Source organism: Bombina bombina, chromosome 8, assembly GCF_027579735.1.
Source record: "Bombina bombina isolate aBomBom1 chromosome 8, aBomBom1.pri, whole genome shotgun sequence".
NCBI classification, from domain to species: domain Eukaryota; kingdom Metazoa; phylum Chordata; class Amphibia; order Anura; family Bombinatoridae; genus Bombina; species Bombina bombina.
In genome coordinates, this window is record NC_069506.1 from 153,345,072 (window position 1) to 153,589,694 (window position 244,623).

At 38.3% G+C, this 244,623-nt stretch overlaps 2 protein-coding genes across 3 annotated transcripts; one reads left to right on the forward strand and one right to left on the reverse strand.

Annotated features, from left to right (window-relative positions):
- The first annotated feature begins 74,285 nt into the window (after positions 1 to 74,285).
- On the forward strand, positions 74,286 to 86,064 carry RPL18 (ribosomal protein L18). Its single transcript, XM_053690652.1, has 7 exons — positions 74,286 to 74,387; positions 75,903 to 75,989; positions 76,118 to 76,225; positions 81,232 to 81,330; positions 81,888 to 82,011; positions 84,203 to 84,272; positions 85,942 to 86,064. The coding sequence occupies exons 1-7, from the start codon at positions 74,385 to 74,387 to the stop codon at positions 86,015 to 86,017; spliced, it is 567 nt and encodes a 188-aa protein (XP_053546627.1). The 5' UTR covers positions 74,286 to 74,384; the 3' UTR covers positions 86,018 to 86,064.
- Positions 86,065 to 86,705: 641 nt separating this feature from the next.
- On the reverse strand, positions 86,706 to 185,355 carry LOC128638596 (uncharacterized). Of its 2 annotated transcripts, none has more exons than XM_053690651.1 (5): positions 185,185 to 185,355; positions 168,419 to 168,587; positions 165,590 to 165,846; positions 154,514 to 155,041; positions 86,706 to 90,461 (listed from the first exon to the last, which is right to left on the reverse strand). In XM_053690651.1, exons 1-5 carry the CDS (start codon positions 185,272 to 185,274, stop codon positions 89,937 to 89,939), a joined length of 1,569 nt encoding a protein of 522 aa, XP_053546626.1. In that variant the 5' UTR covers positions 185,275 to 185,355; the 3' UTR covers positions 86,706 to 89,936. The 2 variants fall into 2 exon arrangements, with proteins under 2 accessions (XP_053546626.1, XP_053546625.1); XM_053690650.1 differs by having other exon boundaries at positions 165,590 to 165,849.
- Between the last annotated feature and the right edge of the window lie 59,268 nt (positions 185,356 to 244,623).

Sequence of the window (244,623 nt, forward strand, 5' to 3'; positions counted from 1 at the left end):
TTAATACACAAAAAAAATGGCCTAGTTGGAGAATTGATTACAGGACTGCAAAAATATCATTAAAATTGCAAGGTTTGATATACCTTAAACATATGCAGAGTAGGGCTGATATTACACAATAATAAATATAATGAGTATAGTCCAGCGCTCAGTTAGCACGGGTTAAGTTTATAGTTAAATTCTGTAATAGAAATATGTTTTATTTAAAACAGTGGATAATGGTACAATGTGTGTACTGCAGTCTTATGTTGGTATATTGAAAATGAGTAATCTTAATTAGTCAAAATTCAGCGTAAAAAAGTGTATTAGTATAAATCTAAGCTTCTATCTATTTATAAACTGATATAACACTTGTGTGATTAAACGAACATTTAATAACTGTTAAAATCATACAGAAAGTAAAAAAGGGACGTCTCCCTTATGACATAAATTTAATCAAAATACAATTGAATAACTGTAGTTAATATAACCACCGTATATTTATAAGGTACCTGTTAGATGGTGTAAGAATAATGTCCAAATATTTGAATTTATTCAGCTAAAAGTTCCAAGTAAGGAATGACCTCCCCGCTGTTATGGCGGGTCTTAGTTACCGGTCAGTTAGTAGACAGTTGGTATTTGAAAATATGTCATGTGACTTTTCCTACGTCACACTTGTGATCGTAACACTCTTGTTTTTGTTAATATAACAAGTGATCCTTAATGCTTTATCAAGCGGATATTAGGTAGCAATTTAACAGCTTAATCTGTGTGTATGTGAGAAGATATGTTCCCCCTATTCCGTGTGTGATCAGGGAGTCTTGGGGGAAGTTGCAACTTACGTTGGTTTCTTTGATACACCTGATGCTTGGATTGGTGTGGTCTTTGCGGTCACGTTCAGTGACTTGGATATAACACTGTGCGGTCACGTTTAGTGACTAAAAATGCAATCTTTGCTGTTTAGACTTTGCGGTCACATATAGTGACTATGATGTAGTCTTGGCGGTCACGGAGGTGACTAACGATGTGGTCTTTGGGGTCACTGGTAGTGACTTGGGGTGAGATCTTTTTCGGTCACCAGTGGTGACAAACAATGTGGTCTTTGCGATCACGGGTAGTGACTTATATCTGTTGGTAGTTGTATCTTTGCGGTCACACACAGTGACTAGGAGATGGTCTTTGCGGTCACAAACAATGACTTAGGATCTGTCTTTGCAGTCACAGGTGATGACTTAGGAGATGGTCTTTGCGGTCACAAGCAGTGACTTAGGAGATGGTCTTTGCGGTCACAAGCAGTGACTTAGGAGATGGTCTTTGCGGTCACAAGCAGTGACTTAGATGTGGTCTTTGCGGTCACAAGTAGTGACTTAGATGTGGTCTAAATGGTTGGAGATATAGATGAAATAGAACCTGGCCTTCGTTCTGTGCAACTTAATAAAGCTGATTAGGAGCAGGTTAAAGCTGTAGAAACATCCAGCTGTAGTATTGCAGGATGTGATCAGCGAAGAAAGTCTTGTGATGTTAGTCTTTTTTCCTCTTTCTTAGCAATGATATTTGCAATCAATATTTTGAGACAAATAAAAACATAAAGTGCAGAATGACAACAGTGTCAAGGTCAACGCGTTTCGCCCTTAGGCTTTATCAAGACATGTTTGTCTGTGTCACCTGAAGCTAGATATAAGGCCTGACTGCTTTTGATTGGCTGTTCTATGTGTTTTAATTAAAGGTGGAATATGTAGATATATGGATTAATTCACCTCCACTCATAATAATATAGAGTTTAAGGAGAGAATAAAAATGAAAATCAAAACAAATGAAAGTCGATATTTTTTATTGATATTCTTTATTGAGCTCTTTGTAAACATACATAAAACTGTAGAATTCCACCTTAAGTTCGAATCTCCGTATATCTACATATTCCACCTTTAATTAAAACACATAGAACAGCCAATCAAAAGCAGTCAGGCCTTAGCTTCAGGTGACACAGACAAACGTCTTGATAAAGCCTAAGGGCGAAACGCGTTGACCTTGACACTGTTGTCACTCTGCACTTTATGTTTTTATTTGTCTCAAAATATTGATTGCAAATATCATTGCTAAGAAAGAGGAAAAAAGACTAACATCACAAGACTTTCTTCGCTGATCACATCCTGCAATACTACAGCTGGATGTTTCTACAGCTTTAACCTGCTCCTAATCAGCTTTATTAAGTTGCACAGAACGAAGGCCAGGTTCTATTTAATCTATATCTCCAACCGTTTAGGCCATATCGTTAGTCACTATTATTGACCGCAAAGACCACATCTAAGTCACTGCTTGTGACCGCAAAGACCATTCCTAAGTCACTGCTTGTGACCGCAAAGACCATTCCTAAGTCACTGCTTGTGACCGCAAAGACCATTCCTAAGTCACTGCTTGTGACCGCAAAGACCATCTCCTAAGTCATCACCTGTGACCGCAAAGACCGATCCTAAGTCACTGTTTGTGACCGCAAAGACCATCTCCTAGTCACTGTGTGTGACCGCAAAGATACAACTACCAACAGATATAAGTCACTACCTGTGACCGCAAAGACCACATTGTTTGTCACCACTGGTGACCGAAAAAGATCTCACCCCAAGTCACTACCAGTGACCGCAAAGACCACATCGTTAGTCACCTCCGTGACCGCCAAGACTACATCATAGTCACTATATGTGACCGCAAAGTCTAAACAGCAAAGATCGCATTTTTAGTCACTAAACGTGACCGCACAGTGTTATATCCAAGTCACTGAACGTAACCGCAAAGACCACACCAATCCAAGCATCAGGTGTATCAAAGAAACCAACGTAAGTTGCAACTTCCCCCAAGACTCCCTGATCACACACGGAATAGGGGGAACATATCTTCTCACATACACACAGATTAAGCTGTTAAATTGCAACTTAATATCCGCTTGATAAAGCATTAAGGATCACTTGTTATATTTTAACAAAAACAAGAGTGTTACGATCACAAGTGTGACGTAGGAAAAGTCACATGACATATTTTCAAATACCAACTGTCTACTAACTGACCGGTAACTAAGACCCGCCATAACAGCGGGGAGGTCATTCCTTACTTGGAACTTTTAGCTGAATAAATTCAAATATTTGGACATTATTTTTACACCATCTAACAGGTACCTTATAAATATACGGTGGTTATATTAACTAGTTATTCAATTGTATTTTGATTAAATTTATGTCATAAGGGAGACGTCCCTTTTTTACTTTCTGTATGATTTTAACAGTTATTAAATGTTTGTTTAATCACACAAGTGTTATATCAGTTTATAACTAGATAGAAGCTTAGATTTATACTAATACACTTTTTTACGCTGAATTTTGACTAATTAAGATTACTCATTTTCAATATACCAACATAAGACCGCAGTACACACATTGTACCATTATCCACTGTTTTAAATAAAACATATTTCTATTACAGAATTTAACTATAAACTTAACCCGTGCTAACTGAGCGCTGGACTATACTCATATTTAAACTATTGTCTTCTGGCAGGGGAATACAGCAGTCCAGCAGGGTCATTTCTTTAGCGCCTCATCTTTCCTATTATCAACATTACACAATAATAAAACAGGTTTAATGACAGAATAATGCTCATATTACTATTATGCAACTGGTGAAACCTTATAGTAATAAGGGCCCTTACACTATGCTCCCTGCATGTACTTGATACCCATGTGTAAAATTATACATAAAAAATACAATACTTTAATCCAGTCTTTAATTGAATTTAAAAAATAAAACCACTTTAACAAAATGAGCAAGATTAGTGTCCCTTACATAGAAAAAAAACAAGGTAATTAATGGGATATGAAACCCAATATTTTTTTTTCATGATTTACTCCTATTATAAATGTTTAGCCAATTTACGTTTAGCCACCAATCAGCAAGCGCTAGCCAGGTGCTGAATCAAAAATGGGCGGGCTTCTAAGCTTTACATTCCTGCTTTTCAAATAAATATACCAAAAGAACAAAGAAAAATTTATAATAGGAGTAAATTGGAATGTTGCTTGAAATTGCATACTCTATATGAATCATGAAAAAAAATTGGGTTTCATATCCCTTTAAGACTTGACTAAATAAACATTGTTATCTATTTAGAAGAAGTAATGCAACATTAATAACAGTTATCAAAATAAAAGTATATTTCTGTTAAATCTAATTATCTAAAACCAAGACCTTTAGAAATACAGATAACGTATAGTGTATGAATTAAATGTCTTATATGGTTTCAAAGAGTTTATTTCTTATTTATTCAGTTACAAAACAAGGTTAATATCAATACATGCTGCTATCTGCTTGTGCCAGTTAGTGCTAAAGTCATATAATTCAACCTTTCAACCCTGCGTGAGCAGAATTACACAGTAAGACATGCGCACAAGGGAGATGTTAAAAAGCAATAAAAGTGCAAAAAGAAAAGGCTCTTATATGTTTGAGTGTGTTGACATTGCACTATGTGTTTAACACTTGCAAAAGGATTAATAAACACTAAATAAAAGTCAGTTCCAGAGTAGAAATGCACTATTGGGACCTAGATCAACACATCTGGTGAGCCAATGACAATAGGCATATGTGTGTAACCACCATTTACTAGCTAGTTCCCAAGTAGTGCATGGCTGCTCCTAAACATATAAATGTATGCTTTTCAACAAAGGATGCTAAGATAATTAAATTAATTTGGTAACAAAAGGTGAAATTTAAATTTGTATTAAAAAAAAAAAAAAAAGAAAAAGCGCTGAATCATGAACGTTAACTTTTTTGAGAGAAGTTAAATCATGAAATGTAAATGCATGCTCATAAAAAACTGTAAAATAGTTTGTTACCCACTGCATAAGATGATTTATGAAAAAATAGATTTCTTACATATTAGTATGATTGTATTCATCAATGCAGTGCAACAACTTTGACTATGGGGTTGACAATACATATACTTGCAACAAAGACATATAAATTACATTAAATAGTGGTTTCCCAAATTATATGTATAATGCATGGATCCTAAACACATGACCACAGCGTGGTTGTAATCTGACTAAAGCAGGGTTTTCAGTTGTAACAATAAACCAAGTACAATTCACTTACTGTTCTTTTCAGAAACAAAAGCAGAGATTTTTCCCAGGCTGAATAAAACACACTTTTACAGAACAGAGTGGAAATGTATGAATACCACTATTCAACAATGAAGAACAAAAAGTGCAACAAAAAAAAAAAACTCATTTTTGCTATTAAAGCTATAGATTTACATAAATGCATTGCATCAGCAGGATTACTCTGCACAAGACATTCCCAAGAGAAGAGTGGTTATTCAGGAACATTAATTATTGTGTAAAGGTGAAATGCTATAACTTTACAACAGGTTGGTTCTGCTTGTATCAATGATCTGATATCACCATAGAGAAATAAGGATAGTCCCATATAACAAGCAACAAATCATTAAGTGAAAACAGTGTTTTCTCTATGACTTATCCATGTACTTTTTGGTATTGCTTGTGAACTTCACTCTCACTGTGGTGATTAGTGATCAAAATAGGGATTTAAAAAAAAAAAAAGAGGATTGTAACAAAACGTTTTCCTTTATTTTATGGGAACTATCTTAATAATAGAATGCAAAGGTTGATTTATCTGAAACCAAATACAAATATTAAAAAAACTGCACTTCAAAAAGATCTCTATAAATACAAACATAAATGAGATATCATCTGCTGTGCAATTTATCTTGATCAAGAAGAAAAAAGTTAGAAGCTGAAATAGCAAATTAATCAGACATACATAAATCAGCAATAAATTATACATAATTTGTAAATTACCTTGTTTTACATTCAGGTTGAACTTGGAAGACCATTTAAATTGTAGTGAAAAAAAGGCATTAAGTCACGTGAAAAAGAAGATCTGGTGCATTGTGTTTTTAATTCTTCTATGTCGGTAGATTTCCTCATCTTCTCCCACTCCCACATATAAAAAGCATTAGCTTAATGACATATTATCAAAGGGAAATAGTTTTGGTTTTCTAACTATAAAAAGAAATAAAACTATTGCTAAATAGTACAACGTATATAAAGTATGGAGTGGACACTGGAGACAGAATATAAGCGAGTGTCGTCTCACTCCTACACTAACTGCTTTTCTGCTCCCAAGGTTTTGACTCAGCTGTGTGACTAACAGGAAGTGATACGAAGCTGCAACACTTTGGAACATAACTAGAAAGCCAATAGCTGGCGAGAAGCTGTAGACGGACAATGCAAGCAGCCAATCTCCTACACCCACCGGTTAATGCTCAGCCAATCAGTGTTTTTATAACGGAATTGGATCCGTTTGTTTTGCGAGGGTTGCCTGGGTGCAGTCACTTTGTTCTGCTGCGTCCTAGCTAGGGCGGTATAAAACCACTAGGGGGCTCCCGTACCACTACCTCGGCTCTCGCGATACTTAGTATGGATGGATTGTAAGGAAACTGCAGGCTGCATTTGACGTAGTAGTGGCGAATGTCTATAGTATAGTAGTTGGCTTGGCAGAGTTTGTTTAGGAAACTATGAGCTCGTTCTAGATTGTGCATTGAATTGATCGTACTTATCCATGTTATTTGTTTTGTTATGTGCTAGCTGGAATGCATTCTACAATTATTTATAGACTACATTTTAGCACTACTTAGTGTTATGGCCCGTGCGTGCCACCCTTCTTGGGAAAAATATGAATAATTAAAGGGACAGTAAACATTACCTTTTTTTATTACAAAATTTGAAAATAGTATTTCTGGATACCCCGTTGTTATAAGTATGTTTATTGCCTTTACCTGTTAAAGGGGCATAAATAGTCAACAATGACACACTCTAATCTGTTACCTCAAGTAATGTTATGACTATATTCAATGACACTCCTTTACTGTGTGTTTAATCCCTGAAGAAGTTCCACTCTCGACCCGCAGTGCACTGCAAGTCCCAAGCAGAACCTGCTGCTGATCCAATCAGCAGTGCTAGTTGCACGTTTCAGATTCCACCCTGGAACAGCAGTGCTCTGTGTGTCCCAAGTGTCACTTCAACTGTGTGTTTAACCCCTTTGTAGCGCAGGGTCGATAGCCGTAAAATGACATACTCCAATGGATAAGAGCATGTCATTTTTCGACCATTATGGCCCTTTAAGGTAGCAAACCAAGGTTCCCACCACAGCCATGTCTCACTGCCTGTTGGTGAGATACATACTGCTACACCCCTAAATGCGCACACAGCTGACATAGGGCCAGATTATAAGTGGCGTGCTATTTAGCGCTTTCGCTAGAGTGCTAATTTTTCTAGAAGTAAATTTTTTTGTGCTGGTATTACGAGTTGAAAGTAAAAAATTATTGCTCTTGCGCTAACCCGACGCGCGCAAAAAGCTGAACTTAAAATATCGCTTGTGCGATAACCTATTCCCCCATAGAAGCCAATGGAGCAACAAAAGTGGGGAAAAACCTAACACCCAACTCGCCCGCAGACCCGATTGCATATTCTCATGTGCGCTAACCAGACATGAAAATATGAAAATTTCACATTCCAATGTTCTGCACAGAAGAATATGTTCTATATATATATATGATGGTATTTTGGTACAATAAATTTCTACACATATATATATATATATATAGGTATAGATATATACAGATATATTTAGGAATATCTATTTACAAATACATAAAACATATTCTGCTATGTGCAGAACATTGGAATGTGAAATATTTACAGTAAATACATAGTTTATTAAATATGAATATTGCATAAAAATTATTTTTCATATTTTCATCTACTTAAGCAAAAACTCCAATGTGTATATATATATATATATATATATATATATATATATATATATATATATATATATATATATATGTCTATAAGTGTATACATATGTATTTATGTCTTTATATGTGTAGGTATGTCTATAAATAAATACATTTATACGCATATATAGACATTTATATATACATATATATACATCTTTAGATGTATCTGTAGCTCAATGTTAAAGACCTTTGGTTGCCTTTTATTTTTTCTAATACTTGAGACCTTGTATCTTTGAGCCCTTATAACTTTTGTGTGCAATATTTTTTATAAATAATTTTTATTAGATGGTGTTATTATGAATGTAACTGTACTTTGTAATGTATTTTGTATGTGTTTTGTGAGACATTTTTTGTTTTCGCAAAACAGTTAACCAGAGCACTTAGGACACGCTAACCTGAAGAGCGTTAACTTGAATTGTGCTCAAGCGATTGTGTTTATTTTGAACTTGTAATACCAGCGCAATTTAACCTGCGCGCAAACGAAGACGAAAACCCGATATCACTTGTGCTAAAACTTTTGCGCTCCACTCTTAATCTGGCCCATAGATGGTAGCGTTACAGCCAAAAATAAATGTTTCTTTTACGTTTATGCATTACATAGTGCGATTTCCTTACACTATCCAACGCTTATTTAGCTAGTAGGACAGAAAAATGATTTTGTGCTCATTTGCTGCCCTACTAGCTAATCTATGTGAAACACATGAACTAGGGTTGCCACCCATCCCTTAAAATACAGAACACTTATACATTACACATGCTGCAGGGTGCTCAGGAAGGAATATGAATAGTGCTGTCCAGAAACACAATACATGTTCCTCCCTGCACACCCTGCAGCATGTGTAACTCATAAGTGTCCAGGAAAACATGGCTGAGGTGGCAACCCTAACATGAACTAATGCCCTCTAGTGGTGAAAAACTGTCAAAATGCTTTCAAATTAGAGGCGGCCTTCAAGTTCTAAGAAATTAGCATATGATCCTCCTAGGTTTAGCTTTCAACTAAGAATACCAAGAGAACAAAACAAAATTAGTGATAAAAGTAAATTGGAAAGTTGTTTAAAATTACATTCCCTATTTGAATCATAAAAGTTTTTTTTGGACTTGACTGTCCCTCTACGTCCATTTGAAAAACAAAAGAAAGAATTACTTAAATTATTAGATAATGCAATAGAGGAGGGTATTCTAACAATTAACAAATATAATTTTTTAAAAATAAAAATGCAAATATTCCTATTTTGTTATTTTTTACCTAAAATATATAAGGATTTAAAAAACCCACGGACATCCGATAATATCAGGAATTAATTCCCTAACTTCCAATCTTTCCAGATATGTATAAACTTTTCTGCTAAAATATCTGCAAAACTTACCCTCTCATTTAAATGATTCAACACATTTTTTTTAAGAGATATCAAATGGAAGAATGATATTCTACTAACCTGTGATGTTAGCTCGTTATATATGAATATTGATCACAGATGGGAATTAATGGCAAAAACAAGTTTTTTAACTGCAGACAGTGAAATGGAATTAGGGCAGATAGAATTTCTATTAGGTAAATAGTATATCTTTCATTCTTTATAATAATTACTTTACATTTAATGGTGAACATTTTCTACAGATTAACGGTACAGCAATGGACACAAGATTTGCCCCCAGTTACGACAACCTCTTTATGGGATTATCAATTTTTCTTCGTTCTTTTGGTATCTTTATGTGAAAAAAGCAGGAATGAAAGCTTCGGAGCCGGAGAGAAGGAAAATATAATGGCCCCTGGGAAGCAAATAAGAGATTTATTGATGATATGTTTATCATCTGGAAAGGTGATCCAGAATTATTAAAGATGTTCTTTGAGGATTTAAATATAAACCAAGAGGGTTTGTCATTTACACAAATTTACACACATGCAATTTTAAGCAACTTTCTCATTTGCTCCTATTATCAATTTTTCTTTGTTCTCTCGGCATCTTTATTTGAAAAGCAGAATTGTAAGCTTAAGAGACAGCGGACCATTTTTGGTTCAGCACCTGGGTAGTGCTTGCTCATTGGTGGCTAAATGTCACCACCAATCAGCAAGCGCTATACAGGGTGCAGAATCAAAAATAGCCCGGCTCCGAAGCTTTCATTCCTGCTTTTTTTCACATAAAGATACCAAAAGAACGAAGAAAAATTGATAATAGTAAATTAGAACGTTTTTTTAAAATTGCATGCTCTATCTGAATCACACAAAAAAAAAGGGTTTAATATAAGACATGGGAATAAGGAACATTGGTTATCTAGACATTTCGGAAATGTGCATGGTCTATACATAGAATAAACAAATATATACGAGGGAGAGACATATAAAGGAAACTACTGTATAAAGAAGCCCCGTTCATTTTTTTAATTTAAAACACTAACACCTATGGGCCTAAATGCAGAGATGGATTTATACCATGTTTTTTTTTAAGTAAGAAGATGTTATTGTAATTAAGTAATTTAAATTATGAGCTTTATATTGTATTTTCATATTTGTTACTTACATTTGACACAGGTCTATAAAGAGTTAAATTAGCCTCTGCAGGAAACAGGAAGTGATATCATAATAATAAGGGGAAAAGGTGTATTTAACCCCTTAGTGACCAGAGCACTTTTCCATTTTCTGTCCGTTTGGGACCAAGGCTATTTTTACATTTTTGCGGTGTTTGTGTTTAGCTGTAATTTTCTTCTTACTCATTTACTGTACCCACACATATTATATACCGTTTTTCTCGCCATTAAATGGACTTTCTAAATATACCATTATTTTCATCATATCTTATAATTTACTATAAAAAAAATGATAAAATATGAGGAAAAATTGAAAAAAAACACACTTTTTCTAACTTTGACCCCCAAAATCTGTTACATATCTAAAACCACCAAAAAACACCCATGCTAAATAGTTTCTAAATTTTGTCCTGAGTTTAGAAATACCCAATGTTTACATGTTCTTTGCTTTTTTGCAAGTTATAGGGCCATAAATACAAGTAGCACTTTGCTATTTCCAAACCATTTTTTTCCAAAATTAGCGCTAGTTACATTAGAACACTGATATCTTTCAGGAATCCCTGAATATCCCTTGACATGTATATATTTTTTTTTAGTAGACATCCCAAAGTATTGATCTAGGCCAATTTTGGTATATTTCATACCACCATTTCACCGCCAAATGCGATCAAATACAAAAAATTGTTCACTTTTTCACAAATTTTTTCACAAACTTTAGGTTTCTCACTGAAATCATTTACAAACAGCTTGTGCAATTATGGCATAAATGGTTGTAAATTCTTCTCTGGGATCCCCTTTGTTCAGAAATAGCACACATATATGGCTTTGGCGTTGCTTTTTGGTAATTAGAAGGCCGCTAAATGCCACTGCGCACCACAAGTGTATCACGCCCAGCAGTTAAGGGGTTAATTAGGGAGCTTTTAGGGAGCTTGTAGGGTTAATTTTAGCTTTAGTGTAGTGTAGTAGACAACCCCAAGTATTGATCTAGGCACATTTTGGTATATTTCATGCCACCATTTCACCGCCAAATGCGATCAAATTAAAAAAAACGTAAAATTTTTCACAATTTTAGGTTTCTCACTGAAATCATTTACAAACAGCTTGTGCAATTATGGCACAAATGGTTGTAAATGCTTGTCTGGGATCCCCTTTGTTCAGAAATAGCAGACATATATGACTTTGGCGTTGCTTTCTGGTAATTAGAAGGCCACTAAATCCTGTTGCGCCTCACACGTGTATTATGGCTAGCAGTGAAAGGGTTAATTAGGGAGTTTGTAGTGAGCTTGCAGGGTTAATTTTAGCTTTAGTGTAGAGATCAGCCTCCCATCTGACACATCCCACCCCCTGATCCCTCCCAAACAGCTCCCTTCCCTCCCCCACCCCACAATTGTCCCCGCCATCTTAAGTACTGGCAGAAAGTCTGCCAGTACTAAAATAAAAGGGTTTAAAAAAAAAAATGAATTTTTTTTAGCATATTTACATATGCTACTGTGTAGGATCCCCCCCTTAGCCCCCAACCTCCCTGATCCCCCCCCAAAACCGCTCTCTAACCCTCCCCTCTGCCTTATTGGGGGCCATCTTGGGTACTGGCAGCTGTCTGCCAGTACCCAGTTTACAATAAAAAGTGCTTTTTTTTTTCTTTGGTTTTTTTTTTCTGTAGTGTAGCTTCCCCCACCCCCCACAGACAAACCCCCACCACCTTGCTGATTATTTACATTTTCAATATTTTTTATCTTTTTATTTTCACATTTTCTGCAGTGTAGCGGTTCCCACCCGCTCCCTCCCCGCGCACGCGCCCGCCCCCACCCTCCCGTGCACGCGCGCGCCCCCAGCCACCCCCGCCCACGATCCCGCCCCCCTTCACATCCACATGGCCATCGATGGCCGCCACCCGCCTCCCGGTCCGGCTCCCACCCACCAACGCAGGTAGCCACCGATCTCCGGTGCAGAGAGGGCCACAGAGTGGCTCTCTCTGCACCGGATTACTTAAAAAGGTTATTGCAGGATGCCTCCATATCGAGGCATCACTGCAATAACCGGAAAGCAGCTGGAAGCGAGCAGGATCGCTTCCAGCTGCTTTCCACACTGAGGACGTGCAGGGTACGTTCTCAGGCATTAACTGCCTTTTTTCTGAGGACGTACCCTGCACGTCCTCAGTCGTTAAGGGGTTAAAGGGACAGTCAACACCAGAATTTTTGTTGTTTAAAAAGAAAGATAATCCCTTTATTACCCATTCCCCAGTTTTGCATAATCAACACTGTTATAGAAATACACTTTTTGCCTCTGTGATTACCTTGTATCTAAGCATCCCCTATTTCAGTTCTTTTGACAGACTTGCATTTTAGCCAATCAGTGTTCACTCCAGGGTAACTTCACATTCATGAGCTCAATGTTATCTATATCGAACACATGAACTAATGCCCTCTAGTGGTCAAATGCTTTCAGATTAGAGTCAGTCTTCAAGGTCTTAGAAATTAGCATATGAACCTCCTAGGTTTAGCTTTCAACTAAGAATAGCAAGAGAACAAAGCAAAATTGGTGATACAAGTAAATTGGAAAGTTGTTTCAAATTACATTCCCTATTTAAATCATGAAATATTTTTTTGGACTTGAATGTCCCTTTAAGGGGAAACAAGATTAGTGTTAATTTATCTTGATAATGGCTGCTAGCAAGCCGAAATGTGTTGGTGTACTCTCACTTGTAGTGCTGTGTTGGATATTGAGTTGAAGTTAAAAGTTTGAATAGTCTAACAAACACATACCCTGAAGAACTCTGTGACAAGAACTAGCTTTAACACTTTGGGCTGTAAAGGCTGTCAGATGATATTATTTTTTAATCAAAAAAGACTGGGAACTATATCCAGATTTATTTTACCTAATCACTATAAAGTCTAATACACCATTTGCCAAATAATAGGTAATAGAGTCACGATGGAGTTGTCTACAGAAACCAATCAGATATGAGGTGGAACTTCTGATATTAAGTAACTGTACAGAATCATATTGTAATAGCTGGAGTCTGAATCTGCCAATATTTAGGGTAATATTACATTGTAACTCGGATACAGTATCATTTTTTGAAGATTGTGAATAAAGTTGTGGTCATAATTGTGAATAAGTATTATTATTTGAACTGAAGCGCTTCCGTAATTTGATGTTTTTCAGTTATTTATTATTTTAAAAATACATTTATTTAGATTGATGTAATTTATATTTTTATCTGGTCCACCTCTTTTTTAATCTAATGAAAGGGACACTAAGCACAATGGTTCTGATAGAGCATGCAGTTTTAAGCAACTTTCTAATTTACTCCTATTATCAAATTTTCTTCGTTCTATTGCTATCTTTATTTGAAATGCAGGAATGTAAAGCTTAAAGAGACAGTCTAGTCCAAATAAACTTTCATTATTCAGATAGGGCATGCAATTTTAAACAACTTTCCAATTTACTTTTATCACCATTTATGCTTTGTTCTCTTGGTATTCTTAGTTGAAAGCTAAACCTAGGAGGTTCATATGCTAATTTCTTAGACTTTGAAGGCAGCCTCTTATCTGAATGCATTTTGACATTTTTTCACAACTAGAGGGTGTTAGTTCATGTGTGTCATATAGATAACACTGTGCTCTTGCACGTGGAGTTACCTAGGAGTCAGCACTGATTGGCTAAAATACAAGTCTATCTAAATAACTGAAATAAGGGGGCAGTTTGTAGAGGCTTAGAAACAAGGTAATCACAGAGGTAAAAAGTGTATTTATTTAACTGTGTTGGTTATGCAAAACTAGGGAATGGGTAATTAAGGGATTATCTATCTTTGAACCGCTTAACAACAAAGAACGTGCAGGGTACGTCCTTGGTCATTAACGACCGGTTTTTGTAGGACGTACCCTGCACGTTCTTGGTCGTTAAGTGGTCCTCAGGGTTTTCAAGCACGGGAAGCGATTGTGATTGCTTCCAGCCGCTTTCAGGGTATTGTAGTGATGCCTCAATATTGAGTCATCCTGCAATGCCCTTTTTTTAGCCACCGATGCAGAGAGAGCCACTGTGCGATGGTGCCGATCCTTGGTGGGTGGGTGGGAGGCATAGCAGGGAGGCGGGTGGGCGGCCCATCATTGGAGGCAGTTCCAGATACTGTTCCTGAAGTGCATGCGAGTATGCAGGAGCAAGCGGGGGGCGGGAACGTGTGTGCGCGCACACTACATTAAGTCCAAGACTGAAGACTCCAATGTATGGGAAGGAGGGAGAGGGGAATAATTCTTGGGAAAGAGATCTGGGAGGGAGAGGGTATTGAGGGGGGGCAGCTACACTACAGAAAAATTGGCATTTTTCAATAAAAAAAAATAGAAACCCAATTTTTTTTTCCAAACTTGGTACTGGCAGACAGCTGCCAGTACCCAAGGTGGTGGAAGATAGGTAGAGGGGGGAGGGTTAGAGAGCTGTTTGGGGGGGGATCAGGGAGGTTGGGGGCTAAGGGGTGATCCAACACTGCAGAATAAATATAAAAAAAAAATGAAAAAACACTTCCGGAGATGGGAGGAGCTGCAGAAGGCGCGCTTGCTGGCGTCTCTGTTGTGCTAGAGATACTGCTCACTCCCACACACCATTTTCGACCATTGGTGGTAATCTCATCGGGCACTACGTGCTGGAGGAAGGCCAGCTACTGATAGTCCTTCCCCAGCACTGTATGGTCGGAAGCCTCCCAAAGCCACATAGGCTCAGCTGCTGGAGCCACGATCCAGAGTGAAGCAAAGCAGACCAGGAAGTAACACTCAGAGGATGTCAGGAATACAGCAACGCTTATTTGCTACACCTTCAGAGTATCCAGCGCTCCAAGTTGCGGGCTATATTATTTTCACACCTTGCTTCTGGAATCAAGTCCCAAAGAAGGCAACAACGCGGACCCTCCCAAGACCCCAGGAGTTCGTTAGACCAGGGGAAGCGGGCCATACCGGAGAATTGATTTTCAACAACTGCTTTATTCAACGGAGTTGCGACCGAGGAGACTGAGATCTACAGGTGGGATAAACAGTCCTAGGAAAAAGGGACAAACAGCCCTGAGAGAGGCTAAAGGCGCACAAACAAGACATACGAGCTGTGTTTTAAGTCCAGATAAGTACTCTTATACTCCCTTTCTATTAAACTAACTAAACTAATTGAAAAAAATAACCTATACTGTTAATCTAAGAACTGTGATAACAAGGCGTTACTTGGCCTCTAAACCTGTTAAGCCAAAAGACACCATCTATAATGTGTACAGCTCTGTCACTCTATTGAGGTCTTATAAGAAAAAAGAAACAAACATAAGAACTGCTTATGACAGATGGTTACTCTTACCAATCATAAATGTGAAAGTGGATATTATATGACTTTGCAAATATAGTAACGCTTTTCTCCAACATAGGTGTGTCCGGTCCACGGCGTCATCCTTACTTGTGGGATATTCTCTTCCCCAACAGGAAATGGCAAAGAGCCCAGCAAAGCTGGTCACATGATCCCTCCTAGGCTCCGCCTTCCCCAGTCATTCTCTTTGCCGTTGTACAGGCAACATCTCCACGGAGATGGCTTAGAGTTTTTTAGTGTTTAACTGTAGTTTTTATTATTCAATCAAGAGTTTGTTATTTTGAAATAGTGCTGGTATGTACTATTTACTCTGAAACAGAAAAGAGATGAAGATTTCTGTTTGTAAGAGGAAAATGATTTTAGCAACCGTTACTAAAATCGATGGCTGTTCCACACAGGACTGTTGAGAGGAATTAACTTCAGTTGGGGGAACAGTGAGCAGACTTTTGCTGCTTGAGGTATGACACATTCTAACAAGACGATGTAATGCTGGAAGCTGTCATTTTCCCTATGGGATCCGGTAAGCCATTTTTATTACAGAAAGAAAAAAAGGGCTTCACAAGGGCTTTCTAAGACTGTAGACATTTTCTGGGCTAAATCGATTTATATTTTATACTCCATAGCCTTGAGGAATTATTTTAATCTTGGGAATTATGTAAAATAACCGGCAGGCACTGTATTGGACACCTTATTCTCTAGGGGCTTTCCCTAATCATAGGCAGAGTCTCATTTTCGCGCCTGTATTGCGCACTTGTTTTTGAGAAGCATGACATGCAGATGCATGTGTGAGGAGCTCTGATACATAGAAAAGACTTTCTGAAGGCGTCATTTGGTATCGTATTCCCCTTTGGGCTTGGTTGGGTCTCAGCAAAGCAGATACCAGGGACTGTAAAGGGGTTAAATATAAAAACGGCTCCGGTTCCGTTATTTTAAGGGTTAAAGCTTCCAAATTTGGTGTGCAATACTTTTAAGGCTTTAAGACACTGTGGTGAAATTTTGGTGAATTTTGAACAATTCCTTCATACTTTTTCGCAATTGCAGTAATAAAGTGTGTTCAGTTTAAAATTTAAAGTGACAGTAACGGTTTATTTTAAAACGTTTTTTGTACTTTGTTATCAAGTTTTTGCCTGTTTAACATGTCTGAACTACCAGATAGACTGTGTTCTGAATGTGGGGAAGCCAAGGTTCCTTCTCATTTAAATAGATGTGATTTATGTGACACAAAATTTAGAGAAAATGATGCCCAAGATGATTCCTCAAGTGAGGGGAGTAAGCATGGTACTGCATCATCCCCTCCTTCGTCTACACCAGTCTTGCCCACACAGGAGGCCCCTAGTACATCTAGCGCGCCAATACTCCTTACTATGCAACAATTAACGGCTGTAATGGATAATTCTATCAAAAACATTTTAGCCAAAATGCCCACTTATCAGCGAAAGCGCGACTGCTCTGTTTTAGAAAATACTGAAGAGCATGAGGACGCTGATGATATTGGTTCTGAAGGGCCCCTACACCAGTCTGAGGGGGCCAGGGAGGTTTTGTCTGAGGGAGAAATTTCAGATTCAGGGAAAATTTCTCAACAAGCTGAACCTGATGTGATTACATTTAAATTAAAATTGGAACATCTCCGCGCTCTGCTTAAGGAGGTGTTATCCACTCTGGATGATTGTGAGAATTTGGTCATTCCAGAGAAACTATGTAAAATGGACAAGTTCCTAGAGGTCCCGGGGCCCCCCGAAGCTTTTCCTATACCCAAGCGGGTGGTGGACATTGTAAATAAAGAATGGGAAAGGCCCGGTATACCTTTCGTCCCTCCCCCCATATTTAAAAAATTGTTTCCTATGGTCGACCCCAGAAAGGACTTATGGCAGACAGTCCCCAAGGTCGAGGGGGCGGTTTCTACTCTAAACAAACGCACCACTATACCCATAGAAGATAGTTGTGCTTTCAAAGATCCTATGGATAAAAAATTAGAAGGTTTGCTTAAAAAGATGTTTGTTCAGCAAGGTTACCTTCTACAACCAATTTCATGCATTGTTCCTGTCACTACAGCCGCGTGTTTCTGGTTCGATGAGCTAGAAAAGGCGATCAATAATAATTCTTCTTCTTATGAGGAGATTATGGACAGAATTCGTGCTCTCAAATTGGCTAATTCTTTCACCCTAGACGCTACTTTGCAATTGGCTAGGTTAGCGGCGAAAAATTCTGGTTTTGCTATTGTGGCGCGCAGAGCGCTTTGGTTAAAATCTTGGTCAGCGGATGCGTCTTCCAAGAACAAATTGCTTAACATTCCTTTCAAGGGGAAAACGCTGTTTGGCCCTGACTTGAAAGAGATTATCTCTGATATCACTGGGGGCAAGGGCCACGCCCTTCCTCAGGATAGGTCTTTCAAGGCCAAAAATAAACCTAATTTTCGTCCCTTTCGCAGAAACGGACCAGCCCCAAGTGCTACGTCCTCTAAGCAAGAGGGTAATACTTGCCAAGCCAGCCTGGAGACCAATGCAAGGCTGGAACAAAGGAAAGCAGGCCAAGAAACCTGCCACTGCTACCAAGACAGCATGAGATGTTGGCCCCCGATCCGGGACCGGATCTGGTGGGGGGCAGAATCTCTCTCTTCGCTCAGGCCTGGGCAAGAGATGTTCTGGATACTTGGGCGCTAGAAATAGTCTCCCAAGGTTATCTTCTGGAATTCAAGGGGCTTCCCCCAAGGGGGAGGTTCCACAGGTCTCAATTGTCTTCAGACCACATAAAAAAACAGGCATTCTTACATTGTGTAGAAGACCTGTTAAAAATGGGAGTGATTCATCCTGTTCCATTAGGAGAACAAGGGATGGGGTTCTACTCCAATCTGTTCGTAGTTCCCAAAAAAGAGGGAACATTCAGACCAATCTTAGATCTCAAGATCCTAAACAAGTTTCTCAAGGTTCCATCGTTCAAAATGGAAACCATTCGAACTATTCTTCCTTCCATCCAGGAAGGTCAATTCATGACCACGGTGGATTTAAAGGATGCGTATCTACATATTCCTATCCACAAGGAACATCATCGGTTCCTAAGGTTCGCATTCCTGGACAAGCATTACCAGTTTGTGGCACTTCCGTTCGGATTAGCCACTGCTCCAAGGATTTTCACAAAGGTACTAGGGTCCCTTCTAGCGGTGCTAAGACCAAGGGGCATTGCAGTAGTACCTTACTTGGACGACATTCTGATTCAAGCGTCGTCCCTTCCTCAAGCAAAGGCTCACACGGACATTGTCCTGGCCTTTCTCAGATCTCACGGGTGGAAAGTGAACGCAGAAAAAAGTTCTCTGTCTCCGTCAACAAGGGTTCCCTTCTTGGGAACAATAATAGACTCCTTAGAAATGAGGATTTTTCTGACAGAGGCCAGAAAATCAAAACTTCTGAACTCTTGTCAAATACTTCATTCTGTTCCTCTTCCTTCCATAGCGCAGTGCATGGAAGTAATAGGTTTGATGGTAGCGGCAATGGACATAGTTCCTTTTGCACGCATTCATCTAAGACCATTACAACTGTGCATGCTCAGTCAGTGGAATGGGGACTATACAGACTTGTCTCCGACGATACAAGTAAATCAGAGGACCAGAGATTCACTCCGTTGGTGGCTGTCCCTGGACAACCTGTCACAGGGGATGAGCTTCCGCAGACCAGAGTGGGTCATTGTCACGACCGACGCCAGTCTGGTGGGCTGGGGCGCGGTCTGGGGACCCCTGAAAGCTCAGGGTCTTTGGTCTCGGGAAGAATCTCTTCTACCGATAAATATTCTGGAACTGAGAGCGATACTCAATGCTCTCAAGGCTTGGCCTCAGCTAGCAAAGGCCAAGTTCATACGGTTTCAATCAGACAACATGACGACTGTTGCGTACATCAACCATCAGGGGGGAACAAGGAGTTCCCTGGCGATGGAAGAAGTGACCAAAATCATTCAATGGGCGGAGACTCACTCCTGCCACTTGTCTGCAATCCACATCCCAGGAGTGGAAAATTGGGAAGCGGATTTTCTGAGTCGTCAGACATTTCATCCGGGGGAGTGGGAACTCCATCCGGAAATCTTTGCCCAAATCACTCAATTGTGGGGCATTCCAGACATGGATCTGATGGCCTCTCGTCAGAACTTCAAGGTCCCTTGCTACGGGTCCAGATCCAGGGATCCCAAGGCGACTCTAGTAGATGCACTAGTAGCACCTTGGACCTTCAAACTAGCTTATGTATTCCCGCCGTTTCCTCTCATCCCCAGGCTGGTAGCCAGGATCAATCAGGAGAGAGCATCGGTGATCTTGATAGCTCCTGCGTGGCCACGCAGGACTTGGTATGCAGACCTGGTGAATATGTCATCGGCTCCACCATGGAAGCTACCTTTGAGACGAGACCTTCTTGTTCAAGGTCCGTTCGAACATCCGAATCTGGTCTCACTCCAACTGACTGCTTGGAGATTGAACGCTTGATCTTATCAAAGCGAGGGTTCTCAGATTCTGTCATTGATACTCTTGTTCAGGCCAGAAAGCCTGTAACTAGAAAAATTTACCACAAAATATGGAAAAAATATATCTGTTGGTGTGAATCTAAAGGATTCCCTTGGGACAAGGTAAAAATTCCTAAGATTCTATCCTTCCTTCAAGAAGGTTTGGAGAAAGGATTATCTGCTAGTTCCTTGAAGGGACAGATTTCTGCCTTGTCTGTGTTACTTCACAAAAAACTGGCAGCTGTGCCAGATGTTCAAGCCTTTGTTCAGGCTCTGGTTAGAATCAAGCCTGTTTACAAACCTTTGACTCCTCCTTGGAGTCTCAATTTAGTTCTTTCAGTTCTTCAGGGGGTTCCGTTTGAACCCTTACATTCCGTTGATATTAAGTTATTATCTTGGAAAGTTTTGTTTTTGGTTGCAATTTCTTCTGCTAGAAGAGTTTCAGAATTATCTGCTCTGCAGTGTTCTCCTCCTTATCTGGTGTTCCATGTAGATAAGGTGGTTTTACGTACTAAACCTGGTTTTCTTCCGAAAGTTGTTTCTAACAAAAACATTAACCAGGAGATAGTCGTGCCTTCTTTGTGTCCGAATCCAGTTTCAAAGAAGGAACGTTTGTTGCACAATTTGGATGTTGTTCGTGCTCTAAAATTCTATTTAGATGCTACAAAGGATTTTAGACAAACATCTTCCTTGTTTGTTGTTTATTCTGGTAAAAGGAGAGGTCAAAAAGCAACTTCTACCTCTCTCTCTTTTTGGATTAAAAGCATCATCAGATTGGCTTACGAGACTGCCGGACGGCAGCCTCCTGAAAGAATCACAGCTCATTCCACTAGGGCTGTGGCTTCCACATGGGCCTTCAAGAACGAGGCTTCTGTTGATCAGATATGTAGGGCAGCGACTTGGTCTTCACTGCACATTTTTACTAAATTTTACAAGTTTGATACTTTTGCTTCTTCTGAGGCTATTTTTGGGAGAAAGGTTTTGCAAGCCGTGGTGCCTTCCATCTAGGTGACCTGATTTGCTCCCTCCCTTCATCCGTGTCCTAAAGCTTTGGTATTGGTTCCCACAAGTAAGGATGACGCCGTGGACCGGACACACCTATGTTGGAGAAAACAGAATTTATGTTTACCTGATAAATTACTTTCTCCAACGGTGTGTCCGGTCCACGGCCCGCCCTGGTTTTTTAATCAGGTCTGATAATTTATTTTCTTTAACTACAGTCACCACGGTATCATATGGTTTCTCCTATGCAAATATTCCTCCTTTACGTCGGTCGAATGACTGGGGAAGGCGGAGCCTAGGAGGGATCATGTGACCAGCTTTGCTGGGCTCTTTGCCATTTCCTGTTGGGGAAGAGAATATCCCACAAGTAAGGATGACGCCGTGGACCGGACACACCGTTGGAGAAAGTAATTTATCAGGTAAACATAAATTCTGTTTTTTTGTTATAGCAAGAAAAAGGTGTGATTCATACATCTATACGGACTGGGACTGATATGCAGAACTAATCTGGGGCTCTTTGAGCTACCAGAAACTTGTTATTTGAGTCTAACTATATATATGGTCTTTAATTAATCTTTAAGTGGAAAATGGTTATGCACGCACTGTGGGTTTAATTCTCTTTTCTCCCTGTGTGTATACAGACCCGAGACCCATGGTTTACATGTATCAACCCTTAATACAGCGATACAATTGTTGTCTGAAAGTGTCTCTAGACCCACAAAAGTAATGGTAACAAGATACAAGTTGCCCTACAAGGCATTACAATTAAATAGAGCAGACACTTCCTAACCTGTTAGTAAAAGGTGATAACTAATGAGTTGATCATAGACCCATAAAGGGAAAGAGATTCTGACAATTTGAAGGGAAAGCCGCTTGTTAATTTGAAGACAATGTTTAATGATATGTATGTGTAATCCTTTCTATCTATTGTTAAGGAAAACCTGATACCAGGTATAATTATGGTTTACTTGTTTTTCGAAGGCACTTGTTTTATTTATTACTGGGCTAATGGATATATAACACAACTATTGTGATAGACAATTTTCTCTAGAATAAGAAGATACTCTAGCTACATATAATATATAAGATTCTATACCTAAGCCCTAAAGCTATTAAATACTCAGTGTCTGCAAAGATTATTATACACAATCACACCATAGTAAACTCTATTTAGCTCTTACAAGTGAGCAGGGTAAGCCTTCTGCAATCCAATACTATTTGGAGGCAATCCCCCACTGACATCAGTGAGGTGGGTTTTTTTTTTGTTTGCTTGTTTCTCACTATCTGTCCACCTCACATCATTCTGGTACATAACAGTACTGTAATCACTTGTGCTAGCCCTCTTACAATCAACACGCACTTCCCTCACACCTTAAACATTGCTCTTATCGCATTCCCCACACCATTTTGTAGTGAGTCCTACATCATATCCAATCTCTGATACACCTCTCCCTTTCACTTCCACGTATACATTTTCCTTTTTTTTTTTCTTCCTCACTCTGTTACTGCTTTACTAGTGGATGGACAAATTCTTAGTGTACAATAAAACCGCTGTGTCTAATATGCCGCCAAAAACAAAAGATAAAAAGTCGAGAAACAGCTTTGTTAGTGCAGAGTTAAGTATCGAAGATAGGCCACAAGGTAACTCTATTTTAATTGATACTGATTCCTTGGTCAAGCAAATTTCTGACATATTCTTCCCCCAATTTGAAGGGGTAAAAAGAGATATTTCGGCCCTTACAAATGAAGTCAAACTATTTTCAAACAGGCTATGGGCTAACAGATATTGAAAATAAAATTACAGTCATAGACAAGCTACAACAGTTGCAACAAGATTCTATCGAGCAACATACGAAAACAATCCAAACACTGCAGTCCCGTTTAAATAAACAGGAAGATAGATCACAAAGAAATAATATTAAAATAGTAGGGATCCCAGAAACAATTGAGTTTGCAGATCTCATGTCTATGGTCTCAGTTCGCTTACCACAAGCTTTGGGAGTAGGTGAGGAAGTCCTCCCTCTTATTATAGAAAGAGTCCATAGACTAGGTCCCCCTATTATCAAGAAAAATCAAGTTATGCTAAAGAGACCAATTATAGTAAAATATCTCAAATTTCAAGACAAACAGAAACTATTAACTTTATATTGTCAAAATACAACGTTTGAGTTTGAAAATAACCGTGTCCTGATCTTTCAGGACTACTCCAGTGAAACATCTAATAAAAGACAAAAATTTGCTCCTTTATATTCACAATTGATTGAAAGAGGTTTTAAAGCTACAATGATTTACCCAGCTAAAATAAAGGTTACTCATAATTCAAAAGTAGTCATTCTAGAAAGTGAGGAGGAAGTTAATCATTTTATGGAGACTTCTCAGGTTTAAAGTATAGAATTATACATAAAATAACCGCTGGATCGTATGTAGAGGTGTTTCCTCCCTTCTCTCTCTCTTTTTTTTTTTTTCTTCCTCTCTCTCTCTCTCTCTCCTGCTACTCTCTTTACCCCTCTCAGAGACTTTAAGCCCAGCCCCCACTCTTTAACGCAATATGAAGAATTTACTTAAGTTCCTATCATGGAATGTGGGTGGGATATCGTCCCCAGTTAAGGGGAAAAGAATTACCCAATATCTCAAGAAATTCACCCCAGACGTTGTCTTTTTACAAGAAACCCATTTAAATAATGTAGAATCAGACAAACTGCGGATGGGATGGATTGGTGAAATAGCTTTGACTCCGGCGGTGGGGAGGAAGAGAGGGGTGGCATGTTTATTTAATAAGAAATTGGATTTTAAAGTAATTGATCAGATTCAAGATCCAGAAGGTATATATTTTTTTTTTTTTTTAAATAATTTTTATTGAGGATATTATAAACATATACAGCATATGAAAAATCGCGAAAACTTAAATATTACAAACATTGGGATATCATTCACAATAGTAGACAGCGTATAATCAGGTAAATACAGATACAAACTGTAATGGGCAAAAATAACGATATCCTAATTTTTTAAATAGAGTTGAAACAGCTTCCCACGTCAAAAGACAGCCACTCATGGACCCACAACAAAGACAGTACAATTGTTCGGGAATAGCATCATCAAAATCAAAAAGGTAGGGGAAATATATGTGAAAAAGCATATACGATAAAATTTTAGTTTGTTAATATTAGTATCCGGACTATTTCCCACTTATAAACCGTGCCTAGTAGAAATATAGAACATTAGGGAGTGTTAATATTACAATTAAAGGGTAAAAGAATATTCAGGAACTAAAAATAATTTGTTATAACTTTAACCAATATTAATTTAAATGAACTGTAAATGGAAATATGCCACTATATCGCAATATTAACGTTTCATAATGAGTGATGTGAACTGAAATTTTCAAAAGTAGTTAGCCTCCCGCATGGGCATGGGCCCAATACCCTGCGGCATAAGGCTTATAGTTCCAGCACTCTAGTAGCTGTAACACACGCCCACCATAAGTAGACAATTACCAACCAATAAATTCATCTCGTCTGTTATCCTAAACTTCACAGTCCTTCACTTCTTATCTACGTACTCTATGCCTACACTGCATCTCAGCAGGTTATTTATATGTGATTTCTAATCTGAATTTTAGTACTCTATTTTTTGAACTATTGGACGTCCAATTTTAGTTTTACCCCATTTCCATTTTATAAGCAACTGCATATGTATATTTTATAAGTGTTTGTGTAGATTTTTTGTATAATAAATGTTATTTATCAATCACTTACAGTCTGTTATATAGATTGGTATACGTTTGAGATTAACCCTATTCTCCTACACTTTTGTAACCTGCTTATATCGAGCTAGTCTCAAGTGATAGGGAGCTTTAGTCATCTAAGAATTTAACATATAAGTGTTATATCGATCCACACAACTGATTAATACACATGAGCTTATAGCTATATTGAATTATCTCAGTACAACTTATATTTATTGTCTCCTTTACCAAACCTAAAAAGGGTCCTCTGAGAATATATTAATGTACTTTATATTGATCTAATCAATACTCATAATCACTTTATGAAATCTTTTTTTTCCTTGATATAACTATCTAAAGGTCCTTATTTATATTGAGAATATTTATGATTTATTAATTATTACAAAAACTATACTCATTAACTCTTAGGCTTCCAAGCGCCAGTACTACCTTGCCGAATCTGTCCTCACTAACCCCTGGATCTTTGTATGAGGGATCCTTTTCGTACTTGGCATATAAGGGGTCCTTAGCGCCACTTCTTTCCCTACTTCACAAGAGGAAAGTTACCCCAGGTAAGTACTTCTGTCATCCGGGTATTGTGGTAGCCTTTACTGTCTAGCTGCGGGGCTTCGCTACCAGGGGTGCTGTAGCCGGGACATCAGAAGGAGGCATGTTCACTGCGCGGTCAGCTAGCCCATTACTTGCGGTCGCAAACGCTGCGGCGAATAGGTTTTTAGTGGACTCAGCTGCCTCAGCCAGCTCCCGCATCTGTACTTCATGCGTTGGCCTGTAGTCTTCATCACAAGACGTTAGTGCAAGTATAACTTTATGCTCTAACTGGAGAAGCCGGGCATTCAAGGTGTCTATGAGCCTTTTCACATGGCTAGGTCTCTCAATCATTATGTCTCCACGTGGGCTGAAAAATGGCCGCTGCTTCGAAAGTCCTGGCTCAAAAGAAACAAAGTGGATTTTCTTTGCCTGTTAGCGTCCCTTAGTTACCGGGCTTCATGGTATGGTTCTATGGGCCATTAAACACCTTAAGTGCCCAAATTGTGTTGAGCTGAGTGGTCAAATATATATTAGATAGTAATATATAGCCGGAGCTATGGTAATATGCGACCACTCAGTTCCCAAGCTTGCTCCGCCCCCCGAAAGGTAGATTTTTAATTCTAAAAGTAGAAGTTCAGGGCTCCTTGTATACCTTCTGTAATCTATATGCTCCCAATAAATATCAGTTTATCTTCTGGGACAAATTATTTGCCAGGTTAATAGAGTCTTCAGACTCCAAACTTATTTTGGGAGGATACTTCAATTGTGTGTTTAACCCATACCTAGACCGACTAAGCAATCTAAATAGACAAAGATACCTAAAAGAGGCAAAAGTGATCTCTAATTTCATTAAAAATCTGAAACTTAGGGACATATGGAGACTCCAGCATCCAGATGAAAAATCCTATACATGCAAATCTAAGACGTTTAAAACATTTTCAAGGATTGATATGTTTCTTATACACAAATCTCTTCTGGGTGCTGAAGTCTCCTCTACAATTGCAGATATATTTTTTTCAGACCACGCTGTGATTTCTCTCACTATTCAAACCACCTCTAACTGGAAGGGACAATCAGGAAAGTTCTTTTTCCCCTCTTTTTTGCAATCCAACATAAAATTTAGGAACTGGTTGTCACATAAATGGAGAGAGTATAAAAGCCGAAATTCAGAATATCTGTCTAAATCAGAAACATTCTGGGAGGCGGCTAAGGCCGTCCTCAGAGGAGAAGTTATCGCTAATATGTCTAAAAGTAAAAAAATTATCACTAAAAGAGAGGTTCAGTTAGCTAATCAACTTAAGAACAATTATACAAGATATATAGGAAATCCTTCTAGAGAGCATTGGTTGACATCAAAAAGCTAAAAATGAAATAGAAATCTTTCTTAACCAACAAACAATCCAAAGAGATATCAAAAATAATGCAGCATTTAACAGGTTCTCCCCAAAATCGGCAAAAATGTTAGCAAGACTAGCTAAATCTAAGAAAAGTAATAATTTTATTAGTACAATCATAGTTGATGAATCTGACAACAGATGAAGCCTTGGTTTCCCCATATTCTCTAAAAGCCCTGTTACACATAAACTTAGATTTGCCTATGAGGAAGAGAATAACAAAATACACAATAGCTAATACGCTATTGGCTTGGAATAATATCTGTAAGTTCTTAAAAATCGATAAAAGAATATTCCCATATCTACCAATAAGAGGTAACCCTCAACTCAGTATTGCGCTCAAATCTTTTGTTTTTAAGAAATGGTTTCAAAAGGGACTTAAATTTATAGTACAATTATTTGACTCCCACTATAGAATGGTTAAGCCTTTTGAACTTTTAAAAGCGGAATTTAATATTCAGTAGAAAGTAAGGATTATTTTGCGTATCTACAGGTACGACATTATATCACCTCAAATAAACTCTTACACTACACTTTTTGGTCACATGGAAATCTGGATGCAGCTGTGAATCGGTTTAAAGCAGGTTTACATTCTATTTCATTTATCTACTGCCTCCTTAGCTCTCAGGAGGCTATAGCTAAAATGACAGACTTATTTTTCCAATGGTTCATAGATATCCCTAATCTACACTTCAATCGTTTTAGTGAAAGCTTTCATAATGTAACTAATTTCACAAAAGGAATTTTTTTTTAGGGAACCACATATTAAAATATTAAATAGAACATATATTACTCCTAAGAAAATGACTAAATGGTACCCAAATGGTAACAATGTCTGCCCTAAATGCAGCTGTCCAGCCGCGGACTTGGCCCATATTTTTTTCTTCTGTCCCAAAATTCAAAAACTTTGGCTACAAGTAACCTTTTGGTTAAAAAGATTTCTGTGTATATCAACCTAGATATTCAATCAGTCTTCTTCCTTGTAACAGCAAGTAGTCTGAAAAATATACAACTAATTAACCTAGCAATTTTGGTTACAAGACTAATGAATTTAAGATCCTGGAAAGATCAGGCAGCCTTTATAAAGAATATATGCTATATCAAATGGCAATTGAACAACAGGATCCACTAATCCATTCTAATAATAAAATAAAAGTATTCCTTCGAAAATGGGAGAAGGCTATCTTATGTCTCCATATGGATTCTCAATTACAGATTCTGAATCCTTTTTGCTCCTCCCCTCTCTTCCTCCAATTGTTGCAGTTTGACTGTTACCCACAGCATTGGCGTATTAATCTGATTTAACTTTGAGAGTCTGTTTTTTTTTCTCCCCTCCTCTTTCTTTCTCTTTTTTTCCTTCTCTTTCTTTTTCTTTTTTCTCTTCTCTTTTTGGGAAACTTAGAAAAGCCATCTTTTTGTTTAGAATATTGCATTGTTTGTCAGATCACTTATTTAGATTAAGAATCTCTAATACATATTATTTAGGTAGGGGCGATATCAACTAAGTTGACTCTTGTCAGGTTTCTCATGTACATCATGTTGGAACGCTTATTGGTAATAGGAGGTTTAGTTTCTTATAGAATCAAAGAATCACAATTTAAGTGTTTCTTTTTTGCAAATGATGCTATTATTGTACACAAAAGTATCAATGTATGTATTGTACTTATTGTTGTCTTTGTATGGATAAGATCTGATGTTAAATAAAGTATTTTAAAAAAAAAATGCCTTTTATTTTAGTACTGGCAGACTTTCTGCCAGTACTTAAGATGGCGATGAAAATTGTGAGGTGGGGGAGGGAAGAGAGCTGTTTGAGGGGGGTCAGGGAGGGAGGGTGAGATGTGTCAGGTGGGAGGCTGATCTCTACACTAAAGCTAAAATTAACCCTAGAAGCTACCTAATTAACCCCTAAAAGGGATAGTAAACTCAATTTTTCCCCCTCATATTTCAAAACATCAAATGCTGTTCTTAAATTAAGCAAATAACACGCATTAGCAAATTGTTATAGATTACCTATAATTTGCATTTGAAAATTTTTATTCTGCCAAACCCTCTTTTCTCCTCATTATACATGGCAAATTACGGAGTTCTACCTAGGTAGAACAAAGATGGAGTCCCGCATGCACATTTACTATTATCAGTGGCAGCACATGCGCAAAACTGTCCTCTTTCAATCACTGTCACCCGGCGTGTCATCAACTCTATGTCGGATTCTGATGAGGAGGCCAGTGACGTTTCAGTGGGAGTGGTGCACCAGAGCACTGAAGATAGAGGCCCGCACTGTATACAGTCAGGTCTGGAGGAGCGCAAAGAGTGGCAGCAGCTAGGTAATTATATTTAAAACCCCCAGAATAATTCTTAAATGAGGTGCGCATGCATTAGCGTAGATACAGCAAAATGGATGACCGGACTTTCACTGCTAACTGTGCATGCGAGTGCCCACATTAAAATGCACATGAGAAGAATAAGGATAACCCTTTATTTAAAAATTCTAATAAGAGGTCCGTGCTGCAGCCCCATTGGATGAAGGGATAGCATACATTATCTAACTCCAGCCTACATTTATGGGCGGTCGTTGAGACCGTTTAGATGGGAACATAAAATATTTTTTTATTAAAGATTCAAGCTTCATTGAAAAGTCAGAGTAAGTAGGTTTAACCCTCTGAAACATTAACCAAGTGATTATGTATTTTTTAATAAGTTTAAAAAAGTAAAGTTTTCTAACCCTTTAACTGCTGGGCATAATACAAGTGGTGCACAGCGGCATTTAGCAGCCTTCTAATTACCAAAAAGCAATGCCAAAGCCATATATGTCTACTATTTCTGAACAAAGGGGATCCCAGAGAAGCATTTACAACCATATGTGCCATATTTGCACAAGCTGTTTGCAAATAATTTCAGTGAGAAACCTAAAGTTAGTGAAAAAGTTAACAATTTTTTTAATTTGATCGCATTTGGCGGTGAAATGGTGGCATGAAAAATACCAAAATGGGCCTAGATCAATAATTTGGGTTGTCTACTACACTGCACTAAGCTAACATTAACCCGACAAGCTACCTAACTAGCCCCTTCACTGCTGGGCATAATAAAAGTGTGGTGCGCACCAGCATTTAGCGGCCTTCTAATTACCAAAAAAGTAATGCCAAAGCCATATATGTCTGCTATTTCTGAACAAAGGGGATCCCAAATAAGCATTTATAACCATTTGTGCTATAATTGCACAAGCTGTTTGTAAATAATTTCAGTGAGAAACCTAAAGTTTGTGAAAAAGTTAACCATTTTTTTTTTATTTGATCGCATTTAGCGGTGAAATGGTGGCACGAAATTTACTAAAATGGGCCTAGATCAATACTTTGGGTTGTCTAATAAAATATATATATATATATATATATATATATATATATATATATATATGTATACATGTAAAGGGTTATTCAGGGATTTCCTGACAGATATCAGTGTTACAATGTAACTAGCGCTAATTTTGAAAAAAAAAATTGTTTGGAAATAGCAAAGTGCTACTTGTACTTATTGCCCTATAATTTGCAAAAAAGCAAAGAACATGTAAACATTGGGTATTTCTAAACTCAGGACAAAATTTAGAAACTATTTAGCATGGGTGTTTTTTGGTGGTTGTAGATGTGTAACAGATTTTGGGGGTCAAAGATAGTAAAAGTGTTTTTTTTTTTTCAATTTTTTCATCATATTTTATATTTTTATTATAGTAAATTATTAGATATGATGAAAATAATGGTATCTTTAGAAAGTCCATTTAATGGTGAGAAAAACGGTATATAATGTGTGGGTACAGTAAATGAGTAAGAGGAAAATTACAGCTAAGCACAAACACAGCAGAAATGTAAAAATAGACCTGGTCCTTAAAGGTAAGAAGATTAAAGAATGGTCTGGTCACTAAGGGGTTAAAATAATAACAATTCTGGTGTATACTGTCCCTTGAAGAGCCGGCCCCTTTTTGGTTCAGAACCTGGGTTATGCTTGCTTATTGGTGGCTAAATGTTGCCACTAATAAGCAAGCGCTATCCAGGGTGTTGAACCTAAAATGGTCTGATTACTAAGCTTTATATTCCCGCTTTTTAAATAAAGATAGCAAGAGAACAAAGAAAAAATTGATAATAGGAGTAAATTAGAAAGTTGCTAAAAATTGCATGCACTGTCTGAATCATGAAAGAAAAAAAATGGGTTTAGTATCCCTTTAAGTGTTTCTAGTAAGTTGGAGAGTGCTGCAGCCGTTGATTACTTTTGTGACTATGTTTGGGAACTTATGCAGGGTTCCTGGGCTTGCTTGCACACATATTTGAACTTTGAAATGCATTATCCCATTAACTATATGAAAAAAATATTTAAAATCGCTCACCAGAGGGGCTGCAATCGGAAAACATTTGTTTGTTAGCATAACTAATAAGATAGGGCCAGATTTATCATTGAATCCAGATGAATTCATCAGACCCACTTCGCCACCTGTTATATGGTGTATTTTAATCATCCTGGACTTTTCAAACCCTGGAAATTGACAGCCCCTGCATGTGCGCGATTGGCTGCATGGGAGCAGGGGGCAATGTTGCACACTAGCCGTAGTGTGCAATGATAAGAGGCGATGCCAGGGGGACACCGGACTTTGATCAATCTTTCCCTTAAAGGTAATATGCATTGTATACTTAATGGGGTACCCAGCAAAACTACTTTTAAGTTTTGTTATAAAAAAAATATTCATGTACTCTTCCTTTAAATTGCATACATAGCAACTCAGAAACTAAAGCAGCTAGGATTTTAAACAACCATTTCCCTGTACTAAAGCTTCTTTTAGTCTTTAACTCACACATCAATTTTAGTATTTTTTCTGTGAGGAACCCACACAAATCATACTTTGTTTTTCTAGTAGACCAAGCGTTTTTAGCAAATTAGTTTGCATAAATGCCATACGATGTGAAAACTACCTTTTAGCTACACAGGAATACAGATGGCCCTCGGTTTACAACGGTTCAATTTTCACCGTTTCAGAATAACAACCTTTTTTTTCAGTCATGTGACTGCTATTGAAAAGCATTGAGAAGCAGTGCATTGATTAAAAAAAGCCAGTAGGTGGAGCTGTCCGCTTGTGTTGCAGCAAAGATATGCAAGCCAAGCAAGCTGAAATTAATCAGTTTAACCAGTCCTGAGCTATCGAGCAGATTTCAAAGGAACAAGATCTTCCTGTCTATAAATCAGTCCAGATTGGAATGCATAGAAATAATTGTTTGCAGAAAAATGCAAGTAAAGTCTGTGTTGTGTGAATATTTTATTAGGTTTATAATGCTGTTTAGCAAATGTTTTTGTTCATTTAACTTAGTTTAATTATATATTCTGTGATTATTTTATTAGGTTTATAAAGCTGTTTAGCATGTAAAGTCTTAATTTCAAACTTTAAAAATAATGTATCAGGTGTTACTTATGACAATTTTGAGAGGGGCCTGGAACCTAACTCCCTCATTTCCCACTGACTTACATTATAAACTGGGTTTCAATTTACAACGGTTTAAATTTATTTAATTTGTTTCCTAAGTATTTCAAATACACATTTTATGCTCCCACATTTAACATCAGTTCATAATCCTAACACACCAATATTTGGGATCACATATACATATTAATCAATAAAATGAATGCTATTTTTATTGATTTGCGCCATCTTGTATTTTAAAGGGACATGAAACTCATTTTTTATGATTCAAAAACAGCATTCATAAAAAAAAATATTCCAATTTACTTTTAATATCAAATTTGTTGTTCTTATGGTATTCTTTGTTGAAGATTATATCTAGCTAGGCAATGTGCCATTTTGGAGCATTATAGGGCAGCAGATTGTGAAAACATTGCTGCCATCTGGTGTTTTTGCAAATGTATACCATTGTTAAAGCTGTGTGTTTGGCTCAATAAAGCCTGTTCTTCACCTTAAAGGATTACTTTCCTAACATATTAAAGTTAATAAACATTAATTAAAACCTACTGACCTATATTTTCTCCAAAACAAAGTTTCATAACGTTCTAAAACTTATATCTTTTATTCGCCGATGATGTCACGTTATCCTGCCCACTATTTTCAGCACTGCATGTTCAAAATACTTAAACCAATAACTTTGTGTTTAAAGCGCCATTTTGAAACCTAGGTATTGTAAACGGATTGGTACAGATCAAAGGATACCCACGGAGTGGGTTTGGAAAACAATTAAATTTGCAGACATTATTTCTGACATACGGTAGAGATATGTTAATGAAATGCTATTGATAAAAAGCGTATTTGGGGTAGTTAGTAACAGGCATAGAAAATATTTACTTACAGTGGCCCTTTAATACTGGTCTCATCTGGTTATTAGGGTGGGCTACTTGCTATTATCACTTCCCCGCTATACAGCAACAGGTTCCAGGGTAAAGAAGGATCGTTTGGCGGAGATACCCAGTCGGGGTATCCGGAGTCCGTCACATTGGGGTTCACAGGTGACTTTATGGAATTCATAAAAAATATGTGTACAGTTTCTAAAGCCTATATTATAATCAATGGAGCTTTATTCTCTGAGCTAAATTTGGGCAGGGGAACCCGGCAGGGCTGCCCAATGTCTCCTCTTTATTTCAATTTGGCTCAAGTGCCATTGAATATAAAATTAAGAAAAATAATTATATAGGAATTGATGTAAATAAAGTTAAAATTATGATTGTACTATACGCAGATGATCTTCTACTGTTTCTTAATGAACCTTGAACACAACATCATTTCCCTTTCAAAAAGCTAAAGATTACATCAAGTATTTAGGGATACGAATATGTTCGACCCCAAAGAAATGGTACTCTATAAATTATTGTGGTGGTCAACAGAATTAAATGCAGCAAAAAGGTTGAGAAGATGTTGTGAGTATTGTCTCCTGGGTTTGGCAGTCAACAAGTCATTTACATCTTTAATGAGGGCAGTTTTAGTAGAGTGCTGTGGCCCTGAAAACCAGACTGTAGAGGACTAAGCAAGGAGATGGAGAATAGAAAGTCCAACAAAAATTGTTACAGCTCCACTATATAAATGTAGAAGTGATGTATTTTATTAGATGAACATATCTCCAAATTAAATTATGCAACAGATTCTCACACATCTAGCAGTAATATGCAGGTCATAGGCTGGATTTGGCTTTGTAATATTCCAGTTAGTATAGTGAGCAGCCAGCAGTTTGCAGCATGATACCCATTAAACAGTCTGTTTCAGAAACTGGAAAATATAGATAGTGTAATATTAATTCTATTGGTAGCAAACTATTTTAATTATATAAGTATCCATATAAATTGTTTTGTTACAAAAGAGATCAAAATACAACCTATATTTATTTATATGTTTTTATAAGCACAACTTTGAGTCAGAACCAGTGCTAACTTTCTTGAGAAAAGAATAGCATGAATAATTAAATACCATGCATGACTCGGAAATTAAAGCTAATTGGAGTATTGTGATTTACAACTTTAGTGAGGACAGTTTCAGTAGACAACATACAGCGGAAGTCTGGCACGCACTTGCAAGCACTCAGCTAAGATTAAAGGCAAATCTGGAAGAGTTAGTTACAGCATCTAGCCAAATGCGTCAAACCGAGGAACCACGTCAAGGTGCACCCTTGGGAGGTTCCCAGTTTGTTTGAGAGCTTGCATTATTTGGCTGTATTAGGGACCCTCACCCAGGATGGGGAGAGACCTAGATGTGGTTCCTGGGCTTGACCCATTTGGCCAGATGCAGTAACTAACTCTTTCAGTTTTGTTTTTAATCTAAGCTTAGTGCTTGCAAATGAGTGCCAAACTTCCTCTGTGTGTTGTGCTAATTTGTTTTGTAATTTTCCCTATGAACTTTGCACCTAGAGTTGTCTGGGGTTAACTGCCTGGGGCTCTGGGGACTGTACAGCTACCTGTGAGTGCTATTGAGCACGAAGGGCTGTGCATTTTGCAGGGTCATAGGATGTGTACCTGGTCCAGTCTAAGAGTGCAGTTCACTTCCATGTTTTTTATACTTTATGAAGACCCTTATGTTGTTTCCTCTGCTTAAGTTCTAATTAGAACCTTGTGTCAAAATAAACAGTCTGTGGAAGAGTATACCACTAAATTTCTCAAGATTGTTAAGGATAACCTTTGAAATAAACAAGATGTCCTTGATCAGTTTTATTTGGGACTGTCATAAAATGTCAATGAAGAATTAGCCCACATGGGTGTCCCCAATACAATAGGGTGAATGGTTAATCTTCTCATTGATATTTACAGATGATTTAGGGAGAGACAGTTGGAGTAAATGACATCTAATTCTACCCATTTTCATCAAATGGTGTTTTTGCCTAAATCTAGAGTGTTGCCTGATCTAGAGAAAAATATTCAAAATGCGTTTGTATTCAGTTGTGCTGTGTCTGCTGAGTTAGGTGTACAGTGCCTTCAAGTAGGCCTGGCAGATTCTAATCAACCTGAGCTGTTTGTGCATTCTGCTTGTATTGGGCTTTTGTATTCTACTTGTATATTGAGTTTGTGTGTTGAGTCTTTGGTCTGTGCCTTGTTTTTGGTCCTTTTATGCGTTTGTAGTCTGTGCTTCTATTTGACTTCTGGTTTAAACTGCTTCTGTATTTTAGAAACTTGTTTTGACAACTTGCATTTATATTTTAATAAAGGGACAGACATTCCTATTTTGAGAGTTTGTATTTGTATGTCTCTTGGTTTGACTAGACTTGACTTGAGATATTCCCCTTCCCTGATAATTTGTATTTTGTATTTGTATGTCTCTTGGTTTGACAAGGCTGTTCCTGAGATATTCCCCTTCCCTGATAATTTGTATTTTGTATTTGTATGTCTCTTGGTTTGACAAGGCTGTTCCTGAGATATTCCCCTTCCCTGATAATTTGTATTTTGTATTTGTATGTCTCTTGGTTTGACAAGGCTGTTCCTGAGATATTCCCCTTCCCTGATAATTTGTATTTTGTATTTGTATGTCTCTTGGTTTGACAAGGCTGTTCCTGAGATATTACCCTACCCTGATAATTTGGATTTGTAATTTTACTCTTGGCTGGGTTTTCCTTGAGACATTGGGGCCCATTTATCAAGCTCCGAACGTAGCTTGTGGGCCCGTGTTTCTGGCGAGTCTTCAGACTCGCCAGAAACAGCAGTTATGAAGCAGCGGTCTAAAGACCACTGCTTCATAACCCTGTCCGCCTGTTCTGATGAGGCGGACAGGAAACGCCGGAAATCAACCCGATCGAGTATGATCGGGTTGATTGACACCTCCCTGCATTGTGAGCTGCTGGTGCAATGTTAAATGCGGAGAGAGTATTGCTCTCCGCATTCAGCGAGGTCTTGCAGACCTGATCTGCACTGTCAGATCAGGTCCGCAAGACCTTTAATAAATAGGCCCCATGGTCATGACAATTTGGATTAATATTGTATCTGTTGTTTTGACTTTGACCATTTGACAATGTACCCTCTATTTCTCTGTCTGCATTTGTTATTTCCCTGCCTATTCGGTCCTGTTTTGTTACCCAACTTTGCTGCATTTAAGTGCTAGTGTTCCTGTTGTGATGTTCCCCTTTTCATAAAAACATCACACCAGTTACCTAGAGCATAATTGTATTCATCTGTATTCATCTAAGTTTGTCTTTGAATATTAAAGGAACAATGCAGCCAAAATTGGAATCCACATGTATGCATTTCAGTTTTGAAAAAAAGCATTTTTGTAATATACATGTAATAGCAAAAATTGTTGTAATAAACGTTATAGCTGTTTCAAAAGTGTATTTAAGTATGCACCAAGCACTTGCATTTGCTCAGAGAGCTTAAGGGGTTTGTAACATCTGTTAATGACTCAATTTGTTCATTTACAGTCCCAAAAGTCAAAGTATTCAATTCCTGTGATCTATAGTCTCAGGGCGGCTGCAGACTTCTTCACATTGATCAGATGGACAATACGGATCTACAAAAAGATGAAAAGAAGGCGCTGCAATAGTGTGGTATCACTGACGACCACGTAAAATAATAAATGACAATGTCATCATACTCACAAATCGAGTGGCACTAGTAAAGTGCTAAAAAAAAGTCTCCTGACCGTTAAGAGCCAATTAGAGAGCTCCCCCAGTCAGGTCTCGTCACTCCCAGGATAGGCGCCCCTCAGATCAGCGGTGTTGGTCTAGGGATCCTGCGTGTCTCTGGATATGACCTGGCTGTGGTGCTTGGCAAAAATCAGAGGGTAAATAACGCTACTATCATAACAGTTAGGGGCCGAATTATCAATGTGCGGGCGGTAAATGCCGAAAGCATATGCTGTCAGCATTTACTATTGCACAAGCATTTCTAGTGAAATGCTTGTGCAGTGCCGCCCCCTGCCCGATTATATTCGATCAGGCTGATTGCTGTCTGCTGCTTTAGAGGTGGTGGACGAGTTAAGGAGCAGCGGTCTTAAGACCGCAGCTTCTTAACTCCTGTTTCCGGTGAGCCTGAAGGCTTGCGCAGAAACAGATGCATTTAATTAAATGGACAGTCAAGTCCAAAAAAAAACTTCATGATTTAAATAGGGAATGTAATTTTAAACAACTTTCCAATTTACTTTTATCACCAATTTTGCTTTGTTCTCTTGGTATTCTTAGTTGAAAGCTAAACCTAGGAGTTTCATATGCTAATTTCTTAGACCTTGAAGACTGCCTCTAATCTAATGCATTTTGACCACTAGAGGGCATTAGTTCATGTGTTTCATATAGATAACATTGAGCTCATGCACGTGAAGTTACCCTGGAGTGAGCAGTGATTGACTAAAATGCAAGTCTGTCAAAAGAACAGAGGTAAAAAGTGTATTTCTATAACAGTGTTGGTTATGCAAAACTGGGGAATGGGTAATAAAGAGATTATCTTTCTTTTTAAACAACAAAAATTCTGATGTTGACTGTCCCTTTAAATGCATTTGGGGGTTGTTAAATCGGCCCCTTATTGTGAAGCCCCAACTAAATACCACAAGCCTGATTTGCTTTCAATAGGCGAGAGCTGGAACCTGTGCAATTAAAAATGCAAATAAAACATTTTTTTAAATGCACTGAACACTAAAACAGTGTAACTTTTACTAGAAGTATTTTTGCCAATACGTGTATATTGAAAATATGTTTCTACTCAAACATATAATTCATCTATGTGCATTTATATTTTTTATTTATATGCATTTTAGGTTTCTAATTTAAGCAATTTTGAGAGGGAGTTCAATTTCCAACTTTGGTCATATTACCCTCTTACCTTGTCGCCTACTTTGCAACTTGCAGTATTTTAGTAAGTGAGGCCTCTCAGCCATTGATTCCAACTACCCCAATATTTGCAAAGAAAAGAATTTCCACCTGACTTTGGTGAAGACATTTGGGACACTCAGTCAAAATTAAATTTTCATGATTCAGATTGAGCATGGATTTTTAAACAACTTTCCAATTTACTTCCATTAACAAAATGTACACAGTTTGAGAGCTGCTTAAATCCTATTGGCTGATGTTAACAACCAATAGGATTTTAGCAACTCTAATTCCTTTTGGCTGATTCAAATTTTTCAGCCAATAGGAATTTAAGATAGGGAAATTATAATTTTAATCTAAAATTAGGGGGGGCGTTAGGTTTAGGGGTTAGTAGTTTAATTTAGTTTATTGCGATGTGGGGGGCTTTTGGTTCAGGGGTTAATAGTTTATTTTAATATATTTCGTTGTGGGGGGTTGCGGTTTAGGGGTTAATAGGTTTATTATAGTGGTGGCGGTGTAGGGCTTAATAACTTAAGTATAGTGGGGGCGGACGGCAGATTAGGGGTTAATAATATTTCAATAGTGTTTGCGATGCGGGAGGACGGCGGTTTAGGGGTTAATAACTTTATTATAGTGGTGGAATAGGGGTTAATAATTATTTTTAGTGGCAGCGATGTAGTGAGCGGCAGATTAGGGGTTAATAACTTTAATATAGTGTTTGCGATGCGGGAGGGCCTCGGTTTAGGGGTTAATAGGTAGTTTATGGGTGTTAAGTGCACTTTGTAGCAGTTTAGTTATGAGTTTTATGTAACAGATTTGTAGCGTAAAACTCATAACTACTACTTTTAGATGGCGTTATGAATCTTGTCGTTTTAGGGTGTAACGCAGGTTTTTTTAGCCTCACCGCAAAACTCGTAATAGCAGCGCTATGGGAATCCCATGAAAAATTTTAGTTTTTACATGTGTACGAGTGACGTTGCGTTACAGGCTAAAAGGCTTGCGGTACAGCTATACCGACAAGACTTGTAATGGCTGCTGTGCTTTTTTAACACTGAAATAGCCATTTTTTCAGCATTAAAACACGAACGCACAACTCGTAATCTATATTACTATCTTAAAATTTATTAGGAAGATGAAACTGACATTTGTTCTTCACACTATTGTAAAAATAACTGTACCAAACTTTTTCCCTCACAATAATACAAGTTGAAGCCTTTGTACTACTAAAACAATACTTTGTGATGTAGGTACCATACACAATAAAACTCCATTCTAAATAGCTACATAGAGACACTGCTATCTTGTATCCCACTATGACAAGTGAGAAATAGACTCAGCAGACACTGCAATCTTAAATCCCATTGCTTGTATTCTGTTGTGACAAGTGAGAAATAGAATCTGCAGACACCTCCACCTTGAATCGCACTATTTGTATCCCATTGTGACAAGTAAGAATCAGAATCGCCAGACACCACCATCTTGAACCCTGCTACTTGAATTCCACCGTGACAAGTGAGAAATAGAATCTGCAGACGCTACCATCTTCAATCCTGCTACTTGAATTCTGTTGTGACAAGTGAGAAATAGAAACATTTTAAAAGGACTGTTAAAAACAGTAGAATTCCATAATCAACAAATACATAATAAAAGAACAATTCAATAGCGCTTACTCTGAATATGGCTTGCCCCCTGTGTCATGTGGCAGCCATCAGCCAATCACAGACTCATATACATATACAATGTGAACTCTTACACATGCTCAGTAAAGCTGGTTCCTTTGAATGTGTGCATATAAAAAGACAGTGCAATTTGATATTGGAAGTAATTTGGAAAGTCTTTTAAAACTACATGCTCTATCTGAATCATAAAAGTTTAATTTTGACTTTAGTGTCCCTTTAACAAAATTACTTTTAAAATTTAAAAAATTAGCAAAAAATGAATGAAGCAAACATGTACCTATCATATTATCCATATACAAATGGCATTTAAACGGTTTAAGGCTTATCAGAATAATTTCCGTTGAACAAAGGGTTAATAAATATTACATATGTAAGTGATTATTTACATTTGACAAGGAACAAAGGTATCTGTTCAAACAGGGGCAGAGCTACCATATTTATTACCATTTCCGATTATCCGAAACAATGTAAATGTGACTTTAGTTTGCAATATTAAATGTGATTTTCCCATGGTTTACTAAAAAGTAAAAACAAAAAAAGTTAATTAATTGGAATGCCATTAAAAAATTACAAAAACCAGCTATGTTGAAATGGAAGATTTTGAATGGTAAACTCTAAAGAATTAATAACTGTTACCTTTAGCAGATCATTTATTTTACAGTAAATACATAAATATTTTGCTAACTAATGCCAGCATATCTGTGCCGATAACCTATTTTATTTAAATACCTACAGTTTATAAACATTATAGGGACATAAAATCCATTTTCTTTCATGATTCAGACACAGAATTACATTTTAAACAACTTTCCAATTTACTTGCTACTTACTATTATTAAATTTGCTTCATTCTCTTGCTATCCTTTGCTGAAGGGGCAGTAATGCACTAATGGTTGCTTGCTGAACGCATCAGGTGAGCCAATGACATAATGTATGTATGTGCAGCCACCAATCAGCAGCTAGTTCCCAGTAGTGCATTGCTGCTCTTGAGACTACATAAAAATTATTTTAAACAAAGGATACCAAGAGAACTAAGCAAATTAGATAACAGAAGTCTGTAAATTAGAAATAACAAAGAGGGCGCCACATAGCGTGATATTGTAGATTAAATAGCCAAAATGGAAGAATAATGTAAAGGCTTACCAGAGGTAATGGCACCGTATTGTAACCGGTGCTGACATGCAGGCTAACACTTTCAGTGGCTAGCACACTGGGTGGTATCCGGCAAGCTGTGCACAGGTGCTATTCAGCGTTTCTTTGATTGGCGTCTGTGCGGCTGAAACTTGAGACACTGCAGTAGAGCAGATACTTTGCTACCTTATCCAGTAAGGCTCAAAGGGAGAACCAAAGTAAAAACAAATGGACAACTTCCGTATGTTTAAAATCAGTGAATTTTAATCCATAAAAACTGCTACGCGTTTCTAGACCATAAACCGGTCTTTTCCTCAGGCATACAAACAATGGATACACATTTTTAAAAATATTTACCTAATATACAATTAAAAACGGAAGTTGTCATAGTTTACAAAAAAAAAAAAAAAAAAAAAAAAGGGACCAATGGGATATGAGTGAATATTCTGAATCTCATTCATGTTGATTAGACTCAAATGTCTGTGTACTTAAAATTCACAACCAATATACAAATAAAACCCCTTGGGTAACACAACTTTATCTACTGCATTAAATTTCAATGTTCTAAATGATACCTGCATAAAAATATATAAAAATAAAATAAAATAAAATGATTAATTTGCAGATCTAAATGCTGTATGAATCATGTATGGTTATATTCGTGCTTTGTGTGATGCCGTGTGATAAAAGAAAAAAGAAAAAAGAAAATGAAATAGTTCACAGGTCTGGTATTTAAATAAACTATGAGGTGTGTTAGAGTTATTCCGGTTTGAACTATAAAGGAATATGCGTGAAAGCATGTAGTGAAAAAAATGTTATGTGTTGGGCATGAACCAGCTGTGTTATTAAGAAAGTAAAGTGATACAATTTGTGTCCTATGAAATTGGGCATGAACCTGCTATGTTATTAAGAAAGTAAAGTGATACAATTTGTGTCCTATGAAATTGTAATACATACGTCAAGATTCTGCTCAGATTTCACATGATAAGCTGTAAAAATTTAATTGCAATTTGTTGCAATATACAAAATGCTTGCAACAAATAGCAACCAGTGTATAAAAACCTATCCTAACTATTACTCGGGTTGATATGAGGGACTGAAGAATTTGTGTCATAGGACACAAATTGTATCACTTTACTTTCTTAATAACATAGCGGGTTCATGCCCAATTTCATAGGACACAAATTGTATCACTTTACTTTCTTAATAACACAGCTGGTTCATGCCCAACACATAACATTTTTTTCACTACATGCTTTCACGCATATTCCTTTATAGTTCAAACCGGAATAACTCTAACACACCTCATAGTTTATTTAAATACCAGACCTGTGAACTATTTCATTTTCTTTTTTCTTTTTTCTTTTATCACACGGCATCACACAAAGCACGAATATAACCATACATGATTCATACAGCATTTAGATCTGCAAATTAAACATTTTATTTTATTTTATTTTTATATATTTTTATGCAGGTATTATTTAGAACATTGAAATTTAATGCAGTAGATAAAGTTGTGTTACCCAAGGGGTTTTATTTGTATATTGGTAGTGAATTTTAAGTACACAGACATTTGAGTCTAATCAACATGAATGAGATTCAGAATATTCACTCATATCCCATTGGTCCCTTTTTTTGTAAACTATGACAACTTCCGTTTTTAATTGTATATTAGGTAAATATTTTTAAAAATGTGTATCCATTGTTTGTATGCCTGAGGAAAAGACCGGTTTATGGTCTAGAAACGCGTAGCAGTTTTTATGGATTAAAATTCACTGATTTTAAACATACGGAAGTTGTCCATTTGTTTTTACTTTGGTTCTCCCTTTGAGCCTTACTGGATAAGGTAGCAAAGTATCTGCTCTACTGCAGTGTCTCAAGTTTCAGCCGCACAGACGCCAATCAAAGAAACGCTGAATAGCACCTGTGCACAGCTTGCCGGATACCACCCAGTGTGCTAGCCACTGAAAGTGTTAGCCTGCATGTCAGCACCGGTTACAATACGGTGCCATTACCTCTGGTAAGCCTTTACATTATTCTTCCATTTTGGCTATTTAATCTACAATATCACGCTATGTGGCGCCCTCTTTGTTATTTCTAATTTACAGACACCTTTCACCTGAAGTCCAGAGGAGCTTTGCCGCCAGCACATTTTGACTGTATCAAAAGACACAGCACCGTTTTCTTCATTTGGACTAATACGGTTTGTCCATAGACATTACTCACTCACATTTGTTATTATCAACATATCAACTTGTCAGCGCACCCCACTTACGGTTCCCTTAGGGGCTCCCCTTTTTTAGATAACAGAAGTAAATTTGAAAGTGGTTTAAAATGGAATGTACTCTCTGGGGCCGATTTATCATGGCCCGTATTCTGCCTAATGCACCTGTTTCCGCGCGAGTCTTTACGCTCGCCAGGAAACAGAGCGGCTGCTCCTTAACTCGTCCGCTGCCTCTGAGGCTGCGGACATTAATCCGCCCGATCTACCCCTGCTAGCAGCCGCAAATCTACAGGGGGTTGCATTGCACAAGCAGTTCACCAGAACTGCTTGTGCAATGATAACTGCCGACAACGTATGCTGTCTGCATTTATCGATGTCTGGAGGACATGATCGCACAGCGGATCATGTCCACCAGACACTTAATAAATCGGCCCCTCTCAATCATGAAAGAAAGATCTGGGGTTTTATGTCCCTTTGATACAGAAAAGTTAAGCACCATAAAAAAAATTACATTTTCTCTTTTAGTTTGCTTATTTCCATGGCAATACAGCTTATGTTTAACTTTCTATACTACCTATTTCACAAAATATATTGCAGTTTCTTTGTTAGTGTTGCCACTGTAACCTGTATCTCTGATATGACATTCTTATACCTCAAAGGGACACTGAACCCAATTTTTTTCTTTCGTGATTCAGATAGAGCATGCAATTTTAAGCAACTTTTTAATTTACTCCTATCAAATGTTCTTCATTCTCTTGGTATCTTTATTTGAAAAGCAAGAATGTAAGTTTAGATGCCGGCCCATTTTTGGTGAACAACCTGGGTTGTTCTTACTGATTGGTGGACAAATTCACCCACCAATAAACAAGTGCTGTCCAGTAGCTGGCTTCTTAGCTTAGATGCCTTATTTTTAAAATAAAGATAGCAAAAGAACAAAAACAAATTGATAATAGGAGTAAATTAGAAAGTTGCTTAAAATTGCATGCTATATCTGAATGACGAAAGAAACAATTTGGGTTCAGTGTCCCTTTAAAGTTCACTTTAATTCACAAATTATTTAGCATTACATTGACAACATTTTGTGCATAAGAATCATCTTGCTTCTATAAAATGCAAATACACTGTATCTTCTGTACTGAGATCAATGAACATTGTCAAAAGTGGTGCTTTTTTTAATTTTTTTTTTAATTTTTTTTAATTGAACTTATAAGGAATATTACATAAAATAGTCATCCAATAACAATGATAACATAGCATTGAGACATGCATTATTAGCACAAAAACATAGCAAAAAAGTAGAGAGGTAACAGTTCTAGTCATAATTTCTGTGCGAAAAACATAAAAACAATAACTATGAAATATACAGCTGTGTCAAGTGTTCACATTACCAGTATGTAGATGAAGAAATTCACAACATGTATCAAGTGAATGAAAGTGATATTGCAAGAGATGCATAACTAGAATGTCAGTAAAAGATAATGGAACCTCAGTTTTATAGTATATAAATAGGAGATATGGTCCCCACATTGCCATAAAGAACGTTCATGAGATTATTTATTCTAATAAAATCGGGGCAAGTGTGGATTAGTTTTTGTTTGGCCACTCTTGGACCAAATTAGCGAGGAGGGGGGAAGGGAAGTCCAGCGGGCAAGAGCCGCTCTAAGTGAAGTAAGGGAGGGGGTGAGGAGCGGAGCCATTTAAGATGCCAAAAAAAAAAAAGTAATGTGGAGTGAGTGAATAAAGGTCATGTTATATAGTTATAAAAGTGAATTCCATAAGAACCGACTTACAATTTAGATGACTAATGGGGAGAGACATAGCTAGTTCAAGGTATCATAACTAACGGGATAGGACTTATCTACTACGTATGATACACCTAGAGAGCCTAAGAAATACCAGTGTTTTATCATCAGTTAAATACAGTGGGTAATGCTCTATATGATGTGTTGCGACTGAAATATTGTACTGTTTATGTTATCTAGTATTGAGCCACACATAATAGGCGATAATACTCTGTGGTCCCGGCCGCAGACCCAGTAGTATATCCCTGTACAAGTTAAGCAAGTTAGATATAAGAAAATTAGCTGCAAAACCAAAAGATGTCTTGAGTATATATAGTGCTACAGACTGCTATGACGGAAGCTTACCATTCTTCTAGGTGCGTACTAGCGCCTACATCCTTATAGATATGGAAGAAACGTCTGTCTAGTCCTATGGGGACTGAGAGGATCAAAGCTTCATACATATCACGAGTTAATGTTTAGTTCTGTACCACTCTCTCATGCCTTATTGCCTTAGTGCGGATAATTGACCCTACTAATGACACTTATTAGTACCAAAAGTAAGGGCTGATCACAAGTACAGATCCTCTTGAAGCTGTAGTGTAGACATTAGTAAGTGTGCGCATGTACATACACAAACATACAAATACACATAGCAATATATACATACACACCCACATAGACGTACATACATATACACACATAAACACACATATTTGGTTGCACCATATATAAGTAAGTTCCAGAAAAGAGAGTAATAAGATTTGTGTAAATAGATTAGTTCTTACTTAAAAGTTCACCAGTCAATGGGCTTAGTATTTTTAGAGTAAATAGCATGGCTAATTCTAAAGCTAGTTACTTAAATGTACACCTCATAACTACCTTATGTTGCAAGTTCTAGGAGAACAGTCATCTAACCATATATAAAATAACACACGAAACCCAGGCCATCAAACAGTAAAGATGTATGCATTAGAGTGATCAGTAAAGGGAGTAGAGTGCTTTGAAATAGGAAGCCTTAGAGAGTTTCTTATTAAGAGTAAGTCTCTGTTTTCAGAAGGGGGAAACTGGAAAAACACACATCACGCTGATACTAACCTCCACAAGGTCAATTATGACATAGACATTACAAACCCACTTAATTAGAGAAATAAACAATAAAACAGAGAGGTATTGAACATTACAGGTTATTACATTACCAATCATCTTGAGTAACAATATCACATTTAACCCATGTCTCTAAACAGTGGAAGTGTTTGCTGTAACTGAATGCGACCCACAACAATCTCCTTAATCCAGTGCCGCCTGTGTCTATCCAAATGATGTGGCTCTATAGCCGTTGTCTGGGGAGACCAGTAATGTAAATGTCTCTCAGCTTGGAACTGCATGCTCGATTGAAGTACTCCTCTAGGACGGCGCACTAAGGGCATCGTGATGTTATGAGCTATGTGCTTCTGCTATTCCTCGCCACATAGGTCACCCCAAATGTCAGACTTTGGATTATGTAGCAGGATCTTTGAGGATGTATCAAGGCATGATATGTTTTCATTAGAGGGAGGTATATCCATCCTTTTGACTTCACAGTCAAATGTCCCTTCCAGCTGCTGCTTCCGTTTCAGATCTTCTTTATGTACTAATTCTTCTCTCTCCTTATCGTGAGCATAGGATGCATCTGCCATAATCTGCGGTTGACGCTGGGGCCCCACAGCCTCAAACAGAGCATTGCTAGGTACAAACGCAGCCTCGGCAAGTACCTCATTTCGTGGTGAGGGAGTAGCTGTCCTCAGTGCAGACACGCACAACATGTGATGTCGGTCTAGACGCTCGCCGAGTTCTTTTAGAAGAAAGATTATGATCTTCATTATAAAGAGTAGAGTAAATGCTGGATTTGTGACTGTACGATATATGCCTATAGTGCGTTTCCAGTAGGCCAAGATATCCTGTATAGGTAGTTATAAGTATAGCCGATGCTGTTCAAACTCCGGGAAGATAGTGACTCACGTTACTTAGATGTGGCCTTATAGTGTTGTTGGTAATGGGCTTCATGGCTGTTACCTGTAGTACCGTAAATCGACCCTTCTCACAAAGCGAGATTGCTGCTACCCAGTGAACCAAAACGGGTTGTTAGGCTGTATGTACACACAAGCATGGCTGTTAGACCTTGTATTATTATTATTATTATTATCAGGTATTTGTAGAGCGCCAACAGATCCCCCGTCTTGATGTTACAGTCCAGGATGTGATGGATGTCAGTAACGGCAACCCAAATAAGGGTGTCGGGTTCAGTAGGGCTGTGTTTAAGACGCACCTGTGTTCTCTTTGGATCTGTTTAACGTAATATATGGCAGATTATAACTTAATTAGATAATTTAGCTGAGGAGCTGCCGCAGTGTGCGACCGCTCCCATCTTCAGTTGTCTGCACCCCCCCCCCCCCCCGGTGCTTTTTTTTTTTTTAATAACAGTCAGTGTTCAAATGTCACTTTTGGTATTTGAAAATGCATAGGGGATTTGAAATTATGGAGATTGGTTGTAACTATTAAGACATTATAGTATTTATCTATCTATTTACCTATCCATCTATCTCCATTTCTTGTGGTCATATTATGTTATAAGAACTTAAACCATTGCATGTATTGTGATTTGAGGGTCATGTTCCTTCTTGTCTAGCTCGAAGTGAATAATTCAGCTTGCAGAATTCTCAATAGCTACAGTGACAGTAATGTTTCTGTAGCGCTGGTTACCACATTATAGCATTTAGGAACAAGGATGGCTCCAATAGAGGCAGGGGGATGACAGATGAATTTGTGCTAAATAGCATATTGTTTCAGAAAAGATCACGTGTAAGTCTTTGGCTATATTGGCTAAGTGGCTATACTTGATGATGATGATAGACATCTAACATATTAATGCAGATTGGTTTAGCCCTGTTTATTCACCACAGAAAATGCTAGAATATATAATGTATTACCTTTTATGACCTTTCCAGTTATCTTGGCCATTCTTCTCTAAAGCATTTTTAAAAGCAAGTAGTTGAAAAATCTTCCACTGGAAAAGGAAGTAGTTATATCACGTAGAATAGAATGTATTTACCATGGTTCTGAGACCCTTATATCAGTTCATCTGGTGATTAAAGGGACAGCAAATCATAATTAGACATTCATGATTTCGAAAAAGAGCATACAATTTTAAATAATTTTCCAATTTAATTCTATTATTTAATGTGCTTCCTTCTCTTGTTATCCTTTGCTGAAAGGTTTATCTAGGTAAGCTCACCTAGGTTCTTGCTGCTGATTGGTGGCTGCATATACCGATTGTCATTGGCTCACCCATATGTTTAGTTAGAAACCAGTAGTTCATTGTTGCTCCTTCAACAAATGATACCGAGAAAATGAAGGAAAAAAAATGGACAATAGAAGTTAACTGGAAAGTTGTTTAAAATTGTATGTTCTACCTTTTACATGTCTGTAAAAGTAAAAGAAAGCTGAAATCAATTTGGTTTTCCAAAGAAGTAGCACATGCTGTAAAGACAAAAAAGATTATAAAAATTACAGACACACACAATCTGATGATGATATGAAAATATTGATATTCCAACAAAAAAAGACTAAGCAGTTAATTAGGAAGGTTAAAGCTCATGCAGAAGAGAAGATAGCACAGTCAGTAAAACATGGGGACAAAACATTCTTTAGATATATCAGTGAAAGAAGAAAAAATAAGGTAGGAATAGTAAAGTTGAAATCAATTGATGGTAGAATAATAGAAAGAGATAAGCAAATTGCAGACTGTCTCAATGATTACTTCCAGTGGCGTAGCGTGGGGGGGGCCACAGGGGCGGTTGCCCCGGGCGCAAAATTCTTAGGGGCGCAAAATTTCAAAAGAAATTTGTGCCCCTAAGGAATTTAATTTGTTATAAACATTGCAGGCGGCAGGGCCGTGGGGGTTGCTTGTGAGGGAGCCGTCTGCCAATTCATAAGGTGCACTACTAGGATTGCCACTTGCCCCGGTATTAATAATTAGGGGGGGGTTAGCGCGCTGAATTTCAAATAGAGCAGTAAGTTTTAGAGGCTGCGGCGGTAAAACATATAGCAGACGGTCTCCTGAGTGCATACGCTAAAACTTACTGCTTTGTATACTGGCCTATTAGTGATGTAATGTTACTAACATATTATGAGCATTTTAATTATGGTACTGCTACTGGGAATCAAGTGCATCCTGGCAGCCTCTGTGACGTGATTGGGATGGGTCTAGCCTAGGAGCGCCAGTCGCCAAAACCAGGAAGTAGCAGCACGGTGATAGAGAGCATTGAGGCTGTATAGTGTCTGTGATCAGTTATGGACTCTAGCGTAGTAAGAAGATAATATAGAGGGCTCCTAACTTGCTATTGGATCAGGTAGGTCGATCGTTGGTAACTATGTCTGTAAAGTGTTATCGGATCCTATGTGCAGATCAGTCCACAGTCCACACAGTCATCTTGTGTCCCCACAGGTTTAGGATCAATAAATGAAACCACACTGCTGCTCATTGGAAACTACATTTAGAGGTGTCTGTGATTTTTCTGCAAATTAATTAAACACACACACACACACTAATATATAATTATATGTGTGTGTGTTTAATTAATTTGCAGAAAAGGCATACTTATATAGGCACATGCAATGTAATGCAATATATATATATATTAACAGACCAAGCAAATTTAGCCAAAAACTTTAACATAAAAGAATGGAAAAAAAACTATAACAAATACAAAACATTTATGAATGTTTCACATTAAAAATGGTTATTGAAGAGAGACAGCTATGGGGAGATAGACACACGAGGGAGAGAGAGACAGCTATGGGGAAAGAGGGAGGGAGAGACTGCTATGGAGGGGAGGGAGAGAGAGCTATAGGGAGGGAGGTAGAGAGACAGCTATGGGGAGGGAGAGACAACTATGGAGAGGGAGGTAGAGGGACAGCTATGGGGAGGGAGGGAGAGACAGCTATGGAGAGGGAGGTAGAGGGACAGCTATGGGGAGGGAGGGAGAGACAGCTATGGAGAGGGAAGTAGAGGGACAGCTATGGGGAGGGAGGCAGAGAGACAGCTTTGGGGAGGGAGGCAGGGAGAGACAGCTATGGGAGGGAGGTAGAGAGACAGCTATGGGGAGGGAGGGAGAGACAGCTATGGAGAGGGAGGTAGAGGGACAGCTATGGGGAGGGAGGTAGAGAGACAGCTTTGGGGAGGGAGGCAGGGAGAGACAGCTATGGGAGGGGGGTAGAGAGACAGCTATGGGGAGGGAGGTAGAGGGACAGCTATGGAGAGGGAGGTAGAGGGACAGCTATGGAGAGGGAGGTAGAGGGACAGCTATGGGGAGGGAGGTAGAGGGACAGCTATAGGGAGGGAGGGAGGGAGGGAGGGAGGGAGGGAGAAACAGCTATGGAGAGGGAGGTAGAGGGACAGCTATGGGGAGGGAGGTAGACAGCTTTGGGGAGGGAGGTAGAGAGACATCTATGGGGAGGCAGGGAGAGACAGCTATGGGGAGGGAGAGACAGCTATGGAGGGGAGAGAGAGACAGCTATGGGGAGAGAGGGAGAGACAGCTATGGAGGGGAGGGAGGTAGAGAGACAACAACTATGGGAAGGGAGGGAAAGAGAGCAATAGGGAGGTAGAGAGAGAGAATAATGGTGAGGGAGGTAGAGAGACAGCTATGGCATTGGGGAGGGAGGTAGAGAGACAGCTATGGGGAAGGAGGTAGAGAGACAGCTTTTGAGGGGAGGGAGAGAGAAAGCTATGTGGAGGGAGGGAGAGAGTCAGCTATGTGTGTGAGTGTGTGCGTGCTGCCCAGTCACCAGGTAGTGTAAAAAATTCTGCTCAGAGCAGTAGCAGCTCCGCACAGATGTAAAAAAAATTAGAGGGAACATTGGTCATGACCCTCCTGTTTGGGTACTGTTCAACTTCTTCCTAATGATATGATCTGCAGTTTTTTCTAGGTAAAATATATTATTTTTAAATTTATTTTATAAAAAAAAGAGTTTCCTCTGTGTTACCTGCTTTGAGAATTACTCACCTGCCTGCCTGCTCTATAAAAAAAATATATATATATATATATATATATTATACTGTATATACAAGTATATATTATATATATATTATATATATATATATATATATACACATACATATTTTATATATATATACATATTGTTTATAATATATATATATATATATATATATAATATAGTAATATATATATATATATATATATATATATATATAAAATTTGATTTCATATTGAATTTGAGGCTGCGAGAAGCCACGGCCCCAAGCCACACCCTGAGACACACCCTCTACACCCCCTTTTAAAAAGTGTCCAGGAATATTCTGGGCAAAAGGTGGCAACCCTATGCGCTACTGTGCGCACTCACAAATGCATCACTATACTGGTGGAAGAGACTCAGTCAGTGCTAACGGGTTAGGGGGCACAATACTTGCCTTGCCCCGGGCGCTGACAACCCACGCTACGCCACTGATTACTTCTGTTCTGTTTTCACAAAATATTGTGAAGATAGAATGTCTACATTAAGGGATGCTACGAAAAATAGAAACAAGCTTAACACTAATCTTTTTACAGAGGATGAGGTTTTGTTAGCATTATCAAAAATAAAGGTTAAAAAGGCAGTGGGTCCTGATAATATTCATCCAAGAAATTTAAAAGAACTGTGATCAGCGCTAACTGTCCCATTAACTGATCTGTTTAATCAGTCACTATTAACAGGAGCTGTTCCAGATGATTGGAGAATAGCAAATGTAATACCTCTTCATAAAAAGGGCAGTAGAGAGGAATCTGGTAACTACAAGCCAGTTAATTTAACTTCAGTAGTAGGGAAATTAATGGAAAGCCTCTTAAAAGAAAGAATTATGACTTACATAAAGACAAACAATTTAGAGGACCAAAATCAGCATGGTTTTACTTCAGGGAGATCATGTCAGACTAATCTAATCGACTTCTTTGATTATGTAACAAATGTATTAGACAAGGGTGGAGCAGTTGATGTAGCATATCTAGATTTCAAAAGCATTTGACACCGTCCCACACAATAAACTAATTCACAAACTGTATCTCCTTGGTCTAGACTCAAAAATTGTGAACTGGGTGGAATGCTGGCTTAAGGACAGAAAACAAAGTGTCTTAGTAAATGGAGTTCATTCAGCAGAGGGGGCTGTTACTAGTGGTGTTCCTCAGGGGTCAGTTCTGGGGCCTGTTTTGTTTTGGGGCCTGTTTTGTTTAACATATTTATCTGTGATATCAGCAAAGGGCTACAGGGGAAAGTATGTCTGCAGATTATACAAAAATGTGTAACAGAGTTGATGTTCCTGGGGGGTAGACAAATGATATACAACAATTGGAGGATTGGACAAACGACTGGGATCTAAAGTTTAACACAGCAAAGTGTAAAATAATGCATTTAGGGAAAAAAAATCAATCAATCAATGACACTTTACTGACTGTTACAGATAAGGAACAGGACTTGGGAATTATTATTTCAGATGATTTAAAACTTAGTAAACAATGTAGTAATGCAGTGAGTAAGGCTAGCAGAATGCTTGGATGTATTGGTAGAAGTATTTGCAGCCGAAATAGTAAGGTTCTTATGCCACTTTATAGATCATTAGTTAGACCTCATCTTGAGTTTTGTGTGCAGTTCTGGAGGCCATATCTTCAGAAGGATATTAACAAACTTGAATCTGTGCAAAGGAGGACTACTAAAATGGTACATGGTCTAAAAATAAAACTTACCAGGATAGGCTCAATGACCTAAATATGTATAGCTTAGAGGAGAGAAGGGAAAGAGGTGATATGATAGCAACTTTCAAGTACGTTAAAGGGCTTAGTAAAACTGAGGCTGTGGTTATTTTACATAAAATGGAAAATTCAAGAACAAGGGGTCATGATCTCAAGCTGAAGGGTAGTAGATTCAGGAGTAATTTGAGGAAGCACTTCTTTACAGAAAGAGTGATTGATTTATGGAATAAACTTCATCAAGAGGTAGTAATGCCAAACACTGTTGGGGACTTTAAAAATGCCTGGGACAATCATAAGGCTATCCTACGAACTAGATACGTTTATACTGTTAGGTAATATTGGGCAGACTTGCTGGGCCTATGGCTCTTATCTGCCGTCAATATCTATTACCTAAATCTTGAAAGAACATTTTTGGGTTTCATGTCCATTTAAAGCACGCTTCTGCACTTACCTATTCATCTAGCTGTTTTATTAGACGTTTTAGCCTCCTGCTAACAGTTAACTGCTTCCTCTTTAGTCTGCAGTTACATAAACATTTTCAACCTGCATCCTGATTAGTCAGTGTAGTTCAGGTCAGGGAAACAAATTGAGACATGGGAAAAATATACTCCTGAATGTTGTTCTAGGCAACAGTTTAAATGTCACTAGGCGTGGGTTACACTTTTCTGCAGGAGAACAGGTGCACGAGCCAAGTTCTAATCACTAAATATTGGTTCATAATAAGTATGAAAACAGAATTTTAAAATATGCCCCTTTTTTGCTGCTAAATGGCAGCTGTAGCTCCCTAGCAATAATAACAGCTAGCTATTACTTTCTATGGGAGTCGATATAACAAAATGGAAACAGTATGATAGACAGCATTGCTGCAGCTGAATCTATTGTACAATAGGGTTGCCACATCAGCCATGTTTTCCTGGACACTTATGAGTTACACATGCTGCAGGGTAAGCAGAGGGGAACATGCATTGCACACCTAAACAGCACATGAATAGTGACCCTGGACAGCACTATTCATGTTCCTCCCTGCACACCCTGCAGCATGTGTAATTTATAAGTGTCCAGGAAAACATGGCCGAGGTGGCAACCCTATTGTACAACTACCATAGCTCTCATGCACATGCTTATAGGTAGATTAACTTAAAGGGACAGTCTGGTCAAAATTAAACTTTCTTGGTTCAGATAGGGCATGCAATTTCAAACAACTTTCCAATTTACTTTTATTATGAAATTTACTTTGTTCTCTTGCTATTCTTTGATGAAAGCTAAACCTAGGTAGGCTCATGTGCTAATTTCTAAGCTCTTGAAAGCCGTCTCTTATCTCAGTGCATTGTGACAGTTTTTTTTACAGCTAGACAGCGCTAGTACATGTGTGTCATATAGATAACATTGTGCTCACTCCTATGGAGTTACCTAGGTGTCAGAACTGATTGGCTAAAATGCAAGTCTGTCAAAAGAACTGAGATAAGGGGGCAGTCTGCAGAGGCTTAGATACAAGGTAATCACAGAGTTAAAAAGTGTATTAATATGTGTTGATTATGCAATACTGGGGAATGTGTAATACATTGATTATCTATATTTTTAAACAATAAAAAATCTGGAGTAGACTTTCCCTTTAATGCAGAGAATAAAAAAAAGAATCCTCCTCATTGAGTTAAACATGAAAAAATGTTACAGTATTGCTGTTTTTTTTCCCTTTTGAGGCTAACAGGAAGTGCATGTCTGCATCTGGACACTAAAAACTGATTGTTCACTGTCTGATAAGCAGATCTCCCAATGTAGTATTGGTTGATGGTCACAGGTTATCCTCAGGTACAGTATATCAAGGCACTTTTTCAAGAAGATTTAACAATCATGACTGATTATGAATTGTGTTTGTAGATATTTATAATGTTTGTTTGAAAACAGTTAAAGAAATCCCAGGTACTTTTGAGTAGGTTATATCTTAAAGGGACAAGAAACTTAAAATGTTTTTTTCTTGATTTAGGTAGAACATACAATTTTAAACAACTTTACAGCTTACTTCTATTATCACATTTGTTTCATTCTCTTGGTATCATTTGTTGAAGGAGCAGCAATGCGCTACTGGTTTCTAACTCAACACATGGGTGAGCCAATGACAATCTGTATATATATATATATATATATATATATATATATATATACAAGAACAAAAGAAGACGAGGACTTGCTGGATCGTTTACAACCAAGTGGGTTTATTCAGGCATAGGTAGTGAATCACTCAGTGGTGTACAAGGTTAGGTGTGGTAGATCTGACGCGTTTCGCGCATGTGCAATGCGCTTCATCAGAGATCATCAGGTGTGTTCCACAGGTAAGATAATAAGCATTAAGGTAACCAATCAGGAACATTTAAACAAAGTGCTAATGTGATTAAGATTTTTTGACAATTGAACAAAGTGTTTTGTTTTGTGCTAAAGTGCAATATTAAAATTGTTGATTGCAAAGTGAATAACATATTAGAATACAATTTATTGCCATCATTGTCATAAAAATTGTATTTTAGAAAATAAAATATAAAAAAAATATAAAAAATGACCCAATAGAAAATAAGAAATGAAGATAATGGCGTGAATATCTCTAATAGTGCCGCTAAACTTAAATAAAATGCATAGAAATAAAAAAGAATAAAAATAATGACAAAGAAATGATGTCTATTACAGTCAAACATGACTAATCATAAATATCAGTCATACTTATCATAAATAAGAGAGGCAATCTGAAAAGACTATCAGGAGCGGCCGCCATTAGATGTCAAAATTTATATGCAGAACACTAGAAATAAGTATATACATAAAGAACTTATATATATATACCAAAAACTAAGGGAGCATAGATACACAAAATATATATCAAAGTGAAAAAGAGCTAAAATAATAACAGTATAAACAGATTTGAAAAAAATATAATCATTTTAGGATATATAAAATACTACTTGGGCTCCAACTTGTACCAGTATTAGGTCTGTCCAGGTAATCGTATAGTAATAATTATACATAATCTACAGATGCCTAATAATATTATCTATATAGTAAACAGTCCTATAAGGGAAAGCTCAATTTTGTAGAAATTATATATGTAGAAAATATCTAACTACTAGCTACTCTATAACCACTTCTAAAGAAGATTGAGGTGTAATCTAGTATAAAATATATAAATATATTAATTTGTTACCCCCTTCACTACTTAACCATTCAGTATATTAAGTGTGACTACAATTTCATTATCCTGAATCTGATACTGTTTATCTTGCATGTCATCAGTTAGAGGGGGAAATTTTTTTTATTTTTTATTATACAGTATATTCAGGACAATGTCTTGTATGTTTGAAACTGCAGTCAGAATGTCTGTTGCATATTATTTACTATTTGTAATTCTAAGAGGCTATAGGCACAGATAGAGAAGACTATGTGATATAAATCAAGATAGTTATGACTGATCTAAGAACAAGTCTAAATCCTGTCTCTTGTTGATACCTTTTGGATATTTGGTTTGAAGAGTGAAAATCCAAAAAGCCTCTTGTCTAAGTAATTTGCCCATTCTGTCCCCTCCTCTAATGTCTCTTCTAGTGTGATCAATGCCTACAAAATGAAACAGATGTTTGGTGTGTAGACCATGTGTTCTAAAATGTTTAGCCACTGGTGTTTTAGGTTTATCCTCCTCTAGGGATATAAGGTGTTCCCTGATTCGATCTTTTAAAAGGCGAGAAGTGAGTCCTACATAATGAAACGAACACTGTAGGCATGTTACTAGATAGATGACATAGGTGCTTGTGCAATCTATACGATGTTTGATATGATAGATGAGACCTGTTTGTGAGGATGTAAAATGCTCTGTTTTGTTGGTATAATTACAACATTTACAAATGTGACCACATTTGTAGAACCCATTTGAGATAGATAGCCAATTTGAAGATGTGCTGGGTTTATTAAAAAAATGTTTTTTAATTTTTTCTCCTATAGTAGGGGCTTTTTTAGCTACACATCTAATGTGTTTCTTTGAAATATCTTGCAATTGATTATCACTCTGTAATATCGGTAAATATTTAAGGACTATGTCACAGATCTTATGATATTGTTTACTATAGGCTGTTGAAAACACTACGTTGTTAAATTTGTGGAACGATTGTATCTTTTTGTTTATAGAAACCTGTAAGCAATTTATTTCTATCCATTTTGCCAACCTCTTGAGCTGTTGACAATAAAAGGTTCTTTTTATAGCCTCTTTCTTGTAACCTCAAAATAATGAGGTTTGCTTGAATATTATATTCTTGGAGAGTGGAACAGTTCCTACGGGCTCTGATGAACTGGCCTTTGGGTATACCTCTAGTTGTATGGCCCACATGGCATGAATCAGCTCTGAGTATAGTATTCCTAGCTAAGGATTTTCTAAATATGGTAGAGGCTATATTCTCATGATTGTCAACTGATAGCTGAAGATCTAGATACAATATAGTTTTATTGTCTATGACATGGGTAAATTTTAGATTTAAATCATTGGTGTTTAGCCAGTCCAGAAAAGAAACAGCACTACATTGGCAACCCTTGTTCCAGATGACCAGCAGGTCATCTATAAAACGACCATACACAACTACTCCGTCCTCAAAGGGGAAAGCTTCACAGAAAATGTGGTTGAGCTCGAACCAGCCCATGTATAAGTTAGCATAAGCGGGGGAAAATTTTGCCCCCATGGCTGTGCCACATTTCTGTGAGTAAAAGCATCCCCCGAAGACGAAGTAGTTGTGGGTTAACAAAAACCTAGTGGTTGAGACTAAAAAGTCAATATAGAAAAATCAGTATACCTCAGGATCATACATTTCATGGCGTTTAGGCCCTTGTCATGCGGTATACTAGAATAAAGTGCTGATACATCAATGGTTAACCATTGATAATCAGAATGCCATATGACTTGCTCTAGTTGTTGGAGTAGATGGGTGCTGTCTTTTATATAACCTGGAAGGGATGCTACAATGGGTTGGAGGATAGAGTCCAACCAGGCCCCCAATCTTTCACATAGAGAGCCCATCCACAATGGGGCGCCCTGGTGGATTGCAAAGTGTCTTGTGAATTTTGGGCACAACCCTGAAAGTGGGTATAAGTGTGTCATCAGTGAGTAGATGTTCAAAAACTTCACGTTTAATGAAACCCTCTTCCAGAGCCGTGTCCAAAAAGTCAAGAAGTTCCCTAGTATACCTAGGTGTAGGATCAGAGTTTAACTTAATGTAGGTGTTAGTGTCATTCAATTGGGTAGTGACTTCTCTGACATAGTCAGTGGTATTAAGTACCACTACGGTTCCCCCTTTATCAGCCTGGGTAATCACTATGTTGGGATTGTCTTGCAATTGTTTCAATGCCAATCTTTCAATACGAGAAATGTTATTAGATGTATTATGTGATGTCTTTAAAGAGTCATGTAAATTAAGGATGTCTCTTTGTACTGCTTCTTGGTACATTTCTATGCAGGGACTCCTTGCTTGAACAGGATAAAAGTAGGAGTTATTATTCTGTAATGATATGAGTGCATTAAAAGCACTCAAATCCTTATAGATTAAACCTGTGTTGGAAGTGTTAGGACAAGGGTCAGTGATAATAGGAGAGATAGAGTTGTGATCTGAATGAAAAAAATGTTTTTTTAATGTGAATTTTCGTACTAACCTATTCACATCTATCATTGTAGAAAATACATCAAAGTCAGTGCTTGGAGCAAAAGTGAGACCTTTATTCAAAATAGATATTTGTGCTGGTGAAAGAGGATGATCAGATAGATTGTTTACATTATCTATTTTTTCTTGGTTTTTGAGGCTGCCCTACTGGGGTATCTATGTGTTTTGGCAGTATTTTTAGGCGTGCTTGTCTGATTCGGCATTTTAACTAAAGTAGCTAAGGCTGGTCTAGCTATACTAGCTAGCTGTGGTTCTGGGGGAACAGTTTGCTCTAATGTTAAAGATTCTTGGGTGGTATTGGTAGTCACCTGACTGCATTCTGAAGTACCTGCATCTGTGTCTATACTTAAAGGTGACTTTCTTTTTAGATTGATTACGTTGTTTATTTCCCTTGGCCTTTTTAGATTTACTACCCCCTGTAGGTTTATGCTGTTGCCATGAATATACAATATTAAGATCGTAATCTTTAGTGTCTCTATTGTATTTTGACACTTTCCTATTAGATAAATCTAAATCTAGCTTCGATATGGTTTCTTCCAATTGTGCAGTGTAATCTCTATAGTGGGTTGTGGTTTCAAATGGTTTAATAATGGATGTGGTCTCATTAATTAATTCTCTTTCTGACTTCTTGTGTCTAAGTAATTGATTCATTAAAGTCATTGAACATCTTGTGAGGGTATTATTCCACTCCTCCATGAATTCCGTTTTTTGTTGTGCAAATGAAGGAAATTTTTTCATGTGAAGGCCCCTAGGGACTTCAGCTTCTTTAACATACAATTCCAAGAATTCAATGTCCCACCACAAATTGGTTTCTTTGTATCTTAATTTTTTCCAATTCTGAGAACAAATGGGGTAAATTATCTTCTTTGGGCTCTAGAGTAGGTAAGCTCCCACCTTGTAAGGCTGTAGCAAGTATGAGGCGGCGTTTTTCATCATTTATTACCCCTGTGGGAAATGTGTGTGTAGCCTCATGTAGATCAGCCATGTTAAAAATGCCTGTTTCTGTCTGGTAGTGCAACCGTAGGGCTGTCTGCTAGGTAAATGGTTGAGAAAGAAACAACAAAGGGTGTGCACAGTCTTAGGTTGTTAGTGGTGCTTGGCTGAGTGGGTTCATGTGGAAGTCCTTATATATAGTTCAAAATTAGCTGTATATTATCAGTTGTCTGAGTCCCCCCGAGTCTGCTAGTATTAAGGTATGAGCACTATTGAAGCACTAAAAGTACATATGAGCGGTGCTATGTCTTTAACCGGTGTTAGCAGTGTGATATAAACTCACCAGCAACCGCTCTCGTGCTCGCGGTAATCCACGCTGCTCAACCTTCTTTCTATTACTCCGAAAGTCGTGAGACTGCAACAGTCCGACTAGCTTCGCTGGATAGCCTTCTCTGGATGCGCGGGTGATGCCGCGTCTAACTCCTCCTGTGTAGATGACGTAGGGGCAGAATGAATACCTGATTGGTAGTCACGGATGATGCCGCTTCTGTCTCTCGCCGTTGGATGTCAGGTAGGGCTGCTCGGTAAAAGAAAGTTTGACGAGAAGGCAGACCGGGGGTTCAGCAAAAGTGTTAACAGTAAGCACTCAAGTAGCCAAGTGTACATTACCATAGAATGTCGGATATATATATATATGCAGCCACCAATCAGCAGCTAGAACCTATGTTCTTTGCTGCTTTTGAGCTTACCTAGATAAACCTTTGAGCAAAGGATAACAAGAGAAGGAAGCAAATTAAATAATAGAAGTTTATTGGAAAGCTGTTTAAAATTGTATGCTCTGTCTAAATCATGAATGTCTAATTATGACTTTACTGTCCCATTAATAAAGAGACCATTATGAACATCTAAGGAATACATTTATTAAATAAATATTTTTAAAGTTACAATCACTGAAATTGATAGGGCTATGTAGAATATGGAATAAAAAGAATAATAATAATAATAATAATAAATGTGTAAAATTTAAAATCACAAAAAATTAAATAAATATATATTTGTGTGAAAGAAAATTGGTGATCCCATGACCGCTATTAAAAATAAACACATAGCCACTCTACCTAAATTTATTGTTGCATAATAGTGCACCTACTACTGTGCTTTAGGGCAGGGCATTATTCTCCTTTAGTTTAAGTTTGTTAAAGGGACATTGCACCAGGAAGAATGCCAAGTATACTTATTAGTGCTGAAAAAGGACACTGGAATGCTGTGAAATCTGATAACTTTTTATTGAAAACTTATATATTAGGCAATACATAGCTTCCAGTGGTTAACTGTTGATTGCTAAGGTGGCATACACTGGCAGGTAGGTCGATCACAGTAATCACCGACACAGAACTTCATCTCATCAGATAACAAACACTTTATCGAAGATGTTTCAGCAAAATCTCATCTCATCTCAGAAAGAACAAGATACGTGGTATCTGCTTCTAAGTGTTCAGGTTTTAGACTGATGTTGTGATATGTGTGAATAAATTTGTCTCACAAACTTTAGAGAAAAATAAAATAAAGGGAATGTAGCTCTTTTCTTGTAAACAGCAAATATATATAACTTAATATACTCGCATGCACAAGGTGAGCATTTACTTTAGTAATTGAAATGAAAGTATGGACTATACCTCTATGAATGTAAATAATAATTCTTATGTGAGAAGCTTATATAGCTTCTACTATATAAACAATGATTCGTTTATGATCAAAGAAAAAATGAGAAAAAATTCCTTTAAATTCAGGATATGAAATAAGTTGATAAAGTTCAAATCTTAGTAAAGTAATGTTCAAATAACTTTCCTTTAGTTTCACGCACTCACACAAACACTCTAAAATATATATACAATGATCCAACACACACGCAATATTGAGCAGCAAGGAGGAGGTTAATTCAGTGAAAATATAGCTCAGGTAAGTAATGACACTTAGCGTTATATTTGTAAACCTTAAACTTTGTATACAATACGATACCAATACCAGCGTGGTGATAAGACCAGATTTCCCCAGAAACGATGGTGAAGCGTGGAGAGCGGTATTAGCAGCAGAGTATATACTAAACCGGAGAATATTAGAAAGCGGCGTCCGGTAGCAGCATGTGTGAGTGCGGCTTCAGCTGTGAGTGATAGAGTTCCGGAAGCGTAGGAATATGATTAGAAGTAACGGTCCCAAAAAAGGAATCAGGAAAGAAGTGCAGCAAACTTTGAGTACAAACAGCCTTCAAAAATTATTAAATACTTTAGACCTGAAAGGGAAAATAAATTGCTTGAAATGAGCAATAGCAAAGGATGAGAGAATCCACTTTAATTTTCAGGCACTGAGTAATGGAGAAGCACTTCCTTAAATAGGAGGAAGTGCTGATAGTCAGAAAGTCTTAAAGGGATATCACATCCCCCCCTTCTCAGGGAATCACCCCCGGGGATTCCAGACCAGGTTTAAGGGGGTAACGATGATGGAATGACTTCACCAGACGAGGGGCATGAACTTCCGAATGAAGATGCCAGGAATCATCCTCTGGACCATAACCCTTCCATCTGATAAGATATTCTAATCTTTGTCGTCGAATCCTAGAATCCAATATAGATTCAACTTCAAATTCCTCTGGAAGATCCACTGAGATAGGAGGTGGGAGATCAACTGTCGTACGTGTCATTGAATCAAAAGGTTTTAGTAATGAAATATGAAAAGTGGGATGAAACTTGTAGTCCTTGGGTAACGTGAGTTTGACCACATTGGGATTTATTACCTGCTCCACAGGGTAAGGTCCCAGGAATTGGTTAGCCAATTTCTTGCTAGGGACCTGAAGTTTGAGGTTTTTAGTAGAGAGTAATACTAGGTCACCTATTTTATATTCAGGTCCAATTGAATGTTTCCGATCATAGTATTTCTTTTGGTATTCCTTAGCTTCAGCTAGATGTTTTTTCAATACTCTTAATCGATCTTGAAGCTTGGAAGAAAAATCTAAAGCTGAAGGGGAATTTACTGTTTTGTGGGACAAGGTTATAGTATTAGGATGGTACCCATAAGTTGCGAAGAAGGGGGATGTTTTGGTTGAAGAACAGAATGAATTATTATGAGTAAATTCAGCCATAGGAAGGTAAATTAGCCAGTCATCTTGTAAATGTGAAATATAAGAACGTAAAAAGTGTTCAATAGTCTGGTTGAGTCTTTCTGTCAAGCCATTTGTCTGAGGATGAAAAGCAGTAGTGTAGCGATGATCAATTTTCAGTAATTTACACAAAGATCTCCAGAACGAAGAGGTGAATTGGGTACCCCTGTCAGTAATAATATTAGAGGGTAAACCATGTAGTCTTACAACCTGATCAAGAAATACTTTAGCTGTAGTCATGGCAGTTGGTAATCCCTTAAGTGGAATAAAATGAGCCAGTCTTGTTAAATGGTCGACTACTACCATGATAGTGTTATATTGTTGTGATGCAGGTAACTCAACTATAAAATCCATGGCAATAGTACTCCATGGTTTATCTGGAATGGGCAGAGGCCTAAGTAACCCTATGGGTTTTTTATGTTCAATTTTATTTCTAGCACAATTCTCACACCTAGAGACATAATCATAAATGTATTTATTCATTCCTGGCCACCAAAACTTACGACGGGTAAGTTCAATGGTTTTCTGTATCCCTGGGTGACCAGATACGGTGTCATCATGGGTATGTGTGAGAATGGAAGATCTTATTTTCTCAGGTATGTATAACTTTTCTTCATGATAAAAAAGACCTGTAGTAGGATCTTTGGAACAATTTTGTAATGGTATTGAATCATGTTTTAGAGCGTTGTAAATCTCTTCTTCTAAAGGTGTTAAAGTACCTATTATCTTTTCTGGTGGAATAGTGAAGTTAGGTTGTTCATGTGGAAGTAACTCATAAATACGTGAAAGTGCATCTGCCTTTGTGTTTTGACTCCCAGGTTTATAAGTTATTAGAAAGTTAAAGCGATCTAGAAAGAGTGACCATCTTGCTTGCCTTGCTGTTAAAGTCTTATTCTTTTTTAAGTATTCTAAATTTTTATGATCAGTATATATAAGGAATGGAATTACTGATCCTTCTAGTAGGTGTCTCCATTGTTCTAGAGAACACTTAATAGCAAGGAGTTCTTTGTCTCCAACACTATAGTTAGCTTCAGCACAAGTCAACGTTCTTGAATAGAACGCAATGGGATGAACTTCACCTGTCTCCTTATTTTGTTGGGAAAGAACAGCCCCTATGCCTGTATTAGATGCATCAACTTCCAACAGGAACTGTTGATCAAATTTAGGCAGTGTTAGTATTGGAGCTGTTGTGAACATTTCCTTAAGACTATCAAAAGTCTTCTGGGCTTGTTCAGACCACTTAAATCGCTGTTTTATGCTAGTTAATTGTGTTAATGGTTTTATCACTGAGGAGAAGTTTTTTATAAATTTACGGTAATAATTTGCGAAACCAATAAATCGCTGTAATGCTTTTACTGTAGTGGGTTTAGGCCAGTCTTTAATAGCGGATACTTTTTCAGGATCCATTTCTATTTTGTTTGGGGTAATTATATAACCCAAAAATTTTATTTTTGAGACATGAAAAACACATTTTTCTAGCTTAGCATATAACTTATGCTCCTTGAGTCGAGTAAGAACCCACCTGACATGTTTTTCATGTTCTATGGGAGATTTCGAATAAATCAGAATATCATCTAGATATATGATGACACAGATATCCATTAGATCATGAAAAATCTCGTTGATAAAATGTTGGAAGGTTGCGGGAGCATTGCTCAAACCAAAGGGCATTACGTTATACTGGAAAAGACCATAGCGGGTTCTGAACGCGGTTTTCCATTCGTGCCCTTCCTTTATGCGAATAAGATTATAAGCGCCCTTTAGATCTAATTTCGAGTAGATCGTGGCCTCATTTAATCTTTCGAGTAACTCTGGTATGAGAGGTAAAGGATACCTATTTTTAATTGTTATTTCATTCAATGCCCTGTAGTCTATAATGGGTCTTATTGTCCCATCTTTGTTGCGTACTAAAAATAATCCTGCAGCAGCAGGGGATGTTGAGTGTGAGATGAACCCTTTTCGCAAGTTTTCATCTAAATATGATCTTAGATATACCAATTCTTCTTGCGAAAGAGGGTAAATCTTACCATGTGGTATCTGAGATCCCGGTATTAAATCAATGGGACAGTCAAATTCCCTATGTGGTGGGAGGTTTTCTGCCTCCTTGAGGTCAAATACCTCTGCCAGGTCCTGATAAATTTGTGGTAGCTCATGTTCTATAGTAGAGATTACCTGATAGGGAAAACAAGTCTTTATACAATAATCAGAGTCAAATTTTATTTGTTGTGATGACCAGTCAATATGAGGATTATGTATTTGTAACCAGTTGAAACCTAAGATAATAATATGCATGTAGATAGGTATGAGGTCAAAAGTAATATATTCAGAATGTCCTTGGTCAGTTGTTATGAGTAAAGGGATTGTCTGATGAGTAATGGGGCCCTGTTGTATAATAGAACCATCAATAAGTTTAACAGAAACAGGATGTGTCTTGACAACAGTTGGAATTTTATTGAGCTTAACATATGCTATGTCTATATAGTTTCCTGACGCCCCAGAATCAATCAAAGCGTTAGAGCGCACGTTTTTCTGATCCCACTGTAAAGAAAAAGTGAGAGTGAGATGGGGGTTTTGAGAAATGTGAAAAATATTGTTTTTGAAACTACCCTTACCCTTTTTCTGTCTCAATAGAGATGGACAATTTGTGACGGAGTGGTCTTTTTGTCCACAATAAAGACAGAGATTTTCTAATCTACGTCTAATTTTTTCCTCTGGGGTTAGAGGACCCCTTATAGTTCCAATTTCCATAGGAACCTGGTTTGAAACAGCTTTTTCCATGGTTGTAAAACAGGGATATGAACGTCTGGGTACCACTTCATAGGAAGCTTTTTCAGCCTTTCTTTCACGTAACCTTCGGTCCAAGGTGGTGCTTAATTTCATCAACCCATTCAGTGTGTCAGGCATCTCTAGACGTGACAATTCATCTTTAAGGGATTCAGAGAGACCCAATCTGAATTGATTCTTTAAACTGATCTCGTTCCATTGAGAGTCATCTATCCACATTTGAAATTCAGTAATATATTCTTCAATGTTTCTTTTCCCTTGTTTCATAGATCTTAATTTGTTTTCAGCTGTTATTTGAGTGTGGGAATCCTCATACAAGGCAGTCATAGCTAAAAAAAATTCTTCAAGCGAATCCAATATTGAATGTTCACTTTCAAAAAATCTATTGGCCCAGGAGCGTGGCTCCCCCTGTAGGAAGGAAATAGTGGTACAGACCTTTATCCTTTCACTATGATATGTTTTAGGTCTAAGTGAGAAAAGAAGTTTACATGCACTTTTAAAATCCCTGAATTCGCTGCGTTTGCCAGAAAATGGTTGTGGGTATTGTATGTGAGGTTCAGCAATTCCTGCTTCTTTCCCTGACATACAATCTTTTATTATAGTTTTGAGAGCTTTATTTTCAGTTTGTACCTCTGTTAATGCTCTAGCAAGATATTCTAATTTCTGATGAATATTAGAAAATTCATTTTTAATTTCATTAGGATCCATATTCCAAAAAATAAAAAAAATAAAAAACTTTCTTTTTAGGGCCTGAAAATTCTGTGATATGTGTGAATAAATTTGTCTCACAAACTTTAGAGAAAAATAAAATAAAGGGAATGTAGCTCTTTTCTTGTAAACAGCAAATATATATAACTTAATATACTCGCATGCACAAGGTGAGCATTTACTTTAGTAATTGAAATGAAAGTATGGACTATACCTCTATGAATGTAAATAATAATTCTTATGTGAGAAGCTTATATAGCTTCTACTATATAAACAATGATTCGTTTATGATCAAAGAAAAAATGAGAAAAAATTCCTTTAAATTCAGGATATGAAATAAGTTGATAAAGTTCAAATCTTAGTAAAGTAATGTTCAAATAACTTTCCTTTAGTTTCACGCACTCACACAAACACTCTAAAATATATATACAATGATCCAACACACACGCAATATTGAGCAGCAAGGAGGAGGTTAATTCAGTGAAAATATAGCTCAGGTAAGTAATGACACTTAGCGTTATATTTGTAAACCTTAAACTTTGTATACAATACGATACCAATACCAGCGTGGTGATAAGACCAGATTTCCCCAGAAACGATGGTGAAGCGTGGAGAGCGGTATTAGCAGCAGAGTATATACTAAACCGGAGAATATTAGAAAGCGGCGTCCGGTAGCAGCATGTGTGAGTGCGGCTTCAGCTGTGAGTGATAGAGTTCCGGAAGCGTAGGAATATGATTAGAAGTAACGGTCCCAAAAAAGGAATCAGGAAAGAAGTGCAGCAAACTTTGAGTACAAACAGCCTTCAAAAATTATTAAATACTTTAGACCTGAAAGGGAAAATAAATTGCTTGAAATGAGCAATAGCAAAGGATGAGAGAATCCACTTTAATTTTCAGGCACTGAGTAATGGAGAAGCACTTCCTTAAATAGGAGGAAGTGCTGATAGTCAGAAAGTCTTAAAGGGATATCACAGATGTGTTGCTTAGAAGCAGCTCTAATAACAAATCTTTCAGGTTACCAACTTGTACCAGTTTGTCTGCGTTCAGTTAAAGCTCCCATTCAAGTTTCATCTGTGTACAGGTTTAATCAGTCTGCTTGTACAAAGTCTTGCACACCACCTCTCACAAACTAGACTCCTCTTGTTTCAGTTTCAATCCTGGCTTGTGAAACTGCAACACGCTAAAATCAGGATTTTCACAGATCTTAGTGTATTGCACTTTCACAAGAAGAAATACAGCTTCGAAAATATATGAATAACAGCCATATGAAATTTATTTTAAAATAAAACGTCCACATGCACATCCCTGCTAAACCATCCAAATGCCTTGTGTATGTTGGCACGATGGGCATAATAGGCGTGATTTCTCAAAGTATTGTTTTTTAATCACATTTATTTATATTATTTGTCAAAGCACTGTTTCCAGTTTGATGTGATCTTAAAACATGTTGTAGACTACCAGTTTTAATTGAAAGGACATATGTTATCTTCGTATACTGGATTTTAAAGGTATTGTAACTGTAAAGCATGAACCAGCTCCCGCCCAACATTGTATCTGCATAAAAAATGTTCAAACAAGATAACGTCATTGTGACCAGGTACGGATTGTAACTTTATGAACGCTAAGTCCAAACAAGGTCACAAGAGTGTGTTTTACAGTGTTTGTGCCTACATTAATCAACTTCTAAATGGGGTTGCGCCTTCATGAACGTGAATTTAATAATGCATGCACAATCAATTTAAAACGGACTGTCATGACCATGTTTGGACTTAGCGTGCATGAAGGTGTGTCCCCTATAAAAACCCGGTCACAAAGGTGTGATCTCGCTTGTACATCTATTCAGAAACAATGTTGCGAAGAACAGGGTTCACACTTTACAGTTTCAGTACTTTTAAAATCAAATATCAAAGAATATCATAAGTCCTTCCTATAGAAAGGTATAGTCTCTACCTTTTTTTAAGATCACACCAAACCATAAATGGTGCTTTGATAAACAATACAAATTTTTAAAAACAATACTTGTCAAATATTACAAGTGACAATATAGCGGTTGAGTAATCATGCCCAGTATGTCCATTATACCAATATACAAATGGCATTGAGATGATTAAGCAGTGATGAGTATGGAAATGGCTTGCAATAGGTTAACCTTGCACATGTAAATTAGTATTTCCCTTCTACAGTTAACAAAGAGGTATTTTTTGTGCAGCAGTGTATATATGGATTGTGATTTTACAAATTCTGATTATAGAGCAGACTTCATAGAGGCAGAACTCAATGAATTTTCTAAGAAAAGGGTAGGAACCTGGAAATCCCAGAGAGATGAGAGGTGCCTTCCATAGAAAGTAATGAAGCTCTCTGGGATACCTAATTTCACATGGGAGAGAGAAGGTAACTGGAGAACCCCTAGGGCTGATAAATTTGTTTAAAATTGTATGCCCTATCTGAATCATGAAAGTTTAATTTGGACTTTACTATCCCTTTAAACTGAAATGTTTTCACTGCAATTTAACTTGCTTTTGTCTATATTTCAGTATATATTACTTTTCTGTTAGTTAAAATAAGTGTATTGTGAAATTTGAGCAAACTTCACCTGCATACAGCTAGCATGTCAAATCCGTGAGATCAGCTTGTTTAAAAAGATTACAAAATTTCACAGGACTTGTGAGAGAGCTTCAGACATACCCTGGGAACTCCCCTGTTCAGCCCAGGGAACATACAGTGCCCGCCACTAATATTGGCACCCTTTGTAAATATGCAGAGAAGGCTGTGAAAAATTGTCTTTAATGTTTAACCTTTTGTTAAACAAAATACAAAAAGATACTCTGCTCTCATGGATATCAAAACAATTGCAAACATAACATGGGTTTATCCAATCCCTTTTAGTCAGTACTAGGGTTAAAGTTTCACCCCTCAAACGGGCTTGGAGAAAATGGTCTTTAGTACACTGATACATTGCTTAGACCACATCAGAAAAATTGGCATCCGACAGTTACGGAAGATACCGGCATCTGTAGAGAATTTGTTTTTTCCCAATAAGGGGTTACCTACATATCAGTGGATTTACAAACTACCGGAGTCTAAGGAGGATTTGATTACCAGAGAATTCCCCTGTAAGTCCAACATCAGATCCAACTCTGAGCACCAGGGATTTCCCTGTGAAGGATCGACACGGAAGACACGTGACCTGGTAAACCTGCCCCCACAGCAAAGTATTCCGAGCTGGAAGAGGATGCCCAGACGGCAAAGAGGTACCATAGTGCAGGTCACGGTGAGGAAAACAGACAGACAATCTCAGTCTGCAACAATCAGTAGACTATATCCTAATTTACATATTTGAGCTGTACACGAAAAGGCCCATACTTCACAAACTCACATATTAATTATTCTTTATGCAGCACCACCTAAATAACAATGAAACTGCAGACTTTTTAATGAGATTTCAACTTTAGTTTTTAGTTTGGAAGTCCAATTTTTTAATATATACTTTTAGATATCGACTGTTTTTGTGTATACATCTTGAATATATTAAAACGATCTTTCTCCATATATTATTTTTTTAGATATCTCTGCACTTTAACACCTATTTGAATTTAAATTCTAACCAGTTTTTCCCCTTCAAATTATATAGATTTTTTTTATATCCTTCTCTATTCACTTTGTTTATGCACTTTTAAATACCCATTTGGGAATTATATATTATTAACACACTGTACCCCAACTGTATAGCGCCGGTATTTCACACTTTACCCCTAGTATTTGCACTTCCCATAGGAACTTTTGAAGAGGGGGTTCCACTAATACCGTGGCAGTGGGTATAGGGATAGCCCGAGAATCCACTTTTTTCATCCTTTTAGTCAATACTTTGTGCTACCTACATTTGCCAAGATAACAGCTCTGAGTCTTCTTATAATGCAGATGAGGTTGGAGAATACATGGCAAGGAATCTGAGACCAGTTAGAATCTCTCCAGATCCTTTGGGGGACTCTCCTCTTCAGTTCATCCTACAGGTTTTCTATGGGGTTTAAGTCACAAGGCTCAAGTGGCCATGGAAAAACCTTGATTTTGTGGTCAGTAAACCATTTGTGTGTTGATTTTGATGTATGTTGTGGATCATTGTCCTGAGGGAAGATCCAGCCATGGCCCATTTTAAGCTTTCTGGCAGAGGCAGTAAGGTGTTTATTTAATATCTGTTGATATATAAGAGAGTGCATGATGCCATGTATCCTAACAAAATGTCCTGGAAAACAGCCCCAAAACATTCAAGAGCCACCTTCATATTTACCATGGGCATGAGGTACTTTTCAATATGTCTACCTCTCTGTGTGTGCCTAACCCACCTCTGGTGTTTATTGCCAAAAAGCTCTATTTTGGTTTCACCTGACCGTAGAACCTGATCTAATTTAAAGTTCCAGTGTCTGGCAAACTGAAAACGCTTGAGTTTGTTTTTAATTGAGAGTAGAGGCTTTTTTCTTGAAACTCTTCCAAATGGTGATGTAGGTGACGTCGGATTGTAGTTTTGGAGACTTTCTGACCCGAAGACACAGCTAACTTCTGCAATTCTCCAGCTGTGATCCTTGGAGATATTTTGGCCACTTGAACCATCCACTTCCTAGTGAGTTGAGACAATATAGACACACATCCTCTTCCAGGTTGATTCATAACAACATTTCCAGTTGACTGGAATGTCTTAATCATTGCCCTGATGGTAGAAACGGTTACTTCCAATGATTTTGTCATTTTCTTATAGCCACTTCCCTTTTTGTGAAGATCAACAACCTTTTGCCACTGTGATGCTCTGAAATTAAAGATAAGAGGTGTGAACCACAACTGCATTTAAAGCTTATCATGAAGGGTAATATCCTTTTAGCTGGATAATTTATATATATTATTCCTCCCATTGATTTCTTCAAAATGTATTGTTACTCCTTTCAAACAAGAGTGGAAACTGTATGTGTAGCTGATGCAAATGGTTGAGATACAAAGTATGTTTAACAATGTGTCTCCAAGAGAAAGCTAAAGTAAATATAAGAGTATATTTATGTATATTGAGAACAAAAGAAATAAAAAAGCACTTACTGGAAAAGTGGAGAGCGGGATAACAGGCTATTCAATGCCTGAAATACAATGACCAAGCATTACAGGGGAGGATTTAACCGTCACCTCTTACCCTATTCCGAGCCTGCAATTCTGTCAGTTTGGCTCCAATCCCAAATAGCCAGAAGACGCCACGATAGGTCTCACCGTCACCGGATGCCGAAAACACCTGGCAGCTTGCCACGCTACTATTCGCAGCCAAGAGAACGTCACAAGAAGGAGGAGAAGAAAGTCCGCAATCCAATGCAGTTCCGTGGAGATAATCCTTGAAACGTGGATAGGGTAAAGCAGACAGAGGAACAAACAGCCGCCAAGGATGTATATATATAAAATATAACTTTTACTACGTATAGCAAGATAAAAAGGTAGGGGGGACAATCACAAAGAGAGAGAAGTAAGCAAAAGCCTGTTGCTTACTTCTCTCTCTTTGTGATTGTCCCCCCTGTACATGTTACCTTTTTATCTTGCTATATGTAATAAGTTATATTTTATATATATACATCCTTGGCAGCTGTTTGTTCCTCTGTATATTTATGTATATGAATAAGCAAGTTTTGGCAAGTTCAGCAATTCCTATTCGGCCTATTTAGTCTCTCTCACTATGGCTGCTTGGTTATACGTTGCAATGGATGAAAGCAGCAGTGAGATTGGATCTAAATGGTCCAGTAATACTATTAACATAATTGTTTGGGTAATAGAACTATAGGTCAGATAAGGTTACCTAGGATTATATATGCTCCTTACCGCTAGCGTTTCGGATGATCTTACAGGCTGATAGATCTGTTCTACTTTTCCAGGCAGCTGATGATTGCCGTCAGCGTTCTGTGCTGGAAGTGAAGAGCGAGCACTGGCTGAATGATGATGTCACCATACTCGTTGGGCGCCGGAGGTACACACCACACAGCCGCTGTGGAAGCATGAGCGGCTTACAGGTCATTGCCGGATAATTTAAATATGATGTTACTCACTTAGGATCCGTGATCGAGGAGCAGGATACCTTAGATATGGATTGCCCACCGTAGGTACGCTTCTGTGTTTATGCAAATGCTCTTAGGTCACCCTAAGAGAAAAAGGGGTAACCAGACGTGGCCTCCTTGCACACATGCCTTAGAGGGATGCAACTGCACCTCACTGACGAGGCCCATAGAGACTGAAACGTAAGTCTGGGGTTTGTTTGCTTTCCCTTGTTCAAAGGAGATTTGCCTGGTATTTTGGCGCTGGGCTGTCATTTGGCAGGGTCAGACTGATATGCTACAGGAGATTTTACCTTTGTGAAAAGCATAGTGTGCAGAAAGAGTTTGTACCCTGGGAGTAAGGAGGGACTAAGCAAGGAAGTATTTCCAGCTTCAGTTCTAAGCCTAGTTGAGTGCATCACTCTGTTTTTTCTGTGTTTACACTTCTGAAAGCAGTAAGGACAAAAAGAAAGGTTAACACCTAGCAGGTAAATAGTTACAGGTGGTGTTCACAGCTTGGAAAAAATACCAAGCAGTGACAACAGGAAGAGGTTGGATTTTTATGGAAAAGGGTATCTTGATAGAGTCCTCCTCTTCTTAAAGGAACAGGTTGAAAAAGGGCATGAAAGCTGAACATCACAGCTCTTTATCTTGGTCTTAACCATTGTGATGAATGACTAAGGGAATTTGGCCTATATGTTACCTAATATTTATACCCCCTGTGAAACAGGAAGTCATGGTTGGACAATTTCCTGTTCCTAGTCACCTAGGTGTAATAAAAACTGTAAAATATCAATGAGAATATACTTTGTATGAATTCATAGGGGTGCCAATAATTGTGCCACACATATTTAACAAAGTTTTTTTTTTATATAAACCTGTGTTGTGTTTGCAAATGTTTGATATCCACAAGAGCAGAGTATCTTTGTGTATACTATTTTTTTTAACAAAAGATCAAAAGGTTAAACAATAAAGACAATTTTTCACAGCCTTATTTGCTTATATTTACCAAGGGTGCCAATATTAGTGGCTAAAAATGACAGTTTTAGTTTGCAATGCAGCATATTCAAGGTGCAATGCAATTTGTATATTTAAAAAGAAATATACAAAGTATGATCCTAATTTGTTAAAGGAATAGTCGAGTCAAAATGAATTATTCAGGTAGAGCATGCAATTTTAAGCAACTTTCTAATTTACTCCTATTATCAATTTTTCTTTGTTCTATTTGTATCTTTATTTGAATTTAAGTTTAGGAGCCAACCCATTTTTGGTTCAGAACCCTGGGTAGCGCTTGCTGATTGGTGGCTACATTTAGACACCAATCAGAAAGTGCTACCCGGGTTCTGAACCAAAAAATGGTCCGGCTCCTATGCTTACATTCCTGCTTTTTCAAATAAAGATACAAAGAGAACTAATAAAAATTGATAATAGGAGTAAATTAGAAAGTTGTTTAAAATTGCATACTCTATCTGAATCATGAAAGTTTAATTTTGACTAACTATTTCTTTAAAGTAACACAGAAACTTTCAAAACATAATCAGAATTAGTAAAATCACTGCTAGAGCTAAATCTAAATGTATTAAAATATAAATAAGAAAGTGCAAAGCTTAAATGCAATAATACTGAAAGGACCCAATGTAAAGTGATGTAAAATACAAAGCTCAATGTAACAAAACTCATATCATTCAGTGCTGTTTTGGCTTGTCTCTGCTTCTTATATGGAAATGAGAGAGATCCTGGAGTGCTGTAGAGTTATGCCCTTTTTCTTTTGAATAGTCAGTGAGTTCAGCCTCTGTGAAGTCTGAACTGCAATTTCTCTCCAAGCTGGAGAACCTTTGCATATCAGGACCTTATTCTAAACTGCAAATGTGTAGTAGTAGATTTTATTTGCTCGTTTCATTTATATTTCAGCATTAGTGATTTTTTTTAAATTTCATTTTTCTAACCTATTCTTCAGTATTTTGATAATGAAATAATCCATAAGAGTTTAAAACCTCAATATTTGTATTAGTAATAGGTGTTCGAGATAATTGTAAACGTATGTTAGACGTCTTAGCGTAGGTGAATATGAAGCTATTTACATTATCTATATTTTGATACCAATCCATTGTGTGATATGATTAATACCTCGCTGTGTCGCATTGTGACTTGAGAGCTCTGCACTTTTGAATATCAATTTATAATATACAGACAGACCTAACCTATTTTAAACAATAATTGTCAGTCAGTCCTCCCATACCACAAAGTTGTTTGGTTAGAGCGCCTCTTTACCTACTTCCCGTTTCCGTGTCCTTTCCCATAAGCCTCCGCGCTAGTTCCCAGCTCTTTCCTTTCCTCCCCGAGAAGTCGCTGCTGTTACAGCCGCCATCATGGTGAGAAATCTTGGTTAATTATAATCCGCTTCCATCTTCTCTACTACGTTCTTAATAATTAGTCAGCGAGTCATGGCTTGTTTCACCGGACCGTACTGTATCATATTGTTCTTGTATTGTGAAATAGAGCGAGATAAATCATGGCTAAATAAAGACTTTACTGTACCGGTCCACGGCCTGATGTGTCACTTGGCTCACTGTTTTCTTTTTTTACGTGTCTAGTTATAAACGAGTTGTCGCCGCTCTTAAAAATAGATAACTTTGAATAAACTTGTTGCAGCTTAATTTGATTGTTTAAATAGTCATTGCTTATCACTATTAGTTGTACTAATCCCGTGTGTAATAAGAAGACGTGTTTAGTTAAACCTGCAATTGTATAAACTGATCTTTGCATGAAATAGACTATACATTATTTTACATGCTGTCTGTACCTTGACAAAATTGGTATTTTAAATACAAAATGGAACATCAGGGTTCTATTAGGGATTTCTGACACCTCATATCTTTAACTTAATTGTGACATTGTTTTGATTATACAAAGTTATAAACCACCTTACTCCTAGGGCTGTGATAGTGTTTACTATAATGGCCATCTTATTAAATGATTATAATTTGATTCATTCTAACAGTATTCTAGAAAAGGGGTAGATAAGATTTATGTTTTAGTATATTGGCCTGTTTATGTAAGATTTTAGTTTTGAACACCTTATCAAAGCAAGTAGTAAAAACTATTTGTCAGAGGTCAATGGGAAATATTAATTTCAGTCAGTGGAATATATATATATATATATATATATATATATATATATATAAAATCTTCACATGTTGGGATTGACTGAGGGCTACATTACATTGTACTTTGTACTTATACTTTTAAGTATTATAATTACATTTGTAGTTAAAATTACCTAGAAAATTAATTATATTATAATAACATACTAAAAAGTAAATCATTTTAAAACAAATAGACATGCTTAATGAGCAACGTGGAACTGCTTTTTGAAAATTAGAGGTCTTGTTTTCGGTTAAGTAATTCTTAGGGTCACATAATCTTGGGGAGCTAAATATCAGCTGTAGTTTGTACGGCTGCGATTTAGGTAATATAGGATTGTAGTATATGTGCACAATGTTATGCTGAATTTTATAGTTTAAAGAAGCTATAGTCAAAATGTATTAGTAAGATTTTGTGCTTTTCCAACTAAATAATATTAGCTGGAAGTTATAAGCGTTTAAGATGTTTTGCTAAATGATCTGTGTAAGTGAAAAAATATGTAGCAGTTTATCATGAGGTTAATTGACTAACTTGGCTTATTTTCTTTGTGTAATCAATAGCTGTTCAGACATGAAAACAGGCAATAAAACACTGAATTATTTCAGTAGAGAACAAAAAGAGAGATGTATATCAGAATGTGTTTTTGTGTCTTTTGGGGCCTTTTTAGGAAATGTGCTGTTTCTGAAGAAGGTTGCAAAATTAATATTAGATCATTCTAATTCACTAACTTTTTCTACCTGTAGGGAGTTGATATTCGTCACAACAAGGACCGCAAGGTGCGGCGAAAGGAGCCAAAAAGCCAGGATATCTACCTAAAGCTCTTGGTTAAGGTAAGTTACCTAGTACATAAAATGTTGAGTACTGTTAGAGAATTTCAGTGCTATGGAATTTGGTGGTGCTATACAAATAAATAATAATTAATATTTTGGAGATGGTAAATCTATTTTTATTTTATTAGCTCTACCGTTTCCTGGCCCGTCGTACTAACTCCAACTTCAACAAAGTGGTGCTGAGACGTCTTTTCATGAGCCGCTCTAACAGGCCTCCCCTTTCTTTGGCACGTCTGGTAAGATTACTTTTTTCTTTCCTTAAGAAATGGAGAATGACTGACTAACCTTTTGTTTTAAGTTGCACTTACTGTTCCATAGCTCCATCCTTTTACATACTACAAAACAGTGTTTTAAACATTAGTTTAACACTTGATCCTCCCAGTGCAATAGAAACTGTATTAAGTTGTTTTTAATTTGAAGTGCATGTGTTAGAATTATAATCATACACGAGAATATAACTCCATAAAAGGGCAAGAAGAAAATGTTCTAATCTGCAAGAGCATTTTATTATTGAAGTCTTGTTTGTTTAACCCCTGCAAAGAGGTTGAACACCGCTTCAGAGCAGCAATACACTATTGTGAGTTTGCTGAACACATCTTGTGAACCAATGCCAAGACTTGTAGCCACCAATCATAAGCTAGCTGCCATTACTGCTGCTTTTCAACATAGGTTACCAAAAGAGCAAAGTAAAATTGAAAATAGAAGTGAACTCAATGTCTTCAAATGATATGCTCTTTTGACCTTTTTGTCCCTTTCTGCAGAAAATTTTACAGTGCAATATTTTCTAATATGTAGTTTTCTGCTATCCAAAGCACTACTTGCATAAATGTATTTAAAAGTATACTAAACCCATTTTTTTTTCTTTAATGATCCAGCTAGAGCATGCAACTTTCTAGTTTACTCCTATCAATTTTTCTTTGTTCTCTTGCAATCTTTATTTAAAAATCAGGAATTTTAAAGCTTAGGAGCCAGCCCATTTTAGGTTCAGCACCCTGGATAGCGCTTGCTTAAAGTGAAGGTAAAGTTAGCCTTTATTAACTACAATCTACCATTTATCATTATCACCTTACTCTAGTCGCTAAGTTATTTTTGTGATTTTTCAGGTATTTTACTTAAAAAAAATCTATTTCCAATTCCCTACCGTTTGGGTCCTGACTCCTCCCAAGCCCTACTTCCTTCTTCAGCGATCCCACCCGCTTTCTCCGCCTCTAAAATGCGCGTTCACGGATCCGGAATAAAATGAGCATGCGCTACTCGCCGATCCTTATTTTCAATGCGCATGCGCTACTTGCCGATGTCAAGAGATTTGCTTGTCCGCATCCGTAATAAGCAGATGTGAGGACGCAGTAAGGCTGAGATTCCTAACTGGCAGTAGGACGCATGCGCAAAACAGGAGCGCGCATGGGTATCAAGATAAGGAAAAAATCAATGGTGCATGCACTTTACAGTAAAGGGGCGGGTGACGTAGTTTGACGGTCGCCTAACGGCCGAAAAATCAGTTGGCTAGGAAAAACATGTGATCGAAAGGGAAAAAAATTATATATTTACGGGTTGAATTTGTGCACGGGTAGAAACAGCTTTATAAAGGTGATATCTTTCTTAATACTCATTAATATAAAATCTGATGAATGAAAGTTAGTGTTTTTCCACACATAAGGCTATACTACATAGACATTGGGGGAACTTTACCATCACTTTAATGGCTACGTTTAGCCACCAATAAGCAAGCATAACCCAGGTTCTCAACCAAAAATGGTCCGGCTCTTAAAGGGACAGTAAAGTCCAAAAAAACTTTCATGATTGAAATAGGGAATGTAACTTTAAATAACTTTCCAATTTACTTTTATCACCAATTTTGCTTTGTTCTCTTTGTATTCTTAGTTGAAAGCTAATTCTAGGAGGTTCATATGCTAATTTCTTAGACATTGAAGACTGCCTCTAATCCTAAATGCATTTTGACCACTAGAGGGCATTAGTTTGTGTTTCATATTGATTACCATAGAACCAGCACTGATGGGCTAAAATGCAAGTCTGTCAAAAGAACTGAAATAAGGGGGCAGTCTGCAGAGACGTAGATACAAGGTAATCACAGAGGTAAAAAGTGTATTTCTATAACAGTGTTGATTATGCAAAACTGGGGAATGGGTAATAAAGGGATTATCTTTATTTTTAAACAACAAAGATTCTGATGTTTATTGTCCCTTTTTAAAGAGACAGTTCACCCAAAAAATGTTTTATTTTTAATTGAAAGCACATAATTATGCCAGTCTTAAAGAATAAATACCCCTTTTTTTTTTTTTAATATATAACGATTCTCAACTGGCTGATTTAATATGTGCGTTTAGCCCTAATTTGCTTTGCAGTTGTGACCCGCCCCTCAGATGATCCTTGTTAGTAATGTGAATGAAACCTTCAGTATTGTATTGTGAATTTCCAACACAGCCCACGTTATCCCTCATAGCCCTCCCGTAAAGCATATATCCTCCTGAGATGCATTCTGTGCTTCCTCGCTTTGGAATGTAGATGTTACATACAGGTCAGTGTCAAGAGTGTACAAGAAAAGCAAAGTCCTGTCGCAAAACACAAAAACATAAATCTTCATTAATTTTCTTTGTTCTCCGGAATTGCTCATTGCTTTTCACATACTCTTGACACTGACCTCTATGTAACATCTACATTCCAAAGCGAGGAAGCACAGTATGTATCTCAGGCTATATGCGTTACGTGGCGGCTATGAGGGATAACCTGTGGGCGGTGCCTTAAATCTACAATACAGTGCCAAAGGTTTCATTTACATTATTAACAGGGATCATCTGAGGGTTTGTGTTTGCTGGGGGGACGCTTGTGCTTGCTGTGCGTGTCGTTCAGTGTTCTCATTTCCATTACTTGATACTGCACTACTGCTGCTAATGAGCTCTTTAACATTGAGTGAACTGGTCCTTTAAGCTTTACATTCCTGCTTTTTAAATAAAGATAGTAAGAGAACGAAGAAAAATTGATAGGAGTAAACTAGAAAGTTGCTTAAAATTGCATGCTCTCTGAACCATGAAAGAAACATTTTTAATGTTGGCTAAAGTTTTAGCTGGGTGGTCAGCAAATATAATATACTGCCATTTTCAGTTCATGGTTAAAAGCCATTTGATCCACCTATTGCAAAGTGAATGTAAACTTTGATGAAATAGTGCCCAGTTTTTAAAAATACTATTAAACAGGGGCACTTTCATTCATCAAAGTTTACCTTCTCCTGAAACGCCGGATTGCAGATCCCCCCCCCCCCTGCAGGTTCTCTGTACTTTGTCAGCAATGACAAAACTGGCTTCCTCCACTCACGGCTTCCCCCCCGATTGTCCATCTGGCGAGGCCACGCCGTGATTGGAGGAAGCCGGTTTCGTCGTTGCTGTGTAAGTACCGCAAGAAGAAGCAGGCGGGGGGATCGCCGATACAGCGTTTCAGGAGAAGAATGTATTTGTAAAATCCGCTGCAATGTAAACTTTGAATGAAAGTGCCGCAGTTTTTTAATAGTATTTTTAAAAACCGGGCACTATTATCAAAGTTTACGTTCACTTTAATAAATTGTCAGGGCTCCTAAATATATAACTTCAGGAAAGCTATTTCAAACAACTCAGACCACACATTAGGATAGCTTAAAGGGACAGTCTAGTCCAAAATAAACTTGCATGAATCAGATAGGGCATGTAATTTTAAACAATTTCCCAATTTACTTTTATCACCAATTTTGCTTTGTTCTCTTGGTGTTCTTAGTTGAAAGCTTAACCTAGGAGGTTCATATTTCTTAGACCTTGAAGGCCACCTCTTTTCAGAATGCATTTTAACAGTTTTTCACCACTAGAGGGTGTTAGTTCATGTGTTTCATATAGATAACTTCACGTGCATGAGCAGTGTTATTTGGGAGCCAGCACTGATTGGCTAAACTGCAAGTCTGTCAAAAGAACTGAAATAAAGGGGCAGTTTGCAGAGGCTTAGATACAAGATAATCACAGAGGTTAAAAGTATATAAATATAACTGTTGGTTATGCAAAACTGGGGAATGGGTAATAAAGGGATTACAGGTAGCCCTCAGTTTATGCCGGGGTTAGGTTCCAGAAGGAATGGTTGTAAATCGAAACCGTTGTAAATTGAAACCCAGTTTATAATGTAAGTCAATGGGAAGTGAGGGAGATAGGTTCCAGGCCCCTCTCAAAATTGTCATAAGTAACACCTAATACATTATTTTTAAAGCTTTGAAATGAAGACTTTAAATGCTAAACAGCATTATAAACCTAATAAAATAATCACAACACAGAATATATAATTAAACTAAGTTAAATGAACAAAAACATTTGCTAAACATCATTATAAACTTAATAAAATAATCACACAACACAGACTTCACTTGCATTTTTCTGCAAACAGTTCTTTCTATGCATTCCAATCTGGAATGATTTATAGACAGGGAGATCTTGTTCCTTTGAAATCTGCTCGATAGCTCAGGTCTGGTTAAATTGATTAATTTCAGCTTGCTTGGCTTTGCTGCAACACAAGCGGACAGCTCCACCTACTGGCTATTTTAATAAATACACTGCTTCTCAATGCTTTTCAATAGCAGTCACATGACTGGAAAAAAAGGTTGTTATTCTGAAACGGTGTAAATTGAACCGTTGTAAAACGAGGGCCACCTGTATCTATCTTTTATAACAATAACAATTCTGGTGTAGACTGTCCCTTTACAAGCAAATATTCTTAAAGGGATAGTTAACACTTTGAGATTGAAATGTAAAATATATTGTAAATATTTGGCAAATATACTTTTTATTGTGATGTTAGAGCATGAGAAAAGGAAACAAATTTATTCAAGAAACATTTTTAAAAAAAATTAACAATTTTCTTTTTTTTTGCCTGCAGCTAATTTGCAATCGCAATTACACTGGTGCTTTTGTGTAACTGCCTAATTTAAATTGAATTGTATTTCAGAATGACCTGCGTGAGGTGCCAAGTACATGGTCATTTAGATGACTGGGGGGACAATACAAAACAGAGTTGCTGTCAAGCTATTACACTTGATAAATACATAATGACACAGGAGGATGATACCTTTTTTTAATAGTATAGTCATCTTGTGGGATACTAACTCAATTGCCTTTTTATTGCAAGCCTGTTTTTCCCATATTCTTGCTTTTTTTGTGAGCAGTTACCTTGAAGTTAAGCATAATTGTAAATAGCCTCAATTTTTTTTTGCCTTCAGATTACTAAAATGAGGTTGGCTGGACGTGAAAACAAAACTGCAGTGGTGGTTGGATGCATCACAGATGATGTTCGAATCCATGAAATCCCCAAGCTTAAGGTAAAAACCCAAATAATTTTATAGTCAACTAATGTAATACAAACTTAGATATTGTAACTTTTTTTTTTTTTTATATATAAATGTATAATAAAACTTAAGTATGTATGCAGATCTGGAAATGACAACTAGTCCAACACTAGTTAATTATTTTTTTTTTTTTAACTAGTGTTGGACTAGTTGTAATTTCCAGATCTGCATACATACTTAAGTATGTATTATACAGCCCTGTATATGTATCACTGTTCCTTTTAAATCCCTGTTGATGATCACTAAATTACAACTTTTCATATGCTGGAGTTATATGCATACTATAGGACACCAATGTCATGCTTGGTGTAAAATTATGCATTTAAATACACATACCTGCAATATTGATATGCCTTCTTATGTGAAGGGGTGTGTGTATATGTATATTCTACTTGGGACGACCCCCCCCCCCCCAAATCTTCAGACAATAATTTCAATTGTTACATTATAAAGAATATATTGTAAATACATATACTGTTGTCAGTTTCCCCTCCCTCAGATTAACTTTTATTCATTTATTACCATCTTAGGTTTGTGCCCTTAAAGTTTGCGGCGGTGCACGTAACCGTATTCTGAAGGCTGGAGGTGAAATCTTGACATTTGACCAGCTGGCCCTTGCTGCCCCTAAAGGCCAGAACACGGTTCTGCTGTCAGGTAACTAACTACTTGTACTCCAAATTTATTTTTATATTTGTAGTTACATCCGATTTGCCCGTCTTGAAACAATTTAGATTCTTTGCAATTTTAAAGCTTAGTTCAATTTATGTTGAATTTAATCTGTTGACCGTATCTGTGTCCTGTTTTCTCAGATGCGAGTTCCTGAATGAGAGTGATTAGTTAAGTCTGAAACCTTAGTGTACGTCCTGGTTAAAGGGACAAAAAAAAATTACTATTATTGTGCTTTGTACAAACTGAAACAGGGCTATACATACCCAGTAGACTTCTGCTGGTGACATGTTTCCAGAGCACACTTCCATTGTATAGTGTTAGGATCATAGATTTCAAATGCAGAAGTCTGTATGGTAAAGTTAGTTTCTTATGGCAAACTTTTTGGTAAACCTGCTCACAATACAATCTTTTGTTTGTTCAAAAAGCATGCTATGTGTTTTGTAGGTAGAATACTTCTGGTGTTTTTTTTTTTTGTTTTTTTTTTTTTTTTATTTTTTTTAAAAAAAAAAAAAAAAATTTAAATACTTGCTCCCCTCAAATTTTCTTTTTTTCTTTTTTTTTTTTTTTTAACAAGACATCAGTACAAAAAGAAAATGCTTTAGTGCACCCAGAGTTTTGTATTGTACTAATTGCTTGTATAGAACAGTTTAACCCTTGCAAAGGATTTTAAACAGTTGGGTCCAGAGCAGCAATACACAGACCTAGCTGAACTCATATGACGAGGCATATGTTTAGCCACCAATCACACGCTAGCTCTATTAGTGCATTTGAGAAAAGAAGTAAATTGAAAAGCCATTTAAAGGGATAGGTTCAAATTGAAATGTACCTGGGTGCATTTAAAGGGACACTGTACCCAAAATATTTCTTTTGTGGTTCAGATTGAGCATGAAATTTTAAGCAACTTTCTAATTTACTCCTATTTTTTTCTTCGTTCTCTTGCTATCATTATTTTAAAAAGGCATCTAAGCTTTTTTTGGTTTCAGTACTCTGGACAGCACTTTTTTATTGGTGGATTAATTTATCCACCAATCGGCAAGGACAACCCAGGTTGTTCACCAAAAATGGGCCGGCATTTAAACTTACATTCTTGCATTTCAAATAAAGATACCAAGAGAATGAAGACAATTTGATAATAGGAGTAAATTAGAAAGTTGCTTAAAATTTCATGCTCAATCTGAATCACGAAAGAAAAATTTTGGGTACAGTGTCCCTTTAAGTTTTTAAATTGAAACATTTTTGCAATATGCTTCCATTAGCAAAAATTCTTCTAGTAAATGATATTGTTTTTAAGCGGCATAAACCAGCATTCAAACACAACACTTTTCAGTTGGCAAATGCTTGTATGACGCAAATTGAGTATTCACTGATGCAATACACACCATCGCTGCTGAGCTGACATGGTGTTTGAATCCCCTGATCCTCTGTATTTTCCTCAGGATCTTTAGTGGGTGCACCAACCCGGCTGATTTTACTGACCACCGACTAACATTTTAGCCAATATTAAGCTAATATTTAAAAATACCATTTTTATTGAACAAATTGTCATTTAAATACATTTCTTAAATTATGCAATTCATTTGTGCTTTGCATATTAGAAAATATTACACTAACCCCCCCACCCTGCTACTTCATAATGCCACACGGCTGGCAACATTTTCTGTTGATAACACTGCCTCTAGTCATGTATAATGCATATTGCCGCTGAAACTAATGACTTTTACTATAAACATTTTGGCTGATGGAAGTAATTGAAATGCATCTATGCACTTTTTAATTTTGCCTTTTCCTTTTAAAAATGCATGATGTGTCTGAATCGTTAAACTTTTTTTATTGTGTATGCCTGGTGTATTTTCAAGCCATTGTTATCTATCTTTATATTGCTTATTGTAGATCTTAATTATATATATATATATATATATGTAAAAAAAAATGTTTTTAGATTTTGAAAACCTGAAGGCCATGTTGCATAAAATAGATTAGAAATTTTAGTTTGGGGTTTTAAAAAAGATTCTGCTGTAATATACTAAAAACTAAATATTGAGAAAAATGAATTGCATAGCAACTACTTATTCTTTATTTTCTGTATTATAAATCTGTTTGAAACACTTTCTATAATAGTATATAAATAAAAATAGTCCATATTGTTGTATTTACACACTCTAATTTATTCTATCAGGACCTCGCAAAGGCCGTGAAGTGTACAGACACTTTGGCAAAGCACCTGGTACACCACACAGTCACACCAAGTAAGTTTGCTAATCATGCAGAATTTTGGATTCTTTGTAAACCTGAATGTCAATACAAAAGTGTTAAAAACATTCTGACCCCTAAAACAAATCCGTTTGGATCAGGAATGACACTTAAAGGGACAGTAAACATACACATTAAAATGTTTACCTGCAGTGAAAAATGTGGGTTTCCAATTCTGACAAATGCAAGGACACATGAGGCTTCAAATACGGTCACATTTGTCCTGAGCAGATTATTAGATGAGGAATTGCAAAACAATTCATTTGCTAACATAATGAATATCCCTAGTGTTCCAATAACCTAATGAGACAAGAGGTTGGTGGAGTTTGGCTATTTAAAATGTTTGCGGCAAACAAGGTGTCAGTGCAATATTTTTAAATTCACACTGCTCATTTTATTGCTAGACTGTAGACAAGGTGTGTACTGTCCCTGTAATAAGATTCACTATAAATTTAAAAGCCTGCAGTGTCAAAAATGGTCGGTACTATTCTTGTCACATTCACTATTGTACTTCCTATAACTGTTATGGGCCAATAGCTGTGTGTCAGCCAGTCAAAATGTAGCTTATGTGGCGTTAAAGGGACACTGGACCCAAACTTTTTCTTTTGTGATTCAGATAGCGCATGCAATTTTAAGCAACTTTCTAATTTACTCCTATTAATTTTTTTTCTTCGTTTTCTTGCTATTTTTATTTGAAAAAGGCATCTAAGCTATTTGTTTGGTTCAGAACCCTGGACAGAACTTGTTCATTGGTGGATTAATTTATCCACCTATCAGCAAGAACAAGCCAGGTTGTTCACCAAAAATGGGCCGGCATCTAAACTTACATTCTTGCATTTCAAATAAAGATAGCAAGAGAATGAAGAAAATTTGATAATAGGAGTAAATTAGAAAGTTGCTTAAAATTGCATGTTCTATCTGAAACACGAAAAAGGCTGCGTAACCAACTAAGCCATAAATCTAGTTTAGTAAAATTTAGCTTATTGTGGAATAAGTTTACTTAGAAGCATTGGGACCTAGGTCTTTAACAGATTTCCTTGGAACCCCAGACGTCTTGAAACTACATTTCCCATGATACTTAGACACACTGCAGTTTAGTTGAGCATCATGGGAAATGTATTTCCCAAACATCTGGGGTGCCAAGGTAGGTAAGCCATCACTACCTTAGCATATAGTATTTAGTGCAGCTAGGGATTTTGTATTGAGGGTATATGCTAGTGAGTTTCAGGGCCATAGATGTCTAAGTGCAAATAGATAAAAATATTTGTACTGTGATTTGGAGACTAAAAATAAAATTTAAGATATTTAAACTGCATTATTTTGTTTATATATTTCACTAGGTGAAGCCTGTTTTAAGGGGCATACAAGGCAATATAGTGCTAAAGCTGTGTTTTTAAATACTTAGCAATAAAAAGTGCATTAACAAAGACTGCTATAGCCTTTTTACCTGTGATCAGCAGCTTGTATTAATACCCACTGCCATACTCGAGCCTTGTTCAGAATGTTACAGGTTCTAATTAATGCTGATGTAGTCAAAAAGATTGTTGCAGAAAATATTAAAAAAAAAATGTATAGCCCCATTTATTAGTAGATGGTGTAAACTTGAGTGGCTTGGTAAGAAAATACCTCATTATCCTAATGTGTACTTTATTTTTTTCATTTTAGGCCTTACGTCCGCTCAAAGGGTAGAAAATTTGAGCGTGCCAGAGGACGCAGAGCCAGCAGAGGATACAAGAACTAAAATCTATCTAAGCTTTGTACACAATAAACAGTTGCAGCAACTGCCAATATGTCTTAACATTTTAATTATGCGTTTAACTAATTCAGTGTCCTGTGCACTTATGTTTAAATTGAGCATACAAACTGACATGAGTCCTTGGTGGTGGTGTCCTCTGGGAGGGGGGGGGGGAGAGAGATCAATAGAACAGTTTGCATCCAATGTCTGTCATATAGGTCCTCATTCTATGCCATAGCATAGTCCATACTTTCAGGTGTTTGTGGTATGTATTGTACCCCAAACTCTCTCAGCATAACCTACATCCCCACTCTGCCAGATTCAGTGTTTACCGTATGTAAGAGTATATACTTTCTTTTAAAAGAACATCAAGCCTAGAATTTTCTTTGTTCAGATTGTTGATGCAATTTTTAAACACCTTTCCAATGTATTTTTATCTACTGAGCGCTAGTTGCTGATTAGCGGCAGCGCTTATATGCCTGTAGTTAGTAGCAAAGTGTATTTGGGTCCGTCCTTAGGATTTGCACAGATCTTAGTGTGTTGCACTTTCACAAGAAGAAATCCCGCTCCTAAGTAAGGATCCAAATGCATATCCTTGTTTACCTAACGTTCTGCTAGCTCCCAGTAGTGCACCACTGTTCCTTCAACAAAGGATACTAAGAAAAAGAAGCACATTTTAAAACCATCCTCTGAATCATGGTGAAAAACTTGTTTTATTCCATTTTAATGGGATACAAGTCAAAATGTAATGTGCTGGTTTACAAAGAGCATACAATGTTTAGTTAACATTTTAAATCCCTTTGTCACTTTTGTGTGGGTTTTTAAATCCAACTACATTTAAACCGTTTAATATAAAATGTTTTCCTGTAATTTAACTTTGTAAACTGGGATTTCCAAATCTGAGAATTGTAAGTGCATACTTCATAAGCCTAACCCTACCATGTGTGTACCTTATTGACCTCAGCAGAGATGACAAGATACTGCAAAACAATTTTAAGTTTTGCCAATTAAGTGACTAAGCAGTGTCTTATACTTAAAGGGACAGTATACACCAGAATTTTTACATGAATTAATACATTTTTAACCTCTGTGATTATCTTGTATCTAAGCCTCTGAAGACTGCCCCCTTATTTCAGTTATTTTTACAGACTTGCATTTTAGACAATCAGTGCTTACTCCTAGGTAACTCCACATGCGTGAGCTTGATATCTATATGACTCACATGAACTAACACCCTCTAGTGGTGAAAAACTGTCAAAATACATTAATCTTAGAGGCGGCCTTCAAGATCTAAGAAATTAGCATATGAACTTCCTATGTTTAGCTTTCAACTAAGAATACCAAGAGAACAAAGCAAAATTGGTGCTAAAAGTAAATGGGAAAGTTGTTTAAAATTACATGCCCTATCTGAATCATGGAAGTTTATTTTGGACTAGACTGTCCCTTTAATAGAGATCATTGCAATATTATTAATCATAGTTTTGAATGGATTTTATCTTTTTATACTACGTGCGTGCTGTTGTACATTGATTCCCGTCACAGGAGGCTTCTGCAGGAAGGTTTCTTTGATGTCATAAAACTTCTACGCTTGTTACTATTAAGTGAATAAACTACATAAGGGTTCTTCAAACAATGGGTCAGGACCCATTAATGGGTTTCAAAACTATGCCTTCTGGGTCACGACCTGATTTTGTATTACCTTTTTAGAACACTTTGACTACAATCATAAATGAAGTAAGCAAACTTTTTAGAAACTTTGCCAAAACCTGCAGCTATCTTGTTATATTACTTCAGAAATGTTCAGACCAAGATTAACCCCTTAAGGACCAGCGACGTACCCTGTATGTCACTGGCCTTTTTTTGGGACTTGATTGTTTTATAGCGCGGTCTTGCCACCAGTGTTGAGACTGCTCTATTCCACAAAGCCTGCTGGAGGGAGGGTATTAATAGCGTGTTCTTGCTAGACTTGTGCTATTATGTCCTGAAAAAACCCTTAACGACCAGTGACATACAGGGTACATTGTGGTCATTAAGGGGTTAAAAATAGTATCACAAAGGTATGTGGTGATATGGCACCGAGTCTTTGGGGAAAAACAAGTTTCTAGAACCCTGGACTAGATAACAGGGGAGTCAGACTTGCTCATATCTAAGTCAGTCAGAATGTAACTTAAAGGGACAGTCTACACCAGAATTGTTATTGTTTTAAAAGATAGATAATCCCTTTATTACCCATTTCCCAGTTTTGCATAACCAACACAGTTATAATAATATACTTTTAACCTCTGTGATTATCTTGTATCTAAGCCTCTGCAAACTGCCCCTTTTTCAGTTCTTTTGACAGTCTAGCCAATCAGTGCCTGCTCACAGATAACTTCTCGTGCATGAGCACAGTGTTATCTATATGAAATACGTGAACTAACACCCTCTAGTGGTGAAAAACTGTTAAAATGCAATCTGAAAGAGGTGGCCTTCAAGGTCTAAGAAATTAGCATATGAACCTCCTAGGTTAAGCTTTCAACTAAGAACAAAGCAAAATTGGTGATAAAAGTAAATTGGAAAATTGTTTAAAATGACATGCTCTATCTGAATCATGAAAGTTTATTTTGGCCTAGACTGTCCCTTTAAGTTTCAAAGATCACAGCTCGCATATAACACTGGGGCCAGGGCTAAGCTGAGAATTTCTGAGTGCTAATTTTGTACACAAAAACAAGTTTGTTTGCTGTTTTATACAATCTTTTTTGTTTTAGGCTTACTTTGATTTTAAAGGGACAGTATACACCAATTTTCATATAACTGCATGCAATAGAGACTACTCTAAAGAAGAATATGCACAGATACTGATCTAAAAATCCAGCTTAGCTCTGTTGTAAAGGTTACTGGAACACCCACTGCAAGTGAAAAATAACAGCCCCCCCCCCCCCCTGCATATGAAAAGAACCTTTACACAAACAGGAGCCAGCTGGAGTAGGTATACTTCAGTATTCTAAAACTTTGGGCCTTGGTTAGAAGTCTGAAAATAAGTACAATGTTATTTAAAAATAAGCAAAACTCTCCATTTTTAAAAAAAACAAACTATATGGGCTATATCAAATTCTCTACAAAACATTTATGCAAAGACAAAAACGAGTGTATAATGTCCCTTTAACATGTTCTAACCAAAGGATCACTTTTTAAAATCCCTTTAAATAGATGGTTTATTTGACTTTCCTAAACAAAATAAATAGGATGGGGGGGGGGAAAAGCTGAAAGTAGCAGCTTGCTGCAGCCAAACGTGTTTTTTTTCCCTCATGTCTTCATACTGGCTTGTTTTGTAAGTTCATTGCAATTGTTTCCTAATATAACATTTAGTTAGTCTACACCTTAATTGCTTGAAGCAGCAGCTTATTTATGTCTGCACTGCAATGGAGAGACGATAAACATACTTGATGCTTTTCAGTGGGTATGTTCTTGGACTGCAGAACCCATCATGTTATCAAATTATTTTAAAGGGACATGAAACCCAAAATGTTTAATGATTCAAGCATTTCTATTTTAATTTACTTTGTTCTAATACCTAGGTAGGGTCAGCAATGCATTACTGGGTGCTACCTGCTGCTTGTTGACTGCACGTATATGCCTCTTGTCATAGGCTCAACTGATGCGTTCAGCAAGCTCCAAGTATTGCATTACTGCTCCTTCAACAAAGGATAAAAAGATTAATGCAAATTTGATAATAGAAAATACAAATTGTGGGCTTCATATCCTTTTATTTTTTTTACAATTCATTTTGTATTTAGATCTTTTGTAATTCAGTGCTTTAGGTGTAAATACACTCTCATGTTCTAAAACACTCTGGTTTGCAGTAGAATCCCCAGAAATTAATAAAAAGTAAAGGCATCCCTATATTCTTAGTGCAAATACATTTAATTTGATAATGTTTTTAATGTCATGATAATCCCATAGGATCATGCAGTAAGCAAGATAAATAGCAACAAATTGTCCAAGCTCTATCCACCTGAGCTTCCATACTTTGTGGATAAACTCCCTTTAAAAAACGAAAGTTCAAAGCTTTATCTATTAAACTCAAAAGGCTGAGAACACGTCTGCTCATATCTTGTTGCTGCTGTGTCAACTGAACTGGAACATTCTGCATAAATGGGGGTAATTCCAATGGCAAACACATCCCCCCAGTTAACTCTTCCTGTGGTTGCCCATCCATTACTTTTGTAGCTATTCCAAATGGCAAACTAGATGAAAAGGTGATGAATCCATTGGATGAAGCAATGGCATAACCTCTTCTCAGATAATGGTTCCTGCAGGGGTGTGAAGAAGCAGGTTTAGTGCGGTCCTTTGCCTGAACTTCGAAGAACAGGTCTGTACAGTCCATAATGGTGCATGCGAGACCCAGATGTTGCACCGTCCTTTTAGGTTCAAAAAGTTCCAAGTATCTGGAGCTGTACAGGATTGGGATCTGGTAATAGGAAAATCAATTAGATTGCTTAGCTTTTGGCACATCCTATTGATTTTTCAAAGATCTATAATATATACACAAATCTAAACATAAAATTCTTCCCAGATGAACATGTAGAGGGGGTAAATAAAAGAATTAAAATCCTGTAATAGAACGCAAACTGTCAGTTTGCAACTAAATATTTGCATATAAGTCACAACATTGGTATGCCATGATGAAAAATGGTTGCATGCACATTTAAAAAAAATATATTTGTATATACCATTGACGTTTGCATATTTCACCCCTTAAAGTAATATATATGCTTTGAATAAATCCCTAGATTTTTTTTGTGTGTGTTAATCATCAATTAGAAAATTTGTGCAGCATATCCTATCTCCCAATTCATGTTAAATAAAAAAATTTTTTACATTAACTTAAAGGACCAGTAAACACAGTAGGTTTGCATAATCAACAAATGCAAGATAAGACAATACAAAAGTATTTAATCAAATGAGTGATATATTTTTTTTTTTTTTATAACAAATTTCAGTTATGCATATTTCACTCCCCTGTACCATGTGATAGCAATCGGACAATCACAAAAGCATATACGTATAGTCTTGAGTTCTTGCACATGCTTAGTAGGAGCTGGTGACTCAAAAATTTTAAATATAAAAGACTGCACATTTTTTTAATAGAAGTAAATTGGAAAGTTGTTTAACATTACATGCTGTATCTGAAGCATTAAAATTTAATTTAACCCAAGTGTCCCTTTATAAAACGATATAGCAGTAATACAAAGCAGAGTATAAAATATATTATGAATGTACGTCACGCTCGGCCCTTATCGTACAAGAATTAAAAAAAAAAAAAGACAAATTGTAGCTATTTTCACATATAATTGCTTTGTGTGCAACATATCCTGTGCCATCTAATGGTCATACTTAAATATTACAGTAAAATTCTGAAAGGGACAGTACACTGTAAAATTGTTTTTATATTAATGTATTTTCAGTGACTTGTTATACCAGCTGCAGAGTATAAAATGTATGAGAAATTATAATTTTATTATTTAACTATCCTGCACCCCACTGTGAGTTTAATTTCTTCTGCTTGCTGTGTTTACTTAGGCTATTCAATAGCTGAGACTCCAGTATCAAATCTTTCAGAATAGGTTGGGACAGTGATTTGCAACCTTTTTTTGCCGTGGCACACTTTTTTACATTAAAAAAAATCCTGCGGCACACCACCATCCCAAAATTTTACAAAATCACACATTGTAGCCTAATACAGGAGATATATATATATATATATATACACTCTGTACTGTGCTGTCATGCCTCCTACAAACTATACATGACATATTGACATTCATTCACAAACAATCATAATGATTGTCAGTGAATGAATGTCAATGTCATGGTTGTAAATGATGCCTGATGAGCCTGTCACATACCTCCCAATATTTCAAAATTTGAAAGAGGGACACCCCCGCACTGTTGTCAGTCTGCCACGGCACACTGGTTGGGAAACCACAAGCTAAATCAGCTATTTTAACCCTTAAATGACAGGGTTAACTTGTCTACATCGGAACAACGTTCTGATGTAGACAAATTGAAATCACGTGATTGTGACATTTCAATGATCGGGTCAAGGGGCGTCCCTATGAAGCACGCCCTCCAGACCTCAATCCCATCCAGGAAGCACCGTTGGCTTCAGGACAGCCAAACAGCTTGTATGTTCTATTCCGTCCTAACGGCGCTAAAGCCTGGAGCTACTTGTAAACCATTTAATACACTCCAGCAGGTAAAATGGAACATTGGGAACAATTTAAATGGGAGAAAATTTTTCGGTGAATTGTCCCTTTAAGGTACATGATACTCAAATGTTCACTTGAAAGTGACGCAGCATATTTTTTAAATCTATAATAGGAGGGGATTTTTTTTAATGATTTTTAAAGGGACAGTCAAGTCCAAAAAAAACTTTCATGATTTAAATAGGGCATGCAATTTTAAACAACTTCCCAATTTACTTTTATCACCAATTTTGCTTTGTTCTCTTGGTATTCTTAGTTGAAAGCTAAACCTAGGAGGTTCATATGCTAATTTCTTAGACCTTGAAGACTGCCTCTAATCTGAATACATTTTGACCACTAGAGGGCATTAGTTCACATGTTTCATATAGATAACATTGAGCTCATGCACCTAAAGTGACCTAGGAGTGAGCACTGATTGGCTAAACTGCATGTCTGTCCAAAGAACTGAAATAAGGGGGCAGTCAGCAGAGGCTTAGATACAAGATAATTACAGAGGTAAAACGTGTATTATTATAACTGTGTTGTATATGCAAAACTGGGGAATGGGTAATAAAGGGTTTATCTTTCTTTTTAAACAACAAAAATGCTGGTGTTGACTGTCCCTTTAAAGTTTTTTTTAATGTTTCCTTACAACCTTAAAGGGACACTTAACACCTGCTTAACCCCTTAACGACCGAGGACGTGCAGGGTACGTCCTCAAAAAAAAGGCAGTTAATGCCTGAGAACGTACCCTGCACGTCCTCGGTTTGGAAAGCAGCTGGAAGCGATCCTGCTCGCTTCCAGCTGCTTTCCGGTTATTGCAGTGATGCCTCGATATGGAGGCATCCTGCAATAACCTTTGGTAGCCATCCGGTGCAGAGAGAGCCACTCTGTGGCCCTCTCTGCACCGGAGATCGGTGGCTACCTGCGTTGGTGGGTGGGAGCCGGACCGGGAGGCGGGTGGCGGCCATCGATGGCCCTGGTTATGTGCAGGGGGGGCGGGATCGTGGGCGGGGACGAGCAGGGGCGCGCACGGACGCACGGGAGGGCGGGGGCGGGCGCGTGCACGGGGAGGGAGCGGGTGGGAACCGCTACACTACAGAAAATGATTTAATAAAAAATGTATAAATATATCGAAATCTTAAAAAAAAAAAAGATCAGCAAGGTGGTGGGGGATTGTCTGTGTGGGGGGGGGAAGCTACACTACAGAAAAAAGCCCCAAAAAAATAAAAAAAGCACTTTTTTTTGCAAACTGGGTACTGGCAGACAGCTGCCAGTACCCAAGATGGCCCCCAATGAGGCAGAGGGGAGGGTTAGAGAGCGGTTTTGGGGGGGATCAGGGAGGTTGGGGGCTAAGGGGGGGATCCTACACCCTAGCATATGTAAATATGCTAAAAAATTTTTTTATTTTTTTTAAAAAACCCTTTTATTTTAGTACTGGCAGACTTTCTGCCAGTACTTAAGATGGCGGGGACAATTGTGGGGTGGGGGAGGGAAGGGAGCTGTTTGGGAGGGATCAGGGGGTGGGATGTGTCAGGTGGGAGGCTGATCTCTACACTAAAGCTAAAATTAACCCTGCAAGCTCCCTACAAACTCCCTAATTAACCCCTTCACTGCTAGCCATAATACACGTGTGAGGCGCAGCAGGATTTAGCGGCCTTCTAATTACCAGAAAGCAACGCCAAAGTCATATATGTCTGCTATTTCTGAACAAAGGGGATCCCAGACAAGTATTTACAACCATTTGTGCCATAATTGCACAAGCTGTTTGTAAATTATTTCAGTGAGAAACCTAAAATTGTGAAAAATTTAACTTTTTTTTCAATTTGATCGCATTTGGCGGTGAAATGGTGGCATGAAATATACCAAAATGTGCCTAGATCAATACTTGGGGTTGTCTACTATACTACACTAAAGCTAAAATTAACCCTACAAGCTCCCTAAAAGCTCCCTAATTAACCCCTTAACTGCTGGGCATAATACACTTGTGGTGCGCAGTGGCATTTAGCGGCCTTCTAATTACCAAAAAGCAACGCCAAAGCCATATATGTCTGCTATTTCTGAACAAAGGGGATCCCAGAGAAGAATTTACAACCATGTATGCCATAATTGCACAAGTTGTTTGTAAATAATTTCAGTGAGAAACCAAAAGTTTGTGAAAAAATTTGTGAAAAAGTGAACGATTTTTTGTATTTGATCGCATTTGGCGGTGAAATGGTGGTATGAAATATACCAAAATTGTCCTAGATCAATACTTTGGGATGTCTACTAAAAAAAAATATATACATGTCAAGGGATATTCAGGGATTCCTGAAAGATATTAGTGTTCTAATGTAACTAGCGCTAATTTTGGAAAAAAGTGGTTTGGAAATAGCAAAGTGCTACTTGTATTTATGGCCCTATAACTTGCACAAAAAGCAAAGAACATGTAAACATTGGGTATTTCTAAACTCAGGACAAAATTTTGAAACTATTTAGCATGGGTGTTTTTTGGTGGTTGTAGATATGTAACAGATTTTGGGGGTCAAAGTTAGAAAAAGTGTGTTTTTTTCAATTTTTCCTCATATTTTATATTTTTTTTTATAGTAAATTATAAGATATGATGAAAATAATGGTATCTTTAGAAAGTCCATTTAGTGGCGAGAAAAACGGTATATAATATGTGTGGGTACAGTAAATGAGTAAGAAGAAAATTACAGCTAAACACAAACACCGCAAAAATGTAAAAATAGCCTTGGTCCCAAACGGACAGAAAATGGAAAAGTGCTGTGGTCATTAAGGGGTTAAGATTTTCTGAACTAACTGTTGCTGAGGAATCAAAATAAACTAATACACTGTTCTCAATGCTGTATGTTCATCTTACTATAAAACTCTTCATGAAGACTCCTCATATTTTCTATGCTTATCCTCGGCTTGTGTTTTCCTATGCAGGGTGCCATCTTGTAACGCACTTTCATTTCAGGCACTGCCGTCACATGACATGTGTGCACGGCAGCTTCTCTCACTGATGTTATAGAAGGCAGTCAAATTGTCAATGCTAATTCACTGTAATGCAAAGCATGCATTACAGTGTATGAGGACAAAGATCTATTTTATATTTGTAATATAGTAATTGCATCTTCTTTTATCAAGCATATTTTAAACGTTTTATGTACTGAACATACCCACAGCAGTGGCGGCTGGTGAATTATGAAGATGGAGGTGCACTTAGCCCCTCCCCTGACCACACCCCTTGAAATAAAGCCCCGCCCCTCAGATTGCTCTTTATATATATATATATATATATATATATATATATAAAAATATAGGACAAGCAAAAATCACTTTAATCAGTGTTATACAGCACAGTATAAAGAGTCTTATAACATATAATGTAGGCACCAATCATTATTCACAGGGATTGCACAGACCGCAACATGGTTGCCATAGCAACCTATATAACAATAAAGTTAGCGTGGAGATCCCAAATATGTACAAACCAGGTGATATAATAAAATGGTGTACATGAATACCTAATAGAAACCAAAACACTGCAGTAAATAAGACAAAATTCTAAGCAGTAAGAGTGTTACACATGAGCAGCACAGATCACCCAAGGTTGCCATAGCAACCTAAAACGTGCAGAACATACGGTACACTGCATGCTGTGTTAAATGCCATGGTCAACAAAAAATCATAAATATAAGTGCCTAAGATACATCATACAATAATTACAGGGTCTAAACCACAATAAAAATTATTATTATTATTAAGTTACAGAGTTAGCAAGATGTTGAAACGTATTTGTCTTGGGCTGCAGACACTCTCATTTTATTATTACTTAAAGTAATAATAAAATGAGAGTGTCTGCAGCCCAAGACAAATACGTTTCAACATCTTGCTAACTCTGTAACTTAGACACCCACGACACCACACACAAACTTATTCCAAAGCAGAGGCGTGTACTGGGGAGGATATACACTGACTTCAATGCCTCCCTGGCCGGTCCAGTGCAGTGCTAGCCCGCAGCAGGGCTAAAAGTAGAAGATACACTTACAAATTAGATGTCCATTTCTCCCGGGAGTCCCGGCCAAACCAGACTCCAGATGAGATCCAACTGCGCTGCCTGCGCACTGAAATTTTTGGCGCGACTGAGCCAGCAAAAAAAAAAAAAAAAAACTTAATAAAAAAAAGTGCTCCCTCTGCTGGCCGCCCATACAAATAGCCCAATTAGCACACTAAATAGTGTGCGATTAAGAGAGGTATAGGCTCAGTTATGGGCTGCACTGCAAGCATAGAGGAAAAATATGCAAATTTGTATGGCAGGCTATACTTCTCTACCGCACGTGCGGTAGAGAAGTATAATAGAGCATAGATGTATATAAAAGTTTTTTTTTTTTTTTAAATAAAACTTGAAAGCCTAGACTAGAAAATTTTTGGCGGAATACATATAATTTTTCCAATAGGAGAAATTATATTTCTTCATCCAAATAAATTATTTTCTTTCTTTTTCCCCCCTTTTATTTGGGTGTTCACGTGCAGGAGTGCTCAAATGGAGGAGCCTCCACTGACCCACAGTCTATGTGCTTCACTGTTCACTAAGTTCAGTTTCAATCGCCCGATGTTCAGAGGCAGAGGGGAGGGGGAGAGTCTAGAAGCCATTTTTTTAACTCCCTGTTATTCAGTTCTCTGCAATATCTGAGGAGAATTTTCTCTCTGTGTGTTCCAGGAATTTACTTTTGTTTTCATAATCATATTATTTTAATTATCAAACAGCACCACACTTTTTATATAGCATAAAAAGTGTGGTGCTGTTTGATAATTAAAATATGATGGTGAAAACAAAAGTAAATTCCTGGAACACAAAGAGAGAAATTTCTCCTTAGATATTGTAGAGAACTGAATAACAGTGAGTTACAAAAACGGCTTCTAGACACTCCCCCTCCCTCCCCTCTGCCTCTGAACATCTGGCTGGCAATTAAAACTGAACTTAGTTATAGCAGTGAATAGTGAAACACACAGACTGTGGATCTGTTCAGTACATAGAATGTTTAAAATATGTTTGATAAAAGAAGATGCAATTACTGTATTACAAATATAAAATAGATCTTTGTCCTCATACACTGTAATGCATGCTTTGCATTACAGTGAATTAGCATTGACAATTTCCCTGCCTTCTATAACATCAGTGAGAGAAGCTGCCATGCGCATCACATGACTTGGGTGCACACATGTTACAAGATGGCACCCTACATAGGAAAACACAAGCTGTCTATATGCATAGAAAATATGAAGAGTTTTCATGAAGAGTTTGTAGTAAGATGAACATACAGCATTGAGAAAAGTGTATTAGTTTATTTTGATTCCTCAGAAAAAGTTTAGAAAATTTTCAGCAGGTGTTAAGTGTCCCTTTAAGTATATTACAATAAACTGGTAAGATAATGATTTTTTTTTTATTTTTTATTTTTTTAAAGATAATAGGACAGTAAAGTCATAAAATATTTTTTTCCGCATACGGATGCTAATTAAGCATCTAAATGCCCATGTCTAATTCACTATGGTAGTCAACAGTGTACTCTACAAACAACATTTTTTTTTTTTGTTTTTCAAAAGCTTTATTGGTCATTCAATAAGAATTACATAAGAAAAATGCTAAAAACACCATAACCAGAGCCAGGGCACGTTTCTACAGATATGGCAATAAGATAAGCAGCACCCTAGCCAACATTACAAGGTTAGTGAGAAAACCCAATGTAATACAGACATTGAGAGTCCAGGGCAAAACTTTAATAACGGAAAAGGAAAAGCAGCAGGCATTCAGTGACTACTACTCAGACCTATATACACCACATTCAGTAGACGGGAGACACAGAGATCAGTTCTGGGAAACCATTAAACTACCCCAAATCACGGAGGAGAACCTTCAACTATTAAACGCACCAATCACAATACAGGAAATACACAAGACAATAGGACAACTACCACTAAATAAGACAGCAGGACCTGACGGCTTACCCAATGAATTCTACAAGTTGATGAAAGAGGAAATATTGGCGCCACTAGTCACGCTATTTGACAAGATAACAGGAGGAGAAGAGTTAAGCGACAGATTTACAGAAGCACACATTTGTGTCCTTCCAAAACCAGGCAGAGACCCCACTGCTAGGGAATCATACAGACCCATATCACTATTAAATAGTGACTACAAAATTTTCACAAAAATTTTGGCCAACAGGTTAGCTATCATATTACCATCTTTGACCCACAGCGACCAAACAGGGTTTATCAAGGGCAGATCATCAGTCCTCAACATCAGGAAAGTACAATTAGTCTTACAACATTACTGGAACACCAGAAAGGACGGAAAAACAGACTACATATCACAAAAAGCATGCATGCTGGCGATCGATGCGGAGAAGGCTTTTGACAAGGTGTTGTGGGAACACCTATTCCACACGTTGACCAGATATGGAATTAGGGGCTCCTTCTTCGGGTCGGTCGCCAGCATTTATAGATCAGCTCAAGCAGCAGTAATCATTAATGGCACACTCTCTCCAAGATTCGGACTGGGAAGGGGGACGAGGCAGGGTTGCCCACTTTCACCCCTCCTTTTTGACTTGGCCATGGAGCCGCTAGCATACAGAATTAGGACGGACACACAAGGAATAAGGGTGGGGAAGGAGACACTGCACCTATCCCTGTATGCAGATGACATGATAGTATTCATATCAGACCCAGAGAGGGACACACCACGACTAATGTCAATTATTGAAGACTTCAGCAAAATCTCAGGGTACCAAATAAATAAAGATAAAAGCGAGATCTTGTGGCTATCTCCACCTAGTTATAGAGCAGATCTAGGATTTAACTTTAAAACACTAGAAGACACTATTAAATACCTGGGGATTAGCTTATCAAAGGACCCAGCCAAATGGTATGCACTTAACTATAAACCGATAATTGACAAAATTATAGAGGATTTAGAAAACTGGAAGGCATTGCCGATATCAACGACGGGCAGAATTAGTCTGATAAAAATGATCCTGTTTCCTAGACTTATGTATCCCTTCCAAATGCTCCCCATGCTATTACATAAGAAAGATCTGAAACACTTAAACACACAATGGGCGAAGTTCATATGGTCGGGGAAAAAACACAGGCTCAGCCTGGAGAAGATCATGTGTTCGGTTCACGCAGGGGGCCTTGGCCTACCGAACCTGGAACTATACAATTGGGCCACAACTAGCAAATACGTCTTGGACTGGCTAAGTAACACGAACCATTTCACACACAAAGAAATAGAAAGTAGTATGGTGCAGCCATGGGCATTAGCCATGCTACCGCACATGGAACATCACAAATTACGCACATGGTCCAAGGATTTCCCAATTTTTGGGGAATCAGTAAGGGCCTGGACGAAAATATGCAAGTGGATGGGGGTATCACATACACACACAAAATTCATACCCATAGGGGGAAACCCTGACTTCCCAGCAGGTCTGACGACAAAGCCATTCCAACAATGGAAAGACACAGGCTTACACGCGGTTAAACAGTTGGTATCGGAGTCCACAGGGCTGATCCACACATTCCAAGACCTACAAAAAGAATACACACTACCTAGACAACATCATTTTGCATACCTGCAAGTCAAACACTACGTTACACAGTTACAGAAACACATAGATTTCACAGATCATAATGATCCGATTTCAAAACTGATTGCTCGAACATCGCAAGGGGGTCACTCTGTTTCCCCAATATATAAAATGTTGATAGAAAAGCCAAACCAAAAACACAAGGCAAACCTGGGTGACAAATGGTCAGACATACTGCAGACACCAATTTCAGAGGAACAAATTACAGAGAGTATAGAAAAAGTCAGGAGAGCCACTATAGGAGCAGACATAAGGGAGATGCACATCAAAACGATTCATAGGGCACACATCACACCCAGAATATACAGTAAATGGGAGAAAGACACAGAAAATGTATGCGTCAAATGCAGACAGCCGGACCCCGATTATACACACCTAATTGTGACTTGCCCAAGACTGACAAAATTTTGGGCCACGACGGAAAGATGGATAAATAAGATGTGCTCCACACAGATTAAACTAGACGGGAAAGCCATAATATTTCTTGACACCACAGCTAAACTAGGCACTCAGAAAAGACTTACACATAACGTGATCCTCACAGCAAGGAAGCTAATTCTCAAGGAGTGGAGGAAGAGGAAACCGCCAACATTAAGTCAGCTCAAAAATGCACTACGGCAACAAATGATAATAGAACAATTTGATACCATGAGCGAGGTCAAAGATAGGGTAAAGGCTTTCATGAAGAAGTGGGAGAGGTTGATCCTACAACAATCAACAGAGATACAAAAACAGATACTACACCCATTCCGTAACTCAGAATACATATTAGCTGCACAACTGAGAGGGGAATGGAACATACTGTAAACACTACAAAATGAAAAAGCGAGTCCCAGGGGGGAAAGGAGTCCACTGCTGAACATTAAAGGGCGGAGGTAATTAAATGTAGAAATACTAACAGCAAAGTATAATAACAGACAAGACTTTTTATCAACCTGAAAGACACAAAATGTTATACATGCAGAAATGTTAGGAGAAGGAGGAGAGAGGAGTATAAGGGGCCTCAGAAAAGGGGGAGCAGAGATAGAGAGGATAATAGAACAGGGGAGATGGTTGACATCAAATAGGGGAGGGGGTGAGATACAAGGAAAGAGGGGAGGGCAATTCGGCAGCAAAAATGTGATCATAAGTTCCGTTGTTGAAAGTATACCATGTTTTCTTTTTCGACTCTATTGTTATCACGTGACTAAAAGTTTGTGAATGTTAAAGCTGTTGGAATTGTCACCCAATAAAAATCTTATTTACAAGAATTACATAAGAAAAGAAAATCAACTGAGAACATGAGACCCGGAGGATAAAGATATCAAAACATTTAAATCACATAAGTATAACAGGTCATTGTGTAAATAACCAATTCCTTTCTAATCAACATAGAAAATTGTGAAATCAAAGCACAAACGGGAACTAATAGTTCCCAATATTTCTGGTCTGTTAAAAAGGGGAAGATGAGGGGGATGGGATAATTGCTGACTTATATATGGGGTTTCAATGTAGGTCTCACTCATCCTTCATAGTCTCTTACTCAGTTCGGTGTCAACAGATTGGGTTTCCATTCTGTGTTATATTTGTGTTTCCAGTCTGCCCAGGTTAATTCAAATAGGTCTGAATGATCTAATTTATAGTATATATCTTTCTCCATAGTGTATGTATATGTATATATATATATATATATATATATATATATATATATATATATATATATAATAACAGAAGAAGAGCACTCTCACTTCGAATCCAACTGCCAGGGTGCAAACAGCGAATCAATAATTATAAACAATGGAATGCACTCACTGGTCTTTTTAAACAAACGTGTATTTTAATATGAAGTTTTGGGGACCGTATCCCCTTCCTCCATAGTACTACAAACTTTAACCCAGTTAGGCGGGAGCTCTTTTTCTTTTTAAAGACACGATGAGTCCACAGATTTCATCCTTGTGGGATTACGCCTCCTGGTCAGCAGGAGGAGGCAAAGAGCACCACAGCAGAGCTGTATATATATATATATATAGCTCCTCCCTCCCTTCCCAGTCATTCTCTTTGCCTGTGTTAGTGATAGGAAGAGGTAAAGTGAGGTGTTAGATTAGATTCTTCAATCAAGAGTTTATTATTTTTAAAATGGTACCAGTGAGTGCTATTTTATTCTAGGGTGTAGCCGTAGTCCTTGTCAGTCTCTAGAGTAGAGCTATTGGTGGCTTTAAAGCAATGGGAACTGGTGGGACATAATTCTCACTGCGCCTCCCATACTGTGTTGCTGCCCTTCTGGTGATGGCCTAAGCAGATACTAACTCAGGCCCTATCTGTGTCCACAGGGCTATAGGAGGGAGAAGACCTCTTGATCCTGTGGGAGCTGTCATGCTGTCAAACAGCATAGAGGTAAGTGCAGTCTTTATTTTTCTGGGCCATATCTTCCTTATTTATATGTCATTGGGAACATGGGCTCTCTAGGTGAAGGGCTTCCCCTATTAGACAGTTTGTATGGCTTTCATACTGAACAAGGCAAACAGCACTTTTACAGGCCTATGCTGGGACTATGTTAATGGCATGGGCTCTTTACGGTGAGGGCTCCCCTGTTAGACACGGTTTATGAGTACTGTGGGCAAGACTATATTTATCTGGAGCTTTTTGAGTAAGAGGGCTCCTGTACAGGGCAGTGTAAGAGACAGTGTTTTTTTTTCTGGGCTACACTTGGGATGACACAGTGGAGATCAGCTTTTTTTTTTACTAAAGTCTTAGCCGGGAAGTTTTTTTGTGACGTCCACGAAGGGCGGGGTTAGCTTTTGCGCGCTTCAGTCAGAGAAGCAGTGCAGTTGCTAATTGCTCCGGAGTCCCGACATCCAGTGTACCAGTGATCCTCATCGCTGTCGGGTGTTACGCTAAAACCACATGGTTGGATAAGCAGGCGGTTTTTAGCGTTCTGAGACCCGATCAGGAGTTTGCTGGGAGAGTGGTCGGAGTACCGGGTGGCAGGTAGGCGCCTCAGCAGAGCTGTTGAGGCGAGGAGGTGTCATTTCTTTTTTGGATAAAATGCATAGTAAAGAAATTGGGTAACAGATTATCCAGTGCAGTTAGAGCTTGTACACATAAAAATTGTTGGACGTTTTATTTTTTAAAGGCACAGTATCCTGTTATTTTTCAGGATGTATTAAGAGACAGTGTTTATATTAAGAGCTTGTACACAGAGTGTTTGGCTACAAATATAAGGGGCCTATATAATTTAAAGGGCCAATACCAATTTTTCCTTTCTTTTTAGTTATCATGGACTTGGAAGATGTCCAGAATGTTACATGTGCCATGTGTTTGAATGCCAATGTGGAACCTCCTGTTCCTTTTTGTCCCTCATGCATTGAGAGGGCTCTACACTATAGAGAAAAAAATTTCTTTGATAAAAAATTGCCCAAAGCGGATGCTTCTCAGGAGTCTAACGATGAGATGCAGAGTATGCCGCAGCTTTCTCCCCATGCGTCACAGCCCTTAACACCCGCTCAAGAAGTGCCATGTACTTCTCCAGTTTCTGCTGCAGTCACGTTAAAGGACATAGCTGCAGTTATGTCCTGTACACTTTCTGATGCGTTATCTGCCTTTCCTATATTTCAAGGCAAGCGTAAAAGGAAGGACAACTATGTGGTCAATGCAATTTCTGATACTATGATGGCGATCTCGGATGTACCCTCCCAGGGCTCTGAGTTGGAGGGTATGGAGGTCCTATCGAAGGTGACATTTCTGACTCAGGAAGTTCCTTACCTCTGACTGATTCAGAAGTGGTTTCTTTCAGGTTTAAGCTAGAACAACTCCGCCTGTTAGTGAGGGAGGTTTTGGTGACTTTGGACAACTGTGCTTCAATAGTGGTCCCAACGGAGAAGTTGAGTAAGTTGGACAGATACTTAGAAGTTCCTTCTTACTCTGATGTTTTTCCAGTTCCCAAGAGAACTTCAGAGATTATTTCTAAGGAATGGGAGAGACCAGGTATCCCCTTCTCTCATTTTCAAGAAGATGTTCCCTATAGCTGACGCTGTCAGGGACTCTTGGCAGACAGTTCCTAAGGTGGAGGGAGCTATTTCCACCTTGGCTAAACGGAGTACTATCCCTATTGAGGATAGTTGTGCTTTTAAAGATCCTATGGATAAGAAGTTGGAGGGTCTACTTAAAAGGATCTATGTTCACCAGGGTTTGCTATTGCAACCGGCTGCTTGCATTGTTACGGTCACTAGGGCAGCAGCTTATTGGTTTGATGCTCTTGCAGAGTCTCTTAAGACTGAGACTTCTTTGGAAGAGATACAGGATCAGATTAAAGCTCTTAAATTAGCTAATTTGTTTATTACAGATGCTTCTCTGCAGATTTCAAAATTGGCTGCTAAGAGTTCGGGTTTTTCCATCTTAGCCCGCAGAGCCTTATGGTTGAAGCCTTGGTCTGCGGATGTGTCATCCAAGTCTAAACTTCTGGCTATTCCTTACAAGGGGAAGACCCTGTTTGGACCTGACTTGAAGGAAATTATTTCCGACATCACGGGAGGCAAGGGTCATCTCCTCCCTCAGGATAAAAGAGCCAAACAGAGAGGTCGACAGAGTAATTTTCATTCCTTTTGAAATTTCAAGGGAACCTCCTCTTCCTCTAAACAGGAAGGGAACTAGTCGCAATCCAAGACTACCTGGAGACCCAACCAATCATAAAACAAGGGTAAACAATCCAAGAAACCTGATGCTGCTTCCAAGTCAGCATGAAGGGTTTGCCCCTGATCCTGGACTGGATCTGGTAGGGGGCAGACTTTACTTCTTCATTCAGGCTTGGATACGAGATATTCAGGATCCCTGGGCAATAGAAATAGTGTCTCAGGGATACAAACTGGAGTTCAGAAAGTCTTCCCTCTGAGGAAGATTTCTGCTTTCTCGATTATCTGCAGACCAGATAAAAAGAGAGGCGTTCTTAGATTGTGTAAAAAAACTCTCTTCCATGGGAGTGATTTGTCCCGTTCCAGTACAGGAACAGGAACAGGGTTTTTATTCAAATCTGTTTGTAGTTCCCAAAAAGGAGGGAACCTTTAGACCTATCTTAGACCTCAAGAGTCTGAACAAGTTTCTCAGAGTTCCATCTTTCAAGATGGAAACTATTCGTACCATTCTTCCATTGATCCAGGAGGGTCAATTTATGACGACAGTGGATCTAAAGGATGCATATCTTCATGTGCCTATCTACAGAGATCATCACAAGTTCCTGAGGTTTGCCTTTCTGGACAAACATTTTCAGTTCGTGGCTCTCCCTTTCGGTCTGGCCACGGCACCCAGAATTTCCACAAAGGTTCTGAGGGCTCTCCTGGCGGTTCTAAGACCGCGGGGCATTGCAGTGGCGCCTTATCTGGATGATATTCTAATCCAGGCATCGTCTTATCAGCTAACAAGGTCCCATATGACATTGTACTATCCTTCCTGAGAACTCACGGGTGGAAGGTAAATCTGGACAAGAGTTCGTTAATCCCACAGACAAGGGTGCCCTTCCTGGGAACTCTAATCGACTCTATATCCATGAAAATTTTTCTGACAGAGGTCAGAAGGTCAAAGATTCTGAATACTTGTCGAGTCCTTCAGTCCACTCCTCGGCCGTCCGTGGCTCAGTGCATGGAGGTAATTGGACTGATGGTGGCGGTAATGGACATCATACCGTTTGCTCGGTTTCGTCTCAGGCCTCTGCAGCTAAGCATGCTCAGGCAGTGGAATGGAGATTATGCAAATGTGTCTCCTTGAATAACCCTAGATCAGGAGACAAGGGACTCTCTTCAATGGTGGTTGTCTGGATCATCTATCCCAGGGGACATGCTTTCGCAGACCTTCCTGGGTAATTGTAACAACAGATGCCAGCCTTTTAGGTTGGGGAGCAGTCTGGGGCTCTTTAAGGGCTCAGGAGTATGGACTAAGACAGAGTCTCTTCCCATTAACATTCTAGAACTGAGGACGATCTTCAATGCGATTCAGGCCTGGCCTCAGTTGGCTTCAGCAAAATTCATCAGATTCCAGTTGGACAACATAACGACGGTGGCTTACATCAATCATCAGGGAGGAACAAGGAGTTCCTTAGCTATGAACGAAGTGGCCAAGATAATCCAGTGGGCAGAGGTCCATTCTTGCCATCTGTCAGCGATCTACATCCCAGGAGTAGACAACTGGGAGGCAGATTTTCTGAGCAGGCAGACTTTTCATCCAGGGGAGTGGGAACTCCATCCGGAGATATTCTCCAACTTGATTCTCAGATGGGGTCGGCCGGAGTTGGATCTCATGGCATCTCGTCAGAATGCCAAGCTTCCGAGATACGGGTCCAGGTCCAGGGACCCCCAGGCTGAGCTGATAGATGCCATGGCAGTTCCTTGGTCTTTCAGCCTAGCATATCTATTCCCCCTGTTTGCGCTCATTCCCCGGGTTATTGCTCGAATCAAGCAGGAGAGGGCGTCAGTGATCCTCATTGCTCCTGCGTGGCCTCGCAGGATTTGGTATGCCGACCTGGTGGACATGTCATCTCTGCCACCTTGGAAACTTCCATTGAGGAAGGACCTTCTCATTCAGGGTCCCTTCCGTCACCTGAATCTAGTTTCTCTGCAGCTGACTGGTTGGAGATTGAACGCTTAATCTTAGCCAAGCGAGGTTTTTCTGATTCGGTCATAGATACCTTAATTCAGGCACGTAAGCCAGTAACTAGGAAGATTTATCATAAGATATGGCGCAAATATCTTTACTGGTGTGAATCCAAGGGCTACTCCTGGAGTAGAGTTAGGATTCCCAGGATTTTGTCTTTTCTCCAAGAGGGATTGGAGAAGGGGTTATCAGCAAGTTCCCTAAAGGGGCAGATCTCTGCCTTATCTATTTTGTTACACAAGCGTCTGGCAGATGTACCAGATATTCAATCTTTTTGTCAGGCTTTGATTAGAATCAGGCCTGTATTTAAACCTATTGCTCCTCCATGGAGTTTAAATTTAGTTCTTAAGGTTCTTCAAGGGGTTCCGTTTGAACCCATGCATTCCATGGATATTAAGTTATTATCTTGGAAAGTTTTGTTTCTTGTTGCCATTTCTTCTGCTCGACGAGTATCTGAGCTTTCGACATTACAATATAATTCTCCTTACCTTATTTTTCATCCGGATAAGGTGGTGTTACGTACTAAACTTGTTTTTCTTCCTAAAGTTGTTTCAGACAAGAACATTAATCAGGAAATTGTGGTTCCTTCCTTGTGTCCTAATCCTTCTTCTCGGACAGAACGTCTGCTACACAATTTGGACGTGGTCCATGCTTTAAAATTTTACTTACAGGCGACTAAGGATTTTCGTCAATCGCCTTCTTTATTTGTCGTTTTTTCAGGAAAACGTAAGGGTCAGAAAGCTACGACTACCTCTCTTTCTTTTTGGCTGAATAGTATCATCCGTTTTGCATATGAGACTGCTGGACCGCAGCCTCCTGAAAGAATTACGGCTCATTCCACTACGGCTGTTGCTTCCTCATGGGCATTAAAAAATGATGCGTCTGTTGAGCAAATTTGCAAGGCTGCAACTTGGTCTTCTCTTCACACTTTTTCTAAATTTTACAAATTTGATACCTTTGCCTCGGCTGAGGCTGTTTTTGGGAGAAAGGTTCTTCAAGCAGTGGTGCCTTCCGTTTAGGTTCCCTGTCTTGTCCCTCCCTTTTCATCCGTGTCCTTAACCTTTGGTATTGTATCCCACAAGGATGAAATCCGTGGACTCATCGTGTCTTTAAAAAGAAAAGAAAATTTATGCTTACCTGATAAATTTGCTTCTTTTTAGACACAATGATTCCACAGCCCGCCCTGTTCTTTGAGACAGGTTATTAATTTTATAAACTTCAGACACCTCTGTGCCTTGGCTTTTCCTTTCTCTTCCTAACTTCGGTCAAATGACTGGAGTGAGAGGGAAGGGAGGAGCTATATATACAGCTCTGCTGTGGTGCTCTTTGCCTCCTCCTGCTGAGCAGGAGGCGTAATCCCACAAGTAAGGATGAAATCCGTGGACTCATCGTGTCTAAAAAGAAACAAATTTATCAGGTAAGCATAAATTTTCTTTTTCCATGCACAAGCTATAGCATTTTTGACAGTCGTGAAAAGGTAAATGCATATATACGAATGGTGCTTTGGAGTAGACTGAAAACCGAGACCTCTCACCAAAGCAGTGGGGGTAGAGTACTTTAACCGCTGTAATCATTTCACTGGGGAACTGAAAATTCTCAAGGACTTCCCAAAGGAACTGCCATCGCACACGGTTAAAAGCCTTCTTGGCATCTAAAGAGATGACCGATAAAGTCTTGTTGAGGCTAAAGAAAAGACTAAGGATGTTTAACAGTTGCCTAGTGTTATCTGGGCTTTCCCGTTGTGGGACGAACCCCACCTGATCCGGGTTGATGAGGTGTGTTAAGACTTGCTACTCGGTTAGCTAACAATTTGGAGTAGAACTTTATGTCAGTGTTAATGAGGGATATTGGCCTATAACTGGAGCACAATGAAGGGTCCTTATTTGGCTTAAGGATAGTTACAATGGCAACTTCCAAGAATTCATTCTTGTAGCAGCCCTCCTCCCTAGCAAGGTTGTAGAGCCTAAGTAATAAGGGGGAAAGCTCCTGGATAAAGATTTTATAAAAATGAACTTGGAAACCATCTGGACCAGGGGATTTAAAGGATTTTGAATTTTTGATGACCTGCTGAATTTCCAAAAGAGAGAAAGGGGAACTCAAAAGATCACGCTGTTCGGGAGTGAGTGTGGGAAGCTTTAAAGACTCCAGGTAAGTGCGTATGTTGTCTAAAGAAGTCGCTTGGGGCCTTTCGGAACTATTTATGTTATACAGGTTTGAGTAATACTTGGTAAATTCCTATCCGATTTGGGATGGGATTTTGAGGAGAGAGTGTGAAGAACGTTTACTGTGGATACGCGAGGCGCCTACTCTATTTCTGATTTTGTTGGCCAAAAGGGTGTCTGCTTTATTGCTTTTATAATATATAGTTAGATTAATTTGGGTTCTTCGTAGTTCAATTTGAGAGATATGATTCTTGGTATTAGTAATTTGTAGTGTTAAGTCTGCAGACGGGGTATCCCTATTCTGTGTTTCTAAGCTTAATATGGGCTTGCGACAGGGAGAGTACTGCTTGCTTTCAAAGGTGTGCTTGTTTACCGATCATGAGTCCTCTTTTAGTAGCTTTCGCAGCTCCCCACAAAGTGTCATCTCGGACTAGAGCATTATCATTAGTCTTTACAAAATGTATGAGTTCCTTACGAAGCTCTTCTCTAAACGGAACATCTCCTAGGAGGTGGTGAGGCATGCGCCATGGGGCTCTAGTATTTGGGGTGTTTGCCGAGTGCATATCAGCCTGGACATGATCGTAATCTGACCAGGCACACAAAGAAATGTTAGCTTGTGTAATGAGGTCTAATGAGTCAGCCGTGGAAAATATATAGTCGAGTCTAGCATACTGCTTGTGTGGGTGTGAAAAGTGTGTGTAGTCCTTGTCTTTAGGGTGGATAGCTCTCCAAACGTCATAGTACCCTGAACCGGACATTAAGTTGCGGAACTTGTTGGCCAAAAGTTCAGCAGACGAGTGTGTCTTGTCTACGCCAGCAGTTTTCCTATTAGCTCTAGGGTCCCAGACCATGTTAAAGTCCCCAGCTAAAATAACTCTACCCTGTCTGACCTGATCAATTACGTGTAGGATATGTTTCAGACATTTAGGCTGGTGAGTGTTGGGGAGATAAACAGATGCCAGTGTGTAAACTAAGTGGTTCAATTTACAAATCAGAATGACATATCTAGATTGGGGGTCCTTAATAACCTGAATAGACTCAAATGCAAGTCGCTTATGGAGTAATATCGCAGTGCCTCTGGCTTTCTTGGTGAAAGGGGCATATTCGATGTGAGTATAGGACTTAGAGGAGAATCTAACAGGTTCGTTCGCTAACCAGTGTGTTTCCTGGAGGAAGACTATGTTGGGGTTATGGTGTTTTAATGAACGCAGTAAGAGACTGCGTTTGTGAGGAGAATTGTCCTCTAACATTATGAGAGAGAATTCGTAAGGTTGACTTCTTCATATATTAAGATGGAGATACAACTAAGATGATGTGTGAAAAGCTTTTAATAAGGGATAGGTGGAGGGGAGGCGGCAGGGTAGGGTAAGTTAGACACTGGTAAAGCACCTGAAAGCGTGGTGGAAGTAGTCCACCTCAAAGGAACCCTAGAATGGGCTTCTAATTGAGAGCAGATAAAAATAAGGGCCAGAATGCCAGCCCCACTCTAGAACAATCAATTTAATGTCAATAACTAGTAAACAGTAAACCTTGATTTAAAAAGTGCAAAGCAGTATAAGGAACATTGTTCAAAATGCATATCTAAACATTTGGAGGTGTGAACAAGAAATAACAGTCAAGAAAAGTAAGAAATTATCAGATTGTCCAGGTGTGCCGATGAGGTAGTAGAATATTCACACAGGGTCGAAACCCTGGCCCAGTAAGTCAGGTAATGTCCCTAAGAGGTCTGATAGTGTCCTGAGGTTGATGTAACCTAGGGCGCTTCAATATTTGATCCTTTGCGGACCATTCTGGCGCAGAGGCGCGCAGTTTGGGATAAGGCACTTGTGGGGGCAGAGGTTCATGTAGGAGACCCCAAGATGTAAGAAGAGAGAGTCCCTGAGAAACAGTAGTGGCCACAGACGTTTGGTTATCTTTGGTGATGATGAGTCTTGTGAGGTAGCCCCATCTGTATTTGATGTTGGTTGGAACAGGCTGGAACTGCGTTGCTGGAGAGTATGGGCCGACAGGTCAGGGAGGAGTTGGACATCTCTGAATCTCTCACTAAGAGTTGGCTTCTTGAAGGCGGCTTGCATTAACTTATCTTTGTATAGGAAGCTGTGAAAACAAGCTATGACGTCTCTTGGTTTGTCCAGGGCCACCATCCTAGAACCTGTGAGCTTGCTCCAACTCCTGAAACAGAGCTTGTAGATATTCATGTAGCTCTGTTAGTGAGACAGATTCCGGGATGCCCCTAAATCTTATGTTGTTGCGCCTGGACCTGTCCTCAACAACTGCCAGCTAGAATTCCAGTTGCGAGATTAGTTCAGCTAGGTTTTCGGAATACGAGAGCAGGCTAGATTGGTCCACAGCGATGTCATCCTGTTTGCGCTCTAATGCATCTACCCTCTCGCCAATTTCAGAGATTTCCTTTTTAAGTTCAGCAGAACTGCGCTGTATCTCCTGAGTTATGGATCAAGTCTGCATGGCTAGCATGTTTTTGAGTGTAGATTCCGTAATAAAATGCTGGGAAGTGATAGCAGAATGCATGCTATATTAGGACTCCTCATCCTGAGAGTCGGGGTCACTTAACTCTCTGTGGGCCTCCATGGCTGGGTCTTTAACTGGCTGTGTAAAGTGGTCATATACCGTTTTCTTGGACTTTGAGTTAGACTTGGGTTGCTTCCTGGAGGAGTGAGGCATTTTGGATAACGCTCAACACCTAGTGTAGCAGCCTCACAATGGACAACTATTCTAACAAGAGATATACACACCGCTGTTGAAGAAGAGGGTTAGATCAACTAATACATTAACATTTCAGGCATTACGCATATACCTTTAGAGAGGGGCTGGTAACCATTTCCCTAGTAGCGCTACATCATTTTATCTAGTGTTGTCTATTCTCTATCTAATGGTGCATATACAAGAGTAGAGGCCTATAAAGATGTAACTCACATGGATCTGAGGAAGAAGGGAAAGATCAGTGAAAAAGCAGATGAGATGCCTTTTGTAATTAACCAGATTATCTAGGCCCCAGGGGGTGCCCATTGGGGTGGAGGCAGCATGAGAGGCCTCTTATGCCTTTATGATAAAATGTATGCTGTGTCCAGCTGGGGTATCTTTGTTGCAGGGATTCCTATTCAGTGGCCCCCAAGTGTGAGCAGCAAGGAGGAGGTAAAAAAAAAAAAAAAAAGGTGGAGGCTTCTTAAATCAGTGACCGTTTCAAATAGGTATAGCAGGCCACAGCCAGTACAGTCACCTCCAACGCAGAGGACAATTAGTAGCTGTAGTGCCCAAAACGGCTGTCAGAGTGACCCCAGGAAGTTTACAGAGGGGGGCAGGAGAAGGGATTAAGGTAGAATAGTTCCCTTGTGTGTGCTCCACAATATAGTTTAGACAGATCTCACCCACAAGGTCGGAGCTGCAGTCCTCACAGGGACGGGTCTGTTTAGGCTGATCCTGATCTGGTGCGCAGAGGAGGGAGGTCCCAGAACCGGAGGTAATCCTGATGTAGGCTGCACGTGATAATTCGACTGGGGGTTCAGCAGCTCCGCCAAACTTTGCTGGGCCAGGTAAGGAAGATGGCGCCGTTCGCGCCACTACCGGCTTCACTACCACTTCCAGGAATGCACAGCGTGGCAGCCACAGAGTATCTCCAGACCGCCCAGTATTTGTGCTGTTTGTCAGATTCACAGCGCTAGTCGGCCCCCAGAGCTTGATTGGCTTCAGGTATCTTTCTCTTCAACCCCACCGCTGCAGTGGTTCCCTCAGGACAAGCGATGCTCTCAGGACACCGCCCTCTCCGCTATCAGCCGTCTTCAGATTGTTGAGGTAAGTGGCAGCTCCGGAGCTGGGCCCTGACCCTCCAGAGCCTCAATGCCAACAGGGACCAGAGAGAGAGAGACACTCGTAGCAAGTGCAGTCGGACTCGGTTCTTACTTGGTAAGAGAACACCTCCACACCTTGAGCGTAGGTCTCCAGAGCAAGGCTAAGACCATGTGAAATGTCTATGTGGATATCCCAGGAGCCAGGTCAAGCTTTGCACTTTGAAAGGCTGACTAAAATCAAAGTTTAAATATATGAAAGCCAGAAGCTCGGTGTCTAAGCGTCTGCTCTGCATGGCGGTTAGCTCCGCCCCCCTACAAACAACATTTTGAAGGTATGTACTGACTGGTTAATATCTGCAATTGGAATTAGAAAACCAAACCGGTTTTGGTTGAAGTTGTCAACCAAATAAAAAAAAAAGATTGGTTTCATCGTAAAGGGATAGGAAAGTTCAAAATTAAACTTACATGATTCAGATAGAGCATGTTTTTTTTAAGACACTTAAATTTACTTCTATTTTCAAATGTGCTTCACCCTCTTGGTATCCCTTGTTGAAAAAGAATATGTACATATCCTACACTAGCGGGAGCTAGCTGCTGATTGGTGCCTGCACACATTTGTCTTTTGTTATTGGCTAACTAGATATGTTCATCTAGCTCCCAGTAGTAAAATTATATTCCTTCAGCAAATGATAACAAGAGAATAAAGCAAATTTGATTGTAGTAAATTGGAAAGTTTTTAAACTGAATGTTCTATTCAAATCGTGAAACAACATTTTGGGGGTTCCTTTAAAGGAACACTAGTCAAAATTAAGCTTTCATGATTCAGATACACCATGAAATTTTAAACACTGTACCTTTCCAATGAATTTCCATTACCAAAAGGTGCCCAATCTTTTTATATGCACCCTTTCTGAGACACCAGCTCCTGCTGAGCATGTGCAAGAATTGATAGTTTTCATGAATTTTGTGATTGGCTGATGACTGTCACATGATAGAAGGGGAAGGAAAATAGAACTGAAATTTGTCAGAAAAAAAATAAATCTGCTTCTCATTTCTACTTGGCACATCTATCAATCCAATCCATTCAGCCCTACCTCTAAATAGTTTGTGGAATATGGTATTTATTATTATTTATGTATGATTATTAATTACATAGCTTTTACAGTGGTACTGTTTAAATATTAGGAGTAAGAGGTGCTTTGTAAGGGGGAAAAGCCCTGCCATAGACTTTCCCCTTGGGCCCAGTGAGGTCTAGTCGCACTTCTGATAACATGAGATACAAGGCAAGAAGGACAGTAGATCCTGTAACAGAAGACCCTAATGGAAAATATTTCCAATCATAACAGATTTGCTGTAAAATAACTTTCTTTCTAATGAAACAGTGAGTCCACGGATCATCATTAATTACTGTTGAGAATATCACTCCTGGCCAGCAGGAGGAGGCAAAGAGCACCACAGCAGAGCTGTTAAGTATCACTTTCCTACCCACAACCCCTAGTCATTCTCTTTGCCTCTAGTGCAAGGAGGAGGTGAAGTAATTAGGTGTCCTGATTAGAATTCTTCTATCAAGATATTTTTAGTTTGAAGCCTGGGCAGGATTGCTCTGGCCTTCCATCACACTTTGGGTATAGCTGTATTCCACGTTAGTCTCTTCAGCAGGGCTGTGGTGGCTTTAAAGCAATTAGGAACTTGTAAAGTGTGCTTTGCTGCGTTTTGTTAACATGTTGCTGCCCTGGTATAGAAAGCCTGAGTAAGCTTACTCTCTTTCTTTTTACACAGATCTCTGTGAGGAGTGGCATCCTCTCGTACTTTGTGAGTTGTCTGACTGTCGGACGGCTAGAATGCAAGTAAGTGCCTTTGGTTCTTCTGGGGCTAGAAGGCTGGCACTGAAGGGGTTAAGACCCTCTGCTTTTAAATGGGACATATCCTTATGGATGCTGGTGGCAGTGGGCAGGCACTTATGCATGAGATTTAGGGTTAACATTCTTCATAACAAGGAAGAGGTTAGCTGTCTATGGAGCTCAGATATAACTTTTATTATTATTAATATGTTTATTCAGGATCTGTATTCTGTCAGCTCCTTTTATTCTGAATTAACGATGTCAGAGGACTTTAGGAGAGCACGAATGGCGCCATTTCTAGAGGGCTGTGTTGAAGTGCTCTGAATTAGTAGAGTCTGAGCAAGCAGTGTTTTTACTCTTTAATTTTTCTGCTCCGCTTTTAGACAAGTTTTAGCTTGGCTGGGAGTGGAAGCTGCACGACTTAACAGAGCGAGTTAGTCGACAGTGAGGTTTGACTGTTTTACAAAATATTTTTTCAGTTTGTATATCTATGGCGGAATCCTCCTAACAGAGAGAGTTAGGGGTCTGTATGAAGCTTCCTTTCCGTGCCGAATTGTGGCTACTCCTCCTTCTTGATAATATCGGAGCGTCGCCATTATTTTTCCTAGAGTGCCTTAAGCGGCACTGACTGAGTAACTTAACTCCGCCTCATTCTCCGGCATGGGAGCGGAGTTGTTAGTGTTCGGTCTGCATTGTGAAAATATGCATACGGTTATCGTTCATGACATTTTCTACTGTAGTTTTGACATGAGAGATTTTCTTCTCTGTGCCTTAGGCGGTATTGAGAGGTGTTAGTAGTATGCGGCTTATGCTGATTCATTTCAGTTTATTAAGAAAATGCAGGAACCTATTTTCCTTTATAAGGGCTGCTAATGGAACATAGAACATATTCTTACACTATCATCTGATCATGTCAGTTTATTAAGAAAATGCAGGAACCTATTTTCCTTTATAAGGGCTGCTAATGGAACGTAGAACATATTCTTACACTATCATCTGATCATGTCAGTTTATTAAGAAAATACAGGAACCTATTTTCCTTTATAAGGGCTGCTAATGGAACGTAGAACATATTCTTACACTATCATCTGATCATGTCAGTTTATTAAGAAAATACAGGAACCTATTTTCCTTATAAGTGCTGCTAATGGGATTAGAACATATTTTTACACTATCATCTGTTCCACTTTATTAATAATAATAAAACATGTTCCATTTTATTTTTTAATTAAAGATGATTTCTTTTTAGAAATCAAGTTATTCTTTCTGGAATTTACCTTTTAAGAAGTAGGTTTTACTGTTTAAAATGTCAATGTTTTTTGTACCATATTGTCAGTTAAACTATTGCTGGTACAACTTTATCTGAGCCTTATGTCTCCCAAAGGGGATGCCGTTTTCGTCAATGCCACAGCTTTCTCCCTTTATGTCCCAAGCCTTTTTAATGTCACATGCGGTGCTCTGCAGTTCCTCTAAATGTCCAGGAGGAGTATGTTTAATTACAGATTTGCAGCTGCGATATCTGCGGCTTTGCTGGTAGGTCTGTTTTTCCTTTTCCTCAAGGAAAGTGCAAGAGGACATTTATAATTTCAGAGTTTGAGGGTTTCTGTTCCACTTTTGGCTACACAGTGGTCCCTCTCCGAGGCTGGTGAGGAGGATTCGGTAGTTCTGAGTGTAAAATCTCAGACCTGGACAATATAATTCCTTCATCTGAGGTTAAAGTTGTACACTTCAGATTTAGCTTGATCACCTTTGTGATGTTAAAGGAGGTTTTAGCTACCTTGATGTGACTAACACGTTTTGTCATCATTATTCTTAAAAGATCTATTACATTTTATTATTCTGAGATTCCCCTGTGGGGTGTTTTTCAGTTCCAGTTTCTATTTTTCCTGTTTTAAAAAGATGTCTCCGTTAAATTTCAGTCCGCACGGTGCCTTAAGTAGTAGGATATCTAATTTGGCTTAGAGAACTTCGATTCCTAAAGAGTATAGCTGTTCTTTTCAGGATCTATGGAGAGTTTAGTGGTTAGTGCCAGGCTGACCAAAGTCTTTCATTGTTTCAAGGGCAGCGTCTTATTGGCGTGATGCCTTGTCTGATCCATTTTGAGAAGAAAAAGCTCTTAAGCTAAGGGAGCTATGATACCTAGCTTCTCTGTGTCCACTGAAAAATCAGGTTGAGAACCAGGAATTCAAGGTTCAATTAGAGGCATGGCTGTGCCAGCAATGCCCTACAAATGATCTTTTGGGCAGTGGAAATGTCCTCTGTGTCCAAGTTCTGGTGTCTATGTACTAGGGTAAAGTTTGGTTTGGTCCTGGTCTACCAGGGAATGTTCTGTTTTTTTTCTAGTATTTTTACTAAGGCCTTCAAAAGGGGATTGAGAGGTCCCAGATTGGCCAAGGACATAGTTCTTCAGGCTTACTACTTAGTAGTCATTTCTTTCTGTCCTGAAGCAGTTCCTCCCTGTAAAGTCTATTTCAACTATGTAAGTGGAACGCAACTGCAGATCAATTATTGTTTTGTATCACCAGGGTTTTTGGGCTATTTAGGTGAGCATAGACCAGTAAACCTGTGGTGAATTAATATTAAGTTAGAGGTTCAATGCTGTTAGTACTATCACAACATGAATCCTTCTAAGCACAATATTTCCAATACTGTTAGACTGGCACAGTATGGAAAAAATAATGAAAAAATGATAGAAGAAAAATATGCTTCTAATTTAAAGAACTTGAGAGAACAAAAATTCTTTTTTAAGCTTACATTAAATAAACATGTAATGCAGGAGAGAGTTGGTTAATCCTTGTAAGAAGTAAGCTTGGTTTGCAAGAGATATACTTTTAACAAGTCACAGAGAATGCTTTAGTTGTCTTGTAGCTGCAACTTTGTAACTGTGTTTATTGAGAGCAACTGCTGCAGAGTAAGAGAGGAATTTGGCAAGATGCCCAGACTTGCAGTTGCAAAACCAAGTAACAGTTTTTATTTTGAAATAGTTAAATCCTCTTCAGTTCAAGCTTGAAACTTAAAGCTCAAAGTCTTGTTCTTAAAGCAGCATATATATTATGAAGTGAGAAAGGAGACATTGATTCCCCAGTATGAAATAGTGTGCAGAGTTATTTAGAAAACTGCAGTGCCTGTCAGCTCCAGTTAAATTAAGAGTGATGCTGTAAGTGTACAATAGCAATTCAGCAGTTAAGTTCTCAAATAGTATGCAAGGAATAAAATTACGAGGTAACTTAGCTATAAGTCCAAGGATGCAAACAGGATATTTCAGGGGATGTAATCCTTGTAGAAAATAGTACAGAGTAATCCAAGCAAACAGTCCTTTGTGAAAGCAGTTGGTTTGAGAAAAACAATGCAGCTCAGAGACTGTGTGTAAGCTGTTACTCCTGCTAATGAAAATAACTAAGCACCTGTTTGCTGACAGGTGGAGCCTTAAGTAACATGAAAGTGAGAGAACCATGTGATGAGAAGTGAGAGAAGTAAAACATGAAATGGAATCCTGACATAAGCCCCCCTTCAAGGAAGCCGATCCTCGGCTTGATGCCTGGGTCTATGTGGATAGCGTCTATGGAAGCGGGAGAGCAACCGAGGGGCATTGATGTGGGTGTGCGGTTCCCAACTGTCGTCATCTGGCGAGAAACCCTTCCACCTCACAAGGTATTGCAACTGACCATTGTAGTATCTAGAGTCCAATAGGTCTTGGACCTCAAATATGTCAACATCCAAGGTCACCGGATCAGGGGGAAGAATAGTTTTAGTCGTTGAGGTAGAAGAAGCCGGTTTCAGGAGCGAGACATGGAAGGTGGGGTGAATAGGTAATGATGATGGAAGATCAAGAGTAACTGCATTGGCATTAACAATATTGCTTACTGTAAAGGGTCCGATAAATAAGCCAGCTAATTTTTTACTGGGAACAGGTATTTTGATATTTTTGGTTGAAAGCCAGACTTTATCTCCTACTGCATAGACAGGAGAAGGTCTTCTACGGAGATCATAGTACTTCTTTTGTATAGCTTGTGCGTTCTGGATGTTTAGACGCAAGGAATGAAAATTCTCCGCTATCTTTTGTAGAAGGTCATCAACCGGTTGAGAAGTTGGGGTAATTGAGTCATGGATGAAGAAGTTAGGGTGGAAAGCGTAATTCGCAAAGAATGGAGACAAATTGGTTGAACTGTTTTTACTATTATTATATGCAAATTCTGCCATGTATAGGTACCGGGCCCACTCTGTTTGTTGGTATGAGCAGTAACAGCGGATGTACTGTTCAAGCCATTGGTTTAACCTTTCAGTTTGACCATTGGTCTGCGGATGGAAGGCTGTACTAAGTCGATGATCAATCTGTAGATGTTGGGCGAGGGATTTCCAGAATTTTGAAGTAAATTGAGCTCCTCTGTCGGTTGTTATGATGTTCGGGATCCCATGGAAGCGTACAACCGAATTCAGGAAAAGTTGAGCAGTCTCCGTGGATGTGGGTACCTTGTGATACGGAATGAATAAAGCCATCTTTGTGAGAATATCTGTAACAACAAGAATAGTATTAAATCCAGAACTTAAAAAGGAAGTTCAACAATAAAGTCCATACCTATATGAGCCCAAGGTCTTTCAGGGATATCCATAGGTATTAGGTGACCATAAGGTTTATTTCTATCCTTTTTAGAAGTGATACAGATATCACAGTGTTGTATATAATTATGGACGGAATCAGACATGTTTGGCCACCAATAAAGTCTTGATAAGAGATCTAATGTCCTTTTGATACCAGGGTGTCCAAGCAAAGGAGGATCATGATGTTGTTTAATCAAGTAATTCCTGAGAGATTCTGGGATATATAGCTTGGAGTCGTGATAATAGAAATCAGCATTTTGAGTCAGATGTAGATGGGATCTCTGATTATCTGACTGTAGAGCAGTAAGGAGTTGAGTTTTAAATGTAGGCATCAGGCCCAAGAATTTGTCTGCAGGTATGATGGAAGTAACTTCTTGAGAATTTGGTGGTCTGGGATCTCTCCTGGAGAGAGAGTCAGCCTTCCCATTTTTAGATCCAGGTCTGTATACTATAAGATAGTTAAACCTGCTAAAGTACAGGCTCCATCTTACTTGTCTACTGGACAGAGTTTTATTTTTCTGCAGGAATTCCAGGTTGCGATGATCTGTATAGATTATGATAGGTTGTACTGTGCCCTCTAGAAGATGTCTCCATGTATCGAAAGCACGTTTAATTGCGAGAAGTTCTTTTTCTCCGATGGAGTAGTTAATCTCGGCTGGAGAGAGTAGCTTAGAATAGAAAGCTACTGGATGAAGTGGTTGTGTAAGACTTTTCCTTTGGGAGAGAATAGCGCCAAGAGCAAAATCTGAAGAGTCGACCTCGAGGACGAATTGGAGGGAAGGATCTGGAAATTGTAGTATAGGTGCAGTAGTGAATGAGGTCTTCAGGTTGCGAAAGGCCTCATCGGCATCTTTATCCCAACGGAATGGCACACAGGTGCTGGTGAGTCTAGAAAGAGGTTTTATCTTTTGGGAGAAGTTCCTAATAAATTTGCGGTAATAATTACTGAAACCTAGAAAGCGTTGTAATTCTTTTCTGTTAGTGGGTTGTGGCCAGTTTCTCATGGCTTCTACCTTATTTTCTTGCATTTGAATGCCATTGGGTCCTATACTGTAACCCAGGAAATCAATTTCAGTAACGTGGAAAAGACACTTCTCAAGTTTAGCGTAAAGTCTATGCACTTGCAGTCTTGACAAGACCCAGCTAACATGCTTCACGTGATCTTCTAAAGTTTTGGAATAAATAAGGATGTCGTCCAGGTATACCACAACGCAGATGTCAAGAAGGTCATGGAAAACATCATTCACGAAAAACTGAAATGTGGCCGGAGCATTAGTAAGCCCGAAGGGCATTACAAGATATTCAAAGAGACCATATCTCGTACGGAATGCGGTCAACCACTCATCACCCTCTCTTATTCGAACAAGATTATAAGCCCCTCTAAGATCAAGCTTGGTAAAAAATTTTGCATCTTGAAGGCGTTCGATAAGTTCGGGGATGAGTGGTAAGGGATACCGGTTTATGATGGTTATTTTGTTCAACTCCCTAAAATCAATTATAGGTCGAAGTGAGTTGTCTTTGTTTCTGACAAAGAAGAAACCAGCTGCGGCAGGTGAAACAGAGGGGCGAATAAAGCCTTTTTTCAGGTTTTCATCTAAATAGGTTTTAAGATGGTCCAACTCTGGTTGACAGAGAGGGTATAGATGGCCGTATGGAGGTGTGGTTCCTGGTTTGAGGTCAATAGGACAGTCGTAGGTCCGATGAGGAGTTAAGCTGTCTGCCTCCTTTTTGCTGAAGACTTCTTTAAATTTGTCGTAAGCTTTGGGGATACTGGGCACTTCAGTAATATGTAAAAGAGTTGTAGGATGTAAGCAACTTTGTTGACAGTATTTAGAATTAAATTTGATGTCAAGAGAACTCCAAGTTATTGTTGGTTCATGTAATTGAAGCCATTGTAAACCTAAGACAATAGGGAAGAGTGGAGAACTGATAATATCAAACGTGATATATTCTTGATGTGAGTCAAAAGTGGTAACCAGAATGGGGATGGTATGTTGTATTATAGGTCCTGAAGAAATTTCAGACCCATCCACTACTCGAATAAAAACAGGAGACAATTTTTTTATGAGTGGTATTTTATTTGTTAATGCAATAGAAGCATCCATGTAGTTTCCTTGTGCGCCTGTATCAATTATGGCCTCTTTCTTCAGCTGTTTGCAGTCCCACTGTAAAGAGAGGGGTAGAATACAGTGAATGGGTTTGTCATATACCAATAGAGAAGTCAAACTAGAAAATGACTTACGGTTCTTGTTCTTGCGTAGAGATGGACAATCCTGAACAGAGTGAGCAGCGGAACCGCAATACATGCAAAGTCCCTTGGATTTACGTCTGAATCTTTCTTCAGAAGTGAGGGGGCCTCGAATGAAGCCAATCTCCATAGCCTCTGGAGCACTGCTAGAAGAATGAGCAGTGGAAGTTGTTTGAATGGGGTGAGTAGGCCTTTTATAGGAGGGCTCTGTGTGCTGGCGTTCCGTCTTTCTTTCTCTTAATCTCCTATCAATCTGCATAACCAATCTCATAAATGCTTCCAAAGAGTCTGGGATATCTATACGAGCAAGTTCATCTTTCACCTGATCAGACAGACCTAATCTAAATTGACTTTTAAGAGCAACTGCATTCCATTGGGAATCAATAGCTTGTTGTTTAAATTCAGTAATATAGGTCTCGACTGGTCGGTTGCCTTGTTTTAACTTCCTCAGTTTATCATCCGCTGTATGTTGGAGGTTGGAATCTGAATATAACTCATCCATAACAGCAAGGAAGGACTGTAAAGAGGACAGAAGAGGGCTGTTTGACTCAAACAAAGTATCTGCCCAAATGCGGGGTTCCCCACGTAGATAAGTAATCATGCTCAACACCTTGGTCCTGTCATTAGGATATGTGACAGGTTTCAGACTAAATGTTAGTACACAAGCATTTCTGAATTGACGATACTGACGTCTGTCACCATGGAAAAAATCTGGCGGAGCAATGATTGGCTCAGTAACAGGCTGTGCAGGAACAGGTTTGCTAGAAACTGAATCTTGAATAACCTTCCTAAGGGTCTCATTCTCTACTTTTAAATCCCTGAGACCCTGGTTAAGTTCATCCACTCGTTTAGAAAGGTTATAAACAATTGTTGGGAGATCTGCTGGTTCCATTGTAAGGCTTAGTTATTATGTAAAGTCTATTTCAACTATGTAAGTGGAACGCAACTGCAGATCAATTATTGTTTTGTATCACCAGGGTTTTTGGGCTATTTAGGTGAGCATAGACCAGTAAACCTGTGGTGAATTAATATTAAGTTAGAGGTTCAATGCTGTTAGTACTATCACAACATGAATCCTTCTAAGCACAATATTTCCAATACTGTTAGACTGGCACAGTATGGAAAAAATAATGAAAAAATGATAGAAGAAAAATATGCTTCTAATTTAAAGAATTTGAGAGAACAAAAATTCTTTTTTAAGCTTACATTAAATAAACATGTAATGCAGGAGAGAGTTGGTTAATCCTTGTAAGAAGTAAGCTTGGTTTGCAAGAGATATACTTTTAACAAGTCACAGAGAATGCTTCAGTTGTCTTGTAGCTGCAACTTTGTAACTGTGTTTATTGAGAGCAACTGCTGCAGAGTAAGAGAGGAATTTGGCAAGATGCCCAGACTTGCAGTTGCAAAACCAAGTAACAGTTTTTATTTTGAAATAGTTAAATCCTCTTCAGTTCAAGCTTGAAACTTAAAGCTCAAAGTCTTGTTCTTAAAGCAGCATATATATTATGAAGTGAGAAAGGAGACATTGATTCCCCAGTATGAAATAGTGTGCAGAGTTATTTAGAAAACTGCAGTGCCTGTCAGCTCCAGTTAAATTAAGAGTGATGCTGTAAGTGTACAATAGCAATTCAGCAGTTAAGTTCTCAAATAGTATGCAAGGAATAAAATTACGAGGTAACTTAGCTGTAAGTCCAAGGATGCAAACAGGATATTTCAGGGGATGTAATCCTTGTAGAAAATAGTACAGAGTAATCCAAGCAAACAGTCCTTTGTGAAAGCAGTTGGTTTGAGAAAAACAATGCAGCTCAGAGACTGTGTGTAAGCTGTTACTCCTGCTAATGAAAATAACTAAGCACCTGTTTGCTGACAGGTGGAGCCTTAAGTAACATGAAAGTGAGAGAACCATGTGATGAGAAGTGAGAGAAGTAAAACATGAAATGGAATCCTGACACTCCCTTTCAATTTTTATCTGCAGGCCGGATAACTATGAGACATTTTGTAAGCCAGCTAGACAAGACAGTTCAGCATGCTAAGGCACTGTGGCTGAGCTCTGTAGTAACCCAAAGGTTGCAGGTTTGATCCCCGGCGAGTCCATTCAGACTTTCATCTTTCCGAGGTCAATAAAATGAGCAACGCCTTGAGACCCTTACGGGTGATTAGCCACGCTTTTCAAGTACCCAATACATACATACATACATACATACTTGTGTTTGGGAAACTTATGAGATTTTTTTGTTTTTTAAGATGGGTCTGAATTTTATTCATTCATGATTTTGATTCCGATAAGGAAGGAATTCGCAATTGTTGCACTTCCACTTGGCTTTGCCACATCTCAAGAATTCTCTAAAGGGCCTGGAAGCTCTATTGGCAGTATTTGGTCCCCGGGTATTGCAGTGACACCCTATCTGGTTGTCTTTAGGTTCCAGGCATTATCTTTGGAACTAACTGAATCTTTCATAGATCTTGGCGTCTTTTCTTCATTCCCACGGTGGGAGGATCAATTCGAAGAAGAGTTGTCTGGTTTCGTCTACAAGAGTGATTTTCTTAGGATCCGCCTTAGACTTCCTATTAATGATATATTTCTGACTAGGTCAGAAGAGCCAATGTTCTTTCAGATGGCCTGTCCTTACGGTCTGTGGTGCAATCATCAGTGTTCCAATATATGGAATTGGTTTGGTGGGGATTCCATGGTCATATTTTCCTTTGCTCAGTTTCATTGGATGCCTCTGCGGCTATACTGACTTGCCCAATGGAATGGGGTTTTCACTATCCTTTCACGGAGGATAATTTTTGGAAGGACTACTCTCCCCATAAACATTTTGGATTGAAAATGACCTTCATTGAGGGTTGGGTTTCAACTGCTTTATAGCCTGTGACTAGAAAGATTTACCATAAGATATGGTGTAAATATCTGCATTCGTGTGAATCCAGAGGCTACTCTTGGAGTAGAGTTCGGATTTCTAGAATTTTGTCTTTTCTCCAGGAGGGTCTGGAGAAGGGTTTATCTTCAAGTACCTTAAAGAGTCAAATATCTGCCTTGTCTATTTTGTTGCATAAATGTCTTGCAGATCTACCAGATGTACAATCTTTTTGTCAGGCCTTGGTCAGAATCAGGCCTGTGTTCAAACCTGTTACTCCTCCCTGGAGTCTTGACCTTGTTCTTAAAGTTCTTCAACAGGTTCCGTTTGAGCCTATGCATTCCTTAGATATTAGTTATTATCTTGGAAAGTTTTGTTTCTTGCTACAATTTCTTCTGCCCGCAGAGTCTCAGAATAATATTATATTATTTACAGGCGACTAAGGATTTTCGTCATTCTTCGGCTCTGTTTGTTGGTTTCTCTGGGAAGAGTAAGGGTCAAAAAGCTACGGCTAGTTCTCTTTCTTTATGGCTAAAGATTATCATTCGCTTGGCCTATGAAACTGCTGGACAGCAGCCTCCTGAGAGAGTCATGGCTCATTCTACGAGGGCTGTTTCCTCTTCCTGGGCATTCGAAAATGAAGCTTCTGTGGAACAGATTTGCAAGGCTGCAACTTGGTCCTCTCTACACACTTTTTCCAAGTTCTATAAATTTGATACTTTTGCCTCGGCTGAGGCTTCCTTTGGTAGAAAGGTTCTTCAAGCAGTGGTGCCTTCCGTTTAGGAGCCCTGTCTTGTCCCTCCCTTATCATCTGTGTCCTCTAGCTTGGATATTGATTCCCAACAGTAATTAATAATGATCTGTGGACTCACCGTGTCATTAGAAACAGAACAAAATTTATGCTTACCTGATAAATTTCTTTCTTTCTTGACACGTTGAGTTCACGGCCCGCCCTGTTTTTCAGACAGTTTCTTTGTTATATAAACCTCAGGCACCTCTGCACCTTGTGTTATTTCCTTTCTCTCCTTTCCTTGGTCGAATGACTGGGGGTTGTGAGTAGGGAAGCGATACTTAACAGCTCTGCTGTGTGGTGCTCTTTGCCTCCTCCTGCTGGCCAGGAGTGATATTCCCAACAGTAATTAATGATGATCCGTGGACTCACCGTGTCAAGAAATAAATAAATTTATCAGGTAAGCATACATTTTGTTTTTTATTCTGATAAGCAGTTTGATGTGCTGGCTTTGGAGAGGAATTATTATTTTTCAGAACAATGAGATTTTTAAAGCTCCCTTATATAAATTCTCGGTTATTTATCCGATGTTGAAATACACTGCATATGCGGTGGTGGTGAGCCATTGTTTTATATACAAATGTGCCAATTAATAAAGTTTTTGGAAAAACAGAATTTATGCTTACCGGATAAATTACTTTCTCTTGCGGTGTATCCAGTCCACGGATTCATCCTTTACTTGTGGGATATTCTCATTCCCTACAGAAGTGGCAAAGAAAGCACACAGCAGAGCTGTCCATATAGCTCCCCCTCTAGCTCCACCCCCCAGTCATTCGACCAAAGGTTAGGAAGAAAAAGGAGAAACCATAGGGTGCAGTGGTGACTGTAGTTTAAACAAAAAATTTTAACCTGACTTAAATGCCAGGGCGGGCCGGGGACTAGATACACCGCAAGAGAAAGTAATTTATCAGGTAAGCATAAATTCTGTTTTCTCTTGCAAGGTGTATCCAGTCCACGGATTCATCCTTTACTTGTGGGATACCAATACCAAAGCTTTAGGACACGGATGAAGGGAGGGAACAAGACAGGTACCTTAAATGGAAGGCACCACTGCTTGCAAAACCTTTCTGCCAAAAATAGCCTCTGAAGAAGCAAAAGTATCAAATTTGTAAAATTTGGCAAAAGTATGCAGTGAAGACCAAGTCGCTGCCTTACAAATCTGTTCAACAGAAACCTCATTTTTGAAAGCCCATGTGGAAGCCACTGCTCTGGTAGAATGAGCAGTAATTCTTTCAGGAGGCTGCTGGCCAGCAGTCTCATAGGCCAAACGGATGATGCTTTTCAGCCAAAAGGAAAGAGAGGTAGCAGTCGCTTTCTGACCTCTCCTCTTACCAGAATAAATAAACAAGGAAGATGTTTGTCTGAAATCCTTAGTTGCTTGTAAATAGAACTTTAAAGCACGAACTACATCAAGATTGTGTAAAAGACGTTCCTTCTTCGAAGATGGATTAGGACACAGAGAAGGAACAACTATTTCCTGGTTAATATTCTTGTTAGAAACAACCTTAGGAAGAAAACCAGGCTTGGTACGCAAAACTACCTTATCCGCGTGGAACACCAGGTAAGGTGAATCACACTGTAAGGCAGATAATTTTGAAACTCTCCGAGCAGAAGAGATAGCTACCAAAAACAAAACTTTCCAAGATAACAACTTAATGTCTATGAAATGTAAAGGTTCAAACGGAACCCCTTGAAGAACTGAAAGAACTAGATTCAAACTCCATGGTGGAGCCACAGGCTTATAGACAGGCTTGATTCTGACTAAAGCCTGAGCAAACGCTTGAACGTCTGGTACCTCTGCCAGACGCTTGCGTAACAGGATAGACAAAGCAGATATTTGTCCTTTTAAGGAACTAGCTGACAATCCTTTCTCGAATCCTTCTTGGAGAAAGGACAATATCCTGAGAATCCTAATCTTACTCCATGAGTAACCCTTGGATTCGCACCAACAAAGATATTTCCGCCATATCTTATGGTAGATTTTCCTGGTGACAGGCTTTCTAGCTTGAATCAGAGTATCTATAACTGACTCAGAAAACCCACGCTTTGATAGAACTAGGCGTTCAATCTCCAAGCAGTCAGACGTAGAGACTAGATTTGGATGCTTGAACGGACCCTGTATTAGAAGATCCTGCCTCATTGGCAATGTCCATGGTGGAACAGATGACATGTCCACTAGGTCTGCATACCAAGTCCTGCGTGGCCACGCAGGTGCTATTAGAATCACCTAAGCCTTCTCCTGCTTGATTCTGGCGACCAGACGCGGGAGGAGAGGAAACGGTGGAAAAGCATAAGCCAGATTGAAGGACCAAGGCGCTGCTAGAGCATCTATCAATATCGCCTTGGGGTCCCGGGACATGGACCCGTAGAGAGGAAGTTTGGCGTTCTGACGGGACGCCATCAGATCCAATTCCGGAATGCCCCATAGCTGAGTCAGCTGGGCAAATACCTCCGGGGTGGAGTTCCCACTCCCCCGGGTGAAAAGTCTGACGACTTAGAAAATCCGCCTCCCAGTTGTCTACTCCTGGGATGTGAATTGCTGAGAGATGGCAGGAGTTATCCTCCGCCCACCTGATTATTTTGGTTACTTCCGTCATCGCTAGGGAACTCTTTGTTCCCCCCTGATGATTGACGTAAGCTACAGTTGTCCGACTGAAATCTGATGAATTTGGTCACAGCTAGTTGAGGCCATGCCTGAAGAGCGTTGAATATCGCCCTCAGTTCCAGAATGTTTATCGGGAGAAGCGTTTCTTCCTGAGACCATAAGCCCTGAGCTTTCAGGGAGTCCCAGACCGCACCCCAGCCTAATAGACTGGCGTCGGTCGTTACAATGACCCACTCTGGCCTGCGGAAACATATTCCCTGAGACAGGTGGTCCTGAGACAACCACCAGAGAAGAGAATCTCTGGTCTCCTGGTCCAACTGAATTTGAGGAGACAAATCTGCATAATCCCCATTCCACTGTTTGAGCATGCATAGTTGCAGTGGTCTGAGGTGTATCCGAGCAAAAGGGACTATGTCCATTGCCGCTACCATTAAACCGATTGTCTCCATGCACTGAGCCACAGATGGCCGGGGAATGGAATGAAGAACTCGGCAAGTAGTTAAGAGTTTTGATTTTCTGACCTCCGTCAGAAATATTTTCATTTCTACCGAGTCTATTAGAGTCCCTAGGAAGGGAACCCTTGTGAGAGGGGAAAGAGAACTCTTTTTGATGTTCACCTTCCACCCGTGAGACCTCAGAACGGCCAGTACAATCTCCGTGTGAGACTTGGCTCTTTGGAAAGATGGCGCCTGAATTAAAATGTCATCTAGGTAAGGCGCCACTACTATGCCCCGCGGCCTTAGAACCGCCAGAAGGGAACCTAGCACCTTCTGGGAGCAGTGGCTAAGCCAAAAGGCAGAGCCACAAACTGGTAATGCTTGTCCAGAAAGGCGAACCTGAGAAACTGGTGATGATCTTTGTGGATAGGAATGTGTAGGTATGCATCCTTTAGATCCACGGTAGTCATATATTGACCTTCCTGGATCATTGGTAAGATTGTCCGAATGGTCTCCATTTTGAATGATGGGACTCTGAGGAATTTGTTTAGAATTTTTAGATCCAGGATGGGTCTGAAAGTTCCCTCTTTTTTGGGAACCACAAACAGGTTTGAGTAAAAACCCAGCCTTTGTTCCACGATTGGAACTGGGTGGATCACTCCCATTGTATGTAGATCTTCTACACAGCGTAAAAACGCCTCTTTCTTTGTCTGATCTGAAGCCAGACGAGAAATGTGGAACCTCCCCCTTGGAGGAGAACCCTTGAATTCTAGAAGATATCCCAAGGATATACGTCCAAGGATCGTGTACATCTCTTGCCCAGGCCTGAGCGAAGAGAGAGAGTCTGCCCCCTACTAGATCCGGTCCCGGATCGGGGGCTACCCCTTCATGCTGTCTTGGTGGCAGCTGCAGGCTTTTTGGCCTGTTTTCCCTTATTCCAGCCCTGGTAAGATTTCCAAGTTGCCTTGGGCTCTGAAGCGTTACCCTCTTGCTTAGCAGCCGGAGAGGATGAAGCGGGGCCGTTCCTGAAATTACGAAAGGAACGAAAATTAGCTTTGTTCTTTGTCTTAAAGGACTTGTCCTGAGGGAGAGCATGGCCTTTTCCCCCGGTGATTTCTGAAATAATCTCTTTCAATTCAGGCCCGAAGAGGGTCTTTCCTTTGAAAGGGATGTTCAAAAGCTTGGATTTAGACGACACATCGGCCGACCAGGACTTTAGCCATAGCGCCCTGCGGGCCAAAATGGCGAAACCTGAATTTTTGGCAGCTAACTTAGCTATTTGGAAAGCGGCGTCAGTGATAAAAGAATTAGCTAGCTTAAGAGCCTTAATTCTATCCATAATTTCCTCATATGAGGTCTCGTCTGGAGCGAGTCTTCCAGCGCCTCAAACCAGAAAGCGGCTGCAGTAGTTACAGGAATAATGCAGGCAATAGGCTGGAGAAGAAAACCTTGTTGAACAAAAATTTTCTTAAGTAAACCCTCTAACTTCTTATCCATAGGGTCTTGAAAGCACAACTGTCTTCAATTGGCATGGTTGTGCGTTTAGCAAGTGAAGAAACAGCCCCCTCCACCTTAGGGACCGTCTGCCACGAGTCCCGCGTGGTGTCATGTAGGTAACTATATGGGGAACATTTTCTTAAAAACAGGAGGGGGAACAAAGGGAACACCTGGTCTATCCCACTCCCTAGGAACGATATCCGCAATCCTCTTAGGGACCAGAAACGCATACGTGTAAACAGGGACCTCTAGGTACTTGTCCATTTTACACAATTTCTCTGGGATCACCAAAGGGTCGCAGTCATCCAGAGTAGCTAATACCTCCCTAAGCAAAACGCGGAGGTGTTCTAGTTTAAATTTAAAAGCCAATGTATCTGAATCTGTCTGAGGAGGAACCCTTCCTGAATCAGAGACTTCTCCCTCAGACATCAAATCCCTCGCTCCCACTTCAGAGCGTTGTGAGGGTATATCGGATACGGCTACCAAAGCGTCAGAATGCTCATAATCTGTTCTTAAAACTGAGCTATCACGCTTTGCAGGTAACACGGGCAGTTTAGATAAAAAGGCTGTAAGAGAATTATCCATGACTGCCTCTAAGTCTTGTAATGTAAAAGGGTTAGACGCACTAGAGGTACTAGGCGTCGCTTGCGCGGGCGTAACTGGTTGTGACACTTGGGGAGAGACAAACGGGCTACCCTCGTTACCTTCAGTCTGAGAATCATCTTGGGCCCCATTCTTAAGTGCAACAATATGATCTTTAAAGTGTATAGACATATCAGTACAAGTGGGACACATTCTGAGAGGGGGTTCCACCATGGCTTCTAAACACATTGAACAAGGATTTTCCTTAGTGTCAGACATGTTTAACAGACTAGTAGTATACACAAACAGGCTTGGAAATCACTTTAAGCAAATAAAAAACACAATTTGAAAAAAACGTTACTGTGCCTTTAAGAGATAAAAAGAGCACACAATTTTACAAAACAGTAAAAATGCAACAATCCTTTTGAAATTTTCACAGTATGTACCTAAAGCCTTAATAAGATTGCACCACAAGTTGCAGAACGATTGACCCCTTAATGCCCAAACCGGAGCAGCCTAAAGTCCACACCCGATTAAAATCACTACAGCACCTTGCCACAGCCTTGCTGTGGCCCTACCTGCCCTTAGGGAACAGATTTGGGGGAATATAGCTTCTTTAAGGCCCTCAAACAGCAGCAGGACCCTCCATGTGAAGCAGCATGAACTTCTCTGCAATTCCAAGTGCGCATCTGAGGCGCAGAATTAGGCCCCTCCCACTCTACTCCGGAGCTGTGAGGCCTACTAAATCACTCCTAAGTGAATAAAAAACAGCCATGTGGGTAGTAACCCCAGAAAGAACCCAAAAGGGCTTTCAAAGTGTCTTGCAAAACGATCTTTTCTTAGCTAAACAATCGATTGCCCTGCATAAGTGTCAACCAGTACATTAGCCCTATTATGTAAGCATTCAATTCCTTACTAATCTGTGAACATAGCTTACCCTCCCCTCATGGGGATATTGTCAGTCTCTTCTAGCATTATCTCAGTCTTGTCTAGAAATAAATGACTGAACATACCTTATTGCAGATCACCCTGCAAACTGTTCCCCCCAACTGAAGTTTTCTGGTACTCCTCAGTCCTGTGTGGGAACAGCAGTGGATTTTAGTTACAACATGCTAAAATCATTTTCCTCTCAGCAGAAATCTTCATCACTTTTCTGCTGGAGAGTAAATAGTACAAACCGGTACCATTTAAAATAACAAACTTTTGATTAAAGATAATAAAAACTACAATTCTAACACCACATTCACTTTACCCTCCCGTAGAGAGACCCTAGTGCTTAGAGCCGGCAAAGAGAATGACTGGGGGGTGGAGCTAGAGGGGGAGCTATATGGACAGCTCTGCTGTGTGCTCTCTTTGCCACTTCCTGTAGGGAATGAGAATATCCCACAAGTAAAGGATGAATCCGTGGACTGGATACACCTTGCAAGAGAAAAAATGTTTATCACTGCAAATCCAATTAACACAATTTTAGTTTACTTTGTCTACTTCAATCATTTCCATTTACAAGATATGCGAAACGAGGGGAAAGCAATAGGTTTTTTCCCCAGCACAGACATACTTGGGATATCAGATTCACTAGAAAAGGACTTTTTCAACACTGGCATTATGATGTAACTGGGTGTAATACTTTTCAATAATATCATATTTTCTGCTGTTTATAAATTATATTTAGCCTATCTAAAGCACAATTTAACAAACTAATTTAATGGTAATTTGTGACAAAAAAAATAGCTAATTTTAGCTTAACATTGCCTTAAAGGGACACTAAACCCAATGTTTTTCTTTCATGGTTCAGATAGAGCATACAATTTTAAGCAACTTTCTAATTTACTCCTTTTATCAATTTTTCTTTGTTCTCTTGCTATCTTTATTTGAAAAAGACGGCAGCTAAGCTAAGTAGCCAGCCAATTGTTGGTTCAGTACCATGGACAGCACTTGTTTATTGGTGCTGTCCAATCAGCAAGGACAACCCAGATTGTGAACCAAAAATGGTCTGGCTTCTAAACTTACATTCTTGCTTTTCAAATAAAGATAGCAAGAGAATAAAAAAAATTGATAATAGGGGTAAACTAGAAAGTTGCTTAAAATGACATGCTCTATCTGAATCATAAAATAAATAATTTGGGTTCAGTGTCCCTTTAATTGTAGCCAGGTGGTGTGCCCATTGAAGGGACATCAAAACCCAACATTTTTCTTTCCCGATTCAGATAGAGCACTCAATTCTTTTTTACATCTTTCCAAATTACTTCTATTGCCTAGTTTGCTTATTTCTCTTTGTTTCCTATGTTAAAAAGTATACCTAGGTATGCTCAGGATCAATGCACTATTGGGAGCTAGCTGCTGATGGTGGCTTTACATATAAAACACGTCATTGGCTCACTTGATGTTTTAAGCTGGGTCCCAGTAGTCTAGTGCTGCTCCTTTAACTAAAGGATACCACAAGAATAAAGCTAATTTGAGAACAGAAGTAATTTGAAAAGTTGTTTAAAATGATAGGCTCTATCTAAACCATGAAAGAAAAACGTAGGGTTTCATGTCCCTCTAGTCTAAGCAGATCCTGGGGAGAATGTCGAGTCAGTAGAAGTCGTTTTAACACTTGATAGTTTCTATCATTCAACTATTATAAAAAGCTACATTTAGGATTCAGTTTTCTAGGACATGCAGGATAGGTAATTAGTTTAAAATAGCCAGAAACAAATATGTTATCATAAAAGTCATACTGAAAGAAATGTTTTAGACAGGTCTGTAGCAAGTCAGGGAAGACTTAGATAATATGAACAGATGTGTTTTTGTAAGGACTGTAATAAAATAAATAACATATTATGGAAATATTAACATTTTCTTTCTAATCCTAAAATCATTGGATTTCAGAAGCTACGGTTTCCCTCCTATTAAAGAGTAAAAATTATATATGGGCATTTCGGACGACAACAAATTTGTAGAGTCGCTTGATATACAAATAGCTGTATAAATTATTGGATGAAAAAGACGAAAAACAAATGATTGCTCAATTAAATCAATTCATTTATTTGCTCATGTTGTTTGGCGCCAAATAAAAAGCGCAGGAATGGGGGCACTGTACTGATTACAGGGGGCCTTACTATTTATTTGTCCATTGTCCCAATCCTGCAGTAGTATTACTAATGACTGATGTTAGGGACACCCACTCAGGCACTAAATGCTGGATTTTAGTCATACAGGAGTTGTATGTTCTTTAAACATTGTAAAATAGGTTCTTTTAATTTTTCGACTCCTTTAATGTAAAAATGTTGTCAATATTAATTGTTTATATTAGCTGTTCCCTTTGGAAATAAATGGTAAATAATCCAAATCCAATCTTCGTCCGATCCGAATGCCTGCATGGACAAAGTTCAGCCAAATCGAACGTTTGAAAAACTCTGAAACAAATCTTTCAGATGAAATTAATTTTTTCGCCCGTGCACATCTAGTAATTTGAAATTATCTCACATTATATCCAGTAACAATTAAAGGCTATACCCTTGTTTGAATTACACTTGATTAAGTTTTATCATACAATTTAAAAATTGTAAAAGTGAGCACGTCAAATGTAAGGGCTATAAATGTATACCGGTCTCCTGTGATTCTACCACATAACGCAATTCTGAGATAAAAGACCACATAACTCAAATGCGTGACTTCTTTTCTGTAAGTTCAGATACATTTTGTATCAGCCTTGGATTTTAACAGCAGTATTTAATATAACCATTATATGGTGCTTTAGAGACACTGAAATCAAAATTAAAAAAGGGACATGAAACCCAAAATTCCTTTTTCAAGATTCAAATACAGCATGCATTTTAAGCAGATTTCTAAATGTCTTCTATTATAAAATTGTCTTTGTTCTCTTGCTATCTTTTGTTGAAAAGTAGGGACATAAGCTCATGAGCGTGCACATGCCTGGAGCACAATATGGCAGCAGTCTTGCAAGAATGTTATACATTTGCAAGAATACTAGATGGCAGCACTATTTCCTGCCATGTAGCGCTTCACACACCTACCTACAGTGTTCCTCACTAATATTGGCACCCTTGGTAAATATGAGCAAAGAAGGCTGTGGAAAATTGTGTATTTTTTTAACAAAAGGTTAAATAATAAAGACAAACATACTCTGCTTTTATGGATATCAAACAATTGCAAACACAAGTTTATCCATAAAAAAAAAAACAATAAAAAAAAAAATATTGTTAAATAATATATGTGTGGCACAATTATTGGCACCCTTTTAGTCGATACTTTGTGCTGCCTGCCTTTGCCAAGATAACAGCTCTGAGTCTTCTCATATAATGCCCAATGAGGTTAGAGAATACATGGCAATGGATCTGAGAACATTCCTCCACACAGAATATCTCTAGATCCTACAAAATTTCTAGGTCAACACTGGTGGACTCTTGTCTTCAGGTCACCCCAGAGATTTTCTATGGGTTTCAAGTCAGGGGACTGTGATGGCCTTTGCAGGACCTTGATTTTGTGGTCAGTAAACCATTTTTAAGTTGATTTTAATGTATGTTTTGGATTATTGTCCTGCTGGAAGATCCAACCATGGCCCATTTTTTTTTTCCATTTTTAGTGAGGACAGCACAACACATGTTTTTACAGGGTATGAAACAGACATGTCAGACATTCACAGCATATCCTAAATTATGGAATGTACATTAAAAATGTCCAGTCACCTTTTTTCAGCCCCTTAAGCAGTGTTGGTCACTCTTGGACCTATAGTATTATAGCATTTCAAAACTAGGGTTAAATAAAAACAACACACATATCCACCAGCGGTGGGGTAGTAATTGCATCTAAATGATGCAAAGGGATGCAAGTATGGTTTGGACTAGATAAAAATGTAAGCTATCTGAACATTGCATATAGTGTAGGTCGCACTTAGATCCTTATTGGTTATACTGAGACAAGATATAAAAGTGTTTTGTAACTGTTAACATAATTAAACCTTGCTAACTAAACTATGAGCCAAAGCTTAGCTAACTGTCAGCATTCAAAATTAGTATACATATTAAGGAATTAGGGGATATGCCTCTAGGATATTTCTTACACCTGGTTGGTTTGGACCTTAAAGTTAATACCGCGTGGGCACCAGCTTTACCTCCAAGTATGAACTGACTACATGTTAATACATTCCAGGTCACCATAAGTTACCTCATCGTATCATGTATGAGATTTTTAGTTGGCATATACTTTTATTGAGCTATCTATGTATTGGCTCCCTCATGGACCCGGCCGTTGTCCAAAGAGGAGAGGCACTTATTATAAATAATATGCTTACAGCAATGATGGGAAGGTATCGCTAAAAACATCCCATATATAATCAATGTAAGAATTTACCTAGCCAAGGGCCCCCTCAAACCCCTGGACTGAGAATCTATACAAAGATGTTTACAGTGATCAATTTAGGTAGCACAATGGTAACTCAGGCATATCAATATCTGCATATAAAAACTATAGTAGGTTATTATCCATGGCATCTGTAACACAATCATTAATGAAAATAACCCTCCCGGAGCCCCCCACGATCCTTCAGGAGATGCAATAAGACAAAGGTTTTGTCGCAGATATCAACATATGTAGTATAGCGTTGAAAGTTATTCAATATGTAAGGTATAACAGATGAAATAATGAAAAGGCTAATGTCGCCATACAGCAGCTTAATAAGTGGTGTGGTAAAAAAACAAAACGTAACACTTAAATTATCTAGTTAATAGAGCGTTAGATTCTAGGCATTGGTACTTATAACGTTTGTACAGGCTTAAATAATGCACATTTAAACTTTCTAGCGAGTGAAACTTTGGGATCTAGGCATTGGTAGACATAATTTTTGTCCATTTGTAACTAGATCGCGTAAAACCCATAGTCAATAACCCCATAAACTTAAAAACGTATTCCCACAAGTGTTCTGGAGGGCAGTTCCTTGAAATGTTATGTCTCATGGTGGTATCGGCCGATGTAGCTCCTTGTGTTTGATCCGTGTGGTAACTTGGTGTTCAGCGTGTGCAGATTATTTTAGATAGCGCCATGTGGGTATTAGGTCACAAATATGTGCATAAGTCCCATGGAGGAAATTATTGTGAGAATGAAGTTGAAGCATACCCTCCAAAACATGGCTCCTCTTGCAAGCTTCTGTTTCTGCAAGTGTAAACGTGATGAGTGATTTTTGAGTTAAGTCTTTTGTGGTTTTGTCAGAGTCAAGTCCCTTCTGATCGTTAGGTATTATCATGGCTGACTCACCGGTATAGAAAAGGACGGAAGCATTCATACCCAGCAGCAGCGAGGTGTGTATTTTTCTATCAGTTGCACCGGGGCCCTTCGGCACAACAGTCAGGTTCAGATCTTCTGTAGCCAGCTCCCCGCTGCAGGGATTGCGCTGTTCATCTTGCAGAGCTTTGTTTATTGCTTGTTCCTCCAGCCGAGGCGGAAGAATCTGTGACAAAACAGAATTTATGCTTACCTGATAAATTACTTTCTCCAACGGTGTGTCCGGTCCACGGCGTCATCCATTACTTGTGGGATATTCTCCTCCCCCACAGGGAAAGGCAAGGAGAGCACACAGCAAGAGCTGTCCATATAGTCCCTCCCAGGCTCCGCCTCCCCAGTCATTCGACCGACGGTTAGGAGAAAAAAGGAGAAACTATAGGGTGCTGTGGTGACTGTAGTGTATAGAGAAAGAAATTTTTCAAACCTGATTAAAACCTGATTAAAAAACCAGGGCGGGCCGTGGACCGGACACACCGTTGGAGAAATTAATTTATCAGGTAAGCATAAATTCTGTTTTCTCCAACATTGGTGTGTCCGGTCCACGGCGTCATCCATTACTTGTGGGAACCAATACCAAAGCTTTAGGACACGGATGAAGGGAGGGAGCAAATCAGGTTACCTAAACAGAAGGCACCATGGCTTGCAAAACCTTTCTCCCAAAAATAGCCTCCGAAGAAGCAAGAGTATCAAATTTGTAGAATTTGGCAAAAGTGTGCAGAGATGACCAAGTCGCTGCCTTACATATCTGATCAACAGAAGCCTCGTTCTTGAAGGCCCATGTGGAAGCCACAGCCCTAGTAGAGTGAGCTGTGATTCGTTCAGGAGGCTGCCAAGAAGGAAAGAGAGGTAGCAGTAGCTTTTTGTCCTCTCCTCTTACCAGAATAAATGACAAACAAAGAAGAAGTTTGTCTGAAATCCTTTGTTACCTCTAAATAAAACTTTAAAGCACGGACTACATCTAAATTGTGTAACAAACGTTCCTTCTTTGAAACTGGGTTCGGACACAAAGAAGGGACAACTATTTCCTGGTTAATATTCTTGTTGGAAACAACTTTTGGAAGAAAACCAGGCTTGGTACGCAAAACAACCTTATCTGAATGGAACACCAGATAGGGTGGATCACACTGCAAAGCAGATAATTCAGAAACTCTTATAGCAGAAGAAATAGAAACCAAAAACAGAACTTTCCAAGATAGTAACTTGATATCTATGGAATGTAAGGATTCAAATGGAACCCCTTGAAGAACTGAAAAAAACTAAATTTAGACTCCAGGGAGGAGTCAAAGGTCTGTAAACAGGCTTGATTCTGACCAAAGCCTGTACAAAAGCTTGTACATCTGGCACAGCTGCCAGTCGTTTGTGTAACAAGACAGATAAAGCAGAAATCTGTCCCTTTAGAGAACTCGCTGACAATCCCTTATCCAAACCTTCTTGGAGAAAGGAGAGGATCCCGGGAATTTTAATCCATGAGAATCCCTTGGATTCACACCAACAGATATATCTTTTCCATATTTTATGGTAAATCCTTCTAGTCACAGGTTTTCTGGCTTGGACCAGAGTATCTATCACTGAATCTGAAAACCCGCGCTTGGATAAAATCAAGCGTTCAATTTCCAAGCAGTCAGCTGGAGAGAAACTAGATTTGGATGTTCGAATAGACCTTGTACTAGAAGATCCTGTCTCAAAGGTAGCTTCCCTGGTGGAGCCGATGACATATTCACCAGGTCTGAATACCAAGTCCTGCGTGGCCACGCAGGAGCTATCAGAATCACCGAGGCCTTCTCCTGTTTGATCCTGGCTACAAGCCTGGGAAGGAGAGGGAACGGTGGAAACGCATAAGCTAGGTTGAACGACCAAGGCGTCGCTAATGCATCCACTAGAGTCGCCTTGGGATCCCTGGATCTGGACTCGTAGCAAGGAACCTTGAAGTTCTGACGAGACGCCATCAGATCCATGTCTGGAATGCCCCATAATTGAGTCAACTGGGCAAAAACCTCCGGGTGGAGTTCCCACTCCCCCGGATGGAAAGTCTGACGACTCAGATAATCTGCCTCCCAGTTGTCTACTCCTGGGATGTGAATTGCAGATAGATGGCAGGAGTGATCCTCCGCCCATTTGATGATCTTGGATACCTCTCTCATCGCCAAGGAACTCTTTGTTCCTCCCTGATGGTTGATGTAAGCTACAGTCGTCATGTTGTCTGACTGGAATCTTATGAATCCGGCCTTCGCTAGTTGAGGCCAAGCCCGGAGAGCATTGAATATCGCTCTCAGTTCCAGGAAGTTTATCGGGAGAAGAGACTCTTCCCGAGACCATAGACCCTGAGCTTTCAGGGAATCCCAGACCGCGCCCCAGCCTAATAGACTGGCGTCGGTCGTGACATTACCCACTCTGATCTGCGGAAACTCAGTCCCTGAGACAGGTGATCCTGTAACAACCACCAACGGAGTGATTCTCTGGTCATCTGGTCTACTTGAATCTTTGGAGACAAGTCTGTATAGTGCCCATTCCACTGCTTGAGCATGCACAGTTGTAATGGTCTTAGATGAATTCGAGCAAAAGGAACTATGTCCATTGCTGCAACCATCAACCCTACTACTTCTATGCACTGAGCTATGGAAGGTTGCAGAATAGAGTGAAGAACTTGACAAGCGTTTAGAGCTTTGACTTTCTGACCTTTGTCAGGAAGATCTTCATTTTTAAAGAATCTATTATCGTTCCCAAGAAGGGAACTCTTGTCGACGGAGACAGGGAACTCTTTTCTACGTTCACCTTCCACCCGTGAAATCTGAGAAAGGCTAGAACAATGTCTGTATGAGCCTTTGCTTTGGAACGAGACGACGTTTGGATTAGAATGTCGTCCAGATAAGGTGCCACTGCAATACCCCTTGGTCTTAGAACCGCTAGAAGGGACCCTAGCACCTTTGTGAAAATCCTTGGATGATCTTTGTGGATAGGAATATGTAGGTACGCATCCTTTAAATCCACGGTAGTCATAAATTGACCCTCCTGGATTGTAGGTAAAATTGTTCGAATTGTTTCCATTTTGAACGATGGAACTCTGAGAAATTTGTTTAGAATTTTGAAATCCAGAATTGGTCTGAAAGTTCCCTCTTTTTTGGGAACTACAAACAGATTTGAGTAAAACCTGACCTTTTTCCACAGTTGGAACTGGGTGTATCACTCCCATCTTTAACAGGTCTTCTACACAATGTAAGAATGCCTGTCTCTTTATTTGGTTTGAAGATAAGTGAGACATGTGGAACCTTCCCCTTGAGGGTAGTTCCTTGAATTCCAGAAGAAAAACCCTGAGACACTATTTCTAGTGCCCAGGGATCTAAACATCTCTTGCCCAAGCCTGAGCAAAGAAAGAGAGTCTGCCCCCTACAAGATCCGGTCCCGGATCGGGGGCTACCCCTTCATGCTGTTTTGGTAGCAGCAGCAGGCTTCTTGGCCTGTTTACCCTTGTTCCAGCCTTGCATTGATTTCCAAGCTGGTTTAGTCTGGGAAGCGTTACCCTCTTGTCTAGAGGCTGCCGAGTTGGAAGCCGGTCCGTTCCTGAAATTGCGAAAGGAACGAAAATTGGACTTATTCTTAGCCTTGAAAGGTTTATCTTGTGGGAGGGCATGGCCCTTTCCCCCAGAGATGTCTGAAATAATCTCTTTCAATTCTGGCCCAAAAAGGGTCTTACCCTTGAAAGGGATATTAAGCAATTTTGTCTTGGAAGATACATCCGCCGACCAAGACTTTAGCCAGAGCGCTCTGCGCGCCACAATTGTAAACCCTGAATTTTTAGCCGCTAACCTCGCTAACTGCAAAACAGCGTCCAAAATAAAGGAATTAGCTAACTTAAGTGAGTGAATTCTGTCCATGACTTCCTCATACGGAGTCTCCCTACTGAGCGACTTTTCCAGTTCCTCGAACCAGAACCACGCCGCTGTAGTGACAGGAATAATGCACGAAATAGGTTGAAGGAGTTAACCTTGCTGTACAAAAATCTTTTTAAGCAAACCCTCCAATTTTTTATCCATAGGATCTTTGAAAGCACAATTGTCTTCAATAGGAATGGTTGTGCGCTTGGCTAGAGTAGAAACCGCCCCCTCGACCTTAGGGACTGTTTGCCATGTGTCCTTCCTGGGGTCGACCATAGGGAACAATTTCTTAAATATAGGAGGAGGGACAAAAGGTATGCCTGGCTTCTCCCACTCCTTATACACTATGTCCGCCACCCGTTTAGGTATCGGAAAAACATCAGGGTGCACCGGGACCTCAAGGAACTTGTCCATCTTGCACAATTTTTCTGGGATGACCAGATTGTCACAATCATCCAGAGTAGATAGCACCTCCTTAAGTAATGCGCGGAGATGCTCTAATTTAAATTTAAATGTCACAACATCAGGTTCTGCCTTCTGAGAAATTCTTCCTATCAGAAATTTCCCCATCTGACAAACCCTCCCTCACTGCCACTTCAGATTGGTGTGAGGGTATGACAGAAAAATTATCATCAGCGCCCTCCTGCTCTACAGTGTTTAAAACAGAGCAATCGCGCTTTCTCTGAAATGCTGGCATTTTGGATAAAATATTAGCTATGGAGTTATCCATTACTGCCGTCAATCACTGCATAGTAACAAGCATTGGCGCGCTAGAAGTACTAGGGGTCGCCTGCGCGGGCATAACTGGTATAGACACAGAAGGAGATGATGTAGAACTATGTCTACTTCCTTCATCTGAGGAATCATCCTGGGCAACTTTACAATTTGTGACAGTACTGTCCTTACTTTGTTTGGACGCTATGGCACAATTATCACACATATTTGAAGGGGGAACCACATTGGCTACCATACATACAGAACATGATCTATCTGAAGGTACAGACATGTTAAACAGGCTTAAACTGGTTAATAAAGCACAAAAACCGTTTTAAAACAAAACCGTTACTGTCTCTTTAAATGTTAAACAGGGCACACTTTATTACTGAATATGTGAAAAATTATGAAGGAATTATCCAATCTTTACCAAATTTTCACCACAGTGTCTTAATACATTCAAAGTATTGCACCCCAATTTTCAAGCTGTTAACCCTTAAAATGTTGAAACCGGAGCCGTTTACAATTTTAACCCCCTTACAGTCCCAGCCACAGCCTTTGCTGCGACTTCACCAATCCCAGGGGGGTATAAGATACCAAATGAAGCCTTCTAGGAACGTTTTTAGTGGATTCCAGAACCTCACACATGCAGCTGCATGCACTGCACTCAAAAGTAACTGTGCAATAATGGCGCGAAAATGAGGCTCTGCCTACTACAGAGAAAGGCCCTTCCTGACTGGGAAGGTGTCTTAACAAATGCCTGGTGCTAAAAACGTTCCCCAATGTTATAAAAGTGTGAAATTCAACTTCAAACTGCATATAATACTTAAATAAAGCAATCGATTTAGCCCCTAAAAGTGTCTACCAGTTTATAGCCCATAATAAGCCCTTTATTCTGTTTGATTTTTGACTAAGAAAATGGCTTACCGATCCCCATGAGGGAAAAATGACAGCCTTCCAGCATTACACAGTCTTGTTAGAAAAATGGCTAGTCATACCTTGAGCAGAAAAGTCTGCAAACTGTTCCCCCCAACTGAAGTTCTCTCATCTCAACAGTCCTGTGTGGGAAACAGCAATTGATTTTAGTTACTGCTGCTAAAATCATACACCTCTTTTAAACAGAACTCTTCATCTCTTTCTGTTTCAGAGTAAATAGTACATACCAGCACTATTTTAAAATAACAAACTCTTGATAGAAGAATAAAAAACTACAACTAAACACCACAAACTCCTCACCATCCCCGAGGAGATGCTACTTGTTCAGAGCGGCAAGGAGAATGACTGGGGGGGCGGAGCCTGGGAGGGACTATATGGACAGCTCTTGCTGTGTGCTCTCCTTGCCTTTCCCTGTGGGGGAGGAGAATATCCCACAAGTAATGGATGACACCGTGGACCGGACACACCAATGTTGGAGAAAGAAAGCTTTTCCTCTGTGGAATTTCCCTTCCAATCGCCAACATTTTTTATATACTTTCTAAGGTCTTGTTCCAAGTCATCTGCCATCGCATGCTTTATCAGAGGTTTTAAAGTTTCCATATAGTCCTTAGGTAAGGATCTTTGATATAGTTTGATGAGCAAGTTCTCGAATTTGGCGAAACGCTGATCTAGGGTTTGTACTTGGTTGTATTCCCATGCGGTAGCCATTTTAAGATGGTTTTCTGGTTGGTAAGCTGGAGATTGAAGGATCGTTGTGATGTAATTTAGTAACACTGTGTTGTGCAGTATTTGTAGAAAGGTCAGTAAGGCAGAGACCTGCTTCCAGCACTAGTAACCCAGAGTGTCCGTGGGAGGTCATTACCTATGTGTAGGCCCCGCCTTAGGTCTTAATCTTCCGAACTGTAGTAGATTTCATAGAAACAGCAATCGAAGATTATAATATAGGCACCACTTGTTGGGCAACTATTATTTATTGAGTAATGTGGGTGAATTTGCTGTAGATGGTTCTAAAATCAGTGGATTAAAGACGATTGCTTCAGAGCCTGCAGTGAATGCGCCCTGTCACGTACGCTGTTCAGACACACACCCCCAACCACGGCCCATTTTAAGCTTTCTGGCAGAGGCAGTCAGGTGTTCATTTAATATTTGTTGATATTTGATAGTATATTTTCTTATAACCACTTTCCATTTTGTGATACTCAACAACCTTTTGCCACACATCACAGCTATATTCCTCGGTCTTACCCATTGTAATGAATGATTAAGGGAATTTGGCCTATGTTACCTCCTATTTATACCCCATGTGAAACAGGAACTCATAGTCACCCAGGTGTACTATTTTAAAAAAAAAATATCAATGGGAATATACTCCAAATATATTTTTCTCATATGAATACATAGGGGTGCCACACATATTTAACAAAGATTTTTTTTTGTGGGATAAACCTGTGTTGTGTTTGCAATTGTATGTCTATGAGAGCAGAGTATTTTTTTTATTATTTTTTTTTAACAAAAGGTTAAACAAAGACAATTTTTCATAACCTTCTTTGCTCATATTTACCAAGGCTGCCAATATTAGTGGAGGGCACTGTATATATCTCTTCAACAAAGAATACTGAAGAATGCCCAGGAACATGCACATGTACTAGTATGCCTACAGTGTTTGTAACAATTAAACACATATACTGCCCAAGACTCATGGACACTCTAGAACCTGCCACAGTATAGTATCATGGAAAGAAACAAAGTTTCAAAGAAGGAAATTAGGAGGAACAAGCAAATTTCATAACATAAATTCATTGGATGTTTTTTTTCTAAATGGTGTACTCTGTTGTATGCTCTGTTTGAATCATGAAAGTTTTTATTTTTTGACCTTCATTTCTGCTTAATTACACAGTTTCGGGTCATTTCTGTAAATGTACACTTCGAGTGTATTTTTTTCATCCATGATTAACTGCTGAGTGTGTCTGAAATGTCCAGGTTTTCTATTTTTATCTATTTTTCACAACTACTTGTTTTCTTACTAAATAGAAAGGATTGTCCATTTATTATTCTTGACCACTAATAAAAAGGTAGAAACTTATTGAAGTAAAAGCTCTTCAGGCTAATAGTGGTAGGGATCATGGGGGGCTAAAACATTGTTAGGGTTTATAGAAGTCTGTATGGCCAGGTCATCTGCTGTTTTAAGTTATTGGGCTCAATTTATCAAAGGCTGGGCTGATGAAGTTCGCGGTCTTGAACCTCATCTGCCCAGCCTCGTGGCCCGCAGTTAACATTGCACAATCCATTGATTGTGCAATGCTGCCCTCTGCCTGCACACAGCAAATAACGCAAAAGGGGCTGTCAAGCATCTTGATCTGATCAGATCAAGATGATTTCAATCCGCAATCTAAAGTGTCGTGGATAGGGTTTCAGGCACACTCAGAGCAAGACAGAAACGCTGGGGCTCTGAAGCAACTATCACTGCTTTTTAAAATGGAGCCTATTGTGATTGTCATGTTTTTGGTAATCAGCTGCCACTACATTACATGCCGCTCTTTTAACCAACAGCAATTAAGTCTCCCTCCCTCTTCTATTATTAAACAATATAACTGATTTATTTTTATACTTATTTATTAGTCATGTTGGTCTTCTGTACTATCTGCTTATAGTGACAATGTTGTCGTACAGGAGATGTTCTTCGGTTTCATATGAAGTTATTTCTCTCTCTCACATCTCTAATTCCAAGCTACAGACAATGTTTAAATCCTCCCAGCAGTAAAAATAAGCAGGATTTGTATACAACCATTTTAAAGATTGCTACAAAGTTTACCAAACCTAGTAACCAGAAAAACGCCTCAAATCTTGTATAACAGGCCTGCTGGAGCCAACCATGATGTGCTCTGTTTAAATATGTACTACAAAATAAAATAACTTTGCTGTAAAACGCCACTTAAAAACACACAATTTTCTTTGACTGAGGCCCAAGCCTGAGCTAAATTTACCATCACCCATGAAACTCTATGGAAATGCAAATTTATACAGACCAAAAATACAGGTTTTTAAAACCATGCTTTTCTTGAGAAAAACATTTAAAAAGATAAAACCTGCAATATTGTAAAATTAAATCAACATATTATCTATTTCCAGCAAAACTAATTGGCATATGGATTTGTCTACAAAACTTTGTGGCCGCCAAAATGTGGTTATTAATGTATATCTACATTTTTAAATTTAAACCACTAAACATATAATTCTAGGTAAAAACCCACTAAATCATTACAATTAAGTTAAAGTACTAGTCAACACAGTAGATTTGCATAATCAACAAATGCAAGATAACAAGACAATGCAATAGCACTTAGTCTGAACTTCAAATGAGTAGCAGATTTTTTTTCTGACAATTTTGTCTATTTCCACTCCCCCTGTACCATGTGACAGCCATCAGCCAATCACAAATGCATACACGCTTATTCTGTGAATTCTTGCACATGCTTAGTAGGAGCTGATGACTCAAAAAAATCTAAATATAAAAAGACTGTGCACATTTTGTTAATTGAAGTAAATTGGAAAGTTTTTTAAAATTGCACGCTCTATCTGAATAATGAAAGTTTAATTTTGACTTCTATCTATCTATTGGGTTTTTGTAAAGTGCGGCAGCTCACCCGTAAGGGTCTCAAGGCACTAGGGGTTGCTGCAGTTCAGATGAAGAGCCAGGTCTTGAGATCCTTTCTGAACTTAGGGAGGTAGCTTGTCTGAGGTGCAGCGGTAGAGTATTCCATGTTTTGGCTGCCAGGTGAGAGAAGGATCTGCCTCCCGCTGTGATCTTCCTGATGCGGGGGATGACTGCGAGTGCTTCGTCGGCCGATCAAAGCTGTCTGGCGGTGATGTAGAAGGTGATGCAGTGGTTGACGTATTCGGGACCCATGTTATGGAGGGCCTTGAACGCGTGGATGAGAAGCTTGAACGTGATCCTTTCGTTGATGGTTAGCCAGTGCAGGTCTCGCAGGTGTTTGGTGATGTGGCATTGGCGAGGGAGGTCGAGGACGAGTCTGGCCGAGGTATTCTGGATGCGCTGAAGTCTGTTTTGGAGCTTGATGGTGGAGCCAACATAGAGTGTATTGCCGTATTCCAGTCAGCTGCTGACGAGGGTGTGGGTGACTGTCTTCCTGGTCTCGGTTGGGATCCACTTGAAGATCCTTCGCAGCAGGTAGAGTATTTGGAAGCATGAAGAGGAGACGGCGTTTGGCTTGTCGGTCCATGGAGAGCGATGAGTCCAGGATGACGCCTAGGTTTTATGCGTGGTCGGTGGGGGTAGGCGGGTGTCCAAGCTGTGGGCCACCAGGAGTTATCCCAGGCCGATGTGGTGGGTCAGAGGAGGAGGACTTTGGTCTTGTCTGCGTTCAGCTTGAGGCAGCTGTCTCTCATCCAGGTGGCGACTGCTGTCATCCCTTCGTGGACGTTTCTCTTGGCGGTGGTGGGGTCTCTGATGAGTGAGAGGATCAGCTAGGTGTCGTCAGCGTATGAGACGATGTTGAGGTCATGTCATCGGACAATGGCGGTGAGGGGGGCCATGTAGATGTTGAAGAGGGTAACGCTCAGCAAAGAGCCTTGGGGTACACCGCAGCTGATATCTGTGGGCTTGGAGGTGAAGGGTGGGAGTCTCACTTTCTGTGTTCTGCCGGTGAGGAAGGAGGTGATCCATTCCAGGGTTTTCTAGTGGATGCGGGCGTCGTGTAGGTGGGTGCGGTGGAAGACGGTGTTAAATGCTGCAGAGAGGTCCAGGAGGATGAGGGCGGCGGTCTCTCCTCGGTCAAGTAGGGTGCGGATGTCATCTGTGGCATTGAGGAGGGCGGTCTTGGTGCTGTGGTTGCTCCTGAAACCGGACTGGGAGGGGTCCAAGGTGTGGTTGGCTTCAATGTGGTATAGAAGTTGAGCGTGATTGCCTTCTCAATGACTTTGGCCGGAAAGGGGAGTAGTGAGATGGGACGGAAGTTCTTAGGGTCTGCTGTGGGTTTCTTCAGCAGGGGGTTCACCTTTGCGTGCTTCCAGTCTTCCGGGAAGGTGCCGGTCTCGATCAAGCAGTTGATGGTGCGGCAGAGTTCGGGGGTGATGGTGTCACCCGCTTTGTTGAAGATGTGATGCGGGCATGGGTCCGAGGGTGCTCCGGAGTGGATTGATCTCATGATCCTTAGGGTGTCCTCTATGGTGAGGAGGCTCCAGATGGTCCGTGGGGGGTAGGCGGAAGTGTTTATGGGTGCAGTGTCGGTGGGGTTTGGTGGGTCGGCGGTGGTGGGTGAGGTCTTGCGATGGAAGTTTGTGGCGAGGTTGTCGCAAAGGTCCTGGGACAGCTTGCTGGTTGGTGGCTAAATGTACCCACCAATCAGTAAGTGCTATCCAGGGTCTGAACCAAAATTGGGCTGCCTTGTAAGCTTACATGCCTGCTTTTTCAAATAAAGATATCAAGAGAACAAAGAAAAATTAATAATAGGAGTAAATTAGAAAGTTGCTTAAAATTGCATGCTCTATCTGAATCATGAAAGAAAAACATTGGGTTCTGTATCCCTTTAAGGCTTATGGGAGTGTCTTTAATTAAACACCTAGCTCAGAAAGATAAAGGTGTATGGTGGGGGAGGGATTTTAAAACCAGCTATGTGAATATGCCAGGGATAAAATCTGTGAGCTATGTCACCACAAAGGATACCAAGAGAATGAAGGAAATTAGAGAATATAAGCAAATTAGAATGTTGTTTAAAAGGATATAAAACCCCCCCAAAAAATTTGTGATTCAGACAGATCATACAATTAAAAAAAAAAAAAAAAAAAAAAAAAAAAAAGTTTCCAATTTACTTCTATCATCAAATTTGTTCAGTTCCCATGGTTCTTTGTAAATACCTAGGTAGGTGTCTGCAGCACTACACGGCAGGAAAAAGTGCTGCCATCTAGTGCTCTTGCAAATGGATAACATTCTTGCAAAACTCCTGCCATATAGACACGTGCACACTCCTTAGATTACACTCTTGCTTTTCAACAAAAGATACTGATAGAACGAAAGAACATTTTATAATAGGAGTCAATTAGAAAGTTGTTTAAAATAAAATTGCATGCTCTAGCCGAGTCATAAAAGAAAAAAAAATGTCAATTTTTGGGTTTTATGTCCCTTTAAGGTCTGACTACAACACCACAGCATATTTACCACACTGTTGATAATCACCAGACAGGAGACATTTTAATAGTTCATTGTTGGTAGTACACTCTGGTAACATTTCTGAGAAGAGATCTAGGTGTTCTTTCTACTTAGCATTCAATGCAGATACTGCAGGATTACATGTGGCAAATTAATTAGCCAAAAGCTTACATGTTCCTTTTCAAGAGAGTTCATTGTGTGAGAATAATCCTTGATTCCGTACAGTAATTATGATACACAGACTCAAAAGAAAACAGTCCTCAACATCCCTCTGTTAAAAGGCAGCTAATGTAATATTTCCCAGCCTTTTGTTTTTGATTTAGGACAGGACACCCAGAACAAAACTCTGAGATGGATCTACTTTTCTCTATCTAATCAGACGGTGCCTTTTTCTTAAACTCGTTTTCCTCTCTATAGATGTACCCCAAGGTTCAGTCTTGAATACAGTACTTTCTCTTCTCATCATTAGGATTACAATCTCATTTTTATTCTAAAAACCCTGAATTATTACTTTCTAAACCCAACCTTACATCCAATTCTTTTGTCATTCCACAATAAAACTATTTAAACCATTGTCCTCCCATCTCTCCATTCTTCCTACTTTCCAACATTCTTACTTTCCCTCCCAACTTTCCTATGTTCAACCAGTTCTAGGATTTTTGGCTACACAGGAAAAAGACACATTTTGCTCCCCCGAAGAAATTATATGTACTCTGCCTTTACTGTTTCTTAACAAAATGTCCTGGTGATGTGATAAGCAGCTATAGATAACTATTTTATCTATAATGATAGAGAAAAAAAAAAGACAGGTTATCACATCGAATTCTTGACTGTTAATCTGATTTATTAGAACTATAATAGCTATTAGGGATGTGGATTAGTTTAGTTACAAATGCAAATCCGTAAAAAAAAAAAAAATGGATATTCACTTTGTTTTCACAAAACCAATATCTGAATGAATGCACCAACTAAATGTAAAGAAAACAAAAAAATACTGATGAAATTTGTCAGTATTCATTTGTTTTCTTTTAATTACCTTCAAGGGGTTAAAAGGAACAGTCTACTCTAGAATTTGTATTGTTTAAAAAGATAGATAACCCCTTTATTACCCATTCCCCAGTTTTGCATAACCTACACGGTTATATTAATATACTTTTTACCTCTGTAATTACCTTATATCTAAGCCTCTGCAGACTGCCCCTTATTTCAGTTCTTTTGACAGACTTGCATTTTAGCCAATCAGTGTCCTCCACGGTCGTGATCTCAATGTTATCTATATGGCACACATGAACTAACACCCTCTAGCTGTGAAAAATGTCAAACTAATTCAGATAAGAGGCAGCCTTCAAGGTCTTAGAAATTAGCATATGAGCCTACCTAGCTTTAGCTTTCAACTAAGAATACCAAGAGAACAAAGCATATTTGATGATAAAAGTAAATTGGAAAGATGTTTAAAATGACACGCCCTATATGAATCATGAAAGTTTAATTCTGACTAGACTGTTACTTTGAATATTTCTAGCATGCTGGAGAGCTGCACTAACCTGGTCCTCTTCTTCACAGAGCCCCAGCCGCGCTAATAGGAGGCTAAGCACAGAGGCTACCAGGGCTTGCACAGGAGAAGGCCCCGGGAGTCGCTGCGCTAAGCCTCCTATTAGCACAGCCAGGGCTCTTTGAAGAAGAGGAGCAGATTAGTGAAGCTTTCCAGTGCGCTAAAGTAAGTATAAAGCTAAAGGTGAACTTTTTCACCTGTAGCTTTGAAACATTTACATTTAACAAAAATGAATGTAAATATTCAGCATTCATTTTAATTTAAAATTAAACGAATACCGAATAGTGCAATCAAAGAATATTCATGTTATAAGATTTAGATGAACCGATTATTTTTGTGCTGCACAAGTTTAATAGCTATGGGCTAGATTACGAGTGGCACACTAACAGTCAGGAGATTGGGTTGGCCATTACAGGGTCTTACTCAATCTGATGGTCCTCTATCCACACTTTGATTCACCTGGCTGTGTGGAATGGAGCATTGTCATGCTGGAAAAAGTGATCATCAGAGTTGGGGAACATTGTCAGAGCAGAAGGAAGCAAGTGTTCTTCCAGGATAACCTTGTTCGTGGCTTGATTTATGTGTCCTTTAAAAAGCTAAATCTGCCCGATCCCAGCCTTGCTGATGCACCCCCCAGATTATCCCCGATTGTCCATCAATTTTCACAGTGGTGGCAAGACCATTAGACGACCAGGTGTTGGGCAAAGCTGAAAATTGGACTCATGAGAGAAAATGACCCGGAGTCAGGCAGATTTATCTTTGTAAAAGGACACATGAATCAAGCCATGTACAAGGTTATCCTCAAAATTGTTTTGCTCCCTTCTGCTTTGACAATGTTCCCCAACTTTGAGGATTGGTTTTTCCAGCAGGACAATGTTCCATGCCACACAGCCAGGTAAATCAAGGTGTAGATGGGGGACAATCTCCAGACCTGAACCCCATTAAAAACCCTCTGTAATGTGATCAAAAGGAAGATGGGGGGTCACAAGCCATCAAACAAAGCCAGGCTGCTTGAATTTTTGCACCAGGTGTGGCATAAAGAAACCCAACAGCAATGTGAAAGACTGGTGGAGAGCATGCCAAGATGCACGAAAGCTGTGATTGAACTTCAGGGTTATTCCATCAAATATTGATTTCTGAACTCATGTTAAGTTAAAACATTGATTAAAAATGAATATGAACTTGTTTTCTCTGCATTATTTGAGGTCTGAAAATACTGCATCTATTTTTGTTATTTTGAACAGTTTTCATTTTCTGCAAATAAATGCCCTAAATGGAAATATTTTTTATTTAGAATTTGAAAATAAATTGGGTTATTTATGGATCTATTGCTACAGTAGTTGTGGGTGGCTCTATGCTGGGTTTTCAGACACATTAAAAAATGGATGATGGACCGTGTGTATATGTATGTATGTTTGTATACACGAATGTGTTTGCAGCGCCATACCGGGTATGTTTGTTTGTTTTTTGGTTATCTTAACTAGCACAAAAATTAAGAATCGTTTCATCCAATTATGAACCTATGAGCTAGCACTGCTATAGATGGTCAATGTTTAAAGGTAATAATGTTTACTACACTCAGAGAGAAATGCACTCACAGGAACGAACAACCAGCTCAATACCATTGTTAGCCTGTTCTATGGCGATTTACCACCTGGGTGCAACTTCTTTTAGCCCAGCAATGCTTTTCACAGAGTAGAACTTTCCTGTAGTATATCAGTCTGATCCCGCCTATTACGGTCAGTCCAGCGCCGAAATACCAGGCAATTCCTCTCTGAACAAGGAACAAAGCAACCCCAGACGATCGTTTCGGCCTTCATTGGGCCTCGTCAGTGAGGTGTAGCAGTATTCCTCTAAGCACACTGAGCAAGGAGTCCACGTCTGGTTTCCCCTTTTTCCCATAGGGAGACTAAATACACACAGAGAGAAATGCACTCACAGGAACGAACAACCAGCTCAATACCATGTTTCACAGAGTAGAACAGGAAAGTTCTACTCTGTGAAAAGCATTGCTGGGCTAAAGGAAGTTGCACCCAGGTGGTAAATCGCCATAGAACAGGCTAACAATGGTATTGAGCTGGTTGTTCGTTCCTGTGAGTGCATTTCTCTCTGTGTGTATTTAGTCTCCCTATGGGAAAAAGGGGCAACCAGACGTGGACTCCTTGCTTAGTGTGCTTAGAGGAATATGGCTGCACCTCACTGACGAGGCCCAATGAAGGCCGAAACGATCGTCTGGGGTTGCTGTGTTCCTTGTTCAGAGAGGAATTGCCTGGTATTTCGACGCTGGACTGACCGTAATAGGCGGGATCAGACTGATATACTACAGGAAAGTTCTACTCTGTGAAAAGCATTGCTGGGCTAAAAGAAGTTGCACCCAGGTGGTAAATCGCCATAGAACAGGCTAACAATGGTATTGAGCTGGTTGTTCGTTCCTGTGAGTGCATTTCTCTCTGTGTGTATTTAGTCTCCCTATGGGAAAAAGGGGAAACCAGACGTGGACTCCTTGCTCAGTGTGCTTAGAGGAATACTGCTACACCTCACTGACGAGGCCCAATGAAGGCCGAAACGATTGTCTGGGGTTGCTTTGTTCCTTGTTCAGAGAGGAATTGCCTGGTATTTCGGCGCTGGACTGACCGTAATAGGCGGGATCATACTGATATACTACAGGAAAGTTCTACTCTGTGAAAAGCATTGCTGGGCTAAAAGAAGTTGCACCCAGGTGGTAAATCGCCATAGAACAGGCTAACAATGGTATTGAGCTGGTTATTCATTCCTGTGAGTGCATTTCTCTCTTTGAATAATGTTTACTGTTGACTTTATTTTTTTAGTCATATTCTGACTGATACTAGTGTCCTATCTACTTATAGTATATTAGGGTATAGAGGCTTACACTAAATAACACATTAAGTTGTGACCATCACACATCAGGATAATATATTTTTTATAATGCACTAAATAAGGTATTTATGTAATTGATTTTTATATGATGTCACACATTGCATTTCAAAGTTATTTGTATCACATGTATCACCACACGCTTCATTGGTTGGGCACAGAGGGGGAGGAGTTTTCTTTATTTATAAGTTTGTTCACATTTCACTGTATTGTTGTCTGAGGAAGGGGTGAACACCCCAAAACGTCACTAAGTAAAAGAGTGTTTTTTCCAAATCCAGAGAGTGCATTTATTTACAAACATTTGATCAATTCCACCTGTTTGCAAAAGCACATGACATATTTTAAATAAAGGGCTGCCATAAATATCTTTCCCATTAATACACAATGCACTCTTTCTGTCCTGATCATTTCTTCATGTAATTCTACTTCAATATGGATCAAAGATGAGTGAATAAATCATGTGCTGTCACAGCAGAGAATATATACGATAAATTAAATTCTTTAGGGCTGGTCATAGCTCTAGATTGCACCAGCACCCAGCCATCTTCCATCTTATTTCTCCAAGCCTGTATACATGTTAAACTAAGACCTTGGGCCAGGGGGGGCAAAAAAAGATATGTACCTATGTAGAGAAGATATAAGTCTAAAGCCTCTCCAAGTGTGCAAGAACTGGATTCAAAAGAGTAATACATAGCTCAAGTGTTGTCACTCTGAATATGAAAGAATTACATTAGCTTAAGCATAAATATCATTTTATATACATATGTATTTAGAAGAATATGAAATTGTGGCCTGATGATCTAAAGCTTTCCGCTTAGGTGAGATGATCTAAAATTATCCTCCAGCACTGTGAGATCCCTAGGGAAATTCTAAAATTGTCAATTTTGCTATACTTCTCCAAGGGGCGTTACCTGCATTTCTGTATGTGAAGGACAGAAAAGCCCAATGCTATATAGAACTGCATGACATGAGAGTTCTACTGCATTTATACTTGTTTAAAATCCTTAAAGCATTTCACAAAACTTGTGAAAGAGCTTCAGACATACCCTGGGAACTCCCCTTTTCAGCCCAGGAACACCCCTGTCTATCCCACTTTCTGATGCGTTTTATTTTACAATAGAGAAAATACTAAAGTGCAATGTAAGTTGTAAAAGATACACAGAAATATGCAAGGTATAATCCTAATTTGTTAAAGTAACACAGAAACTTTCAAAACATAATGAAAATTTGTAATACCACTGATGGATCTAAATCTAACTTATTCAAATATAAAATAGAAAGTGCAAAGCTTAAATATAAGAATACTGAAATTACCCAATCTGAAGTGAAAAGTGATAAAAGTGATATAAATTTAAAAAAAAAAAGTATAACAAAAATCTTATATCATGCAGTGCTATATTGCACTGGGCTTGTCTTTCCTTACATATACAGATCTTGCATACAGATACATAAATGAGAGAGATCTTGCAGTGCTGGGGAGTTCCACCCTTTTTCTTTGAGCCTTCAGTGAGTTCAGAACTACAATTTCTCTCCAGGCTGGAGAATATTTGATCATCAGGCCCATTGTGTGAGTTACTAGTAATATGGAGGATAAATTCATTTACCATAAGGGCTGCTTGCATAAGCAGGTTTTCAGCTGTGTTTGTTCAAAAAGGGGGTTAAATCCCATTTTGTTACAAGCAATAGCTGGGATAAATCCCTGATGTGTGTATTTCTGACAAAGTGGGAATTAAATTCTTGAAAAATATGTGTTCCTGGCAATAAGGGGGTTAAATCCCTACTCTGTGTGTTTTAATGGCATACAAATAATAAAAAAAACTTGCTCTAAATGTTACTGCCAGCTAGGAGTTAAAAAAAACTGCTCAGTTGTAAGAAATATAAACATGGGACATATTATATAAAATTGGCAGAGGAAGGGTGATGGGCCAGCACTAAACCTAATGATTAGGTGTAATAGCTGTGGAGGTATTGCATTTAGTTTCCAAATAAAAAGTGTGTATTCAGATACTAAGACTGCTGTTTATTTTTATGGTCGTCACTGAAGACTGTCTAAGGTTTATTCATTAGACAGTGTCCCTTTATTTAGACAGTTTAGGTATAAATAATCAATAATTTTGTTACTTCAATTGGTTCTTACATTTTTATAACATTCCCCTGAGGATCTACCAGTGCTCTTACCTGAGTGAGCCGTACATGTAACAGATCTGTCCAGTTCAGCCAGTAGCGAGAGACAGTGGATTCGGACACTCTGAATCTGAAGGCTAAGTCCTGAAGAAGTAACCCAAGCCGTAACCGTGTAAGAACCAGAAGGAGCTGATCTTCCAGACTCAGAGCACTTTGAGGTCCAACTTCTGTCCTTTTGCGAATTTTGCCAGCACACAGATTTTGGTCAGCAGTTACAAAACTAAGAAAGTTTTTTAGTTGTTCATATCCTTCAAATCCTGTATAAAAGCGCACCCATTTACTTTCACTCTTTATGCTATTCATACAGAAGCTGCCCTCTTCCCTATCACTGCTCCGATCCTTAACCTGTTGGCCTAAATACAGTACTGTCCCAGAGCTTTTGATCAACTGTTCTTGTAAATCTTTGTTTTTCTTTTCTAGGATCTCCTTCTCACAATGTAAATTCCTCACGTTTGATTCCAGATTAGAAATTTGTTGTCCCATCTCAGTTAGTAGTGTCCATTTTTCATTTTCCCATTTCTCCTTTATTGTAAGACAAACATTAAATTAGCTTAGTTGGTGAATACAACATGCACAATTTGAATTTGTAGAATACTCTTTTTAAAAGAAATCAAAGGCATTTTGGGGTTTTATCATTCTGATAATCTAAAAAAGGGACATTAAACAGATATGAGACCTAAAATGTTCTTTTGTGATTCTGACAGACAGAGCATAATTTTTTAGTGCTCCCTGCTCTTCAACAAAAGATACCAAGAGAATGAAGGACATTTGATAATAGAAGTAAACTAGTAAGTTGCTTAATCCCCAAGGACCGGGCATTTCAGACTAAAACTTCCCCAAAAGACCAGAGCATTTTTAGCATTTTTGCCATCACTACATTAAAACAGAAATAGAGCATTTTTTTATATTTACCTATTAAAACTATATATTTTTTTAGTAGACAACCCAAAGTATTGATCTAGGCCCATTTTGGTATATTTCATGCCACCTTTTCACCGCCAAATGTGATCAAATAAAAAAATTTTTTTTAACTTTTTCACAAACTTTAGGTTTCTCACTGAAATTATTTACATAAGACAATTTGTTGTAATATCTTCTCTGGGATCCCCTTTGTTCAGAAATAGCAGAGATATATGGCTTTGCCACTGCTTTTTGGTAATTAGAAGGCCGCCAATTGCAGCTGTGCACTACACTTATTATTCCCAGCAGTGAAGGGGTTAATTAGGTAGATTGTAAGGTTATTTTTAGCTTTAGTGTCATTCTCCCACCTGACACTTCCCACCCCTGATCACTCTCAAACAGCTCTCCTTCCTCCCCCACCCCTCCAATGGTCACCCCCATCATAAAGGGACACTGAACCCAAAATTTTTATTTCGTGATTCAGAGCATGCAATTTTAAGCAACTTATTGGACTAACATTATATAGTAAAATACAAGCTTTTAACAATGTCCTCTCTTCCTCAGGTCTGAAGCAATACTGATCAAAGAAATAATTGGTCATTGAGGTCTTGGAATGAAGGGAGCTATGGAGACAGGAGGTGGGATAATGTGAGATCAGGGAGAGAAGGAGCAGTGTGTTGTGAATAGCAGATCAGTCTGATGTATAACCTAGCTATCAAATGCCATCGGATTTGCTCTGATAATGAGGACCGTGATAATCTAAAGACATTGCAATAGAAGCATTACTATAGGCATGGATTTAACCCTTTTCACTGATAAAAAAAAAAAAGGTACACATATACTTTTTTAATGGCAAGGATTACAAAAGATTACATAAATGGCATTTGATTAGCTAAAGTTTACCATCACTTTAAGGGAGAGTACACATGTATGTCTGCAAATGTGGTATACATGATACAGTGCACAGTATGTGGCTTGGGAAGCTACAAAGGGATATTGGACAAAACCAATATGGCACTCCAGTTGGACATGATTTCCCACAGACTGGACAATCCATTGTAAACCTCACAATTAAAATACTTAAAGGAAACATTAAAATCACCCCAGAACGGAAAACATTAGAAATGAAAATGGTAACATATTTCAATACAATAAACAAAGGACTGAATGCAGATTCCAGCTTTTTGTCACTCTATATGTCAATATGTACATACAGTATATCTAAACATGCAATTCTCAAACCCCCTTGCATTTTTCACCATCAGACTGATCTTCTGCTATTTACAACACAGTGCTCATTCTCTCCCTGATCTCACATTATACCACCTCCTGTCTCCATAGCCCCCTTCTTTCCAAGACATCAATGACCAATTCTATCACATTGATCAGTATTGCTTAAGACCTGAGGAAGACAGGAAGTTTGTCTTTTACTATACGTTAGGACAATAATAAAAAATACTTAGGTGCTACTATATTATTTACATTTATGCCACTCTCTTAAGCTGCTTCTGTGCCACTATATTACATAGCTCTATGACATTGTGTCCCTTGCACTACTTATGTGCCACTATATTACACACCTCTATTACACCATGTCCCTTGCACTGCTTATGTGCCACTATATTACACACCTCTATTACACCATGTCCCTTGCACTGCTTATGTGCCACTATATTATACCATGTCCCTTGCACTACTTATGTGCCACTATATTAAACACCTCTATGACACCATGTCCCTTGCACTGCTTCTGTGCCACTATATTACATACCTCTATTACACCATGTCCCTTCCACTGCTTATGTGCCACTATATTACATATCTCTATTACACCATGTCCCTTCCACTGCTTATGTGCCACTATATTACACACCTCTATTACACCATGTCCCTTGCACTACTTATGTGCCACTATATTACACACCTCTATTACACCATGTCCCTTGCACTGCTTATGTGCCACTATATTACATAGCTATATTACACCATGTCCCTTGCACTACTTATGTGCCACTATATTACATACCTCTATTACACCATGTCCCTTGCACTGCTTATGTGCCACTATATTACATACCTCTATTACACCATGTCCCTTGCACTACTTATGTGCCACTATATTACACACCTCTATTACACCGTGTCCCTTGCACTGCTTCTGTGCCACTATATTACTTACCTCTATTACACCATGTCCCTTGCACTGCTTCTGTGCCACTATATTACTTACCTCTATTACACCATGTCCCTTGCACTACTTATGTGCCACTATATTACATACCTCTATTACACCATATCCCTTGCACTGCTTATGTGCTACTATATTACACACCTTTATTACACTGTGTCCCTTGCACTACTTATGTGCCACTATATTACACACCTCTATGCCACGTGTCCCTTGCACTACTTATGTGCCACTATATTACACACCTCTATTACACCATGTCCCTTGCACTACTTATGTGCCACTATATTACACACCTCTATTACACCGTGTCCCTTGCACTACTTATGTGCCAGTATATTACACACCTCTATTACACCATGTCCCTTGCACTACTTATGTGCCACTATATTACATACCTCTATTACACCATGTCCCTTGCACTGCTTATGTGCCACTATATTACACACCTCTATTACACCATGTCCCTTGCACTACTTATGTGCCACTATATTACTTACCTCTATTACACCATGTCCCTTGCACTGCTTATGTGCCACTATATTACATACCTCTATTACACCATGTCCCTTGCACTACTTATGTGCCACTATATTACACACCTCTATTACACCATGTCCCTTGCACTACTTATGTGCCACTATATTACATAGCTATATTACACCATGTCCCTTGCACTGCTTATGTGCCACTATATTACATAGCTATATTACACCATGTCCCTTGCACTGCTTATGTGCCACTATATTACATATCTCTATTACACCATGTCCCTTGCACTGCTTATGTGCCACTATATTACTTACCTCTATTACACCATGTCCCTTGCACTGCTTCTGTGCCACTATATTACACACCTCTATGACACCATGTCCCTTGCACTGCTTCTGTGCCACTATATTACATACCTCTATTACACAATGTCCCTTGCACTGCTTATGTGCCACTATATTAAATACCTCTATTACACCATGTCCCTTGCACTGCTTCTGTGCCACTATATTACTTACCTCTATTACACCATGTCCCTTGCACTGCTTTTGTGCCACTATATTACTTACCTCTATTACACCATGTCCCTTGCACTGCTTATGTGCCACTACATTACATACCTCTATTACACCATGTCCCTTGCACTGCTTCTGTGCTACTATATTACTCACCTTTATTACACCGTGTCCCTTGCACTACTTATGTGCCACTATATTACATAGCTATATTACACCATGTCCCTTGCACTACTTCTGTGCCACTATATTAAATACCTCTATTACACCATGTCCCTTGCACTGCTTATTTGCCACTATATTAAATACCTCTATTACACCATGTCCCTTGCACTGCTTATGTGCCACTATATTACACATCTCTATGCCACGTGTCCCTTGCACTACTTATGTGCCACTATATTACACACCTCTATTACACCATGTCCCTTGCACTGCTTCTGTGCCACTATATTACTTACCTCTATTACACCATGTCCCTTGCACTGCTTCTGTGCCACTATATTACTTACCTCTATTACACCATGTCCCTTGCACTACTTATGTGCCACTATATTACATACCTCTATTACACCATATCCCTTGCACTGCTTATGTGCTACTATATTACACACCTCTGTTACACCATGTCCCTTGCACTGCTTATGTGCCACTATATTACTTACCTCTATTACACCATGTCCCTTGCACTGCTTATGTGTCACTATATTACTTACCTCTATGACACCATGTCCCTTGCACTGCTTCTGTGCTACTATATTACACACCTCTATGACACCATGTCCATTGCACTGCTTATGTGCCACTATATTACATACCTCTATTACACCATTTCCCTTGCACATTTTATGTGTCACTATATTACACACCTCTATTACACCATGTCCCTTGCACATTTTATGTGTCACTATATTACATACCTCTATTACACCAAGTCCCTTGCACTGCTTCTGTGCTACTATATTACACACCTCTATTACACCATGTCCCTTGCACTGCTTATGTGCCACTATATTACACATCTCTATGCCACGTGTCCCTTGCACTGCTTATGTGCCACTATATTACATATCTCTATTATACCATGTCCCTTGCACTGCTTATGTGCCACTATATTAAATACCTCTATTACACCATGTCCATTGCACTGCTTATGTGCCACTATATTACACATCTCTATGCCACGTGTCCCTTGCACTACTTATGTGCCACTATATTACACACCTCTATGACACCATGTCCCTTGCACTGCTTCTGTGCCACTATATTACATACCTCTATTACACAATGTCCCTTGCACTGCTTATGTGCCACTATATTAAATACCTCTATTACACCATGTCCCTTGCACTGCTTCTGTGCCACTATATTACTTACCTCTATTACACCATGTCCCTTGCACTGCTTTTGTGCCACTATATTACTTACCTCTATTACACCATGTCCCTTGCACTGCTTATGTGCCACTACATTACATACCTCTATTACACCATGTCCCTTGCACTGCTTCTGTGCTACTATATTACTCACCTTTATTACACCGTGTCCCTTGCACTACTTATGTGCCACTATATTACATAGCTATATTACACCATGTCCCTTGCACTACTTCTGTGCCACTATATTAAATACCTCTATTACACCATGTCCCTTGCACTGCTTATTTGCCACTATATTAAATACCTCTATTACACCATGTCCCTTGCACTGCTTATGTGCCACTATATTACACATCTCTATGCCACGTGTCCCTTGCACTACTTATGTGCCACTATATTACACACCTCTATTACACCATGTCCCTTGCACTGCTTCTGTGCCACTATATTACACACCTCTATTACACCATGTCCCTTGCACTGCTTCTGTGCCACTATATTACATACCTCTATTACACCATGTCCCTTGCACTGCTTCTGTGCCACTATATTACACACCTCTATTACACCATGTCCCTTGCACTGCTTCTGTGCCCCTATATTACATACCTCTATTACACCATGTCCCTTGCACTGCTTATGTGCCACTATATTACTTACCGCTATTACATTGTGTCCCTTGTACTACTTATGTGCCACTATATTACACACCTCTATTACACCATGTCCCTTGCACTGCTTATGTGCCACTATATTACTTACCGCTATTACATCATGTCCCTTGCACTACTTATGTGCCACTATATTACACCATGTCCCTTGCACTACTTATGTGCCACTATATTACATACCTCTATGACACCATGTCCCTTGCACTGCTTATGTGCCACTATATTACTTACCACTATTACATCATGTCCCTTGCACTACTTATGTGTCACTATATTACATACCTCTATTACACCATGTCCCTTGCACTGCTTATGTGCCACTATATTACTTACCGCTATTACATCATGTCCCTTGCACTACTTCTGTGCCACTATATTACACCATGTCCCTTGCACTGCTTATGTGCCACTATATTACATAGCTATATTACACCATGTCCCTTGCACTGCTTATGTGCCACTATATTACATATCTCTATTACACCATGTCCCTTGCACTGCTTATGTGCCACTATATTACATATCTCTATTACACCATGTCCCTTGCACTGCTTATGTGCCACTATATTACATACCTCTATTACACCATGTCCCTTGCACTGCTTCTGTGCCACTATATTACTTACCTCTATTACACCATGTCCCTTGCACTACTTATGTGCCACTATATTACATACCTCTATTACACCATATCCCTTGCACTGCTTATGTGCTACTATATTACACACCTTTATTACACCGTGTCCCTTGCACTGCTTCTGTGCCACTATATTACTTACCTCTATTACACCATGTCCCTTGCACTGCTTCTGTGCCACTATATTACTTACCTCTATTACACCATGTCCCTTGCACTACTTATGTGCCACTATATTACACACCTCTATTACACCGTGTCCCTTGCACTGCTTCTGTGCCACTATATTACTTACCTCTATTACACCATGTCCCTTGCACTGCTTCTGTGCCACTATATTACTTACCTCTATTACACCATGTCCCTTGCACTACTTATGTGCCACTATATTACATACCTCTATTACACCATATCCCTTGCACTGCTTATGTGCTACTATATTACACACCTTTATTACACTGTGTCCCTTGCACATTTTATGTGTCACTATATTACATACCTCTATTACACCAAGTCCCTTGCACTGCTTCTGTGCTACTATATTACACACCTCTATTACACCATGTCCCTTGCACATTTTATGTGTCACTATATTACATACCTCTATTACACCAAGTCCCTTGCACTGCTTCTGTGCTACTATATTACACACCTCTATTACACCATGTCCCTTGCACTGCTTATGTGCCACTATATTAAATACCTCTATTACACCATGTCCCTTGCACTGCTTATGTGCCACTATATTACATATCTCTATTATACCATGTCCCTTGCACTGCTTATGTGCCACTATATTACATATCTCTATTATACCATGTCCCTTGCACTGCTTATGTGCCACTATATTAAATACCTCTATTACACCATGTCCCTTGCACTGCTTATGTGCCACTATATTAAATACCTCTATTACACCATGTCCCTTGCACTGCTTATGTGCCACTATATTACACATCTCTATGCCACGTGTCCCTTGCACTACTTATGTGCCACTATATTACACACCTCTATGACACCATGTCCCTTGCACTGCTTCTGTGCCACTATATTACATACCTCTATTACACCATGTCCCTTGCACTACTTATGTGCCACTATATTACTTACCTCTATTACACCATGTCCCTTGCACTGCTTATGTGCCACTACATACCTCTATTACACCATGTCCCTTGCACTACTTATGTGCCACTATATTACATAGCTATATTACACCATGTCCCTTGCACTACTTATGTGCCACTATATTACATACCTCTATTACACCATGTCCCTTGCACTGCTTATGTGCCACTATATTACATACCTCTATTACACCATGTCCCTTGCACTGCTTATGTGCCACTACATTACACACCTCTATTACACCATGTCCCTTGCACTGCTTATGTGCCACTATATTACATACCTCTATTACACCATGTCCCTTGCACTACTTATGTGCCACTATATTACACACCTCTATTACACCATGTCCCTTGCACTACTTATGTGCCACTATATTACATAGCTATATTACACCATGTCCCTTGCACTGCTTATGTGCCACTATATTACATACCTCTATTACACCGTGTCCCTTGCACTACTTATGTGCCACTATATTACACACCTCTATTACACCATGTCCCTTGCACTGCTTATGTGCCACTATATTACACCATGTCCCTTGCACTACTTATGTGCCACTATATTACTTACCTCTATGACACCATGTCCCTTGCACTGCTTATGTGCCACTATATTACTTACCGCTATTACATCATGTCCCTTGCACTACTTATGTGCCACTATATTACATACCTCTATGACACCATGTCCCTTGCACTGCTTATGTGCCACTATATTACTTACCACTATTACATCATGTCCCTTGCACTACTTATGTGTCACTATATTACATACCTCTATTACACCATGTCCCTTGCACTGCTTATGTGCCACTATATTACTTACCGCTATTACATCATGTCCCTTGCACTACTTATGTGCCACTATATTACACCATGTCCCTTGCACTACTTATGTGCCACTATATTACATACCTCTATTACACCATGTCCCTTGCACTGCTTATGTGCCACTATATTACATAGCTATATTACACCATGTCCCTTGCACTGCTTATGTGCCACTATATTACATATCTCTATTACACCATGTCCCTTGCACTGCTTATGTGCCACTATATTACATACCTCTATTACACCATGTCCCTTGCACTGCTTCTGTGCCACTATATTACTTACCTCTATTACACCATGTCCCTTGCACTACTTATGTGCCACTATATTACATACCTCTATTACACCATATCCCTTGCACTGCTTATGTGCTACTATATTACACACCTTTATTACACTGTGTCCCTTGCACATTTTATGTGTCACTATATTACATACCTCTATTACACCAAGTCCCTTGCACTGCTTCTGTGCTACTATATTACACACCTCTATTACACCATGTCCCTTGCACTGCTTATGTGCCACTATATTAAATACCTCTATTACACCATGTCCCTTGCACTGCTTATGTGCCACTATATTACATATCTCTATTATACCATGTCCCTTGCACTGCTTATGTGCCACTATATTACATATCTCTATTATACCATGTCCCTTGCACTGCTTATGTGCCACTATATTAAATACCTCTATTACACCATGTCCCTTGCACTGCTTATGTGCCACTATATTAAATACCTCTATTACACCATGTCCCTTGCACTGCTTATGTGCCACTATATTAAATACCTCTATTACACCATGTCCCTTGCACTGCTTATGTGCCACTATATTACACATCTCTATGCCACGTGTCCCTTGCACTACTTATGTGCCACTATATTACACACCTCTATGACACCATGTCCCTTGCACTGCTTCTGTGCCACTATATTACATACCTCTATTACACCATGTCCCTTGCACTACTTATGTGCCACTATATTACTTACCTCTATTACACCATGTCCCTTGCACTGCTTATGTGCCACTACATACCTCTATTACACCATGTCCCTTGCACTACTTATGTGCCACTATATTACATAGCTATATTACACCATGTCCCTTGCACTACTTATGTGCCACTATATTACATACCTCTATTACACCATGTCCCTTGCACTGCTTATGTGCCACTATATTACATACCTCTATTACACCATGTCCCTTGCACTGCTTATGTGCCACTACATTACACACCTCTATTACACCATGTCCCTTGCACTGCTTATGTGCCACTATATTACATACCTCTATTACACCATATCCCTTGCACTGCTTCTGTGCCACTATATTACTTACCTCTATTACACCATGGCCCTTGCACTGCTTCTGTGCTACTATATTACTCACCTTTATTACACCGTGTCCCTTGCACTGCTTATGTGCCACTATATTACACACCTCTATTACACCATGTCCCTTGCACTGCTTATGTGCCACTATATTACATACCTCTATTACACCGTGTCCCTTGCACTACTTATGTGCCACTATATTACACACCTCTATTACACCATGTCCCTTGCACTGCTTCTGTGCCACTATATTACACACCTCTATTACACCATGTCCCTTGCACTGCTTCTGTGCCACTATATTACTTACCGCTATTACATTGTGCCCCTTGCACTACTTATGTGCCACTATATTACACACCTCTATTACACCATGTCCCTTGCACTGCTTCTGTGCTACTATATTACTCACCTTTATTACACCGTGTCCCTTGCACTACTTATGTGCCACTATATTACACACCTCTATTACACCATGTCCCTTGCACTACTTCTGTGCCACTATATTACACCATGTCCCTTGCACTGCTTATGTGCCACTATATTACTTACCGCTATTACATCATGTCCCTTGCACTACTTATGTGCCACTATATTACACCATGTCCCTTGCACTACTTATGTGCCACTATATTACTTACCTCTATTACACCATGTCCCTTGCACTGCTTATGTGCCACTATATTACTTACCGTTATTACATCATGTCCCTTGCACTACTTATGTGCCACTATATGACACCATGTCCCTTGCACTACTTATGTGCCACTATATTACTTACCTCTATGACACCATGTCCCTTGCACTACTTATGTGCCACTATATTACTTACCTCTATGACACCATGTCCCTTGCACTACTTATGTGCCACTATATTACACACCTCTATTACACCATGTCCCTTGCTAAGAAATCCTTACAGTTTTAGGAAACAATAGGACCTTTCAGAACAGCGTAATTATGAGTCTGTGTTACCTGCAGCTCCTGGTATTGTTTCTCTTTAAATTCTAGTGTTTCCTGCAAGGAAATGAGTAATTGGTTCTGTTGATAAGTTGTCTTTTTCAGCTCTTTTACCATCTGTTTTAAGAGCTCTGGTTCATCGGGCAAGCAATATTCTCCATGGTCATGCAGAATAGTTTGACTCATATCATCTAAGTGGTGATGTGTTATTTCACTTGCTTTCTCCATCAACTCTGCAGCCAGCACAAGGTCTCCAATACCAGACTGTAATTCTGCTAAAGAGAAGACAGAATTGTAATCAATAAGTGCATGCATGAATCATTTATTTCTCAGCTGTACCTGCAAAATAATCAAGACCAGTATGTTAAGCAGAACCTGATTTGTAATGAAAACTTAATATTCTGATTGCAAAAATCATAAATGCAGCAGTTTTTGATTGACCAGGAAACGTTGGCAATCAAAGAGTTAAATAACTAATATGTGACACTCTTGATTACCTTAAAAACAAAGGTAACAGTGAAATAATCCACCTTGGTTGCCCAGAACACAGACTGCAGAGAATTTACCGCTTGTTTGCCCTGAACACACACACGCAATCAAAAGGTTAATTTACTGCTGAGCAACACACACAAAGTAACAACTTAAAGTGATGGTAAATTCAACACCTTTATATTTTGCCATTCGATGTGAAGTTTAAAAATAATATTAGTTTAATTGATGAAACAAATTAAATTAAAACATACTTTAGTAACTTTTATATAACTGCTACCTTGCTACTTCACGCTCCGGCAGCCTCGACATCAAGACCCTTTCCCCCCCTGACGTTTTCACCATTGACCAATTAAAAACTTGGCATTTTTAATGTAAAAAAAAATGGATCTTTTGCACATGCGTTACCAACGCCATGCACAAAAGATCTGTGGTTTTCTTTTTACATTGAAGCATAGCACAATTTGGATTGGACAATGGCGAAAACGTCAGAGAAAAAAAAAAAAAAGGTCTTAGTGTCGGGGCTGCCGGAGCGTGCAGTAGCAAGGTAGCAGTTATATAAAAGTTACTAAAGTATGTTTTAAATTTTTTCATCAACTAAACTAATACTATTTTTAAAATACACATCAACTGGCAAAATATAAAGTTGTTTAATTCACCATCACTTTAAATCCCATGGTCCAATATCTTTGATCTGGCAGTGTTGTTGTAAGGGGCCAAAGAAGAAAAAAGGACCTGCTCCTCTGGCTGAGGGGCATTCTGAGAATTACACCTAGCAGGTGCATTAAAAAGGTATATTAAATTGCTAGGCACAAATATCCAACTCCATATTAATGTTTTTTGGAATGGGATGTCCAACAAGCTCATATAGGTGTGATAGTCCACATACTTTTGGCCATATAAAGTATAACTATAAATGTCTGTTGTGTTTGTGTGAAAAAAATAAAACTGGCATACCAAAAAAAAGGAAAAAGGTTTTAAGCATACAAAAAATATATTAAAGGGATTCTAAACCCATTTTTTTTCTTTAATGATTCAGATGGAGCATGCAATTCTAAGCAAATTTCTAATTTACTCCTACAATAAATTTTTCTTCATTCTCTTGCTTTCTTTATTTAAAAAGGAATTTAGCAATGTAAGCTTAGGAGCCGGCCCATTTTTGGTTCAAAACCTTGGTTACGCTTGCTTATTGGTGGCTAAATTGTAGCTATCAATAAGCAAGAAATATCCAGGTTGCTGAATCTAAAATGGTCCGGCTCCTAACCATTACATTCCTGCTTTTTAAATAAAGAAAGCAATAGAACGAAGAAAAAACGATAATAGGAGTAAATTAGAATGTTGCATGCTCTATCTGAATCATGAAATAAAATATTTGGATTTAGTATCCCTTTTATATGCATATATTGCATTTAAATGGACAGTCAAGTCCAAAAAAACTGTTCATGATTCAAATAGGGCATGTAATTTTAAACAACTTTCAAATTTACTTTTATCGCCAATGTTGCTTTGTTCTCTTGGTATTCTTAGTTGAAAGCTAAACCTTGCTAAACCTTAGTTGAAAGCTAAACCTATGCTAATGTCTTAGACCTTGAAGGCCGCCTCTAAACTAAATGCATTTTGACAGTTTTTCACCACTAGAGGGTGTTAGTTCATGTGTTTCATATAGATAACATTGAGCTCATGCACGTGAATTTACCGAAGAGTGAGCATTGATTGGCTAAAATGCAAGTCTGTCAAAAGAACTTAAATAAGGGGGCAGTTTGCAGAGGCTTAGATACAAGGTTATTACATAGGTAAAACATGTTTTATTATAACTGTGTTGGTTATGCAAAACTGGGGAATGGTTAATTAAGGGATTATCTATCTTTTAAAACAACAAAAAATCTGGTGTTGACTGTCCCTTTAATATAAAAACAAGTAAATGCATAATTGAATACAATACATGTGTACCAGCTACATGTGCCAAACAGTTTTGTTCTTTCATATTTCTTATTTAAAGGGATAGGAAAGTCAAAATTGAACTTACAAGAATCAGATAGAACATGTAATTTTAAGACACTTTTAAAATCACTTTTACATTTAACTGTGCTTTGTTATCTTGGTATCACTTGTTGGAAATAAATACGCACACTAGTGAGAACTAGATGATTATTGGTGCTTGCATACAATTGTCTCTTGTGATTGGCTATTTAGATGTGTTCAGCTAGCTGACAGTAGTGCAATGCTGTTCCTTCAGCAAAGGATAACAACAGAATGAAGCATATTTGATAATAAAAGTAAAATTTGAAAGTTGTATGTTCTACCTGAATCATGAATTACATTTTTGGGGTTTCTTGTCCCTTTAATTCCTCTTACCAGACTCATCCTGAACCTGGTATATGCAAAGCTGTCCTGCTATTTTGCCACTTCTTTCGTTTCTCTTCTTCAAAGCCCTGTTCAGTTTTCTTTTTGACGTTTGTTTCTCAGAACCAATTTCTTGCTCTATCCCAAAATCAAGAGGTGCAATAGTATAATTTTCAGTGCCCTAGAGTTAGAAAAAGGATATAAATAAACAATGATTATAACAAATTGATATTTTTGTCTGATATTGTCTAAAAGAGGTTATTTTAAAATGCGCTAGTTTTTTTTATTTTTGGTAAATGGAAGCTCTATTAATATCAAAATTAATTCAAACAGCTGTAATTTAACTTTTTTTCATTCAAAAATAAATAAAATGATTAAAAAAACAGCGTTGTTTCATATGTATGAGTTTTTGAATGTATCTTTTTGATGTATGGTCTTAGCCTTTTTTTAGCATTATATTTTTTTTATTGAGGATATACGATATAATGAGTCAAATACAGAGTGCAGTTTCATATGCATCAAATAATATACAAAATTGTAGAGCAGAATAGCTTTATTCCTCCATACATAAATACATATAAACCCTTGCGTTGCAATGACATCAATAACAAACAGAGGCACTGACATATTTCATAGGTATCAAACCTTATAGAATATTATAGAGTAGGTTAGCTATATTGCAACTAGATATAGATACTATATACTATAGATTCCATTATATATTAAAACAATGGGGGTGGAGCCTATTCTCATTGCGGGAAGATGTGTTTTTGTGAAGCTCCTGCAGCTTGATGGACTTTCTATCTGTTTTATATTGTAAATATACTGCTATTGGCAGACTTTTGAAAGTCTTTCCAGCCAGGAACAGATAGATACCCAGTTCTGAGGATCAGACACTATCTTTGCCTATGTTCTTTGAGACAGCTATGCGATAAGTGCTTCTGCAGGCCTAGGGTCCATTTTGTAACCAGCAACATCTACGCATCCTAAATATCTCAAGTGGATACTCCTGTTATAGTAGTAAAGCATAGGTCTGGGGCTGACGCGTTTTTCTGTACCCCCCCCCAAACTCTGGGGTTAAGATATCCTTTAATAGGATACAAGACTGTGCACCGCAGCAATATTAGACTTTTCTCTCCTACTGATTGACACCTACTCAGATATCACCAACATGGTGTGTGACAATCGTATTATTAAGGAAATAACCAATCTTATAATAAGGTTCCAAACTACATTTGAAAAGACGCTACAATCTGAATTTCGTTCTACTATAGCTGAAACAGCGGAACAAGGTTTCCAGAATGTCCCCATTACTGAAGAGCTCCATGTGGGTTATGTTATGAGGCCCCGAAGTTCCCTGTTTACCCTACATGATCCCCTGTTGGTGGCAGAAATGGTTCAGAAGGAATCTACTGGCCTGAACCGGAGATCGGCTATTGGAATCCCAGAGAGAGGAGCAGAGGACCTGGCTCCGACTAACACCTCCAACTACCCTCTGTCCCAGCACCAGATCTCCAATCGGATGGCTATAGTGATGGAAGGATCACTTCGACAAGGATATTGTGGTTCAGCACTATACCAGCTAATCCCCACTAAGCCTACCCCTCAATCTACGCTCCAAACTTTACAGAGACTAAAGATTGAGCTGAGCAGGAATACGACCATGATATACTTCTTCAAGGTGCGAGAGCAGCTTACACCCAGACAACAATGGAGTATCTACGTGATTGAAATCGCTCCCTGCGACGGTATCTCTGTTCCATCTTTCCCTACGCAGTGCCCTAGTGGGGATAGTTATTTACAGAATGCAGCGGATGGCCCCTTGGCAATTGTGCAATATTTATTGAGCTGCAAGCTGAAAATAGGGGTAGGTTAGAACCCACTGCACAGGACCGGTGTCAGATAAGCTATGTTTCCCCCTTCATTTGTTCGGCCCCAATTCAGTATTAAACTTTTACCTTTTAGTAGTTGTCCCCTGGGTCTGGCTCACAGAACTACAGTAGAGACTCTTGCTGAGACACTATTTATAATGTTTACTACGAGGTACTAGTTACACTATTATTTTACGTTCTACACTGAAGCCCTTCTCATTCTATCATATATGTTGCCCTTGCATTATTTATCTCCTCAGGGAGCTTTGTTTGCTTGTATGGTTGTGTGAAATGTATGGTAACATGTAGGGATGTGCATGTGACGATCTGAACAATAGATGTTAAACTGTACATATCACTCATGGGTCAGACCGTCTACACGTATATTCATGAAGCTACTGTCTGCTTCATCCTATGATGCAAATATAATGATAGACTACTGCATACTTGGGTGTTACAACCCCGCTAGGTATTTACCCTATACTATAATTGAAGAATTAGCCCATGTTGTTAGTTCATGTTCCATAGAGTATCATATCTACATAAGTATCTTAAAATTATATTACACACCACCACAAGTCATATAATTTAAAGGGCCATGAAACCCACATTTTTTCTTTCATGATTTAGAAAGAGAATGCAATTTTAAACATCTTTCTAATTTACTTATATTATCTAATTTGTTTTATTCTCTTGATATTCTTTGCTGTGTCAAGGTATTTGAAATGTTATTAAATAATATATAGAGGTATATTTGTCTTTATTTAATAGATCTGTGGATATGAACATGGTCTGTAGACAAAGGTTTGTTCCTAAGAGATCTCCCACATTCATTATGTAAAATTATGCTGAACACACAGGGGGAGACAATGGAACATTTGGCCTGCCAAATTTCAGAACAGTCACTTAGAGGAATGTTGGGGGAAGTAATTTTGAAAGGAAATGGAAACTAACACAGTTTCAGGATACAGCAAATATATGGATTTCCTCCAAGAGAAATGCCGATCCGTCTGAAGAAATGTGAGAGATACAAACATTCTTCAAAGGAACTGATAATTGGCACAGACTTGTTGAGTGACTCAGGCTGTTTGGATGATAACATCAGAATACACGTAACACAGACGTTGTGTCGGGGGTTAGAATAACACAGTGAAGACAAATGACTTACATTATGATTTCAAAGCAACAGTATATGTTTTAATGGACATGAGATGTGTGTGTGTATGTGTATGTATATATATATATATATATATATATATATATATATATATATATATATATATATATGTATATATATATATATATATATATATATATATGATATATATATATGTGTATGTTTTGAAAGCATGAATATCTTAGCCTCTGTGTGTTTAAGAACATGAATAGATGTTTATGGACCTGAAGAGAAGTGATTATTAACATTTATTTTTATTTCAGATCTACATAGACAGGATTCACTTGGAATACAGTACAATACTGAATTAAAAATAAGCTATTATTCACATATAAATGCCAGGATACCGATAACATTGTAATGCATTTTAAACTAATAATTAGCAGTATTAAATTACCTAAATAAAATAAAATGTTAATAATATAACATATTTGGTATCAGAATAATCAGAAAAAAATAACCTAATATTAACCATCTGTAATTGGGGTTATATATGATTAATGCAGAGAGTGTGATCTGATTAAATAACCATTTTATGAAAAAAAAAAATTTAACTTGCTTAAAAATGTTAGAGATGGTCTTGTTGTATTTGTTTGTTTGTACGTCTGCTGCCACCTAGTGTTATGATGCGGAATTGCAACCATGAGATGATTGGTTGTTGCAAAGAATGCATTTCCTTGACAACACATTTACCAAATAAACCAATCCATGTTCAGTTGCGAAGAACTAATCCAAGACAAGGCCGTGGGCGTTTCCAATATTCACCAATGACTGATAAATAATCAAAAAGGGGAGGGGTAAGATCAGATGATTTAACCCCAGCATAGAGACTAAGAGAGGGTTGTGTTATTTTGATCCAGAAAGGAGTAACTGCGGCAGTTATTAATCAAAAGCACACACCTACCATATGGACTCCATATGCTTTACCCCAATTTTGAATTTCTGAGGTGAATTGGATCTGTTGCAAAACATTGGGAACCGGATTGCTGTTTATTTGGGTGATGTATATAAAAGTTTTATTATAAGATAAGTTATATGCATAGTCAATTTGTATTTAATAGATTTAAAGAAACAGTGTGTTTTAGTTAGCATTTCACAGCCTATATATATATTGTTTAAATCCGCGTCTGATTGACCAAGTAACTCATCTATGCAAGTTCTGATATTGTCAGTTAATTTTGTATTAGGATAAATTGCAGTTAAATAGCAGAATATATATATTATCCTATTGTTTTATAAACACTGTTTAGAATTGTATTGCTTAGATGTTAAAGGTTTTTAGTCCCATTGTGTTAAATAAATAAAAGGCTGAATTGTGAAGGTATATTTTTCTGGGTTTTGTAAGAAGGATAGCATATCTTAAGAGTTGGTTTAACGCATATAAACTTTTATTTAGTTTCCTTTTATTGCAAATATAGTTCAATATGTTCATGGATATTAACTAAATAAAAGAATTCAGGTATTTATATTAATTGTATGGTCTAGTAGGTGCATGGTTGATAAGGGTTTCTATTTCTTTGTATTGTGTTTATAACCCTGCCATAAACTTATATATATTATTTGGATAGCACTGCTAAGATTCTTATAAATATACTGACATAATAATTGGAGGCATTGCATGAGATTTAATAATATCCATCATAATTGATATAATATATTTGTAAGTAAACAGAAATTATTATAAAAGAGAAAAAAAAAAAAAAATTCATATTTCGATATTAATATTTTGAAGATATATTTTTTTTTGAAAAGTTGAAATATTAATTTTCATATTTCGAGATTGACATTAATATCTTGAAATATTATTAAAGATTAATTTTGAAAAATTAATAAAAATATTAATTTTTCATATTTCAATATTAGTCAAAAATATTAATTTTTCATATTTTCAAAGTTAATCAAAAATATTAATTTTTCATATTTCGGAATATTAATTTTTCATATTTCAAAATTAATAATATTTTTTTTTTTTTTTGAAATATAAATTTTTTTCTCTCTTTTTATTGGCAAAAATTGTATTAGCATTTTAGTTAAATAAATACTAAACCAATACAATAATGTCTGTAGCCAGAAGTGACTCATTTAATTCTATACATAGCAATGAAATTGGTCCCATAACCATACCTATTACTAAAGGTCAGGTCCTTAAGAAAGATATCTTAAGTTACCTTAAAGGGAAGTTTAATATTGCGGGTGAATTAAATGATTTTATGGATATGCTTGAAACTAGGGCTAAAAATATTACCGTTAATAATAATATGTGGAATGAAGAGAATGAATTCTTCCAGGAATTATTAATGATTAATCAATGCAAAGCTCCCATAAAGCGAGACGAACTAATACTAAAATCCTGGCCCCTTTTAATATGCATAATTGACGAAATGTCGTTTTGTGTCACAGACAAACGATTGCAAATACAGGAGCTAGAAAATAGTATTCGTTCCTCGCGCAGACGCGAAGAGGGTTTAAAAACAGCCAAAAATAAAATGGATGAATTTGCCCAAAACCTAGCCACCTTAGATAAGCACAATATGGACTTAATCGCGCAGATACAAGATTTAAATAAACAGCTTGCGCAAAGCCAGAGAGAATTAAGCGATTTAAAAAGGTCATATCGCCATAATGAAAACCCCTATATTAGCAATGAGAATAATACAGATAATGCTAACTCCTTTAGCGAACGCGTCAGGGACGAGGTACGAAAATATATAGAACAACATAGACAAATGACCCCTAACGGGTCAGAAGTAGATTTCCCAAATAGACAATCCCCTCAGGATGTAAATCCAGAGGACAGCTGTAGCGCAGCTGATGCGGGGGAGGGAAACTCTAACAGAGAATCCCAAAATAAGTCTGATAAAGTCTATGATTCCCATAAAATAATCACTTTCGTACAACGCGCAGTACCTATATTCTCCAATAAGGGAACAACATCTGTAATTGATCATTTACAGGCTTTTGAAAATGCGTTAGCTATAATGAATGTTACAAGTGAGAAATTGAAAATTGAATTTCTGCCTTGGGTATTTGACAGTAAGCATCACAAATTCTTTGCTTCACTAAAGGATATGAATATTCATTCCTGGAATGGGGTAAAACAACAATGCAGAAAAGAATTCGGGCAATATCGCACTAAAACTGCCGCGAAAATAGCGGTATATGGTTTAAAGTGTCGTGCGAATCAGAGTCCAGTCGAATTCCTTTCTGTATTGAAAAATGCGTACAGTATGGCTGAAGATAATCCCAGATTTGATGGCTCAGAATTTGTAAATTTATTTTTTGAAGCATTGCCTACACCCATCAAAATCAACTTAGCTAGAGATTTTGATGAGGACTGCTCATTGGAATGGCTGATCAAAGAGAGTACGAAGTTATACTCTATTCAGCAGTCCAGTGAGCAGGGGGTTAAAAAGGAGTCAAAACCCAAAATTGTGGCAGAAACTAGGGTGTCACCTAGCCCCCTCAATTTGGAGTCTAACAAGAGGACTTATGCAGAGGTGGCCAGTCAAAACAGGCCATCTCCACAGAGGTTTAATTCTGCCCCTCCCCCTACACAGGTTGAGGCGCAGGGAGACTATAACCAAAGTGGGGGACATAATCAGGTGAATAATTACTCACAAAGAGAATACTCACCAAATAATTGGTATCCGCGCAAGGGTAGATACAATAAACGGCGAAGATATTCTCAGGGTAACCAGACACCCCAGGTATATAATGCTCCCCAAAGTACTAACGCTGAACAAGCTGAACCCCAGGGGCAACCACGCCAGAATAGAAATAGTGGCCCTGATTCTGAGGGAACCCAATGGTCCAGGAATCAGTACAATGGGGCACCAAGAGATAGGCCCAGGGGTAGAGGTAACTTGTACAATCAGGTAGATATGCTGTTTACCCAATTAAATCGGTTGAGCGAACAAATCGCTAATATGAGTCAAAAATCTACGGCTCAGCAACCGAACAATATTTTTTTAGGGGTACAGCCAGTGGTCAGCAGTGGACCACAGGCACAGTCATAAATACTGCAGTATCACCTGAAGGGGAGGGGAGAGATATACAAAATGTAGTAATAAATATCAATGATACTAATCATGTTATCTCCCCACAGACCGGAAACGGACAAATTAGCTGTGACAATGAGCGACATCAGCCGGGAAAAATTAACCAAACTTTTCCTCTGCAGTGTTCTCTTAACATTATTTCCACAGATGCAGTACACAAGAACCCAGCTGACCTTGTCATAGGGGAAACAGGTAGGTATGAAATTTCCTCTGCATCGAATGACACAGCGGATCCAGGTAAAACGTGGCGAAGCCCACAGATGTACAAGAATGCAAATTTTATGTGTGAAATGATAGAAACTGCAGGAAGATATTTACTAGTTGAGCTGCAAGATTCAGTCTCCAACCCTATCAGGGGATTAATTGACACTGGGTCACAGGCAACTATCTTATCCCACAGATACTACACACAGCTAAATGAGCTAACACCCCACAAACCCAAAATAAGAGAATTTGACGGTTCTCTAATAGGTGTTGGGGGTGACTCCCTAAAAGTCTACGGTACTGCCTGGTTAAAATTTAAATTGGGGAACAGGGTCATAAGACACCCTGTCATTATAGTGGATCTGCCAACTGATCGTTTAATTATTGGTAGTGATCTCCTGAAGCGATTAAGCACCATAATTGATTGCATAAATAATGTAATTTGGTCACAAGTTAAACGGCCTATCAATTATGAAAAATCTGGTATATCTCGCACCCGACATAGCTGTCACGTGGTGGAAGAGAAACCAGATGCTGTGGAGATTCATTTCAGGAATAACTCTGTACCTGAAATCACTATCCTACAAATAGATGATCAGACTCCTTTTAGTGGCTCTGATGGTAATACTTTTAAAATTTCGCCTGGAAAGATAGTGAATATTTCCCTAGATGGCGATGTATTAACCATATCACTCCACAAGGGGGATCATAAAATCCCTAAAGGGGGAGACCATGCTCAATACCTCACAGGGATTGAGAGAGTTAAAGAGGATCTATTTATCCCTATACAAGTGCATGACCTTGGTAAAACCAAGTATGCTAAAATAAACTTAAAACAGGAAGCTAGCTATATAAGCGAAGGTTTATTAGCGCAAATAGCTGAACCTAAAGTGATTAAATATCTTTCTCCCCAAGACCACTGTGTCCACAACCTGGATAACAGGTCTGAAAGCTATAACATCACAGCTAAGTGCTTATTATCTATCTCTATAGGAAATAAGTCAGTGAAGCACCTGTTTTTAGTTTTAAATACTCCCCATAATCAAATATACATTGGCAATGATATCTTACATAGATATGCCATACAAATAGATTTGATTAATTCTTGCCTCTGGAGCAGGTTAAAGGGGGACCCTGAAGTATTTCAGGATGAAAATGCAGCCCTGAAATCAAACCAGCAATTGCCATATGCTGTGAATATGCAAGTATCTAGCGATGTTATAATTCCTGCTGGGGCTGATAAATTTCTTTTACCCTTACAGGTAAAGAGAGGGCAGAAATTAAAAACTTCTGAAACACTGATTTGCCTCTCCCATAGAATACAAAATCTGGGTGTCACAGTAACCTACACTCCTATGGTGAATATTGGAACTGTTCCAATAAATATTATTGTGCATAACATGACCCCACAGGATATAACATTATCCAAGGGAACTACCATAGGATATGCACTGGAATCAAGTTATTACACTTTTGGATTCCAGAATAATGTAATTGGGCTAATACCTGAAGGATACCTAACTGAAGAACAATTAATAGAACAATCCTTTGCATCTATGCCAGAGGGTCTATTTAATATTCAGTCTATTTATCCCTTCAGCTCAGAGGAAGGCATCTGTAAAATTGAAGAAGCCTCTCTAGTGTTTGATCAGCCAATCAAACAGCAAGATTACCCCAATACCCAGAGTCATGGGAGCAATGTAAACTATAATCAAGGGGATCTCACCTCTAGATTGGAAGAAGCCTATGAAATAGGACAGCCTGAAATCTTTCCAGGATTTCAGCAAATAGTCGAAGAGCAAATATCCTTAGCCAATGGCTGTTCTAGCGATGATGAACGCCAACAGCTGCGAGAACTCCTGATGGAGTACAAGGATATTTTCGCTAAGGATTCTTATGACTGTGGTACCACAGACTTGCACATTGCAAGAATACAAACAGATCCTAATGCGCCACCTGTATTTGTCAAACAATACAGACTTCCCTTAGCCTCATATGATTCTCTTGCAGAGATCATAAGGAATTTGGAAGAAAGAGATATTATCAGACAGGTGCACAGCTCTTATAATAATCCTATTCTAGGTGTCCTTAAGCCCAATGGACAATGGCGTTTGTGTGCTGATTTAAGACAGCTAAACAAACGAGTATACATGTCTGGCTGGCCTGTACCATACATTGACCAGTGCCTAGCACAAATGCAGGGATCCAAAATATTCACTGCCATTGATTGTGCACAGGGATATTGGACCATAAAGGTACATGAAGAGGACCAATATAAGCTAGCATTCTCCTTCCAAAAGGTTCAGTATGCATTCCAGAGACTTCCATTTGGATACATAAATTCTGGACATGAATTTGCTGTATTCATGCATAAGGCTATGCCTGACGCACTGGAAAGGGGAACCTTATCTTATGTTGATGATGTTTTAATCAAAAGCACAGACTTTGAAAAACACATCGCAGAGCTTAAACACGTCCTCAGCCAACTTAAAAGGGCAGGTGTCAAATTATCCCTGCAAAAAGCTCAATGGTGCCGCACTCGTGTAAACTTCTTGGGACATGAAGTTACCTCTGACGGATTAAATCCCCAGAAGAAAAAGGTGGAAGCGATAGTGAATTCTAAAAATCCAACTAACTTAAAGGAATTGAGATCATTCCTGGGTATGACAAATTATTCTCGCAAATTCATTGATAATTATGCGGAATTAGCTAAACCACTACTACTTCTTCTAAAGAAGGATGTGAAATGGCACTGGAGTGAGTCTCAAGAGACAGCCATCAGAGAGCTGAAGAGAAAACTCACTCAAGCACCTTGCTTAGCGTACCCTGAAGGTGGTAAACCTTTCTACTTAGAAACAGGGTACACAGATGTAAGCATGAGTGCTGTGTTATACCAAAAGCATGATAATTTCAACAAAGCCATTGCTTATGCGAGCAAAAATCTATCCCCAGTAGAAATAAAGTTTAACGATTGCGAAAAAGCCCTCTTATCTACTGTATGGGCTCTACAAAATTTCCGCAGCTATATACAGGGCGAGAAAATTATTGTAGAAACGGCCCACCAGCCTTTGCTATATTTGCAAAGTGAGAGAATAAGAGATGGGAATTTATCTAATAGCCGCATAACAGCGTGGACTCTTTCCTTGCAAGGCTGGCCATTAGAAATTCGCTACAAGCAGAATAAAAAGAATCCAGTCGCACGAGGGCTTGCTGAGCTCCACGACTGTACTGCTAGAGATCCTGGGGAAGAATTATCAGAAGATGATTTTCTGGAGGAACAATTGCTTTCCCCATATAAAATGTACAATGAGGACCATTGTCAAACATTACCTTGGGTGTATGTTGATGGTTGTTCTTACCACGCCACTATTGATAGTGAGCGCAGATTAGTCGCTGGCATTGGTATAACTGGGGCAAATGGATTCCCAAATATATCTATAGGTTTCAATATTGGACCAAGATCCAGTCAGGTTGCAGAACTAACTGCTGTTTTCAAAACCGTTGAAATGGCTATTGAACATGGTATTCATGAATTTGTGATCATAACTGACTCAAATTATGTGCGTGACAGTTTTGTTGAATACCTGCCAACTTGGAAAAGAAATGGCATGCAGAAAAGCAATAACAAACCAGTCAAGCATGGCAAATTGTTCTGCGAGATTGATAATCTGGTAGTATCCAATGATTTAACCATACACTGGAAAAAGACCAAGGGTCATTCCAGAGTTTTAGGTCCTGATAAGGAAGGCAATGACCTTGCGGATTCATTAGCCAAACAAGGAGCCATAACTGGAGAACTCCTTAATATTGACCATTTAATGGGTGCAATTCAGGTAGAAGCCATTACCAGAAACCAGGCAAAACAACAGAGTGAGCCTAACTTGGTACAATGGAGTCAGGATTCTCCTAGTGAGGACCTGATCACTAGTCAAAAAGAAGATGCCATTGTAGGCATCTTCTATAAACACATAGAAGATCCTGAAAGCAACCCCATCTCAAAAGATGATTGTATTGGCAAAGAAGATCTGAGAATCTTAATAAAATCTAGATCACAATTCAGATTACAGGATGGTTTGTTAATTAGAACCTCCAAAACTGGCATCCAACAGTGGGTAGTACCCACCAAGTTCAGAGGTCTAATGCTTCAACATGCCCATGATGCTCCCACATCTGGTCATCGCGGTGCCAAACTCACGTACGAAATATTGCGTGACTACGCTTTTTGGCCACACATGTTGAAAGATGTTCAAACCTACTGTCAAGGGTGTTTAATCTGCCCACAGTTCCAACCCACTGCACCAACGCATAGAGCGCCATTGCAGAAAAGGGGGATGGTAATGCCATGGTCAGATATACAAATTGATTTTATTGGCCCGGTAACAAGATCATCAAGAGGTAACAAATACATGTTAACCGTAACATGCCTGTTCACTAAATGGGTAGAGTGCATTAGTGCACCTAACAATAGTGCTGAAACATGTGCAGCGTTGCTCATCAACCATGTATTTTCCAGATTTGGTTTGCCCCAAAGAATCGAATCAGATCGGGGGACCCACTTCACTAGCGAAGTAATGACAGAAATGTGGAAAATACTAGGGGTTAAAAGAAAGCTCCATATTGCTTATAGAGCTGCCTCAGGTGGTGGTGTAGAGCGTTACAACCAGTCTATTGTTAAAATCCTCAAAAAGTTTGTGAGTGAAACAGGTAAAGACTGGGATGTAAAACTACCTCTAGTCTTAATGGCATTAAGAGCAACTCCAAGTAGTGCTACCAAGGTGTCGCCTTTTGAGCTGATGACTGGTAGAAGAATGGTTCTACCTCAGCATCTGCTGTACCGTACATCAGACCAAAATTTGATAGACGCTGCCAATACACATCAATACGTGGAAAACTTAAGAAAGCACCTGCAATATGCCTTTGCATTTGCTCAAAGGAATTTAGAAAGAGCCGCAACTGCCACTAAGACCTATTATGATCTCAAAACATCCAAAAAGAAATATGAAATAAATGATAAAGTTTATCTTTATAACTTTGGAAGAGATCAGGTTAGGGAGAAGAAATTTCTTCCCTCATGGAAAGGTCCTTTCGTCATTACTGACAAAATATCTCCAGTGGCCTATAAAATACGGATCCCCAAAAATGAAAGTTTCATAGATAAATGGGTCCATATCAATCAATTGCGAGCGTGTCATCCCAGATCCCAACTACAAGTCATAGAGGGAGAATGAAGTGTCATATCCCCAAATGAACTAAAGACATACTATAGTTTAAAGATGCCTAACTGATAAACATGAAGGTTCAAAATTGACAGACTATCTACATAGAAGACTGTCCATGATGTGTACGGTCAACATCCTCACCAAATACCACTAACTTTGATCCAATTCAAATACATGTGTCCTACATATTTTTGAATTGGAAAGGGGGATTTATGTCAAGGTATTTGAAATGTTATTAAATAATATATAGAGGTATATTTGTCTTTATTTAATAGATCTGTGGATATGAACATGGTCTGTAGACAAAGGTTTGTTCCTAAGAGATCTCCCACATTCATTATGTAAAATTATGCTGAACACACAGGGGGAGACAATGGAACATTTGGCCTGCCAAATTTCAGAACAGTCACTTAGAGGAATGTTGGGGGAAGTAATTTTGAAAGGAAATGGAAACTAACACAGTTTCAGGATACAGCAAATATATGGATTTCCTCCAAGAGAAATGCCGATCCGTCTGAAGAAATGTGAGAGATACAAACATTCTTCAAAGGAACTGATAATTGGCACAGACTTGTTGAGTGACTCAGGCTGTTTGGATGATAACATCAGAATACACGTAACACAGACGTTGTGTCGGGGGTTAGAATAACACAGTGAAGACAAATGACTTACATTATGATTTCAAAGCAACAGTATATGTTTTAATGGACATGAGATGTGTGTGTGTATGTGTATGTATATATATATATATATATATATATATATATATATATATATATATATATATATGTATATATATATATATATATATATATATATATGATATATATATATGTGTATGTTTTGAAAGCATGAATATCTTAGCCTCTGTGTGTTTAAGAACATGAATAGATGTTTATGGACCTGAAGAGAAGTGATTATTAACATTTATTTTTATTTCAGATCTACATAGACAGGATTCACTTGGAATACAGTACAATACTGAATTAAAAATAAGCTATTATTCACATATAAATGCCAGGATACCGATAACATTGTAATGCATTTTAAACTAATAATTAGCAGTATTAAATTACCTAAATAAAATAAAATGTTAATAATATAACATATTTGGTATCAGAATAATCAGAAAAAAATAACCTAATATTAACCATCTGTAATTGGGGTTATATATGATTAATGCAGAGAGTGTGATCTGATTAAATAACCATTTTATGAAAAAAAAAAAATTTAACTTGCTTAAAAATGTTAGAGATGGTCTTGTTGTATTTGTTTGTTTGTACGTCTGCTGCCACCTAGTGTTATGATGCGGAATTGCAACCATGAGATGATTGGTTGTTGCAAAGAATGCATTTCCTTGACAACACATTTACCAAATAAACCAATCCATGTTCAGTTGCGAAGAACTAATCCAAGACAAGGCCGTGGGCGTTTCCAATATTCACCAATGACTGATAAATAATCAAAAAGGGGAGGGGTAAGATCAGATGATTTAACCCCAGCATAGAGACTAAGAGAGGGTTGTGTTATTTTGATCCAGAAAGGAGTAACTGCGGCAGTTATTAATCAAAAGCACACACCTACCATATGGACTCCATATGCTTTACCCCAATTTTGAATTTCTGAGGTGAATTGGATCTGTTGCAAAACATTGGGAACCGGATTGCTGTTTATTTGGGTGATGTATATAAAAGTTTTATTATAAGATAAGTTATATGCATAGTCAATTTGTATTTAATAGATTTAAAGAAACAGTGTGTTTTAGTTAGCATTTCACAGCCTATATATATATTGTTTAAATCCGCGTCTGATTGACCAAGTAACTCATCTATGCAAGTTCTGATATTGTCAGTTAATTTTGTATTAGGATAAATTGCAGTTAAATAGCAGAATATATATATTATCCTATTGTTTTATAAACACTGTTTAGAATTGTATTGCTTAGATGTTAAAGGTTTTTAGTCCCATTGTGTTAAATAAATAAAAGGCTGAATTGTGAAGGTATATTTTTCTGGGTTTTGTAAGAAGGATAGCATATCTTAAGAGTTGGTTTAACGCATATAAACTTTTATTTAGTTTCCTTTTATTGCAAATATAGTTCAATATGTTCATGGATATTAACTAAATAAAAGAATTCAGGTATTTATATTAATTGTATGGTCTAGTAGGTGCATGGTTGATAAGGGTTTCTATTTCTTTGTATTGTGTTTATAACCCTGCCATAAACTTATATATATTATTTGGATAGCACTGCTAAGATTCTTATAAATATACTGACAGCTGAAAAGCATATCTAGATTTGCTCAGTAGCTGCTGATTGGTTGCTGCACATAGAAGCCTCATGTGATTGGCTCATCATGTGCATTGCTTTTTCTTCAACTAAGGATATATAAAAAATGAAGCAAAATAAATAATAGAAGTAAACTGTAATGTTGTTTAAATTTGTATTCTCTATCTGAATCATGAAAGAAAGATTTTGGGTATAGTGGCCCTTTAATAATCTCCACTGAAGTTTCAGATAAGGGGTCCTACATGTGCTGTATATGTTTTCCTAAGTCATAAGGGTACACACCTATATTTCAATATACACCTGCCTAATATATTCTACGTGGGGTTTTGGATTGCTGAAGGCCACACAATTATGTTGAGACCAATATTTTATTCTCCCCCTAGAGTTTTATAGCATATGATGGGCAATTAGATGGTATTTAAATACTAGATTTGATTTTCTACCCCTAACTAAAGAACATGTGCTCTGTGTTATTTCTATTCTAGTTCAGCTCTTATTAGGATCTTTAATGTCTGTTTACCAACATCCTATCACGTTACTTACAGCTCCTTCAATAACTTGTATCACATCAAGTTATTTTAGGTAGATAGGTCATTCATATCCAACCCTATATAACAGAAACTTAACACTCATTGTCTCCCATGTAGTGGTATCCCTGAATCTGGATGCACTAGTTGAGGTTTTAAAATGTCAACCCTTAACAACCAATCCTTAGACTCCATTTTAATTTATATGTCCTTACACTAGGCGGTAACGGAAACCCTAGTAAACGCTAATAGAGGTCTATAAATTCAATTGAGATATTGTAAATAATGCTGTTACTATATGTACTTTGTTTTTACAGTTCAAGCTTAAAAATACAAAATGAGGATGTAATTTGAAATAATAAATAAAAAAATAATAGACTATGGACGCCTTGCTAGAAACAAAATTATAAATGTGTAGAATTCAATGTTACTACATTTATCATAATATATAAAACTCAAGAATCCTCACTGAAAGGTGCAAAACTTATCCATGAAACTGAGGCTTCACAAACATTCACATTATTAATCACAGTACAAATGAGGTCATAATTTACTTTTTTTTTTCATAAAAAAGTAACAAATTATACTGTTTGGTCAAACTATACAGAACATTTGTGTGATGGCATAGAAGAAGATATACAGTACAAATACAGCAGCACAGAAATCTAGAATGTCAACTCAGTTAGAGCATATGCAGATATAGTCACTCTGATAAAATCTATACTAGAGATCAATCAAACATACAAAGTCACATATAATAATAGCAGCTTATAAATCAGCTATATGCATCATAAAGCCATTTTAGTGATAAAAAAACATAGAACGTAAGTGGCAACCTGATGTCAGAGCTTCTTATTATTATTTGCATGATTTTAGGCTTTTAATATTTTGAACAATCGATTTTTTAAAAAATATTTTCTAATACAATTTCATAATGGTTACTACATCTCATATAAACCATATATTTACAAATATAAATGTAGCCATATGCACTGTGAACTTTATGATAATTCATTCAATTTAAAAAATATCAACCATATAAATTAATATTTTTAAAGAGAGAAATCTGAACATTATCTCATCTGCAGATTTGCATTATCCTATTTTCTGCCTTCAATTAATAAACAAGCAACTTAAATATTAAGGAAATAAATATGATTTGATAATTGTATCCAATAACATATTAAACAAAATGCAGTAGTAAAAAAATATTTACTTAAGAAAAATAAAATCTGGCATATAGATAAAGAAGAAGAAAGGTGAAAGTTGTGTTTCTACAAAATCAGACATCATCACGATATATATTCAACCTAAGACACTACATAACTGTGTAAAAGTTATTTTTATACTTCTTGTACTGTGAGTTTGAACACTAGGCAAGTAAATAAATAGCCATAGAGAAGTTGTGGTGATACCTATCTGCACAAGGTACCTGTGGTGATTGACAGCTTGACATAAAGGCATTGCCAAATGATATATGAGGCGAACTGTCATCGACTTCAGCTTCTGAAATCGCCTCCATGAAATACAGATATATCGGTCCTGTATAACTTTACAACAAAATACACCGATGCTGGGAAGCAGCTAGTTTCCATCCGGTTAAAGGACCTGTGATGACGTGATGTCATATCTGTCACATGACTACAATGACCACGTGATACAAACAGCAACAGGAAGCAGGAGACTGGAAGGTTCATGTAGTGCATTATCTTTTCTGTGCAGAGAGCTCTGAATGATGACATTTATGCAGAATTCTGATAAATACTTTACAGCAGAGATTGTGTGAAGAGAATGAACAAGGAACGTCAGGAAAATATTGTTTTTAACTTATTGTTTATTTTTATAGAATATGATGTTGGCTTTCTCGATTGGATGGGAGAGTTGAAAGGAAACACAAATAAGTATATTTCAATTAAAGGGATAGGAAAGTCAAAATTAAATTTGCATGATTCAGGTAGAGCATGTCTACTCCAGAATAGATAGATAATCCCCTTACTACCCGTTTGCATAACCAACACTGTTATATTTATATACTTTTTACTTATGGGATTACCTTAAAGTTGTTTAAAATGGAATGCCCCCATCTGAATCATGAAAATTTAATTTTGACTAGACTGGCCCTTTAAGTTACCTTTAAATTCACTTCTATTTTCAAATGTGCTTCATTCTCTTGGTATCCCTTGTTGAAAAAGAATATGCATATATCCTAAACTAGTAGGAACTAGCTGCTAATTGGTGCCTGCACACATTTGTCTCTTGTGATTGGCTAACTAGATGTGTTCAGCTAGCTGCCAGTAATGCACAAGATAACAAGAGAATAAAGCAAATTTGATAATGGAAAGTTGTTTAAATTCTATGTTCCATTCAAATCATCAAAAGACAATTTTGGGATTCCCTGTCCCTTTAATATTAGAACCTAGTTATAACCAAAGTTCTGAATATGTGCATTTTAAGGAGAAGGGGTTGAAGTGAGACCACATAATTCTTCTGTTTTTATGTGCTCATGTAGAAGTGTGTTAGAAGATAAATATTTCTAAGCTATTGTTAGAATTTAAAGGGATAGTAAGGTTAAAATTGAAATGTGCATAAGATCATTTCAATTTTAAATAGAAACATTTTTGCAATATGCGTCTATTAGCAAAAATGCTTCTAGTAAAGTTATACCTGTTGTCCAGAGGCATACACACATATGCTGTGAGGGCCCGTGCACTAGTATTGAAGCTCAGAAAGCTGGCAGTGGTTTGTATTGCTTCTGTGAAGACTTTATTTGTATAATACAAGCCACTGCTGACTCTCTGATAAGGTGTGCTGTTTGAATACTGGTGCACAGGCCCTCACAGCATATGCGTGTATGCCACTGTAAAAACAGTAATAACTTTTTTAGAAGCATTTTTGCTAAAGGAAGTATATTGCAAAAATGCTTCAATTTAAAATTGAAATGTACCCATGCACATTTAAATATTGACCTTCCTATCCCTTTAATCCCTGCATTGTGTGTGTTTGTGATGGGAGGTTCTCTCAGTGTGGATGATAGGAAGTGGTTAAACTCAGAGAATTATTTAGAGAAATAACAGCTGATTCGTGTTAATAAAGATATAATTAAAAAAAAAAATTCTCTGATATGAGAGGGTTAATAAGCTCATTGTTTGATTAAAACCGTTTTGGGCTGTTCTCTGTATTTAAGTGGAGTGGATTAATCAGTTGATTGACTGACAAGAAGCACTTATTTGCAGTTCTCTGTAAGTAAAGGGATAGAGATAATTATGTTAGTGTCACTGAAAAGGGTCCATCACTATGTGCAGTATATATGAAGAGGTTAGTCAGTGTTTTATATGAGTGGTAATTGTCTCTTCTATCCAGGGAGGGGTTTGATCAGCCCTAACTCCTAGACAGAGGAGAGTCCTCCTACTCATCTTTATTGCTCAGCATATGTGGGACTGTTGCCCCAAAGCCATAGAAACAGATAACTCTGTAAAACAAGGCATGCACATTTGCTTTGTAGTTTTTTATTTTTGTATTATTTTTTTTTATATTTTATAATATACTCAATAGGCTGACAGCAGCATATTAAAGGACCATTAAACTCAAATTTTAACTGTGCATAAATGTTTCATTATTGAAAATAAAACAGTCATTACAAATTCCTTATTTATTTTGATAACTTTCGCTGTAAAATACATCTGAAAATTGTGCTTGTTCCACTTTATCCCAGGGAACCTTGGGTTTAATACTGTTATCTATTTTTTTGTTTACCTCCCCCATCTTGTCTCCAGTCATTAGCTCTTTTAAGGCGGAATATCCGTTTTGCATCAACAATCATGATAGGAAAATAATTATTTGCAATAGCAGTTGGCATACTAGATAGCTTAGCTATAAGTATTATTGTGTATTTATTATTATACTGTATATTTATATTTAACTATTATATGGAGATTAGAAAGGAATACATGTCAAGTTGTTTAAATACATGTTTAATTGTTATTAACTAACTAAACTAAATCAGTGCTTAAGCACCTTATAGGAACATTAAACACATTGAGATGGTAATATAAAATGATAAATTGTATGTGTGTGTGTGTGTGTGTCATAGTAATAATACAAGAATTCTTAAAAATGTAAGTCCACATGGGATAATCTACATTGATAGTCTGACCCTTACCTTGTCAGAATTAAGTATTTGTTTTTTTCTTACAGATTAGGCTGAAAGTATTGGTACCCTTCCACTTTTTTAGGACAACACACTTTTTTTTCTCTCAACTAAGTAAAAATTTACAAAAGTTTTTGGTATCCACCATTCTTTAAATGTAATACAATAAAAACTTTTTGATTTATGACTTCACATATTACTTTAAACAGTAAACCAAATGGGAATGGCAAGGACAAAAATATTGTTACTCTTAACTTAATATTTTTTAGCACAGCCTTTGGAGACAATACTTGCAATCAAGGGCTTCCTGCAAACTAAACCCCTCCCATTTTCGCCAGGCATGTTTACTGTTAAAGGGACATAAAACCCAATTCTTTTCTTTCATGATTCAGATAGAACAGACAATTTTAAACAACTTTCCAATTTACTTCTGTTATCAAATGTTCTTTGTTTCCTTGTTATCCTTTGTTAAAAAGCTGGTAAGTAAGCTCATGAGTGTGCATGTGTCCACAACACTATATGGCAGCAGTTTTGTAACAATGTTATACATTAGCAGAAGCACTAGATGGCAGCACTATTTCCTGTCATGTAGGACTTCAGGCATGTGCACGCTACCTACCTAGGTATCCCTTCAACAAAGAATAACATGAGAACTAAACAAATTTGATAATAGAAGTAAATTGGAAACTTTTTACAAATTGTATTCTCTATCTGAATAATGAAAGAAAATGGTTGGGTTTAATGTCCCTTTAAAGTTTCACTTTTATTTTATGTACTTCTGTTGCCTCCCTCACACAGCCAAGCTCCGTGCTGATAACTGTGGAGCAGACACTTTATGTTGAAGGAATGAAGGCTTCAGGACAGGTTAGGACTGTACAAGGCTTCTAATGCTGCCTATAATGACAACATAACAAGGAGAGCACACTTTAACCCCTTGGCTACCACAGAGGATTGCAGTGTATTCACTTATGTGCTGTATTCCTTTTTTATAGCCAGGGGGTTAAATTCTGCTTCAGGATTTATGTTTTTGTTCTATAAAGGCCTTGGAAGTGAGGAGGTTATGTGGGACTAGCTGCTCTGCTCTTTATTACAAGCTGCCGATTGTAATTTACAGCCTTTAGGGCACTTTGACAAGATGTTTGTAGACTGTAAGGCTGTTGCTATAAATGAAAAGCTTGATTACTAAAGGTTAACTAGCAAAATAAAATTGTGTATGTGTATAAACCACTCACATGGCATAGTTGTGTGTGTGTGTGTGTGTATATATATATATATATATATATATATATATATATATATATACATAGACATCACATTAAAAATTGTTCATCTGTTCTTTTATCAAGTGAGTGTGGTATGTTTGTGTTTTGTGGTAAATTGAATGTTACCCCTGAATTTTCTGGATTATTTACTATAGATCTATATACAAATACCGCTGTCTGTGTCCTAAACATAGAACTTCTAAATATTCTTACTGCCTTCTAATTTAAACACATTTGTTGACCCCTGGATTACATATAATCTACACTCCATTTTTTCCTTTGAGAGCAACATCATATTATATTTATATTTCAGAACAAAATAAATTTAACATCTGTGTGTATTTGTACCAAAAATATCAGAGTTCACAAGATTTTTTTTTTAATGTAGTGGAAAAAAGACCTACATTTTATATTTTCTTCCACTGACTGCAAAGGTTGTTGATGAGCTTGGATGCTGCTAGTTTTAATATTGCTATTGTTTACCCAAAACTGTGTTTAACTCCAACAAAATGTTAAGCACATAGTCAAAGTCATCTCCAGAAAAGCAATACACTAATGGCTTGCCAGTAAAGATGTCCTATGAGCCCATCTGGGTCTGCACAGATGTGTATTGCTGTCTCTGACAACTGACATTGACTATGTGTTTAACTCTTTTGCAAGAGGCTAACACACTTCTATGCAAGCACTAGTGCAATAATAAAATGCCATAGCAAACTGTCACATTTTATGTCCCTTTAAAGTGAATGTACATTTTCCAACAATTGAAGGTCCCTAATACCTCCATAACACATGCTGACTTAAACCACGATATTTTTTTAATAAAATTTAAATTATTAATAATATATTTTTAACACCAAACTTAGCTCCGTTTTGTTGATTAACTCCTCCCCTCTGGCACTTCCTTGATTTGCAGACTGTAACGTATAGAGCGGTCCCACCCGCTCTATTACGTACCTCTGAAGCGCGTCCCCGCGGAGTCCTTAATTTGCGCATGCATGCAGAACTTTGTGTGTTAATCTGTGCATGCATTCCCGATTCCAAACGCCTGTGTTGTATTTGGTAGTTTAGCGCATGCGTGTGTCATGGACGGGCGCATGCGTGTGTCGTGGACGCACTATGCTTCGGAATCCCTCTTTTACTTATGCATGCGCAGAAGCAGCGCATGACGTTTTACAAAAGGGGTTGAACGCTACGGGGTAGGGGAGCGGATTGGAAAAAACAATTGTCAATCAATTAGAAAACTTCGGTCAAACTTCGGTAGGTGTTTTTTAGAATGTAAAAACAAGATGGAAGGATGGAAAAATCTACCTATTTCTTTAACAGCCAGGGTCACACTTATAAACACCATTCTCTTCCCCAAATTATTTTATCTCATACAAAATATCCCAATTCCTATTCATAACATAGATATAACCAACTATAATAGGGCGTATTCCAATTTAATTTGGAAGGGCGGCAGACCGCGTATCTCTGCTCTACGTCTTATGTGTAATAAAGAAGCGGCAGGTTTGTCTCTTCGCAATTTACAATTCTATAGCGTGGCCGCATAGATGAAAGTTGCGGTGGATTGGTTAACTGAACGTGAACAGGTCTCGGCAGTATCCTGGGAAATGGCCCTGGTGGCTCCTTTTCGGTTGGATGCTATTCTACATTGTCCAATGAATGCACTTCCATCTTCACTTTTTGCTCTCAGTACTTACAGGTATATTATTCTAGCATGGCAAAAATGTTGCACCCTTGCGGGGTGTTCACCCTATGTCTCCAAATATTTACCTATTATAGGGAATCCTAATTTTGCACCAGGGTTGTCAGATAATCAGGGTATGGTCTTCCAAAGGAATGGTATATGTCGCTCAAATGTTAGATTCGAACCTTGTGCCATTAACCTTTAACAAATTAACACATCTATTTGGGCTCGAGAATAAAGACTTTTATGCATATTTGCAGCTAAGGCATTTTTTTCTTGAGTTAAAACAAAGCTATGGAATAGAGTGGGCTCTCTTGGAACTTCAAATTAAAATAAACAATTTTCAAGGTGGCTTTTACTCTATAGCTCCTTTTATATAACCTCTTGAATCAGGGACCATCTGCTGCACAGAGAGAGTTTATAGCTGCAAAATGGAATAAGTTTTTTCCTGAGGTAAATAGCCAGGTTATCGAGAATACTTTTAAAATAATTGGAAAAAGTTGGGTGCTGACCACCTGGAGAGAGACGCAAATCAAACTAGCCTTTATGACGTATTTGACTCCAACTAGGCTGACTAATTGGTATAGGGTGCAGATGGTATGTCCCAAATGTTCTTCCTCTAGGGCAGATCTATTACACTGTTTTTGGATCTGTCCAAAGATTGGTCAATTCTGGCTTAGGGTAGAACACTGGATACAAGTCTCTCTCAAAATAGATTATAATTTTCAGCCGATAGAAATATTCTTTCTTTCATGTAATTAGCAAGAGTCCATGAGCTAGTGACGTATGGGATATAAATTCCTACCAGGAGGGGCAAAGTTTCCCAAACCTCAAAATGCCTATAAATACACCCCTCACCACACCCACAAATCAGTTTTACAAACTTTGCCTCCCGTGGAGGTGGTAAAGTAAGTTTGTGCTAGATTCTTCGTTGATATGCGCTTCGCAGCAGGCTGGAGCCCGGTTTTCCTCTCAGTGTGCAGTGAATGTCAGAGGGATGTGAAGAGAGTATTGCCTATTTGAATTCAATGATCTCCTTCTACGGGGTCTATTTCATAGGTTCTCTGTTATCGGTCGTAGAGATTCATCTCTTACCTCCCTTTTCAGATCGACGATATACTCTTATATATACCATTACCTCTACTGATTCTCGTTTCAGTACTGGTTTGGCTTTCTACTATATGTAGATGAGTGTCCTGGGTTAAGTAAGTCTTATTTCTTGTGACACTCTAAGCTATGGTTGGGCACTTTTATATAAAGTTCTAAATATATGTGTTTAAACATTTATTTGCCTTGATTCAGGATGTTCGATATTCCTTATTTCAGACAGTCAGTTTCATTATTTGGGATAATGCATATGAATTAATAAATTTTTCTTACCTCAAAATTTGACTTTTTTTCCTGTGGGCTGTTAGGCTCGCAGGGGCTGAAAATGCTTCATTTTATTGCATCATTCTTGGCGCTGACTTTTTTGGCGCAAAAATTTTCTTTGTCGTTTCCGGCGTCATACTTGTCGCCGGAAGTTGCGTCATGTTTTTGACGTTTTCGCGCCAAAAATGTCGGCGTCACCGGATGTGGCGTCATTTTCGGCGCCAAAAGCATTTAGCCGCCAAATAATGTGGGCGTCTTTTTTGGCGCTCAAAAATATGGGCGTCATTATTGTCTCCACATTATTTAAGTCTAGTTGTTTATTTGCTTCTGGTTGCTAGAAGTTTGTTCATTGGCATTTTTTCCCATTCCTGAAACTGTCATTTAAGGAATTTGATAAATTTTGCTTTATATGTTGGTTTTTTCTATTACATATTGCAAGATGTCTCAGATTGACCCTGAATCAGAAACTACTTCTGGAAAATCGCTGCCTGATGCTGGATCTACCAAAGTTAAGTGTATTTGCTGTAAGCTTGTGGTAACTGTCCCTCCGGCTGTTGTTTGTGATGAATGTCATGATAAACTTGCTAATGCAGATAATATTTCCTTTAGTAATGTCCCATTACCTGTTGTTGTTCCATCAACATCTAATATTCAGGGTGTTCCTGTTAATATAAGAGATTTTGTTTCTAAATCTATTAGGAAGGCTATGTCTGTTATTCCTCCTTCCAGTAAACGTAAAAGGTCTTTTAAAACTTCTCATTTTCCAGATGAATTTTTAAATGAACATCATCATTCTGATTCTGTTTCTGATGATGATTTGTCTGGTTCAGAGGATTCTGTTTCAGAGATTGACACTGATAAATCTTCATATTTATTTAAAATGGAATTTATTCGTTCTTTACTTAAAGAAGTCTTAATTGCATTAGAAATAGAGGAATCTGGTCCTCTTGATACTAAATCTAAACGTTTAAACGCGGTTTTTAAACCTCCTGTAGTTATTCCGGAGGTTTTTCCCGTCCCTGATGCTATTTCTGAAGTAATTTCCAGAATAATCTGGGTAATTCATTTACTCCTTCTAAACGGTTTAAGAAATTATATCCTGTGCCATCTGACAGATTAGAGTTTTGGGACAAAATCCCCTAAGGTTGATGGGGCTATCTCTACTCTTGCCTAAACGTACTACTATTCCTACGGCAGATAGTACTTCCTTTAAGGATCCTTTAGATAGGAAAATTGAATCCTTTCTAAGAAAAGCTTATTTATGTTCAGGTAATCTTCTTTGGCGGATGTTGCTGCAGCTTCAACTTTCTGGTTGGAGGCTTTAGCACAACAAGTAACAGATCATAATACTCATAGCATTGTTAATCTTCTTCAACATGCTAATAACTTTATTTGTGATGCCATCTTTGACATCATTAGGGTTGATGTCAGGTATATGTCTTTAGCTATTTTAGCTAGAAGAGCTTTATGGCTTAAAACTTGGAATGCTGATATGTCTTCTAAGTCAACTTTGCTTGCTCCATCTCCAGTCTGGAATAAATCCAAGCCTTTTAGAAAGCCTAAGCCCAGCTCCCAAGTCCACATGAAGGTGCGGCCCTCATTCCAGCCCAGCTGGTAGGGGGCAGCAGATTACGATTTTTCAAAGAAATTTGGATCAATTCGATTCACAGTCTTTGGATTCAGAACATTGTTTTCTCAAGGGTACAGAATAGTTTTCAAGATGAGGCCTCCTGCAAGAAGATTTTTTCTTTCTCGCGTTCCAATAAATCCAGTGAAGACTCGAGCGTTTCTGAAATGTGTTTCAGATCTAGAGTTGGCTGGAGTAATTGTGCCAGTTCCAGTTCTGGAACAGGGTCTGGGGTTTTACTCAAATGTATTCATTGTACCAAAGAAGGAGAATTCCTTCAGACCAGTGCTGGATTTAAAAATATTGAATCGTTACGTAAGAATACCAAACATTCAATATGATAACTATAAGGACTATTCTGCCCTTTTGTTCAGCAAGGGCATTATATGTCCACAATAGAATTTACAAGATGCATATCTGCATATTCCGATTCATCCAGATCAGTTTCTGAGATTCTCTTTTCTAGACAAGCATTACCAGTTTGTGGCTCTGCCGTTTGGCCTAGCAACAGCTCCAAGGATTTTTACAAAGGTTCTCGGTGCCCTACTTTCTGTAATCAGAGAACAGGGTATTGTGATATTTCCTTATATTGGACAATATCTCTGGTACTTGCTCAGTCTTCACATTTTAGCAAATCTCATACGAATCGACTTGTATCGTTTCTTCAAGAACATGGTCACATGACTCTGTCGTTGACGGACAAGAGACGTCTGAAATTGGTTTCAGCTTGTCGAACCTTCAGTCTCAATCATTCCCTTCGGTATAACCTTATGCATGGAAATTCTAGGTCTTATGACTGACGCACCGGACGCGATACCCTTTGCTCGTTTTCACATGCGACCTCTTCAGCTCTGTATGCTGAACCAGTGGTGCAGGGATTATACAAAGATATCACAATTAATATCTTTAAAAACCGAACGTACGACACTCTCTGACGTGGTGGACAGTCTACCATGTTTTGTTCAGGGGGCTTATTTTGTTCTTCCGACCTGGACTGTGATCTCGACAGATGCAAGTCTGACAGGTTGGGGAGCTGTATGGGGGTCTCTGACAGCACAGGGGGTTTGGGAATCTCAGGAGGCGAGATTACCAATCAACATTTTGGAACTCCGTGCGATTTTCAGAGCTCTTCAGTCGTGGCCTCTTCTAAAGAGAGAGTCGTTCATTTGTTTTCAGACGGACAATGTCACAACCGTGGCATATGTCAATCATCAAGGAGGGACTCACAGTCCTCTGACTATGAAAGAAGTATCTTGAATATTTGTATGGGCGGAATCCAGCTCCTGTCTAATTTCTGCGGTTCACATCCCAGGTATAGACAATTGGGAAGCGGATTATCTCAGTCGCCAAACATTACATCCGGGCGAATGGTCTCTTCACCCAGAAGTATTTCTTCAGATTGTTCAAATCTGGGGACTTCCAGAAATAGATCTGATGGCTTCTCATCTAAACAAAAAGCTTCCCAGGTATCTGTCCAGATCCAGGGATCCTCAGGCGGAAGCAGTGGATGCATTGTCACTTCCTTGGAAGTATCATCCTGCCTATATCTTTCCGCCTCTAGTTCTTCTTCCAAGAGTGATTTCCAAGATTCTAAAGGAGCGTTCGTTTGTTCTGCTGGTGGCTCCAGCATGGCCTCACAGGTTTTGGTATGCGGATCTTGTTTGGATGGCTACTTGCCAACCGTGGACTCTTCCGTTAAGACCAGACCTTCTATCGCAAGGTCCTTTGTTCCATCAGGATCTCAAATCCTTAAATTTGAAGGTATGGAGATTGAACGCTTGATTCTCAGTCATAGAGGTTTCTCTGACTCCGTAATTAATACTATGTTACAGGCTTGTAAATCTGTATCTAGGAAGATATATTATCGAGTCTGGAAGACTTACATTTCTTGGTGCTCTTCTCATAATTTTTCCTGGCATTCTTTTAGAATTCCTAGAATATTACAATTTCTTCAGGATGGTCTGGATAAAGGTTTGTCTGCAAGTTCTTTGAAAGGACAAATTTCTGCTCTTTCTGTGTTATTTCACAGAAAGATGGCTAATCTTCCTGATATTCATTGTTTTGTTCAGGCTTTGGTTCGTATCAAACCTGTCATTAAGTCAATTTCTCCTCCTTGGAGTTTGAATTTGGTTCTGGGGGCTTTACAAGCTCCTCCGTTTGAACCTATGCATTCTCTGGACATTAAATTACTTTCTTGGAAAGTCTTGTTCCTTTTGGCCATCTCTTCTGCTAGAAGAGTTTCAGAGTTATCTGCTCTTTCTTGTGAATCTCCTTTTCTGATTTTTCATCAGGATAAGGCGGTGTTGCGAACTTCATTTAAATTTTTACCTAAAGTTGTGAACTCTAACAACATTAGTAGAGAAATTGTGGTTCCTTCATTGTGTCCTAATCCTAAGAATTCTAAGGAAAGATCGTTGCATTCTTTGGATGTAGTTAGAGCTTTGAAATATTATGTTGAAGCTACTAAGGATTTCCGAAAGACTTCTAGTCTATTTGTTATCTTATCCGGTTCTAGGAAAGGTCAGAAGGCTTCTGCCATTTCTTTGGCATCTTGGTTAAAATCTTTGATTCATCATGCTTATGTCGAGTCGGGTAAAACTCTGCCTCAAAGGATTACAGCTCATTCTACTAGGTCAGTTTCTACTTCCTGGGCGTTTAGGAATGAAGCTTCGGTTGATCAGATTTGCAAAGCAGCCACTTGGTCTTCTTTGCATACTTTTACTAAATTCTACCATTTTGATGTGTTTTCTTCTTCTGAAGCAGTCTTTGGTAGAAAAGTACTTCAGGCAGCTGTTTCAGTTTGATTCTTCTGCTTATAATTTCAGTTTTTTTCATTATAAGATTTAAACTTTATTTTGGGGTGTGGATTATTTTTTCAGCGGAATTGGCTGTCTTTATTTTATCCCTCCCTCTCTAGTGACTCTTGCGTGGAAGCTCCACATCTTGGGTATTTATTATCCCATTCGTCACTAGCTCATGGACTCTTGCTAATTACATGAAAGAAAACATAATTTATGTAAGAACTTACCTGATAAATTCATTTCTTTCATATTAGCAAGAGTCCATGAGGCCCACCCTTTTTTGTGGTGGTTATGATTTTTTTTGTATAAAGCACAATTATTCCAATTCCTTATTTTTTATGCTTTCGCACTTTTTTCTTATCACCCCACTTCTTGGCTATTCGTTAAACTGATTTGTGGGTGTGGTGAGGGGTGTATTTATAGGCATTTTGAGGTTTGGTAAACTTTGCCCCTCCTGGTAGGAATGTATATCCCATACGTCACTAGCTCATGGACTCTTGCTAATATGAAAGAAATTAATTTATCAGGTAAGTTCTTACATAAATTATGTTTTTTTAGTGAATCCACAGAATGCCCCCAGAAATTTTAAATTAATTAACCAGATCATATTTCTTGGCCGTAACATATTACTGAGAGCATGGAAAGCGAAAATAGCTCCTAAATTAAATGAGCTTAAAAGTGCTTTGATTGCTCATTTTACACAAGAACAGCTGGAATTTTCAAGACGTTACGGAGGGAAGGTTAGCTGCGATTCTTTAATCAATGGGACCCATTTATTTATCTTTCCCAGTGGAAGCTCAAATTAGGTTGGTTAAAACCTTTTAGGGATACTTCCATATATGCTATTACAGGTATTGGACTGATCATTTTCCAACGGATATGGTGTACCATTGGAGAATCGGAAAGGGAGATGAATACGGAGGGGGGGAAATGTGGTTCGGGGGGGATTTTTTTTTTTGCCCCTCTTCTTCTTTTTTTTTTTTTTTTTTTTTTTTTTTTTTGTTCAGCTCAGTTTTGGTTTTTGGTTTGGTTTGGTTTTGTGCGTTGTAATCTCCCATCAGGAAATTGCCCTGAGTTAGAATCTGATTGATATAGGGTCAGGTCAGATCAAGCAGGAGCCAGATTGTTATGTTAAGTATATCTGCTACAGTGGAGCCATAAAGAGGCATAGCCATTAAATGTATGGTACATAGCTTTTTTTTTTTCTGTTTTGTGGTTTTTCTAGTTGGTAGACGTCTAAAAGAAAAAGTGAGGAACTTGATTTAAATTTTTATTATTTTTTGGTTGTAGACGTATACACTGTTACAGAAGAATTGTAATTCACTTATTTTCTGTGATTTTGTTTTTCCTTGGTTTTTGTTGCTATTGTTAGACTGTACATATATCTACGTTGTTGTATAATACAATACTATTTAAAAAAGAGAAAGGAAAAGAAAAAAAATAGAAAATTCTAGCTAAGTGTACAATAGTTCATATAAGGGGTTTAGTAATTTGCTAAGAGGAAGTGATTCTGTTTTAACTGCTTCGTTTTGTTTTACAATATGTCTTACCTGGCCCTGCGTGGCACAAAGAGGTTGAATTCATTGGTTTGTACACTTTGTTGGATATAAATAAATATTTTAAAAAAATAATAATTCGAAAATGAGGGACAAAATGGCAGGCGGAGGAATTGCGGCTCCGAAAATTAGGTAAAAAAGTATATATTTTGATTTTGAATGAAAATTGAAAAAAAATGATGAATTAAGTCCTCCTGATTTATTGCCCTTGATAATATGAGGATAAGTGATACTGTTGAATTTACATTCACTTTAAATAGGGTTTTCTTTAGAATATTTTGCATTAAAAGTTTAACATGGTTTGTTTTTGTTATACATCAAAGAAATTGTATGGCCAAGTGAATATTGATTTTTGGTGTAGCTTCCATTACAACAAATATTGCAATTGGGGTATGTATTTTGTGTATATCCATAAAAGGGAAAATGTAGTTACCTTAAGCTTTAATGTTTTACATCTAATATTTATTTTTAGTTTTCCTAAATAATAATAAAATGTAATCAGTTTTTTTCACTTTATGGGAGGTTGGGGGGGTTCAGGTTTTTGTGCCTACAGGCACCTGAGATGTAATCCGTCCCTGCCTACAAAGATTTAGGTACCCAGTGCCATAGACAGCGAAGCAACCCCAAAACATCACTGAGCCTCCCTTCATGTTTCACGGTAGGGACGGTGTTCTTTTCTTTAAAAACTTATTTTTTCCTTCTGTAAACACAGAGTTGTGATTTGCCAATAAGCTCTACTTTTGTTTCCTCTGTCCAAAGGATATTCTCCCAGAAGGACTGTGGCTTGTAAACATGCATTTTGGCAAGCTCCACTCCAGCTTTTCTGTGTTTCTCTCTTTGGCCCCAATGATTGAAGGTGCCACGAGTTGGCGATATTCAAAATGGATCTGTTGCAATGTCGAGAAAGTCATCAAAATATTCAAAAGGTCTGACAGTACTGTTTAAAGGCAGCATCTCTGAGAGGCGTTTTCCCATATATTTCAGTGGGTGGCAATGCTTCTCTGATACTGGCGATATATTCAAAGTAACATTGTCACCTACATCAAAGGTGTAATGTAAATGATCCCTTTACACAGTACTGTATGACAATACAATTTACATGTGTCAACAGAAACCCAATCCCTGTTTGTAGAATACAATAGTGAATTAATCATATCAATACTACACCTATAGGAGCTGGGGGATTGTTGGTATATGTTATGTGTATAGATTGGTTAATGTATATGTATTTTATTGTATAATGTTAAAATATGTATGTAAGTGTACTAACCTATTGTGTCCTTAGGAGTGTATTTTTACTTAATTTGCTATTGCTCTTTCTCAATATTCTTATTTACATTATATTAAGAACGCGCTCTTGCGATCACAATATTTATATTCTACAATATTGTGATCATGATGTTTGGTTTTCATATTTCATAATATTGCGATCGTGATTGTGCAATCGTGTTTTACCCCATAATATTGTGATCACACTGTAGCAAACGTTCTATATTAATCAATATCTATATCTCCCAGCCCAATGTACTTAGATGAACATGGCTGCACCTCACTGATGAGGCCGACAGGAGGCCAAAACTATAGTCTGGGGTTGCCATGTTCCTTGTTCAGAGAGGGATTGCCTGGTATTCAGGGCTGGACTGACGTTGTTTGGTGGGATCACACTGCTATACTTCAGGAAAGTTCTTCTCTGTGAAAATCATTATTGGGCTAAAATAGGCTGCTCCCTGGTGGTAAATTGCCACAGAACAAGCTAACGTTATTGAGCTGTTGTTTGAGAGAGTGCTTTTTTTCTGTATGTGTGTGTGTGTGTAATATATATTTGTGCTGATGTTTTAGACATCATTAAGATTAATGCTAAGAGTATGTCTTTTGGCAGTACTTTTCAGAAGGGCTACATGGTTAAAGTCTTGATCTGCTGATATGGTTTCTATATGCAGGCTTTTGTCTCTTTCTTTTAAGGGAAAGATGTTGTTTGGATTCTATTGTCTCTACTTTGACTGGAGGTAAAGGGGCTCTTCTTCCTCAGGACACTAAGTCCAAGGGTAATTTTAAAGCTCTTTATTATTTTCATCCCTTTCGTCATAACAGGGCACATAAATCTGATTCCTCCACTCAGAAACAAGTCTCCTCTGGTCCTGCCTGGAAGCCAACTTCTAACTGGTACAAGTCTAAGCAGTGCAAGAAATATACACCCTCATCCAAGTCTACATGAATGTGTGGCTCCCAATCCAGAGACTCTGGTAGGGGGCAGGTTATTCCATTTTTTCAGGAAGCTTGGTTTCAGTCTGTTCAGGATCCCTGGGTTCTAAATGTAGTCTCTCAGGATTATTGAATAGGTTTCAGAACAGGGTCTTCTGTCCAATGTTCCGAGAAAGCTTGTAAAGACCAGGCCTTTTTTTCAGTCAGTTTCATATCTAGAATCTATGTAAGTGAATGTTCCTGTTCCAATCCTGTTTTACTTCAACTTCTTCATTCTTCCAAAGAAAGAGGTTACTTTCATACCAGTTCTGGATCTAAAGGCTCTGAACACATTTCTCAGAGTTCCTATTTAAAAAATGGAGACTATTATACATTTTGTTAAGCAAGCTCAGTTTACTTCCACAATAGATTTAAAGGATGCTTACATTTACATTCCAATTCACAGGGAACATTATCAGTTTCTAAGGTTTGCCTTTCTAGACAAGCATTTTCAGTTTGTTTATCTACAGCTCCCAGAATATTCCCAAAGGTTCTGGGTACCTTTTTGTCTGTGATCAGAACTCAGGGTATTGCTGTGTTTCCTTGACTGGATGACATCTTGGTTCAAGCTCCATCTTTTTATTTAGCAGAGTTTGCTGGTTCCTTAGACAAAGGTTATTTTTCTAGGGGTATAGATAGATTCAGTTTCTATGAGACCTTCTTTAACTAAGAAGGTTGAAGCTAGTGTCCGCTTGTCTAAACCTGCAGTCTTTTTTTTCCCATCAGTAGCTCTCTGTATGGAGGTATTAGGTCTCATGATTGCAGCTTCAGATGCTATTCAGTTTGCTTGTTTCCACATGAGGCCTCTTCAGCTTTGTATGCTTCAGCAATGGTGCAGGGATCATACTCAGCTATCTCAAAGGATTTATCTAGATTTCCGAACAAGTCGGTCTCTATCTTGGTAGCTGGATCAGCAGCTTTTTATGCAGGGGGCTTTGTTTGTTAGTCCTACTTGGTCTGTAATCACTACAGATGCAAGTCTTTCAGGTCTGAGGGTCTCAGAGAGCACAAGGCTTGGTCTCCTCAGGAGACAAGGTTACCAATAAATGTTCTAGAACATCCGATTTTCAGAGCCCTTCAGAGTTTGGCCTCTGTTGAAAAGGGAGCCTTACAGCAGGGACCTATGTCAATCATCAGAGCAAACTCCCAGTTCCCTAGCCATAAAGGAAGTATCTCAAATGCTATCCTGGTCAGAAATCAATTGCTGTCTAATTTCTGCTGTTCATATTCTGGGAGTGGACAATTGGGTAGCAGGTTTTCTCAGTCGTCCGTCTCTACATCCAGAAGAATAGCCTCTCCATCTGGATGTTTTCAATTAGACAGTAGATCTTTGGGGCCTCCCAGAGTTGCATCTGATGGGTTCTCAGTTTAAGTACACACTCCCCAGGTCTCTGCGAAGTCCAGGGATCCTCAAGCAGTGTTTCTGGATGCTCTATTGACTATGTTTTCCACCTCCTGGTTCTGCTTCCCCGAGTTATTACCAGGATCAGCCAAGAGGAGGCATCAGTATTTTTGGTCTTGCAGAGTTTGGTATGCAAATCTGGTTCAGTTGTCCTCCTTGGCCACTTCCACTGCGTCCAGACCTTCTGTCTCAAGGTTGGTTTTTCCATCCGGGTCTCAGCTTGATGGCATGGATATTGAACGGTTACTTCTTAAGCAGGAAGACGTTTCGGATTCTGTTATTGAGACTCGTAAGCCTGTGAAGAATAAGGTGAGGTAGCCAAGCGCCATGACAATCCCTTTAGCTGAATACAAATGAAGGGTCTAACCAACCCCCAAAAAAATGAACAGGTAGTGAAGGAATATGTACAGCGCCAATACAGGCTAAGGGATAAATATAAACACTAAAATATACAATAAAACACTAGAGAAATCAAATATATACCTGCTAAGGCTAAAAAGGATTTCTTCTGTTATGTGTGATCAGTCCACGGGTCATCATTACTTCTGGGATATAACTCCTCCCCAACAGGAAATGCAAGAGGATTCACCCAGCAGAGCTGCATATAGCTCCTCCCCCTCTACGTCAGTCCCAGTCATTCTCTTGCACCCAACGACTAGATAGGATTGTGGTGAGAGGACTATGGTGATTATACTTTAGTTTTTATGACTTCAATCAAAAGTTTGTTATTTTTAAAATAGCACCGGAGCGTGTTATTACTTCTCTGGCAGAGTTCTGAGGAAAGAATCTGACAGAGATTTTTTACTATGATTTTAACCGGAGTCGTTAAGATCATATTGCTGTTCCTCCGACCATCTGAGGGAGGTAAAGGCTTCAGATCAGGGGACAGCGGGCAGATGAAATCTGCATTGAGGTATGTGGCAAGTTTTTATTTTTCTGAATGGAATTGATGAGAAAGCCTGCCATACCGTTTTAAAATGACATGTATGTATACACTTCAGTATTCTGGGATGGTATTTCACCGGAACCTACTGTGTTAAAGGTCACTAATCCTTTTTAATAAACTATCTTCATGTTAAAGTTTTTGCTGGAATGTAGAATCGTTTACATTGCTTGAGGTACTGTGTGAATAAATAATTGGGCATTATTTTCCACTTGGCAGTTTTTTTTGCTTTAATTGTGACAGTTTCGTTTCTCTTCATGCTGTGTGGGAGAGGGAGGGGGCCGTTTTTGGCGCTCTTTGCTACGCATCAAAAAATTCCAGTCAGCTACTTTTATTTTTCCTGCATGATCGGTTCATCTCTGACAGATCTCAGGGGTCTTCAAAACTTCTTTGAAGGGAGGTAAATTCTCTCAGCAGAGCTGTGAGAATTCTTATAGTGACTGTGTATAAAAAACGTTGTTTTGTTTTCTTATGTACAAATTTAATTAGTGTTGTTTTTTACTAATGGGAACAAACCCTTTGCTAAAAGTTGGTTGTTTTAAAGTTTGATGCAATAACTGTTTTTCAGTTCATTATTTAAACTGTCATTTAATCGTTAGTACCTCTTTGAGGCACAGTGCGTTTTTTTGCTAAAAAAGATTATAACCAAGTTGTAAGTTTTTTTGCTAGTGTGTTAAACATGTCTGACTCAGAGGAAGATATCTGTGTCATTTGTTCCAATGCCAGGGTGGAGCCCAATAGAAATTTATGTACTAACTGTATTGATGCTACTTTAAATAAAAGTCAATCTGTACAATGTGAACAAATTTCACCAAACAGCGAGGGGAGAGTTATGCCGACTAACTCGCCTCACGCGACAGTACCTGCATCTCCCGCCCGGGAGGTGCGTGATATTTTGGCGCCTAGTACATCTGGGCGGCCATTACAGATAACATTACAAGATATGGCTACTGTTATGACTGAAGTTTTGTCTAAATTTCCTGAACTAAGAGGCAAGCGTGATCACTCTGGGGTGAGAACAGAGTGCGCTGACAATGCTAGGGCCATGTCTGATACTGCGCTCACAGCTCGCAGAGCATGAGGACGGAGAGCTTCATTCTGTGTGGTGACGGTTTCTGATCAAACAGAATGGACTCAGATATTTTCAAATTTTAAATTAAATTGGAGAACCTCCCGTGTACTACTAGGGGAGGTCTTAGCAGCTTCCTCAACGATTGCTAACACTGTTGCAATACCAGAGAAACTGCTGTAGGTTGGATAAATACCTTTGCCGGGGTAACGGCGGAGTACTGACGTTTTTCCTATACCTAGAGACTAACTGAAATTGTTACTAGGAGTGGGATAGACCCGGTGTGCCGTTCTCACCCCCTACAATATTTAGAAAGATGTTTCCAATAGACGCCACCCACTCGGGACTTATGGCAAAACGGTCCCCAAGGTGGAGGAGCAGTTTCTACTTTAGCTAGCGTACCACTATCCCGGTGGAGGATAGCTGTGCTTTCTCAGATCCAATGGAATAAAAATTAGAGGGTTACCTTAAGAAAATGTTTGTTCAACAAGGTTTTATATTACAAACCCCTTGCATGTATCGCGCCCGATTTACGGGCATGCGGCGCAGCATTTTGGATTGAGTCGCTTGAAGAGAACCCTTAGTTCCTCTACGCTAGACGAATTACGGACAGGCTTAGAGTCCTTAAAACTAGCTAATTCTTTCATTTCGGAGGCCGTAGTAATTTAACCAAACTTCACGGCTAAAGAACTCAGGATTCGCCATACAGGCACGCAGGGCACTGTGGCTAAAATCCTGGTCAGCTGATGTTACTTCTAAGTCCCAAATTACTTAATATACCTTTTCAAGGGGCAGTCCTTATTCGGGCCCCGGTTTGAAAGAAATATTATCGCTGACATTACGGGGAGGTAAGGGCCACGCCCCCTACCTCAAGACAAGGCCAAAGCTAAGGCTAGACAGTCTAATTTTCGTCCTCTTTCGGATTTTCAAACCAGGAGCAGCATCACCTTCCACTGCACCAAAACAGGAAGGAGCTGTTGCTCGTTTACAGGCAAGGCTGGAAGCCTAACCCAGTCCTGGAACAAAAGCAAGCAGGCCAGGAAACATGCTGCTGCCCCAAAGACAGCATGAACGAGAGCCCCGATCGGGACCGGATCTAGTAGAGGGGCAGACTCCTCTCTCTTCGCCCAGGCCTGGGCACGAGATGTTCAGGATCCCTGGGCACTAGAGATCATATCTCAGGGATACCTTCTAGACTTCAAATTATCTCCCCCAAGAGGGAGATTTCATCTGTCAAGGTTGTCAACAAACCAGATAAAGAAAGAAGCGTTTCTACGCTGCGTACAAGATCTGTTAACAATGGGAGTGATCCATCCGGTTCCGTGGTCGGAACAAGGACAAGGGTTCTACTCAAACCTGTTTGTGGTTCCCAAAAAAGAGGGAACTTTCAGACCAATCTTAGATTTAAAGACTCTAAACAAATTCCTAAGAGTTCCATCGTTCAAAATGGAAACTATTCGGACAATCTTACCTATGATCCAAGAGGGTCAGTACATGACCACAGTGGATTTAAAGGATGCTTACCTTCACATACCGATCCACAAAGATCATCACCGGTATCTAAGGTTTGCCTTCTTAGACAGGCACTACCAGTTTGTAGCTCTTCCATTCGGATTGGCTACGGCTCCAAGAATCTTCACAAAGGTTCTGGGTGCCCTTCTAGCGGTACTAAGACCGCGAGGGATTTCGGTAGCTCCGTACCTAGACGACATTCTAATACAAGCTTCAAGCTTTCAAACTGCCAAGTCTCATACAGAGTTAGTTCTGGCATTTCTAAGGTCGCATGGATGGAAAGTGAACGAAAAGAAGAGTTCTCTCTTTCCTCTCACAAGAGTTCCATTCTTGGGGACTCTTATAGATTCTGTAGAAATGAAGATTTACCTGACAGAAGACAGGTTAACAAAACTTCAAAATGCATGCCGCGTCCTTCATTCCATTCAACACCCGTCAGTAGCTCAATGCATGGAGGTGATCGGCTTAATGGTAGCGGCAATGGACATAGTACCTTTTGCACGCCTACACCTCAGACCGCTGCAATTATGCATGCTAAGTCAGTGGAATGGGGATTACTCAGATTTGTCCCCTACTCTGAATCTGAATCAAGAGACCAGAAATTCTCTTCTATGGTGGCTTCATCGGCCACACCTGTCCAGGGGGATGCCATTCAGCAGGCCAGACTGGACAATTGTAACAACAGACGCCAGCCTACTAGGTTGGGGCGCTGTCTGGAATTCTCTGAAGGCTCAGGGACTATGGAATCAGGAGGAGAGTCTCCTTCCAATAAACATTCTGGAATTGAGAGCAGTTCTCAATGCCCTTCTGGCTTGGCCCCAGTTAATAACTCGGGGGTTCATCAGGTTTCAGTCGGACAACATCACGACTGTAGCTTACATCAACCATCAGGGAGGGACAAGAAGCTCCCTAGCAATGATGGAAGTATCAAAGATAATTCGCTGGGCAGAGTCTCACTCTTGCCACCTGTCAGCAATCCACATCCCGGGAGTGGAGAACTGGGAGGCGGATTTCTTGAGTCGCCAGACTCTTCATCCGGGGGAGTGGGAACTTCATCCGGAGGTCTTTGCCCAAATACTTCGACGTTGGGGCACACCAGAGATAGATCTCATGGCGTCTCGCCAGAACGCCAAACTTCCTCGCTACGGGTCCAGATCCAGGGATCCGGGAGCAGTTCTGATAGATGCTTTGACAGCACCTTGGAACTTCAGGATGGCTTATGTGTTTCCACCCTTCCCGCTGCTTCCTCGATTGATTGCCAAAATCAAACAGGAGAGAGCATCAGTAATTCTAATAGCACCTGCTTGGCCACGCAGGACTTGGTATGCAGATCTAGTGGACATGTCATCCTGTCCGCCTTGGTCTCTACCTCTAAGACAGGACCTTCTGATACAGGGTCCATTCAAACATCAAAATCTAACTTCTCTGAAGCTGACTGCTTGGAAATTGAACGCTTGATTTTATCAAAACGTGGTTTTTCTGAGTCGGTTATTGATACCCTGATTCAGGCTAGGAAGCCTGTTACCAGAAGGATTTACCATATAATATGGCGGAAATACCTATACTGGTGCGAATCCAAAGGTTACTCCTGGAGTAAGGTTAGGATCGCTAGGATATTGTCTTTTCTACAAGAAGGTTTAGAAAAAGGTTTATCAGCTAGTTCTTTAAAGGGACAGATTTCAGCTCTGTCCATCTTGTTACACAGACGTCTGTCAGAAAATCCAGACGTCCAGTCCTTTTGTCAGGCTTTAGCTAGGATCAAGCCTGTGTTTAAAGCTGTTGCTCCACCATGGAGTTTAAACTTAGTTCTTAACGTTTTACAGGGTGTTCCGTTTGAACCCCTTCATTCCATTGATATAAAAATGTTATCTTGGAAAGTTCTGTTTTTAATGGCTATTTCCTCGGCTCGAAGAGTTTCTGAGTTATCAGCCTTACATTGTGATTCCCCTTATCTGATTTTTCACTCAGACAAGGTAGTTCTGCGTACTAAACCTGGGTTCTTACCTAAGGTAGTCACTCACAGGAACATCAATCAAGAGATTGTTGTCCCATCCTTGTGTCCAAATCCTTCTTCAAAGAAGGAACGTCTTTTACACAATCTGGATGTAGTTCGTGCCCTCAAGTTCTACTTGCAGGCAACTAAAGATTTTCGCCAAACTTCTTCCTTGTTTGTCGTTTACTCTGGACAGAGGAGAGGTCAAAAAGCTTCTGCTACCTCTCTCTCTTTTTGGCTTCGTAGCGTAATACGTTTAGCCTATGAGACTGCTGGACAGCAGCCTCCTGAAAGAATTACAGCTCACTCCACTAGAGCTGTGGCTTCCACTTGGGCCTTTAAGAATGAGGCCTCTGTTGAACAGATTTGCAAGGCTGCAACTTGGTCTTCGCTTCATACTTTTTCCAAATTTTACAAATTTGACACTTTTGCTTCTTCGGAGGCTATTTTTGGGAGACAGGTTCTTCAGGCAGTGGTTCCTTCTGTATAATGAGCCTGCCTATCCCTCCCGTCATCCGTGTACTTTTGCTTTGGTATTGTTATCCCAGAAGTAATGATGACCCGTGGACTGATCACACATAACAGAAGAAAACATAATTTATGCTTACCTGATAAATTCCTTTCTTCTGTTGTGTGATCAGTCACGGCCCGCCCCTGTTTTAAGGCAGGTAAATATCTTTTAATTATACTCCAGTCACCACTTCTCCCTTGGTTACTTCTTATCTCGTTGATTCTTGGTCGAATGACTGGGACTGACGTAGAGGGGGAGGAGCTATATGCAGCTCTGCTGGGTGAATCCTCCTTGCATTTCCCCTGTTGGGGAGGAGTTATATCCCAGAAGTAATGATGACCCGTGGACTGATCACACAACAGAAGAAAGGAATTTATCAGGTAAGCATAAATTATGTTTTATTACAAATGAATAGGTACCGATAGAGGATAAAATGCTTAAAAACAATGGTAAAATAGAGTCACAAAGTGCTAATGACAATGAAGGGTTTGTAACAAGTGAAAGATATAGGTACCAATAGAGGATAAATATTTAAACACAATGGTAAGATGAAGTAATGTTCTAAAAAACTCACTCACAAAGTGCAAATGACAATGAGGGTATAAGAAACTATAATGGTGAATTCACATGTGGGTGTGGATACACAAATGGCAAAGTGTTTATGCAACAAAAATGTGCAAAAATGTGTATGCAAAAGTTGTGCAACTTGATACAGGCATGGATGTGCAAATGTATGGATGTGCAAATGTATTTATGAAAATAATAGTGAACACTAATAATCAAAAAATCACAAAAAATCACAAAGAATCACAAAAATTAATGTAGTCCTGAAAACACTGCAGTGTAAAAATAAGTCACAGGTAACTTAATACCAATAAGTGACAAATGTGGAAAAAGGTGATGTGAAAACAAAAATAATCATAAAATAATCAAAAAATCCAGTGAAGAAAACAAAAATCCAAAAAACAAAATGATGTTCAACAAAAGATCAAAAGAGAACAAAAACGGGGTAATTGTAATCCAAATAACAGTAACTTAAAAAGGAATCAAATGAAGGAACCTTGAATCCTGAGGGGGAGAGTTCCCAGGCAAATCCTAACAACAGTCAGCTCTTTATCCAGTGTCCTAAGAATGTCCCTGTGAAAAAAGAAGTAACATAGCGTAACAAGTCCTCAAAGTGGTTAGAAAACTTGGAATAGTGCTTACCAACAGGTCTACGCGTTTCGGCCCCAAAAATAAGGCCTTTATCAAGACTGCTGAAGTGGTAAGCTAAGTGCCTTTAAATAACAGTGTCACTTAAATGACCGGATATGGCTCTAGGGTGCACTTCCGGTTTCGCCATAAGTAAAAAAGAGTTAAATAGAATTTTTACCATGTGTAAAATGTATAAAAATGTCACTTGGAGATGGAATAGTCTTATATTTCAAATTTGTGTATCTATATTCCATATTATTTAATTACATGTATTTTGAGCTCCCACGATCATGATGTCACTTCCGGTTTACCGGAGTACACATTTTATAAGATCCTACGTTTTGGTGGCATCAGTTTAGGAACTTTAATTAAAGGATATACTTCAGAGATGTATTTTAGTATATTTGATGCTCAATCACCTATATTTTGGTGGTGACGATTTTATAGTGATTTGATTGGTCATGGCATTTCTATGATCCTATTGGTTTAGGAAAAAAGGTGTGTGGGTAATAGTCCTCCTGATTGGGTATTGTGATGTCAAATAACTTTCTGACGAAAGGGGACAATTTTTTCGATAACAGAGGGGATACAAAAGGGTGATAGAGATCAAAAAGCCCATTTTGGCATTAGAGAAGCCCATTAGCTAAAATAAAAGCCATTATGAGTAATTAGCCGTTACAAAATAGAAAATAGGAAACGGCTCTATAGTAATTGGAGATACTTAATATATCTTCTCCATTATTAGTGCATAATTCATGTATTCTATATAGAGATATAGTTTTGTATATCTTATCCCATCTTATCCAATATGGGATAAGATATACAAAACTATATCTCTATATAGAATACATGAATTATGCACTAATAATGGAGAAGATATATTAAGTATCTCCAATTACTATAGAGCCGTTTCCTATTTTCTATTTTGTAACGGCTAATTACTCATAATGGCTTTTATTTTAGCTAATGGGCTTCTCTAATGCCAAAATGGGCTTTTTGATCTCTATCACCCTTTTGTATCCCCTCTGTTATCGAAAAAATTGTCCCCTTTCGTCAGAAAGTTATTTGACATCACAATACCCAATCAGGAGGACTATTACCCACACACCTTTTTTCCTAAACCAATAGGATCATAGAAATGCCATGACCAATCAAATCACTATAAAATCGTCACCACCAAAATATAGGTGATTGAGCATCAAATATACTAAAATACATCTCTGAAGTATATCCTTTAATTAAAGTTCCTAAACTGATGCCACCAAAACGTAGGATCTTATAAAATGTGTACTCCGGTAAACCGGAAGTGACATCATGATCGTGGGAGCTCAAAATACATGTAATTAAATAATATGGAATACAGATACACAAATTTGAAATATAAGACTATTCCATCTCCAAGTGACATTTTTATACATTTTTATACATTTTACACATGGTAAAAATTCTATTTAACTCTTTTTTACTTATGGCGAAACCAGAAGTGCACCCTAGAGCCATATCCGGTCATTTAAGTGACACTGTTATTTAAAGGCACTTAGCTTACCACTTCAGCAGTCTTGATAAAGGCCTTATTTTTGGGGCCGAAACGTGTAGACCTGTTGGTAAGCACTATTCCAAGTTTTCTAACCACTTTGAGGACTTGTTACGCTATGTTACTTCTTTTTTCACAGGGACATTCTTAGGACACTGGATAAAGAGCTGACTGTTGTTAGGATTTGCCTGGGAACTCTCCCCCTCAGGATTCAAGGTTCCTTCATTTGATTCCTTTTTAAGTTACTGTTATTTGGATTACAATTACCCCGTTTTTTGTTCTCTTTTGATCTTTTGTTGAACATCATTTTGTTTTTTGGATTTTTGTTTTCTTCACTGGATTTTTTGATTATTTTATGATTATTTTTGTTTTCACATCACCTTTTTCCACATTTGTCACTTATTGGTATTAAGTTACCTGTGACTTATTTTTACACTGCAGTGTTTTCAGGACTACATTAATTTTTGTGATTCTTTGTGATTTTTTGTGATTTTTTGATTATTAGTGTTCACTATTATTTTCATAAATACATTTGCACATCCATACATTTGCACATCCATGCCTGTATCAAGTTGCACAACTTTTGCATACACATTTTTGCACATTTTTGTTGCATAAACACTTTGCCATTTGTGTATCCACACCCACATGTGAATTCACCATTATAGTTTCTTATACCCTCATTGTCATTTGCACTTTGTGAGTGAGTTTTTTAGAACATTACTTCATCTTACCATTGTGTTTAAATATTTATCCTCTATTGGTACCTATATCTTTCACTTGTTACAAACCCTTCATTGTCATTAGCACTTTGTGACTCTATTTTACCATTGTTTTTAAGCATTTTATCCTCTATCGGTACCTATTCATTTGTAATAAATCCTTTTTAGCCTTAGCAGGTATATATTTGATTTCTCTAGTGTTTTATTGTATATTTTAGTGTTTATATTTATCCCTTAGCCTGTATTGGCGCTGTACATATTCCTTCACTACCTGTTCATTTTTTTGGGGGTTGGTTAGACCCTTCATTTGTATTCAGCTAAAGGGATTGTCATAGCGCTTGGCTACCTCACCTTATTCTTCACATATCTGTTCTTCTAACCAGTATCCAAGCAGCTTTGAATATAAACACGAGTCACATTATGGACTCTTTTAGTGTACTCCGACAGGAGATAGAATTTGACAGCCTATATCTAGACAATAAAGGAGGAGATGATTGTTTGGATGTTCAGACCATCTTTAAAAATTTGGAGAAACTATTGGTTTCTGAAGTCAAGTACAAGGCTGACATATCATTCCTTAGAAAGTGTATTGAACTTGATATCATTCCTAAGGGTTTACTAGTCATTAAAGATTGCACTTTCCCTATATGCAAACCCAAATATTCCACAAGATGGGTGGAGGCTTTAGCCACTGCTTCAATTTCTTTAATGAACATTATTATAGATTATAGGGAAGAATTGATGCAGGAGACCGATGGCGAGATAAAAGAGGATGAGCAGATACTGATGAACTTAGAGAGTTCAGGTATTGATATATCTGATAGGAAATCAAACTTAGTTAAAAAAGTCACTAAGATCAGAGAAGATGTAATTACAAAGAAAACTAAAAAGTTAAAGAGAGAGCTTGATAAAAAAGCAAGTGAGAATCATGATAATGAAACAACTGAGATAACTAATTCTATATCCACTGAGAACAAGACAGGGGGTGACATACCACAACATATAAATATGGGCAGAGAGTCTGGAGACCAACCACAAGGGGCACATCAGAAAACACAACAAACTACACATAACAGACCTAAAAGTCAATACCCAAGACCCTACATGAACAGATACCAAAGGGACAGGCTGTACAGAGAACACAGCCCTGTTAGACGCCAATGGAATGATGCTGATGGTTATCATGATAACTATCAAGATCCATATAACTATAGAAGGGATGACAGACATTTTTGGGAGTCACGACACCATAGATCAGAACCCTACCGTAGACAATATGGCAGCCCCCTAAAACCATGGGGACCGGCTCCCCAACAGAGGTCCTATAGGAACAATTACAGAAACAAAGAGAACTATGGTAATGAAAATTATCCACGATGGAATCACAAAAGAGGGGGTCAGAGACATCATTATAGAGAAGACAATGGAAATTACTCTCAAAACTACAGAGAAGAACCGAACAATTACCATTACACTTCAGGACAAAGATACATATACCCGGACAACATCGGGATACAAAGGAGGGATATAACATATGGAGATCAAGGAGGAAGACCATATGAACCACATGATAAAGTAGCACTTAACACGCCTGATACAAATGTCAGACATGGAGAACAATCCAATAGAGAGAAATCAAATGTGGACATCAATTTGGGCACTTCTCTGAATCAGATTGCCTCATCGTCACATTTTTTAAAGATGAATCCACCAACAGTAAAGGACAAAACAACACAATAACGGATGAAATAGGAGGAAGAATAACACAGAGAAGGAGAACTAGAGGCAAACGTGGTGGCACTAAACTAAAGAAAAAGATTAATGCAAAAAATACAAGTATACAAACAGATATAGAGGCTGATGATAAGGATGTGATCGAGACACCTACATCATCCAATTCGGAGAATAAAATGAACGATTCTGCTGATAGGATCACCAGGGATGGCATTTTTAACCTCAGCTCCTATGATATTAAAAAAGAAGAGAGGGAAGTCTTGAAATATGGCCTCTCCTTTGCTCCGGCAAGAAGTCTGGATAAGTTTCAAACGTTCACCAGTACTAAAGACTTCATAAGGAAACTGACGTTAAAGAGATACTTTTTAAGATCCCCTTTGGAAACAATGGTCCCTAAGAGCTACACCACAGCAGACGTTCAAGACCCATACATACACACGGGTCTCAAACCAAAGTCCAGCTTCTATCCAACCTACGCCAAAGGAAACGCCATTGAGGCTTTTGAAACTGTGGTGACCAAAGAAATTAGAGATATAAAACAGAAAAGATTGAAAAGGATAAAAGAAAACTTATCCAAACAACATAAAGAGACCATTAGAAAACTTGAATCAAATAATCAACTGACCATCAAATCAGCTGACAAAGGTGGGGGAATTGTCATCCTTGATAGGGACAAATATAATGCAGAAAACCGACGCCTATTAAGTGACCATACAACATATCTGAAGCTCAGACATAATCCTGTGGATAATTTCCAAAAAGAATTAAGAACATTATTGGAACGAGCCAAGACATCAGGCATAGTGGATGACAAAGAATATAGATACTTGGATATCAATCATCCTATAACACCAATCCTGTATCATCTGCCAAAGATACATAAAACCCTCATAGACCCTCCGGGCCGCCCTATAATCTCCGGGATTGGATCTCTTACAAGTAACTTGTCAGAATACGTTGATCAACATCTACAGAAGTACGTAAAATCTCTTCCATCGTATTTAAGAGACTCTACACAAGTCTTGAACATTCTTGAGAACATCCCGTGGGAGGAAGGTTACATCATGGCGACCTGTGATGTAGCGGCCTTGTATACAAGTATACCACACAAGGAGGGTCGTGAAGCAATAAAATGGTTTCTGGACAAAGATCCACTAATGCCAAAAGATCAGGCTGAGTTCATATTGGATAGCATCCAATATATATTAACACACAATTACTTTTGTAATGAGGGGATATATTATCAACAGATCTGCGGTACAGCCATGGGGACCAGGTTCGCGCCCAGCTATGCCAACTTATACATGGGAAGATGGGAGAGCATCTTCTGGGATTCATGCCCAGCTGGCGCGGACCTGGTCTTGTACCGCAGATATATTGACGACATTCTAATCATCTGGAGAGGTTCGATACAAGACCTTATGTATACAATAAAGATCATGAACCAAAACCTTTTAAATCTGAAGTTCACTTATACATGGAGCCCAAAAGAAATTGTCTTTCTGGACCTAAAAATAGAAGCTAAAAAAGGCAAATGGGAAACATCTACACATTTTAAATCAGTTGACAGCAATAGTTACATACATTATGAGAGCTGTCACCATGTAAAATGGAAAGACAACATCCCAAAGAGCCAATTTTTAAGGGTCCGGAAGAATTGCTCTAATATCACCACATGGGAAAAGCAAGTGAAACGATTAAAACAAAAGTTCATGGAAAGGGGCTATAAGGAGGAACACCTGGATCTTAAGATAGAGGAAGCACGACAAGTGGAGAGAAATGAGCTAACTAAATACAAAGATCACAAAAAATCGGAAACAGAAGAACTGCTAAATATACCTATGATCACGGAATATAGCAGTAACCGGTACATCATTGAAAGGATCTTCAAAAAACACTGGCACCTGTTGAAAAATGACGATGTCATTGGAGATAAACTCCCAAATCAACCAAAATTCGTCTATAAAAAAACAGGAATTTTAAAAAATAAATTAGCGCCAAGTCTACAACGGAAGAACAACTTAAGAACACATGATGTACAGGGGAAACAAATCAAAGGATTTTACCCGTGCCCTACCTGCAAGGCATGCAAAAGAGGCACTAAGACTAAAAAATTCAAATCAAATCAGACGGGAGAAGAATTCAATATTAAAGATCTAATAAGATGCCAGGACAAAGGGATTATATATCTTATTGAATGTTCATGTGGCCTCCAGTACATTGGCCAGACGTCAAGGAGCCTCAGAGACAGGCTAAGAGAACATATATTGCTAATTGAGAAACAGAATAAAGACACAATTCTTTATAATCATTTTACAACTAAACATAACGGCAATATAAAAGATATGAAATATACTGGCATACAGAAAGTTATAAAAAATTGGAGAGGTGGTGACTTTGAAAAAAGTCTTCTCAAAGCTGAATCCAAATGGATTTTCCTGTTAGACAGCTTACATCCAAAAGGTCTAAATAATAGAGAGGATCTTAACCATCTATTCTAAATCTATCACTATATCTACCAGTATTATGACACCATCATATTTGAACGCTCTCCAGAATCCTTACCAAATGCATCTATCCAAAACTCCCAAACTATGACGAGAAACATATATTCTAGACACAGATTGACTAAGCTCTCCCCCATAAATAGTCTCCGCTTCCACTATCACTAACCCCTGACCTAAAGGTAACTGAAGTCTCCAGTATAGAATATGCATCAGATTATCCCTTCATTCTGAATCCAATTTTATCTCTGTCAGATTCTCCCTACACCCCTAGGGCTATAATATATATAGTCCAGGTATCTGGTCTTATAAGTTATATCCACTCCAGAAGTTTATCACTCTCTGCTCATAAGGAATCCACAGAAGTCTCTCTTATATCTCCTATATCTATAGTAGTCACTACCAGGCTTTTTAACTATTGGGTAGTGCACAGATCTTTTATACACCCACTTAATCAACGCTCGCCAAATGACCTTAGTGATCTAGAGGTCTTATATAAGATCCTATTCTGTTGGACAGAGAAGGGGTATTAATACACCTTCCTCTGTGGACTTAACTGAGACTACTGAACTCAGTGATAAGTATGTATAAAACTAAGTATGTATAAAACTCAAGACATATAGATATACCCTCAAAAAAGTTTCTCTTACATTTTTCTTTTCTTCTCTCTCTTCTTCTCCTTTTTTAGAAAACCACAGCCCTTTTGTTTAAGACAGTGTAAGATTATTTCACGCACTGCTAAAGCATATCTTCTCTTAAACATGATTAAACTATGTGATTGGGTTTATAGTGACCTTTTGTTACATTATTCTACCACTATGTTACTATTGGATTACCTTTTCCAACTTTGATGTTTTAATATTTCCCACTATGCTGCTGTACCTTATAAACATTCACAAATACCTAAAGCAGCACTAGTCTACAGAAGAAAAATAGACCTCATTTAATCAAATATAAAGCATATCGTTTATTACTATGCACATATACATTGGAGAAAGTACACAATATGGGATAAGATATACAAAACTATATCTCTATATAGAATACATGAATTATGCACTAATAATGGAGAAGATATATTAAGTATCTCCAATTACTATAGAGCCGTTTCCTATTTTCTATTTTGTAACGGCTAATTACTCATAATGGCTTTTATTTTAGCTAATGGGCTTCTCTAATGCCAAAATGGGCTTTTTGATCTCTATCACCCTTTTGTATCCCCTCTGTTATCGAAAAAATTGTCCCCTTTCGTCAGAAAGTTATTTGACATCACAATACCCAATCAGGAGGACTATTACCCACACACCTTTTTTCCTAAACCAATAGGATCATAGAAATGCCATGACCAATCAAATCACTATAAAATCGTCACCACCAAAATATAGGTGATTGAGCATCAAATATACTAAAATACATCTCTGAAGTATATCCTTTAATTAAAGTTCCTAAACTGATGCCACCAAAACGTAGGATCTTATAAAATGTGTACTCCGGTAAACCGGAAGTGACATCATGATCGTGGGAGCTCAAAATACATGTAATTAAATAATATGGAATACAGATACACAAATTTGAAATATAAGACTATTCCATCTCCAAGTGACATTTTTATACATTTTTATACATTTTACACATGGTAAAAATTCTATTTAACTCTTTTTTACTTATGGCGAAACCAGAAGTGCACCCTAGAGCCATATCCGGTCATTTAAGTGACACTGTTATTTAAAGGCACTTAGCTTACCACTTCAGCAGTCTTGATAAAGGCCTTATTTTTGGGGCCGAAACGCGTAGACCTGTTGGTAAGCACTATTCCAAGTTTTCTAACCACTTTGAGGACTTGTTACGCTATGTTACTTCTTTTTTCACAGGGACATTCTTAGGACACTGGATAAAGAGCTGACTGTTGTTAGGATTTGCCTGGGAACTCTCCCCCTCAGGATTCAAGGTTCCTTCATTTGATTCCTTTTTAAGTTACTGTTATTTGGATTACAATTACCCCGTTTTTTGTTCTCTTTTGATCTTTTGTTGAACATCATTTTGTTTTTTGGATTTTTGTTTTCTTCACTGGATTTTTTGATTATTTTATGATTATTTTTGTTTTCACATCACCTTTTTCCACATTTGTCACTTATTGGTATTAAGTTACCTGTGACTTATTTTTACACTGCAGTGTTTTCAGGACTACATTAATTTTTGTGATTCTTTGTGATTCTTTGTGATTTTTTGATTATTAGTGTTCACTATTATTTTCATAAATACATTTGCACATCCATACATTTGCACATCCATGCCTGTATCAAGTTGCACAACTTTTGCATACACATTTTTGCACATTTTTGTTGCATAAACACTTTGCCATTTGTGTATCCACACCCACATGTGAATTCACCATTATAGTTTCTTATACCCTCATTGTCATTTGCACTTTGTGAGTGAGTTTTTTAGAACATTACTTCATCTTACCATTGTGTTTAAATATTTATCCTCTATTGGTACCTATATCTTTCACTTGTTACAAACCCTTCATTGTCATTAGCACTTTGTGACTCTATTTTACCATTGTTTTTAAGCATTTTATCCTCTATCGGTACCTATTCATTTGTAATAAATCCTTTTTAGCCTTAGCAGGTATATATTTGATTTCTCTAGTGTTTTATTGTATATTTTAGTGTTTATATTTATCCCTTAGCCTGTATTGGCGCTGTACATATTCCTTCACTACTCGTAAGCCTGTGACCAGGAAAATTTATTATAAGGTCTTGAGGGCCTTTCTTGGTATTTGGATCATGTTTTTTACTGGCAATCTTTATAATTCCTAGGATTTTGTCGTTTTTACAGGATGGTTTGGATAAAGGTTTATCCACCAGTTATTTGAAAGGTCGGATTTCTGCTCTTTCAGTTTTTTTGTTCAGCAAGAAGATCTTGCTGACATTCATGGTTTTGTTCAAACTTTGGCCAGAATTAAACCTGTGATTAAACTAATTTCTCCTCCTTGGAATCTAATCTAGATCTTTTATTCTGCAAGAAGGAGCACTAAACATTGTATTAAATTATATAATTATTTATGGATATAGGTTTGTGGGAGGATTGTATATAATATAACAGCCATTTCAAGCAAAAGAGAAAACCTTAGCTGCTTCACTGCCACAACACAGATAGGAATCCACAAAAGTGGAACGGGGCAGAAGAGATCCCTTGCAGTGTCTGAAGTTCTCTCATAACTTATTATATTTCCTAAGCATTCTTTATCTGATTTAAAGGGACAGTGGAGCAGCTTGTAATTTCAAGACATTTATGGGGTTTTTTACTATAGAATATCAGCCAAGTGTTAACATTTTTAAAACAAATTACTTCCTTTTTACTTTTACAATTAGTTTACAATAGCCAAACATATATGTAGAATAGTTAGCCTTGAGGAGTCAGCATCTGTTTTTCAAGTTCTGAGAATTATAAATTGCTACATTTTCAGAGCTAAATTGCATGAAAAGTGGTAAATTAAATAATAAAAAATATATTGCAAACTTGTTTCATTGCACCTAACTAAACATTTTATATACAAATCTCAAGATGTTTACTCTCCCAGTAAATTACAAATTGTATGCAGGTGAAGTTTATTTAAAGGTCACAATACACTTATTTACCTGACAGAAAAAATAATGTTACTAAACAAGAAGCAAATACAAGTTAAATTATAGTAAAAACATTTTGGGTTTAATTTGTATTGCTGCAAACTGTGAATGTATATAGTGTGAGATGCACTATCCTTGAGAGCTTCATTACATTCTATGTTGAAACGTGAAAGTAATGAAGCATAGCTGTAAAAAAAAATGACTAGAAAATATCACCTGAACATCTGTATGTAAAGAAGGAAGATATTTTATCTCAAAATGTCCTCAGTAGCCACAATTCATTGTAAAGGGAATTTAAGCAGCCAATCAAGAGGCATGCCCCAGAACTTGCAAAGCAGAAGTTTACTATTAAATTTTGTGAGATTTCAGTGCAATACCATGAGAGAACACAGTAAAGCACTGATAACGGTGACTGCTCATTGCAGGCTCCCCCTGCTGACAGACTCATGCACTGCAGCTACATTGATAATGTGCTAAAAAGAAGCACCCTACTGAGCACGTAAACTGGTGACATAACTGACCAACTGCACTGAAATGTGAACTGTTGCAAAACAAAAGCTAATTTGTATGAAATAACTTAAAAAATTATAAACGTTAACCTACCAAGGGGCATTAGATTAAGTTAAAAGCCTGGTGTACACTGTCCCTTTATGGCAGGAGCCGTATGGAGCAGTGAGTAAGGAGGGGGTAATGTACAGTGCTCTATAAACTACATCTGCTGGATAAAACTAACAGTTTTTTCTGCCCTATCCTTTCACTATCGTATAGCACATATTCAAGTTGTGGATGTTTCTCATAACTACTTACCTTGAGTAATTGCAGCATATGAAGAAGTGTACAAACTTTAGCCTTAAAGAGCTCATGATCCTGAATGAATAACTCCTTGCTTATACAGTTTCCGCAATAAGTCTTTATTGTGAATGTACAGAACGTATTAAATTTGTTTTGCCGTATTCATCTATATTACAAGGTGGATTTTATCAGCATTACTGTGATTTCAGGCCCAACAACGCCATCTAGTGGACAAAGTTTATAATTGCAAGTCATTTTCTGCAAACCACTTTAAAACACCTTTGCCTTACCCTGAGTATTTGGGGAATTATACTTATCTTTAATTTGCAGTAACTTGGCTCCTGCTGGCCACATAACTGCCCAGTTGCAACTTGTATAATTTGGAGGAGTCATGACTACTTTGTTTGTGCAATTCTCTGGGACCAAAGTGACTCAATCCTCTGTTTGTCCCCTATATTTGAGGCGCTGAGCACAGCTATTCATGAAAGTATTTTAATAGTCTGCCGCTGCAACTGAGGGCGGGATAAGCTCATAGAGAAAACAAGCAGAAATGAAACTGCACCATGCTGTGGAAGTGCATGCAGAAAATCCACCATCACCTGCAGCTGCTACCTCCTCTCCAGATGACTTCATTAACCTTACACAGGAGCTTAAAGCTTTCTTCCTACCCAAAATGGAATCTCTTCAGACTAGGATTGTCACTCTTACCAGTGAAATACAACAATACTCCACAATGCTTACCAATGCTGAGCAGAGGATCTCTAATGTGGAGTACCAACATGCCACAGCTTCAAACGCCCTTGGCCAATTAGTACGTCAGAACCAATACTTGCAAGAAAGGGTGGAAGAATTAGAAAATCGCAGCAGGCAAAGCAGTTTACATGTTGTTGGAGTGCCAGTATCAGTCTAAAACAAATATCTACTAGAATTTACGACTTTGACGCTTCCTGGCCTCGCCAGGTTATCTTCAAATGTCTAAACTACCAGGAAAAAATATTTGCTTTGGACCTATTGGTTGCAAAAAGAAGTCAAATTTGTGGAACGCAGGCTCTTAATCTTCCAGGCATTTTTGGCTGAAGTGTCTAGTTTGTTCATCCTCTGGAGCACAGAGGAGCAGAGTTGACAGGTATCCTTCCTCTATCCTGCAAAACTATGTCTTCAAATCTCATCTGGCGCCAAGTTCTTCCGCACTCCACAAAAATTACAAACATATTTAAACACGGAACTGCATCATGATGCTAGCTAGACTGAGTTAATCTGCTGCATGGGATATCTTGACATGTGGTGATAGAATGGAGGGGTCTGGGACTACCTTTCCATTATTTTCTATTCTAGGTCTCTCATTTACTTTTTAGACTTTTATGGAGGGTTTGGGTGCTTCAACGCCAACTCCACATCTTGGGGGAGCGGAAGCCAATCTTTTATCACAATAATTAAAATGATACAATATTGCATATTTGTAGTTCCTTTTATCTTTTTATATGATGGTATCCCTAATGATGCTCAAACTCACATATTTTATTTGTATTATTCAGAGAGTTGTCTGTCACTACGCGGGAGGAGCGAGTTTCCTATGGACATGGCCTCCGCAGAAATTTTTCCAGGGGGGCAAAAAAATAAAATACCCTAATTATAATAAAATCAGTGGCAACATGCGAAGCAGACTTCATACAAATAAGTTGCACATCATTTTAAATATGGTAGCTCACTGGCATCAAAAGAGTGACTCAAGTGAGTATTTTTGCTTAAAGCGCAGATTAACAAATATGATTTGAAGCTCTAGGAGCCAGCCAAACCTACAGCCACACAATTCATGCCTTCAACCAAAGACACTAAAATACCAACAAGAGTGACACAGGCCTTTTGCAATTTCCCTAGACACATCCAAAACATGGAAATAGACTGTACTCTCAAACTGGATAGGGTGCACATCCTATATCACTATAAAACTCACAGTCCTGGGTACTCAGCAGCACTCACAGACTGCTGTGCAACTTCCAGCAACTTGGGAAGTCAACCCCAGACCAGCCTGTGTTCAAAACCCACATGTAAAATTACAAAACAAAAATATTAACACAACACATAGAAAGTCTGGCACTCCCTTGCAAACACATAGCTATATTTAAAGCAAAATGTTTACATCTTGCTGTGTGTTTGCAAAAGTGTGCCTGACTTTTTACCTGGAGGTAAATTTCCAGGGGGGAAAGTGCCCCCACTTGCCCCCCTCCGGACGCCTATGCCTACAGACCCATCTGAGCCGATATGTTTCCTGGGCTACCTATACATTCGTAGTGCCAACAGTCTTTATTTCCCCATTATACACTTATTGATTCAAAACCATGCACTTCTAACATTACATTTCTGAGTAGGACATGTGTCTATGAACTTTTGCCCCTTAGGCACATAATTCGCTCCATAATGCTTACCTCTCTTGTTAAACTAATATCATGGCGTTACACTATAACATGGTATCCTGGAATGTGGGCGGAATCCCATCCCCGCAAAAAGGAGTAGAATTTTACACCACCTCAACTCGCTACATGCAGATGTTGCGCTCTTTCAAGAGACCCATTTGACAACTGAAGAACATGAACACTTAAAGATCAGATGGGTGGGATCTTATATATACCACCAGAAGAAAGGAAACGTGGGGTTGCGATATTAGTGAGGAAGGGCCTCCCAATTACTTTCTCTAACACTGTGATAAATTGTCAGGGAAGATAAATAATTACATGTCTTCATATAGCCACTCACTCCTATCAACTCTGTACTGTCTACAGCACAAATAATTGTTCTGTTTTTTAGACTGCCCTGCAGATTTAACAACGTTATACCCTGCCTTCTGCCTCTCTTATCAATGGTATTGTATTGCCTTCCTTTACCATAAAATAAGGACTAGGCAGGGGTGCTCGCTGTCACCGTTATTATTATTTAACCTGGCTATAGAACCATTAGCTTGTTGAATATGCCAGCATAGTGAAGCATACGCATAGTGAAGCATACGCCAGCATAGTGAAGCACCATTAATTTTGTGTGGGTGGTTTCAATCAGTCAGTTAAAGAAAATCTGGGACTTATAGATTTATTTAGGGAGCACAACCTGGACCATTGTGATTATTCGTGTTGTATTGAACTTGCATCAGATAATGACCAACATCGGAACTATCTAGACCTATTCTGGCATGCCTCTAAGGCTGTTTGGAGAAGTAGGATTACATATTTTACAGCTCATTGCATTGCCTCTGATAAGAAATAACAGCGCAGTTTCTGTCCAGACTCACCGAGGCCTACAATAATTATTTACGAGACCCCACAGTCCAATCTAGTCAGCAATACTACACATTGAAGCATGAAAGGGACACATATCTGCAACAAGATTCCACATACACTGGCTAGGCTAGGTTGATTTTATCGACACAGGAATAAGAATGGGAAATTAGTAGCAACTATGGTAAGGCTTCACACTCCTAAATGTATCATTCCATTTATCTGATCAGATGCACACCTTAAGATAGATTCTACTGGAATTACGGAAGAATTTGTGTCATATTATATGCCATTATATGCTAGGCAAGAGATTGTAGAAACAGCCAAATATAAGTTTTGGAGGGAGACCAGAGTCACAAAATTATCAGATGAACAACTACCATCTCTAAATGTTCCTATCCAGCTCAAGTATTCATTAAAGCCATCAAAACTTCTAAGCTAAGAAAAGCAACAGGCCCCTATAAACAATAGTTTTATACAATTCTCTGTATAGATATAGCTTCTACATTGGCGGCTCTGTTTTCTAGTTACTTGACTTGCCAGACAAGAGATTCATGGAAGCACACATCTGTGTGCTCCAAAAGCCAGACAGGGATCATACTCTCACCTTTTCATATAGACAATTTTACTACTCTACAGCGATTTATAAATTATTTACTAAAATATTAGCGGATAGGTTAGCAGAAGTTTTGCAATTTATGACACATCATGACCAAACTAGGTTTAGCAAAATTGTTCCTCAGTTGTCAACGTTCGAAAAACCCTAACGGTTATTTCCCACAATTGGCATAGGCAACAAGCTGATGTAAGTCCTCTCCATGATGATGCATGCCTTTTGGCTAGTGATGCCAAAAAAGGCTCTTGATAGGATGTAGTGGGATCACCTCTACACTAAATTAGAACAATTTGGCATTAATGGACATTTTCTTAAAATGATTCAACAACTTTATACCCTGCCATCTGCCTCTCTTATCAATGGTATTGTATTGCCTTCCTTTACCATAAAATAAGGACTAGGAAGGGGTACTCACTATCACCGTTATTATTTAACCTGGCTATAGAACCATTAGCTTGTTACATACGCCAGCATAGTGAAGGGCTTAGAATTTATAACCAGTCTATGCATTTGTCACTTTATGCAGACTATCTCTTACTTTATCCATGTAAACCAAGCACTTGGTAGATTTGGAGGCTTTTCAGGCTACAAAATCAATGTAGATAAATCTGAAGTGACATGACTACTTAAAGGGACACTGAACCCAAATTTTTCCTTTCGTGATTCAGATAGAGCATGACATTTTAAGCAACTTTCTAATTTACTCCTATTATCAAATTTTCTTTATTCTCTTGGTATCTTTATGTGAAATGCAAGAATGTAAGTTTAGATGCCGGCCCATTTTTGGTGAACAACCTAGGTTGTCCTTGCTGATTGGTGGATAAATTCATCCACCAATCAAAAACTGCTGTCCAGAGGTCTGAACCAAGAAAAAGCTTAGATGCCTTCTTTTTCAAATAAAGATGGCAAGAGAACAAAGAAACATTGATAATAGGAGTAAATTAGAAAGTTGCTTAAAATTGCATGCTCTATCTGAATCACAAAATAAATAAATTGGGTTCAGTGTCCCTTTAATACTAGCAATACCTCATTACAGAACACTAATTTGATTATAAATAACTTGGTATCCAAGTGCATGTAAATCTGCATCACCTATATCACATAAACATTGGTAATATTATTAAATGTATACAGGATCTTCTACGTGGTTGGCAAAGACTCCCACTTTCCGTGTCTGGTAGAATACATCTTCAGATGATTGCACTTCCAAAACTGCTGTACCCCTTGCAGATGCTGCCATTTCTTTTGACCAGAAAAGATGTCCTCTTTTGGCACTTTCATTTGGAAATGGGGAAAACAGAGGATTACTAAACTTAGTCTAGCAATGCCAATAGATGCAGGGAGTCTATGATTTCCCAATATCTAATGGTATAACTTACTCATAAAACTCACTAAAGATTAGCTTACTCAATCGAATCACTTCTGCTCTGATTCTTTTAGAGCAAGAGGTTTTAAGTCCTATTCCTCCTGCCTATTTGTTGCATTTCAAACTGTCCTCTCTCTGCATATTAAACATAATGTTCTTTTTAATGATCCTTTGAAGGTCTGGGCTATAGCATGAAAATTGTGGGGTATACATTTTGAAGCTAGAAAATACCTACCAATCACAAAGGCTTTTCATCTGTGGCATAGTCAGGGATTTACACCGGTGGCACAGCTCTTACATTCTGTCACTCTGAGTATCCTTCCTTTCTCGGAGATTCAAGAAAGATATAATCTACCTAATACCCCCCACAAATTTGCATATTTTCAATGTTGCCACTATGTCCAACAGCTTTTGTCCACTGGTTTAATAGTAGCATATGTGTATAATGTAGATAGACTTTGTACACTAGCAAAGCAAGGATCTCACTCTATCACATATGTGTATAGGATGATCGCTACATCTTCCTTGCGGAAATTATTTTAAGTGGTAGGGAGTGAGAAATGTCTGCATCACAATAGAAGAGATAGCAAACAGTTTTGTGAGGGTTAGAGAGGCGACATTGTCAGCAAATTTAAGGGAAGCCCACACAAAGTTTATTCATTAGGCCTACATTACACCAAAGCTGCATTATAAATGGGTACTGGGGGCATCTGATATCTGTTGTAAGTGTTCAGTTTCTTTTCCGGATTTAATACATTTATTTTGGGACTGTCCTAAATTAAAAGATTCTGGGGTAAATTTAATTTTGGCTCACAAACATAACTATATTAAGGGCAACATTATCAGCAAAATACAGCTTTCTTCGGCCTAGATTTGGAGTTCGGCGGTAGCCGTCAAAACCAGCGTTAGAGGCTCCTAACGCTGGTTTTGGCCGCCCGCTGGTATTTGGAGTCAGTGATTAAAGGGTCTAACGCTCACTTTTCAGCCGCGACTTTTCCATACCGCAGATCCCCCTATGCCATTTGCGTAGCCTATCTTTTCAATGGGATCTTTCTAACGCTGGTATTTAGAGTCGTTTCTGAAGTGAGCGTTAGAGCTCTAACGACAAGATTCCAGCCGCCTGAAAATAGCAGGAGTTAAGAGCTTTCTGGCTAACGTCGGTTCATAAAGCTCTTAACTACTGTACCCTAAAGTACACTAACACCCATAAACTACCTATGTACCCCTAAACCGAGGTCCCCCCACACCGCCGCCACTCGATTAAAATTTTTAACTCCTAATCTGCCGACCGCCACCTACGTTATACTTATGTACCCCTAATCTGCTGCCCCTAACCCCGCCGACCCCTGTATTACATTTATTAACCCCTAACCTGCCCCCCACAACGTCGCCGCCAGCTACTTAAAATAATTAACCCCTAATCTTCCGACCGCAAAGCGCCGCCACCTACGTTATCCCTATGTACCCCTAATCTGCTACCCCTAACACCGCCGACCCCTATATTATATTTATTAACCCCTAATCTGCCCCCCTCAACGTCGCCGACACCTGCCTAAACTTATTAACCCCTAATCTGCCGAGCGGACCTGAGCGCTACTATAATAAAGTTATTAACCCCTAACCCGCCTCACTAACCCTATCATAAATAGTATTAACCTCTAATCTGCCCTCCCTAACATCGCCAACACCTAACTTCAATTATTAACCCCTAATCTGACGACCGGAGCTCACCGCTATTCTAATAAATTGATTAACCCCTAAAGCTAAGTCTAACCCTAACACTAACACCCCCCTAAGTTAAATATAATTTAAATCTAACGAAATTAATTAACTCTTATTAAATAAATGATTCCTATTTAAAGCTAAATACTTACCTGTAAAATAAATCCTAATATAGCTACAATATAAATTATAATTATATTATAGCTATTTTAGGATTAATATTTATTTTACAGGTAACTTTGTAATTATTTTAACCAGGTACAATAGCTATTAAATAGTTAAGAACTATTTAATAGTTACCTAGTTAAAATAATAACAAATTTACCTGTAAAATAAATCCTAACCTAAGATATAATTAAACCTAACACTACCCTATCAATAAAATAATTAAATAAACTACCTACAATTACCTACAATTAACCTAACACTACACTATCAATAAATTAATTAAACACAATTGCTACAAATAAATACAATTAAATAAACTAGCTAAAGTACAAAAAATAAAAAAGAACTAAGTTACAAAAAATAATAAAATATTTACAAACATAAGAAAAATCTTACAACAATTTTAAACTAATTACACCTACTCTAAGCCCCCTAATAAAATAACAAAGCCCCCCAAAATAAAAAATTCCCTACCCTATTCTAAATTAAAAAAGTTACAAGCTCTTTTACCTTACCAGCCCTGAACAGGGCCCTTTGCGGGGCATGCCCCAAGGATTTCAGCTCTTTTGCCTGTAAAAAAAAACATACCATACCCCCCCCCCAACATTACAACCCACCACCCACATACCCCTAATCTAACCCAAACCCCCCTTAAATAAACCTAACACTAAGCCCCTGAAGATCTTCCTACCTTGTCTTCACCATACCAGGTTCACCGATCCGTCCTGGCTCCAACATCTTCATCCAACCCAAGCGGGGGTTGGCGATCCATCATCCGGTGCTGAAGAGGTCCAGAAGAGGCTCCAAAGTCTTCCTCCTATCCGGCAAGAAGAGGACATCCGGACCGGCAAACATCTTCTCCAAGCGGCATCTTCAATCTTCTTCCATCCGGTGCGGAGCGGGTCCATCTTGAAGCAGGCGACGCGGATCCATCCTCTTCTTCAGTTGTCTCCCGACGAATGACGGTTCCTTTAAGGGACGTCATCCAAGATGGCGTCCCTCGAATTCCGATTGGCTGATCGGATTCTATCAGCCAATCGGAATTAAGGTAGGAATTTTAACAGAATCAGCCAATCAGAATATTCCTACCTTAATTCCGATTGGCTGATAGAATCCGATCAGCCAATCGGAATTCGAGGGACGCCATCTTGGATGACGTCCCTTAAAGGAACCGTCATTCGTCGGGAGACAACGGAAGAAGAGGATGGATCCGCGTCGCCTGCTTCAAGATGGACCCGCTCCGCACCGGATGGAAGAAGATTGAAGATGCCGCTTGGGGAAGATGTTTGCCGGTCCGGATGTCCTCTTCTTGCCGGATAGGAGGAAGACTTTGGAGCCTCTTCTGGACCTCTTCAGCACCGGATGATGGATCGCCAACCCCCGCTTGGGTTGGATGAAGATGTTGGAGCCAGGACGGATCGGTGAACCTGGTATGGTGAAGACAAGGTAGGAAGATCTTCAGGGGCTTAGTGTTAGGTTTATTTAAGGGGGGTTTGGGTTAGATTAGGGGTATGTGGGTGGTGGGTTGTAATGTTGGGGGGGGGGTATGGTATGTTTTTTTTTTACAGGCAAAAGAGCTGAAATCCTTGGGGCATGCCCCGCAAAGGGCCCTGTTCAGGGCTGGTAAGGTAAAAGAGCTTGTAACTTTTTTAATTTAGAATAGGGTAGGGAATTTTTTATTTTGGGGGGCTTTGTTATTTTATTAGGGGGCTTAGAGTAGGTGTAATTAGTTTAAAATTGTTGTAAGATTTTTCTTATGTTTGTAAATATTTTATTATTTTTTGTAACTTAGTTCTTTTTTATTTTTTGTACTTTAGCTAGTTTATTTAATTGTATTTATTTGTAGCAATTGTGTTTAATTAATTTATTGATAGTGTAGTGTTAGGTTAATTGTAGGTAATTGTAGGTAGTTTATTTAATTATTTTATTGATAGGGTAGTGTTAGGTTTAATTATATCTTAGGTTAGGATTTATTTTACAGGTAAATTTGTTATTATTTTAACTAGGTAACTATTAAATAGTTCTTAACTATTTAATAGCTATTGTACCTGGTTAAAATAATTACAAAGTTGCCTGTAAAATAAATATTAATCCTAAAATAGCTATAATATAATTATAATTTATATTGTAGCTATATTAGGATTTATTTTACAGATAAGTATTTAGCTTTAAATAGGAATAAGTTATTTAATAAGAGTTAATTTATTTCGTTAGATGTAAATTATATTTAAATTAGGGGGGTGTTAGTATTAGGGTTAGACTTAGCTTTAGGGGTTAATACATTTATTATAGTAGCGGTGAGGTCCGCTCGGCAGATTAGGGGTTAATAATTGAAGGTAGGTGTCGGCGATGTTAGGGAGGGCAGATTAGGGGTTAATACTATTTATGATAGGGTTAGTGAGGCAGATTAGGGGTTAATAACTTTATTATAGTAGCGCTCAGGTCCGCTCGGCAGATTAGGGGTTAATAAGTGTAGGCATGTGTCGGCGACGTTGAGGGGGGCAGATTAGGGGTTAATAAATATAATATAGGGGTCGGCGATGTTAGGGCAGCAGATTAGGGGTACATAGGGATAACGTAGGTTGCGGCGGTTTACGGAGCGGCAGATTAGGGGTTAAAAAAAATATGCAGGGGTCAGCGATAGCGGGGGCGGCAGATTAGGGGTTAGTAAGTGTAAGGTTAGGGGTGTTTAGACTCGGGGTACATGTTAGGGTGTTAGGTGCAGACGTAGGAAGTGTTTCCCCATAGGAAACAATGGGGCTGCGTTAGGAGCTGAACGCTGCTTTTTTGCAGGTGTTAGGTTTTTTTTCAGCTCAAACAGCCCCATTGTTTCCTATGGGAGAATCGTGCACGAGCACGTTTTTGAGGCCGGCCGCGTCCGTAAGCAACTCTGGTATCGAGAGTTGCATTTGCGGTAAAAATGCTCTACGCTCCTTTTTTGGAGCCTAACGCAGCATTTGATTAAACTCTCGATACCAGAGTTAAATTTATGGTGCGGCCAGAAAAAAGCCTGCGGAGCGTTAACAGCCCTTTTACCGCCGAACTCCAAATCTAGGCCTTCAGGAGGTAACATATAAATTTCACCACCAAATATTTGTTAACATGGTCATACTCAAGGCCAGAAAACTTTCACTTCAATTTTAGGCTAACAACAGGGCTCCTCCTTTTAAATTAGTAAATGCTTTACATGCCCAACTATAAACAGAATAGGCTGACGTTCAGGGAGATGTAAAGTTGAGGATTAAGAAGATTCTTTATAAGAGTACTTTTAGGTAGATTTAATTTGTGTTTATCTTTCTTTGTTTATTGTTAAGCCCAGTTAATTACTTTTGATTTATGGTAACAGTATAAAATAAGCATCATTTCTGTACTTGGGTTTGTTAAATTTTATGAGGATAATCGATCACATCCTTACATTATCTATAAATTGGCAATTGTTAAACTTCCATTACATTTTGTGGATTTCCTACTATATGGACTTGCCAAGGTCTAAGCTTTGATGTGAAGAACATTAACGGCATTGACAGTGTTCGAGTTACTATAGAGACTTTGGCCTCCCAATATTGTTGAGAGTCTAACTATGCATTGTACCGTGCTTCTAAGCTTTTTGTAATGTTTTAAAATTCTAATAAAAAAAGAAGAAAAAAAAGTTTCTTTATAAATGGGAAGCTTTTCTGTTGTATATCTCAGAGCAGTTGAAAAACAGAATTCTACACCCTCTCTACATGGCAGATGGTGTCTGCCAGACTTACACATCCCCCAGGCACAACACAAGCTTCAGTCATATGAGGTATTGAAGGTATGCCTCCAGCTCCGACGGAGGGTCGGTAATCTGTGGGCAAACTCACTCTCTGATGTTCATCTCCCAGGTAATAGATATATCTATTTCTGTGTTCAGACTCTAGGTTTTAGTATGTTTTGTTTATTATTGCTTATGTTTTGTTTATTATTTTAACTTTATTTTATTTAGTTGTAATTAGAGGGTACTTCCTCTATTAAGTAAAAATGTGCTTGAGGGTCACATAGAATTTAGTAGATTTTGTCTTTCTCTTTTTAGAATAAGCACCTATGAAAAACTGTGCCAATGGAATTATGCATAATTGTAACATTGGGTTGTCTGTGTTTGACCTCTGTGACTTCTCTGTTGAAACTTAAAGGGATATGAAACCCAAAAGTTTTCTTTTGTTATCTAGACAGAGAATACAATTTTAAAAACTTTTCCAATTTACTTCTATTATCAAATTTGCTTCTTTCCATGATATTCTTTGTTGAAGAGATACCTAGGTAGGCATCTGGAGTATTACCTGGCAGGAAATAGTGCTGCCATATAGTGCTCTTGCAAATGGATAACATATTTACAAAACTGGTGATATATATTGCTCCAGAAATGGGCCGGCTTCTAAGCTTACATCCCTGCTTTTCAACAAAAGATACCAAGACAATGAAGAAAAAATGATAAAAGTAAATCACATGCTGTATTTAAATCACGAAAGAAAAAAAATGGGTTTCATATCCCTTTTAAGTTTCTAAATAAATTTAAGATATTAAAAAAAATAATTCAAAATGGCTTGACCAATTTAATTAAAAATAGACAGTTTTGTAGTCACTAGTAATACCTACAAAACTGGCAAATTTCAATTAAATTGGTCAAGCCATTTTAAAGTTACATTTTTTGTTTCAAAGCTATGCAACTTTGAAAATGTAAATTTAAACATGTACTTTGTTCAAACTTAAACCTATATTCATTGCTATTGTATATTCCATTAGTAGTAGGCAGACTAGAAATTTGCATATGTAAATAAATCTAATACACATATATGTGATTTTTCATACAGCAAAGTAGATCTGCAGGAGAATGGAAATCCCAAATGATTCATTAATAGATATTGTTTAGCAATCATTTAAAATGTTTGATTTAATTTCATGCTTGCATTTTTTTTTATGGTAATAATTTACAATACTTTCATACTGCCGACTGGTATTCAAATCTTTAAAACCTGTATCTTGCCCAGGCAGCTCTTAGACTTTTTCTTTATGTTGCGAAAATGTTCACCCCATTTTTTTTTTACCTGTCAGCATATGTGACCAACATACTGAACCCCATATTTGCAATGTAGTAAATATATCACAAATGTTGATTCACAGGTGAGATGGCTATTAATAGAATATTAAACTTATCACCATGGGGCCTATTTATCAAGCTTGCTGCTTCATAACCTGTCCCCCTGCTCTGAGGTGGTGGACAGACATAGCCGAAAATCAACCAGATCCAATACGATCGGGTTGATTGACACCCCCTACTAGCGGCCGATTGGCTGCGAATCTGCAGGGGGCGTTATTGCACTAGCAATTCACTAGAACTGCTGGTGCAATGATAAATGCAGAGAGCGTATGCTTTCGGCATTTATCAATGTGCAGCAGGCATGATCCGCAATATCGGATCATGTCCACTCGTATCATCATAAAAAGGCCCCCATGTGTGAAATACACATTCCACCTTTTTTGGCACCTAAAAATGTCCTTTTTGGTTGAGCCACTCTTATGTGGTGGTACTTGGAGCTAGTCTGGTCTTAAGAGTGGGAGCTCTTTTAAATATCACTTTCGGTCTAGGTTCAATCAAATCTTTTAAAATAGGATCATTATCAAAAAAATAATAATTAAAAATGGCTTGACCAATTTAATTAAAAATAGACCGTTTTGTAATCACTAGTAATACCTACAAAACTGGCAAATTTCAATTAAATTGGTCAAGCCATTTTAAAGTTACATTTTTTGTTTCAAACTTTGAAAATGTAAATTTAAACATATACTTTGTTCAAACTTAAACCTATATTCATTGCTATTGTATATTCCATTAGTAGTAGGCAGACCAGAAATTTGCATATGTAAATAAATCTAATTGACATATATGTGATTTTTCATACAGCAAAGTAGATCTGCAGGAGAATGGAAATCCCAAATTAATCTTTAATAGATATTGTTTAGCAATCACTTAAAATGTTTGATTTAATTTCATGCTTCCATTTTTTTTTATGGTAATAATTTACAATACTTTCATACTGCCGACTGGTATTCAAATCTTTAAAACCTGTATCTTGCCCAGGCAGCTCTTAGACTTTTTCTTTATGTTGCGAAAATGTTCACCCCATTTTTCACCTAAATGTTCACCTAAAAATGTCCTTTTTGGTTGAGCCATTCTTATTATGTGGTGGTACTTGGAGCTAGTCTGGTCTTAAGAGTGGGAGCTCTTTTAAATATCACTTTCGGTCTAGGTTCAATCAAATCTTTTAAAATAGGATCATTACCTAAAATGGACTAATTTTTACTAAGTATCTTCTTATTTTCACGGTAGTTAGAACTATAACCAGTGATGAACAAAGGGGAGCCATTTTCTTAAAAAATCTTATATTTATTTACCCTAAATGTAAAATAACAATTTCTATCCTCACACACCTGAACCTCATTAAATCTCTATTAATTATATATTCGGGGTAACTTTTTTTTCAAGAAACCTATCATATATTATTCTAGCCTGACTTTCATAATCAGTTAAGGAAGAACAATTTCTCAGAATTCTTCTGAACTGTCGTCCTTCCAACTTTGATTGTTATTGCTCTCATAATGCAAAAAACTGTTACAATCAACAGTTTTGAAAAAAGTCTGAGGAATCAACCCTTTCATTGGACATAGACAAATCTAAATCAAGGAACTTAATATGCAGTGTCTTAATATTATGGGAGAATCAATTGTAGAATCAATTATTCTGTTTTCTAGGCATGTAAAAATCTTCTTCCAAAAAGTGGCGTAACTGCCGTTATACTCAAATCATGGTTTTGAATTGTCATATCTACTCCGCCTTTAAGGAATTCTAGTATTCATGTTGCATCCTCCCTATATAAACTCCTCCTCTCCAGCTACTCATTGCTTGGGGTCTTTTGTTTCATAGCAGACAAGTATTCCTAGCCCTATCCATTTTGGATTCTAGCTTTGCTAAAGTTATTTAAGCTGACCTTTTTCCTATTTGAAATCCTACCGGTTACTATGGTACAGAAGTTATTTCAATTCTCTTTGTCTAGTTTGTCACTGTTTTATTAAGGAAGGTGTTTTTCTTCAGTATCCTGCATTTCCAGCTTGCCTGTGATTCAGCACCTGTGGATTCAACTCAGCCCTCAGAGCCAGCTTCAGAGAGGTGTACTGTTTACCCTCCTTGTAAATCTCACATTGTGAAGATGAGCCACAGGTTCTCAATGGGGTTCAGATCAGGTGAACAAGGAGGCCATGTCAATAGATTTTCTTCTTTTATACCCTTTCTTGCCAGCTACGCTGTGAAGTACTTGGACGCGTGTGATGGAGCATTGTCCTGTATGAAAATCATGTTTTTCTTGAAGGATGCAGACTTCTTCCTGTACCACTGCTTGAAGAAGGTGTCTTCCAGAATCTGGCAGTAGGACTGGGAGTTGAGCTTGACTCCATCCTCAACCCGAAAAGGCCCCACAAGCTCATCTTTGATGATACCAGCCCAAACTAGTACTCCACCTCCACCTTGCTGGCGTCTGAGTCGGACTGGAGCTCTCTGCCCTTTTCCAATCCAGCCACGGGCCCATCCATCTGGCCCATCAAGACTCACTCTCATTTCATCAGTCCATAAAACCTTAGAAAAATCAGTCTTGAGATATTTCTTGGCCCAGTCTTGATGTTTCAGCTTGTGTGTCTTGTTCAGTGGTGGTCGTCTTTCAGCCTTTCTTACCTTGGCCATGTCTCTGAGTATTGCACACCTTGTGCTTTTGGGCACTCCAGTGATGTTGCAGCTCTGAAATATGGCCAAACTGGTGGCAAGTAGCATCTTGGCAGCTGCACGCTTGACTTTTCTCAGTTCATAGGCAGTTATTTTGCGCCTTGGTTTTTCCACACGCTTCTTGCGACCCTGTTAACTATTTTGAATGAAACGCTTGATTGTTCGATGATCACGCTTCAGAAGCTTTGCAATTTTAAGAGTGCTGCATCCCTCTGCAAGATATCTCACTATTTTTTACTTTTCTGAGCCTGTAAAGTCCTTCTTTTGACCCATTTTGCCAAAGGAAAGGAAGTTGCCTAATTATTATGCACACCTGATATAGGGTGTTGATGTCATTAGACCACACTCCTTCTCATTACAGAGATGCACATCACCTAATATGCTTAATTGGTAGTAGGCTTTCGAGCCTATACAGCTTGGAGTAAGACAACATGCATAAAGAGGATGATGTGGTCAAAATACTCATTTGCCTAATAATTCTGCACTCCCTGTATATCTACTTACCTATTGTGGTGATTGTTGATTTTGACTTGTACATATTTTATCCTCGAACTCTTGTAAATAATTCCTCTGTGTCTCAGTTTATTTCACGAAGCTCCAACTTTGAGATTTGTGACATCATCGTCTGCTCTCAGGAAACCACTCCCTCTCTCCACGCTGCTTATTTGTAAACAAGCAGTCGGCTTGTAACAAGATCCTGTCTCTCATCAGTCTCCACTTAGCAAGTTGCCTAGTCTAAATGAATTATGATATGCTATGGTAACTGTTACTTTGTTGCATGTTACTCTGAGTATTGAAAGTATCCTTAAAGCAACAGTAACATATACTTTATATAGTTGCAGTTTTACAACACTAAATCCAGCAGTCTATGATGAGATTCTGTATTCTCAGCTTTACATATTGTATGAGAATCATATTTGAGACTGCATGGTTAGACAGACTATTACATTGATAGTGAAGTATAAAGCTCCCACATCACAAGATAACCACCAGCAATCCTTAGTACCTTGTATTTTTGATAACTTCATCAAAAAGGTCAGAAGAGTCCTTAACATATGAAGGAAGGGTAGTTAGAAATATTTGAAGAAAATAATCTATATAAGCTGCCAATGAGTCGGTTAAAATACCAATGCCAGCTATGATGGGACGTCCTTGAGGCTTTAAAGGATCTTGTGGATCTTTGGGAGATGAGTAAAACGCAACATTGGGATATTTGGTAAAGCAATAGTCTTTCCTGTTTTGTCATGTTCCCTGGTCAACATCTTCTAGCCGTAAATCCTCCAATTGTCTCTGAAAAACAGTAGTGGGATCTGAAGATGAAACTCTAGTAATTAGTATCATTAAGGATTCTATCTGCACATACTTGCTTATCCTGTCTAAGAACTTCTTGGTTTCTGGATTGGTTAACGATTCCAACCTTACCGTGAGTGAGCAGTCAGTTGGGTGGCTGTGAAGTTCCAGCTTGTTTGTACTGCACCTGATGGTGCAACTGTGATGTGAGTGTATTTATTTATTTTATTGATCACATTGAGTTGTGCTGTCCTGGGCCATGTGGCTTTGTGTTTTTTTCTTTACAGAAGTATCATCTACACATTGAACCTGTTGCCTTTTACCAATTGGATTTGGCCACACCTAGTTACAGTTAGCTGGACAACTGAAGTTCCAGTCTGCGTAGCAAGCACCTGGCAGGTGTCGCTCCATATATGCGCGTTGCATTTTAGCATTAATTTATCCTGTGTAGGGACTGTACTAGGCCCTTTGGCACCCTTGTGTTGCTGTTCTTTAAGTTAAAAGTTGTTTGGACTAAAACTAGCAGGAAGGCATATCTATGAACAACTGGCAAGATTACCAGTAGCTTATATGGGCAATTTCCATAGATCTATTGGCAAAGATGGACACTCCTTCATAAATCTGGCAAAACATTTTTGGTTTATTAGGAACAGGTACATTTTCCAAAAAAACAAGAAGCTGTAAAAAGGAATAGGAAAAATATAATCATTGATAACATTTTTTTTTTTTTTTTTGCAAAACATGACTTGTGATAAAGGATTCATAAACTGTATTTCTGCTTACAGGTGTAAATATTTCAGGCTAAAGAAGTTAGCAGATGAAATGTTAATGAGGGAAGGGATGTTACACAGCACTGATCTGAAAAGTGATCGTCCAGAAGCTGAAAGTTCAGAAGAGCATCCTTCTCCAAGTGAAGAATCTGATTCCCCTTCTCCTTCTGAATCTGAAAGTGAAAAACTTCAGTAAGAAGTTTATAGGGGAGCATTGAAATTTGTCAGTAATGGTCATCTTCCATATACTTCATAATTTATTATTATATATTATCATCTGTTTAATAAAATAAAAAGATATGTGCCCTTAATGTAGTTTTTCAGCCATTAATCTTTTTGCTGTTTAAACCATCATGTGTCTGTGCTGATACAATTTATATTACTGGTGTTAAAGTGAATATAAACTTTAAAGGGACAGTTTACTCAAAAAATTTCTCCCCTTTAATTTGTTCCCAATGATCCACTTTACCTGCTGGAGTGTATTAAATTGTTTACAAGTAGCTCCTTTACCCTTATATTGGCATTTGAAATGGTTAATTTAGCATGTGGTATCCCCACCTATTCTGAAAGTTTGTGGCCGCGCGTACCAGCTATAGATAAGCTTTGTAAACACAGCCAGCAGAAGAAATTACACTTCCAGTCGGATATAGCAGAGATAAGGTAATAAAATGTTGATTTTCCATTGTTCTCTCCAAGTTCTGGTGATTGGTTTAGGGACAGATATAAGATAAAGTAGCAGGTATATGTACACAATGTGATACAGTAATGAGATCTGATTATACCTACAAGCTCAACCCATTTTATTAGGTTGTGGCTTCAAAACACAAAATCAGAGCTTTAATATACACAAATAAGCCTTTAAAAGTAATTTTCATAAATTTTTTACTCTGCAGTTGGTAAAAAGAGTAATTGTAAACACATTAAGGGAAAAACTATTTTACAGTATTACTGTCCCTTTAATTAAGGCCAGTTATCAAATAATAATTCTCTTAAAACAGGGCACTTTAATTAAGAGTTTACAAAGATGCTTATTGTTTAAAATACCTTGTGTTATGGTAAACATAACGCCTGGCATCTTTCACCCGCAGCTCCTGCTTTCGTTTAGCAGAACAAATGACTAATCCGGCTTCCTCCAATCGTTGGTTTTGTGGGGGGGGGGGGGTTGGCCCCCTCTTTACCGGCATTATGGTAGCTGAGAGCAATTGAACATTAGTCTCTTTCAGTGGCAAACACTAAAGCCATTCACAGCTAAATAAATGCAGATTTAATGGTTTGAAGACACCATAGTTGGCAACATTTGGAAAAAAATTCCAGGGACATTTAGTAGCATAGCCACATCCACATATGATTTGCATGAGCTCCACTCACTCCCACCCGTGTTCCAAAACAAGCACATAAAATACTGGTAAATATAAATTATGCAAACTGATTGCTTAAACTGACAGGAAAGTCAAAATTATACTTTCATGATTTAATTAGAGCATGTCATTTTTAAATCCACTTCTATTATCACTTTGCGTGTGTTCTCATTTTTAAAAAAAGGATATGTAGATACAAGTGTAAGTGTACGTAGCTATTTGCATTTGGGTGTGCACACAAAACACACGCACATATATATAATATCCCCTGCAGTCTGCACGTCAGTCATTACAAGCTATAGTCTCTGATGTGCTTGTGCGAGGGGTAGGTAAAACCTATAAGAGGGCATTCTCACATATCCCCACCCACCTCCTAAGCTTGTTGAATTTGCAATGCTAAATAGCTAGAATATATTAGCTTAAGGATATGGTGCAGGTTAGTGCTGAAAAAGAACAAATATAAAGTCTCCAATAAAAAAAAGAAACTTGCAAATCATGTGTTGTGTGCACTTTTAAAAGCCAAGTGCGCTAGAATGTAAAGGCGTGCGCACGGGTTGATTAAGGCTGTGCCAAGGCACATCCAGTGCGCACGCCTATGTGTGGATATCTTTAATAGCATCATTCCACTAGTAGAAACCTAGCTGTTGATCATGGGCTACACACATTTGTCTGTTGTCACTGTCTCACCAAGACTATACATGATTAGATGCTAAAGGGTTAATTTTCTTTAGCTTGTGTGCTAAAAACAGTAGAAATGTGTGTTTGTGCGTTTTCCCTTTGATAAGTCAGAACCCCTAATAAATAGTTTTCTAAGTTCCACTTGACCAAATGTTATTGCATATTTATTGATGCATCAAGCAAGTAAAAATGTAAGCACAAGAGACAAAAAGCAGTGCACCTACCCAGAGCTAGATAAGGTCAGAAGACATTAGTACAATTTGAGACATGCTTTTAACCATATTTGTGACACTAGATGATGAAAATATGACAACCATGTCATATTTGTACCAATATAATTCTCATTATATTCACTGAAAATTGCTTACATAGGGTGTATGCGCTGCATATGCATATCAGAAGTTATAAAGTGTTGTATAATTTCAGCCAAAAGACTGAACTTTATGACATGTCGTAAAAGAGGGAGTGGATATTTCTGTAAGAAGGTTGGGTCAAGCAATTTGATATCAGTAGAAACAGGTATACAATTTTGTGTTTAGCAATTCAAGTTGTTCATTCTACCTGGGAGGCTGTGAGTGACCATCTTTTTCTGCCAATCCTCCCTGGCGCAGATACCTAAACTAGGAAAGTATAAGGCTTGTATTATTTCTCCTTTTTTAAAAAACCCCCCCCAAAAAAAACTGTTTGCTTGTGTATAATTCTGTTTGTTAACATATTTTCATTAATAATGCAAGGTGCATAAATTTTCACATAATAAATATTCACTTATTAAGTTTTTGCCTTTGCCTAATATTTGAACCACATTACTGAAAGAGACTGGTAGTATTTATACTGGGATTTTAGTTCTTTTTTGCTAAATCGTATTCTGGGATCTAATTTGTAAGTCTGGGTTTCCTTAAGATCTCCCATTTAATAAATCTTTAGTGGTGGCAGCTTAGAGATTATTTAGTGTGGGGTGCATAAACATGGAGGATTGGGCATTTTTTTCTAAGTCCAGGACATACTAGAGAGTGTTGTTAACCCTTGCACCCACTGAACTAAGTCACAGGCTTGCCATGAGTGGCTAGACTGTGACAGATTAGTTAAAGTGGAAAGGGTCTGTTAACCTTTTTTTGTGCCAAACAAGTGACCCTTAGTTAACCCTGGTCGTCACAAATTGGTGGTCAGCAGTGCAGATTTTTTTACATTTTTATTGAGGACATACAGAAAAAGACAAACATACAGGCATAAACAAACAATTCTGAAGACAAAGTTGCATACTGAGCCTTATAAGTATGGTAATATATACAACATTGATGACCTCAATTTTAACCCTACAAAAAGCAAACTGAGAACTCTTGGGTCCTATGGTAAGGGAGAAGAAAAAACAGTGTAGGGATTATATGTAGGTAAAGTCCTGTAAGGAATTATTCAAAATGCTGCTAGTAATTAGAAAGATATGAATGAAACATAAAAAAACTAAGACAAAAAAGAATTAGAGACCAACATTCAGTATACAGAGATCTGAGTGACACCATGTTATTAAAAGAAACCCTTCCTACAGAAGTGAAGGGTGGTTTCTGTAAGAATTTTTTGTGATATTATACAGACCTTAAGGGCCACTAAAACCCAAATTTTTCTTTCATGATTCAGATAGAGAATACAATTTTAAACAACATTCCAATTTACTTCTATTATCTAATTTGTTGCAATCTTTAGATATCCTTTGTTAAAGAAATAGCAATGCACATTGGTGAGCCAATCACATGAGGCATCTATGTGCAGCCACCAATCAGAAGCTACTGAGCCTATCTAGATATGCTTTTCAGGCAATGAATATCAAGAGAATGACGCAAATTAGATAATAGAAGTAAATTAGAAAGTTGTTTAAAATGGTATTCTCTATCTCAATCATGAAATAAAAAAATTGGGTTTAATGTCCTTTTAATCTTGAACGTACATGGTATTATGTGGCTATATTTACTATTGTGTTAATGTTGCCATCTAGTGGCCAAAGTAGGAATTTATCATTTTATGAAGATGTTGCGATAAGTCCACTAATAATGTAATTTAAACAAAAAGCAGGGTGCAACAGCACTACACTTATTATACAGGAGATGCCTATATTATTGAAAGGTGTTAACCTTCAATGGGCTGGAGTGCTGATGCATAGACAGACTAGTGTGGGTTTGTCAAAAAAAGAAAATTTAAATAGCACTTCACATTCCCTCTTGTATCATAATCAGTATGACATCATTATCTAGAGATGTATAAGTTGATATGTTTAAAATTTAACATTTATTTATCTTTATTAAAATCACTGAACACAAACAACATAAAATTTAAAAACACATTCGAATTTTGGACTCATTGAAATACAGATTATCCAGTTTGGAAGTACAGGTTAAATTATCTAACAGATGAAATGTCTTGCAATAAAGTGAATAAATAGGTTGATCTAATTAATACAGAATATTATGAAGTTACAGTAGGGTATATGTGTAAATAACATCATATACATTCATCTGTCAATATCCGTGATCAGAGTTTGTTATAAAAGACAATAGATTGTATTGAAACAGACTATCAGATTTTATACCCCAGTGGGGCTATACACTAGATATTATTAATTCTGATAGTTGGATAATATGTACCAAAATTGGTAATTGTTAATCCAAATTTTATTGTCTTATTGGCCCTAGTATTGGGCTTAAGTTAATATAGATATTGGTATACCCAGACAGACTTGCTATAAGTGATGGAAATAAACCATAAAATGGATTGGCCGTCTAGATAAATAAAGGGTTAATCATATTTTAAGATTAACCTTGTGTCTGTAGATGTTAATTACACAAAGTTTCTCATATTAATTAGTATCTGCATGTATAAATTTGAATGTGTAATATTTATGTTGTTATACTGGATATATTAATATTGTTTATAGTATGTAATAATACTATAATAATACAAAGTTCAGTTTTTACTTTTTGTGACTTGAAGGGTTAATCACGTTATCTAATTGTACAAGAAGTTTATTTGATACTCCGATTTTACTTATTTTACTCAGATTTTATACCTTCTAGTGACTTGAAGGGTTAATCACGTTCTCTAGTTGTGCAAAAGGTTTATTGAGTATCAACAAATAGTTATTTTAAACTTGAGTACAGTTCGATATATTTAGAAATAATTGACCTTTTATTGTAATCATAGTAGGTTGTAAAAAGACTTATAAAAATTGTATCTGAAGTTACCACTGCTTTTTGTATCAATTCTGAATTATTCAGATTAGCTGTGTACAACTGGATTTCACCAGCTGTCAGTTAAGGGGTTAATTATCTATGTCCGTTGATCTATGTTGGAATAAACTATTTACCACTTATTAATCCCCTTAACTAGTGATATATATATTATGGTTTTTACATGTGGATTTTATATAATGTACTGAAAGACCTAAATTCTCTTATCAGGGGTTGTATGTGCTTTCCCATTAGTAATTTACTGTAACTATGTCACAGTTTGTTTGAGGTTACTAGTATAAGTATGAAATCTATTAGTTAACCTATAGTTGAGTAGATACTGGGATTTGCCCCATAAGTTTCTTAAGATAGGTACTCAAATATTATTGTGCTGCTGTCATCTGTTCACAACTGCTTATATTGCAGATTAGTTTGCCTAACATTAAGTTCGTACTGAAATTATTGTGTATTTATCTGTAAACACTTTATATTGCAAGGTAACTAACACAAAAATGTTTTATATTGATAAATGATTCCACCCTCTTTAGGCAGTCCCTTGAAACGCTGCCACAGTCTGTTCTGAACTGCTCTTATTAACTCAGAGTTTGTCAGTTAACTTATAATTACGTTGTTACTTTAAATATCAAGGATTTGCCACTTTGATTTTTAACATAAGTTTCTTAGTATAGATGCTCAAATGTTTTTGCATTACTATCATGCGTTCATCACTGTTTATATTGATTCTAATTCAGGTAATTTGCCTAAAGTTACATTCGTACTGCAACAACCATTTTTGTTACAAGGTAACCAACATAAAATTATTCAGTATTGATAAATGATTCTGCCCTCTTTAAGCCGTCTTTTGAAAAACTGCCACAGTCTGTTCGTGACTGCTCGTATTAGTTCAAAGTCTATCAGTTAACCTGTGGTTGCGTTATACTCAAATATCAAAGGGTCTGTTTGTTAACATATTTTCATTAATAATGCAAGGTCCATAATTTTTCACATAATAAATATTCACTTATTAAGTTTTTTGCCTTTATCTAATATTTGAACCACATTGCTGAAAGAGACTGGTAGTATTTATACTGTGATTTTAGTTCTTTTTTGCTAAATCGTATTCTGGGATTTAATTTGTAAGTCTGGGTTTCCTTAAGATCTCCCATTTAATAAATCTTCAGTGGTGGCAGCTTAGATATTATTTAGTGTGGGTGGCATTAACATGGAGATTGGGCATTTTTTTCTAAGTCCAGGACATACTAGAGAGTGTTGTTAATTGTTGTTAACCCTTGCACCCACTGAACCAAGTCACAGGCTTGCCATGAGTGGCTAGACTGTGACAGATTAGTTAAAGTGGAAAGGGTCTGTTAACCCTTTTTTGTTCCAAACAAGTGACCCTTAGTTAACCCTGGTCGTCACAAATTGGTGGTCAGCGGTGCAGATTTTTTTTTAATTTTTATTGAGGACATACAGGAAAAGACAAACATACAGGCATAAACAATCAATTCTGAAGACAAAGGTTGCATACTGAGCCTTGGTAATATATACAACATTGATGACCTCAATTTTAACCCTACAAAAAGCAAACTGGAGAACTCTTGGGTCCTATGGTAAGGAGAAGAAAAACAGTGTAGGGATTATATGTAGGTAAAGTCCTGTAAGGAATTATTCAAAATGATGCTAGGTAATTAGAAAGATATGAATGAAACATAAAAAAACTAAACAAAAAAGAATTAGAGACCAACATTCAGTATACAGAGATCTGAGTGACACCATGTTATTAAAAAAGAAACCCTTCCTACAGAAGGAAGGTGGTTTCTGTATAAATAAATATAGTCAGATTTTTTTGTGATATTATACAGACCTTAAAGGGACACTTAACACCTGCTGAAAATTTTCTAAACTTTTTCTGAGGAATCAAAATAAACTAATACACTTTTCTCAATGCTGTATGTTCATCTTACTATAAAACTCTTCATGAAGACTCCTCATATTTTCTATGCTTATCCTCAGCTTGTGTTTTCCTATGCAGGGTGCCATCTTGTAACGCACGTTCATTTCAGGCACTGCAGTCACATGACGTGTGCACGGCAGCTTCTCTCACTGATGTTATAGAAGGCAGTCAAATTGTCAATGCTAATTAAAATAATATGATTATGAAAACAAAAGTAAATTCCTGGAACACACAGAGAGAAAATTCTCCTCAGATATTGCAGAGAACTGAATAACAGGGAGTTAAAAAAAACGGCTTCTAGACTCTCCCCCTCCCCTCTGCCTCTGAACATCGGGCGATTGAAACTGAACTTAGTGAACAGTGAAACACACAGACTGTGGGTATGTTCAGTACATAAAACAGTGAAACACACAGACTGTGGGTATGTTCAGTACATAAA

Bases quoted from the DNA above. Each gene is read 5' to 3' on its own strand.
- RPL18 (XM_053690652.1), top strand. The intron at 82,012-84,202 runs GTAACTAACTAC...TTATTCTATCAG, and splicing joins GAACACGGTTCTGCTGTCAG to GACCTCGCAAAGGCCGTGAA. The intron at 84,273-85,941 runs GTAAGTTTGCTA...TTTTCATTTTAG, and splicing joins ACACCACACAGTCACACCAA to GCCTTACGTCCGCTCAAAGG.
- LOC128638596 (XM_053690650.1), bottom strand. From the start codon at position 185,274: ATGGAGGCGATTTCAGAAGCTGAAGTCGATGACAGTTCGCCTCATATA. The intron at 168,588-185,184 runs GTACCTTGTGCA...TTCTAACTCTAG, and splicing joins CAAGCTGTCAATCACCACAG to GGCACTGAAAATTATACTAT. The intron at 155,042-165,589 runs GTAACACAGACT...CTTACAATAAAG, and splicing joins AACAATACCAGGAGCTGCAG to GAGAAATGGGAAAATGAAAA.